We start from the raw sequence: 288,358 nt of genomic DNA, 5'->3' as shown, positions 1-288,358 counted from the left end.
GTTCTGCTACTCACTATGTGTATTCTTCAGAATGGAAAGAAACAACAGGCCAATGTTTAAGTTCTAATAGTAAGGAGTAAAGGTCTAACACCACCAAAGAACACTGCATAACATGAAAGAGGTGGCTGCCTCCTGTAACGCACAGGCATCAATGTAAAGATGCAAGGATCATGAAAGCTCATGGAAATATGGTATCATCAAAAGAAACTAACAAAGCTCTAGCAATTGACCCAGAAGAACTGAAGATCTATGAAATGTTAGACATAGAATTCAGAATAAGGATCTTAAATAAGTTCAGAAAATAATAAGAAAATACAAACATAAAATTCATAAAATTTAGAAAATAATCTGAAACAAAATGAGAAATTTGACCAAAAGATAGAAATCCTAGACATAAAAACTACAATAAATAAGGAAAACATTTATTCCAATGCTGTAACACCACACTTGGACAAACAGATAAAAGAATTAGCAAGTTTGAAGATAGAATATGTGAAATTACATAGTCAAAAGAGGGAAAAAAAGAATTAAAAAGAGAGAGGAAGAAGGCCTATGAGAATTGGCCTTGATGTTCAACAGATAATAGAAATTTCTGAAAGAGATGAAAAGTCCTAGAAAACATATTTAAGAAAATAATGGCTGAAGAATTTACAAATCTAGAGAAAAACGACACCATCCAGGTACATAAAGCTCAGAGGACACCAATCAAATTCAACCTGAACAGGAAATTCCTATGGCTCATCATAATCAAATTAGCAAAAATCAAGGACAAAAGGAATAATTACTCAAAACAGCAAGAAAAAATAAATATATCACATTCAATGGAGCCCCAGTACAGCTTTCTGCAGATTTCTCGGCAGAAACTCCACAGGCCAGGAGAGAGTGGGATGCTGTATTTAAAGTGCTGAAGGAAAAACTACCAGCCAAAAATAGTGTACTAAAAAAGCTATCCTTCAAACATGAAGGAAAGATAGTCATTCCCAGACAAACAAATGCTGAAAGAATTTACCAACACCAGATCTATCTTACCAGAAATGCTAAACTAAGTTTTCAAACTGAAAGAAATGGAGGTTGCTGTGTAACAAGAAAACATCTGACCGTGTTAAATTAACTGGGAGAAAAAAAATAAATAACAGGCCAGGCACAGTGGCTGATGCTTATAATTCCAGCACTTTGGGAGGTTGAGGTTGGAGGATTGCTTGAGCTTAGGAGTTCAAGACTAGCCAGAGCAATATGGTGAAAGCAACAAAAAATACAAAAATTGGCCAGGCATAGTGGTGTAAGTCTGTAGTCCCAGCTACTCGGAAGGCTGAGGTAAGAGGATCACTTGAGCCCAGGAGGTTGAAGCTGCAGTGAGCCATGATCACACCATTGTACTCTAGCCTGGGAAACAGAATGAGACCCTATCCCTGGCAAAACACAAAATAAAATTTAAAAAAAGACAATTCAGAATACTCTAATACTATAATTAAGGTAAGAAAACCACTTATATCTTAAGTAAGAAGATTAAAAGACAAAACTATTGTAAATGATTATAACTACAAAAATTGATTAATAGATAAACAATATAAAAGGTGTAAATTGTTGCATGAAAAGCTTCAAAAAGTCAAAATATGGGAGGGAGGATTTGTGTTAAAGTGTAGTTTGTTTTTTGTTACTTTTCTTTGCAATTAGTTAGGTCATAATCAGTTTAAAATAATCTGCCTTAAGATTATTTGCAAGTCTCATGGTAACCACAAAGAAAACCCTATAATAGATACACTAAAAATAAATAACACAGGATCAAAACATACTACTAGAGAAAATCACTTAACCACAAAGGAAGGCAGTAAGAGAGGAAAAGAGGCAAAAAGAATCTATACAACAAACAGAAAATAAGAAACAATATGGCAGTAGTAAACCCTTATCTAGCAATAATAACCTCGAATATACATGGATTAAATATTCCAATTAAAAGACATAAAGTGGCTGAACGGATAAAAACTAAGACCCAACAATATTCTATCTATAAGAAACTCACCTTACCTATAAAGACAGGTACAAACTGTAAGTGAAGAGACGGAACAATATATTCATGTAAGTGGTAACCAAAACAGAGCAAGAGTAGCCATACTTAGATAAAATGCAGTTTAAGACAAGAATGGTTTTTAAAAGGTCATTCTACAATAATACGGGGATCAAAAGCAAGAGATATCCTCTTAGACATAATATAAGAGGATACATACATACATGCATACTTTATAATTATAAATACAAAGGAACCCAACAATGGAGCACCCAAGTGTATGAAACAAATATTAATAGAACTAAAGGGAGAAATTGATCCAGTACAGTGATAGTAGGGAACTTCAACACTCCTCTTTCAACAATGAGAAGATCATCCAGACAGAAAGTCAACAAAAAACAGCAGAGTTACACTGAACTTTAGACCAAATGAACTTCACAGACATTAACAGAACATTCTATTGAACAGCTGCAGAATACACATGTTTTCTCAACTGCACATAAAACATTTTCTAGGATAGACTACATATTACACCACAAAAAAGTCAACACATTTTTTAAAAACTGAAATCATAGCAAGTATCTTTTCTCAACACAATGAAATAAATCTAGAAATCTATGTCACAAACAACATTAAAAATGTAGAAATTCATGGATACTAAACAACATGTTCCTGAATAACAAATGGGCCAATGAAGAAATTAAAATAAATTTTAAAATTTCTTGAGACAAACATAAATAGATATACAACATAGCAAAACTTGTCGGATATAGCGAAAGCAGTTCCAGAAGGAAAGTTTATAGCAATAGGCCGGGCGCAGTGGCTCAAGCCTGTAATCCCAGCACTTTGGGAGGCCGAGACGGGCGGATCACGAGGTCAGGAGATCGAGACCATCCTGGCTAAAACGGTGAAACCCCGTCTCTACTAAAAAAAAAAAATACAAAAAACTAGCCGGGCGTGGTGGCCGCGCCTGTAGTCCCAGCTACTCGGGAGGCTGAGGCGGGAGAATGGTGGGAACCCGGGAGGCGGAGCTTGCAGTGAGCTGAGATCCGGCCACTGCACTCCAGCCTGGGCGACAGAGCGAGACTCCGTCTCAAACAAAAAAAAAAAAGAAAGAAAGTTTATAGCAATAAATGCCCACATCAAAAAAGTAGAAGGACTTCAAATAAATACCTAATGTTGCACCTGTAGTAAGTAGAAAAGCATAAACAGAACAAATCTCAAATTAGTAGAAGGAAATAACGAGATCAGATCAAAAAATGAAATTGAAACTAAAAAAAATCAAGAAAACAAAAAGTCTGTTTTCTAAATAAACAAGCAAAATTAACAAATCTTAAGTTAGACTAAGGAAAAAAGGAGAGAAGACCCGAATAAACAAAATCAGAGCTAGAAAACAAAGCATTAGAACAGATACCACAGAAACACAAAAAATAATGAGACAATTAACAATAGCTATATACAAACAAATTGGGAAACCTAGATGAAATGGATAAATTTTTGGACATATGCAACCTGCCAAGATTCAATTATGAAGAAATAGAAAACCTGAGCAGATAATAATGAGTAATGAGATTGATCAGTAATTATGTCTTCCATCAAAGAAAAGCCCAGGATTTTACAGCATCACTGAGGACTTTTACCAAACTTTTCTTAATACCAATTCTACTCAAAGTATCTCAAAACATTGAAGAAGCAGGAATACTTCCAAATATATTCTATGATGCCAGCATTACCCTGACACCAAAACAAGACATAAACACACAAAAAGCAAACAAACAAAAAAACTGCAAGCCAATTTTCCTGATAAACACAGATACAAAAATCCTCAACGAAACACTATCAAACCAAATTCAACAATATATTAAAAAGTCTACTCATTATTATCTAATGGGATTCAAGATGGTTCAACATATGCAAAAAATAAACATTTTACATCATATTAACAGAGCCAGGAATAAAAGCCATATAGTCATTTCAATTGATGCTGAAAAGAATTCAATAAAATTTAACATTCCTTTATGATAAAGAATCCCAACAAACTGGGTCTAGAAGGAATATATCTCAAAACAATAAAGGCCATAGCTGACAAGCCCACAGGTATCATCATACTGAATGGGGAAAAACTGAAAGGTTTTTCTCCGAGATCTGGAAGAAAGCAAGGATGTTCACGTTCTCCACTTTTATTCATCATAGTACTGGAAGTTCTAGCCAAAACAATTAGGGAAGAGAAAGAAATTGGAAAGGAAGAAGTCAAATTATTCTGGTTCGTAGACAACAGGATTCTAGATTTAGAAAAACCTAAATATTCCATCAAAGAATGGTTAGAGCTGATAAATGAGTTCAGTGAAGTTGTAGAACACAAAAATATCAATGTACAAAATTACTAGCATTTATACACTCCAACAGTGAATCTGAAAAAAAAAAAAGAATACATCCTGTCTGATGTATAGTTTGTGAATATTTTCTCCCATTTGCAGGTTGTCTGTTCATTTAGTTGAATATTTCTTTTGCTGTGCAAATGATTTTTAGTTTAATTAAATCACATTTGTCTATTTTTGTTTTTCTTGCTTACATTTTTGAGGTCTTAGTCAAGAATTGTTTGCCGAGACCAATATCTGGAAGAAATTTTCCTAAATTTTCTTCTAGGATTTTTATAGTTTCAGGCCTTACATTTAATTGTTTAATAGATCTTGAGTTGATTATTGTACATAGTGAGAGATTTAGGTTCAGTTTCATATTTCTGCTTGTGCCAATCCAATTTTCCCAGCACTATTCATTGAAAAAGTTGTCCTTACCCTGTCTATGTTCTTGTTAACCTTGTCAAAGATCAGTTAGCTGTAGATATGTGGCTTTATTTCTGGTCTCTCTGTTCTGTTCCATTCATCTGTGTGTCTATTTCTGTACCAGAACCAGGCTGTGGTAAATAGCTTCGTAATATAATTTGAAGTCAGGTAATATAATGCCTACAGCGTCAATCTTTTTGTTTATGATTGCTTTGGCTATTTGGGCTCTTTTCTGGTTCCATATGAATCTTAGGATTATAATTTACTAATTCTGCGGAAAATGACATTGGTATTTTAATAGGAATTGCATTCAATCTGTAAATAGCTTTGGTCAGTATAGTCATTTTAAAAATACTAATTCTTCTAATTCAGGAGTATGGGATTTTTTTCATTCGTTTGTGTTCTCTTCAATTTTTTTCATCAGTGTTTTGTAATTTTCCTTGCAGAGATCTTTTACCTCCTTGGTTAAGTTTATTCCTAAATATTTTATTTTTTAGGTAGGTACTATAAATGAGATTGCATTCTTGAATTTCTTTCTTGGCTAGATCATTAGTGGTGTATAGAAACACTACTGATTTTTGTATGCTGACATTGTATCCTGAAATATTACTGACTTTATCAAATCTGTTTTGCTAGACATAAGAATATATTATCAGCAAAGAAGAACAACTTGACTTCTTCTTTTCCAATTTGAATAATTTTTTGTTTGTTTGTTTGTTTGTTTGAGCCAGAATTGCTCTGTCGCCCAGGCTGGAGTGCAGTGGCGCGATCTCGGCTCACTGCAAGCTCAGCCTCCCGGGTTCATGCCATTCTCCTGCCTCAGTCTCCCAAGTAGCTGGGACTACAGGCGTCCCCACCACACCCAGCTAATTCTTGTATTTTTAGTAGAGATGGGTTTCACCGTGTTAGCCAGGATGGTCTCGATCTCTTGACCTCGTGATCTGCCCACCTTGGCCTCCCAAAGTGCTGGGATTACAGGCGTGAGCCATTGCGCCCGGCCTTGAATACATTTTTATGCTTTCTTTTTCCTGATAGCTCTGGCCTAAGACTTTAGTACTATGTTAAATTGGAGTGGTGAAAGTGGGTATTCATGTCTTGTTCTAGTTCTGCCAGAAAAGGCTTTCAACTTTTTCCCATTCAGTATGACATTTGCTATGGGTTTTCCATATACAGTCTTTAATACTGTTATTCCTTATGTGCCTACTTTATTGAGAGTTTTGAACGTGAAAGGATGTTGAATTTTATCAAATGCTTTTTCCCCATCTATTGAGATGATCATATGGTTTTTGTCTTTCATTATGTTAATGTAATGTATCACATTTATTGGTTTGTATATGTTGAACCATCCCTAGTATAAATCCCACCTGATGGTGATGTATTGTCTTTTTGGTGTGCTGGAATGAAGTTTTTTAGTATTTTGTTGAAGATGTTTGCATCTATGTTTATCAGGGTAATCAGTCTGTAGTTTTTGTTGCTGCTGCTGTTGTATCTTTGGTTTTGGTATCAGTGTAATAATGCTGACAGAATGGGTTAGGAAGAATTCTCTCCTTTTCAATTTTTTTGAATAGTTTCAGGAGGATTAGTGTTAGTTCTTTGTATCTTTGGTAGACTTTGGCTATGCATCCATCCAGTCCTAGGCTTTTCTTTCATAGGAGGATTTTTATTACTGTTTCAATCTTGATACTTGTTATGGCATATTCAGAGTTTTGGTTTTTCCTGACTTAATCTTGGCAGGTTTCATATTTCCATAAATGTATCCATTATCCAATTTCTCCAGTTCTTCAGCATATAGTTGTTCAAAATAATCTCTCAAAAACATTGGTATTTCTGTGATATTAGCTGTAGTATCTCCTTTTTCATTTCTGATTTTGCTTATTTGGGTCTTCTCTCTTCTATTCTTGGCTAGTGATTTATCAACTTTGTTTATCTTTTCAAAGAACAAGCTTTCGGTTTAGTTGACCCTTATAATTTTTGTCTCTATTTCATTTAGCTCTGTTCAAATCTTTGTGACTTATTTTTTTTCTTTTTTTTTTTGCTGCTGTTAATTTTGGTTTTGGTCTTTTCTTGCTTTTCTAGTTCCTTGAGATACACTGTTAGATTGTTGATTTGTAAACTTTCTACTTTTTTGATATAGACACTTATTGCTATAACCTTCTCTCTTAACAGTGCTTTGGCTGTATCCCACAGATTTTGGCATGTTATGTATTCGTTTTCACTTTTTTCAAGAAACTTTTAAATCTGTGACTTAATTTTTTTTGACCCAATAATCATTCATGATAATGTTGTTTAATTTCCTTGTATTTATATCATTTTCTGAGTTTCTCTTGATATCAATTTCTAGTTTAATTTTATTGTGGACTGAGAAAATACTTTACATTATTTATTTATTTATTTTAATTTTTATTTATTTATTTTGAGACAGAGTCTTGCTCTGTCACCCAGGCTGGAGTGCGGTGGTGTGATCTCGGCTCACTGCAATCTCTGCCTCCTGGGTTCAAGTCATTCTCCTGCCTCAGCCTTCTGTGTAGTTGGGATTACAGGTGCACAACACCACCCCCAGCTAGTTTTTGTGTTTTTAGTAGAGACGGGGTTTTACCATGCTGGTCAGGCTGGTCTCAAACTCCTGACATCGTGATCCACCCACCTCGGACTCCCAGAGTGCTGGGTTTACAGGTGTGAGCCATCGCACCTGGCCTATCTTATTTCATTCAAAAACATATATATTTGAAACTTGTTTTGTGGCCTAACATGCGGTCTGTCCTGGAGATTGCTTCAACTGCTGATTAAAAGAATGTATATACTACAGTTGTTGGACACAATGTTCTATAAGTGTCTGTTAGGATCATTTGGTCTAAACTCCAATTTAAACCCAATGTTTCTTTGCTGATTTTCTCTCTAGAGGGTCTATCTAATGCTGAGAGTAGGATGTTGAATTCTGTCACTCTTATGGTATTGCAGTCAATCTCTTAATTTAGATATAGCAAAAAATGCTTTATGAATCTAAGTGCTCTGGTGTTAGACACATATATATTTAGAATTCTTATATTGTAAGAATTTAGATATTCTTTGCTAGATTAATCCATTTATCATTACATAATTGACCTCCTTTGTCATTTTTTACTGTTCTTGACTTAAAGTGTGTTTTATCTGATATAAATATAGCTACTTCTGCTTACTTTTCATTTCTGTTTGCATGGATTATTTTTTTCATCCCTTATTTTCAGTTTATATGTGTCTTTACTGGTAACATGAGTTTCTCATTAGCAGCATATACTTCAATCATATATTTTAACATCCAATTTCTCATTCTATATCCCTTAAAAGGAAAATTTAATCCATTTGTACTTAAGGTTATTATTGATATGTCAGGCTTTGCTCCTGTCACATTGTTGTTTTCTGGTTGCTGTATATATTCTTTGTTTCCCTCTTTTTCTCTTGTAGTTTGTCATTGTGGTTTGGTGGATTTCTGTAATTGTACCATTCGAGTCCTTTCTCATTCTCCTTTGCTTTACTGGTGAGGTTTATAATTTCATGTGTTTTTTCCTTATTGTAAATATTGTCCTTTCACTTCCAGGTTTAGGACTGCCTTGATTTCTTGTAGGACTGGTCCCATGGTAACAAATTCTCACAGCATCTGTTTGCCTAGAAATTACTTTATTTCTTCATGATTTTTGAAGGAAAATTTTGCTAACTATAATATACTTGGGTGGCAGTTTTCTTCTTTTGGCACTCTGAGTATATTATCCCATTATATTCTGGTCTTTAAGGTTTCAGCTGAGAAATCCACTGTTAGTCTGATGGGGTTTTCTTTATAGGGGACTAGATGCTTTTCTCTTGCTGTTTCTAGTATTTGCTGTTTAACATTGATTTTAGATAATCTGATTATAATGTGCTGTGGCGAAAACATTTTGGTGTTGTATTTTCCTGGGGATCGCTGAGCCTCTTGTATATGAATGAGTAAATCTCTTGCTAAAGTTGGGTAGTTTTTATTTATTATTATGTTAAATAGGTTTTCTAATCGTTTCTTTTTTTCGCCCTGCAGTATACCAATAATCCATAAGTTCAGTCACTTTATGTCATTCCAAATGTCATTATTTTTCATTTTTATTTGTTTTTGTCTTACTAGATAATTTGAAAAGACCCGAGAATATTCCTTCTGCCTGATCTAGTGTATTGTTGAAATTGTCAAATGTATTTTGTATTTCCTTTAATGACTTCCCCAGTTCTAGAACTTCTATTTGGTTCCTTGAAAAAAATCTATCCTTTTGGTAAGTTTCTCATTTACATCCTGAATCGTTATTCTGATTTTTTGTTTTTTTTTTGTTTTTAGAATTTGATTGTATCTCACTGAGCTTCTTTAAAATTAACATTTTGAATTATTTATCTGAGATTTCAAAAATTTCTTTTTGATTTTGATCTATTACTAGAGATTTATTGTGTTCCTTTGGAGGTGTCATATTTTCTTGCTTTTTCATGATTGCTGTGTACTTAGAAGATATCTGTTTATCTGGTGTAACAGTCACTTCCTCCTATTTTTGAACTTCCTTTTATAGGGGAGAACTTTTTCCTGCAGATGTATCTATGGTGTTGGTTGGGTAGGGTACTTTGGCGTTGATTCTGGGTGCATGCAGTAGCGTAGTCTCTGTATAATTTCTTTGGCTTTAAAAAGCTTTGATGATCTCTACTATTTCCTAGGTGGGTGAGGCTACGGTTATTAGTGGAAACTGTGGTGAAATTGTGCTAAGAGACTAGGATGGCAGGTTGGCTGCTAGTCTTTAGGACCCAGTAGGAGCATTGGTGGACTGACCATGCCTACCTTTGTGCCCCAGGAAAGTGCATGCTACCACTTGTGTTGGTAGTTATTGGTGAGTTGATTCTTGGCCCTCTAGGTGGTTTGCACAGATTCCAATAGTGGCAGTGGTGGATCAGATCGGTGGAAGGGTCGTCAGGCCTCTGGGTGATGGGTGCTGGCAGTAGCAATGGTCAGATGATTCTCTTGGTCTCAAGCAGTATGCATTAACATTGGCAGTAGTTGTGATGGGCTGGGCACAGGGTCTCTACGCCCACAGGTGGCTCTTACAGCTGAGGTGTTAGTGGTAGGAGTTTAGGCACAAACTCAGATCCCCAGGAAGTGTGCCCAGGTGCCCAAGGTAGAGGATTATGTTGGGCAATCTCCAAGACCCTGGGCTATGTGCGCAGTCTCAAAGGAAAGGGCAAAGATGGTCCAGGTGGGCTTGTGCTCAATCCCCACAATGGTGAAAGTAGGAACCATTCATGGTGCATGGGAGTGGGGCAGTCCTTAAACCCCAGGTGGGGTTTTCAAGTGAGGGATGGTAGCATCCATGCTGAAGAGGTGTTTCTCATTGAGATAAGGGAAGAATGAACATGTATTTATCATTGAGATAATGGAAGAAAGACACTGAGGGCATTTTGGAGATTATCAGGGTAGCCCCTCCCATCATAAGCACAGAAAGTCAGGGTTTAAGGGACAAAATGATTTCAAAAGAGGGCCCAAAGGCACATGAGGGACTTTAGCACACACTACCCCGTGCTGTCTCAAGACTCTGATCCCCATATTTTGACACAGCACTACTCACCTACCCCAGGTTTTGCTCTAGCTAGCCCACATACAGCAGCAACCTCAGTGACCACTTCTCTAATGGCACACACAGTACATTAGCCATGGGGATGTAGCTACCTTCACCTAGATGTCCAAGGATAAAGTCGCCAAAAGCCTTGGGTGCATCGCCACCATGAGAGCAGAGCTACCACAGAAAGACCCCACTAGTGCAATGCTGATGGTGCCATGAGAATGAGGTCACCCTTGAGACCCCAAACCATCAGAGCATCCTAGTGTGTGATTTCAGTTTGAGTGAGCTACAGGCAGGTGACTCCAACCCATGAGAGCTGCAGTGGAGGGACTATTATTTGATCAACTTCTAATATACCAAATAATTTTATGAATGGAGACCTCATTATATTTATAGAAATATAAGCTAACAAATTGTAGACTATCTTACATATGAAAATCCTTTGGAGGCTTGGGGGAAAATGCCAAAACATTTTATCTTATTTGCATCCTAGAAAAAAATGTCTAAATTGTCTGCTCAAATTTCCCAAACCAAAATAAATAATAAATTCTTGCAAAATGTAGTGACCTGCTTCACCAATGTAAACCAAAATAGAATTATAAACCCCTGAACCAACTAAAGAACACTTCCCTTAGCCAAGAGCATTCCAAAGTTAACCTGAAAAATTAGTTCAGGCCATGATGGGAAGTAGGGGTCGAACATGCATTATTATGCCCCCCTCCCTTTGGAATTTAGAAACAGCTGACCAGCATTAACATTAAAACAGGAACCTTAAGACTGATAGAACAGACTCTTTAAGTCTGATAGGAAACATTTACAATATATTCTCTCTGAAGCCTGCTACCTGGAGGCTTCATCTGCATAATAAAACCTTGGTTTCCACAACTTCTTATTTTAATTCAGACATTCCTCTCTATTGATTCCAGGTCTTTAGATAATAACTCTTCCAACCAAGTGTCCTTCAGAAAATCTTTGAATCCACCTATGACCTGGAAGCCCCCACTTCCAGTTCTACCAACTTTCCAGACAAAATCCATGTTCATCTTACATGTATTAATTGATTCCTTATATCTCCTAAAATGTGTAAAACCAAACTGTCACCCAACTGCCTTGGGCACATGTTCTCAGGACCTGTTGGGGTCTGTGTCGTGGGCCATTGGTCACTCAAATTTGGCTCAGAATAAATCATCTTTAAATGTTAGTCTTTTGGAGTGTTAGTCTTTTCATCAACACCAGGTTGTTTAAATAAATTAATAAATGGTTAAATACTAATAAAAATATAAATTACTTTAGAATGCCACATAGTAATAAAAAGGCACGAATAAGATGAAGATAGAATTAAATAGACAAAAACCACTTCTGCAATCAGAATAAACTAAAGACAGGCTTAAAAAGACCACACAGATTTCTATCTTCAGTATATAAATTATGGTACATCACAGGATATATGTTCAAACTGAAATCAAATCAATCTTATTAAAACATTTCTTTAAAAAGGCGCTGAAGAGATTGTAGGAGCAAGAAAGATCACTGTCCTGTGGTTTTTGAATTAATGACATCTTTAATTTACACTTCTCAAAGCTGCTTATTTTTTCTCATAGAACAGCCTTAAAGTTTTTGGATCCAAAAGGAAAATCAATTATATCTTCACGAACTCACTTCTTTGTGATTTAAAAAAAAAAAAATTCTTTGTGGGTTAGAAAAAGTAATAAACTCTCTAATTTCCCATGAACAAGGAATGTATTTCTTAATTCCTTCTCCATAGCCTCTTCTCCTCTAGTCCTGAAATCTGTAGATTTTTTTTACTTTGTTTACTCAACCTTAATCACAAAGTTAAAACTTTGTTGGCCGGGCGCGGTGGCTCAAGCCTGTAATCCCAGCACTTTGGGAGGCCGAGACGGGTGGATCACGAGGTCAGGAGATCGAGACCATCCTGGCTAACACCGTGAAACCCCGTCTCTACTAAAAAAAATACAAAAAAACTAGCCGGGCGAGGTGGCGGGCGCCTGTAGTCCCAGCTACTCCGGAGGCTGAGGCAGGAGAATGGCATAAACCCGGGAGGCGGAGCTTGCAGTGAGCTGAGATCCGGCCACTGCACTCCAGCCCGGGCTACAGAGCAAGACTCCGTCTCAAAAAAAAAAAAAAAAACTTTGTCATTTGTTATAAAATATTTTGAATACATCTTCATGCAAAACTCCTTATCCTGAATGTTCTGTAAGTCACTGAGAAGTTATTTCTTTCTTTCTTTTTCTCTTTTTAATTTTTTAAAAAAGACAAGGTCTCACTGTCCCAGGTTGGAGTGCTGTGGCATGATCATGGTTCACCATAACCTCGAACTCCTGGGCTCAAGTGATCCTCCTGCCTCAGCCTCCTAAGAGCTAGAACAGCAAGTGTGTGCCACCATGCCCAGCTAGTTTTTGTTTTTGTTTTTGTTTTTTTTTTTAATGTTTTGTAGAGATATGTTCTTGCCATGTTTCCCCAGCTGGTCTTGAACTCCTAGACTCAAACAATCCTCCTGTCTCAGCCACCCAAAGTGCTGAGACTATAGGTGTGCCCAGCCAGTTGTTATTTCTATTAAAATAATAATGACATAGATTTAAGACTGGTTCTGGTGATTATTTGTTAAAATGGCTACTCTAGGGGCCAAGGGAAAGCCTTCTCTTCATCCTCTGAAGTTTCACTGAAAAAAAAAAAAAAAACTCACAAAAGGCAGATAAATAGGAGAAATGACATACAAATTAATTATTGTGCAAAGAAAGAACCTCAGAGTGATTACTCCAACTCCCAATGGAGTACAAAAGCTTGTATACCACCTTGAGGTTATAGAAAGAATGGGGGCTTGGATCTTGGTCAAAACCAGGTTATGGAAGTAAGTCAAGTCATAGTAACAAAACAGGTTATAAGAGAGAGAAACGAGGAGGCATGGCTAGCAAAGGGGTCTACTCACAAGTAGCAGCCCTCAGAGAGAATAGATGGTAAATGTTTCTTTCAGACCTTTAAGGTGTCAGTCTCTCAATTAATTTTTCCTAAATCTGGACAAGGGAGGGTCTCAGAGAAAACCTGATTGCATCAGTGCCAGATTCTCTCTCTTTTTTTTTTTTTATTTTGTTTTTTATTTTTTGAGACGGAGCCTCACTCTTGTCACCCAGGCTGGAGTGCAATGGCGCAATCTCAGCTCACTGCCACCTCTGCCTCCCAGATTCAAGTGATTCTCCTACTTCAGCCTTCCGAGTAGCTGGGATTACAGGCACACATCACCATGCCCAGCTAATTTTTGTATTTTTAGTAGAGATGGGGTTTCACCATGTTGGCCAGGATGGTCTCAATCTCTTGACCTCGTGATCTGTCCGCCTCAGCCTCCCAGAGTGCTGGGATTACAGGCGTGAGCCACCACACCTGGCCCAGATTCTCTTCAGATGCAAACATCCCTCACAAAAGACGCTCTGGAGGATTACCTCTGTATGCTGGTTCTCTGAATAACCATCTCAAAATATGTCAAAGAACTACATTTTGGGATGAAATATTATCATTTCCTTCACCATAGAAAAATTAATCTTTTTCTAGAACCACAAATAACCAGAAGAGCACATCTTAAATGTATTTAATAAATCAGCAACGGTCATACTCCAATAAACCTGAATCTCATAGCAGCCAATTAACAACATTCTCTTCTGAGTTACCACATTTCTAAAGCTGGCATTAGGTCACTCCTACCTTTGAAAATTTACCATTCCCTCCACACTATGCATCCCCCAAAGTCCTGTGTAAGATTAATTATCTGCTTTGCTTGAGAAGACTTTGCTGGACTCTCATAACTATTGTTTACCTAAGTAAGCAATAAATTCAGCTTTGCATTTTATTTGCATTACTGGTTGGTGGGCTCATCCATTGATATAATTATGGTTTTATTTAGTTTGTTTGTTTTTGAGATGAAGTCTTGCCCTGTCACCCAGGCTGGAGTACAGTGGCATGATCTCAGCTTACTGCAACCTCTGCCTCCCGGGTTCAAGCGATTCTCCTGCCTCAGCCTCCTGAGTAGCTGGGATTACAGGTACCTGCCACCACGCCCAGCTAATTTTTGTATTTTAGTAGAGAGGAGATTTCACCATGTTGTCCAGGCTGGTCTCAAACTCATGACCTCAGGTAAGCCACCCACCTGGGCCTCCCAAAGTGCTGGGATTACAGGGGTGAGACACCGTGCCCGGCCAATATGACTATGTTTTGTTTTGTTTGAGATGGATGGAATCTCACTCTGTCACTCAGGCTGGAGTGCAGTGGCACAATCTCGGCTCACTGCAACCTCCGCCTCCTGGGTTCAAGCGATTCTCCTGCCTCAGCCTCCTGAGTAGCTGGGACTACAGGTGCATGCCACCACACCTGGCTAATTTTTTGTATTTTTAGTAGCAACAAGTTTCACCATGTTAGCCAGGATGGTCTTGATCTCCTGACCTTGTGATCCACCCACCTTGGCCTCCCAAAGTGCTGGGATTACAGGCGTGAGCCACCACACCCGGCCATGATTATGTTTTAACAAGTGTACTAACCTAGAAAAATAACCTTGACTCTGGTCCTTCTTTTCACAATTTTCTTCAATACAATCTGGATATTTTTAGCAGTATTACCTTTATTATCCTTTGCCATATTTTTTTTTTCTTGAAGAATATATAATGGCCATCTCATATTTCTATAGTCAGTAAAACTTCTTTTGACATTCGTGTCTCCATATAGGTTGGTTTCTATATACACAACTTGTCAGATCGACCAATGCAGACAGGAGCTTCCGATTAGTATTTCATTTTTATGACATTGCTTCACTGTCTTACTGGTCAAAATTCATTTGCTATCAAGCAAAAAAAAAAAAAAAAAATCACATTCTAGAATAATATTTTTAACTCATTTTAAAAATTGAACATTTATTCAACTAAATTGAATACAGTAACTTAATTGAACTTAGTAAAATATATTTAAAATATTTTACATTAGCTAAAATTTGCAGGATTTTATCTTTGAAATAGAAACAAGGAGGGAAAATCAGATTTTATCATCAAATTCTGCTTAACTTCACACTCTTCGAAATGACTCTCAACTATTTCTCTGAAAGTAAAGCCTTATAAGTGTGACAATGTTCTCCATGGTACAGTTAATATTGAACTATTAAAAAATAGAATGACAAAATGAATAGATCAATTTATTCACTTATATATTAGAAAAAATAAAATTGACATTTTCCCCATTGTTGCCCATAGACCCAGGCAAAAGGAATCTTTGATCAGGGTCATAAGTTTTAGAGAGTCTCACATATCATAAATATCATTTATTTAAAAAAAAAATGGGTTCTGAATCTCAGAATTCAACACTCAGTGCTAATAACAGAATCTATAACCCTAACCCTAAACATCAGCATCAACTCTTGTGCCTAATAATTGTTCAGGCCCCAAGAAAAAGCTTTTAAACATTTCTTGCCCATGTCCTCCAAAACAAAAGGTGATTGCATCCAACTGCCAGAAAGTGTGTGAATTCTATAGCTTCCCTATCTGACACAAACACAGCTTGAGAGAGAGGAGGATATGAATAGCAGAGGTGCTTAAATAGGAGAAAAACCAATATAATTAACTAGTCAATTTCTTCTTGTCGGCATGAATACAATACATTCTCACGGAGCAAAAAAATTCCCATTCTACATACAACCCTAACAGTCATAGAAGGTAGACATGACAAATTTATTATATTAAACAATTCTCATTACTAGGTCTAGACTTAACATCATATGAATACTTCACTTTCATGTAATATGTAAAAGAGCATTATTTTATTAAATGTTTAATAGGATTTAATTAAATGAGAACATTAAATTAAAATGTTCAGTTGAATACAATGATTTGAAATATTTTTTGAAAATTATAATGTATAAGTTATATTTTGCATTTTAATTTCAAGATAAAACTTTTTGGAAATAAGTTTTAGTTATTTTTACATTAATATATTTTGGGGAAAATGTAATTTTTTATACTGGGAAAACAATTACAGTCTTTCAGATGATTGAAAGTGAGTTTCACTTTTATGTCATAATAGTATACATAAAAGTGAAGAGCCAAACAAGTTGAAAAAATAAACTCTTTAGAATGGTAATTTGTTTATTTTTATTTAAGTGAAAAAAATGAAAGAAACTAGATTTTACTTAAACATGACCAAGCTAAGTTTAGCATACAGGATACTACAAATGATTAATTTAATGAAGATTTATTTTTTAATCAAAATAATGAAAATGAGAAAAAAGTATCTCCTCAAATTCAGAACTTGAACAGATCAGATGAAAATCCTGCCATTTCACTTAATCATTCTTGATTAAAAGAACATTAAATGTGTCACGTGCATACAAAAAGGAGCATGTGTGTTTATTAGAACTGAAAGAAAACTGAATAAACAGCAATTTATCATGTTCAACAATGATAAGAAAATGCCTATACAGAATATCAGTTTGAAGTTATTTAAATAATAAAATTATTTGTTCATTCTTGCCAAGTGTGACATTGATTTTGTACACAATATTTACAGAAAACAAAAAAAAATTAGATTTTGTAGAAATGATCTTAAAAAGTGATGTGACATTAAACATGTAAACCTGATATAAATAATAAAATGAATAATCACTAGGCATAAGGAATATTTCCTGTCCCAATGCAAAAGCAAACACCACTTAGGACCATTTAGCAACACTAGGATTCTTGGCTTTGGTTCCTAATAAATATGTTAAATATACCACTAATTATTTCTGGGTTTGCCTTTCCAATCCACCAAAGCCAAATTCTCTAAGCTGGACTACTCACAGACATCCTCCTATACACTTCACTGTTTTCACTACACAGAGGAGAAGCACAGGTAACTTCAGGTATGCATCCCTGAAAATGTTCTCCCTACTGCCCTTCCCAAGGGATTCCAAGTGATACTTGACAGCAGTGCCCTGATAAGTAGAGCTCACTGACCCTGGACGCCCCACCCCTGGCAGGCCACTGTTTCTGAAATTGCACAGGTTTCTGTAGGTAGAGTATAACATTAGCAACAGAGCCCCCCTATAATCCTGTCATCCAGAACCACCTTGTAGGGTACAACTCCTAGTAAAAAGTCCCTTTGGTATTTGACTTACTGTAGGTACCTTTAAATGAGGTTCAGACTACCTGGCCATGAAGAATTCTGGTTTATCTTGTAGCAAGGGTGCATCTGCTTGTGCTTAAAAATACACAGAATGAATCTCAGCCATGAAAAAACAGGTAAACTTGCTCTATTTTACTTTTTGAGCATCTGTTTCCATCAGCAGGTAGAAGAGGCCATTTTAAATTGCAGGTTCAGTAAAATGCTGAGAAGCCAACAGACATCTCAAGACAAACTTAAAAGTGTTTTCTCAGCTTTTGCCTATTAGTAACCCAGTCTTCTGAGCCTAGAATGTCCATGGAAGAGAGGGCCAGTGAATCAAAATTCTCTCATCCCTTCTGTAAGTTCTGCTATTTAAAACAATGCAAATCAACATTATTCACAACAGCTAAAACTTGGGAGCAGTCCGAGTGCTCACTGATGGCTGGCTGGCTGGCTGGCTGGATGGATGGATATGCAAAATGTGGTCCATTCACACAATGAAATATTATTCAGCCTTAAAAAGGAAGAAAATTCTGACAGATGCCACAACATGGATGAACCTTGAGAACATAATCTGCAGTGAAATAATTGAACCCTTTACCATTAAGTAATGCTCATCTTTCTCTTTTTTAAATCTTTGTTGGTTTAAAATCTATCTCGCCTGAAATTGGAATAGCAATTCCTGCTGTGTTGTGTTTTCAAATTGCTTGGTAGATTTTTCTCCGTCTCTTTACTGTGAGCTTAAGGGTGTCATTGCATAAGAAATGGTTTCTTGAAAACAGCATACCATTCAGTCTTTCTTCTTTATCCAGCTTGCCACTCTGTGCCCTTTAATTTGGGCATGTAGCCCATTTACATTCAAGATTAATATTGATATGTGCAGAATTGACCCTGTCTCAGTAAAAATACAAATGCTTCATGAATTTTTGTGTCATCCTTGCACAGGAACCATGTTAATCTTCTCAATATTGTTCCAGTTTTAGTACATGTGCTGCCAAAGTGAGCATGAAATATGAATATTTTGCCTTTCAGAATTGCCCTGTGAGTCTTCCCTGTGAAAGACAATGTTCTGTTTTAACTCTAAACTGGTTGGTTTTCTATCCTCCTGAGAGGGTTCTGATGATGATTTGATCACCATTTCTCTTACCCATACTAATAAGTCTATTGGAAACAGTAGAGGAAGGCTTCATCTCTCACAGCTTCCTCATACAACATTTGTCAATACTTCTTTCCCACACCCATGCTTATAGCTATATCTCTGATGCTCTGTGGAGCCAATGGTGACCTTGCAGAACCAGAAAAATTGGCCAAATTGCCTCAAGACATTTTCTCCAAGAACAAGAATTAGACTCAGCTCTTCAGAATGAAGTAGGAGTTACAGCAGATGGTGGGGAGACCCTGTGAGGGACATTGTCAATCAGTATCTCCTGAGTAACATAGGTCCCACATGGGGGATTCATGAAATTATAAACAACACTTTCTTTTCAAGAATCTATATCCACTCTTGGGATGGTACTTTTATGCCATTATTAACTTTAGCCCCTCCTGAAACTATGGTACAGCTGCCACTTTCTCATGTAAAGCCAAAATTCTGCTGTGGGCAGGATAAATATGCCATTTCCACTTGACAAGAGAGGCTTATTGAGTACACCTTGTCTTTTTAATCAAGACATGGACTTGACTTTTTAGTCAAAATGGACTCTGTATTAGTCCATTTTCTCACTGCTATAAAGAGTACCTGAGACTGGGTAATGTATAAAGGAAATAGGTTTAATTGACCCACAGTCATGGCTGGGGAGGCCTCAGAAAACGTATAATCATGGCAAAAGGCAAAGGGGATACTTTATTCCCCATTCCAATACCAGAAGAAAAGCTGTCTACTCAACAGCCCAAGGAGTCCTCACATAGCTGAGATTTCTCAAAATACCTGAACCTGATTTACTGGCACTGCTAAACTGAAAGCTGATCATGTGTACAAGGCTTCTGCAGGTGTTCACACTCACTGCCACCTGTTCCAAACTCAAAAGAGATGTGGTTGGTCAACTCAGTGAGCAGATCTGAAGCCATTCCCAGGATCAGTCAAATACTGCCCTTGATAAACCTTGCTATACTTTCACTGACTTTTGACCTGTTGCAAAAGGCTAGGGATTTAGCCAGCCACTTGAAAAACTATGGATTAAATTAAAGACACATTTCAGATTAAAGACACATTTCTTTGGTGCCATGTAGTATGAAAACAAATTCAGGCTGCTAATTGAACTATTGCAGTCATTTTTGTAGATGGCAATGCCAAGTGTACATTCCCTGATGAAACCAGCTAGAATTATACTGCTGATCAAGATTGCATTGTCCAAGTAGCCACAATCACTACATGGATTCACCACCTTACTAATTCATGACACATCCATGATCATCAGCTGAACATAAAGGAAAGAATTCTGTTATTGACACAGAGGCCAACCAACACATGCCAGACTTGGGACACTTTCCAAAAGTTGGGCCATTATCCTAAAATGGAAGAAACCAAATTTCATGGTACTTTGTTTCTGCCCAGTCCTTACAGAAACTGTGATGATGTGCAACTTAGGAGTGGTTACGAGGCCTTCAAGTGTTTAAGGGAACTCAGTCTTTAATTGATGTAACTTGTGAGTGATGATTGTGGAAATCTATTCAAACTGGTCACTCTCAATTCCTTAGGGAAACTTCCTGGGGAGATAACTGACCTATTATTCACAAGTATTATGTGGGAAGCTTTACCTATAATGGAAGTCATTCACTTAGAAAAAGTGGTACAAATTTGTGAAATTAAACTAATGTGTGTATAGGATTGCTCATATTTTCATAACCAGCCGGCATGATCTGATACAAGTCACCATAGATTATTTCTGTCATTAACATGGTCTTGGCAATCATATAGAGTATATCTGAAAGACGTAAGTACAAATTTCAGATATGCCACTTAAGAAAGGAATGACCTTGGGAAAATCAGAACCCTTCAGTGTTATAGTTTTTTTTTTTTTTTACTTCTCTGAAAATGTGGATAATGTTACTGAAATGGACAAATGAAATAAAAATATCTGTCACAATTCCTGGCATTTTATAAAAGTTCTTATAAATAAATTCATTTTTCAGGCTTTACTTAAAATTTTGGATGATACAATTGTAAATTTTGTTGGGGTCCGCATGTTTCCTAAACAAAGGAATGAACACACAAGACAACACAAGACAAGACAAACATGGCGGCCGCCTCGAATGGCACGCTCTGCTTTATTTTATATAGTCGTTTGTGGAATGTTGCCAAGTCACAAGACACATTGTTGTTTTTCTGACCTTTCCCTGACTTTCTGGATTTTCAAGATGTTTACACATAAACAAGGCCCCAGGGTCTGCTGTTTACAGCTGGCTCCTTTGTCCTCCCTGTTTGCAGGGGAGGAACGCCCTGCTTCGTTTGCAAGAGCAGGACTTATCGGGAACGTCTCATTTGCGAGCACATAGTCCTCTTCAAAATTTGTTCATTATTTTTCTTTGGTCATTTATTATTTGAAACTTTAAGCTTCTAACTGTCTTTAAGATGAGATAAAAAGGAGAATCTTGCCCATACTACCTTATGTACTGAAAATAAGTTGGACTTTGGAATCTACAATCATAGATACAAATTGAGCATTCAAAACCCTTTATCAGTATAAGGTTAAGTAACCATGTTACTTAAATTTCTGAACCTAAAGAAACGTAGAGATTTGAACTAAATGATCATTACTGTAGCACTGATATTTCTAAAAGAATAAATGTCTTTTTGAATACTGTGTAAGAGATTACCGAAGTATCTTTAAAAGCATTGAAATGTATTATATTTTAAAATATTTGAAAGCAGTATCTTTTAAAAATACATTGCCTATGTTCTTGCCTTCTTAAACAAAGTATTTGGAATACATTTAACCATTTATGGTAAACCAGGATTATCAATTTAGTCATTAAAAATTATAATATGGTACAGTACTAATTTATGCCTCATTATTTTTAGATTTAAAGCTATAGAAATGTAAAAACCCCTTCCAAAATCTGAAAAACATAACTCTCTTACTATTAAAATTAAGTTAGAAAAATAGTTTGCCAACTTTTATTTTTTTATTCCAAAATATAACTGAGAGTTTATCTTTATGTTAGGTAAAAGACTATGTATTTTTGATAAAATTTCTTACATTTTTACAATTACTTATAGAAATAAAGCACATTATTAATTATTATCAAATGCTAAACTTGGTATTTTTACAAATATAGAGAAGGCAATGGGATTCTTGTTGACAAAATTTCTCATCAAACTGAACTGGAGTCTGTTTGCCCAACACACTGAGACCAGATATCCACACTAGGATTTGCAGTGGGAGAAAAGAAGGCCTTTATTTGCAGGCCATCAAGCAAGGAGGATCAGGCAGCTAATGCTTAAGTTTCAACCTCCCAAATGGCTTTCAGATGGAGGTTTAAAAGGCAGAGATGCAGAGTTTACAGGCAAAGTCATAAATCAAGACATGGAGACTACACACTAATTTGACCTGAAAAGGCGGGACATCTCAAAGGGGTAGAGGGGCACAGTTCATAGGTAGATTCAAAGATTTTCTGATTTGTAATTGGTTAAAAAGGTGATGCTTTGTCTAAAATTTGGGATCAGCAGAAAAGAATAGCTCTGGCTTGTGGGTGGGTGTGCTTTCTCCAGATCCCTCAGGATGAAATTCGTAACAAAGAATGGTGGTCAGAGTTTAGTCATCTGTTCCTCCTTACCTGAGGTCTGCCTCCCAGTGGACCAATTTGGTGGGGATCTGGATTTCTAAAACACAATTGAAGGAATTGTGTTAAGATGTCGTCTTTAGTTTCTACAGAGAACAAAACATCTCCTGACTCTAACTTCCTTGACTATTGTTTTGAGTTACTATTACCATCTTGTTTATCAAGTTGCTTATTTACTTCCTAGGGCTAGCTAGATATCTGCAATTTCCCTTGGAGAAATTCAAGATTTTTCTTTATTTCTATGCCTGGTGGGGGGATGCCTGGCAGGCCCATAAGAAGGTCTCTGCTCCATCTCAAGCTCTAAGACATGAGGGCTGTGTGAGATTCTGAAAGGTGTTAGGTCCCTGTCAGTGAAGTGAATGTGCTGTAAGCACTGGCCCAGCTCAGGCTCCATATGTAGATTTTCACATATTAATTCCTCCAATCATGAAGTATATTCTGGAAGTTCTTTGCAGATACACAGCCAAAGAGTGAAATTAATTTCTAGGAGCTATGTTAGACCTTCTAGGGGAAAAAAAGATGGGCATTGTATGCTATTTCATTTGAGTCTATTATCACATTGTTTACTTAGTTGTTATTCAGATTTATTCAGAAGCAGATAATCACATTTCTTAAAACGAAACATCTAATTGCCACGAGTGTGGCATTTGAGAGGCTGTGGCAACATCTTTTCCAGATCACAATGAGCTAAACCCTCTTTTGTTTCCTACTTTAATGGCTTGTGGTAGGAGTAAGCCTTGGAATTGTTAAAGAAAGTGGACTTGGTGCGGAAATGATGATTTGAATTATACTCCCTAGATGGAAATGTCTGACTAGCACAAGAAAGACTGTTTTCAAACAGAAAAATTAAATGTAAAAGTGGTAACTAATACTATTTTATTAAGCATTTGAGGCAAGATACAGGCCAATTAATGATCTCTATTTATACCGTGTCTTTTTTACAGAGTTCAAGGCATTCCATTGCTCACATCTCCAAGTCACTTAGGTAGAGTCACTGAAGGAATCACCTACTTAAGTAGTCTTCTTGGTTCTATATATTGAGAACTATCATTGTGGCTTCCCAGCTCCCCAACTGTATAAATTAGAACAATTTCTTTATCTAAAGCAGTGAAATAGTTTGCCAATTTTTCCATTATACCAATAAAAAGTAACTAATTTAATTACAGAAGCTCAGGTATTTTCTTATCATTTTGCTGAAAAATGTTCATGTGGGATTTACGTACTCCGAGTTCAAAGGTAGAGGCCACCACTCTCCTTGCCCTCGTAGGGGGTCCAGAGGAAGACACACGGGATTTGTTTAAAGAAGAAGGTCCAGTCAGTATGCAGCTAAGGGCTTTTTTATATAGTTGTGAGAATTGATTAAAACTCTACTTCTTCTGAAAAAGAAGGCTCCTCGTCCCATGTTCAGCTGAACAAAATAAGCCTAAGGATGAAGCTAATAGAGAAAAGAGAGAATCAAAAGCAAAGCAGGTAAAAAGTGTAGAAGTCTCACCCTGTATTTTAGTGAGAAGATTCAGTCCATTTACTTTATCATTTAGATATAGTCTGTGTTAAATTTTCTAATACAGCACCCTATAGAAGTCATTGAAATATTTTAGTTAGAGATGTATTATTATGTCTTATACTTTAGAAAGGCCATTCAAGCCACAGGTATGGAAAGAATTTGAAAAGAAGAAGGTTATAGTCAGATGACTCTCAAAAACCTACTTCAGTATCCCAGATGAGAGATGAGGAAGGCCTCTTGCAGACAATTGATTGAAGAATCAGATACCAGACATAATGAGAAAATTAAACCTATAAGACTTAATGATTTTTGGCCTGGGGAGGAGGGTTCAGCCAAAAAGGAGATTATTATACGGTTATCAATAGATTACAGGGTTTTGGATATAGTGTCTTTGATTAGACAGGAAATTCTAGGGGCCAAATAACCTTCAAGAAGATTTGGCCGTGGCAATTTTGCAGCAAGTGTAAAAAATATAAATGGAGATGTCAAATAATCACTGGATATACTCGAAGTAACCTTGGGGATTAGAACCGTGAATTTGAGAACCATAAATACCTAAAGAGTCATAATAAAAAAAGAATAAAATTCAGAAAGAGAACTAATATTTCATGCATGGGCAGAGGAAAAATTATCCAATAAATGAAATACAGGAAGTTCCCTGGAAAGTAATAGGAGAACTAAAAGGATGCTGTAACAGAAACCAAGGAGGGAAAGAATGACCAGGAGAGAATAAGGATTACCAATAAACAGAAAGCAAGAAAAGACATCAGTCATTCATTTACAAATGTTTATTAATGTCTGACTCTGTATGAGGTGCTGTTCTGAGGGCTGAGAATACATAGTGCAACAGGCAAAGCTCCTATCTAACAGAGCTCAGAATCTGTATGGGCCATTTCTCACATTTAACAAAGCAGTTTCAGTGCAGTGGTGAGGGCAAAGTCTCAGCATTAGGAATGAAAGGAAGTAAAGACCTCAACTGTAGTGTGAAACATTGAGAATCATGGCCCTGAAGAACAGGATAAGAAAAAGTAAGTCACTCTGGAGAGGCCCGTCTCAAGACATCTTATATTTTTGAGGTGAGAATGATCATGTTTAGGCTGTGCGACAAAAGAACACTAGAGAAAAACCATTTCAAAATACAGGTAAGAAAGACAACAACAAACTTGACTCAGAGGGTTCTAGAGGACTTGGGATAAGTTTGAATCAAGAGCACAAATGGAGAAGTGTGTCCTGAATAGGATATGAAAGAGGTGGTTGACTGTTTTTTTTTTTTTTTTTTTTTTTTTGAGACAGAATCTCACTCTGTCACCCAGGCTGGAGTGCAGTGGCGCAGTCTCAGTTCACCACAACCTCCACCTCCCAGGTTCAAGCAATTCTCCTGCCTCAGCCTCCAGAGTAGCTGGGACTGCAGGTGCAGGCCACCAAGCCCAGCTAATTTTTGTATCACCTGACCTCAGGTAATCCGCCCGCCTTGGCCTCCCTAAGTGCTGGGATTACAGGCATGAGCCCCCACCCCTGGCTGTGGTTGACTGTTTCTGACCTTCCCAGTCAGACATAGGAGCTCTGCTCCACGGTCTTACTGAACTGTGTTATTTTTAAAGTGTTTTTCTCCCATATGAACTGTAAGCACTGAGCAACCAGCAGCGGTGTATATCACCTGTGCTTCTCCAATAACACAAGCAGTGGCTGAAACACACTACGTACTTAACAAATATGTGCTTGCAAGTGCTCCCAGGGGAGAACCGAACAGTCCCAACTTAGAGGATGATATTATAAATAAAGGTAAAATAACTTGCAAATAACTTCAAATCATTCTTGGTTTATTTCCATGAGACCTCAAGAGCCTATACCATAAAAAAAACACTTCAGGGTTATCGTAGGGTTATCTTTCTAGCTTTTATTGGGTTTTCTTAGCATTATAGCTATTATACGAATAACATATACCAACAACTCCATATGACCTCAACTTCCACCCATGGCAATTGTCATCTGCTTTAACTGAATAAAGGTCCTTTGAATATGAAGTCTTTTTTAGCAGTTAGCTCTTTAATAAGTGTGAAAAACGCCCATTAACGAGATCTCAAGTTTAACACTACACCTTTGAGTATGCACAGCATTAGCTTTTCCGGATCATAAATAGATATAGAAATCCCATAAAGTCCTTTGTATTGATAATAAAGTTGGAACTGCTTTTCAGTTAAGCAAGATTTCTCTAATGACTCACTTCATCAATATTTTCTGTGAAGGAATGAAATTTAAAACACAAATTGAGTCTTTCCCTTTTTATAAGTAAGTACAAAATTACAGTCATCCTTCTTGCCCTTTGTCTGTTCCTCAAATGTCTCTTAATCATATAAATCACGTAAATAATCATATAAATAAAGAAAAACAGTTCATGACCCACAACAAGAGTAATAAAATGTCTTACTTTTAAAAATCATATTGCAGGCTGGGCACGGTTGCTCATGCCTGTAATCCAAACACTTTGGGAGGCTGAGGCGGGTAGATCACGAGGTCAGGAGTTTGAGACTAGCCTGGTCAACATAGTGAAACCCTGTCTCTATTAAAACTAAAAAACATAGCCAGGCATAGTGGTGCACACCTGTAGTCCCAGCTACTCAGGAGGCTGAGGCAGAAGAATTGCTTGAACCCAGGAGGAGGAGGTTGTGATGAGCAGAGATCATGCCATTGCACACCAGCCTGGGCAACAGAGTGAGACACTGTCTCAAAACAAACAAACAAACAAAAAATTCATATTGTAGCGAGACCTTGAGTACCTTTGAAGTTCAAGTTACTGAACTTTTCTCATCCTTAGTTAATAAACTTGCTTTTAGTTCTGAAGGCAAGGAAAGTAGGAAAAATATATATATAAATGTGTAGCCACTACCACTGATCCCTACAGAAGAGATTACACCCTCTATTAAGAATAAATTACTAATATTTTGTACTGCATTTCAAATCCAAATACAAACAAAAATTAATGTGATAAGTAATTATATCCAAGCTCATACCAATGATCCATTTAATTTGTTTGTTAGAAATACAAAATTTGTTCTGCAAGAGTTGCTATTATGTTACCATATTACACCCTCCATTGATCTTTTTGTATATGTGTATGTATTAGAAATGTGTTCCATTATAAGTAACAGAAAACCAAATTTATAATGACTTTCACTAGTAGGGGTTTATTTTTCTCACAGAGTAAGAAATCTGAAAGTAGGAGGTAGCTGTAGTTGGCTCCGCAGCTCTATAACATCATCAAATAATTGCTTTTTCTGTCTCTTCTGTTGTGACATCTTTATCATGTGATCTTTTCCTATGAATCCCAGATTATGATCAAAATATATCTCAGACATCCTGTCTGCTTTCAAGGCTAAAAAATATTAGGAAGAATGATGTTGGCCACCACTGTTCCCTATTTAAGAAAGGAAACTCCTAAACATACAATTGTTAAGGTCTCAACGGCCATTCTTAACTTCAAAAAGGACTAGGAAAACAAAGAAGAGGATTCTAGCAACTGGATTAAACCAAACATTATGCATTACTCAGGGCTGTGATGATTGTTCTCCTGAATTCAGAATAGAAGTACAATAATAAAAAATAAGGGAAGACATGGATTTGGGGTAGGTAAGTACCATCTGCCACAGCACAAAATAAAGTCTCTATCGCCTAGCATGTTTAGAAAATGCAATCTTACTTTGTCATACTTTTACTGGTGAACAAAAAAGTTTAGGTAGTAACAATTCTATTATAAGCATCTCAAGAGCAAGGACTGTGATTTTCTCATTATTTTGTTACAACAAAGATACAATAACCAACATGAAGTGGATATGCAAAAACATCTGTGAATGGATAGAAAAATGGACAGATGGATGGATGGATAAATCCATATGTGAATTACTGATACCAACATAAAGTGGATATGCAATAACATTTGTGAATGGATAGAAAAATGGACAGATAGATGGATGGATGGATGGATGGATGGATAGATGGATGGATGGATGGATAGATGGATAAATGTGAATTACTGATTTTGAAAAACTTGAATGCCATAACATCACTCAGTACTACAATTACATTGAATATAGATAATATTTTATGACATACTATGTAGTCGTGATACTGTCATGCTTTTAACCTCTGCAAGGCCATATGAAATTTAAAGGCAGGTTTCTGTCAAAGAAAAGATGCTGAGTTGTTAAACTATCAAATATATTAAGTATGAACAATAGACTAAAGTTTTATGGTCATTGGAAGCAAGGAGGTAGGGAAGTAGGGAGAGATGAGAGGTATAGATGGGGAGGAGAGAAGGGGAGAGGAAAGGAGGCGAGGAACAGGGAGGGGAGAAGAGAGAAGAGCACTCAAGCTATCAAAAGATTTCCTGAGTTTGGATGGTGGCTAGAGGTCTAAGAGTAAAATGTAAGCATCATCCAAAGTCCTGGGGGGAAGAAAAGGCATAGGTTGATTTAGTTGTGTCTTCTCTAGAATAAAAATAAAACCAGGATTAGATTAGTCTTTGACAATAATGCAAGTATAATGGAAAAGGCTGTTGATTATACTGACATTCTAAGCTCCTTAAATAATAATCAGAATGATATTTCCACCCTTTTAAACAGAATTTCTGCTATTTAAACAGTATGAGTCAGGCCAGAATTTTCTTTTCTCTGTTACTGTTTTTCTCCATTGCCCAACCCTCTCAACTCTTTAGATTCCACAAAAGAAAACCTCTTGATTAGACGGAGAAGAGGCTCCTAGATTGTCCAGCATCAAGCTAAGAGATAATCAATAGGAATGGTAAATAAGAGTTCACGCCATTTTCTAGACGCTATGTGGGCCTGGGATCAGCTAATAATAATATTTTATTTCTGGAAACCATATACTTGTATGACCTTGTAGATGATACAAATGAGGAGCTACATTTTATTTGCAGTTATCTTTTCAGAGATTTAAATTTTTACAGAAAATAAAGTTTTAAAGTATCCTATAAGCTATTACTCTTAACTACACATGAAAAGACTTGTTAAACTGACAGGACTATGCCCTCCTGGTGTGAGTTTGTTTCAATTGCAAGGCAAATATGTAGGAGGAAACAAAACACCATAAATATCGTGATTCTTTGCAAATGCAAACCATAAAAGTAATGGAGAATTCAATAGTCCCATCAAAATTTAAAGCAGCATTGGACCTCAGAGAACAATTAATCTAATCTCTTCATTTTAATGAAAAATAAACTAATGTCTAAACCTATATAACCAGATGGTGGTCAAACTACACCTACATATTCAATGGCATGTGTTTAGTCCATTTTATCACACTGTCCATTTTTGGAAAGTACACAACTGTTTCTTGAGTGAGTTTATCATTATGTCCATCAGCTATATAAGCAAATTTATGCATAAAAATGTTAGTTAATCCAAAACCAGCTTGACTGACTTTCACTGACTACTTTGACTTGCCAAATGGCAAACAGGGTTATGAATATTAAAACTGCCCATATTAAATGGGTTGTGTTGGCTTTTATTATGCACACATTATTATTCACATAAGAAATTAATGATGGAAGTTTATATATATACTTACCCATTAAATTCTAATATGCATAGTGTAGACATTTAACCTGGGGTGAAGTCTGGCAGAGGTATACTGCAGCTGGTTAATATCAAAGATACAGCTATTTATCTTCAAGTTAATTGCAAATCACTTTTTTTTCTGAAACTGGATAGCATTGCTGCAGTTTTGCAGTCATTTTAAATTATTTCAAATTGCATGTGTGGTTGCCATAGACTAGAAAAAATATTTAATATTTCCGATGAAATGTTATGGGCTAATCACGTAAAATGATACGTGTTAATAACAAACATTATCCTAGAATGCTAACTTCCAAATTTGAGTATCAAATATTTTCTTAATTATACGGTACTATATGTGGGGTGACACAGTAAATGTCATGGAATGTTTTCATTTAATTAGTAATATGCAATTTATTAGAAATCGAGTGGAGATTTTATTGTTGTTCTTTGGAAGGGTATCTCTGTATGTTTTATTTAAAAAATTAGCTGAGCAATATTTTATTGAACATATTAAAACAAGTCTCATATAGTTTTTTCTAATGAAAATTAGCCAAACATTATCTTATGAAACATACCAAAGCAAGTCTGATACAGTTTAACCAAACTATAGCTGTTTTTTGTGTGCAAAGTTATAGCCATGTTTTATAAAAATTCAATATTAGATGCTTATATTAGCTTGTATGCCATTCTAAAATTCCTTAAATTATCAGTGTCAATGGCAATAATATACTTCTTTTAAAGTCTTTCATGCTTCAAACATACTTAAAATACTAATTATGAATGAAGAGATAGGAAGCTACACTCTACATTCAGCAGTCTGCATTGTACAAAGAGAAAAACAGATGGTCGGGGCATTTGGTAGAGCAAAGCTGCAACCTAGAGGTACATTGAGTAGATCTACATCATTGTTATCAAGGGGGTGAAAAGAAAGTACATAGTAGGAGAGGAAAATGAGAAAATATGAGCGGGGAAAAAAAAGATGCAGAAAGTGGCACACCAGTGGGAGACCCAGTCACCTTGTCTCCACAGAGAAGATGAGCTTCGTGACAAAGACATACATTTCAGCTCTCAGCATTGTGTGCAGGGAAGAAGGGACAGGGAGAGAAGGTAATTTTGTTTGTATTTCTGTGATGATTTGATTAAACTTCATTTCCTCAGACTCTGTTCAACATTGTGTCCCCAGTCAGGTGTTCAATGACTGGCAAAGAGCTGCTTCTTCATGTTTTGTGGATGACTAAGTGAGCAAGCAAATGTGTTTTAATCACAAAGGAATAGGTTAGTACCTTATACAAAGTGTAGCCCTGAAACCAGCAGCAACATTGCCATCTCCTTCATGCTTGCTAGAAACTCACAATCTCAAGCTTCATCTAAAACTGACCAGATCAGAATCTACACTTTTTAAAAATCTCCCAAATGATTCTTATGCATTTTAAAGAAGCATTGGGCTATATTTTGAATGTCCTCCAGACTTAAGGCAGGCAGATTTTCAAAAGTCCAACAAACATAATTGGCATAATTTTATGAAATGAGCCTCTGGGGTGGAAGAGACTATATGAAAAAAGAAAGTTAGGAAGCTCTAGGAAATAAAATTTGATTGTATATATAATCCAAATGTTGAGTAAGAAGTGTGGTTCTTAACAATAAACAAACAAGCAAAAGTACCAAAATGGTGTTGCACAAGGAGTTCTCTGCAAGTGCAGGTTTTTAAAATAAGTATAATAGTTAATATTTAATGAATTTTCTGTATACCAGACACTATTCTTGGCTCTTTATATAAATTAACTTGTTTAATTAATTATGCAAAACCCATGCAATAGGAGGAATGTTGTCTCCATTGCATAGATGCAAACACTGAGGCAAAAAGAAGTTGAATAGTCCAAATTTAAACAGTAGATAAATTGTGAAGGCAATATTTCAAAATCCAAAGTACCACTTCCCTGCGAGTTATGAAACAAGGGAACTGACTTCTAATTATAGCATTTCACAGTCTTAAGACAAAAATGAGGCTTACTACAAGTCTACATAAAAGAAAAAACTATTCTTTTTCTTTTTTTGATTTTCTTTTGAAATGAGTTTAAATGGAATAAGATAAAGAAAGATAGTCTCAGTGTTTGGGACCAAAGGTATAATTGCTGATGAATAAATAAAATAGTAAAACTCCTCAATGGTTATGTTGTTTTTTCTCTGACAGTGGCAATAATCTTTGCAATGAAAACAGTAGAACAGGTATTCTTAGAAAGGCATATAAACTCACAATAGGTGAAAGATTTAAAAACATATTCTAAATGAGACACAGATAAATTACATTTTATGATATTAAGGAAACCTAAAATAAAAACATTAGAAAACTATAAACAGTCATTTAGGAAGCATATTAAAAGGGAAAGATTTCTAAAAACTAAAAAATGAGGAAGAAGTGAACTATGTAAATTTAAAAATATAATTTACAAATATGTTGGCAATAACTCCAAGAAAGATATTAGAAAATTTTATATTAGATAATGAAAAGCCATATATATTATATGAATATTCATTTCAGGTTTGTTTATAACAGCAAAAAATTAGAAACAGCCTAAATTTCTAATGATAAGTTCTTATGTAAATTATGTTATTTCTACATTATAAAATTTTTTTTAATTTATGAAGATGAATATGTAAAAAACTCTATAACCATGGAATGTTTAAAATATTTAGTAATTCTATGTGTGTTTACATGTAAATTTATTAAAAACTAAAATGTCAAAAAAAGTTCATTGAAGACAAAATGTATAGAAAATATCTCGTATTTATGGAAGAATTTGTGGGGATTTTTAGCATCTGACTTTTTAAACCTATGCTTCTTGAAACTTATATAATGGACATATATTATTATCTTTAAATTGTTTAAAATCCTGTAAAGCAACATCTATAGAAGAGATGGTTTGTGAGTAGCCCTCACCACCCTATATGTGCTCACATCCAGTAAGCCCCATAGGTTTCTCTGGGAGTTAACAGATTAGGAGACAGTAGAATCAAGGCAGCCATCGTGAACTTACACCAAATAAGCAAACTAGGAATAGAAAGTAACTTCCTGAACCTAATAAAAGGGATCTCAACTTAGTTTACTGGGACTTTTAATCATAAATGCAGATTTATTTTTATCAAAAGCTTTTCTGCATTTACTGAAATGATCATATTATTTTCTCCTATAACCTGTTACTATGATGGATGACATTATTTTATATTAGAATGTCAAACCAACTTTGCATTATTTCAATAAACACCACTTGCTTATGATGCAGTATCCTCTAAGTATATAATGGAATTTCAAACATTGTCTTAGTATCCTTTAATATTCTAGAATATGTGGTGATAACTCCTATTTCATTCCTGATATTTGTGATTGTGTTATCTCTTTTTATTTCTTTGATCAGTTTAGTTAGAGGTTTAATAATTTTTAAATATATTCTTACTTTCCTCCATTGTTTGCCTGTTTTTCTTTCTCACTTATTTTTCTCTCTTCTCTTCTTACTTTACCTATTTCCTTCCTTCTACTTTCTTTGGATTTAGCTGCCTGATATAAAACCTCAGCTTACTGATTTTTTATCTTTTTTATTTTTTATATAAACATTTAAACTTAGAGGATATTTCTTCAAAAAAAAGCATTAGATATACCACACAATTTTTGATGTGGAACAAATTTTGATGTTATAGTTTAATTATTTTTATTGTCAATTATCAATTATAAGAATCAAGCATTATTGATTTCTAATAGAATTCTGTGGGGTCAGAAGATATTTAAGCATTTTATATTAATTGAGATCTTTGATTTATGGTAGAGAATACTGAAAAGAGTATTATGCTCACTCTTACAACAACAACAAAAAGCTCAGACAATCTTTAAAATTATAACTTGACTGAGATACAATGTATAACTGATGTCACAGAGCAAACAACAAACTCTGAATCTTTGCAAACACAAATAAAGCCAAGGACAAACTGGACACAAGTACTTGCTTACCTGGAGCAGATGCCAGGCACTGAAAGAAGTGACAAAATGCTCCTGGAACAACTAAGCAATTATAGTAAGGTGGCAAGATGCAAAGTTAATATGCAAAAGTTTTGCTATATAACAACAAGTAGTAAGTGGAATTTAAAATGCCATTAATATTAGCACCCAAAACCTAAAATACTAACAAATATGTCTAACAAAATATTACAAGGTCTATATGAGAAAAGCCACAAAACTCTGATAAAAGAAATTAAAGAAGAGCTAAATAAATAGAGACATATTTTATGTTTGTGGATAGGAAGCCTCCATGTTGTCACGATTTCAATTCTCCCCAACTTGATCTATATATTCAATGAAATTCCAATCAAAATCCCATCAAATTATTCTGCGGATATCAACAAACTGATTCTAAAGCTTATACAAAGAGGGAAAAGACACATAACAGCCAACACATATTGAAGGAGAAGAACAAAGTGGGAGGACTAATATTACTCACCTTTGAGACTTACTGTAAAGCTATCCAATCAATATGCTATGGCACTGGCAAAAGAAGGGAACAATAGATCAATGGAACAGAAAGAGATTCCTGAAATAGAGACCCACAGGCAGTCAACTGATCTTTGATGAAGGAAGAAAGCAATATAATAGAGCAAAAATAGCCTTTTCAACAAATGATACTGGAACAATTGGATATCCACATACAAAAATAAATAAATAAATCTAGATACTAACCTTACACCACTCACACAAATTAATTCAAATGTATCACAGACCTATATGAAAAACACAAAACTATAAACTTCCTAGATAACAGAACAGGAGAAAATCTAGATGACCTTGGAAACGGTGGTGACTTTTTACATGACCCTAAAGGCATGATTCATGAAAGAAAGAATTTGTCAGCTAGATTTCTGCAAAATTTAAAATATCTGCTGTGTGAAAAGATAATGTCAAAAGAATGAGAAGACAGGTCATAAACTGGGAGAAAATATTTGCAAAAGACATACCTGATGAATAAGTGTTATCCAAAATACACGACGAACTCTTAAAACTCAACAGTAAGGAAAAGAAAAACACAATTAAAAAATGGGCCAAAGACCTTAACAGACACCTCACCAAAGAAGATATACAGATGGCAAATAAGCACATGTAAAGATGTTTCACATCTTACTTTATCAGGACAATGCAAATTAAAACAACAATGAGATACCACCACACATGTATTAGCATGGCCAAATCCAGAACACTAAAACCAAATCTGTCGAGGATGTGGAGCAACAGAAATTCTCATTCATTGCTGGTGGGAATGCAAAATGATACAGCTACTTCAGAAGACAGGATAGTAGTTTCTTATAAAACTAAACATACTCTTCCCATAAGATCCAGCAATTGTTCTCTTTAATATTTGCCCAAAGGAGTTAAAAACTTATGTGTATGCAAAAACCTTCACACAGATGTTTATAGCAGCTTTTCTCACAATTCCATAACTTGGAAGCAAACAAGCGGTCCTTCAGTGGGTGAATGGATAAACTGTGGTACATACAGACAATAGAATATTACTCAGGACTAAGAAGAAATCAGCTATGAAGCCGTGAAAAGATACAAAGGAAACTTTAATGCATATTACTAAGTGGAAAAAGCTAATCTGAAAAGTTTACATACTGTATGATTCCAACTGTATGACATTCTGGAAAAGGCAAAGCAATAGAGTCAGTAAAAAGATCAGAGATGTCCAGGAGTTAGGAAGAAGAGAGAGATGATAAATTGGTAGAGCACAAAGGATTTTTAGGGGAGTGAAACTTCACTGTATGATAGTATAATAATAGATACATGTCATTATACACTTTTCCAAATCCTTAGAACATACTACACTATGAATAAACTCTTGCGTAAATTATGGAATGAACCCTAATGTAAATTATGTTAACTGTATGGGGGCAGGAGATATATAGAAATCTCAGAAACTTCCTCTGAATATTGCTATGAACACAAAACTGCTAGAAAAAAAATAGTTTTTCAACAAAGAAACCTCTTGGCTAGGCATGATGGTTCACACCTAAAATCTCAGCATCCCAGTTCTTTGAGAGATAAAGGGAGGAGGATTGCTGGAGGCCAAGACCAGCTTGGGCAACATAACAAGACCCTATTTCTATATATATATATATTTTTATATGTATATATATTTAATTAGCTGGTCATGATGGCACATGTCTGTAGACCTGGCTACTCCAGAGACTGAGGCAGGAGGATTGTCTGAGACCAGAAATTTGAGGTTACAGTGAGCTATGATTGCACCACTGCACTCCAGCCTGGGTGACACAGCAAGACCCTGTGTCTAAAAAAGAAGAGAAATCTCTCAACTCATCATCTAAACCCAGCAAGAATGCTTTCATAAAAATAGAGACAAAAGATATTTTACACACATAGAAAAACAGAAAATTCATTGCCAGCAGAAGTATGCCACAAAAAATGTACAACAAAGTTATTCAGATGGTACTGAAACGAGAGGAGTTCCGTTATCCCCCTAGCAGGGGGTGCGACAGGGGTGTGGCTCACGTCTAGGGAGGAGAATGCAGATGGGCGGGTCGTGGGGAGCGTTTTTGGGCTCCGACCCCACGACAGTGTCTAGGAGTGAACGTTCACAGCTCTCGAAGCCCCACTGGGCTTGTGTTATAGTGTGCTTTTTCAGTTTTGCTGTCTGCAGGCGGCGTGTGTTAATCAGCTCAATGAGACCCTCTGCCTTACTGCAAAGACACAGGACTTTCTGTATCCTGGGTTCTCGCCCTAGTGTACTGGAAAAATCGGATCACACGTGGGCTTGGAGGATGGGTGAAAGGTTTTATCGAGTAGTAGAAGTTGTCTCAGCGAGGTAGGTGGGGAACCAGAAGGGGGATGGAGTGAGCAGGTGGTCTTGCGGTGGAGTTGGGCCACTCAGCGGCCGGACTCTCTTCCGACTGTCCCTGACCGAATTCCACGTTGACCCACCGTCGATGGCCTGCGGGCGTCTGTGGTGTCTGTCGGTGTGTTCTGCTCCTTTGCTCCTCTTGATGTCCAGTGCTTGCTTGTGTGCCCGCTACGGTCTCACGGGTGTATATGGCCATAGGGTAGGGGGTGTGGTGGGACAGAGTGGTCTCGGAAAATGCAACATTTGGTTGTGAAAACAGGAGTGCCTGTTCTCACCTAGATCCATGGGCACAAGCCCGAGGGTGGAGCCCTTGCCAGGGACCCCGCCCTTCTCTACCTAGCACTTCCCTGCCCCCCTGCCATATCAGTGCTAGAAACTGTTTTTTTCTTTTTGTTTTTTTGAGAGGGAGTTTCGCTTTTGTCCCCCAGGCAGGAGTACAGTGGCGCTATCTCGGCTCACTGCAACCTCTGACTCCCAGGTTCAAGCAATTCTCCCGCCTCAGCCTCCCGAGTAGCTGGGACTACAGGCGTGCCCCACCACACATGGTTTATTTTTGTATCTTTAGTAGAGATGGGGTTTCGCCACGTTGGCCAGGCTGGTCTCCAACTCCTGACCTCAGGTGATCCACCCACCTCAGTTTCCCAAAGTGCTGAGATTACAGGCCTGAGCCACTGCGCCCAGCCAGTACTAGAAACTTTCTATGAGAAATGGGAAGTGCTCCTCTTTATTCTTTTACAAAAATTGTTCTCATTACCTTATCTAGATTTTCTCCCTCTCATTGTTTCATATTTTATTACTATAGTATCTGCCCCATGTGTTGATTCTTGGGCATCTTCTTTCTCCTGTCATGGCTTTAACACTATCTATTTGCCTGTTGCCCAGAACATTATCCCCATTCTGCACTTCTTCCCTGAACTTCAGAATCTTAGATCTAATGCCTGCTAAACATTGTCAGTTAAATATTCAATAAGTATCTCAAATTTATTCTATCCAGACCTCAAATATTCTTTTAGTTGTCCATGCTAAAACCTTCCATTCAGTCTTGACTTATTCCTTTCTCTCATGTCCTACCTTTAGCAAATCTCAACTCTACTTTCAAAACATATCCAGAGTTCAATTACTTCTCACCCCTCTATTACACATTAATAAAAGATACCAACAATGTTCACATAGATTATGCCATAATCTCCTGCTTGATCTCACTGCTTCCATCCTTGTCTCTCCAGGTCTATTCTCAACACAGTAGCAGTGGTCCTGTTAAAATATGACATTCTCCCAGCACTCTGGGAGGCCGAGGCAGGTGGGTCACAAGGTCAGGAGATCGAGACCCTCCTGGCTAACACAGTGAAACCCCGTCTCTACTAAAAATACAAAAAACTTAGCCGGGCGTGGTGGCGGGTGCCTGTAGTCCCAGCTACTGGGGAGGCTGAGGCAGGAGAATGGCATGAACCTGGGAGGCGGAGCTTGCAGTGAGCCAAGATCATGCCACCGTGCTCCAGCCTGGTCAACAGAGCGAGGCTCTGTCTCAAAAAAAAAAAAAAAAAAAAAAAAAAAACAAAAAAAACCACATTCATCTATCTAATAACATTCAGTGTATTTCCAGCTTAGAATAAAAGCCAAAGTCCTAAAATGGCCTGACACACTAAAGTTAACCACTACACCCCCAGACTTTACCTCTCTGACCTCATCTCACCTAACCTCTCCTCCTTTCAGTTCTCTTCAGCAAGACTGTCCTCATTGCTCTTCCTCTAACATACCAGGACTCTTCTAGTCCATCATCTTTGCACTTGCTGTCCACTTGATTGGAGTGCATTTTTCCCAGATAGACACGTGGCTTATTGCCTTACTTTATTTAAAACTTTGTTTATGTTACCTTTTGAGTGAGGCCTTATCCTACTGTCTGTTTAAAATTCCAACCTTTCCCATCATAGTCTGCACTCTCTACTCTTCTTTGACTTTTTTTTCTATAGTATGCTGTACAGGTTTTTTTAAAAATGTGATTTATTTTCTGTATCTTGTGCCAGAGATACTATTGCTCACAAACATTAATGTGCCCCCCTTATTTTGCAGATCATTTGAAGTTAAGCAAGGCCAGTTGGTTATATGGCCTATATTCATGTGACTAGTTCTTCTAGTCAAAATGACATGCACCATGTCCAGGCTAAACATTAAAAGTAGGGTCTCTTCCCATGCTGAAGTATTCAAGGAGGAGGCTATGTGTTTTGGAAGGCCCAATTACTGAATAAAGGAGTTTCCATCAACCTGGATTCCTGAGTGACTCATGAATATCATCACCTCTAGAAACCATGATGGACTCGCAGTGTGTCCGTGAGTGAGAAATGAACTTTTGTTGTGTTAAGCCACTGAGCTTAGAGGGTTGCTTGTCACCAAAGCATAATTTAAACTATCTTGATCTTGACAATACATTCCCTCCATGAAAGCAATAATATTTTTTCTTTTTCATTTTTGTTAATGTATGTATTCCCATAACATCAGACAACTACTAACACTTAGTCGCTACATATTTGTTGAATGACTGAATAAATAATAAATGAGTGAATGGTATCCATATATTCATAATATTGTATTCCTTCACAATTCAGTGTACATTAAGCCTGTGTACAAAGGTTTGTTTAATAAGTACTCTGGATTTAGTCTATAGGCTCACTGAAATAAAATGTGCCCAAATCTAATTAAGAATCTGATGAGAGAGATCAAAAAGTTATAAGGCATGGAAGCATTTTTTCCGGTGTGAGATGGTTCTGCTAACTGCAGAACATCTAGAATCCCAAATGTATTCCATTTGGAATTCTAGTGGTGCCTCTCTCCTTCCCAATGAATAGAATGTCCAAAAATAAAAAATAAAAAAATAAAAAAATAGAAACTCTGAAGAGTGGAACTATCCTTATCTAGAAAACTTGATTTTTGTGAAAATTACTAATAAATTGCAAAAAAAAAAAATTAGCTGTCAGAAGTTTCCTCTAAAGAGAAGGAAAATGTTTTATTTAACAAAATAATTTGAAACACTGTTGGAAAATGATGTTGTAAAAGAAGTTTGATGACCTAGAAAAGGGATTGACAAATTTTTCTCTAAAGCATTTTTAGACTTTGCAGGCCACACATGGTCTCTGTCACATATTTTTCTGGTTTTTAGTTTCATTTTGTTTTGTTTTTGTATCTTGTTTCTTTTGTCTTATTTTTAACCCTTTAAAAATGAGAAAACCATACTTAGTTCTGGGGGCACACAAAAACAGGCTACAGGCAGAGGGCAGAATTCAGTCTGCAGGCTGGCCAAAGTTTGCCAACCCCTGCCCTAGCTCTCTTCCTTTACACTCTTAAAAGTTTTTGAGGACCCAAACAGCTACTGTTTATATGAGTGGTATAATATTGACATATATAATATCAATATTTACTGTATTCAAAATTAAAGCAGAGAAAGTTCTAAAACATCAATTCCTTTTCCAAAAACCAAAGTGAATTCATTATGTAAGATATAATTAATATGTATTTATGAAAATATATTTTTTCAAAACAAAAAGAAGTAAGTATTTTACATTTTTGTAAGTTTATTTAATGTCAAGTACTAGAAGATGAATGGATTCTCATATATGCTTCTGCATTCAAGGTATATGTTGTTTTGGTTTAAATATATGTAGAAAATACAGTCTTATACAGGTATGTAGTAGGAAAAGATAAGAACATTTTAATAGGCTTTTCAGATGATTGTGAATATTATTTTTAAATGCTACATCAATACTCATCATGTCATAGTTTCTCAAAAGGTAGTTGCAATGTAAAATAGGAAACCATGTCAATGAACTTTATAAACTCTGTTACACTAAAATTTATATGCCTCTCTTGGACTTTGAATAGTTCTTTATCCAGTCATAACTTTATAAGACCACGCATTGGTCATTTGGAAAACATTGATTTACTAAGCTATTCATACCTACAAAATGTTGACTCTCTTATTACTCTAAGTTTTTAACAATCCTGTTAATTAATATCACCACCAATTCTATGATAAAAGTCTTTAAGTACTAGAATAACAAAGTGATAGACATTCTAATTTTAATTTTAGGTTGATATCTCACATCTTATTGTTGAGAGAATATTGCCATTTAATGTCCTTGAAGTGACAAGCCCATTTCATCATTTTTGACAAAAAAGTCTCAAAACTTCAAATCTGAATAAACAAACTTTCTCCATAATTTTTCCAAGTTAAAAAAAAACTTTTATTTCATGAAAGACTTATTTTAGCTTGTAATTTAAACAATGGTACACATGCTTTCTCTCAGAACAACTGTCATATTTTGGTATGTAACAAAAGTGACGACATGGTTAATGGTAGAGATTTAGTAAAATTAATATTTATTGCTTCAAGAAAGATATTCTTAATTAAAACTTGTATTTTTTTTCCTATGACTGAGTGGTGGTAATGGACAGTGACTATTAATTGAGTTCGATTCCATTGCTTTGATTCATGCCAAGACACCATAGTTTTATCCCCATTGCTATTCCACTGTTGTTGGAAACATCAACACAGTGAAAAAAGTAAAATAACATAACACATTATTATCAAAATAATTATCATTATTATTATTATTATTTTAGCCTGTGGTAAACTTGAAAAGGTCACAGGGACTACTGTGTGTCCACAGATCACTTTAAGAACCGCTGTCTAGAAGTTATAGTTTGCAAGGAGGCAAACCCCTCCCTGCCAATCCTAAGCCTATCTTCCAAATGTTGGTGTAAGAAACTCCACAGACCCTGTCTCCAGTGAAGAAAGCATACCTTTTAAAGAAAGAAAAGTATGTGTGTGTTTGTGTGTATGTCTGCATATGTTTAAAAACTGCAAACTATCCTAAAAGCATACAGCAAATAAAGAAACATTTATTCAAGACAATCTAAATAATCACACAATAAGAAAAAGGAGCATTTGTGACATGTGAACAATGACCCATTTCTTTCCTTTCCCTCCCACCTAAGCATAGTAGAAGCTTCAATCTAGTCAGGAGCAACCAAGAACATAGACTCCCTCTCCCTCCAGCTGCAATATCTCTTAGGAGAATTAAGGTCAATTAAAATCTAGAATATCTCCCAGGAGAGGCAGGCTATCAGCGTTTCTCATGCCACCCAGCTCTCTGTTACAGTAGCCCTATTCCAAGGCAAGAATAACTGACAGTTTCAACTAGCCCCCATTCTAGGACAGAAGCTAAACCCCAGTCACAGGAGTTGCACAATGCTGAGAACTTGTTAACCTTCATCCCAGCTCACCCGTAAGTCTGAGTGAGCTTGTCCATTCCATGCTGGGAGGAACAAACTAAGAAGAACAAAGGTATGCAATTCCCACCAGTTTCCTGCTTGTAAAACAGTGTGTCACTCAAAGACAAGTGAACCAATATCCCTACACTCAGCTTTAGAGCAGTGGTGCACAGATTTTGTTCATGGGAAGAGAAGACAAGAAGAAGAGAGAGCTCTGAAACACTCCCCAAAAGACCTGACTTCATTTGGAAAAGAGTATGGGGAATTTCAAGCTTAGGGACAATCTTGAAAACAAATAAGAGGATAATGGGAGTTCCATGAGTGTGAGCTAAACAATTTCCCATATAGAAATCTAACAAAGAGAGCTAAAGACAGCGATGGGTAGTAAGAGGGTCCTCTTGGGTTGGAATGACAACCAAAACTGAGTCTCAAAGACTACCCTGGCAAAGAGTATCAAATTTAAGAAAAAAGAAGAAAAATATCCAAAGAAATAATGGCTGAAAACTTCCCAAATTTTATTTTATTCTTTAACTTATTTTTTAATTTGTATGAATGTAGGGGGTTCAAATGCAGTTTTGTAACACAGATATATTGTGTAGTGGTAAAATCTAGCCTTTTAGTATAATCATCATCCAAATAAAGTACATAAATAATTTCTCACCCTTTACCCTTCTCCCACTGTCCCAACCTTCCAGGTCTCCAATGTCCATTATTCCACATTCTATGTTCATGTGTATACATTATGTAGCTCCCACTTATAATTGACAACATATAGCTTTTTATTGTACTAATTACCTAATCTAGATATTTGCGTAGAGATTGTACTAATTTACATTCCCACCAACAATGTAGAAGTGTTCTCTTTTCTCTGCAGCCTCACATCTGTTGTTTTTCAACTTTTTAATAATATCCATTCTGACTGGTGTAAGATCATATCTCATTTGGTTGATAATTTCTATGTCTTTTGAGAAATGTTTGTTCATATAATTTGCCCACTTTTTAATGAGGTTATTTGATTTTTAAAATTGTTGTTGAACTGTTTGGATTTCTTATAGATTATGGATATTATTCCCTTGTTGAATACATGTTTTGCAAAAATCGTCTCTTATTCTGTAGGTTGTCTGTTCACTCCATTATTTCTTTTGCTATGCAGAAGCTTTTTAATTTAATAAAATCTCATTTGTTTATTTTTGGTTTTGTTAAATTCATTTTTGAGGTGTTAGTCATGAATTTTTTGCCAAGACCTATGTTCAGAAGAGTTTTTCCCAGGTATTCTTCTATTTTTTTATAGTTTCAGGTCTTATACTTAAGTCATTAATTCATTTTGAATTAATTTTGTATATTGTGAGAGGTAAGAATCCAGTTTAATTCTTCATATAGCAAACCATTTTTTCCAGTACTATTTATTGAATAAGATGTCTTTTCCCCAATGTGTGTTTTTGTTGCCTTTGTCAAAGATCAGTTGGCTTTAGGTATGTGGCTTTATTTCTGGGTTTTCCACTCTGTTCCATTGATCTATTTGTCTATTTTTATACCAGAACCACACTATTTTGGTTATTATAGCCCTGAGGTAATTTGAAGTCATTAATGTAATGCCTCTAGCTTTGATCTTTTTGCTTAGGTGTTCTTTGCTGTTTAGGGTCTTTTTTGGTTCCATATGAATTTAGGATTTTTTTCTAATTTTGAGAAAAATGATGTTGATTTTTTGTACAAATTGCATTGATTCTGCAGGTTGCTTTGGGAAGTATGATCATTTTAATGATATTGATTCTTTTGATCCATGAACATGGCATGTTTTTACATTTGCTTGTGTCATCTATGATTTCCTTCATCAATGTTTGCTGTTTTCCTTGTAGAGATCTTTCATCTTCTTGGTTAAATATATTCCCAAGTATTTTATTTTTTGTAGTGATTGCAAATGGGATTGGTTTCTTGATTTTGTTCTCAGTTTGATGGTTACTAGTGTGTAGAAATTCTACTGATTTTTGTACATTGATTTTGTATCCTGAAACTTTAGATTTATCAAATCTAGGCGTCTTCTGGAAGACACTTTAGTGTTTTCCATATGTAAGATTATATCATCAGCAAACAGATAATTTGACTTCCTCTTTTTCAATTTGGTACCTTTTTTTAATCTTGCCTGATTGCTCTGGTAATCAGGTTCTTCCAATACTATGTTGAATAGGAGTGGTGAATATGAGCATCCCTGTCTTGCTCTAGTTCTTAAGGGAAATGCTTTCAATTTTTCCCCACTCAATATGATGTTTGCTGAGGGTTTGTCTTATATGGATGTTATTATTTTGAACATCCATATAATTATTCTTGAATTATTCTTGCCTGATTGCTCTGGCAATCATAGTACTTCTGGTACTATGTTGAATAGGAGTGGTGAATATGAGCATCCCTGTCTTGCTCTAGTTCTTAAGGGAAATACTTTCAATTTTTCCCCATTCAATATGATGTTTGCTGAGGGTCTGCCTTATATGGATGTTGTTATTTTGAAGTATGTTTCTTCTATTCCTAGCTTGTTGAGGGTTTATATCAAGAGGATTCTGAATCTTATTAAATGCTTCTTTTGCATCTATTGAGATGATCATATGATTTTTGTTTTCTGTTTATGTGGCAAATCACATTTATTGATATGCATAGGTTAAACTATCCTTGCATCTCTGGAATAAAATCCACTTGATCATGATGAATTATCTTTTCAATACGTTATTGGACTTGCTTTGTTAGTATTAGGTTTGCTAGGATTTTTGCATCTATGTTCATCAGGGATATTGGTCTGGAGTTTTTTCTGTTGTGTTCTTGCCTGGCTTTGGTATCAGGGTAATACTGGCCTCATAGAATGAGTTAGGGAGGAATACCTCCTCCTTGATTATTTGGAAGAGTTTTAGGAGGAAGGGTATCATTTCTTCTTTGGATGTTTGATAGAATTTGGCTGTCAATCCATCTGCTCCTGTGCTTTTTAGAGGGGAAGATTTTTTAAATTACTGATTCAATTTCACTACTTTTATTAGTCTGTTCAGGATTTCTATTTCTTTATCATTCAATCTTGGGAGGTTGTATGTTCCCAGGAATTTATCCATTTCCTCAGGTTTCAAGTTTGTGCATGTATGGTTTTTCACATGCCTCTGATGATTGTTTTTTGCTTTTGTGGTATCAGTTGTAATGTCTCCTTTTTTCATTTCTGAATATGTGTATTTTGGATCTTCTCTTTTCCTGGTTCATCTTGCTAGTGATCTATCAATCTCGTTTATCTTTTCAAAGAAACAACTTTTCATTTCATGGATCTTTCGTATTGTTCTCTTGTTCTCAATTTCACTTAGTTCTGCTCTAATCTTTGTTGTTTCTTTTCTTCTGCTGGCTTTTGGCTTAGTTTTGTTCTTGTTCTTCTAGTTATTTGAGGTAAAATTTTTGGTTGTTAACTTGTGATCTTTTTATTACTTTGATGTAGGCATTTAATGCTATAAAATTCCTTCTTAGCACCGCTTTTGCTGTATCCCAAAAGTTCTGGTATGTTATATCTTCATTTTCATTCATTTAAAAATATTTTAGATTTTTTGTATTTATTTAGCCATTGACCCAAAGATTAATTTAGCCAAAGACCCAAGTGTATGTTGCTTAATTTCCATATATTTGTATCATTTTAAGAGTCCCTCTAGACATTGATTTCTATTTTTATTCCACTATGGTCCAAAAAGATAGTTGGCATGATTTTACATTTTTAAATTTTTTAAGACTTGTTTTCTGGCCTAACATATGGTCTGTCTTGGAGAATGATTCATGTGCAGATGAGAAGAATGTATATTCTACAGTTGTATATTCTACAAATATATGTTAGGTCCATTTGTTCTAAAGTCCAATTTAGGTCCAGTGTTCCTTTGATGATTTTCTGTCTTGATGATTTGTCTTACGCTGTCAGTAGGGCATTGAAGTCATCCACTATTATTGTATTGCTGTTTATCTCTTTTTTAGGTCTAATAATTGTTTTATGAATCTGGGCGCTTCAGTGCTGGTGCATATGTATTTAGGATCATTATATCTTCTTGGTGAATTGATGCTTTTATTATTATATAATGACCTTCTTTGTCTTTTTTAAAACTATTATTTATTTGAGGTCTGTTTTATCTACATAAATATAGCCACTACTGCTCACTTTTGCTTTCCATTTTCATGAAATATCTTTTTCCACCTCTTTACATTCCATCTGTAAGTGTTTTTAAAAGTAAGGCAAGTTTCTTGTAAGAATATATAGTTAGTTCCTATTTCTTTATCCATTTCTATAATCTATATCTTTTAGATGGAATATCTAACCTAATTATATACAAGGTTAGCATTGATATGTGAAGTTTTTTTTCCTGTCATAATCTTAACTGTTATCTAGTTGCTTTGTAGATTCTTTGTTTCTTTTTTTTTCTTTTTGTCTTTATGGTTTGGTGTTCAAGTGTGTTGCCATTTTGTTTCTTTCTCTTTCTCCTTTGTGTAATTGTTTTGTGGGACACTATGAGCACCATGCACTTGTGTCAGCAGATGTTGTAATGGGCTGTGCATGTTGACCTGCCAGTCAGTAGGTGGCACTTGTCAGTGAAAGCCAGCTGCAGTGGTAGCAGTCGAGTTTATGCTTGATCTTTGATAACCAGGAGATATACTTGGGTGTCCCAGGTGATGGGCTGGGCCTTGGAACTTCCGGTGTTTCCAATCCTGTGCTCTGCTTCCAAGACGGGGGTGGGTTTGCAAAGCTTGGCAGGACTAGGACAAGCAAGTCTGCACTTGGGTTATGCAATGGCAGGTGCAAGTGCTGGCCCTGATGGGAGTTAGAAGGCAGTTCTGGAGAACTCTCCAGGAAGAAATGGAGCAATTGATGATGTCCTATGAGTTAACATAGGGAAGGAGGGGCAGTTTGGGCTCCAAATGTTAGCATGCAGTAGTGCCTCCATTCCATGCTCTCCACTTAGTGGGCTCCCTCCTGTGGCCTGTTACTGGTAGCAAGCTGAGACAGCCAGGCAAGTCACAAGCAATTTGTCTTCACATCATAAGACTGCTAATGCCATTAAACTCCCTGCCCAGGATAAAACCATAGCTCCCAGGCCACACGCCTCCCAGTCCAGTCCTGTGAAAGGGGAGCACCCAACAACCACACTTACAGCTGGAGCACACATCATACTCACCTCTCAGGTCTGAGTGTGGAGTCTACTCCCTGCTTAAGAATAGATTGCAAATACCCATCTGGAGACCCTCCGAACAAGTGACTGCCTCCTATCCTGGCTGGCAGGCTCCTCTCAGCCCACTCCCCAAATTTTATTAAAAACATAAATCTACATATTCAAAAGTAAAATGAAATCCAAGTAAGATAAATGCAGATCCAACATAGTCCCAAAACTATATGAAGCAAAAACTGACATAGCAGAAAAACAATTCAACAATAAGATTCAAAGAATATATTACCCCCACATTCATTAAGATATGGAACAACGAGGAAAAATATCAGTAAGAAAGGCTTGAGCAACACTATATACCAACTAGACCTACCCACATCTATAGCACACTCCATTAACAATAGCAGAGTACATATTCTGAAGCACACAAGGAACATTCTTTAGGAGAGACAATATGCTGGGCCATAAAAACAAGCCTTTTTACTTTACAGCTGTTTTTAAATTTATTTTTATTTATTTATTTTTCTATAAGTTATTAGAGTACAGGTGGTATTTGGTTATATGAGTAAGCTGTTTAGGGGTAATTTGTGAGCTTTTGGTGTATCCATCACCCCGAGCAGTATACACCGCACCATATTTATAGTCTTTTACCCATCACCCCGCTACCTCTCTTCCCCCCAAGTCCCCAAAGTCCATTGAATGATTCTTATGCCTTTGTGTCCTCATAGCTTAGCTCCAACGTATCAGTGAGAACATACCATGTTTGGTTATCCATTCCTGAGTTACTTCACTTAGAATAATAGTGAATAAAAACATGCATGTGCAAGTATCTTTTTTGAATAATGACTTCTTTTTCCTCTGGGTAGATACCCAGTAGTGGGATTGCTGGATCAAATGGTAGTACTACTTTCTCGGTTCTTTAAGGAATCTCCACACTGTTTTCCACAGTGGGTGTACTAGTTTACATTCCCACCAGCAGTGTAGAAGTGATCCCTGTTCACCGCACCCATGTCAGCATCTACTGTTTTTTTTAATTTTTTTCATTATGTCTATTCTTGCAGGAGTAAAGTGGCATCACATTGTGGTTTTCATTTGCATTTCCCTGATTCTTAGTGATGTTGAGCATTTTTTCATATGTTTGTTGGCCATTCATATATCTTGAGAATTGTCTATTCATTAGCCCACTTTCTAAGAGGATTGTTCGGTTTTTTCCTACTGGTTTGTTTGAGTTTGCTTCTACAACAAACTAGATATTAGTCCCTTGTCAGATGTACAGTTGCAAACATTTTCTCCTACTCTGTGGGTTTTCTGTTTACTCTGCTGACTGTTCCTTTTGCTGTGCAAAAGCTCTTTAGTTTAATTAGGTCTCAGCTATCTATCTTTGTTTTTGTTGCATTTGCTTTTGGGTTCTTGGTCATGAAATCCTTGTCTAAGCCAATGTCTAGAAGGGTTTTCTCAATGTTATCTTCTAGAATTTTTATAGTTTCAGGTCTTAAGTTTAAGTCCTTAATCCATTTTGGGTTGACTTTTGTATAAGGTGAGAGAAGAGGGTCCAGTTTCATTCTCCCACAGGTGGCTAGCCAATTAACCCAGCACCATTTGTCGAAAACAGTGTCCTTTCCCCACTTTATATTTTTGTTTGCTTTGTCAATGATCAGTTGGCTGTAAGTATTTGGGTTTATTTCTGGGTTCTCTATCCTGTTCCATTGATCTATGTGCCTATTTTTATATCAGTACCATGCTGTTTTGATAACTATAATCTTATAGTATAGTTTGAAATCAGGTACCGTGATGCCTCCAGATTGGTTCTTTTTGCTTAGTCCTACTGTTGTTATGTGGGCATTTTTTTGGTTTGATATGAATTTTAGAAGTTTTTTTTCTAATTCTGTGAAGAAAGACAGTGGTATTTTGATGGGGACTGCATTGAATTTGTAGATTGCTTTTGGCCATATGGTCATTTTCACAATATTGATTCTACCCGTCTATGAGCATGAGATGTGTTTTCATTTTTTTTTGTCTCATCCATGATTTCTTTCAGTAGTGTTGCATAGCTTTCCTTGTAGAGGTCTTTTCACTCCTTTGTCAGGTATATCCCTAAGTATATATTTTTTGCAACTATTGTAAAAGGGGTTGAGTTCTTGATTTGATTTTCCACTTGTTTGCTGTTGATGTATAGAAGAGCTACTGATTTGTGTACATTAATCTTATATCCATAAACTTTGCTGAATTTTTTCTCAGTTCCAGGAGCTTTCTGGAGAAGTTCTTAGGGTTTTCAAGGTAAACAAGCAGATATTCAGCAAACAGTGATAATTTGACTTCCTCTTTACCAATTTGGATGCCCTTTCTTTCTCTTGTCTGATTGCTCTGGCTAGAACTTGCAGTACTATGTTGGAGAAGGTTGCTGAGAGTGGGCATCCTTGTCTTGTTCTAGTTCTCAGAGGGAATGTTTTCAGTTTTTCTACTTTCAGTATTATGTTGACTGTGGGTTTGTCATAGATGGCTTTTATTAATTAAGATACGTCCCTTGTATGCCTATTTTGCTGAGAGATTTAATCATAAAGGGAGGCTGAATTTTGTCAAATGTTTTTTCTGCATCTATTGAAATGATCGTGTGATTTTTGTCTTTAATTCTGTTGATGTAGTGTATCACATTTATTGACTTGTGTATGTTAAAACATCCCTAAATCCTTGGTATGAAACCCACTTGATCATGGTGGATTATCTTTTTGATATGTTGTTGGATTCGGTTAGTTAGTATTTTGTTAAGAATTTTAGCATCAATGTTCATCAAAGATATCAGTCTGTAGTTTTCTTTTTTGGTTATGTCCTTTCCTGGTTTTGGTATCAGGGTGATGCTGGCTTCATAAAATACATTCAGGAGAGTTCCCTCTTTCTCTGTCTTGTGGAATGGTGTCAAAAGGAATGGTGCCAATTCTTTGAATGTCTGGCAAAATTATTCTGTGAATCCATCTGCCCTGAACTTTCTTTTTTTGTGTGTGTGTGTGGTAATTTTTCAATTACCATTTCAATCTCACTGCTTGTTATTGGTCTGTTCGGGGTATCTAATTCTTCCTAATCTAAGCTAGGAGGTTATATTTTTCCAGGAATTTATCCATCTCTTCTAAGTTTTGCAGTTTATGTGTGTAAAGGTGCTCATAGCAGCTTTGAATGATCTTTTGTATTTCAGTGATGTCAGTTGTAATATCTCCTGTTTTGCTTCTTAGTGAGGTTATTTGGATTTTTCTCTCTTCTTTTCTTAATTAATCTTGCTAATAGTCTATCAATTTTATTTATATTTTCAAATAACCAGCTTTTTGTTTCATTTATGCTTTGTATTGTCTTTTTTGTTTCAATTTTACTTAGTTCTACTCCGATCTTGGTAATTCCCTTTGTGCTGCTGGGTTTGGGTTTTCTTTGTTCTCATTTCTCTAGTTCCTTGAGGTGTGACCTTAGAATGTCAGTTTTTGCTTTTTCAGTCTTTAAGATGTAGGTGCTTAGGGCTACGAACTTTCCTTTTAGTATCACCTCTGCTGTATCCCAGATATTTTGATAGGTTTTATCATTACTGTCATTCAGTTCAAAGAATTTTTTTAATTTCCATCTGGATTTCATTTTTGGCCCAGTGCTCATTCAGGAGCAGGTTATTTAAATTCCATGTATTTCCATGGTTCTGAAAGTTCCTTTTTGAGTGAATTTCCAGTTTTATTCCACTGTGGTCTGAAAGAGTGCTTGATACAATTTCAATTTTTTTAAGCTTATTGAGGCTTGCTTTATGGCCTATCATATGGTCTATCTTGGAGAAAGTTCTATGCACTGTTGAGTAGAATATGTATTCTGCAGTTGTTGGATAAAAATGTTCTGTATACATCTGTGAAGTCCATTTGTTCCAAAGTATAGTTTAAATCCATTGTTTCTTTGTTGACTTTCTGTTTTGGTGAGCTGTCTAGTGCTGTCAGTGGAGTATTGACGTCCCCAACTATTACTGTGTTGCTTGCTGTCTATCTAATTTCTTAGGTCTATTAGTAATTCTTATATAAATTTGAGATCTCTAGTGTTAGATGCATATATGCTTAGGATTGTGATATTTTCCTGTTGGACAAGGCCTTTTACCATTATATAATGTACCTCATTCTCTCTTTTAACTGCTGTTGCTTTAAAGTTTGTTTTGTCTAATATAAGCCTACTCTTTTGGTGTCCATTTGCATGAAATGCATTTTTCTACCCCTTTACTTTAAGTTTATCTTAGTCCTTATGTGTTAGATGAGCCTCCTGAAGGTAGCAGATAGTTGGTTGGTGAGTTCTTATCCATTCTGTGGTTCTGTATCTTTTAAGTGGAGAATTTAGGCCATTTATATTAAATGTTAGTATTGCCATATGAGATACCATTGCATTCATTGTGCTCTTTGTTGCCTGTGTGCTTTTTCTGTTTTTCGTTTTTGCTTTTTACCTTGTATTTTTGTTTCATAGGTCCTGTGTGATTTATGCTTTAAAGAGGTTCTGTTTTGATGTGTTAGCAGGACTTGTTTCAAGATTTAGAGCTCCTTTTAGTAGTGATGGGTTGGTAATGGCAAATTCTCTCACCATTTGTTTGTCTGAAAAACACTGTATCTTTCCTTCATATATGATGCTTAGTTTTGCTGGATACAAAATTCTTGGCTGATAATCATTTTGTTTGAGGAGGCTGAAGATAGGGACCCAATCCCTTCTAGCTTGTAGGTTTTCTGATGGAGAAATCTGCTATTAATATGATAGGTTTTCCTTTATAGGTTACATGGTGCTTCTGTCTCACAGGTTTTAGAAGCCTTTCCTCCACATTAATTTTGGATAACCTGATGAGCATGTGCCTAGGTGAATATCATTTTGTAATGAATTTCCCAGATGTTCTTTGTGCTTCTTGTGTTTGGATGTCTAGGTCTCTAGCAAGGTCAGAAAAGGTTTCCTCCAATATACTCCTGAATATGTTTTCCAAGCTTTTAGAATTCTTTTCTTCCTCATGAACACTGGTTATTTTAGGTTTGGTCTTTTAACATAATCCCAGACTTCTTGGAGGCTTTGTTCATATTTTCTTATTCTTTTTTCTTTGTTTTTGTTGGATTGGGTTAATTCAAAGACCTCGTCTTTGAGCTCTGAATTTCTTCTACTTATTCAATTCTATAGACAAAGACTTCGTGACTAAAACACCAAAAGTAATGGCAACAGAAGACAAAATTGACAAATGGGAGCTAATTAAACTAAAGACCTTCTGCACAGCAAAAGAAACTATCATCAGAGTTAACAGGCAACCTACCGAATGGGGAAAATTCTTCAATCTATCCATCTGACAAAGGGCTAATATCGAGAATCTACAAGGAACTTAAACAAGTTTACAAGAAAAAAAACAACCCCATCAAAAAGTGGGCAAAGGATATGAAAAGACACTTCTCAAAAGAAGACATTTATGCAGCCCACAAACGTATGAAAAAAAGTTCATCACTAGTCATTAGAGAAATGCAAATCAAACTACAATGAGATACCATCTCACACCAGTTAGAATGGTGATCACTAGAAAGTCAGGAAACAACAGATGCTGGAGTGGATGTGGAGAAATAGGAATGCTTTTACATTGTTGGTGGGAGTGTAAATTAGTTCAACCATTGTGGAAGACCGTGTGGCAATTCCTCAAGGATCTAGAATTAGAAATACCATTTGACCCAACAATCCCATTACTGGGTATATATCCAAAGGATTATAAATCATTCTACTATAAAGACACATACACATGGATGTTTACTGCGGCACTATTCACAATAGCAAAGACTTGGAACCAACCTAAATGATCATCAATGATAGACTGGATAAAGAAAATGTGGCACATATACACCATGGAATACAATGCAGCCATAAAAAAGATGAGTTCGTGTCCTTTACAGGGACATGGATGAAGCTGGAAACCATTGTTCTCAGCAAACCCACACAGGAACAGAAGAACAGAAAACCAAATACTGCATGTTCTCACTCATGAGTGGGATTTGAACAATGAGAACACATGGACACAGGGAGGGGAACATCACATACTGGGGCCTGCCGGGGGTATGGGGCTAAGGGAGAGACAGCATTAGAAGAAATACCTAATGTAGATGACAGGTTGATGGGTGCAGCAAACCACCATGGCACATGTATACTTATGTAACAAACCTGCATGTTCTGCACATGTATCCCAGAACATAAAGTATAATAAAAAGTATAGATAAAAAAAAAATTTAAACTGACTCAAGGTGGAATAGAAAATTTGATTACATCTATAACAAGTAAAGAGATTGAATTTGTAATTAAAATACTTCCCATAAAGAAAAGCAGAATCTCAAATAGCTTAACTGGTAATTTTAACCAAGCATTTAAGAATTAATACCACTGTGTACAAACTTCTCCACAACCTAAAAAAGTAACGTATCCTAACTTATTCTATGAGGACAGTGTTCTTAATTAAAAAGACCTTACGAGCAAAACACACACATGCACACACACACACACACACACACACACACAAACCTACATACCAATATCTCTTATAAATATTGATACAAAAGTTCTCAACAAAATACTAGAAACACAGAACCCACAACATATAGCAACATATCATTACTGAGTTGGATTTATCACAAAAATGTAAGGTTAGTTTTACCTTCAAAAATTCATTATTACAATACACCTTAATAATATAATAAAGGACAAAAGCCACAAAACCAACACCCATTAGTGAAAAACATTCAGAAAACTAGGAATAAAGTTGAACTTCTTCAATTTGATAAGAAAAAGGATCTATGAAAAGTTTATGGCTACCATCATACTTAATGGTGAAAACTTACATGATTTTTCCTAAGATCAGGGAAAAAAAGAGATATTCTCCTTACCACATCTTTTCAGTGTCATACTAGAGGTGCTATCCAGGGCAATTAGACAAGAAAATGAAAAAATAAAAAGTAGGCAAACTGAAAAGAAAACGGTAAAACTATAACTGCAGAGCTATATAACCTTATATAAATTTCTAGGATTCTACTCAAAATTTATTAAAATTATTGAAGAAGTTCAGCAAGGTTACAGGTTATAAGATCAATCTAAAAAATTCAGCTGTATTTCTACACACTGGCAATAAATAATCCCAAAAAAAAGAAACAAAAAAAGAATTTCATTTCCAGTAGTATGAAAAATAATAAAATACTTGGAAATAAACTTAATTAAAGAACCATAAAATTTATAGTCTGAAAACCACAAAATAGTGTTGAAAGAAATTAAAAAAGACTTAAATAATTGGAAAGCCATTCCATGTTCAAGGATTGGAAGACAAAAATGGTTAAAATGACAATACTCTCTAAGTTGATCTACAAATTTATCACTATGCCTATCAAAACCCCAGTTGTAAAGAAATTTACAAGGTAATTCTAAAATTCGTTTGAAAATTTTACCATTCTCAGTCTCCAAATTCAAGAGATGGAGAATAGTAAAAATAATCTTGAAAAAGAAGAACAAATTTGGACAACTCACATTTTTCAATTTCAAAACTGATCACAAAGCTACAGTAATCAGGGAAGAGTACTACTGGCATAAGGATAAATATATAGCTCAATGTAATAATATTGAGGGTCAAACAGTAAACCCTTACATTTATGATCAATGGATTTTCAACAGGTATAAAACAATTCAGAAAGAGAATCATCTTTTGAGCAAATAACGCTGGGAGAACTGAATACTCACATTAAAGCTGGATTTCTTCTTCACATTAGATACACAAACTAATCAAAATGGGTCAAATACATGAGTGTAAAAGCTAAAACTCTAAATCTCTTAGAAGAACATATAGGAGTAAATTTTATGACCATGGCTTAGGCAAAGCCTTGTTAGATATGACACAAAAGCACAACACCATAAAAACAGATAAATTGAACTTCATCAAATTTGAAAACTTCACAGTACACTATCTAAGAAAGTTAAAAGACAACCCATGGAAAACGTGACCAGAACAATAATGAGTAAGAAGATTTAATCAGTAATAGGAAGTCTACTATCAAAGAAATGCCTCAGGTCTAATGGCTTCATTGCCGAATTCCACCACACATTTAAAGAATTAATACCAATCCTTCTTAACTTCCAAAAAATTGATGGAGAGGGAATCCTTTGAAACTTTATTTATGAGGCCAACATTACCCTGTCTTACCAAAGCCAGACAAGGGTATCGTAAAAAAGAAAATCATAGGCCAATATCTTTAATGAACATAGATGAAAAAATTCTCAACAAAATACCAGCAAAATACTAGGAAATGGAATTTGACAACACATTAAAAGGACCATTCACCATGATCAAGTGGAACTGATACCTAGGACACAAATGTGATTTAACACATTATGATTATCACATTAACAGAATGAAGGACAAAAACCATATGAGCATCTCATTAGATGCAGAAAAATCATTTGTCAAAATTCAACATCTTTTCATGATAAAAACTCTCAACAAGTTAGTTATAGAAGGAACGTACCTCAACACAATAAAGATCATATATGATAAAACTACAGGTTACATCACACTAAATGGGGAAAAACTGTAATCCTTTCCTCTGAGATCTGAAACAAGTACAAGAATGCCCGTTTTTGCCACTTCTGTTCAACACAGCATTGAAAGTTCTTGGCAGAGCAATTAGGCAAGAGAAAGAAATAAGGCTTCTAAACAGAAAACGAAGAAGTGGAATTTCCACCGTTCGCTGATTATATGATCTTAGTCAGCAAACATTACATAATGATGGGAATGTGTTCTAAGAAATACATCCTTAGGCAATTTTGTCATTGTGTGAACATCATGGTGTGTACTTACACAAACCTATATGGTATAGTATACTAAACACCTAGGCTGTATGTTATAGCTTATTTCTCTTAAACTACAAACCTGTACAGAATGTTACTATACTAAATACTACTGGCAATGGTAACACAATGAGAAGCATTTGTGTATCTATACACAGAAAAGGTATAATAAGAATATAGTATTACAATCTTGTGGAACCCCCATCATATATGTGATCCATTGTTGACCAAAATGTCCTCATGCACTGCATGACTGTGCATAGAAAACCCTAAAGGTTTGACCAAAAAACTGTTAGAACTCTAATAAGGGAGTACAGTAAAGTTGCAGGATACTCAACTGATACACCCAAATCACTAATATTTCTATACACTAACAACTTACTTTCCAAAAAAGAAATCAAGAAAACAATCCAATTTACAAATGCTATACAAAATAAAATACTTAGAAATAACTTTAACCAAAAAGGTGAGAGACTTATGCACTGAAAACTATAAAATGTTAAGAGAACTTTCAGAAAACACAAATAAATGAAAAGATATCTCATGTTCATGAACTGAAAGAATTCGTATGATGAAAATATGAATTGTGAAATGTCTATACTACTGAAAGCAATCCACAAATTCAATGTAATTCCTATCAAAATTCCAATGTCACTTTTCTTAGAAACAGAAAAAAAATCTTAAAATTTGTAAGAATGACAAAAAAATCTGAATAATAAAGACAATTATGAACCAAAAGGACAAAGCTGGAGGCATCACACTATCTAATTTCAAACTACACTACGAAAATACAGTAATTATAACAGCATGGTACTGGCATAAAAATATGCACATTGACCAGTGGAACAGAAGAATAAAGAACGCAGAAATGAACACAGGGATGTACCACCAATTGATTTTTGACAACAGTGCCCAGAATAAACAATGGGAAAATGACAGTCTCTTTAATAAATACTGCTGAGAAAACTGATTATTTAAATGTGAAAGAATAAATCAGGTATTGTGTATCTTACACCATACACAAAAATCAACTCAAAAGATATTAAAGACTTAAACGTAAGACCTGAGACAATAAAACTACCAAAAGAAAACATAGCAGAAAAACTTCACACAACACTGGTCAGGATGGTGATTTTTTAGATTTGACCCCAAAAGCACAGGAAACAGAAGCAAAACATAGATAAAAGGGATCACATCAAAATAAAAAGCTTCTGCATAACAAAGGAAACAACAGAATGAAGACACAACCTATAGATTGGGAGAAAATATTGGCAAAATACATCTGATAAGGGTCTAATACCTAAAATATATAAGCAACTCAAACAACTCTGTAGAAGAAAAATAAATAATCTGATTAAAAAGTGGGCAAGGATCCTGAATAGACATTTCTCAAAAGCAGACATACAAATGGCCAATGTATATGTAAAATTATGATCAATATCACCAATCGTTAGGAAAATGTATATTAAAATTACAATGAGATATCACCTCCCACCTATTCAGAATGATAATTATCAAAAAGACTAAAGATAACAAGTGTTGGTAAGGATGTGAGGAAAAGGGAACCCTTATACACTGTTGGTGGGAATGTAAATTAGTACAGTCGTTAAGGAAAACTGTATGGAGATTCCCTTAAAAACTAAAAATAGAATTATTATATGATGCAGCCCTCATATTTCTGGACATTTACTCACAAGATTTGAAATCAGTATGCTGAAGATATATTTGTTCACTCATGTTTATTGTAGCACTATACACAACAGCCAAGATATAGAATCAAGCTAAGTGTTTATCCGTAGAAAATGGGTAAAGAAAATGTGGTATATATACACAATGGAACATTATTTAGCCTTACAAAAGAAAGAAATTCTGTAATTTACAACAACATGGTCGGAATTAGAGACGATTACACTAAATAAGATAAGATAGACACAAAAGAACAAATATTACATGTTCTCACTTTTATGTGGAATCTAAAACAATTGAACTGATAGAAGTAGTGAGTATAATGGTGGTTACCAGAGGCTGAGGGCCGGGGGTAATACAAAGCCTCGGTTAGACAGCAAAAATAAGTTTGAGTTTTCTTTCTTTTCTTGTTTTTGTTTTTGAGTTCTATTGCACAGCATGGTGATAAGAGAATAAATTTCAAATGTTTTCACCACAAAAAACAATAAGTATTTAAGGTGTTAGATATGTTAATTAGCTTGATTTAATTATTCTACATTGTATTCATAAATCATATCATCACCTCATACCCCATAAATATATACTACTATAATTTGAATTTAAAAATTTTTTAAAGACAACCCATAGAATTGGAGAAAAATGTCTGCAAATCATATATCAAATAAAGGACTTGTATCTGGAATATATTAAAAACTCTTACTATTATATAATACAACTAAAAATAGACAAAATATTTGAATAGATATTTCTCAAAAGCTATACAAATGACCAATAAGCACATGAAAATATGCTCAGCATCATTACTCATTAGGGAAATACAAATCGAAACACCAGTGAGGTACCATGTACACCCAGTAGGAAATCTATAATTAAAAAGACACATTTGACAAGGATATGGAGAAATTGAAACCCTCACATTGAATGTTAAATGGTACAGATGCTTTGGAAAACAATCTGGCAGTCCCTGAACAGGTTAAATATAGAGTTACCATATGATCACCAATTCTACTCCTAAGGATAGAGATAAATTAAATACAAATATATGACTATGCAAAAACTTCTGCACAAGTGTGCATGGCATCATTATCCATAACAGTCAAAACTGGAAATAACTCAAATGCCCTCCATCTAATGAGTGGATAAATAAAAATATATGTCATTCCTACAAAAATATGGGATATCCATGCAATTCTACACTAAAACTGAACAAAGTTCTGACACATGCTACAACATAGATGAACCTTGAAAAATATGCTCAGTGAAAGTGGCAAGGTTTCAAAAGACTATAAATTATATGGTTCCAATTATATAAAATGTCCAAAATCGGCAAGTCTATAGAGATAGGAGGTAGATTAGTGGTTGCCTAGGACAAGGGGACAGACCGTGGAGAGTGACTGCTAATGGGTATGGAGTTTCTTGTTGGGATGACAAATATTATCTAAGATTGATTGTGATGTTGGCTGTACAATTCTGAACATATTAAAAGGCACTGAGTTGCAGACTTTAAGTGGGTGTATTTTATAGTATATAAATTACAGTTCAGTAAAGCTGTTATACAAAAAAGACTGTACCTGGGCTATGAGCTTCTACTAGTGAAACAGTAAAGAAGCAGAGAATGGGCAGAAGAAAAAGAACAGGCCTGGGGACAAAGCTGAGCACCAAGGTAAGGGGCTGGGATTTGAGCTGGTAGAATTGTGCTAGAGATTCTATAAAAACAACAACTCAAACTTTAAAATATTAATTGTCCACATAACTACTCTCAGCAGCATTGTTGACTTTAAAATTACATAACTATGCATACTTGTTTTTTATTAATGGTATTTTAGGGGAAAAGTATACTTTGAAATCAGTCATAAGATGGTTTCAATCCAATATATCCCACTTACTAGCTCGTTGACCCTAGGAAAAACCATTTGTAGTGTGTGAAATGGGGACACTAATACTTCTCTCTTACCCTCACAATACATATGAGGTTCCTGTATCTGGCATGGTGTTGGACTCAAATGGTGGCTGTTACTAGAAGTAGTAGTAATAATCATTATCATACAAAGTGATCATTACTGCCAGTTTGCCATATTCCAGTGAAGCTCTGCCAATAGGATAATTCAAACTGCATTACTTAATAGGATAGTTTTCTAGCCCCTACTGGAGGATGTAGCTAAAAAACTTTTCCTTTCTATTTCATATCAAACAGTTATGAAATGGCAAATATTTTTTATTTTATATACAATATGGGAGCAAGTAAACATAAATAACTGAATTCAAGCCAATGGTAAATCATTACACGGTAACATAATTCTCTCACAGTTCTGTTACCATTTGGAAAAGAAAATAAAGTTTGATGTGTAGAAAACAGGAGACATAGAAATTGAAGTTTCAAAAAGGAGAGGAAGAGCAAGAAAAAACATGCAACTGAAAGCAAATAATTATTACTCTGTCAATATTTTAAATGGAGATTTATAGTCACGACAATAACATAGGAAAAACACACATAAACTATATATGTTGTAATACCATTCTGTGACAGAGCATAGTATACAATATTTCATAATACTTAGGCCCAAATATTTGCCTATCTATTTTACAGAGAGTTTCTCTAACTTTGAAAGGTTAATTAAGCATCATGTTTTTGTGCATTCATCCATAACACCCCTGCTAAAATGGCAGTAAAGAAAGGAAATGACATTAAGCCACAGGAATGAAATAACATGAAAACAGAAAAGACAGTTCTGTATTTTTCTAGGAGATAGAAAAATTGGTAGATAATGAAAGAGAGCAGATAAATGAGTGGTGGTGCACCGTTGAGTACTCATGAAAGGCTTGGCACTAAAAAACACACGGCATCTGAAAAGGTGAGGTGTAGCACAGAGCTGAAAACAGGTTATACGTCTTTTATGCTATGGAAAACCATGGCTGGGTCCCAAGACCATGCTTTGTAGCTAGGCAGTATTTTCTCTAGTCTCATTCCAGGAGAGAAATTGGAGATTTACCAGGTACAAGGCACAGCATAGGTGGGTTAAATAAAGATCTATGTAGTAATAAAGAGTGGAATCTCCAGTTCCATTACTCCTTACTATTCCCAGAATATCTCCAAGAAAAAAAAAAAAACTAGAAAACTAGAAGATTCTTAACTATAGTAATTGAACAGCCCAGAGAATAGCTTCTCTTTTGCTCACGGAATAACCAGCTCACTAACCAACCAAATTTAATGAAGCCCTGTCTTAAGAAGATGCACCTTGGCACACAGATCTTCTGTGTCCACTGTTGAATATGAATGGACATCCAAAGGACACCAGACATTTGAAGATGCTTCCAACATATAAAGCAGAGAGTGGGTAGCTGGGTAGGAGGAGAGGGCTATCTTATGTAACATCATTGGGTGATATTGGAAAAGACTCTTGATAACTCGTACCATTTGTTAAATACTAATTGTTTGGAAAATAGCAGCTGATATGTCTCACTTAATGTAAAGGTTAAAGATATGTACCTGATACCTTCATTTACCCATGCATTTCAAATATTACTGAGTGACTCTCCTTTCTAGGTACTAGGCAAATTACTAAGGGTAAACAAAGATGAAAAAAACAGTCTCTCCTTAGTGCAGCGAAAACTCTGGAGGAAAAGAGCCATGTACAAACATACACACAGAGATAAAATATAACGAAGTATGACAAATGACAAAATAATAAGACAGGCATAGTGTGAGGCATCATATGGAAAAAATAATTAAATGTTTGGGAGAGTCTTCTTCCCAAAGAAGGATTAAGACATACTTTAAAACTAACTAATGCAATTACACATATAAATATGCACTTTTCAAGATCATATAAGAAAAATTGTATAATTTAGAAATATTGAAAACCTTTTCTCCCTTTGAAAACTAAAAGACTTATATGTAAACTCTATTGCAAAGAAACTTTCTACTTCATCAGATGATCTTAGTAGGACTACAATTGTAACAGTAGAGCACATTCATGTTAATCTACAGCTGGATTGGGCTGTTTCCAACTTTGTGCCATTATGATAAAGGAATTTTAAATGGTTAAAGAATTGGCAATGAGCTTTGAACAAATTGTATTAAAACCCTTCAAGTATTGCATTTAATTAAGCAATAATAACACATCAACAGCTTTAGCAAGCTGTTAGTTAATTTGTCTCATTTCACATTCACCAGAAGAATACATATAAAGATGTAACAAATAGTATTTTCTAAATAATCATATTTTTTTCCTCCATCAAGGACACATATTAAACAATCTCCTAATTGCTAATGTTTTGGGATAATTGGGTTCCATGTCAAGCACTCAGGGTCTATTCTTTTGTTCTAGTAAAACTCCAGGAGTAGACATTAATTACACTATTTTACACATACTATGAAGAACGGGCAATTATCCAGTATGAGTTTTATCCTGATTTTTCAAAAGCATCTTTATTTTGTTTTGGTATTATCTATATAACTACATAAAAATGACCAGTAGCAATTGTGAAGAGAAGAGGGAAAAATCTGTTTACCTTATATATATATACAACTTTTCTGAATGTTATCATAGGGTACTACAATTGACGGAGTAGCCACTGGTAGAAATGCATACAAGTCACCCTATCTGGTTGTCCTGAAGCTTTATAGTAGCAATTTACATTTCTATGAAATATTTTCCCTTTAAAATTTGCTTTGTGTTGACAGGACAAAATTTTAACCCAAAGATTAGCAGATTCTAAGATACTCCATCAGGTGTTTTTATTGATATTCCAACAAAAGCCAGATGGTTTTGTTATGATTTTATTGCTAGATTCATCACATAAATTTGGTCTTATACTGTGAAATACATTACCCTTTTTACAAAAGTCCATATACTACGCTCTGGTATACTCAAGGTAACTTCTGGAGATGGATAGAATTGCCTTATTCTCATATTAAATATTAGGAAGTTGAAATTGAAAGATGTTGAATTGAATTGAAATTAAGTATCTTTTTAAGTCATCAAGCAGGTTAATGGTTAAATGAAATCAACAGCCAATTTAATTCAAGTCTACTGCAAGGGTCCTTTGTGACATTTATGACCAGATTTATCATGAATGCAGAGATATAACTAAAATTTTCTTATTGCCTTACCACATACAGGATAAGTGAGAGATTATGAAATGGTATTGAAAGTATTAAGACTAATACAAACAATGACTCTAGGTAAAATACAACTATGATATAACTGAGAATAACATTAGAATTTTCAAGAGGCATGGATATACTGACATTGACTATGTCTTGAGATAATGGGTTTTTAGCTGGAGAGTTTGATTATATAGTAGTTTAGTATCATTAGTATCTATTTAAAGTAAATTTGATCAACTGTTACTTTTCCATCACAGTAGATGCAAATCACATAGTGTTTAACATTTTTGCCCAGCCATATCACTCATTATCATGTGCAAAACGTTGTGCTACAATTCTTTCAGTTCTGGCACCAAGGAACACTGCAGCAACAGATAAGAGATCATTCTGATACTTGTGTTCTTTTGTTCACTACTGACCCACCCAATATTAGAGATGAGCTAACTACAGCCAAAGACAAGATTGTTGCATAATGACCCACCTGGGACCTTCTCATTCAGTCATCTCCTTCACTATCTGTCACATTCCAGACATATTGCATATGTCTGGAAAATAACTCGTAAATTTATCGAACTAGAATGGGAATGTCTATGATTTTTAACATCACTGGTCATTAGGGAAATACAAATCAAAACCACAATGAGATATCATCTCACACCAGTCAGAATGGCAATTATTAAAAAGTCAAGAAATAATAGATGCTGGCAAGGTTGTAAAGAAAAATGAATGTATTTACATTGTTGGTGAGAGTGTAAATTAATTCAACCATTGTGGAAGACCATGGTGATTCTTCAAAGACCTAGAAGCAGTAATACCATTTGACCTAGCAATCATTTTATTACGTAGATACATGCACACACATGTTCATTGAAGCCCTATTCACAATAACAAAGACATGGAATCAACCCAAATGCCTAGCAATTACAGACTAGATAAAGAAAATGTGGTACATGTATATCATGGAATACTATGCAACCACAAAAAGGAACAAGATTATGTCCTTTGCAGGGACATGAATGGAGCTGGAAGCTGTTATCCTCAGCAAACTAACTCAGGAACAGAAAACCAAATACTGAATGTTCCCATTTATAAGTGGGAGCTGAACGACAAGAGCACATGGACACATGTGGGAGAACAACACACACTGGGGCCTGTCATTTTTAGGGGGTATGCAGGAGGAGGAAGAGCATCAGGAAGAATAGCTAATAGATGCTGGGCTTAATATCTAGGCAATGGGTTGATCTGTGCAGCAAACCACCATGGCACATGTTTACCTGTGTAACAAACCTGCACATCCTGCATATATACCCCAGAACTTAAAATAAGAATTGAAAAAATAAAATAAAATAAAAAATTTAAAAATTTTAAAAATATTTCTATAAAAAATGAATTTAAATGATAAACCCAATTTTTGGTCAGTGCTTTAGATATGATAATATTTTCTAGAGAATAGCCTAGGGATATTTTCTACTTACAAGCAAATAAAGATTATTTCCAATCCAGTCTTAACCTACATATTATGGAATTATTAAATTATAAGTATATTTATTTAACATTCTCATATCTTTCTATTTGACTTCCTTCCAAAAGGAGAAGTAAGCAATTACCTGAATTTAATGATTGCACACAGTCATCTGACTAATTATAAAAAAAACTAAAATGTTTTTCCCATAAGCCAGGAAGCAGTTGCTTATTTGATTGCTTTTATTTGCATTGCGAATTTTTATTTTATTCTGCAGTATTTTTTTCAAAATACAGTTAAAAGGTACTTAAAATAATGCACCTAAAAATTGACCTTTTGATGTCATGGGATGAGTCAGTATATCTTATGAGATATCTGAAATGAGGTTAGTCTTCCGCAGTTAACCAAATAACTCAAGAAAAACATAAACTATTAAGAGTTATGCTATTTAGGCCTGCACTATTTGTACTAGTTTTGTCTACACTACTTACATCCTTTTACAACTTCTTGGATTTTTTTTCCTTAATTTTACACTTTGTGACTGTTTTTTACAGTTCACAGTCAGCTTAATTGAAAAGAACAAGAGAGATTCAACTTCGTCTTAAACTGAGATCGATATCACCAAATTAGTGCAATTTGTCCTTAATAAAATATCCTTTCTGCCAAAAGCTCAAAGAACAGACAATAAGTGTGTCGCCTATTAAGACATGTCCCTCATTCTGTGTATCTAAAATTAGAAATAAATAAGATCTTAAAAGCACCAATGTTTTCTGGATCTTTCTCCTAAGCATTCAGAAAGAACTTGTCTGAACTTTAATTCACTTTAAACAACTTAAAAGCAGTGAACTTAAAAGTTAACTGAGATTCTGGCCTCTTTCTCACTGAGAGCGAGGCCTCTAAAATGTAGTCTATCTAAAGCAGCAGCCTACAGTGTTAATTCTATGGCATCCGCTACTCAGAATCCCTTGCTGAGTGCTGTGACTGTGTCCTGCCTGCCAGGTTACATATCTGTGCACTGAATAGCAAATGGAATACCTCTAGGGCACAATGTCCTGTTGCAGCAGGCAAGGTGCATTTTCATCACCGATACCTAACCACTTTGTTTGCTGCAGTGGCAACAGCAGAAACATCTGAAACCGTATATTCCTTTTGCATCATAGATGGGGTATTTTCCGCACCTTCACTTAACATAACTACTCCCGAGATATATCATTAAATTGTAAACTCCAACTGTGTAAGTTCAAATATGTCATCTGGAAACATCTTAAAGTTGAGGTCTTCGGTTCTCCAGATTGCAGGTTGGTTCCTATTGGACAACCTGCTGTTTGCACTATAATTGCAGAAACTCTGTGTATAAAGTGGAGATATTCCTAATCTGCTTGTTGACGAAATATAACTTTGGACTTTATCCATGGCTGTCATCTACAAGATTTGTTACAAATTACTTTCAGTTACAAATGTAAAATCAAGGCGGTCAATATCATATCTTCCAGAGAAATTACTGTGTCCTATTATGAAAGTTATAAATCAGGACTTCCTCTGAAATTATTTTCACTGTCCTCTGCTAAGAGTAGCCATAAACACACTGTCATATATTTCTAAGGGACAAACACAAGAACTGGGCAAGTCACGGGATAGGAAATTGAGGCTAAAGAATTATGTGAGAGAATTAAAAGATAAAATAAATGCTAATGATAATCTGACATCATTACCCATACTTCTGCTAACATTTCTGAGTACTAAGTGCCAAGCATTATGTTTAGTGTTTGATATACGCTAGCTCATTTAAATATATGACACCAGAAGAATATCATGGATGACTTCACCAATGGATGGAAGGTGGGCTGGAAAGCCCAGGCTTGGTCTATAAGAAAGGCTCATCTAGCTAAGATCAACTTAGAGTTGGGAAATGGGAGAACAGAAAAGACCTCTCGTTAACAGTAGCTCTCTTCTGGGAATATGAATCTAAGACAATCAATCTCAGAGTAAAACTCAGTCTTGGGAAGGTGCATCTGCGGACTACATAGGCGGTGCTCTGTCCAAAAAAAAAAAAAAAAAAAAAAATGTCCCATCTTTCTCAGCATTGGAGACCTGCTCCAGTGGTGAAAAATTGCCACTTTCCAAGAAGCATTCAAGTTTCTAAGGTCTTTTAAAGCAGGTTTGGGGAATTCCTGGCAGGCTAACTGGAATCTTTTCAGGCTACCAAACATTAGTCGAAAAAGATTTAAGGCCAGAAACGGAAAAGTTCACATATTCTCTCCGGGTCAAAGCACTACAAGCATATGCTAAAGCATCTCCTGGATAAACCATCAGAGATGCCTGAGAATAAAATTGTGAATAAATCCTGACCCTATTCTCTTGCCTATCTTCCTTCTCATGCTCCAACACCACTTCTTTTTCAGAAAGTGCCTTCTTTATGAAATTGTGGGTAAATTAATTCCTGGGCCCACTCAAGGGCTGTTCACGATCCCACTTCCAAAGCCCGCTACCTATAATTCCCGTTTTGCTTTCTTTATCTGACGTCTCTCATTGTTAGCCACCCAGCTGGATAAAAAGAGTCACTGGGAAGAAGACGCAAAGATGAAAAAATATGAGGCAAAAATCATTTTATTTTAAATGTTTTCGGAAAAGTGATTCACGTCATTTTCAGATGCCATGAACAGATAATCTCCAAGGTACCACTCAAGTTAAAGAGACGGGACTCTTTTTCTCCCCCGCCCTTTTCCACGCATCAGTGAAAGGGGAGGGAGAAGACGGAGGAGCGAAGAGGCAGGGAGGCGAAAAAGTGACAGAAGCAAGAGAGAAAGGGAGAGAGGGGTGTTGAAGGAAGGAAGCGAGGAAGGCAAGAAGAGAGGGGTGCTAGGCGTGCTGGAGAGTCTCGGACCTCCGCTTGCCCGCAGGCGCACGGGACCCGCAAGGGCGGCGCAAGACTTCCCCCGCGCGCAGTCACCGCCGTAGCCCCGAAAGCTGGCGACAGGCGCCGCTGTCCTCCCGCCCCGTGGGGTCGCCCCTGCCCTCCCGCGCCCCGGGGCTGGGGGCGCCACCTTGCCAGCTCCGACTGCTGCAGGGAGCGCCGGGGGTGAGTGTGCGGAACAGCGCTGAGCCCGGGAGTGCGCGTCACGCCCGCAGCTGGCGCGCAGGTGGGGAAGGGGCGTGGGGACATGGGGAGTGGGAGGCTGGACAGCGCCTGCTCTCCGCGGAAACGCTGGGAAGCCGGCGCCAAGTCCTTTCCCACACTACTTTGATCCAACAGCGCAGGAATTCAAGAACTGCCCTTTCCTCTTTCTGCCCACAACCCCTGCTCCCTGGGGGCGAAGTTTCGTGGTGCTAGGCGGAGACAGTGGTCAAGGCTGGGAGGGAGGGAGGGGTCTGACCCGGGCCCAAGGGCGAGGGGTGGCAGTCCAAGCCTGCGAGATCCCACTGAGGGCGCAGGCTCCCGGCGCTCCTACCTCGGGGAGCCGCTGGGGTGGAGAGAGACCGGGCACGGGCCAGAATCCAGCAGTGGAAAGAGGGGAGAGTCTTCGAATCCATCTCTCGGTGGGATCTTGGGAGGATTCACGTGGGGGACGGTAAGATAAATGTGAGGAGCTGGAAGAAGCCGTAGATCGGAAATCGCTTGCAGTTTTCCAACTTAATTTCCCGCGGGTACGAACCATTGAGGTAAAAGGGTCGGAGAGAGCTTCCACCTCGCAGCTGCAGCTTGCCTGGCTGCCGCAGGTCTGACTCAAGGTAGGGTTGTTGGCGCCTTCCTGTTTGGAGGGATGATCAAGAAAAAGAGAAAGAGGAATTCGAGAGGCCGACAGAATGAGGGTTCATCCTCAGGGTTCCTGCCCCTAAAGGGGCTGGGAGACCTCAGGGATGACGAGAAAAAAATGCAAACGGAGATGGGCATTTGGGGAGATTCCAATGCTGGATTTGATGTTGAGGTTATTTCAGTTTGCATGAAAGAGGTGGCCACTGATGGGGCCCTGGATAAGAGAGCCTTTCCCAAGGACAGGCACTTTGGAAGAAGCCCTAAGGAATAGATTTTGTTTTTCCTGCATGTTAATTACTTCCCAGGCACCTTGACGATGGTAATATAGTTAAGATGATTTGTTAGGTGAATATTTAAGATGACATAAGCAGGTGGCATTAACTTCTCCCCCATCTTCTGGAACAGATATATAATTATTGCAATTTGATTAAATTTTAGAAGATGTGCTATGCCAAAAAAAAAAAAAAAAAGAGAGAGAGAGAGAAAAAAAAAACAGGAAAACAGTACAAATTTTAAAATGGGTTTCGCTCTAGTTCCGTTTACATACAAGTCTTTGAAATTTGATTTGATGATCAACAGTCTAATGATGCTTACGTTTGGTGTGCCCCATTTGTCTGTGTGTTTCTTGCGAGAGGTGGAATGGACTCTGGGCTACCTTCCGCTGATAAAGTGAGGGTATCCACAGCAGAAGCAAATCTGAGGAAGACTCTGCCATCGCCTGTGGGCTTACAGTCTCTTCCTCTTCCTCCTCTCCATTTTCCCCTCCCAAAACTCATAAACAGGTCCAAGCATCACCACTTCGTGCCCTCCCTAAGGAAAGAGTCGTTCTTGCTTCCCCCCCAACCCCGTTCTAATCTTTGTTTCAAAGTCAGTCTTGAGAATGAAAGTATTTATTCACTGTTTGCCATCAAAAGGGGTTTTCTAAGCTTTGGGAGAGGTGGTTCAATGAAGGAACAAACTCGGATGTTTCTAGAATAAATTTTACACTTGCCTAATATTAACTTAGGAGTTCCTGTGAAAATAACTTATTTTACTAATTTTTAATCCAAGGAAGTTCAGTGTATTTTTCCACACATCTTTCAGTTAGTATGAATCATTTATTCACGTTTCATCCACGTGGGCTTATTACAGAGCTAATGAGCTTAAGTTATATTAAGGGGTTGTTCCCTTTCAACAACATACAAATAACTTATTTGTTGGAATGAGGACTTTAAAGAATAATGCACTTTCTGCCATTTTTGCCTCATTAGCCAAATTTTATTATATAAATGGGTGGGATTGAGCAACAGCACATTTGTAAAGTCAATTTGTTCACTTTTTAAAAATGATTGTTTTACTTAACTAGTTATATTAAGGTTTTATTGTTCTTATAAAGACTACTATAAAGCTGTTAATTAAAATTATACACATACTTTTCTTAGAAAATATTTTGTTTTTATTTAAAGTTGGGTGCATATTTTTCCAAAGACTTTCAAAATTATAACTGATTCTTTTTTTTGAGATGGAGCCTCTCTCTGTCACCCAGGCTGGAGTGCAGTTGCGCAATCTCAGCTCATTGCAACCTCTGACTCCCTGGTTCAAGTGATTCTCCTGCCTCAGCCTCCTGAGTAGCTGGGATTACAGGCATGTGCCACCACGCCCAGCTGATTTGTATTTTTAGTAGAGATGGGGGTTTCACCACGTTGGCCAGGATGGTCTCGATCTTCTGACCTTGTGATCTGCCCGCCTTGGCCTCCCAAAGTGTTGGAATTACAGGCGTGAGCCACAGCACCTGGCCAACTTACTTCTTAATCCGAAATAAAAGGAGTGATAGTTTAAATTTTCTTATCTAGCAAATGTGGTCTTTTTTTTAATTTGATTAACTTTTACGGGAATCATTTTAAGGATGTTTGAAGGGCACTCTCTGGTACATTAGTAATAACTGGATAATGTAAAACAACATGGACATAGCGATATTTGCAAAACCATGGCAGGATTCTCTTTCTTTTCCTATATGAAAGATGGATGGGATGCTGTTTGAGGCAGGGTAAACAAGATGCTGTGTGTTGCCTTCTGGTTGTTAGCTGAAAGCACTATTAATCTTTTAGTGGCCAGGTCCAGAAACCCCTAGGGAAACATATGTAGTGATCCAACCTAGAACCACAGTTCCTGTGCCCTGGAAGTGGAAACTTTGCTTTTCCATTCCCTCAGCTTTAAATTAGAGAAGAAATACTAATTTCTGATCTAAAAGTGAAGAACCCTTGAAGTGCAGTAGGAAAACTCAAAATTGACATCTGAAACAGACATGATCCTTCCACTTGAAAAGGAACAAAAGGGACATATTTTAGAGCCTAGAAATGAACATAAATAGCCAAAAATTACATCAGTGAGTATGTAAAAGGGGAAACTCTATGAATTTCATAATCTTTCCAATTTCTTTGTGTTATGTCCTTCTCTCAGAAGTAATATGTGTCCATTTAACCTAGGGTACAGAGGTCCTGTTTTCTTCTGTGTACAGTGGGAAGATGTGAAAGCATTTCAGCAGGAAACCGTTTCACCAATGACTTCTTGCTATTCTGTGGAGAGTTTCTGTTGGAAGTCAAGAGGGGAAGGAAGAAGGCTGTCAGACAGTCACTAGTGTTTGCCAGCCTAGTCTTTAACCAGGATGTATTGTAGAGATGGTGAGAAGTGTGTGAATTCTGGATGTATTTGGAGGCAAAGGTGACAAGACTTGATGATAGATTAGATATGGCTGGTGTTGGAAGGAAAGGAATTGAGGCTCATGTCTAGATTTATGACCAGAGCAACAGGAAAAAAAATGCAGTTGTCACCAACTGATAAAAGAAGACTAAGGAACAGTTACATTTTGAGCCGCTTACTAGATATCCAGGTGCAGGCATAACAGGGGTAGATGGGACAGAGCTCAAGGAAAAAGCCAGAGTTGGAGATAAGAATGTGTGAGTCATCATTATATAAATGGCATTTAAAAGAATGGGATTTTATGAAATAATTTCAGGGAAGAATGTATTTAAAGGATCAAGCTGAGAAAAGAGTTCTAGAGCAGTCCAAAATATGGATATTGAAGAGGGTAGGAGCCATAAAAGGAAACTGAGAAGGAGCAGTTAGTGGAATAGGGAAAAATCCAGAAGGGTGTGATATTATGGAAGCCAAAAGAAGAATTTTTTTTTTAAAGAAAAAAGGAAATGATGATCAGCTGTGTCCAATGTTGCTAAAGTACAAAATTATGTAAAGGGAAAGAATTATCTTGGAATTTTACATTACCTTCATAAAAGCTATTTCAGTCAAAATGGTAGTGACAAGATTGATCTTTAAGAGTTGAACATAGATTGGTGACCTAGTGATTCCAGTTCTAGGAATTTATCTTACAGATATGTCTGCACTTAAGTAAAATAATAATAGATGTTCACAGTTACTCTTTGCAGTTTTGTATATAAGCAAACAATTGAAAACAACATAAATACGTATACATAGAACACAAGCCAAATAATCTATATATAGTAGTCCCTCCTTATTCAGTTTCATTTTCCCTAGTTTCAGCTACTGGCAGTCAACTGCAGTCTAAAAATATTAAATGGAAAATCTCAGACATACAAAAATCATGTTGTAAATTGCATGTCATTCTGAGTATTGTTCTAATTGTTCTTTGTTATTAGTTATTGTTGGTAATCTCTTACTGTGCCTAATTTATGAATTAAAGTTTACCATAGGTATGTATGGATAGGGAAAAACATAGTGTATATATAGAGAGTTTGGAGTTATTCATGGTTTGAGGCATTCACTGGGTGGGGTGAGGGGGGCGTGGGCCTATGCCTAATAGATAACTAGGAACAACTGTATATATATTCAATGGAATACTGTCCAGGTGTTAAAATTATTAGGTAGCTTTCCATATGTTAAAATTAAAAGATCTGCAATGTCTGCTAAGTTAGCAGAAAAAGTTGCAATGCAGTATGTTTGAAATACTTTCATTTATTACAGAACAAAGAAAAATGAGCCTTTATGTGAAAATATATTTTAAAAACAGTAGATAATAGTAGTTTTCTACAAGGAGGGAAACTGGATGGTAGGGTAAAATGATAGAAGGAAGATAAACTCTATTTTTATATACTTTAATACCTTTGAATCATGTGCACATAGATTAGCTATTCAAAACCCTAAATAAAACTTCACACATGAATCTGAAAAAAAAAATGTAGTTTAAAATATAAAAGAAAATAAAGAATGGGTTATAAGGAAATGAATACTATGTATAACATAACTCTGAAAAAGTTTCAAAAAGAAGATTAAAAGTAGCTGGAGTGGGCCTTGGATACTTGTTTTTAAAATGGGAGTTATTAATGTCAGAAGTAAACCAATGAGGATAAACTACACAGAAGGCAAAGTTGACGGGGGCACAGAAAGGACTACTGTGGGAGCAAATCCTTTAATAAGTGGTAGGGGATGGCATGCCTGGTGCTAGTAAGAGAGGGAACTAGCAGGATGAGGAACAGGGACAGTGCCATTTCCCAGAAACTCCCAGATTTGGATCTGTCCTTTGGCCAGCATCCTACATTCCTAAAGCTAAGTGTGCTTGGGACAGTTGTATGAACGACTGCAGTTGATGGCATCATAAAGTCTCAGGTCTTGTTGTTCAGATCGTCAACCTCTCATCAAGTCTTTCTTACCATGGGTTGCCACTCCCTCCAGTTTCCCACATGCTCCAAACTAACACTGTCTCTGCCCCCCTCTCCCTTCAGTCTCAGGACGGTCCTTTACTGGGACTTCAGAGGTTCTCAGGAATGAATCTCCCTCACCAGTTCCAACTCCTGTATGTCTATCTGCTCAGCTCCTCTGCTTCCCTCCAGGTCTACTGCCATGCTGACCACCCTCTCTGCTCTGGGTCCCACAACTGCCCCCACTCCAATCTGAATTTTGCTTCATAAACAAGTCTTTTAACCACCTGCAACTTGAGCCTCTTCTGTATTTCATGACTTTGTTATTTAAAGGTATTAAGATTATATCACTCCCATCCATAAAAACAGCAAAGCTGTCATGACCCTGAGCCCCCACCGCCATAGCTAGAGTCCCATTTGATCTTTGCTCAGCTATCTTCTCTTAAAAAAAAAAAAAAAAAAAAAAAAAAAAAGCTAATTTTTATTTCCTGTCACCAGCTCCTCCACTCCCATTAACTCCTCTCCCATCACAGGACGGATTCCACTCCCACCAACCCATGAAACTACTTTGGCAACAGTCACTATATTATTAAATCAGAAGCTACTGATCCCTGAAACCTCAGCTCACTGAACGACTCAGGAACACTGGACAGAGCTAACCATTAATCATTCATGCCTTATTTTTCCTGAGGCTCAGAGATACTTGTCTTTCCTGTGAAATCTCTAACAGCACTCTCTCGGTCCCCTTACTGGTATCTTTGATTTTTACTTCTCCATTCGTTTGGGGATCCTTTTCCATTGCCCATTCTTAGCTCTCTTGTTCATTCACTTCCATTTTACGTTTTGGTCAAAGATCCCTTTGAGAGTCTCAAAACAAAAACAGGAAAAAATGAAAATAAAAACAAACTATGTCATTTCTCCCCAAGGGAAAAATGCACATAGATACAAATATTTGCAGATAATTTTAGACAATTAGCAGACCACTGAAGCCCATCAGTGAGAGCTGGGAATCTTTCCTAGACTTTCTTATACAAAAATTTCATCAGTTACTGTAATTTCAGCAACTCCAAATGAGATGATGAATCCTAGTTTGTCCAAATGTGAAGGTGACTCTCAGTTCTAGCATTACCCACTAATAGTCCCCTTTTGCATATCCAAGTCCTTATACATACTGCCTTCATGATTTTTTTCAGACCTGCACGCAACACTATTTCTTCTTTATGTCATTTCTTTAAATTGAATCATATTTTAAAATATCAATAAAAATAAAATTCTTATCAATATTGTTAATGGAAAATGGATACTACTCCAAACATATAAGATGAAATGATAAAAAGAATCTAGCAAACAACATAGTGATACTATGAAATTTTAATTAGGTATTTATTGTCAGCTAAAAGACTTGAGCCTGAGGCTAACATTCTCTTGAAGTAAAAAGTAGATGAGCAAAAGTTAAGAACAAATTTCCACCAAGTTAGAAGTCTTTGAAGTGGTTAATCCAAAGGGAAAGGAAATTGAAAGGAGAATAAAACCGTCACTATCTGATACAACATTATGTAATTCCATGAGCTTGTACAAGTAGTCCACTGAGTAGCACCAGTAGGATACATCCCAGTATTGGGGTAAATTCCCCTCTCTTCTGCATGTCCAGCCCAATCCTCCCTATTAAACTAAAAGCCCTTAAGATGGTGACATGGACAGATGGATGACCTCTATGCTCAGTTAACAGGTTCATAATTAAACTCATCTTTCTCCCCTAAATGTTTAAGCCTCATATAGTCCATACTCTATTAGAGAGACTCTCCCAAATTTCTTTTTTAAAGTTTTCCTCCAGACTCAACTGGATGCAGTCAGTCTACTGTTAGATGGGTGTCTCAAATATACTATACTTTCCTGATCATTCATTACTTATTTAGTCAATATGCTTAGCCTAGACTCTTTTAATACCTTCCAAACTCATCTCCCTGAATCTAACCTTGCCCTCATTATTCATTTTCCCCATACTGCCACCAAATTAATTTTAGGGATTAGTTCTGTCTCATGCTTAAAATCCTTTAGTGGCTCCTCATGTCATTCTGGAAACAAGCCAAGCCCTGTAGCTCATCCTTCCAAGTCCTTCTTCCTCTGAATTCCTGCTCCAACTTTACTTCCAGCCACTCTTCCTTGCCAGCCCACTAGCTATGCTCAGCAATAGGGAACTACTCACACTTCTCTGACAAAGGTTTTCCTTTCTTCTCTCAGCTCTGAATATCCTTCCTTCCACCTGGCAAATTCTTAGTCATTTGCCGAAATTTACATGGATTTGTTTTCCTTCCCAGACTTCTTCCTTTGCTAAAAAGTAATTCACTCCTCTAAACTAGCTGTGAACCTTTTGTAAATATCCATAGTGCATTCACCATGCTATTTGTATTTTATTAATTTACATATCTGTTCTCTCCAGTTAGGCTAGTGAGTACCTGGAAGGCAGAAATGGAGTCGTTTCTGTCTGTATCTTACAGACTGAATGAACTGTAGTGCTCAGCACAAACAGTATCAAAGGGAAACTTCTGTGACTCCCCTGTTGCCTAAGTTAAGAGGAACTGTAAACAAGCCATGTTATGTAACACTTTACAACTACCGTTGAGTAGGAGTGATTTTCTAGAAATCATCTCAAAAAATTGTCTTTCTCTGTTCATTGGTGACTCTGTCTATGGCATTTCTCTCTTTCAAACTTTTTCATAAAAAGACAAAATAAAACCCCAGAGAAGCTTCCTAATGTAATCTTCTGTACCTACAGTCTTTAAGACAGATGGCTGTTTCTCTTATATAACAAAATATCAAGAAATGAAAAGTATATAGCCTCACTCAATAACCCACTTTAAACTGCCTTTATTTTTTGTATACAATATAAATTTACATTACTATAGTTATTTCTATTCCTTTTTTGGAAATGAATATGGGGTTACATTTTCCTTATATCAAACTTTCATCTATTTCAAAACAATGTCAACCAATATTGAACAAAAATATCTGAGTTAAATCTGGAGTTATTAATAAGCACTCATCTTTTGCAGAGGCTTACCTTTCTAGCTTATCTAGGATTCAAAGGTCTTTGGCGCTAATTTAGCTTCAATCTTTCTTTTTCTTTTTGTGTTATCTCCTCATCTTATACCTTATAGTATATCAGTGTAGTAGCATACTTATAGTGAAAAATTAGTGGAATAAAATCTTGTTTGTGTGAACCCAGAAAATCTGAAATAGGTCTCAATTAATTTAGAAAGTTGGTTTTGCCAAGGTTGAGGGTGTGCCTGTGACACAGCCTCAGGAAGTTCTGACGACATGTGCCCAAGCTGGTCAGGGCACCACTTGGTTTTACACATTTTAGGGAGACATGAGCCATCAGTCAATATATGTAAGAAGTACGTTGGTTCAGTCTGGAAAGGCGGGACATCTTGAAGCAAGGGAAGGAAGACTAGTGGGGAGGGACCTTCCAGACCACAGATAGGTGAGACACACACAGTTGCATTCCTTTGAGTTTCTGATTAGCCTTTTCAAAGGAGGCTGTCTCAGTGAGCAGAGGGATAACTTTGTATAGAATGGGAGGCAGGTTTGCCCTAAGCAGCTTGCAGCTTGAGTTTTCCTTAGTGATTTTGGGGATCCAAGATATTTTCCTTTCGTATTGGAGATAGATAGTTTATAGAAGTAAAAAGCAGTATATACATTAAACTAGTCGAGATTATATCCAAATACCTAGACATGAAAAGTCCTTATTTTATAATTATGTTTTGATCCTTTAATAGTTTGTTTTTAAGTCATTTGTGATATTTAGGAAAATATATAAAGCATGGCTTTGTTTTCTTTCTTTCTTTCTTTCTTTCTTTCTTTCTCTCTTTCTTTCTTTCTTTCTTTCTTTCTTTCTTTCTTTTTCTTTCCTTCCTTCCTTCTTTCCTTTTCTTTATTTTTCTTTCTTTCCCTCCCTCCTTCCCTCCCTCCCTCCTTTGCTCCCTCCCTCCCTCCCTTCTTCTTTCCTTCCTTCCTTCCCTCCCTCCCTTGCTCCCTCCCTCCCTCCCTTCTTCTTTCTTTCCTTCCTTCCCTCCTTCCTTCCTTGCTTCTTTCCTCTTTCTCTCATTCTTCTTTTTTTTTTTGAGACATGGTCTTGTTTTGTCATCCAGGCTAGAGTGCAGTAGTAGCATGATCACAGCTCACTGCAGCCTTGAAATTTGGGGGCCAAGTGATCTGCCCACCTCAACCTCCAAAGCAGCTAGAACTACAGGCCCACACCACCATGCGAGGCTAATTTTTCCGTTTTCCTTGTGCAGACAGTATGTCATGATATTGCCTAGGCTAGTCTTAAATTCCTGACTTCAAGCAGTCCTCCTGCCTCGGCCCACCCAAACTGCTGGGATTACAGGCATGAGCCATCACTCCTGGCTTGATTTTTTTCTGATTATCATAGGAAGCACAGTTCCTGACCATTGTATTAATAGCTAAGTAACATCAGAAAAAGACAAATTTGGCACATGCTTACAAGCAAGGGGAGATCAGTTTTATGGTACATGTAAAAGTAAATAGGTTAGTTGCATATTTTCATGCCTTTTTATTAAATAATGTTTGAAATAATAAGTCGCAGATTTGGAAAGTGCCCATTGCAACATTCTGTTTATGTTTTATCAAGTGCAGCTACCACAAGACAGCACTAATAATTCAAGGCATCTTTTGGCAGTTTTTTAGAATCTTGGCAGCTGCTTGACAAGCCAAGGAGGACCCTTCAATCTTAGTAATTCTGGTTGAAATAAAAGCAATGGAGCTGTCTATTCTTACCTTTCATAAATAAAGTCTAGATTGTATGATTTGGAGACTTTCTGTTTTGAGAAAAGGAACCAGGATTTCAAATGCTCCAAAATCCATTTTCTCTCAAATTCATCTGTGAATTTTCCTTTCCCCTCTCTCTCCTGATTAAGTTCACTCAGTCACCATCAATTTTAGAAGATATCAGAAGCGAAAAAATATTATTTATCTTAGTCATAATCCTGGAAAGGGCCTTCAAGTGTATGGATTAAAATCCTTACAAACTTCATTTTTGTCTTAAAGAAGTTTACCAAGATTTAGCTCAATTCTATGCAAACTTCCTTTCTATATATATATTCCCGATTTACCCTCTCACTAAAAGCAGGTGCAATGTCTCATTGAACATCATTGCTATCCTCAGGATCTAAGGGGGGAAATTCTGTCCAGATTGAGGCACTTTTTAAAAAGTGTATGAAAGCCAGTATTTTACTGAGGATTTTTGCATTGATGTTCATCAGGGATATTGGTCTAAAATTCTCTTTTTTTGTTGTGTCTCTGCCAGGCTTTGGTATCAGATGATGCTGGCCTCATAAAATGAGCTAGGGAGGATTCCCTCTTTTTCTGTTGATTGGAATAGTTTCAGAAGGAATGATACCAGCTCCTTCTTGTACCTCTGGTAGAATTCGGCTGTGAATCCGTCTGGTCCTGGACTTTTTTTTGGTTTGTAGGCTATTAATTATTGCCTCAATTTTAGAGCCTGTTATTGGGCTATTCAGGGATTCAACTTCTTCCTGGTTTAGTCTTGGGAGAGTGTATGTGTCCAGGAATTTATCCATTTCTTCTAGATTTTCTAGTTTATTTGCATAGAGGTGTTTACAGTATTCTCTGTGAGAACCCTTGGACACAGGAAGGGGAACATCACACACCGAGGCCTGTCGTGGGGTGGGGGCAGGGGGATGGGATAGCATTAGGAGATATACCTAATGTAAATGACGAGTTAATGGGTGCAGCAAACCAACATGTCACATGTATACATATGTAACAAACCTGCACATTGTGCACATGTACCCTAGAACTTAAAGTATGATAAAAGAAAAAAAAAGTTATATCCCAAGTTTCTCAGGTCATGGTTAAAATTAATGAAAAAAAAAAAAGTATATGAAAGCATCATACTATTGTGAAATTGTAAGTAGACAATTTCACTTCTGCAGTGATATTCAGAAAGGTTACGGTAAAACCAGTGTCATATATGGGAACATTACTCAGAATAAGCATCTAATTTGACATAAGATACAAAATATGTACAATTCGTGTTACAGTAGGGAAGTGCTTTCTGAGTGAATGAATTCTAAAGCATATAAAAGTCAGATCAGATCTTCCAAAATGAAAAGTAGAAGGAATTCTTCTGCCTAGTATACAAACAATTGAGTAGGTAGAAGAATAATATAGAACTATATATAATTCCATGAGTACAATCATGGTAACTTGAGAATAAACTGATTATTTTTACGGTTTCATTTAGATATTTTATTACATGTTATTTTCAAGGGTGGACAAGAAGGATTATCCCCATTTTACAGAAGAGGGAAGTGATTCCCAGAGATGGTTTGTTTTATAGCCAAGAGCAGATAAATGGTGAAACTGGGCACACAAATCCACATTACAACTCAGTCCTATCATTTTCCAGCTATATATTTTGTTGCTCTTTGACCCTAAGTTACTAGACAAAAAACTGTATTCTCCTTTGATTTCATTTATGTGTTTTATCTTTTTATTATTTGTCAGGTTTAAAATAATAATGAACTGCAATATTTACACTTAAAACTAAAAAGTATTTTGTTTCTCATTTCTCACCGTGCAGGTGTTTCTGATATATAAAAATGTGATTTTATTTTAATAACATTTTCTTCATTGTTGAAAACATGCATATATTTATGAAACTTTTTAAATAATAAAATAAAAGCAAGGCTTGGTGGTGCATGCCTGTGGTCCCAGCTATTCGGGAGGCTGAAATGTGAGTAATGCTTGAGCCCAGGTGTTGGGGCAGCCTGGGAAACACAGCAAGACCTCATTGCTCAAAAAAGAAAAAAAATTCTCTAAAATTTTACAACAACATTCTCAAAAAACAATTGAGTATTATTGAGTGGTATATCTTAGCTTTATAAAAAATTTTGCTGAGTTGATAGCCAAAATTATATATCTCAATTCTTGATTTTAGTATATTTCCCATTTGATTATCTAGAAAGTTGAATATCAGTATTTTTCTTACTTTTGTTGTTACCTGAATTCCTCCTTTTTGAGTTATCTGGCAGTGCTTTTTGCTCATATTACTATAGAAGTATTTGTTTTTCCAAAGCTTTGTCTGTTGTATGCTGCAAATTTTCTCCTCCGTTGATGTCTTGGAACTTGTTTCATGGAAATTATTGATGATAAGTAATTTTAAATTTTATGTAGTTTAACATTTCAACTTTTTTACTTTGGTTTGGTTTCAGTTTTCTAAAACCAACAGTAAGCTTGCAACTTTCCATCTAAAGATCTGTTGGGCATTTCTTTATATCTTCTAATTTTTATTACCTTATTTATTTTAATTTAGACTTTTGATGAAGCTGAAATTCATTTTTATGTATCATGTGTGATAAGTTGTTATCATAATCTTTTTTTCTAGAGTCAACACTAATGCCATGTCTTTGAAAGTCATTCTATCCCAACTGTTATGAAACATTAATTTTACCATCTACTGGGTGTTTCTGTTTAACATGATGAGTTCTATTTAATTGCTCCCTTATTTGATTGTTGCAGCAGGAATATATTACTTTTAGTTATTGTAAATTTTATAATATATTAACAACTTGTAGAGCAAGGATTTTTTTTACCACTCTTCTCCAAAATTTTCTTTATTCTCTTCTGTTTGTTCCTCCTTAGTGAGCATGGGCAATTTTGTGAGATAGCAAAAAAGTTAAGATATTTATTAGAATAGCAGTTTGAGTATAGATGAATGTGAAATGACTGACTGGATTTCTCACAGGGAAATACATTGTCTCTCAATTAATTTAGATGTTTCATGTTTGTCAATAAAGTTTTATAATTGACTTCCTGTGAGTTCCACACATTTCTTATTCGGGTTTTTCCTGTGTGTTTCATATCATTTTTTATTTTAAAATTGATGTATAGTATTTTACATATATAGAGAGTACATATAATATTTTGTTGCATGGATAAAATGTGTAACGATCAAGTCAGGCTATTTAGAGTATCTATCAGCTTGGGTATTTATCACTTCCATGTGTTGGGAACATTTCAAATTCTTCTAGCTACTTTGAAATATGAATTAGGGAAAATAGCTAATGCACGCTGGGCTTAATACCTAAGTGATGGGTTGATAAATGCAGCAAACCACTATGGCACACATTTACCTGTGTAACAAATCTGCACCTCCTGCATGTGTACCCTGGAACTTAAAAAAATAAAATAAAATAAAAACAGATGTGCTGTACACTGTTGCTAACTATAGTTACCATATTCTGCTATCAGACATTAGAACTTATGCCTTCTAACTAACTGCATATTTGTACTCATTAACCAAACACTTTTCTTTGCCTCATTTACACGCACATTCATTTCTTTTATGAGATCAACTACTTTTAGCTCACACATATGAGTAAGAACATATGAAATTTGTCTCTGTGTCTGGCTTATTTCTCTTAACATAATGACCACCAGCTTCATCTATATGATTGCAAATGACATGATTTCATTCTTTTTTATTGGAAAATAGTATTCCATTGTGTATGTATCCCACATTTTCTTTTTCTGTTCATCCACTGATGGACAATTAGGTTGATTCCGTATCTTTGCTATTATGAATAATGCTGCAATAAACATTTAAGTACAGGTATGCTTTGATATACTAATTGCTTTTCCTTTGAATACATATCTGGTAGTAGAGTTGCTGGATTATATTTTCAGTTTTTTGAGAAATCTCCATACTGTTTTCCATAGTGGCTGTACAATTTATATTCCCATCAATGTGTATAAAAGTTCTGTTTCTCTGTTTCCTTATGAGCACCTGTAATTTTTTGTCTTTTTAAAAATAGCCATTTTAACCTGGGTAAAATGATAACTCACTGTGGTTATGATTTACATTTTCCTTGTCCTTTGCCCACTTTTTAATGGAATTATTTGTTTTATTTTTTCTGTTGAGTTCATCATATATTCTAGATATTAGTCCCTCGTCAGATGAAGAGTTTGCAAATATTTTCTCCCATTCATCAGGTTGTCTCTTCACTCTGCTGATTAATGCTTTGCTGTGAAGAAGATTTTTAGTTTAATATAGTCCAATTTTGTTTCTGTTGTCAATGCTTTTGAGGACTTAGCCATAATCTCTTCCTAAACCAATGTCCTGAAGTGCTTTGCCTGTTTTCTTCTAGGAGCTTAATTGTTTTGAATCTTACATTTAAGTCTTTTTTTAAAACTTTTTTTTTACTTTTTTTTGTTATAATTTAAGTTCTAGGGTACATGTGCATAATGTGGTTTGTTACATATGTATACATGTGCTGTGTTGGTTTGCTGTGCCCATTAACTCATTTACATTAGGTATTTCTCCTAATGCTATCCCTCATCAATCCCCCTACCCCATGACAGGCCCTGGTACGTGATGTTCCCTGCCCTGTGTCCAAGTTATCTCATTTTTCAATTCCCACCTATGAGTGAGAACATGTGGTGTTTGCTTTTCTGTCCTTGTGATAGTTTGCTCAGAATGATGGTTTCCAGCTTCATTCATGTCCTTGTAAAGTACATGAACTCATCCTTTATATGGCTGCATAGTATTCCATGGTGTATATGTGCCACATTTTCTTAAGCCAGTTCTATCATTGATGGACACTTGGGTTGGTTCCAAGTCTTTGTTATTGTGAATAGTGCCGCAATAAACATACGTGTGCATGTGTCTTTATAGTAGCATGATTTATAATCCTTTGGGTATATCCCCAGTAATGGGATGTCTGGGTCAAATGGTATTTCTAGTTCTAGATCCTTGAAGAATCACCACACTATCTTCCACAATGGTTGAACTAGTTTACAATCCCACCAACAGTGTAAAAGCGTTTCTATTTCTCCACATGCTCTCCAGCACCTGTTGCTTCCTGACTTTTTAATGATCGCCATTCTAACTGTTGTGAGATGGTATCTCATTGTGGTTTTGATTTGCATTTCTCTGATGACCAGTGCTGATGAGCATTTTTTCATGTGTTTCTTGGCTGCATAGATGTCTTCTTTTGAAAAGTGTCTGTTCGTATGCTTTGCCCACTTTTTGGTGGGTTGTTTGATTTTTTTCTTGTAAATTTGTTTAAGTTATTTGTAGATTCTGGATATTAGCCCTTTGTCAGATGGGTAGATTGCAAAAATTTTCTCCCATTCTATAGGTTGCCTGTTCACTCTGATGGTAGTTTATTTCACTGTGCAGAAGCTCTTTAGTTTAATTAGATCCCATTTGTTTATTTTGGCTTTTGTTGCCATTGCTTTTGGTGTTTTAGTCATGAAGTCCTTGCCCATGCCTATGTCCTGAATGGTATTGCCTAGGTTTTCTTCTAGGGTTTTTATGGTTTTAGGTCTAACCTTTAAGTCTTTAATCCACTTTGAGTTGATTTTGGATATGGTGAGAGAGATTAATTTAGTTTCACTTTCTACATTCAGTTTTCCTAGACCATTTATTGAAGAGACTCTTTCCTCAATGTATGTTCTTGGAACCCTTGACAAAAATCAGTTGGCTGTAAATATGTAGACTTATTTCTGGGTTCTGTATTCTATTCCATTGGTCTCTGTGTCTGTTTTAGTACTATGCTATCTTAGTTACCATAGCCTTGTAATATATTGAGTTCAAGTAGTGTGGTATCTCCAGCTTTGTTCTTTTCGCTCAGGATTGCTTTGGCTATTTGGGCTCTTTTAGGTTCCACACAAATTTTATGAATTTTTTTCTATTTCTCTAAAAAATCTCATGGGTATTTTGTTAGAGATTGCATTGAATCTGTAGATCACAAGGGGCAGTATGATCATTTGAAGGATATTTACTCTACTGATCCATGAGCATGGACTATCTTTCCTTTTGTGTCCCCTTTAATTTATTTCAACAGTGTTTTGCAGTATTCCTTTTAGAAATCTTCCATTTCCTTGGTTACATTTATTCCTAGGTATTTTTTATTTTTGTAGCTATTGTAAATGGGATTGCCTTCTTGATTTATTTATTAGTACATTAATTAGCATATAGAAATGATTCCAATTTTTATACACTGATTTCGTATTCTGCAACTTTATTGAATTTATCAGGTCTAAGAGTTTTTGATTGAATCTTTAGGTTTTTTTTATATATAAGATCGTATCATCAGCAAAGAGGGACAATTTGATTTCTTTTCCAATTTGATTGCCTTTTCTTTCTTTCTCTTGCCTGATGGCTCTTGCTAGGACTTCCAGTAATATACTAAATAGGAGTGGTGAAAATTGTCAGCCTTGTGTCTTGTTCTGGTTATTAGGGGAAAGGCTTTCAGTCTTTCTTCAGTCAGCATGGTATTACCTGGGGTTTGTTATGTTTGACCTTTATTATGCTGAAGTATGTTCCTTCTATGCCTAGTTTGTTGAAAAATTTTTCCATGAAGATGTGATGAATTTTATTAAATGCTTCTTCCATGTCTATTGAGATCATCATATGTTTTTTGTACTTCGGTCTGTTGATGTGATGTATCATGTTTATTAATTTGCATGCATCAAACCATTCTTGCTTCCCTGGGATAAATCCCATTTGATTGTGGTATATTATTTTTTTATGTGCTGTTGGATTTGGTTTGCTAGTATTTTGTTGAGAATTTCTGTATCTATGTTTATCAGTATATTGGCCAGTAGTTTTCCTTTGTTGTGCCCTTGTCTGGTTTTGGTATCAGGATAATGCTGGCATCATAGAATAAGTTAGGTAGAATTTTCTCCTCTCCAATTTTTTGGAATAGTTTGAGGAGAATTGGAGTTAGTTCTTCTCTAATAGTTTGATAGAATTTGGCAGTGAAACCATTAGGACCTGTACTTCTGTTGTTGGGAGACTGTTTATTACTAATTAAATCTTATTGTTATTGATCTGTTCACATTTTTAATTTCTTCCTGATTCAATCTTGTTCAGTTGTATGAGTCCAGGAATTTATCTATTTCCTCTAGATTTTCTAATTTTTTAATGTATAATTGTTCATAATAGTGTCTGATGATCCTTTGCATATCTGTGATATCAGTTGTAATGTCTTTTTTTCATATCTGATTTTGCTTGGGCCTTCTTTCTTTTATTTCCTGGTTAATCTATCAAGTGGTTTATTTATTTTGATTATCTTTCAAGACACAAACTTTTCATTTCATTTATCCTTTGCATTTTTTCATTTGCCTCTACTTTATTTAGTTCTGCTCTGATCTTTATTAGTTCTTTCCTTCACTTATTAGGGATTTGGTTTGTTCTTGCATTTCTAGCTCCTTAAAGTGCATCTTTAAATTGTCTATTTGAAATCGTTCTACTTTTTTATGTGGGCATTTATTCTATCAGCTTTCTTCTTAGCACTGCTTTTGCCGTATCCCATAGATTTTGATATGTTGTGTTTGAATTTTTGTTTGTTTCTAGAATTGTTTTGATTTCCACTGTAATTTCTTCCTTGACCCAGTGGTTGTTCAGGAGCAAGTTATTTAATTTGTATAGTTTACAAAGTTGCTCTTTTTATTGATTTCTAGTTTTATTGTAGTCTGAGAAAATATTTTGTGTAATTTCTATTTTTAAAAGTTCGTTGAGACTTGTTTTGGGTCCTAACATATTATTACATTTTCTTTTGATTTCGGCTAGTTTACAGAAAAGTCATATATTTTTATTCATTTACCTTTTATCTATTTAATTTGCTTAATTCTTATTAATATGAATAGATTTTTATTTGATTTTCTTGGCTATTTAAACCAGTCAATATATCATCACATAGAAAATGGGGTTAAAAATAATAGACAATACTTTGAATGTAAAACTTTTAACTCAGCAATATTTTTTCTGCTTCATGTACTAAATAATAGCATATAATTATATTTAGAGAGCTAGCCCATTTTAAGTATTATAAATCACTCTCAATCGTGCAAACCAAATAGTGTGTCCTTCAATTAAGGGTCCTTCTTTGACTCAAAAAGTTATTTTTAAGAAGCTATTTCAAACATGCATATTTGGAGTTTTATGTTTAAGTATTTTCAGTTGATGCACAGTTTTAATATTGCATTTTGGCTAGAAAATGTAGTTAGCATGATTTCTAATTGACATGCTTAACTAAGCTTTTCTTTTTTGATTTATATGCATTTAATTTGTAATAAGTACCACTGTACATTTGACAAACAGCAAATTACATACTGGATACTACACTGATAACACAGCATTGTATTCAGCATTCCATATTCTTATGTTATTGTATATGATTGCTAGAAATGCACTGAAGTCTCCCTCTATAATAATATTTGTCTATCTTCCACTGGACTTAACCATCTTATGCTTATTTGTATGCTATGGTGTTCGATTTGGGGGCACTTAAAAATACATGATTGTCCGATATTTCTATGAGAAATTTACTTTATTTTATTACATTCATCTTGTCTAATGTTAGCCTTATTATTTTTCCTTTAAGTCTGCCTAAAGTTTGTGGGCCTGAGTCATTTTATTGAATTTTTCTTAAAAGCAAAATATTGTTAAATTTTTTTACCCAATCTGGATACACAATCTGGTTATGTTTTTCCTTTCAGTAGATGAACTCACATTATTTTTTAATTAGCTACCATAAATATCAGGTTCCATTTTACCTGATCAAACAAGTTTCAGTGTTTTATTTTTTCTTTTGTCATTTCTTTCTCTTTTGTCATTGTCTCTTTTTATGGATGAATAATTTCTTCATTTATTTCTTCTTTTGGAAAAAATACATGTTTAGTCAATTTTAACTTATAGCCAAATGGAGTTTATATGGATTCTACTAGAAACTGATATAGGTCATGCTTTGAATTCCTTAGCATTTTCAGATCTTATAGCCTGACAGGAAATGGAAGGAAAAAACAGTCCCAAAAGAAACTTCTTTCATCGGAAATGTCGTTGTTCATTCCATTTGATGTTGCTGTCTTTACTATAATAAACTTTAGCAGTGCCTCATTTTACGCTTGACCAAACCACACATTTCTGGATGTAGGCATTTTTCCCAAGGTCCCAAGCAGACAGTGGGCATAGAAATGACTTCCATTTCTCCCCATACTTTCTTTTGATGCCATTCTTTGACCCATTCACTCAGGGTGTGGAAGATTGAATCAGCCAGCATTATCTTTATCTACCTTCTAGACAGCTTTTTTGAAGGTGAAATTTAATATTGTTATATTTCCATCCTCTGTGGCTTCCATCAAACTGAATCACACTATTTCAATGGAAATTCCTGAAACTTTGACCAGGAAGATATTGGTATCACTAGTCATTTTCTAAAAATGGCTCTGTTGTTTCCTCTTTTACTGGTTTATAAAGTATTTCAATCTGAACTCAGGTAGATGAGGAAGTACATGCAATCTTGAAAATATGTATGTTCCCCAACTTGTGACTTTGACACAGTTTATATTTCATGTGAAGAAGAAATCACAGTTACTTTGCACAGGAGTTAATTTTAAGAAGCATTTGACTAGTATGTGTATATACTGACATGGAACTCATCTGAGATAGATCTTCTATCAGCTCTTACAAGCTTAGAATATTAAAACTTCCTCTTGCTATTCCCCAGATAACTTGACTTTGTTTTTATGTGCCAATAGGCCATATAGTAGGTACTAGAAAGTAATCCTGATTTCAGATAACTTATTAATTTGTTTTTTCCCTTAGTTCAGAAATGTTCCTCATTTCATACTTCTTGGATTATCATATATTAAATACTTAAAATTATATATGAACCATAGTGGCAAAATTGGAGATTATCCAGTACTCTGGCTCACTGGTTTCTCTGAATGATTTACCATAGATCTACCCTTGCAGTTCATTTACTTCCAGGTTATTCAATGGAATTCTATTTTAATAAAAAAAAAAAAAAGCCTCCCTACAGACAAACACTCAAACTACTTCAATGTGATAGTTCTTGGCAGGACTGCACATTGAAACTGCAATTTTAAAAAAAGAACAAAGGAGATCTAGGAGTAAATAGGGAAAAATTGAAATTACTGGGCTTTTTTTTAATAATGGGATGTCTTTGAAACATAAAGGACATGACAATGATTTCTCAAATGTCAACAGATGAAACAGTCCTGAATTGTATATAATAGCAAAAGAAAAGTGTTAATATTAAAATTATGAAAAGATGTATTCCAAATGAAAGTGTTTTGACTAGTGGTGTTCTGGGAAATGTTTAAAAACAAAGCTTGGGGAGAAAGAGGAAAAGCCCTGATTCATGAAGTTTGCCAATTTCCATAGTGTAAATATTCCCAACATGATCAATTTCAAGCTCCCAGCATGAAGTCACTGAACACAGAGTCAGAAAGAAATGCGCCCAGTGATTCTCATGAGCCAGTGAAAGTAATCTCCAAATGATATGGTGTGGCTCTGTGCCCCTACTCAAATCTCATCTTGAATTGTAATCCCCATGTGTTGAGAGAGGGAAGTGTTTGGATCATGGGGGTAGTTTCCCCCATGTTTTCTCATGATAGTGAGTGAGTTCTGATGAGATCTGATGGTTTTATAAGTGTTTGATAGTTTGTCTTTCATATGCACTCTCACCTGCCACCATGTAAGAAATGCTTGCTTCCTCTCCTGCTGTGATTTTACATTTCCTGAGGCCTCCCCAGCCATGCAGAACTGTGAGTCAATTAAACCTATAAATTACTCAGTCGTGGGCAGTCTTTTATAGCAATGTGAAAATGGACTAACATAGTTAATTAGTACAAAGAGTGGGGTACTGCTATAAAGATACAGAAAACGTGGAAGCAACTTTGGAACTCGGTAATGGGCAGAGGTTGGTAGAGTTTGGAGGGCTCAGAAGACAGGAAGAAGTGGGAAAATTTGGATCTTCCTAGGATTATTTAATGGTTTTGACCAAAATGCTGATAGTGATATGGACCATGAAGTCCAGGCTGAGGTGGTCTCAGGTGGAGATGAGGAACTTCTTGGGAAGTGGAGCAAAGGCCACTCTTGCTATGCCTTAGCAAAGGGACTGGTGGAATTTTGCCCCTGCCCTACGGATCTGTGGAACTTTGAACTTGAGAGAGATGATCTGAAATAGGAACTTAGGTTTTAAAGGGAAGCAGAGCATAAACGTTTGGAAAATTTGCAGCCTGGTGATGCAATAGAAAAGAAAAACTCATTTTCTGAGAATAAATTCAACCTGCTGCAGAAATTTACATAAGTAATGAGAAGCTGAATGTTAATCACCAAGACAATGGGGAAAATATCTCCAGGGCATATCAGAGATCTTGGTGGCAGCCCCTACAATCACAGGCCCAGAGACCTAGGAGGGAAAAATGGTTTCTTGGGCCTGGTCCAGGGCCACTCTGCTCTTTGCAGACTCAGGACTTGGTGCCCTGTGTCCCAGCTGCTCCAGCTCCAGCTGTGGCTAAAAGGGACCAAAGTACAGCTTAGGCAGTTGCTTCAGAGGGTGCAAGCCCCAAGCCTTGGTGGCTTCTACGTGGTATTGGGCCTGCGTGTGCACAAAAGTCAAGAATTGAGGTTTGGGAATCTCCACCTACATTTCAGACAATGTATAGCAATGCCTGGTTGTCTAGGCAGAAGTCTGCTGCAGGGGTAGGGCCCTCATGGAGAAACTTTGCTAGGGCAATGTGGAAGGGAAATGTGGGGTCAGAGCCCCCACACAGAGTCTCCATTGGTCACTGCCTAGTGAAGCTGTGAGAAGATGTCACCATCCTTCAGACCCCAAAATGGTAGATCCACTAGCAGCTTGCACTGTGTGCCTGGAAAAGTCACAGGCATTCAATATCAGCCTGTGAAGGAGCTGCCTAAGGCTGTGGAAGCCCATCCCTTGCATCAGCATGCCCTGGATTTGAGACATGGAGTCAAAAAACATTATTTTGGAGCTTTAAGATTTAATGACTGCCCTACTGGATTTCGGACTTGTATGGGGCCTATAGGCCCTTTGTTTTGGCCAATTTCTACCATTAGGAATGGAAGCATTTATCCAATGTCTGTATCCCCGTTACATCTTGAAAGTAACTAACTTGCTTTTGATTTTATGGGTTCATAGGTAGAAGGGACTTGCCTTGTCTCAGATGAGACTTTGGACTGTGGACTTTTGAGTTAATGCTGAAATGAGTTAAGACTTTGGGGGACTGTTGGGAAGGCATGATTGGTTTTGAAATGTGAAAAGACATGAGATTTGAGAAGGGCCAGGGACAGAATGATACTGTTTGGCTCTGTGTCCCCACCCAAATCTCATCTCAAATTGTAATCCCCATGTGTCAAGAGAAGGACCAGTAATACTCACATGTAGAGAGAGGGAAGTGATTAGATTATGGGGGTGGTTCCCCCATGCTGTTCTCATGATAGTGAGTTCTCATCAGATCTGACGGTTTTACACATGTTTGACAGTTCCTCCTTCATATGCTGTCTCTCCTGTCACCATATAGGATATGCCTGCTTCCCCTTCTGCCATGATTTTAAGTTTCCTGAGGCCTCTCCAGCCATGTGGAACTGTGACTCAATTAAACCTCTTTTTTTTTCTTTTTAACAAATTATCCAGTCTTGTGCAGGTTTTTACAGCAGTGCTAAACAGCCTAACACACCAGAAAACCACTGGGATAATCTTTACAGCATTTTAAAAAGTGGTTACTAGGCTAGATAAGATCTAATTGGTAAAGGTAAAAGGTGTCTTGTGCCTAGTGGTACTCACTTTCACATTTAAAGTAACGAATGAGGCAATGTGGTAAAGTTGAAAATGATTGAGATCATAAAATCAAAAACTCACAGATTTGAATCCCAGCATCGTAACCTAGTATGCGATTTTAACAAAATTACCTACTTTATCTGTCTTATTTCATTTATTTATTTTTAATCGACAAAAACTGTATATATTTATGGTGTGCAACATGAAATATGTATACATTATGGAATGGCTACATCAAACTAATTCACATATGTATTACCTCATATATTATTTGTGTTAAGAACTCTTAAAATCTCTCTTAGCAATTCTCAAGTATAGAATACATTGTTATTACCTATTGTCACCATGTTATACAATAGAGCTCTTGAACTTATTCCTCTTATCCAACTCATATTTTTGTGATCTATGACCAACTGTCATTCTCCAGCCCCTGGTAACCACCATTCTATCCTGTTTCTTTGAGTTTAATCCTTTTTGATTCCAAATATTAAGGCTTCAATTATCCATCTGTAAAATATTGCAAGATTGGAACTATTTAGCAAACATCTTAAAATGATTAAAAGACACAATAAAGCCAATAAACATGAATGTATCTGGTATATAAATAGGAATTATTATTTTTCTTCCAGCTTCTATACCACTTGTTTCCTTCTAGCTGTCCTTACTCAATAGAAAATATAAATTGAAGTCAGAATATGAATTATAATTAGCAAGGGAATGATATGACTCTAGTTGTTAATATACCTACGTAGCTACTTGAAAATTACTCTTATATAGGAGGGAGAGTTCATGAGAAATGCAGGCACCAAAGGAGGAATTCAATACCAAAATTCATTTTCCTTTCCATCTTTGACAAAATGTAAAAAGCTATGGGCAATGACACATGGATAATCTTCATGACCCGATTTTGTTACTTATTATTGTGTAGCCTCTATGATTCAGGAAAAGGAAGTCAAAGAATGTGGAAGGGGTATTGAGTGGGCCAACCTATGGTATTTGCCACAAAAATACAATTCTGTAAAAGGTGGGAATGATGTGTCATGGGAATTCATGAAAGAAAATAACTTTTGGCTATAATAAACAGGGGTGATTTTAAAACCTGACATTAAAAATATGTCTGCAGTGTTTTAATGAATGAAGATGGTCAGATTTAGAAGATTGTGGGTGAATCAAAAAAATATATATATATATATAAACTGATACAGAAGTAGAAAAGATTAATTTTTAATTAAAAGGTAAGTCGCTTAACATATTCCAAATGCAAAGTAAGCTTAGGGTAGCATCAGGAAGTGTACTAGCTTGGTACTAGGTTAGCAAATGAGCCTATGGATCTGTCTTTTATTTCCTATATAATGACCATATTTGAAGATGCATACACTGTATTAACTGCTTTATTTATGTTTTATTTAAATCCCAAATGATACTAAAAAGAAAGCATCATGCCATTTGTATAGAAGAAGGAACTGATGACCAGTTTACATTGATGATCTAAGGTTATACAATTTATCACTCAAGAAACATTGAAAGTTTTTGACAAGGGAAGTAACATGATGGAAAATGTAAGTTCCTGCAGTTATTTGACATTCTCAAATTAAAATTCTTGCCTTACTTTACACTGAAGGCAAATTTAGAAGCTATTGATTACTATAGATGTCAATGGTTTATTCTTCATATAGCATATGGTAATGTCTTAGTAACATTCCTTCTAAAAACAAGAGTGACACCCAGCCCCCAGCATTTCACTCACCTCCCTCGTTGCAGCATATCAGTGAAGGGGCTTTTGCCTTTTCTGGTATATAAAACAAAAGTTATCTAGGCAATTATTAAATGCAAGTTTTCATTGAGGGATAAATTAATCCATCTACTCTCATGAAATGCACTAGTTTAGATTCATTTTTCAGTTTCATGTGCAGAGAAGTGAACCTTGAGCAAATTTGAAACATGACAGGAAAATGTAATTAAGGAAAGAACTAAGTTTCCAAACACAATTCTATGCAAGAAGAAGGCCTTAATTGAGTGGCTATGGAAATACCACTCTCTTCTGAGTGTTCTTACTGAAATCTTCAGTCACCTCCAAATTGATAAATGCACAAAACAATCTTCAGCCCTCATCCTGTCTTATCATTTGGCAGCATTTTACCATGACTTACAGAAACTATTTCTGGAAATATTTTTAATTAGTTTCTATAGCAATGCTCTCCTGACTTTTTTTTTACATTTTAAGCATTGTTTCTATATTTTATAGAATTTGTTAGCTTGTTTGTTTTTTGTTTTGGTAGTACTTGGAGGTCAACAGGAAGTGGCAAAAAGCAAATGGGTAAAAGAGTGAAAAATCAAATATTCTTAACCTGATGTAAACATTCTTTACAATCTGGCCCCGTGTGCATTTCCAACTTTACCTCTAGACCAGATTAATTTACCATTTTGATTTTCTCAGCTCAGAAGTACTTAACAATCATATTCTCAATAAAAGCTACCTAGAGTGTCTGCAGAAATTGCTAGTTAATTTACTGGGATTCTACAGCTGTTATTTATATAAATTTATAATTGAACTTACTATATGTATGTATAGTTTATGTCTACAAAATATCTCCCCCATCCTCAGTCTGAATGAGCAAAGAACATGCCTTTAATCCTTCTGTACGTAGTGACTAGTGACTAAAATAAGGTTAACAGAATCAGCAAATGCATGTTTAACTAGAAAATGAAAGCTCAATGAACTAATACTACCTGATCTTCTTCTTAGTAATACCATCTTGGTCAAGTCTCTAAACTTTTTTGTGTTTTCGTTTACTTACCTGAAAAATGGATATAATAATTATGCTCCCCCCTTTAAAATCTCATAATATTTTGGTATCAAAATAACAATATTGGTTACAAAGGTATTTATAAATGTAAGGTATTATGTGTAGAAAAATAGACCAATTTGAATGTCAGGAGCTTATAGTTTTACTAAAGTTTCAGATAGCCACACATGCACGTGTGAGTGCACACACAAGATATCCCACAAATAAAATGAAATGTTGCTGGATTTCCTATCTTTATTAATTCTTATATGTATCAATGTGTGGAAAAATTATCAACTTTGCTGATTTGGTACCCCCATACTTGAATGCTATCATGGGGGAGACAGTTATTCCATTTGACAATGTGTTTTAAATCATATTAACCTACATCATTATTATCTTATATTTTAAATTCTTGAAAGATGATAAGTACATCTCTGTATAGTGTGCAGTATATCATTATACAAAAACAGTCAATACCAAGTGTCTTGGATAGTGAGAATAACTTTCTGAATGGTAATAGACATGATCAAAAGCAATACAAAGTTGATATTCAATTAGAAAAGTCAGGCAACAGTTCTTACCATTCCCACTGCAAATTCCTACACAGAATGGTATGCATTTTAGCTAGCAAAACATTATTTACCAGTCCTTGAAACCGTACCAGTCGGGAATACTACACTTGTTGCATTACTGAGTGCTCTGACGTTTTGTTGTCGTTTTGAATATGAACTAACCAACACTTTCGGCAATACTGCAAACTTAAATTTTACAAATGAGACACATAGCTTAAATGTGACTTTGCTGCTGTTGTGAGCAATCTTGTAGATGCCTTTACTCCAAGTGACATAAAGAAAGTTTAAATTTAAAAAGTTAAAGTAGACAAATGGTAAGACTACTGAGATGATGTAACTGTATGGCAAAGTTTTCATCATTTATTGGTTTGCCGATGCCACCTCAGTACTATTGCTCATGTTATTGATGAAGTTATGCTATATAAAGCACAGCTCTATCAAATTCAAGAGAGTTAGTAGAGAAATATTTTTCATCAAAGATGGAATTGACAAGTACAAATTCTGTGGAAACTGATAACCTTCAGAAATGGCACTCTACAATTTTAGGTTTTAAGAAAAACAAGAGTTATTGTAATTTATCCTTGGCTGTTTTAATGAATTATACAAACAGTTTAACTTTGGGGATTCTGCACATACTATTTGCATCTTGTTGAAGAAGCTCTCAGCAAAGAGACTTTGGCTAAGATGTAAAGCAGCCCTCTGAATGAATCATACCACCTGCAAAGAGCTGTACTAAATACATTCATATATATGACAAAAGCTTCAAGTTTTTTCTAGCATTTACATTATCGATACAAATCAACATACAGACCAGAGAGTTTTAAACATAACAGATGCACAAGGGAATGGGCATAAAGGAAGGGTGACAATGGAGCAGCTTCAGGCCCACTGTTTGGCACAGCAGGGTTGCATATTTCCTATGTCAATTGAAGAACCTAAAACATACCTCTATTTAAGCCATCCTGCCAAGTACTGCACCAAGAAAGCTACTTGCAAAGTGAGGCTTCTCCAGCAGCAGAAAAATCTGGGGAGCAGTAGGAATGGTGGAAGATGATGGCTCAAACCTAAATGTCATCCTAGATGTGCACCTGATCCACAAGAGACCTGCAGTCCTGCCATGCCAAACAGTAGGCAAACAGGCTCCTCCACTGCCCCTCTCTTCTCAGAACCCTGTCCTCTATTTCCTTAGCCCTGCTTCTCTCAAATTATGCTTTCCCCTGTTTACCCATCTACAGGCATATCTTATCAAGTCTACAGGCCAAACCCTTGTCCAATGGGAAAGAAGCCTAGAGTGCAAAATTTATGAAGGCACTCACTCAGGGTTGGGCAAGTGCTTCTTTAACTTTGCACCCTACACCCCTCATTTGTTCACCAGAGTCCCAGGTGTTGGAGGTAAAGCATGGTATACCTGGGTAACTTGGAATCTACTCCTTAAGCTCTGCAGGAATTTAACCAGCCTCAACAACTAGCACCTTATTGCTGGTTTAATAAACATATATTGCATACTCGTTCCCCTCCGTCTTCAGCTTTGGCCTACAATTCCAGGAAACAGAAAAAATATCCTGCAATATCCTGTTACATACAGAACAACAGAGAGACTTTACTCCCAGTTTTTCACTGTGAAACACAGTTCAGTGACTTATCTCATGTGCACACTGTTTTACTTCATTTAAATTATCTCTGCATGTTTAGTATCAGCAATAAGATTATCAGCAATAATCTATCAGTAATTTGGGGGGAGGCATTGGATACTGCCAAGGTTCTATTTAAAATAATGTTACCAATTGTCACTATGAACTTGCATGGTTGTTTTCATTTTCCCACAACCAGACACACATATAGGTATTCGTGTTTGTGGTATACAAATCCCATTGTTATACAATAAGATTTTTTTTTTTTTTTTGCTTAACTGTGGAATATGTTACATGTTTATGCTGGTTGTTTCATCTTTTGACTTATTTCTAGAGGGCAGTTTTATTTTTCATCTAGTTTGTATGTTTGAATATTCTGGCATCCTGGACGAATACTAGCAAATTACCTCATGTTAACTAAATTCTCAGTTTTGTTTTCTCTCTTGCCTTTTTTTTTAAAAAAGTCTTTGGATATCATCATTATGCTATTCCTTTGTTACAAATAATTTTTCTGCTTATTTTCCACATTCATACCTATGCTGAAATTCAGCAAGTTGTATAAAGAATTAAAATTGGAATATGTGAATTATTTATTAATGAACAAACTTTACAACTGACCAGTATCTCCATCATGCCAATATATAAGGTTATAAAGTTTTAAAATGCATATAAGATAAAAGAATATTAGCTAATAGGAGCAAAAATATTTTCATATATTATAAATTTCCCAAAGTGAGACTCAATATTAATTAGTTTTTCAACCAAAAATGTATTATTACTGTTGACAAACTACAGATTTAAGTACAATGAGAAAAAAGTTAAATAGTAAATGCAAACAATTTAACTCTTAAAATTACTGCACCTGTTTTCAAGGTTATTACAATGCTATATATAAATTTAATTCTTAATTTTAACATTCTGCTTGTTTATACTTCTGTGTAGATGTGTGAATTTCTTTTGGAGGAATAGAAACACTTTAACCCAACTTCAAAAGATAATAATAATGAACAAGTCCAAATCCTAAAACATGATGATCAAAGATAAAATAACAGATATGACTAAAGATTCCAATAACTTGGTTTCCTGGAATCATGACCCATTTTAACATGATTTATGCCCAAATATGTATGTCATCAAGATGTCAAGAAATATGAAACAAGATAGTTAAATACCATCAAAGATGTAATTAGTCATTTGGATATATGCTAAAAAGTTTTAGAATAATTATTCAATAGTACTTCATAAAATATCTTCACATTCTTTAAATTTAAAAGGTAAATTTTACTAAATTTGAGAGTTGGTATGCTCTCAAATACTTGAAAGTATACAATATTAGTATACTTGATTAAAACCAATTTAATAAATTTATTATAATTAGCATTACCAGTTTTCTTTCTTAATTGGGAAGGAATGAACATAAAATAAAGTGGCTAAGATTTACAGATTCACGTAACAATGGTATTTATAGCCTTATTTATGTTTTGTAAAGTTCTGCATGACTATTAACAGGTAAATCAAATTAAAATTTATCTTGAGTGGTATATGATTAAATCAAAAGTCAGTCAGTAAGCATTCTTGAATATGTCAAATCAACTAATTGTCTTTCAACTGAAGGTAATAATTGACTTTTCAAACTGATTTAGACAACAAATAATAGAATTCCCAATGAATAAACCAACCCTTTGGTAATATTTGATATTTCATACCAGTTGTGCTTTATTCAAGGTTTTACTTCTACCTAAAAATACTAAAGAATGAATGATGTATATTTTTGGTGCACAGAGATTGTTTAAATTAAATTATATGAAATATATTGTTTAGATTATAAGATCCATAAGCTTTCTGCACTGTTTTTTAATTGAAAGCCCCTGTAAAGAATTCCAGAAACCCATAAGTTACATTTTTGTTTGAATCTTTTATTTTCCAAAGTGTTTCCAAGTACCTTACCTGCATTGATGCTCATGTCTACTCTATGAAATAGAAAAGGGCAGCGTCATCTGTTTGTTTTCGTCTTCTCATGAGAAACTGAGCCTATCTTACATATCCAGTCTTCATCTTATGATACCCTACTTTGAATCCCACAAAGCATAGAATGTAGCATGCCATTCGCTTATTTTATATTAAAATGTTCGTAATGTTGATAACGTGATGTCCCTTACTTTCTAGATATATTTCCATCATCCCTCAAATCCCAAAATATTAGCGATTGGCTTTTTAGTTATTTGATAACACTGTTCCCGCTCCCCTGTGTCGGGGATGATAGTGCCACGAGGAGAGAAACCACTGTCCCAAATGTCATAGTTAAATTTAATTCCAATTATCTACTTTATTCTCTAATCAAATATCTAATAGATAGTAGTAAACGTTAATTACAAAAGGAATAAGCCAAATGTTCTCATTTATTTACATTTTATAATGCAGCTATTACAGCTGATCTTCATCTCCCCCCAAAAAAGACTTTTTTTTTTTTCTTTTCTTGACTTCTAAACCTGATTATTTTATTTCAAAAGTGGTTAGTGGTCAGAGAGGGGAAAAGAAAGGTAACAATTGTTTCAGTAGATCAGCCAGGGTATATTATGGCTGGGAAAATTTCAGGAGAATAGAAAAGAAATAATTTGTTTCACTCTTTTCTTTTTTAAGGCGTTTAGGGGAGAATGAATTGGACCGTCAGCCTTTCATGAACTTCTCAAAAGAACAGGAACATGAGGAGGCAAAATGGTGATGCGAATGCACAATTCAGTCTACCACAATACGGTAAGCATTCCCAGCTTTAAACCATGAAGAAAACTAAATTGACAATTAGTGGGGGGGAAAAAAAAGTGGTAAATCAAAGAACATAATGCAAAATGGACTCTGGAGGGATGAAAGTCCATATGGGTCCTGCTTCCAGGAAAGGCCAGTCCCACTGATCATTGGTTCACTAATGGCCAATAGTATTTCAAGGTGAAAGGAAGGCTGGGTCCGGGAGCCAACAGGAAGAAAACAGGGTGGAGACTTGGAAATGGTGTTAAGAGAACATTTGGGCAAGTGAACATAAATCAAAGAAAAAATGAATTAAGAAAAATGCTTATAGAAAATGAAAGGTAGACATAAAATACTAAATCAGATAAAAACCTGCAGATTTTATATTTAGCCATCTTCTCAATTATAGTAATGATTTTGAAAATTTAATGTTTTCTTTTATATGATTTGGCAGGGTGATAACTACCCTCAGTGAGATGACAGACTGGTTTTAACTCTTACATCTCCATGTTTCAGAGTTTATTTGAGGCAAAGTCTGATTTTTAAGAACAGCTACTGCTTATTTTGCTCAGGTTGCTTATTGCCCAGTGTGATGGGACCATTCATGGCTTATCCATGTGATGCACAACCTGCACAACCCATACGTGTTGCCTCCAATTATATGTGTACATAAGAAATGAAACAACACAATAAATGTTACTCTTGGGAACAGCAATGGATTAGGAGCCCTAATATCTTCATTCAGGCCACAGATCTGCTCGCTCCTAGCTGGATAATACTATTCATATCAATTAGCCTCTCTGAATCCAGAGTGCTTCTTAGGGAAATGGTGACAATAATATTTACCTTCCCAATCTTACACAGTTTTCTGGGTTAGTCAAAGAATGTTTTGTAAAATTTTAAGTTTTATATAAATGCACATTATTATTTAGAAGATTAATGCAACCATAAGATAGTCACTTGTCACATATATGGATTTTAATATCTTTAAGAGACAGCATGACATATGTCACGTAAGCTACTGTCACAAAGCTAAAAGTATATATTTAATAAATGATTTTTTAATTAAATGGTTGACAGTAATGTACTGTCTATTGCAAATGTTGTAAGTTTATAGTAATTTATAATTCTACACATTAGATTTTGAAAATCTCAATGGTACCCATTCTCCTTAGTATTCTTTTTTAAAAGTTTTTATTTTCCAAGTACACTGATTCTCAATTATGATGGAAAATATCAACAGTTACTGATTCAAGACCCGCTTGCCCCTGCAAAGTCTACTTTGTAGCTCATCTTCCTTTTCAAGACCTCTAGATGTTGGAACACTTTAGGAATACATCTTCAGCCCTCTTCCTTTCTTTATCCATATCTCCACTCAGGTTTTCTCAACGGGTCCCATATATATATTTTTTGAGACATGGTCTCATGCTTTCACCCAGGCTGGGGTGCAGTGGCACAGTCACAGCTCGCTGCAGCTTCCACCTTCCAGGATCAAGTTATTCTCCCACCTCAGCCTCCCTAGTAGCTGGGACTACAGGCATCAGGTGTGTACTGTTATGCCCAGCAAAGGCTGGTCTCGAACTCCTGAGCTCTAGTGATCCATCCCCCTCAGTCTCCCAAAGTGCTGGGATTACAGGTTTAAAAAAAAAAAAAACAAAAACAGGCCAGGCACGGTGAGATTACACCTGCAATCTCAGCACTTTTGGGAGGCCGATATGGGTGGATCACAAGGTCAAGAGATGGAGACCATCCTGGCTAACATGGTGAAACCCTGTCTCTACTAAAAATACAAAAATTAGCTGGGCATGGCGGTGTGCCTGTATTCCAGCTACTTGGGAGGCTGAGGCAGGAGAATCACTTGAACCCGGGAGGCAGAGGTTGCAGTGAGCCAAGATGGCGCCACAGCACTCCAGTCTGGTGACAGGGTGAGACTCTGTCTCCAAAATAAAATAAAATTAAAAAAAGCTAACATATGCAAAAGTCTCCCAGATATTTATCCAGCCCTGAATCCCCTATGATTTCTTACTTAGATATCAAAGAGCTATAAATCTCTCCTTGTATGTCTACTTAATGTTTCAAAATAGATATCTACTAACTTAACTATTTGATGTTCCATCTAAACTTGTTCCTCCCCAAATCTTTCCTATTATAGTCCTACTATACCCTTGGTTGCTTAGACCAAAAATTTGGGGGTCTTACCTATGTCCAACCCATCAGCAAATCCTATGTGTCCTACTCCAATACATACCCCTAATGATGCCCTTTAAAATGCTACGTGATTGGATCCCTGGCCAGTGTTTCAAGCTTGTTTACATAAAACAGGCCTTTTTACTTATCACTCTTCATAGCACATTATCCCTCCTAGAAATTTTATTTCTCTGTTAATTTACGTTTCTCTCTCTATTAGGAAAATATTTTTTTTCAGTTTTATTCTTAAGTCAATATATTGAACTGGAATAGTGCCTAGCATAATTATGGTAAGCACTCAATAAACCTTGCGAATGAATGAATGAGTTGATAGCTGTAATATGAATCCCTGAATGAAACAGGCCTAGAATTGATGGGAATGAGATTGACAGCTGCATATGACCATCAGCGTCCTAGACTGGGACATGTGTATAGGTGTGTTTTCATATGCACATTATTTCTTTATGAAATACATTCTTGGCATTACTTTTGACTTCAGAGTCAAAAATGTCAAATTATTTCAAATAAATAATAAAATTCTGTTTTCAACTCAAGATAATTCTATAAGTATGAAAGCTCCCAAAACAAGGCAAAAGAAACTGTTTTTGATTCTATTTTGAATTTTTCATGTTTCCAGCTACCCCTCTCTAGCTTCTGAATGTTTACACTGATGAACAGATTTTGTGTCTTTCTTCCCATAACTAAAAATGATGTTCAGACTTGATAATAGTGATTATAAGAAGTATTATTATGCCAATTATTTCAAATTGTGCAATAGTCAAAGCACATAAAAATATGTCATGGCAATAAATCTGTTTTCCTACTCTTTGTAATGTCCTATTTGCCCTAACAACCTTTCAGACAACAGCTATAATAAGTGGACTCTCAAGCGTGATTTGCATCTCTCCCATCACAAGAGTAGTGTCTGTTTCAGAACTTACAGTTGTGTATGGTATATTTAAACGATCCCAAATAATCGTCCTCAGAGCTGTCCTGACCTCACTGATAATGAGTTTTACAGCCCTTTATATTGTAGTTTGCCTGGGCCTGAAATATATTAATTACCAGACATATATGAAATGTGCGGTTGTAAAATCCCTGACTTTTCTCTCCTGAATCTAATAATCACTAAAATATGTATTGTTGCTTTCATGTCACATTTACCTGGTGCTTGTTTCCCTTTCTATATTCCGTATGTTGTTTGATGGTTCTTTCTCCAGTCTCTCATGCCAGAAGAGACATTCCTTAATGCCTGGCTTTCCTTCATTTCATATATCCAGTTGGTTACTTTATCTTCTCAATTCATCATACAAAATGGTTCTGGGATTTATGCTCTTTTCATTAGTACCATGGCTGCCTTTAAAAACTAACCCATTTTAGTCTCACAGAGGTGCACTCACCTGGCTTCTAACACTGCCACCACTTTGCCATAAAATCAGAGAGGAATTAGCTTAGAATCATGTCACAAAGCCTTCTCCCTGAAAGCAAAATGGTTGTCTTGTTGCTATATACCCAACGACAGAGGTACCATTTGAGACAGGAGATTCTACAGAAAGAGTGTAAGTTGTGATACCAGACAGACAGGCAGGGTTTTAGATCCCATTTTAGGGGCATACCACCACCTCTATCAGTGGTGTAGTATTGGATAAGTTTGCCTCTCTGGAACTTAGTTTAACTGTGTTTTACTTTAAGATAATAATTCATATTTCATAGGATTGTTGTGAAGACTAAATAAGATCATGTGTATTAAAAAATATTTGCTGTAATGTATTGAACGCTCACTAGAGGATAATTTCCTTCTTGCATTCTCCTACCACTTCTAGGCACCATCAATGGTACCAGAACCTGTCTGCAGAAACTCTGCCTGCTTTCCTAGTTCTCCTGTCCTGCCATCATTTGGCGACCAAGGATATCTTTATTTCTCAAACAGTATTAGAGAACCTGTGTGAGACCATATTCTGTCTCAGGGAACCTGTTTGATCAATGCTTCTGCAAATCTTCTTTCTATAATAGCTGGAAACTGTTTCTCTTCATGCCATTTTCTTGCTCATATATCAGTGATTGGTTTCCCCTAGGTTACAAGCAAAAATAAATATTTCATAGCTTTTTCTACTCTACCCTTGCATATTTTTATGAAATCAGCTTTGCTAGTCATTCTTTTTGCCTGCTTGGCTTTCTCATAAAGTCCATGTTCTTTTAATCCTCGGTACTTTCCACAGCCAGCATCTCCAATTAGAATGCTTTTCCCTGCTTAAATGTGCTGTCAACGCCCATTATTCTCAGATCAAGTCCTCTACAAAGCATTGCCAATCTTTGCTTTATCTCAGAAAGTAGGTGTTTTCCAGCTTAGTGTTCCTATCCCTGCAGTGCACTTTGATACATCTCTTTAAGCCTGTATCTTGCCATATTGGTACTATTTGTCTTACCCACTATCCTGTAAATTCCTTGAATAGATAACAGACCACAGCATCTAGAATGTACTTGAAAGTCCACAAGTAGCAGATAATGGAAGGTGTTGCTATAATTGTTACTATTTTGGAGACATGGTCTTGCTCTCTCACCCAGGCTAGAGTGCAGTGGTGTGCTTTTGGATCACCATAACCTCTGCCTCCTGGTCTCAGTAGATCCTCTCACCTCAGCCTCCCAAGTACCTGGGACTACATGCATGGGCCACCATGCCTGGCTAATTTGTGTATTTTTTGTAGAGACAAGTTTTTGCCATGTTGCCCAGGCTGGTCTCAAACGCCTGAGCTCAAGTCATCTGCCAGCCTCAGCCTACTAAAGTGTGGGAATTACATGTTTGAGCCACCTCTATCATTATTTTCTTTATTAATGTTTTTTTTTTTTTTTTTTTTTTTACTTTAAGTTCCAAGATACATATGCAGAACAAGCAAGTTCATTACATAGGTATATGTGTGCCGTGGTGGTTTGCTGAACCTATTGACCCATCCTCTAAGTTTCCTCCCCTCTCCCCCCAAACCTCAACAAGCCCTAGTGTGTGTTGTTCCCCTCCCTGCATCCCTGTGTTCTCATTGCTCAACTCCCACTTCCACTATCACTATTTTCATTGCCCTTATCAAGTTAATTTTTTTTTCTTTCCCAGGCAGTCACATTTTTAGCTGAATTTTCTTTGTCAAACTGTGCTACCATTTTGTATCCTCTGACATAAACAAGTGTAATTTTTAATGCAAGCACTATTTTTATATAATTCTAAACACCAAGACTTTAAAACCTAGAAGAAAACTGCAGTATGTGTGCTTCTCTCATTTGCATGAAAATAGCATTGCATAATTGAGATTTCAAGTTGAGAAATTCTAAAGCCTTTGTTTAAAAAATCCTTAGAAAAATTAATCATATTTTTCCAGTTTTTTAAATAAATGAATTGGAAAGCAATGAAGCATAATTTAACAACCTTCCAAATACGCACTCACATTCTATTCCTAAATTCTTTTATATTGCAAGTTGGTGCCAGAAAACATAGCCCTGCCATGACGGTCCTGAGAGAAAACCTCCTTGCTTGGAAAAGGGTGAGGTGATCTAGGAATAACTCGCATTCAGCTGTTGTATCATAGTTTCAGTACAACTAGGAAAAAAGGCACCACACATTCACAGGAACTGTACCCTTCTCTCCCGGGGTAACTTAATGAACTTCCGTGGCTACCTGTACAGGATCTTCATCACTCAGGTAAGGGCCAGAGAGAGCCGAGCATTTAAATATGTAGCAAGCAAGCCTACTCTATGGTAGATGTGTACTAGGTTTGAAGAGTTCTATAGTTCCATCCGGGTAGAGGAGGGTAATTGCACTGTTCTCTCCCATATCTGTGATGTGTTTATATTATTTACTTCATTATAAGATCATTTTATAAATTCTGTTCCATTTCTCAAAAAGTCTAGTAATTTATAGCTTGTCTCTGCATTCTGCATTCTTCAGTTGGTAGATGAGAACTTTCAAAAACCCACTTTGTAAAATAACTGACAAAATGAGGAACTTATATTTCCTGGCATAACATAAACTGGGAGTGTCATTCAAGGTCGATTAGTTATGTTTTTAGCCTCTTTCTCTTACTTTAAAAGGAATTTTCTAACAAATTCAGTTTAAGTATAAATACAACTTTTAATTATCCACAACAACCGGGAATGGAAAATTGGAATTTAAAGATATTTCAAAATTTTATTTTAAAGAGCACATTAAACCTTTGCTCCCAATGAGCTCTTAACATTGCTTAGAGCTAAGAATTAATTTGTGTGGATTTTATCACCTTTTATTTGACACCTCACCCAAGGAAGAAATGCTGATCAGCAGTAAATTAGGTACTGAATAGAGCAGCCAGAAAGACGGAAATCAGAAACCTGAGCACTTGAATCAACCACAAAGTTTACATCTAACCCTTGAACATTTTAAATGAAGTATATCTTCATTTTAGTTTTATAATAGCAATAGATGTTCTAAGACAGAACTAAATACAAAACATTTTTTGAGTGTGTGGGTTTTCTGAAAAAGATGTCCTGTTCTATTGTTACTTGAAAACATAGATTAATATATTTAATTCAGCCTTCTGGATGAAACAGTGCTAGAACTATGTCATACTTTACCAAATCCATCCCTTCCCAATAACAAAACAAATAAATGTTTCCCTTTTCTTCCTGGATTCTTCAGGTGCTTTTCATCAACAGAAAATCACTTGCTGACATGTGGTTCATTTCTAGGGTGGACAAGTAATTTTTTAAAATGTATTGTGGCAAAGTCAGCATACCAAAAAAAAAAAAAAATCAAATAAATAAATAAATAAAGGATCTGTCCTATGCTGTATTTGTGAGGCTGTGAAGGAGACTTCTGTGGCTGTTGCTGTGTTGGATTATCTTTGTTTTACCTCTTGGTTGAGTGATGAGCCTTTTCAAAGAGAAAAGAACCAAAGACACGTTCTTCTGCCTGTTTGCTGCACCTCAGTTTGGTCTCCAAACTCTGATATTATTGTTGGTTACCTTCATGAAAATTATCCACCAATTTCTTTTTACAAATCAGTTTCACTGGGCCTGGTGTGGTTACCTTCATGAAAATTATCCACCAATTTGTTTTAAAAAATCAGTTTCACTGGGCCTGGTGTGGTTACCTTCCTGGAAATTATCCACCAATTTCTTTTAAAAATCAGTTTCGGCCGGTCGCGGTGGCTCACGCCTGTAATCCCAGCCCTTTGGGAGGCTGAGGTGGGCGGATCACGAGGTCAGGAGATCGAGACCATCCTGGCTAACACAGTGAAACCCCGTCTCTACTAAAAATAAAAAAAAATTTAGCCGGGCGTGGTGGCGGCGCCTGTGGTCCCAGCTACTCGGGAGGCTGAGGCAGGAGAATGGCGTGAACCTGGGAGGCGGAGCTTGCAGTGAGCCGAGATCGCCACTCACTCCAGCCTGGGCCACAAAGCAAGACTCCGTCTCAAACAAACAAACAAAAAAAATTAGTTCCATTTATTATCATTTAAATATAAGTAATATTCTACATTTGTATGTAACAAGCAGAATCTGAAATCCAGTACTGAGACTGTCAAATGAAGCATATGTGATATTCAGAATGTGCCTAAAACGCTGTGATCTTCCTTAAAACGCTGAAATCCAAGTCCTCCAAATTTGGCCAAGGGGAAAGCCTCCCCATTCAGGAGAAGGCAGTCGGACCACTAGCCTTCACGGTCATTACTCTGGGATTCCCTCTTTCCTTAGGGATCTCTCTGACTGCATTTGCACATTCACACTGTCCTGAGGGACTTAAGGAACTATTCATCTATGTTTGCACACTTGTGCTCCACTCACCAAACATGTTATTAACTACTCTTTTTTGCTTCAAGTGAACCAGCCACTCATTCAAAACACACTTTTATGCTCATAGAGATAATATATAGGTCTTCCTTTAGAAAAGGAAATTTGCAAAAATAATGATGTTACTTAATAAAATAAATAACATCATTTATCCTTGTAATTTACCGTTATTTAATCAAAGGTATATACAATTTGTAAGTATGTCATAGATTACTGATATGCTCAATTAAAGTCAGTAATTAATATTTGCAACGGAAACATAACTATGATCTTTAAAAACTGACTAATCACTTTTCCTTGTTTAAAATTTTTTATCCTAAAATAATCTTTAGTCTGATATATACAATAGTATTTCCCTAATTTAAGCATTTTTTAGTCTTATGTACAAAATAAATTGAGTCCTATATTTCATTTGAAAATGAATTTTTATTTTGAAAATAATTTGGTAGAACATAAAAACAAAATCTTGGGTAGTTAAATATTTAATGTTGACATAGTCTTTTTGTGACATATTTGTTTCACCTCGAAATAATTCTAGAGAGTCTGTAAGTTCCTTGAAATTGTGTGCAAAAATATGCGTGTCCTGGTATTATATCATTCTGGTGTAAAAGTAGAACAGTTTTCCTCAGAACCATGACATAAAATGAAATCTATTCAATCATGTGTAAATTCCTCCAGGCAGTATGTTTTTTAATACTGAAAAAATATGCATATGTATGGACTCACTAAAGCACATGAAGTAGTGATAAGTCCATCAGCATATGCACATCAGTATATTTTCAGAATAATAGGAATATTCTTGGTCATGTCATAAAACTATGTATTATGATATAACTTTAATATTCACTATCTCATTTTCCTATGCTCTGGTTTATCATCATGAAGACATTAATTTCTCATGATTTCTCATGCAATCTATGGAAATAATCCTTTATTGAAAAAATAAGTATCTTGAAATTAGTGGCAGCAAAATAGATTTGAGAAGATCTCATTAAAGTGCATTTAGCAACATCTCACTGAATCTTGGTTACTTTATATTTTTACACAGAAAAACGTTTTGGATGTTTTAGAAAAATAATGTGTAGCATTAGAGAGCTCTAACTGTGAACACCAACACCGTATCACCACCTGTATCTTGCATTAAGAGACAGATGGACTTGCACCAGAGATTTAAAGTCAAGTAAAGAAGTTCCTGGGTGAAAATCAATATTACTGAAAAATATTTTACAATGAGTTCTTTCTCTAAGCAATGTTTATGGCACATGTATTGATATTTGAAGTAGAAATTAGTTTTAAGTAACTACTACATATAAATCATATTACATGGAGTTCCATGAAAGAAGGGACTGTGTCCTATGCAGTGTAATATCCTCCAAGGCTGAAACTGAATTAATAGTTAATAAATGGAAAATTAATCAATGAATCAATCTATGGAGATGGTAAATTCATAGCTATTTTTCTGGCTTCTGGTAGTGCATGGTCTCAGTACACCCTAAATAACTCTTTAAATATTCTTATATATGAGAGAAGAATTTGCTAATATGATGGACAAACATCATGCTCCAATGAAGTAATAATCTAAGGTGAATAAAATATTTTGGTCTACAAAATAAATAAAATGCAAATATTAGTAACTAAGTTTAGTAGCGTCTTTGTACTTTAAAAGATATTAAGAATTTTTTTTTTTTTTTTTTTTTTTTTTTTTTTGAGACAGAGTCTCACTCTGTCACCCAGGCTGGAGTGCAGTGGCGCGATCTCGCCTCACTGCAAGCTCCGCCTCCCAGGTTCCCGCCATTCTCCTGCCTCAGCCTCCCGAGTAGCTGAGATTACAGGCACTGCCACCACGCCCAGCTAAGTTTTTGTATTTTTAGTAGAGACAGGGTTTCACCATGTTAGCCAGGATGGTCTCCATCTCCTGACCTCGTGATCCGCCTGTCTCAGCCTCCCAAAGGGCTGGGATTACAGGCCTGAGCCACCATGCTTGGTCGAAAAATTATTCAAGACATGTAAACAAGAGAAGGGGTGCACTTTCAGTATCTAACAGGCCCACTCCAAATTATTTCATCATCTAGGAAATACAATTTGTTAAATTCACTGCTACTGAGGAAAATTTCAGACTTCGTGAAGTTCCATGTCTACTTGTAGATTTTTTTTCCCAACACAGCTACAAATTATTTCTATCCAGAAGAAAAACAAACTTCAGTGCTATAGATTATTATCCCATAGGGCATCATTAACCAGCTTTGACTCATACGCAGAAATCTTATACTAATATTTTCTCAAAAGGCCTATAAATATTCAGATCTTCAAAATGCTCTTTGAATCAGCCTTGCCATCTGATTGGTTTATTCATTAATTAAGAAATGGAATAATATCTTTGACACGTTTATTTTATATTTTCATGAGCCACACTGCTAAATTTTTGAAACTTAATGGATTATTGTAATCTTCACAACTGCATGAAGTAGGTACCAAAATCATCGCCGTGCACTATTATTACTATTAACAGTATGATAGGTACTAGTTTCACCCCCATAAGGAAACAGAATTAGGAAGATTAAATTACTTGTCACACAGGTGGTAAGAATTTCAAGCTCTCTAATGCCAAGAGCCTGTGTTCATAACCACTATACGGTGCCACCTGCTTAGAAGCTAAAAGAGAACTCGTATCCAATAACTAAAGCTAAAATCCATATCTTCCATGTGTCTTAAAAGCATTGTCAAAGGCAAGGATAATTTAGAAAAGTATTCTTCACTAAATTAATGTGATAGGAGAAATAATTAATTATAGGTAATGTAGATGTATAATATGTATTATACACACAAACACACACAGAAGAATTTCCCTTCTTCTTTTTTTTTTCTTTTCTTTTCTTTTTTTTGAGACGGAGTCTTGCTCTGTTGCCCAGGATGGAGTGCAGTGGCGCGATCTCAGCTTACTGCAACCTCCACCTCCCGGGTTCAAGCAGTTCTCTTGCCTCAGTCTCCTGAGTAGCTGGGACTACAGGCGCACGCCACCACACCCGGCTAATTTTTTGTATTTTGTATTTTGTATTTGAGACGGGGTTTCACCCTGTTGCCCAGGCTGGTCATGAACTCCTGAGCTCAGGCAATCTGCCTGCCTCAGCCTCCCAAAGTGCTGGGATTACAGGCATGAGCCACCGCGCACGGCCAGAATACCCCTTCTTGTAAGAATTGCTCATCACAGTAACTAGTTCACGAATGAATTCATGAATATAGACAAAAACTTTCACCTCTTTGGGAGAATCAAGCTGCACGCATCATTGTCAGATAGTCAGAGTTTCTTTCACATTTGCCATTATCAAGATTACATATTAGTAACAAAATAATGTTTGAAAGTTATATTTGGGTTATTTGAAACTTATATTTTAGTTATTTGAAACTTTTATCAAGAGTTCCAGGAATGAAAACCTTCTGTATAATGAGTAGATAAATAGAGAAAATATTTGCCAAGTTTTATTCTGTCTGTTGTTTTGTTTGCTTTTGTATTCAGATTCTTGTAACAGGGCTTAAGTGTCTTGAAATCACAGTTTCCTTACTCAAAGGTTCTTTAAGGTGTGAGGGTCTTAACGACACCTTTCTCCAGCCGTCAAGGAAAAGCTGCATATGAGAGATTTTTGCCTCTTGCTTAGAATTTTTAAGCTGCAAAGGATAACACTCTGTTCTTCTCAGCAGTGTTTTCTTCTGGCCCCAGTTCTGCTTGCAATATCGTCATTGTTTCCACCAGCAGACTCTGCTTCCTTCCGGAGGTGATTCTAGATAAAGGCATATCGGGTGAAGAGACTTCTCCTTCCCTTAAGTATCCAGAATGTTGCCAAACTGGAACTCGGGAAATATAAAAAGTGAAAACCTTCACTATTTTTCTTTTAAAGCCATTTCCCGAGTGTTGTCCTTGAGCTTGCTATATTAAAATATCTTAATCTACTTGTTTAAAAGAATGCAAATTTCTTGGCCTCATTCCTGACCTTTTGGGTCAGAACCTCTGAGCTGGAACCAGGGAAACAGTATACTGTTTCAACAAGAAACTCAGTTGACCCCACGTTGTATTTATAAAGCACTTAAAAAAAAATAGGGACAGGGTCTTGCTGTATTGCCCAGCTGGAGTGTAGTGGCATGATTGTAGCTAAGTGCAGCCTTGAATTCCTGGGCTCAAGGGATCCTCCTGACTCAGCCTCCCAAGTAGCTACCACACCTGACTAATTTTTTAAAAAATTTTATGTAGAGCTAGGGTTTCACTATATTGCCTAGGCTGGTCTCAAACTCCTGGCCTCAAGCAGTCCTCCTCCCACCCCCAAGCAGTCTTCCTACCTTGGCCTCCCAAACTGCTGGGATTACAGGCATAATCCACCACATATCTGGCCTATAAAGCACTTTTTTTTTGTTTTTGTGGTTTTTTTTTTTTTTGAGACGGAGTCTCGCTCTGTAGCCCAGGCTGGAGTGAGTGGCGCAATCTCGTCTCACTGTAACCTCCGCCTCCCCGGCTCATGCCATTCTCCTGCCTCAGCCTCCCGAGCAGCTGGGACTACAGGCGCCCACCACCACACCCGGCTAATTTGTTTGTATTTTTAGTAGAGACGGGGTTTCACCGTGTTTGCCAGGATGGTCTTGATCTCCTGATCTCGTGATCCACCCGCCTCGGCCTCCCAAAGTGCTGGGATTACAGACGTGAGCCACCGCACCCGGCCTAAAGCACTTTTTTTTTAAGTCCTTCTTATATTTGTCTGTAGTTGATACTTGCACAAAGATTCTAAGCTTTTTTCTCTGAAAAAGTATTGACTTCCATTTTCAATTAACTCTGTAATCAGAGCTTACATGTTCACTTCTGATTGTCTTTAAAGAAAAATTATCTTTTATCTTCAAAAAATATATAGATTGGCTGCTCTACTCAGGTGCACATTTTGTGTTACATATGGCAAGAAACTACTTAATAGGATGAGTATTCCTAATTGTTACAAACTATCCGATAGTACTGTTTGTAATTTATTTCAGTGGTTGTTATTTCTAGGACAGGGATGATATATTTGTATATAAAACCCAAGCTGGATTCCTCTAATCACTATGCTATACATGCAATGTGATTGAATTTCTAATTCAGAATTGTAAAATACTGTGTGTGTATTCATATATGTACATGTACACATAAGGTGTGAATAATACATGTATATGTGTGTATATGTATGTGTATATATGTATATATATGCACACAAATACTCATATAAATGTGAATATATACATATATTAAAAATGAAAACAATTTGGGACTTAAAAAGCAGATGCTATTTTAGGAAAGACTTAGCTCTCTTTTTTCCCCAAGCTATTTCCCATTAGTTTGTTTTCATTTGTTTGTTTAGGCCTGGGAAAGTCAACATGAGGTAGCGCTTAAGAACTTCAAGGTCTACATCATACAAATCCATGTCCTTTGATCCCTAATGCCTAATCCAGTTATAAACACACTTTGAACAGTGATGAATGGACATATGAATGAATGAAAACCAATAGCGTAGACCAGAAGTCTGAAAAGTATAACCTGCAGGACCAAATCCAGCCTGCTGCCTATTTTTACATCCCTGGTACTAGGAAGGGTTTTTACATTTCAAAATTGTTTTAAAAATCAAAAGGTTGGTAAGATTTTATGACATATAAAAATTATAGGAAATTCAAATTTCAGTATCCATGAATAAGGTTTTACTAGAAAACAGCCATGCTCATTTGTTTAAGTATTTTGTATGGCTGCTTTTGTGCTGCAATGATAGAGTTAAGTAGCTGCAACAGAGACCATATGGCCTGCAAAGCTGAAAATATTTAATATCTGACCCTTTACAGAAAGTCTACGGATGCCTCAGTTTAGAAAGATTGTCTTGCCCAGAGGGCTACAAAAATGTAAATTATGTATCTGGAATCATCGATAGGTGTTTGAACTCCGAATTCAATGCCATTTTCTCCGTACTTCTCTAAGCCTAGGAAATGGATTTTCGTTCTGGACCCTACATCTTGGTTCCTGCTCCAGAGGTTCTTGGTATTAGGCAGAACTGGATTTAAATCGTGACTCTGCTCAGGACTGGCTACATAACTTGTGGGGCTCAAGGCAAAAGGAAAATGTCTGGCAATGGCGAAGAACCCTTACCCCCAAGAACCCCCTCCAAACCCAACCCCACCCCCAGGGCAGACAGGAGTGAAATATGGAGATGGCATCTAAATTCCAAAACGAAATGACTAAGAATCTCAAGATAGCAACCACAGAGCATTAAACCCCAAGTGTGGGACTTCTCTGAGCCTGGTCACACTGGTTATAATTCCATGAAGCCAGATTACAACATAATGAAATATGATGCCGTCACAAGTTAAAGAAGCTATCTGAACCCCTATTTTCATAGTGATGCCATGGAGTTGATAATATCTGTCTCAAAAACTTTGGAAGTCACAATAGACCATGCATAAAAAGCACTTAGCAATGTTCTTGGCTGATTATTTTTCAATTTCCTCTACTTCCTTCTAGTATTAAATCAAGAAGTAGCATTCCTATCATAAAAGACTAAATGTCATTTCCCTATTCTTGAGACCAAATTCCTTTTTAGCATGAATTTCATCAATGGTTGGATCATACATTACCCTAAAGAGACATCCAAATTACAGATAAATTGAGCCATTATTTAGAGCCATTTTTGTTCTTTGTGAATAAGGCTTTCCCTGGGCACCTATCAGCTGTCTGTACCCTCTGGGTCTGCACATTATAAAGCAAATGAGGAACATTCCTTGGGGCATTTTCAGACCCTTGTGTGGGGAAAAGAAAGAGATTGGACTGTTACTGTGTCTATATAGAAAGAAGACATAAGAGACTCCATTTTGTTCTGTATTTGAGATGCTGTTAATCTATGACCCTACCACCAACCTTGTCCTTGCAAGAGACATGTGCTGTGGTGACTCAAGGGGTAACAGTCTGATCTCTCTTTCTTTTCCCCGCACCCTTGCATTAGCTGTAGTGTGCCAGTGCAAAGGATCCTAACGTGATAATTTTATGGTCACAAGAACTAAGCCTACACCGAACCAACACTAAAACTACACTAAACCTATAAAAATTCTAGATATTATTCTCCAGGATTCCACCCAGCAGAAAAGGAGATATCATTCATTTCTTTCTTTTTTCTTTTTTTTAATTTATTTATTATTATTATACTTTAAGTTCTAGGGTACATGTGCATAACGTGCAGGTTTGTTACATATGTATACTTGTGCCATGTTGCTGTGCTGCACCCATCAACTCGTCAGCACCCATCAACTCGTCATTTACATCAGGTATAACTCCCAATGCAATCCCTTCCCCCTCCCCCCTCCCCATGATAGGCCCCGGTGTGTGATGTTCCCCTTCCCGAGTCCAAGTGATCTCATTGTTCAGTTCCCACCTATGAGTGAGAACATGCGGTGTTTGGTTTTCTGTTCTTGTGATAGTTTGCTAAGAATGATGGTTTCCAGCTGCATCCATGTCCCTACAAAGGACACAAACTCATCCTTTTTGATGGCTGCATAGTATTCCATGGTGTATATGTGCCACATTTTCTTAATCCAATCTGTCACTGATGGACATTTGGGTTGATTCCAAGTCTTTGCTATTGTGAATAGTGCTGCAATAAACATACGTGTGCATGTGTCTTAATAGCAGCATAATTTATAATCCTTTGGGTATATACCCAGTAATGGGATGGCTGGGTCATATGGTACATCTAGTTCTAGATCCTTGAGGAATCGCCATACTGTTTTCCATAATGGTTGAACTAGTTTACAATCCCACCAACAGTGTAAAAGTGTTCCTATTTCTCCACATCCTCTCCAGCACCTGTTGTTTCCTGACTTTTGAATGATCGCCATTCTAACTGGTGTGAGATGGTATCTCATTGTGGTTTTGATTTGCATTTCTCTGATGGCCAGTGATGATGAGCATTTTTTCATGTGTCTGTTGGCTGTATGAATGTCTTCTTTTGAGAAATGTCTGTTCATATCCTTTGCCCACTTTTTGATGGGGTTGTTTGTTTTTTTCTTGTAAATTTGTTTGAGTTCTTTGTAGGTTCTGGATATTAGCCCTTTGTCAGATGAGTAGATTGCAAAAATTTTCTCCCATTCTGTAGGTTGCCTGTTCACTCTGATGGTAGTTTCTTTTGCTGTGCAGAAGCTCTTTAGTTTAATTAGATCCCATTTGTCAATTTTGGCTTTTGCTGCCATTGCTTTTGGTGTTTTAGACATGAAGTCTTTGCCCATGCCTATGTCCTGAATGGTACTACCTAGGTTTTCTTCTAGGATTTTTATGGTATTAGGTCTAACATTTAAGTCTCTAATCCATCTTGAATTAATTTTTATATAAGGAGTAAGGAAAGGATCCAGTTTCAGCTTTCTACTTATGGCTAGCCAATTTTCCCAGCACCATTTATTAAATAGGGAATCCTTTCCCCATTTCTTGTTTCTCTCAGGTTTGTCAAATATCAGATGGCTGTAGATGTGTGGTATTATTTCTGAGGACTCTGTTCTGTTCGATTGGTCTATATCTCTGTTTTGGTACCAGTACCATGCTGTTTTGGTTACTGTAGCCTTGTAGTATAGTTTGAAGTCAGGTAGCGTGATGCCTCCAGCTTTGTTCTTTTGACTTAGGATTGTCTTGGAGATGCGGGCTCTTTTTTGGTTCCATATGAACTTTAAAGCAGTTTTTTCCAATTCTGTGAAGAAACTCATTGGTAGCTTGATGGGGATGGCATTGAATCTATAAATTACCTTGGGCAGTATGGCCATTTTCACGATATTGATTCTTCCTATCCATGAGCATGGTATGTTCTTCCATTTGTTTGTGTCCTCTTTGATTTCACTGAGCAGTGGTTTGTAGTTCTCCTTGAAGAGGTCCTTTACATCCCTTGTCAGTTGGATTCCTAGGTATTTGATTCTCTTTGAAGCAATTGTGAATGGAAGTTCATTCCTGATTTGGCTCTCTGTTTGTCTGTTACTGGTGTATAAGAATGCTTGTGATTTTTGCACATTAATTTTGTATCCTGAGACTTTGCTGAAGTTGCTTATCAGCTTAAGGAGATTTTGGGCTGAGACAATGGGGTTTTCTAAATATACAATCATGTCATCTGCAAACAGGGACAATTTGACTTCTTCTTTTCCTAACTGAATACCCTTGATTTCTTTCTCTTGCCTAATTGCCCTAGCCAGAACTTCCAACACTATGTTGAATAGGAGTGGTGAGAGAGGGCATCCCTGTCTTGTGCCAGTTTTCAAAGGGAATGTTTCCAGTTTTTGCCCATTCAGTATGATATTGGCTGTGGGTTTGTCATAAATAGCTCTTATTATTTTGAGGTACGTTCCATCAATACCGAATTTATTGAGCATTTTTAGCATGAAGGGCTGTTGAATTTTGTCAAAAGCCTTTTCTGCATCTATTGAGATAATCATGTGGTTCTTGTCTTTGGTTCTGTTTATATGCTGGATTATGTTTATTGATTTGCGAATGTTGAATCAGCCTTGCATCCCAGGGATGAAGCCCACTTGATCATGGTGGATAAGCTTTTTGATGTGTTGCTGAATCCGGTTTGCCAGTATTTTATTGAGGATTTTTGTATCGATGTTCATCAGGGATATTGGTCTAAAATTCTCTTTTTTTGTTGTGTCTCTGCCAGGCTTTGGTATCAGGATGATGTTGGCCTCATAAAATGAGTTAGGGAGGATTCCCTCTTTTTCTATTGATTGGAATAGTTTCAGAAGGAATGGTACCAACTCCTCCTTGTACCTCTGGTAGAATTCAGCTGTGAATCCATCTGGTCCTGGACTTTTTTTGGTTGGTAGGCTATTAATTATTGCCTCAATTTCAGAGCCTGCTATTGGTCTATTCAGGGATTCAACTTCTTCCTGGTTTAGTCTTGGAAGAGTGTAAGTGTCCAGGAAATTATCCATTTCTTCTAGATTTTCCAGTTTATTTGCGTAGAGGTGTTTATATTATTCTCTGATGGTAGTTTGTATTTCTGTGGGGTCGGTGGTGATATCCCCTTTAGCATTTTTAATTGCGTGATTTGATTCTTCTCTCTTTTCTTCTTTATTAGCCTTGCTAGTGGTCTGTCAATTTTGTTGATCTTTTCAAAAAACCAACTCCTGGATTCGTTGATTTTTTGGAGGGTTTTTTGTGTCTCTATCTCCTTCAGTTCTGCTCTGATCTTAGTTATTTCTTGCCTTCTGCTAGCTTTCGAATGTGTTTGCTCTTGCTTCTCTAGTTCTTTTAATTGCGATGTTAGAGTGTCAATTTTAGATCTTTCCTGCTTTCTCTTGTGGGCATTTAGTGCTATAAATTTCCCTCTACACACTGCTTTAAATGTGTCCCAGAGATTCTGGTATGTTGTATCTTTGTTCTCATTGGTTTCAAAGAACATCTTTATTTCTGCCTTCATTTCGTTATGTACCCAGTAGTCATTCAGAAGCAGGTTGTTCAGTTTCCATGTAGTTGAGCGGTTTTGATTGAGTTTCTTAGTCCTGAGTTCTAGTTTGATTGCACTGTGGTCTGAGAGACAGTTTGTTATAATTTCTGTTCTTGTACATTTGCTGAGGAGTGCTTTACTTCCAATTACGTGGTCAATTTTGGAGTAAGTACGATGTGGTGCTGAGAAGAATGTAGATTCTGTTGATTTGGGGTGGAGAGTTCTATAGATGTCTATTAGGTCTGCTTGCTGCCGAGATGAGTTCAATTCCTGGATATCCTTGTTAACTTTCTGTGTCGTTGATCTGTCTAATGTTGACAGTGGAGTGTTGAAGTCTCCCATTATTATTGTATGGGAGTCTAAGTCTCTTTGTAAGTCTCTAAGGACTTGCTTTATGAATCTGGATGCTCCTGTATTGGGTGCATATATATTTAGGATAGTTAGCTCTTCCTGTTGAATTGATCCCTTTACCATTATGTAATGGCCTTCTTTGTCTCTTTTGATCTTTGATGGTTTAAAGTCTGTTTTATCAGAGACTAGTATTGCAACCCCTGCTTTTTTTTGTTCTCCATTTGCTTGGTAAATCTTCCTCCATCCCTTTATTTTGAGCCTATGTATGTCTCTGCGTGTGAGATGGGTCTCCTGAATACAGCAGACTAATGGGTCTTGACTCTTTATCCAGTTTGCCAGTCTATGTCTTTTAATTGGAGCATTTATTCCATTTACATTTAAGGTTAATATTGTTATGTGTGAACTTGATCCTGCCATTATGATATTAACTGGTTATTTTGCTCGTTAGTTGATGCAGTTTCTTCCTAGCCTCGATGGTCTTTACATTTTGGCATGTTTTTGCAATGGCTGGTACCGGTTGTTCCTTTCCATGTTTAGTGCTTCCTTCAGGGTCTCTTGTAAGGCAGGCCTAGTGGTGACAAAATCTCTAAGCATTTGCTTATCTGTAAAGGATTTTATTTCTCCTTCACTTATGAAACTTAGTTTGGCTGGATATGAAATTCTGGGTTTAAAATTCTTTTCTTTAAGAATGTTGAATATTGGCCCCCACTCTCTTCTGGCTTGTAGAGTTTCTGCCGAGAGATCTGCTGTTAGTCTGATGGGCTTCCCTTTGTGGGTAACCTGACCTTTCTCTCTGGCTGCCCTTAAGATTTTTTCCTTCATTTCAACTTTGGTGAATCTGGCAATTATGTGTCTTGGAGTTGCTCTTCTCGAGGAGTATCTTTGTGGCATTCTCTGTATTTCCTGGATTTGAATGTTGGCCTGCCCTACTAGGTTGGGGAAGTTCTCCTGGATGATATCCTGAAGAGTGTTTTCCAACTTGGTTCCATCTTCCCCCTCACTTTCAGGCACCCCAATCAGACGTAGATTTGGTCTTTTTACATAATCCCATACTTCTTGCAGGCTTTGTTCATTTCTATTCTTCTTTTTTCTTTTGGTTTCTCTTCTCGCTTCATTTCATTCATTTGATCCTCAATCGCTGATACTCTTTCTTCCAGTTGATCGAGTCGGTTACTGAAGCTTGTGCATTTGTCACGTATTTCTCGTGTCATGGTTTTCATCTCTTCCATTTCGTTTAGGACCTTCTCTGCATTAATTACTCTAGCCATCAATTCTTCCACTTTTTTTTCAAGATTTTGAGTTTCTTTGCGCTGGGTACGTCATTCCTCCTTTAGCTCTGAGAAGTTTGATGGACTGAAGCCTTCTTCTCTCATCTCGTCAAAGTCATTCTCCGTCCAGCTTTGATCTGTTGCTGGCGATGAACTGCGCTCCTTTGCCGGGGGAGATGCGCTCTTATTTTTTGAATTTCCAGCTTTTCTGCCCTGCTTTTTCCCCATCTTTGTGGTTTTATCTGCCTCTGGTCTTTGATGATGGTGATGTACTGATGGGGTTTTGGTGTAGGTGTCCTTCCTGTTTGATAGTTTTCCTTCTAACAGTCAGGACCCTCAGCTGTAGGTCTGTTGGAGATTGCTTGAGGTCCACTCCAGACCCTGTTTGCCTGGGTATCAGAAGCAGAGGCTGCAGAAGATAGAATACTGCTGAACAGCGAGTGTACCTGTCTGATTCTTGCTTTGGAAGCTTCCTCTCAGGGGTGTACTCCACCCTGTGAGGTGTGGGGTGTCAGACTGCCCCTACTGGGGGATGTCTCCCAGTTAGGCTACTCAGGGGTCAGGGACCCACTTGAGCAGGGAGTCTGTCCCTTCTCAGATCTCAACCTCCGTGTTAGGAGATCCACTGCTCTCTTCAAAGCTGTCAGACAGAGTCGTTTGCGTCTGCAGAGGTTTCTGCTGTTTTTGTTATTTTTACTGTGCCCTGTCCCCGGAGGTGGAGTCTACAGAGACAGGCAGGTTTCCTTGAGCTGCTGTGAGCTCCACCCAGTTCGAGCTTCCCAGCAGCTTTGTTTACCTACTTAAGCCTCAGCAATGGCGGGCGCCCCTCCCCCAGCCTCACTGCTGCCTTGCCGTGATATCGCAGACTGCTGTGCTAGCAATGATGGAGGCTCCGTGGGCGTGGGACCCTCCCGGCCAGGTGTGGGATATGATCTCCTGGTGTGCCTGTTTGCTTAAAGCGCACTATTGGGGTGGGAGTTACCCGATTTTCCAGATGTTGTGTGTCTCAGTTCCCCTGGCTAGGAAAAGGGATTCCCTTCCCCCTTGCGCTTCCCAGGTGAGGCGATGCCTTGCCCTGCTTCAGCTCTCGCTGGTCGGGCTGCAGCAGCTGACCAGCACCGATCGTCCGGCACTCCCCAGTGAGATGAACCCAGTACCTCAGTTGAAAATGCTGAAATCACCGGTCTTCTGTGTCGCTCGCGCTGGGAGTTGGAGACTGGAGCTGTTCCTATTCGGCCATCTTGCTCCGCCCCCCCATTCATTTCTTTTATTATCTGCAAAGTGGTGAACATGTACGCCCTTGGCCAGATGGATTCCATGCTAGTGTTCAGCTTCCTTTAGGGAATCTTTGTAATTCTAGTCAACCAATTCACCATTTTAGGAAAGGCAATAATTCTATTCTGTTATCTTAGAGATCTGAGGTTGTCAGTAAACTTAATGTACTCATAAAATTATCATTAGCAAGAGAATACTCTCATTCATTGAGATGTTGAGTTTTTTGATATGAAAAAGGGTATTTTTTCTTTTAGCTTTTTTTTTTTTGCTAAGAGTCATAAAATAATGTGTTCTAGTAAACAATTTCTCAGAAGATTTTATTTTTGTTTCACGTTGAGTCACTCAATTTTATTTAGAAAATAATTTTAATATCCATAAGTGGTGTTTCAATTTGTTATGAATAATAGATTCATCCAGTAAGTGTTGAATAAAGGTGAAGCTACAGAATTTCCTAATATTTTAAATTTCATTCGTTTGCAATTTATTAAAGACTGGTATTTCTTGGAATGTTGACATCTCCCGTCGAATTATAACTCCAAGTTATATTCAGAGTGTCCCAATCTTAGAAAAGTTCACAGCACTGACGAGAAGAAATTCAATGATCTTCCAGATACCTCTCTGAGGAAAAAGTTTTAAATAGATGTACCAATTGTCTCCTACATCTTCTAAAACTAAGGGTCAGAGAGCTTGGGTGAAACATGAGAGAAAAACGAAAAACAGGACAAAATCTTGAAGCCCATTTTTTCCTCTTGTATTTCAGTATCTACTTATTCCTATCCTTAGTTCCACAATTAAAAATTAATTATAGTAAGTTTTATCTTTAAGCTATTAATATAGTATCATTAAAATAAAATGATACTTTGTAGATTATGGGAAGAACATTTCATGTCAGTGATATATTGTTAGTTTTTTATGATAAGAAACATCAAATTTTTTCACAGATTTATTATGTTTACAAAGAATTCAGAAGGACTTTTTTCCTTAACATGGTTTACTAGTCAATATTAATTTCCTAAATTTCACGGATATTCACTTTCACTACTATTAAATAGACTTTTTTTAGTTGCAATTATTAGCAAACCAATTATTCTGTTAATAAAGAAGAAAAGGAATTTAGCTTACATAACTGAACAGGTCAAGGAATCAGAATCTCACAGTGTCATAATTCTTCTTCCATATTCTCACTTCTGCTTTCCTCTGTGTTCACTTTATTATGAATTATTTTATAGAAATAAGGCAGTCGTCAGCAACTCCAGGATCACACCTTACTAGTTTAACAGTGCCAGCAGAACAGGGGACCTCTTTCCTTACAGGTCCAGCAAAAATCTGAAATTGAGCATCATTGTAATTATTTGATAAGCCAGTCTGAGGCAAGTTCACAACCTGGAAGCTGGGTATGTGTCCAACATTACACAAACCACAAGGGAAAAAAATAGAGAGGAATATTTCCCTCAGGAAAATAAAGACACCATTACTCACAGAGAGGAAACTGGATCCTCCACAGAGGAAAACAAAAATGTCCTCCACAGTTTAACAGTAGAAATACATGAATATAAAGGATTCTAAATACATTGGATAATCTGTTATTAATTTATTATTATTAAAGGCATACTATATAATGTGTGACAATTTTCTAATTTTTCACCTCATATTTTCTATTGGAAATATCACATATATTTTAAGTGGAAGGTACTTAGCCCATTTTCTGGCATTAAGTGGCATTGAATGTGCTACAGCTCTTCCTTGACTTTAGACAATAAAATATTATTGTTGCAGTATAGCTATTATTGAAAAATATTTTATCTCTTATCCATAATCAATATGTTTCATTTCCATTTTCTTATATTTTTAGAATTTCTTATTTCTTTCTCAAATGTTTTTAGATTTTATCCATGTGGATACTATATGGAAATAATAACTGAGGTTATGGAACAATTTATTTCAGAACATAAAATGCTTATTTACTTTAAGATCTCTTGAGAGAAACCAGAGTCAAACTTCAATAAAGCTACATTCATTAAATAATAAAGAAAAAGAATCTTAATGATATAATAATTGCTAATAGAAATTGACCATTAGGGAAGAAAGATGTTAAGGGCTGATCATCTGGAGTATTTGCTGGAGGAAGTGGCTACTAGTCAAAACACCACTCCTATAATGTTCTATCTCCTGTCAATGGTAGAGGGACCCTACCCGTGTCAGGATAAACATTTTCTCTTTGTTCTGTATTCCATCCCTGCCAGCCACTTCAGGGACCCTAATCTACCAAATATCCCCTGCCCCCATTTATCTTCAACCTCTCTCCATAATTCTTTCTTTTCTGCTCATAATCACTACTCTGTTTTCCATCTCTATAATTTTGTCATGTTGAGAAGCTATATGAGTCGAATAATACAGTATGTGAAATTTTGAGATTGGCTTTTTTTTTTTTAATTTTACTTAACGTAATACCCTTGTGATCCATTCAAGTTATTGTATATGGCAATAATTTTTCCTTGATTGCTGTGATTACCTTTTGTTACATTGTAGCTGAAGAATTTTACATTTAAATTGTTGCAATATCCTCTCAATAATGGACTGAAATGAAAACCAGTTGAACTGTGCACATGCATTATGAAAACACAATTGGAATAACTCCACTTTCTTCAAATCTAATGGCAAAATCTGGAAGGAATGAACAGTTTCCTTAATGCCATAATCTGAGTCTGAAAACTTCCTTCCTAAAAAAAAAAATTCTTAAATTATTTGCCCATTTTTAAGTAAGGCTGTTTCCTTGTTGTTGAGTAGTTTGAGTTTCTTGTATACTTTTGATATTAATTGCTTATCTGCTGTATAATTTGCAAATATTTTCTCCCAATCCAAGAATTGTCTCTTTATTCTGTTAATTGTTCTTTTTGATTTTTTTTTTTCCTGTGTAGAAGCATTTTAGTTTGATTTAATCTTTTTTTTTTTTTTTTTTTTTTTTTTTTCTTTTGCTTGTGCTTTGGTTGCTTGTGCATTTGGGTTCATACTCAAAAAAATCATTGCCTAGATCAATGTCATGGAACTTTTTTGTATATCTTATGTGTTTTTTTCTCAATAGTTTTACAATTTAGGTTTTATGTTTAAGTCATTAATTCATTTTGAGTTGCTCATTGTAGATAGTGTAAGATAGGGATCTAATTTCATTCATCTGCATGTAGATGTCCAGTTTTACCAACACCATCTACTGAAAAGACTTCCCTTTCCTCAGTTTGTATTCTTGGCAACTTTATAAAAAATGTATGGATTTACACCTGAGTTCTGTATTCTGTCCCAGTGTTCTGTGTGTCTGTTTTTATGCCAGTACCATGCTGTTTTGATCATTATAGTCTTGTAATATATTTTGATGTTGGCTAGTGTGATGCTTCCTGCTTCGCTCTTTTCAGTCAGGATTGCTTTGATGATTTGGGGTCTTTTGTGATTGTAAGCAAATTTTAGGATATTTTTCTTTTAAAAAAATATCATTGGAATTTTTTGTTTGTTTTGTTCACTTTTAATTTTTACTTTAGAATCAAGGAGTACATGTACAGGGTTATTACAAAGGTATATTGTGCGACGCTGAGGTTTGGAGTATAAATGAATCTGTCACCCAAGTAGTTAGCATAGTAACCAATAGGTAGTTTTTTTCAACTCTCCCCCATCTTGTATTTTCCAGTGTCTATTGTTCCTATTTTTATGACCATGTGTGCCCAATGTTTAGCTCCCACTTGTAAATGAAAACATGCAGTATTTGGTTTTCTATTTCTCCATTAATTTGCTTAGGATAGTTTTCCAGCTGCATCCATGTTGCTGCAAAGGACATGATTTCATTCTTTTTCATGGCTGCATAGTATTCCATAGTGTGTATCTACCATGTTTTCTTTATCTAATCCACCACCGATGGACAAATAGATGGACACCTAGATTGATTCCATTTCTTCACTCTTGTGATTAGCACTGTGATAAACAAATTGGTGCATGTGTCTGTTTGGTGGAATGATATATTTTCCTTTGAGTGTGTACCTAGTAACAGGATTGCTGAGTCTTCTTTTCAGAAGTGTTTGTTCATGTCCTTTGCCCACTTTTTAATAGGGTTATTTGTTTTCTGCTTGTTGACTTGTTTAAGATCCTTATAGATGCTAGATATTAGACCTTTGTCAGATGCATAGTTTGTGAATATTTTCTATAGCAGTCATATAAATGGCTGACAGATATATGAAAAAATGCTCAACTGTAATTATCAGAGAAATGCAAATTAAAAATACAATGAGAGATCACCTCACATCTGTAAGACTGGCTATTATGAAAAACATGAAAATAAATGTTGGTGAGAATATGGAAAAAAGGGAAGCTTTATACTGTATATAAAAGGGAACACTTATACAGGGTTGATAGTATTGTAAATTAGCACAGCCATTCTGGAAAACAGTAAAAAGCTTCCTGTTATTTAATTGGGAAGTATTAAAGCTTCCCAATATAATAATAATAATATTAACATATGATCCAGCAATCCCACTACTGGAATATACCAAAGTACTTGAAATTAATATGCTGAAAAGATATCCACACCCCCATATTTACTGCAGCATTATTCTCAATAACTCAATATTGCTTATCATTAGATGAATATTTTTAACATGTGGTGTATATATGCAATAAAATATTATTCAGCTTTAAAAACACAGGAAATTCTGTCATTTGCAACAACATGGCTGAGCCTAGAGGGTATTATGTTAAGTTAAATTCACCAGGTACAGAGAGACAAATATTGTATTATCTCACTTGTATGTGGAATCTAAAACATTGAACTCATAGAAGTAGAAAATAGAAAGATAGTTACCAGTGGCTCTGAAGAGAGTGTGGATGGGAAAAGGGGAGATGCTGGTCAGTGGCTACAAAGCTGCAGTTAGATAAGAGACACACAGTTCTAGTGTTTCATTGCACAGCAAAGAAAATATAATTAATAATTATGTATTATTTATTTTAAAGAGAAGATTTTAAATATTCTTGGCACAGAGAAATGATAAATATTTGAGATCATACATATGCTTATTAGCCTGATTTAATCATTCTACATTGTACACTCATGGCAAAACATTACATTGTACCCCATAAATATATAATTATTTGTCAATTGTTATTTGTCAATTATTAATAAAATTATTATATGACAAAATTATTTGTCAATTAAAAATAAAACTTTTAAAAATTTAATAAATAAAAAATAGAATCTCTTGTAAACATTAAAGCAAAACTTCTCTAGGATTTTCTTAGTCCCTGAAATTCCCATTGTTAATCAATCCTTTTAATCAAATCTGGCAGTGAATATTCTTTTTTACTTACAATTGCATTATATGTTTAACAGGAACTAAAATATTAATCCATTCTCCCACTAATTGTATTAACAGATATATGAAAGTGCAAGGGGAGTTGGGAACTCTGTCAATGGAGCAACTAGTTTAAAGAAAATGCATCGTCTATATGGTATTTGAAATTCTAGATTTCTGTGAAGCTCAACGACCTTAAAAAGTAAACTAACATAGGACTGGGTGTAGTGGCTCACGTCTGTAATCCCAGCATTTTGGGAGGCCAAGGCAGGCAGATCACCTGGGGTCAAGAGTTCGAGACCCACCTGGCCACCATGATGAAACCCCGTCTCTACTAAAAATACAAAAATTAGCCAGATGTGGTGGCACGCTCCTGTAATCCCAGCTACTCAGGAGGCTGAGGCAGGATAATCGCTTGAACCCTGGAGGCAGAGACTGCAGTGAGCTGAGATCATGCCACTCCACTCAGCCTGGGCAACAAGAGCGAGACTCCGTCTCGGAAAAAAAAAAAAAAAAAAAAAAACTAAACTAACATAAATTTCATCTTTTGAAGATTTCCCAAGAGCTTCTGCTTAGACTTCACTCCTAGTAACGTTTTTCCCCTCTCTTCCTGAAATTAAAAGTTGATTAGATTGGAAAAGAATTTCTTCATTCCCATTAAGCTTATATTGTATATTCATTCTTCTGTAAAATGAAAAATCTCTGAACATTAGCAATTCAGCAACTCAAACCAATAGGTTTGTTTTTTGTTTTGTTTTGTTTTGCTTTGTTTTTTTTTTTAAGACGGAGTTTCACTCTGTTGCCCAGGCTGAAGTGCAGTGGCGCGACCTCGGCTCACTGCATCCCGCGCCTCCCGGGTTTAAGCAATTCTCTGCCTGAGCCTCCCGAGTAGCCTTTCATTAGGCTTTTTAAATATTCAGATCAATTCCACTCAATAGATTTTATAATATGTGCTTCGACTTCAGATTCTATAGACTCCCACTCTGTTAGTTTCTTTGTTTGTTATAGAGGTAAACTCATGTCATGCGAGTGTGTTGTACAGATTATTTTGTCACACAGGTATTAAGCCTAGTACACATTAGTTATTTTTCCCGATCTTCTACCCACTCCCACCCTCCACCCTCAAGTAGGCCCCAGTGTGTGTTGTTCCTCTCTATTTGTCCATGTGTTCTCATCATTTAGCTCCCACTTATAAGTGAGAACACGCAGTATTTGGTTTTCTGTTCCTACATTAGTTTACTAAGGATAACAGTTTCATCCATGTTCCTGCAAAGGACATGATCTTTTCATTTTATGGCTGCATAGTATTCCATGGTGTATATGTACCATATTTTCTTTATCCAGTCTATCACTGATTAGCATTTAGGTTGATTCCATGTCATTGCTATTGTTAATAGTGCTGCAATGAACGTTTGCCTGCATGTGTCTTCATAGTAGAACAATTTATATTCCTTTAGGTTTATACCCAGTCATGGGATTGCTGATTCGAATGGTATTTCTGTTTTTAGGTCTTTGAGGTCTTTGCTTTCTACAATGGTTGAACTAATTTACACTCCCACCAACAGTGTATAAGCGTTTCTTTTTCTCTGCAACCTTGCCAACATCTATTGTTTTTTGACTTTTTAATAATAGCCTTTCTGACTGGTATGAGATGGTATCTCATTGGAGGTTTGATTTGCATTTCTCTAGTGATTGGAGATATTGAGCTTTTTCTCATACAGTTGTGGGCCACATGTATGCTTCTTTTGAAAAGTGTCTGTTCATGTCCTTTGTCCACTCTTTAATGGGGCTATTTGTTTTTTTCTTGTAAAATTGTTTAAGTTACTTTTAGATGCTGGATATTAGACCTTTGTCAGATGCATGAATGACTGCTTCTTAAAAGCCAGTAAAATTTGGCTATAACTCTATGTTATCCTGGTACCTTTTCAATGTCATCATTTTAATATCTGTACATTTATTTCTACAGCAATCGTTCACTTTGTTCATTTCTTCTTATGCTCATCTTAGTAATTTATATTTTTATAGAAAATCATTTATGTAGAATTTAAACCCCATTTCCAATATATTTCATGTAGCATTTCCTGAAAATTATTTTAGTGTTTCTATTTAAAAGAATTATAGTTTGAGGACTCCTTTCTCTTTTTTCATAGTTGTGATTTTCTATTTTCTTGAATGTATTTATTTGTGTCTTATCTACCTCATTAGTTGTTTTGAGTTATAAGAATCAGATTTGAGACTTGTTTTTAATTTCCAAGATTTTTTCTAAATAATTGATTTAGTTTTTATCTTCACTGATTCCTTTTTATCTATCTTTACTCCTAATATTTATTATTTCTTAGTCTGACTTCTTTAATACTTAGGGTAAGCATATTTGCTTCTGAGTACAATTTTTGTTGCTTTTCATTCATTCTGATGTGAAAGTTTAAATGTTTAATTCCTTAAAAATGTAATGCCGGTTTTGATATCCTCCTTTCTTCTTAAATTCTATGTAGTAACATATTTGGAAAAACACAGTTTTATTATGTATTTTCATTATTACTGATTATAGTCAGAAAAAATAAAAATTTCTTTGCAACAGATGAAATTGAACCTACTGGTATACTCTTTTTGCATTTTTGTTCTGTGGTTTGAGACATTCTTCCTCTTGAAATTTCAGCCCACTAATTTAAGATGTGTCTTGACATTCATATCTATTAACTTTTTGTTCAAAAATTATGTTTGTCATTCTAGAAATGTTATTGTTTTGTTCCTGAATGTTTCAGATATCTGTTGTGGTTGCTGTTTTTTGGTCAGGTTGCTTTATGTCTCCTCAAGCAGATCTATTCATTAGAACATCTTTCCTAGTTGTATGTTCTCTTTCTCTCTCTCTCTCTCATTGTTATCTTCTCCCCACTTAGACATGTTATACATTTCTTCATATATTCAATGGGCTTCTGCTCCACTTACCCAGACAGTCAGTAGTGGATGGTGCTATGGCAACTTCTCTTGTATGCAGTGGTACATTAGCATCAGCTTGTCAGTCTCCCAAAGCATCTGGAGGTGACTCTTTGCTCCTCTGTTCCCTTGTGCTCTTGAAGCCTTAAGTGGGGATAGAATTTAGATCTCACCTGTTTAATTACTCTTTGGCTTGCTAAAGACAGAACATGGAGATCTGAGGAACTTTTATTAATCTTTTCCTTTTCCTGATAATCCAGGGATCCTCATGGATCAAGTTCTTCCTAGAAAAAGCTTTGTTCAGATCTTTACCCCAGAGGCCTCCAAGGCTGCTTTCCACGCCTTTCTCCAAAACAGAGCATGAAAATCCTCCAATCGCTTTTTCTGTAACTCCCCCAGCAAGTCTGAATGGTAGATTGAATTTGATTTGATATTGACAGTGGGAGAAAAGTGGGATACATTAGGGGGCCATATTTTTAGAATCTTTTTTTCTCTGTCCATTGTATTACTTATACAGTTGTTCTGTCTTATCTGCTGTTCTGTTGTACCTGGTGTCAATTACCCATAATCTACCATGGTCTGAAAATATTAAGTGGAAAATTCCAGAAACAAACAATTCATAAGATTTAAGTTGTACGTCATTGTGAGTGGCATGATAAAATCTCTCTCCATCCTGCTGTGTCCCTCTCAGGAATGTGAATCACCCTTTTGTCCAGTGTATCCACACTATCCACACTTTCTGCCTATTAGTGACTCAGCCCTCTCAGTATTAGGTTAACTCTCGCAGTATCACAGTGCTTGTGTTCAAGTAACACTTATTTTTCTTTATAATGGCCCTGAAGCACAACATTAACGATGTGTACCAGCTTCCACTGATCCTGCCAATGTTTGCACAGAGTTACAGCTTATGTCATCCTGTTATTTCCCCAGACTTATTAGTGTTTTTATTTCTTGCTGTATTTCTTTATGATATGGCTGTACCTAGGACTGTTCTGTGAAACCAAGAAATTATTTTATTATTTATTATTATTTTATTTTTCTGCTTGAAGAGCATAATGAGCATCAGGCAGAATGGAGACAAGCAGAGAAAACTGTCTCAGGTTTCTCAGAAATACAACTTGACAAATATTTTTATGTTGGAGTAAATTAAAATATTTTCCAATAAACAGAAAAAATTCTTACCAAACATCTGGTTATGGAAAAAAAATAGAATACAGATTACTAAATCATTACAATTTGCATTCCAAGTATAGAGAATACTGAATAGGAAGAATATAAAATATGTAATTCATGTTTTTAAAATTAGTATTTCCACCTAAAGCCAGTCATGCAGATTTATGACATATGACAAATACCTTCCAAAAGAAAGAATAATTCTAGTGATATTTTTCCTTAATAAATAGACCCAAAATAGAAAAACAGGGAATAGCTCATTTTAAAGAAGATATTTTAGTATGTCTTGTAAATGTCCATGATCTCTATCCCAAGTCTTTTTAAAGACTCTTCAGAGTAATTTAAGGCTCACAGAAAAAATAAAAGGAAGGTACAGAGATTTCCCATATTTCCCCAAATATGCATAGCCTCCCCCATTAGCAACATTCCCCACCAGAGTGGTACATTTGTTACAACTGATGAACTTACACTGACATTTCACCACCCAGAGTCCATCGTTTACATTAGGGTTCACTCTTGGTGTTGTACATTCTATGGATTAAGGCACATCTGCAAATTCCCTTTCGCCATGTAAGGGAACATATTCACAGGCTCTGGGGATTAGAGTATGGAACTTTTTGGGGGGTTATTACTCTGCCTACCACAAGATATGGTAATATCACTACTATTTTTATTATTCAATTGAATTGCTTCAGTATTCTTATGTTGTAAAGTTAAAAAATCATAATAATAAAGAAAAATGGTAAAGTGTATTATTACTCTATCAGTCCTTTGGTAGGGATTGCAATAGTAAAAGGAGAAAACGAATTTTAATCTATTCTCTACCCTAGTCCCACAAACTCGGGCTCTGTTCTGATTATTTTCAGTAAACCTTAAATGATTTGTTGTAGACAAAGGAGTTTATGGCTTGATAAATACACCCGATCTGTTGAGTGCAAGTCTACAATCTTACTGAGCAAAGGCATGTATAAAGCACTGTAAAATTTTGTGTACCTCAACGGGTACAAAGTGTGCCCAAGACTGAATAGTTCTATGTCATCATGGCCTGTGATTCTCTGTGAACGTCTGCAGAAGCCTGTCTATGTTAGGACTGGGTCAAGAAAAACTTCACCCTCAGCCATCATGTTACATTGCTTTGCCCAGGAAGACAGATCTGTTCTTGTGAGCTTGTCTGTCGACGTGGCGTGCCCTTCACATCAGTTCAGCTTTTTTCCTCTCCATGGTTTACTTTTTATAGATTCATCCTAATCCCGTGTCTAACATGAACTCTTTCTTGAGAATCAGTATCTATATTTTGGGGGACTAAAGTACTACATTTATGGATGTGGTTGATTCAATTCTTGCAAGCACCTGTAGTTGTTTGTAAAATTAATTTTTCTGAAATAAATGGATATTCTGGGTTTTTTTTTTTTTTTTTTTTTTTACCATGGAATGTTTTGTGTAACTTTCATTCATAGCCTCCTTTTTGCCTAAAAGCAAGTGTGATACCTTTACTAAGAATGATAAAGAAATACTTTACCATAAAAGTTAGCACATTCTCTGTAATGGGTCACGTTATTTCTAGTTCCTTTACAAATCCGGCTGCAGAAATTACAGATCTGAGACAAACAGTTTTTGTTTTCACCAGTGCATTTCCTTTGTTGAGTTTAAGAAAATTTGGGCCAGGTGTGCTGGCTCATGCCTGTCATCCCAGCACTCTGGGAGGCCAAGTAGGGTGGATCACCTGAGCTCAGGAGTTCGAGACCAGCCTGGCAAACATGATGAAACCCTGTCTATACTAAAAATGCAAAAAATTAGCCAGACTTGGTGGCGGGTGCCTGTAATTCCAGCCTACTTGGGAGGCTGAGGCAGGAGAATTGCTTGAACCCAGAAGGTAGAGGTTGCAGTAAGCCAAGATCATGCCTCGGCAACAAGAGTGAAACTCCATGTCAAAAAAAAAAAAAAGTTAAACTAAAAAAGAGAAATTTTGGCACAGGAATTTATTGTTGCTGTCCATCACTATAGTGTATTAGTCTCAAGTAAACAGTCACTCAGTCTAAAAAAAATACTTCATACTTCTAAATTGTCCCAACTCAGGGTTCTGGGGGTAGGACAAGAAGACCAGCTGGTTTATTGATATGTAGTGTGCCACTCTACAGACAGCAACAGGAATGAGGTACTAAAAGAATGCTGCTTCTACAGTAGAACCACAAATCAATGTCATCTGTAGAGCCATATGATATTGATTGTTTTTTCTAGATAAAATCCTAAGGATACACTGAAGCCATAAATTAAAGGAACATTCTTTCTCCCATCTCCTTTAGCTAAGGAATTGTATTATCTACTACTTTGATATTTATTCCTAAGGATTAAGTTCTTGCCTAAAACAGTGTCACTATCAATATGCCAGATAGCAATATAAATCTCATTTCTGAGGAAGGGGTTATGTTAGAGAAAAGTTGTTACATAAATTGCTCTGAAGTGTGGTCTCTGACACATTAACGTTACTTAGGAACTTAGTAGACAACGTTGGCATTACCTAGGAGCTTACAAAGCATTTAGAACCTTGTCCCAATCAGAATCCGATATCTATGTTTTAAAATATCCCCAGAAGATTCATTCAACACATTAGAATTTGACAAGCACCACTCTAGAGAGTAGTTTTGTGGTGTATGTAATTCTACCAGAGAAGCCAGACCTTTCTTTTCTTGCCTTTGTTTTATACCTACCCAGCTTAATAGGTGTTCCTCTTTTTCTAAATTCCGATCATTATTTTCTGCACAATTAATTTTGCAAGTAAATCACATACCGTTCTGTTGTTTCTACTGATTTCATCTGTATCTGCTGGTAGCACCAAAAGTAATATTTTACATATCATTGATTAGGTGATTGAGGTTGTCTTGCATGTACATTTATCCTGATTTTAAAATTTTGCTGTAGATAGTGCTTTAATACTAACTTGAATAACAGTTATCATTGCTTTGGAAGCTAAGTACTTCAGCATTCTTTGCCCCTTAATAAGGCACTTAAGATTTACCAAATCAAATTTTGTAGGAACAATCACACAATGAAAGCATATTAACAAAATTGTAATCATTTCAGGAAATGAACTTATATTACCTACGTGTCCTTGGAGCAGCCTGGCCTATTGCTGGTGATTCAGCAATGCTCAATGAACTTAAAAAGCTGCTGAAAGTGCAACATCTGGTGTGGCAAGCATAGAAGAAGCATGAGGTTTCCTAGGCAGAGCCTGTGTGCTCTCCACAGTGGCTCAGCCTCCATCTTGCTGCATTCACACAGGCACACACCACTACGTTTTAACTTAATTCATTCAGCCTAGGCCATATCTTGATAAAAGCCAACAAATTCTGAATCATAACTGAGGCAAGCTCAATCTCCTTTCAGGTTGCAAGTCTAGTCCTCAATAAAGCTGGGGAAAGAATTAGATATTTCACTCTGCATTTTCATCCAGAGATCAAAATCATGAATATTTATGCCTTGACCTAAATTGATATCTTATTAGAAATCCAATAGACTCCAAAACAAGAATAAAAACAACAATAATAACAAAAAGGGAGAAATATGAACATTTAATTTTCACTGCAAATGTGGTTCCTAAGGATGTAATCTTTCAGAAGTGGCCAGTTATGAAAAATATACACTTTGGCATTGAAGGTAACTTAGAAAATTTCAAAATATTCTGCATAGATATAGAATTTTGCTGAGAAATCTGTATCATAATAATCTGCATATACCATTTTACATTAATAACATTCTAGGTAGCATATGCATTTTTAAAGTGGAAAATTGAAAGTTTTAAATGAAATTAAGTCACTATAAAATCAACTCTCTTTTCTAGATTGAAAGCAATAATCATACTTTAAAACTTACTATAGCAATTGATAAATACAAGGGTGCTTCTACAACATGTAAATACATTGTGCCGTGACACACTGGGTTGTAGTTTTTGTTGCTATTTAATTGAGGCATAACATATACTGGATTGTATTTTTGCAGAGAACATTATGTTGGGTTGGGAATTATTTCACTGTCCTTTCTCAATAGAACTCTGACATCAGGCCACATCTTTATTCAGACATGCTTCCTTTGGCACTCACATTTTTTCCCTATGAATTGTTATTATTTTCTAAATTCAAAGCCATTCTTAGTTGCTTTGAAAAACTAACGTGTATATTGAATTTTATATTAAATTTTTCCCTCTCGTCATCAGTGAAGTAATACACGTAGTGAGATATCCATTTTTTTCTATTTTATTAAGGTTGAAGCTAAGAATCAGAAAAGCATATTGAATTCTTCTCAATCATAGTTCAGCATTCATTTGCTTGCACAAGGACATGGCATAATGACTAGAATATTTAAATTTTGTGTTCAGAAATCCTTAGACTCATTGTTAGTAAGTGAGAAGTCAAATAAGTAACTGCATAAGAGAATGCCAAAGTGACTTACTTTGACTTACATAAAAAATATTAACATCAGGCCAGTTGCAGTGGCTCATGCCTGTAATCCCAGCACCTTGGGAAGCAAGATGGGCAGGTCACTTGAGGCCATGAGTCCAAGACTAGCCTGGCCAATATGGCAAAACACCATCTCTACTAAAAATAAAAAAATCAGCCAGTCGTGGTGGTGGGTGCCTGTAGTCCCAGCTAGTCGGGAAGCTAAGCCATGAGAATTGATTGATCTCGGAAGGTAGAGTTTGCTGTGAGCCAAGATCACACCACTGCACTCCAGCCTGGGCCACAGAGTGAGATCTCATCTCAAAAAAAATAAAATATTATTATCAATTAAGAAACGATTATATCTAAGAAAGTTTGCAATTTTGGATTTTGTTCATCAGTAAAAAGTTGAGATGGTGATTCCACTTGTTTTACTAAGAATTAAATTTACTCACTAAGAACATTTTGTTCACTCTTCCTATCACTGTGAATACTAAATCCATTTTGAATACAGTCTAAATAATTACATTAGAAAATAAGGCCCCACAAGTAAGGATGAAGAGCTTTACCTCCTTGAAAATGACAATTTTCCTTAATCTTCAATTAGAAAAAAATCAAAATTATTGCCACATTCATTTTATACTTTCCAAGGACTGTATTTCCATACATATATGATACTAACAATTATTATTGACTTTTACCAGCATAGACACACAATTCACTTTCTGTGCTTGTACAGAATAACAATATTTAACATGCCTCACAGTTCTTATTATATAAGATTTAAATTTCTCTTGCTAAAGTTTGAGGCCTCGGAGCTCATAAATACTTTAGAAAACACATAAATAGCTCTTTTCCATTGCATGGTGAAAATTAGATGGCCAATTCCTTTCCATAGCTCTTCTATTTACATCAATTTGTGTTTTTCTAAGCTTTTGCTGATATTAATTTTTATTTATTATTTTTAGGTATAATTCTTTGAAATAATGCTAGACAAGTGCTCTAGTGATTCCTAACTTTTCACATTCTAGTTACAATTAATATTATATCACTGTACATAAAATATCAAAACCATATAGCCATATAGGTCCATTTATTTCTTTATCCTTTATTCCATTCAGGTATATCACATTTAAATATGTTATAAATCCCACAATCAAATGTTATAATTTTTCTGTAAGCAATTAATGGTATTTTAAACAAATTATAAGGAGGAAAAATAACCTCTTATATTTAACCACATATTTACCATTTCCAATGTGTTTTATCCCTTCCTGAAGAATCATCTGGTATCAATTGCCATCTTCCAGAATAATGTTCTTTTGCATTTTTTTATAATGCAAATGTACTGGTTTTCATTTACCTGAAAATGTCTGTAATTTACCTTTACTCTTTAAGAACGTTTTCAATGGATATAGAATTCTTGGTTGATAAGTTATCAATCCCAAGCAATTTTGAAATCCAACCAAGTAAACGTCATTTGTTTTTAACACCTGAAAACAGTTTTCTATAATTTAACAATCTGCCCTCTGGGATCACCGAACCCTCATGAACAATCATTCCCTATTGTGAAAGATAATATGTGTTTGAAGCTGAGTAGTTTTACCATCTTTTATCTTACATACAGAATCTTGGAAGACAAACAGCATTCCTTTATTTTGTACTCTTTCTGTACTTTTTAACTCAAACTGGCAGTGCTTCTGCTGATATAAAATTTTCAAGACCAATGCATGGATCTCCAATATATGTCATACACATTTACTTCATTAGGCGAGTGCCTCTTCCACGGATCTTTTCTAGAAACCAGCACTTTATGGTCTGCTTTCTCCTGACTTCCACTGTCTCTAATGAAAAGTCTGCAATCATTGAAATTGTGTGTTTTTCTCTATATAATGCATCATTTTTCTTTAATTTCTCTATTTTTGACTTCTGTTGAAATGGCTAATCTGACTCATATACTTATTCTTTTCTTTTAATTATTTTTCTTTTCTCTTTGAGACACAGTTACTCACTCTGTCACCCAGACTAGAGTGCAGTGGTAGAATCTCAGCTCACTGCAACCTCAGCCTGCTAGATTCAACCAATTCTCCTGCTTCAGCCTCCAGAGTAGCTGGGATTATAGACATGTGCCACCACCACCACTAATCTTTGTATTTTAGTAGAGGTGGGGTTTTACCATTTTGGCCAGGCTGGTCTCAAACTCCTGACCTCAAGTGATCCACCCACCTTGGCCTCCCAAAGTGTTGGGATTACAGGTATGAGCCACTGTGCCTGGCCACATACTTACTTTTTTCAAAGAGTCTTTTATATGAATGAATTTTATGACCTAATGATCTTTCTGAAGGATTAGCAAAAGGTCATCCAACCATACCCTCACTTGCTTTGAGTTTGGGGGTGGTTTTATTGGTTTCCAGAGCACATTTTCCTGACAGTTAATCTTTTAGTGTCTTTTGCAATCTGGATAGGCTGAGAATTTCCAAAGTGATCAAATCCTAGTACTTTTTGTTTAATGATTTTCCAAACATTTTATTTCCTTCCACTCATAATTTACTATAAGAAGCAAAAAGAAATCAGAGCCCAGTTTTGACGTTTGCTTGGATGAGATAGCCTCAGCTACATATCCAAATTCATTACTTACAAATTCTACTTTCCATATACCTGCGGAATATAATTTTGCTAGATTTTCTGCCACTATATATCAGGGATTTATTTTTTTCCAGTTTCCAATAACATGTTCCTTATTTCCTTCTGAGTTTTCCCTAGCAGTTATTAACATCCATATTTTTACTAACAGCCTTTTCAAGGAAATCAGTTTTTCTATAATGGTCCTTAAAATTCTTCCAGCTTTTATTGCCCAATTCCAAGGCCACTTCTACACTTTTAGATATTTGTAACAGTAGTATCCCACTTCCAGTACAAAAAATCTGTATTATTTTCTGTGGGTTTTGTAACAAATTACTGAAAATTAAGTGGATTAAAATAATGCATATTTATCTTACAGTTCTGGACATCAGAAGTTTGAAATGGTTCTCACTGGGCTAAAGCCAATGCACTAGCAACACTGCATTCTTTTCTGAAGACCCCCAACCCAGAATATATATATATATATATATTTGTCTTTTCCAGCGTCTAAGAGCTGCCCACATTCCTTGACTCATGCCACCTTCCATCTTCCAAGCCGACAATGGCTAGTCTATTCTTTCTCATATTGCATCACTCTGCAACTGATACTTCTGCCTGCATCTTCCACATTTAAAGACCCTTATGATTACATTGGGCTCACTCATGTAATCCAGAAAAATTTCCCTTTTTCTGGGTTAAATGATTAGCAACCTGAATTCCCTCTGCTTCCTTAATTCCATTTTTTCATGTAATTTAACATATTCACAGTTTCTGGGTATTAGAACATGGACAGTTTGGAAAGCTATTATTTGGCCTACCATAGCCAGTTTAAAGTTCAAACTACCTTCTTTGCGATGGTGGCAGCCCAAATCTCAGTTCACTCCTTTAGCGTGAGATATGCTTCTAGGAGTCTGCACCACATATATGTTGTTCAGGTCAGCCAGAAAACTGCTAGAGTTTATACATAGAATTCAGGACCCTCCCTTACAGGTTCTCTTATTTCCAGGATCTTATCTGACATTATTCAGCAACTATGGTTGACCCAAACTCTGTCCTCAGGTTCTTCAAGCTAGAAAGATTGTAGGTTTTCTACTGGAGTTTTAGCTCCCCTACAAGATGAAGACTGGTGCCTGTCATCAGTTGAAAAGCAATATATCGGTCGGGCATGGTGGATCATGCCTGTAATCCCAGCACTTTGGGAGGCCCAGGAGGGCAGATCGCCCGAGGTCAGGGGTTCGAGACCAGCCTGACCAACATGGTGAAACCCCATCTCTACTAAAAATACAAAAATTAGCTGGGTGCCGTGGTGAGCATCTGTAATCCCAGCTACTTGGGAGGCTGAGGCAGGAGAATCGCTTGAACCTGGGAGGTGGAGGTTGCAGTGAGCTGAGGTTGAGCCACTGCATTCCGGCCGGGGTGAATGAGCGAGACTCCATCTCAAAAAAAAAAAAAAAAAAAAAAAAGAAGAAGAAGAAGAAAGAAAAGCAAAGCAATATATCTGGAAAACTCATTTAGCATAATTCTCTTCTACAAAGTTTTTATTTTCTTCTAGCATCTGTCTGCTTTTTGACAGTGTCTACTGTCTTCAGGAAGTTTTGTCTTTCTTCAGAGATAAAATATAACTGTTATCTGCATGAAGGTTGGTCTAAGGGTTAATCTGAGTTATTTGGTCATACCAGAAGCCTTGATATTCATTTTTAAACTTGTTGGTGACTTTATTTACTTGCTTCAATATGTCAAATTCAAATAAAACAATGTTTTTTTTTTTTTTTGCCTTACATCATCACCTGTATCACTCATTTTCTTTCATAATAACTCTCTTAGTACCTAATGCAGTCTCTCTTGCTGTCAGATATTTTTAGGAAAATATTTTTATTGAAATTCAAAATATATTATGAAAAATGCACAGATAACAAGTGTACCACTTGATGAATTTTTCTCGAGATAAACAGACCATAGTAGCCAACATCCAGATCAGGAAATAGAATATTATCAGTGCCACCAACAATCATCTTATGCCATCTCCCAGTCACCATAAACACTCTTCCCTAAAGCTAATAATTATCTTGACTGCTACCATCACTACTTAGTTTTCCTCATTCTAGAACTACATATGAACACACAATAAATATGAATTTTTTGTGTGTTTAGTTTCTTTCACCCAGCATTATATTTCTGAGAATCATAAAAATGGTTTGTATGTAGCAATGGTTTATTCAGTTACCTTTATTCATTTTAACACTATTCCCAAGTGTATAATATTCTCCCAAGTGTATAATTTCTCTCATATAAAAAATTGTATTTTATGTATCTGTTCTACTCTTGGTGGATATTTTGGTTGTTTCTGGCATGGGACTATTACAGATAGGCTACTATGAACATTTTGGTGCATGCCTCTTAGTGTTAATGTATATAAATTCCTGTTGCATATATATCCACCAGTGGAACTGCTGGCATATGGGGCTTGCATATGTTCAGATTTAGTTGATACTGACAAACAGCTTACCAAAAAGCTGATTATCAATCACAGTAATGAATGAGGGCTTCATTTGCTGCACATCCTTCCCAATACTTCCTTGCTTTTATGATGCAATGCCAGAAAATTTTTCCAATTAAGTTTTTCTGTTCTAGCCTCCTTAACCCAGACATTTTCTCTCTAAAAGGAGGACCAATGAGGAACGTGAGGAAAATGAAAAACGTTTTGTAAAATAATTTCCATAAATCAATAATCCAGTGTCCTGAGACAATGTCAAATAATTGTTCAATATTTCCAACTAGAATACTTAAAATAAAGGAGTCAAATGCAAAAGCAGATATTTTGTATTGAGGTGTTACAAACATACGCCCCATCAGAGGTAGGGTCCGAATGTCTCCTCAGGTAGGATTTAGAGCTGCTAGTCAGAGCATGACTTTGGATTCAGAGTCCTGATGGAAAGAGACTGATCAGGCAGTTATCTTAGCTCTAATGCATCCATAAGCAAAGTTATAAATCCTTTGACTGAAAAATAACTAGCTCCTTTAGAAGGCTTTTGGAGAATATTAAAATATGTCTTTATCTGTACTACAAGCCATCGCCAGATTTTACCCAACACTATGACCTTTACACTGTAAGGGAATTCAGTAACTAACCTACAGGGACACTTCAGAAAACAAGGAGTTTGCTAGTTTGATTACGCTTTCCACTCTATTGTTTCTTGTAGCCAGTTTTTCTCTCATACTTGCAAAACAGAAACCCCAAACCAAAAAACTTCAAGTGCCTTTCCTGCAAAATTGAATGTTTGTTTTCTTACAGTTATTGACTACAGTTTCTCTTAACCTATTTCCAAAGGGCAGGAAAACTGTTTGGGTTAGAATTTATTAGAGCACATTATTATACATGAGCACCAGTGTGTGCGTGCGTGTGTGTGTGTGTGTGTGTGTGTGTGTGTGTGTGTGTGTGTGTGTTCAGGGAGCAGCGTTGTTAAGGTGGAAGAAAAGGTGCATAGTACCACTTTTCTATATTTCTTTATGCTTTCCCCTGAGCAGTATTTTCTATTAAAAACATCAGTTTGAACCTGAAGTAATAGCTTAGATAATGAAGTTTATAAACAAAATATTGATGCAATATGATTGTTGCAAAAAACTGAACTGATCCATGAGAAGTATTATAGAATTCAAAAACTTAATACTAGCTCGTAATGTGTCAAAGTATTTTTTCAAACGCCAAGCCATGAAATCTTCCAGAACTCGCTAGGAAATTCCCTCTTCAATCTCGTTGCTTCCTAGGGCAGCACATTTGCACTTTTTGTGTGCATCAATGGTGTTGGCTTCACATTCTTTGGCATTTTCACCGTTGATAAGAATGTGGTAGTAAAAACAGCAAGTTCTTGCAGAACATAGAGGTATCAAACTTTTAAATCTCTCATTGCACATTGAAATGTTCTATCTTACCTTTCTCTCTCTCTTTGTCTGTCTCTCTCAGGTTTGCTCTTTTTTTCACACACCCATGCAGATCTCTTCAGAGTAGTTAAAATGGCAGGAAAAACAAGACTCAATTTTCATTTTTTCAAAAGTGGCAAAAATCGAATATTTATTCCAAAATATCAAAGTAAAATATATACTCCAGGAAAATTAATTATATATTTTTTCTCTGAGTGACCACCCCCTGAAAACCAACGTATATATGTCTCCAAGATGTATGCAGTCCTCACTACAGGAAACTAGAGGTCTGCTATCCAGTGAAAATCTGTCAATTCTTCTATGCAACTTGGAGTTTCTTTGTTTAAATAATATCAAATTCTACTTAAATCATATTACTAAAAGTGTTCTAATTTTCTTCACTGGAGAAATACACTATGGTTGAGGTTTAAAATGGTACCACATTGTACACAATAATAGGGATCTTGATATATAATAATTCCATCAGAAAACTTCATATCTGGATTTGATTTCATAGTTTCCCTTTATTCTTTTCTAAATCATGAATTAGAAGTTTATATTTAAATGGTGATTCTGCTGTACAAATGGAATAAACTAGCTCTAAATAATATAGATGATTTTACTATGGATTATGATCTGGTTTGCCTTAAAAGATCCATTTATTATTTTAGGTTTTTGCATTTTCTTCCGTGTTATTTTTTAATGCACTACTAACCGTTGTCTTTCTCTAGTTAAGCACATCAATTCATCAACTAAAATATGTACAACCTCTGACACTTTCTTTAGAAGATGATTTTGTTGCCATAGTGGCTTTTAGCTTGGAGATTTCTGACATTCATGGGATCTCATTGTTTCTTCTAGCCCTTTTAATTTTTTTATTGGATAATAAAACCAATGACTTTCACTCAGATTAACAGTTAACCAATTCATGAAAAACTATAAAGAACTAATTGCATTAATTGTATGATTTTTTTCTCTGATTGAAATTTGGGTTAGATGTGATTTCACTTTATATATGGTAGCTACTAACACTTGTTAAAGGATTTTCTTAGAGAAAGAAGTGGCTAAGACAGGCATGATTAAATAGAAGAATGAATGCAACACAAATATTAGTAGCAGGTTTTCTTAAAGTATTTTTTGTCTTTATTCACATTTGGTATCTTGATTATATTCTGTTTTTTAGGTAAAATATTGCCTATCTAAATTATCATAAAATTTAAACTTTTCAAAACTTCAGGAAAAAATTAGAATATATATTTTAGATAAGAATTAAATAAAATGAAACTCCAAAATAGATAGCCTTACCAGAGAATTAGAGAAAAACCTCTGTCTGCTCTTAAGCCTGCATCTATCATGCAAACAATGATATTTATTATTTTCATTTTTTCTCTATAAAGTGCATAGTTCAGTTAAATCCTCTTAAGGATCTAGCAAGTCCATGAAGTTAGCTTAATTGCACTGGGTATCAATGTACATTTACTTACAACAAACATTCTAGTCAATTATCTGAACATTATGCAGTCTTGACTTTTTAAATTATTGGTAATCCATGAACAATAATAAATATAAGGTGTTGATTTTTAATATAAGGATTAACAATGTAAAAGAAAGAAAAAACGAAATAGCATTGACCTTTGAATTTTTTCAAATGTTGCTATCTATTATACATGTGCATTCATATTTGAATAAACAATAGTAAGATAACGAGGAAGAAAGTAACTTCCCTCAATCCTTGAACTTTATTGTTATCACAACCTAAGAAACAGTCTTAAATTTTGCACATACAACTACGAATATATATAATAGAACAGCTTTATAATGCAAATAAACTACTGAAACCCATAGCACTTACCCTAAATATATATTAATATGTCCAGCTAATTCAAATAGGCCCTTGTATCTCCTAGTTTAATTATCATGAACATTATTTGAAAGCTGTCCATACCATAGTATGTTAGGTGAGTGCTTTAGTCAGGGTTCTCCAGAAAAAAACAGAACCAATAAGAAGGTAGATTAGATAGATAGATAGATAGATAGATAGATAGATAGATAGATAGATATTCTAAAGAGCTGTTTTATACAACTGTGGAGGCTGAAAAGTCCTAAGATGTTCAGGGTGAGTCGATAAACTGGAGACCAGTGAGAGCTGATGATGTACTTTTAGTTCAAGTTCAAAGGCCTAAGAAACAGCAGAGTTCTACTTCAAAGGTTGCCAAAATCAAGACACAAGGAGAACTGATACTAAGCAGGAGAAATTTTGTTACTTGTGGGAGGACAAGCCTTTTGGTCCTATTTAGGATTTTAACTGATCAGATGAGGCCTACCCAGGTTAGGAAGAGCAATCTGCTTGGCTCAGTCTATTGATTTAAACGTTAGTCTCACCCAAAACAACCTCTCAAAAACATCTAAAATAATGTGTGTTTAAATATCTGGATACCATGTGGCCCAAATTGACACATAAATTAATCATCATAGATGCGAATGAAAATTTCCTATTCTAATTCATTACCACATTTGATCAAATAAGATACAATTCTCAATTTGCTATCCCATCATTAGTAAGCTACAGTAAAAATTATTTCTAAATTATGTGTTTTCAATGATTGCTACATATAAAATGCAATGAAATTCTGTTTACATTAAAACATTTTATTCTTAAAGGGGAAGAAGCCAAATATTTACTGAGCACCATCTATGTGACAGGTATTGTACATACTTCACAACTGAAAACTATAAGTGAGTTTTCTATAATTATTTTAATAATAAAAGCAAGATCTATATTCCAAGTGAGGAGTATGTAAGATTCATTGTCAAAACTTTCCTCACAAGTTATCATTATATCTCAAGGAGTATTCTCAGGATGCTCCAGATTTTGTGTAAAGAAATCAAACTTTCAGAGCAACAGTAGCAAGACGGAAAAATTCTCCAACTAAGACTGTAACTTAATAACAGTATATTAGCCAAAAAGCTTTACAAGGACTTCAGAAACCAGCTTAGAAGTTGCCATACCCAGAGACATGCATCAAGCCGAGAACAACTGAAATGAAACAATTAAGAGAAACTATTGGATTTCATTCATAATAGCCCTTCCCAAACCAGCACAGCTTGGTGCAATTAAAAAAAAATGCCCAATTGACAGCTTCTCTCTTGGGAGAGAGAAACAAAGTAGAACACACAACAAATGTTCTGGCTTTTCATGGGGCTGCCTGAGGAACTGGTTTCTGTCTCGTCTGACTCAGAGCACTGATGGAGATACAGCATACGTTGGATGCCTAGGGGTCACTAAGAACAAAGAAGAGCTCTGGAGTTTGTGGCAGCACCAGAGAAACCACAGTAACACAGGTAGATGCTAGAAGAAGCAAGTTATTACAAGATTCTGAAAAAGGATCCAACATACATCTCTAATTGGAAATTTGTATACACAATTCCAGAGAAAATGCATGCCCCGAAAAGTTTGAAAGGTCCCCAGAATCACTGGCTGGGATGATAGGTGAAAGTCTTCTCTTGTATGAAGCCAGTCCATGAAGACTGGGAGAGGTGATTGCTTTATCAAATACTCAAATCTCAGCAAAAAAAAAAAAAAAAATCATGTGAAGAAACAGAGAAATATGGCTCAATCATGGAAGCTAAATAAATCTTCAGAAACCAACCCTAAAAATGGAGATCAATGCATTACCTCACAAAAAATGTAAAATAAATATCTTTACAATTCAGTAAGCTACAAGAAAACACAGATAGATAGAAACCTTAAAAATCAGGAAAATAATGCAGAAACAAAATGAGACTATAAATAAAGAGATAGAAACTATTAAAAAGAACTAGACAGAAATTCTGGAGCTGAAGAGTACAACAACTAAAATGAAACATTTACTACAGGAGTTCAACAGCAGACATGATCAAGCAGAATAAAATCAGTGAATTTGAAAAGACCTCATTTCATAATATCAAGTCAGAGAAGGAAAAAGAAAAAAGGATGAAGAAAAGCCTATGGGACTTATGGGGTCCCATATATAAATATATATATTTTTTTATATATATATATATAAATATATAAATTTATATATATATATATAAAATATATAAATTACTGGGGAAGTATATAAATTACAGAAGTCCCAGGAGGAAAAGAGAAAGAGAAGGGGTACAAAGAGCTTATGTGAAGAAACAATATCTGACCACTTTCCAAATCTGAGAAAGAAAATGGACATCTAAATTCAGTAACATAATGGGTTCCAACTAGGATGAATCCACAGAGGCCCACAGCTAGACAGACACATTATAATCAAAATGTCAAAAATCAAAAGCAAAAAAAAAAAAATATCTTGAAAGCCACAAGAAAAAAGCAACTCATGACATATAACGGAGCTCCCATAAGATTATCAGTGACTTATTCAGCAGAAATTCTATAGGCAGAAGGGAGCACGCAAATATATGAGGCAAATATTGAATGGAAGGGAGAATAGGAAGCAGCACATTAACAGTAGGTGTTTTCAGTATCTCACTTTCAATAATAGGTCAAACAACCAGGCAAAGGGTCAATAAAGAAACAGAGAACTTGAACAACCCTACAGACTTATTGAACACTACAGACTTATTGGACCTAACAAACATATATACAGAATATTCTACCCAACAACAGTGAATGAACTATTTCAAGAGCTCACAGAACATTCTTCAGGATAGGTAATATGTTAGGTCACAAAGCAAGTCTTAACACATTTGAAAAGACTGAAATCATGCAAAACGTTTTTTCAGACCACAGTTAAATGGACATAGAACCAATAACAAAAGAAATATTGTAAAATACACAAATATGTGGAAATTAAACAACATACTCTTGAACAACCAATAAATCAAAGAAAAAAATCACAAAGAAAATTAAAAACTATTTTGAGACAAATGAAATGGAGAACTCAACATGCCAAACTTATGTCTGAAGCAAAAGCAATACTAAAAGAAAAGTTTATAGTGGCAACTGCCTACATTAAATAAAAAGAAAGCTCTCAAATCAACAACCTGACTTATTTTCTATGCAAGTTTCTTGTTACTATGCAAGTAGCAAGAAAATAAGAACAAAGTGAACTCACAGTTAACTGAAGAAAGGAAATAATAAAAATTAAAGCATAAAAAGGTGAAACAATAGAAAAAGTGATAGAAAATAAACAGAACTCGGAGTTGGATTTTTGAAAAGATCAATATATTTGACAAACACTGAGCTTGTCTAACTAAAAGAGAAGACTAAATAACAAAAACTAAAAGTGAAACAGCAGACACTACAGCTAATGCCACAGAAATAAAAGGGATTATAAGAGACTACTATGAACAATTACATTGCCAAAAAATTGGATAACCTAGAAGAAACAGATAAAGTCCTAGAAATATACAACCCATCAAGACTGAACCACGAATAAATAGAAAATTTGAGTAGACCTATGGTTAGTAAGGAGATTAAATCGGTAATCAGAAACCTCCCAACAAAGAAATGCCCAAGATCAGATGGCTTCACAAGACAACTCCACCAAATTTTTAAGACACATGCACACGTATGTTTATTGCAGCACTATTCACAATAGCAAAGACTTGGAAACAACCCAAATGTCCATCAATGACAGACTGGATTAAGAAAATGTGGCACATATATACCATGGAATACTATGCAGCCATAAAAAAGGATGAGTTCGTGTCCTTTGTAGGGACATGGATGCAGCTAGAAAACATCATTCTCAGCAAACTATCGCAAGAACAGAAAACCAAACACCGCATGTTCTCACTCACAGGTGGGAATTGAACAATGAGATCACTTGGACACGGGAAGGGGAACATCACACACCAGGGCCTGTTGTGGGGTGGGGAGAAGGGGGAGGGATAGCATTAGGATATATACCTAATGTAAATGATGAGTTAATGGGTGCAGCACACCAACATGGCACATGTATACGTATGTAACAAACTTGCATGTTGTACACATGTACCCTAGAACTTAAAGTATAATAAAAAAGAAAAAAAGAAAAAGAAAAATTGACACCAATCCTTCTCTAACTCTCCAAAAAAAATGGCAGGAAGGAATACTTTGAAACTCATTTTATGAGGCAAGAAATATGCTGATACAAAAGCCACACAAAGATACTACAAGAAAACTACAGACTAGTAACCAATATTCTTGATGAATATTTTATTAGTCAAGGTTCTTCAGAGAAACAGAATCAATACGATGGATGAACACACACACACACACACACACACACACACACACACATATATATAGAGAGAAATATATTTATGAGATTTATTACAGGAATTTGTTCATATGCTTACAGAGACCAAAAAGGGCCATTATCTGCCATCTGCAAGCCAGAGAACTAGAAAAGCCAGTGGTATAACTTAATCTAAGTCCAAAAGTCTGAGAATCAGAGGAGCCAATGGGGTAAGTCCCAGTCCATGTCCAAAGGCTTAATAACCATGAGAGTGGAGGGAGGAGATGAATGGTGTAAGTACGAGTCGGAGTCTGAATGCCCAAGAGGCAGAAACACTAATGTCTGAGAGCAGAGAAGATGAATGCTTTACTTCAAACAGGAAGAAAATACCCCTTCCTTTGTCTTTTTCTTCTATTCAAGATATAATGTATTAGATGATGCCTACCTGCATTGATAATACATTACGTACATTATGTATTATGTACTCATAATACATTATGTATTATGAGTAAAGATGTATTATGAGTAAAGATGATAAGGCCAGTCATCTTTACTCAGGCTGCTGATTCAAATGCTAATCTATTTCAGAACCACCCTCATAGACACACTCAGAAATAATGTTTTATCAACTATCTGGGCATTCTTTAGCACAGTCACAATGACATATATAATTAACCATCAAAAATATTGATGCAAAAATCTTTGACTAAATACTAGCAAACTGAATTCAACAGCACATTAAAAGGGTTATACACCATCACCAAATGGGATTTATTCCTAAAATGCAAGCATGGCTCAGCTTACAAAACTCAGTCAATGTAATACACCACATTAACATTAAGGATAAAAATTCTATGATTATTTCAATAGATGTGGAAAATGTACATGACAAAAATTACCACACATTCATGAAAAGAACACTCCACAAAATAGGAATAGAAGGAATTACCTCAATATAATAAAAGCCATATATGACAAGCTCACAGCTAACATCATACTCATTGGTGAAAAAGTAAAAGCTTTTCCTGTAAGTTTAGGAACAAGACAAGGAGATGTCCACTTTCATGACTTCTATTCAACATGATACTGGAGTTCCTAGCCAGAGGAATTAGGCAAAAAAAAGAAAAAGAAGTGACCAAATTGGCAAAGAATAAATAAATGTATCTCTGTTCACAGATACTATGATCTTCTATGTAGAAAACCTTAAAGATTCTACGCATACATATAAATTTAAAAAAAAAAAAACCTGTCAGAACTAGTGGAATAATTCAACGAAGTTGCAGGATACAAAGCCTACACACAGAAATCATTTGTATTTTCATATCTTAACAATGAATAATCTGAAAACGAAATTAAGAAAATTAAGAAAACAGTCCCACTTACCATAGCACCACAAAGAATAAAATACTTGGGAATAACTTAACTAAGAAAGGAAAAGGCTTGTACATGGAAAACTACAAAACATGGCTGAAAGAAATTAAAGATGACAAAACAAATGGAAAGACATCTCATATTCATGAATTAAAAGATTTATTAACATTGTGAAAGTGCCCTTATTACCCAAACCAATATACAGATTCAATACAATCCCTACCAAAATCCCAATGGCATTTTTTTTTTTTTTTCCAAAAATAGAAAAAAACCCACAAAATTTATATGGAATCTCAGAGGACAACAAATAGGCAAAACAATCTTGAGAAAGAAAAACAAAGCTAGAAATCTTACAGTTCCTGTCTTCAAAACGTATTACAAAGCTACAGCAATCAAAACTCTATGGCACTGGCATAAAGGCAGACATATAGACCAGTGGAACATAATAGAAAGCCCAGAAGCATATGGTTAAATAATCTCCAATAATGGTGCCAAGACTACACAATGTGGAAAGGGTAGTCTCCTCAACCAAAGATGTTGTAAAAACTGAATATCCACATGAAAATAATTAAGTTAAATTCTTACTTTACACCATATATAAAAATCAACTTAAAATGGATTAAAGACTTAAACGGAAGACCTGAATTTGTAAAACTATTAGACGAAAACATAGGGAAGAAGCATCTTGACATTGGTCTGGACAATAATTTTTTGGATATGACACCAAAAGCACAGGTTAACAAAAGCAAAAATAGAACAATGGGATTACATGAAACTTAAAAACTTCTGCACAGCAGGCCAGGTGTGGTGGCTCACGCCTGTAATCCCAGCACTTTGGGAGGCCGAGGCAGGTGGATCACTTGAGGTCAGGAGTTCGAGATCAGCCTGGCCAACATGGTGAAACCCCGTCTCTACTAAAAATACAAAAAATAGCCAGGCGTCGTGGTGGGTGCCTGTATTCCCAGCTATTTGGGAGGCTGAGGCAGGAGAATTGCTTGAACCCAGGGGGCAGAGGTTGCAGTGAGCCAAGATCACACGCCTATACTCCAGCCTGAGTGACACAGCAAGACTCCGTCTCAAAAAAAACAAAAAAACAAAAAAACTTCTGCGCAGCAAAGGAATCAACCAACAGAGTGAAAAGGCAACCTATGAAGTGAGAGAAAACACTTATAAAACACATATCTGATAAGCAGTTAATACCCAGTATATGTACAGAACTCAGAGAACACAACAGCAGAAAATCAAATAACCTAGTTAAGAATGGGCAAGACTTGATAGACATTTCTCCTAAGTTATACAAATACTCAATAGGCTTATAAAAAGATGCTCAACATCATGAGTCATCGAGAAATGTAAATCAAAACACAATGAAATATCACTGCACACTCATTAGAATATCCACTATTTAGAAAACTCATAAAACAACAAGTGTTGGGAGGATGTGGAAAATTGGAGCCTTTGTGTGTTGATGATGGGCATATAAAATAGTGCAGCTGCTCTGGAAAGCAGTATGAACATTCCTCACAAAAGTAAAATTACCACATGACCCACAAATACCATTCCTGGGTATATATATCCAGAATAATTGAAAACAGGATCTTGAAGAGATGTTCCCACACCTATGATCACTGAAGCATTATTCACAATAGCCAAGAAGTGGAAGTTACCTAAATGTCCACTGATGGGTGACTGGATAAAGAAAATGTGAAAACAAGAAGAAAATGTGGTATATACATACAAGGGAATATTATTCAGCCTTAAAAAAAAAAAAGATGGCTGGGCGCAGTGGCTCACGCCTGTAATCACAACATTTTGGGAGGCCAAGGCAGGCAGATCAGGAGGTCAGGAGATCAAGACCATCCTGGCTGACATGGTGAAACTCTGTTAAAAATACAAAAAGAATTACCTGGGCATGGTGGTGGGCACCTGTAGTCCCAGCTACTTGGGAAGCCGAGGCAGGAGAATTTCTTGAACCTGGAGGGTGGAGGTTGCACTGAGCCGATATCATGCCACTGCATTCCAGCCCTGGTGACAGAGCGAGATTCTGTCTCAAAAAAGAAAAGAAAAAAAGACATCTTGTCACATAGTAAAACATAGATTAACCTTGAAGACATTATACTAGGTGAAATAAGCCGATCACAAAATGACAAATGCTAAATGAAATAAGCCACAAAATGCTAAGTGAAATAAGCCAGTCACACAATGACAAAGACTGCATGGTTCCACTTATATGAGATATACAAAATAGTCAAACTCTCAGAAACTAAAAGTGGAGTAGTTATTGCTAGGGACCAGGGAGAGCTGTGAGACAGGATTTGTTGCTCAATGGATATAGAGTTTCAGTTTTTCAAGGTGTAAATTGTATAGAGATCTATTGAAGAACAACATATATATATATATATATAGTTCATATGTATATCCTAGATTCTCAGTCTATTCAAACTTAACTTGTTTCTTAAGGCCCTATTCATTCCCACTTTTTCATTAAAGCCACATAAAGTTCATATATATAAAACTGTACTGTACACTTAAAAATCATGAAGGTGGTAAATTGTGATTAGGATGGTAAATTTAATTATATGTGCTTTTTACTAAAATAAAAAAAGAAATAAACATTTCAAAAAGTAATTTTAGGCCTAGGATATTAAATATATAGTCTACAAAGTTATTTAGAATGAATCATCCTATTTTCATAGAGTCATTCCATTTATTTCAGCTAAAAGAGGAGAACAAACTGATATAGAAGAATACAAGATTTGTAGTGAGTTAAAATCTCTGGAAAGAAACCATCATTTTGCCACATACAGGTTCTAGGACATTAGCCAAATGATATTACTTCTCCAATCCTGTTTTTTGTTTGTTTGTTTGTTTGTTTGTTTCTAATAAAAGAAAATAAGATAATGTTACCCACTACTTAGTATGTGATAAGGATTAAATGGAGTAATGTGCCTGAGTTTTCTAGCCCTGTGCTGTGTCTAATCATAGGAGACGATGAATTTTATTTGTCCTTTCCCTTTTCCTTTCAACTCACTGAAAATTGATTGGGTACCCACTCAATTTTCAGTGAATTGAAAGAAAAACCATTCCAAAACTATAAATGGAGGATTTATTAGTTACATAAGAAGTTATTTAATAAATTATTAATTTTTATGTAAAAGTTAATGATGAGTAAGTTATTACAATGTGCTAAGCACTTTATATATTATTGCTTTATATCATATCATTTTGACAACAAACATGAAAAGGGCACTATTATTATTCCCATTACCAATAAGGAACCTGAGGTTTCAAGGATCTAAGTGATATCCAAGGCCCCAGCCATTAATAGTAAGAGCAGAGCTTCATCTGACTGAGTTAACTCTAAAGCTCAAGCTCCCAGCTGCTGCTATACTATACTGTACATGGAGGATGAGCTCAAATGTGTAAAGCAGGCTTGCATAGAAGAAGAAATCAATGAAAATATGAACAATGTTTATCTTTGGGTAAAGATAAGAGAACGGAGAAATGTCTAGCAAAGCTCCTTCCCTTCCTGTCCACTTCTAAATTTCCACCTCTTTCAGACTTCCAACACAATGAATTTTATAAAGTTTACCCAATTTCTCTCTCAGTTTTAATACCTCATTATTTAAGGTCTTCTAAAACGATTAACCAATAGGAAATAAGTATAGACTTGAATGACTGATAGTGGTTTTAATGAAAAAGAGAGAATAGACAGGGTCTTGAGAATGGATTAAGTTTGAATAGATTAAGAGTCTAGGAACGGGCTCTGAGGTAAAAATAAGAGGACTTTTGTAACCAATAACAAAATTAGTCATTCTAGAGCAGAGGTTTTGCTTTGAAAAAGTTCAGCTGAAACATGTCAGGAGTCCAGTACGCAATTTCAGACCATTTATGATCCAGATCATTGAGCGTTAAATCATCTTGAAGAACAGTAGATGTTACTTAAGATGGTTGTATTGCAACAGTGTCCAGAGTAGTGCTCCCAGAAGAAGCCTGGTAGACCCAGGAAGTAAATGCTAAATCATTTTATGTGTATGTGAAATGTCTAATTGAAACAGAAATGTTGATAAAAAATTATTTCCAGCAGGACAAAGATAGAATAAAAGAGAATTTCTGCCCTCCTCAAATGAATCAGACTCTTACTTTTGCTCATTGTTTTGTTTCACCTAAAATTGTAGGATGAGGCAGAGGCAGTAAGCTTTAAAAAATGCCCATCATATCTCTAAGTAGAAATGAGGAGGCATTGTGCTTTCAGATCTACTCTGTTGTATTGATCTTGCTCTTTGAAAGTATACACATGCAGACGCCACACGCACACCACACACACGCAAACACACACACACAGAGATTTTTTTGAAATGGAGAAAAGTAAAGAGAAAAATAAAAACAAAAAAAAATATGTTTAGACTGTTTTCCTCCACTAAGTAAAAGTTATGTGTTGCTCGTTGGTTTATGTCTTGCTTTAGATCTTTGCTTGAACTATAGTTCATCTCATAGGTGTCATATTGTAGTTGAGAAAAGCAACATTCACTTTGTTAATATTCTGAAACACAGTAGGAAGTCTGTTATTCTTTTCATCTTTCTGCAGAAATTATGTAATTAACACCTAAAACAACTGTTAAGTATATGTAAATATAGATAGAAATATTTTTAAGTAGAAAATAAATTTTGATTTGTGCTATTTAAGTATTTGCACAGTAATCATACAGAACTTTTTCAAATAGTATATACTGTGAATCTTTTCCTGATTACCTGAAGATTTCAGCTAAGTAATTTCTTTTTCTTTAGTTTAAAAGAATGCTAAAAGTCAAAAGTGGTAACATAATCTGCAATCTAAGTGGAATCATGTTGTATAGCATTAGTAATTGTTAAACAGAATTAAAATTTGACTTATTGCAATAAAAATTTGCAAATTCCCAATTAAAATATTCACCCTGAGAGTATAATGCATTTAATCATATTTTAACTTCCCATTTTTGCTTGTACAACATCATTCTTAGTACTGATGTATATCAAGATATTAAATATCTTTTTTTTTTTTTTAACTTACTGGGTATTAACCCATTACTCTCCATAGCTTTACAGAGGTTCCTTATGCGTAAAATCACCTTATTGCAATGCCAACCTGGTAGTGCATTAGCCAAGAATCTTCCCTAGCACACAACCCCTCTCCCTTCCCACACATACCCTTGAATGATATTTTTAATTAAATTTAACTGTAATGGCATCATAACAACATTCTAGGATATGTAGAATTGTTCATTAAAGAAAAATATGCCAGTTTCTCAAGATTCTTAAATTTTTACTTCAAGAAGCAAATTTTTCATAATTTATTCTAATACATTATAAAGTATCACCCATATTTCCATAAAATGAATATTTCACTGTCACATAAAACTGACACATTAATTTGTAAGTAAAGTTTAGTTAAACAAGATTTTTTTAGCTTCTATACTTACAACATCAGCCTATCTTATTTCTCACACCATTAATAATACATAAATTGTAATGATAGCATATTTTTTTCTGTTATCTATTCATAACTATAAAATGTACAAACAGAACATTACAAATTTCCTGTCTGGTGATTCTAATATATTTCCTCCTATTTAAAAGAGATATAAAATTTAACATCTAAACAGTATTTTTCATATAAAATGAAAATCTGAGAGTTAAGGCCCAATAAAATTAACTTTTCTTACTGAGTGCAAAAAGCTAGGCACGAAAAAAGTTGATACATTGTGATTCAGTTTACAAAATTTTAAGAACTGCAAACTGCTCTATAGTGGCATAAAAACAGGTAAGTGATAGGCTGGGTGCAGGACAACAAGAATGATGGACTGAATAGGGGCATGAGAAAACTTTGGGGAGAAAGAGAAAACTTTCGTATCTTAATTGTGGTGTGGTTTAAAGTTGTATATGTCTTTAGAAAGTATCAAATTGTATCTTTAAATGGATGTAGTTCATTGTACATAGATTAATCTCAATAAAAAATTTTTAAGGATAATTTTCATCAAAATGAATCAACTCTTTAAAAGACATCATCAACAAAAATGCATACAGAAAATGCCAAAAATATAAATTGAATAAAGGAAAACTTACTTTCTTAGGATAAATAGTGAGTATTAGAAACCTGGCATAATTAAAGGATTGCTTTTAGAAATAATTAACTGGATTACTCTCTTTACAGGAGTAAATTCTTTTCAAAAAATATTTCTTCAATTTATTCATTGATACCTAAAATTAAAATTTGCAACTAACTCTTAAATTGTTCAACTACAAAGTGTGTCTGTGTCTGTGTGTGTGTGTGTTTGTGTATGTGTACTGAGGAGTATGTCCATATATGGTGGGCAGGCAGAGAGAGAGAGAGAGAGAGAGAGAAGCTGACAGAGAGACAAAATAGAAAGCAAAGTAACAAAAATAGGTAAGCTTATATGAGTTCTCACTTTACTACTCTTTTCAGTTTTTCTCTAGTTTTGGGATTTTCAATGTGAACAGTTGTAAACTGTAATCGGAGATTTACCAATTCATCTTAATGAGCCTGCCCACTGGAATTGTAATAACCCAGGAAAAGATAATAAGCCCACAGAGCCTTAGTCACTGCTAGCGCAGCAGTCTGAGATCCACCTGCAAGGCAGCAGCCTGGCTAGGGGAAGGGAATCCACCATTGCTGAAGCTTGAGTAGGTAAACAAAGCAGCCTTGGAAGCTCGAACTGGGTGGAGCCCACTGCAGCTCAGCAAGACCTGCTGCCTCTGTTAACTCCACCTCTGGGGGCAGGGAATAGCTGAACAAAAGGCAGCAGACAACTTCTGCAGACTTAAACATCCCTGTCTGACTGCTCTGAAGAGACCAGTGGTTCTCCCAGCACGGTGTTTGAGCTCTGAGAACAGACAGACTGGCTCCTCAAGTGGGTCCCTGACCCCCATGTAGCCTAACTGGGAGACACATCCCATTAGGGGCTGACTGACACCTCATGCAGGTGGGTGCCCCTCTGGGACAAAGCATCCAGAGAAAGTATCAGGCAGCAATATTTGCTGTGCTGCAATATTTGCTGTTCTGCAGCCTCCGCTAGTGCTACTCAGGCAAACAGGGTCTGGAGTGGACCTCCAGCAAACTCCAACAGACCTGCAGCTGAGGGAGTTGACTGTTAAAAGGAAAACTAACAAACGAAAGGAATAGCATCAACATCAACATAAAGGACACCCACACCAAAACCCCATTTCTAGGTCACCAACATCAAAGACCAAAGGTAGATAAAGCCACAATGATGGGGAGAAACCAGAGCAGAAAAGGTGAAAATTCTAAAATCCAAGGCGCCTCTTCTCCTCCAAAGGATCACAGCTCATCACCAGCAAGGGAACAAAGCTGGATAGAGAAAGACTTTAACGAGGTGACAGAAATAGACTTCAGAAGGTCAGTAATAACAAACTTCTCCGAGCTAAAGGAGGATGTTTGAACCCATCACAAGGAAGCTAAAAACCTTGAAAAAAGATTAGATGAATGGCTAACTAGAATAAACAGTGGAGAGAAGACCTTAAATGACCTGATGGAGCTGAAAACCATGTCATGAGAACTACGTGATGCATGCACAAGCTTCAATACCCAATTTGATCAAGCGGAAGAAAGGGTATCAGTGATTGAAGATCAAATTAATGAAATAAAGCAAGAAGACAAGTTTAGAGAAAAAAGAGTAAAAAGAAATGAACAAAGCCTCCAAGAAATATGGGACTATGTGAAAAGACCAAATCTACGTTTGAGTGGTGTACCTGAAAGTGACGGGGAGGATGGAACCAAGTTGGAAAACACTCTTCAGGATATTATCCAAGAGAACTTCCCCAATCCTAGCAAGGCAAGCCAACATTCAAATTCAGGAAAGACAGAACACCACAAAGGTACTCCTTGAGAAGAGCAACCCGAAAACACATAATTTTCAGATTCACCAAGGTTGAAATGAAGGAAAAATGTTAAGGGCAGCCAGACAGAATGGTCGGGTACTTACAAAGGGAAGTCCATCAGACTAACAGTGGATTTCTTGGTAGAAACTCTAAAAGTCAGAATAGAGTGGGGGCCAATATTCTACATTATTGAAGAAAAGAATTTTCAACCCAGAAATTCATACCCATCCAAGCTAAGCTTCATAAGTGGAGGATAAATAAAATCCTTTACAGACAAGCAAATGTTGAGAGATTTTGTCACCACCAGTCCTGCATTACAAGAACTCTTGAAGGAAGCACTAAACATGGAGAGGAAAAATAGGTATCAGCCACTGCACAAACATGCCAAATTGTAAAGACTATCGATGCTAGGAAGAAACTGCAATAATTAATGGGCAAAATAGCCAGCTAACAGCATAATGATAAGATCAAATTCACACATAACAATAATAACCTTAAATGTAAGTGGGCTAAATGCCTCAATTAAAAGACATAGACTGGCAAATTGGATAGAGTCAAGACTCATCAGTGTGCTGTATTCAGGAGACCCATCTCACATGCAGAGACACACATAGGCTCAAAATGAAGAGATAGAGGAAGATCTGCCAAGCAAATGGAAAACAAAAAAAAGCAGGGGTTGCAATCCTAGACTCTGATAAAACAGACATTAAACAAACAAAGATCAAAACAGACAAAGAAGTCCATTACATAATGGTAAAGGGATCAATTCAACAAGAAGAGCTAACTATCCTAAATATATATGCACCCAATACAGGAGCACCCAGATTCACAAAACAAGTCCTTAGAGACCTACAAAGAGACTTAAACTCCCACACAATAATAATGGGAGACTTTAACACCTCACTATCAATATTAGACAGATCAATGAGACAGAAGGTTAACAAGGATATCCAGGACTTGAACTCAACTTTGCACCAAGCAGACCTAACAGACATCTACAGAATGCTCCACCCCAAATCAACAGAATATACATTCTTCCCAGCACCACATTACACTTATTCCAAAATTGACCACATAGTTGGAAGTAAATTACTCCTCAGCAAATGTAAAAGAACAGAAATCACAACAAATTGTCTCTCAGATCATAGTGCAATCAAATTACAGCTCAGTGTGAAGAAACTCACTCAAAACTGCACAACTACATGGAAACTGAACAACCTGCGAAGAAACTCACTCAAAACTGCACAACTACATGGAAACTGAACAACCTGCTCCTGAGTGACTACTGGATAAATAAAGAAATGAAGGTAGAAATAAAGATGTTCTTTGAAACCAATAAGAACAAAGACACAACGTACCAGAATCTCTGGGACACATTTAAAGCAGTGTGTACATGGAAATTTATGGCACTAAATGCCCGCAAGTGAAAGCAGGAAAGATCTAAAATCAATACCCTAACATCACAATTAAAAGAACTAGAGAAGCAACAACAAATTCAAAAGCAAGAAAATGGGAAGAAATAACTAAGATCAGAGCAGAACTGAAGGAGATAGAGACACAAAAAACCCTTCAAAAAATCAATGAATCCAGGAACTGGTTTTTTGAAAAGATCAACAAAATTGATAGACCACTAGCAAGACTAATAAAGAAGAAAAGAGAGAAGAATCAAATAGATGCAATAAGAAATGGTAAAGGGGATATCACCACTGATCCCACAGAAATACAAACTACCATCAGAGAATACTATAAACACCTCTATGCACGTAAACTAGAAAATCTAGAAGAAATGGATAAATTTGTGGACACATACACCCACCCAAGACTAAACCAGGAAGAAGTTGACTCTCTGAATAGACCAATAACAGGTTCTGAAATTGAGGCAATAATCAACAGCCTGCAAACCAAAAAAAAAGCTCGGGACCAGATGGATTCACAGACGAATTCTACCAGAGGTACAAAGGGGAGCTGGTACCATTCCTTCTGAAACTATTCTAATCAATAGAAAAATAGGGAATCCTCCCTTACTCATTTTATGAGGCCAGCATCATCCTGATACCAAGGCTTGGCAAAGACATGACCAAAAAAGAGAATTTTAGACCAATATCCCTGATGCACATCGATGCAAAATCCTCAATAAAATACTGGCAAACCGAATCCAGCAGCATATCAAAAAGCTTATCCACCACGATCAAGTCAGCTTCATCCCTGTGATGGAAGGCTTGTTCAACATTCACAAATCAATAAACATAATGCATCACATAAACAGAACCAATGACAAAAACCACATGATTATCTCAATAGATGCAGAAAAGGCCTTGGACAAAATTCAACAGCCCTTCATGCTGAAAACTCTCAATAAACTAGATATTGATGGAACATATCTCAAAATAATAAGCGCCATTTATGACAAACCCACAGCCAATATCATACTGAATGGGCAAAAACTGGAAGCATTCCCTTTGAAAACTAGCACAAAACAGGGATGCCCTCTCTCACCACTCCTATTCAACATAGTGTTGGAAGTTCTGGCCAGGGTAATCAGACAGGAGAAAGAAATAAAGGGTACTCTGTTAGGAAAATAGGAAGTCAAATTGTCCCTGTTTGCAGATGACATGATTGTATATTTAGAAAACCCCATTGTCTCAGCCCAAAATCTTCTTAAGCTGATAAGCAACTTCAGCAAAGTCTCAGGATACAAAATCAATGTGCAAAATCACAAGCATTCCTACACACCAATAACAGACAAACAGAGCCAAATCATGAGTGAACTCCCATTCACAATTGCTACAAAGAGAATAAAATACCTAGGAATTTTGACTTACAAGAGATGTGAAGGACCTCTTTAAGGAGAACTACAAACCACTGCTCAACGAAATAAAGAAGAATACAAACAAATGGAAGAACGTTCCACATTCATGGACAGGAAGAATCAATATCATGAAAATGACCATACTGCGCAAGGTAATTTGTAGATTCAATGCCATCCCCATCAAATTACCAATGACTTTCGTCACAGAATTGGAAAAAAACTACTTTAAAATTGACATGGAACCGTAAAAGAGCCCACATTGCCAGGACAATCCTAAGCAAAAAGAACAAAGCTGGAGGTGTCACACTACCTGAGTTCAAACTACACTACAAGGCTACAGTAACCAAAACAGCATGGTACTGATACCAAAACAAATATATAGGCCAATGGAACAGAACAGAGGCCTCAGAAATAACACTACAGATCTACAACCGTCTGATCTTTGACAAGCCTGACAAAAACAAGCAATGGGGAAAGGATTTGCTGTTTAATAAATGGTGCTGGGAAAACCGGTTGGCCATATGTAGAAAGCTGAAACGGGATCCCTTCCCTACACCTTATACAAAAATTAATTCAAGATGGATTAAAGATTTAAATGTTAGACCTAAAACCATAAAAACCCTAGAAGAAAACCTAGGTAATACCATTCAGGACATAGGCATGGGCAAGGACTTCATGTCTAAAACACCAAAAGCAATGGCAACAAAAACCAAAATTGACAAATGGGATCTAATTAAACTAAAGAGCTTCTGCACAGCAAAAGAAACTACCATCAGAGTGAACAGGCAACCTACAGAATGGGAGAAAACTTTTGCAATCTACTCATCTGACAAAGGGCTAATATCCAGAACCTATAAAGAATTCAATCAATATACAAGAAAAAAACAAACAACCCCATCAAAAAGTGGGCAAAGGATATGAACAGACACTTCTCAAAAGAAGACATTCATACAGCCAACAGACACATGAAAAAATGTTCATCATCACTCGCCATCATAGAAATGCAAATCAAAACCACAATGAGATACCATCTCACACCAGTTAGAATGGCAATCATTAAAAAATCAGGAAACAACAGGTGCTGGAGAGGATGTGGAGAAATAGGAACACTTTTACACTGTTGGTGGGAGGGTAAACTAGTTCAACCATTGTGGAAGACAGTGTGGCAATTCTTCAAGGATCTAGAACTAGAAATACCATTTGACCCAGCCAGCCATTCCATTACTGGGTATATACCCAAAGGATTATAAATCATGCTGCTATAAAGACACAGGCACACATGTTTATTGTGGCACTGTTCACAATAGCATACACTTAGAACCAACCCAAATGTCCATCAGTGATAAACTGGATTAAGAAAATGTGGCACATATACACCATGGAATACAATGCAGCCATAAAAAAGGATGAGTTCGTGTCCTTTGCAGGGACATGGATGAAACTGGAAACCATCATTCTCAGCAAACTATCACAAGGACAGAAAACCAAACATCACATGTTCTCACTCATAGGTGGGAATTGAACAATGAGATCACTTGGACACAGAGTGGGGAACATCACTATATGGGTGCATAAAATCAACATGGCACATGTATACCTATGTAACAAACCTGCATGTTGTGCACATGTACCCTAGAACTTAAAATATAATAAAAAAATAAAATAAAATAGAAGTATGAAATTACTAAATACATTGAGTATGAGAAAAAAACATTGTGAGACAAAGAATATGGACTTTATGGATTTTCATCAAAATTCCATCTGATGTCACAAATGTTCATATTGGGAAATGCAGTTATTGAATTATATTGTGGAAGTATAACACTAAATAATTAGTGGCTATGAGCATAAGCTCTGTGGTCTGTTTCTTGTTCATTCCTTGCTGTCTAACTTCCTTTAAACTGACTGACCTTATATGTGAAATGGGGAGCATAAAACTACCTACCTTAAGGTTTTTGTAAAGATTAAGTGAGATAATGAGCTTAAAGTGTTTAGCACAGTACTTACCACAAAATAAGGACTCAAAAAAAAATTAGCATCTGTAATTACTCTTATTTTAGGAAGAACAGAAAGTGCTATAGTTTGTCTCTTCCAATTCTTATATTGAAATGTGATCCCCGTTGTTGGAGGTGGGACCTAATGGTATGTGTTTGGGTCATGGGGGAATTTCCTTCATGAATAGATTCATGCTCTTCCTGGTGGGCAAGAGAGTGAATTCTTACTCTTAGTCCTCATGAGAGCTGGTTGTTACAAAGAGCCTGGCACCTCCCCAACTCTCTTTTGCTGCTTCTCTGGCCATGTAATCTCTGCACACCCCAGCTCCCCTCCACCTTCTATCATGAGTGGAAGCAGCCTGAGGTCATCACCAGATGCCCAGTCTTAAACTTTCCAGCCAACAGAACCATAAACTAAATAATCTTCTCTTATTTATAAATTACCCAGCCTCATGTATTCCTTTAGCGCAACACTAAACAGACTAAGGCAGAAGTTATATTCATAAAATTGTGAATAACTAAATTTGCAATACAAAAAATATATATATATTTCATCTTATCACCTGCCATTCCCCAATTATAACAGAAGATTATTTCATGTTTAGATTTTAGGATATTCAAACAAGTCTCTTCACTGTTTCTAAAACACAAAAGATCTAATTTTATCAATTTAAGCATAGAGAACATCTCTTTTTTCCTCCAAATTAGGACAAGTGTTCTGACTAAGAAGATTTGGAGGTGAAAAAAAACCTCACATATCTGGGTTTGAGATGTCACAAGGAAAATGTTAGGCAGTTATTTAAAGATCCTTTGAAAACAAGGGCTGTTTTGCCTGATAATCCAAACCATATAAAATTTGATTTTTTTGTTTCCTTTAAATGAGCCATGTTTGGTAATTTGACATTTACCATTTTATTATTTAATGTCTGGAAACCTATTGCACTCAGTAATTGCCAACTTGCTGAATCTGACAAGTAAAATTCTGATATGAAAATGAGACTAATAATTTAACTGTCATTTAGACATGATAGCCTTTGAGTTTAGATCACAAGTGTTGCACCAGGCACCTCCATTGAAAACATAATTTGGATTTTATGAAAGTAATAACACATTCTAAAATGTCATAAAAATGCTTTATAAATATTTCCTGGTATCAAATTGTCAAAAGACACAAAGTGATCTTATTATTTCAGTGGAAAGTTTAGAACCCTGTGGTGTGTACTTGTATACCCAGATATATACCTTGTATGTACCCAGGTAATATAAGGTAAACATATAAGACCTATGCAGTGTGCTTCTTTTAAAGAATGTGTCATCCAAATCCACAATCTGCACTTCATTGATGAAGGATTTGCTCTTCGTGTCAACTGAAGGAAGCAAAAATAGTTCAAAGTGATATTCAGTGCATTAACACACTAAAATACAATTTACTCTTATTTTTACATATATATGTTTATACTTAATCTCAGAAATATACCTGAGGGAATATAATCACTTGCAACTTCTGCAGCTTTTATAAAATTTTTATCTCTATTATGGGTCCTCACAACAATCTGTTGCGGAGTGAAGCGTGAGTAATGTTAGAGATTAGAGTTCTAAGAGGTTTAGTAAACAATTGCAAAACAAGAAACAAAGCTTTTATTCCAGAAGAATTCCAAACAATGTATGTAAATAACTACCCTCTCCAGAAGGTGAAATTTAGCTCCTGATCCTTTTTTTTTTTTTTTTTTTTTGAGTATGGGCTAGATTTAGAATAGAGTATTAGATGGGAAAAATATTAACTGTACAGTGGAGAAACTTGCAAAACTACCTTAACTTAGTAATCAAGATAAACACCACCAGTAATGTCATATGGATATCATGTACCCACTGACATGATGGGATGAGAAATGCAAGTCTTATTGTTTCAAGTTATTCCAAAATGAGTTTATTATTTTAAAAAGTACACAAATACTGATGGTAGGACTAAAGTTCCAGCTGAAAGCGATCCCTGATTTGACTACAAATCAATTATTTCTTTTCTTTTCTTTTTTTTTTTTTTTTTTTTTGAGACAGAGTCTTGCTCTGTTGCCCAGGCTGGAGTACAATGGCATGATCTCAGATCACTGCAACCTGGGCCTCCCAGGTTCAAGTGATTCTCCCATCTCAGTCTCCCAAGTAGCTGGGATTACAGGCACCTGCCACCAAGCCTGGCTGATTTTTGTGCTTTTGCAGAAAGGGGGTTTCACCATGTTGACCAGGCTGGTCTTGAACTCCTGACCTCAGGTGATCCCCCTGCCTTGGCCTCTCAAAGTGCTAGGATTACAGGCATAAGACACCACATCCGGCTCAATTATTTCTTAATGTCCAAGACAATTTTATGCATATGTACACAAAAGAGTACTTACAGTTACTCACTTTAATTTGAATTCAATTTGTTAAAATTATAATTTAAATTAATTCTTTTCAAATCTTCAAAGAGATATCTAGTAAATGTACATATAAATTGAGTGTTTTTGTTAAAGTAAAAAAAAGTCGTTCTCCCTTTTTTTCTTTGATCAGTGCTCAGTTGACATAGTCGACAGATTAATTTTCCCTAAACATTTAACACCACTTATGAACCTCATTAATTCAATTTCTTTATACATTTTAAATTTCAATTACAAATTTTAACACCTAAATCCTTCAAGCATTTCAAGCACCTAACAAGAATAATTTACAAATCTAATCTAAGTTCCTTTCTTTTAACAATGGAACTTTCCAAATGTTCTCCTTTTCCTGCAAAACCCTTACGTTACTTTTCATTGCCTGAAAAGAATTTGGATTCAGTATCCTTAACTCACCTCAAAGAATCTGCTTATTATCCAGTTGTCTTCTAAACCCTCTTTATGTTTTACTTTCTTGTTTGTCAGACCCATCATTATTTCAGGTCAAGTGATTGATACTTGGTTGTTTCTCGATATGTTTCTCTCACTGAGCTCTTTTTCATGAAGGAATGTTCACAAAATCAGGTCTTTCAGTGTCTGATTAGTCATTATGTCTTGTATGTCACATTCTTTATCCCATTCATTCAGACATAATTATTTCCAGGAATTTTCCAACTTCATTAACTTTATAATCACCACTGTAATTAGTCTCTGACTACTGTACAACGCCAGGAGAGGGAGAAACACAGATGACTTAAGGCAAGCTCACGTTCCTGTCGAACTGCCAACTCAAGACATATTTTCACCCTCCCACATAGTAGTATCTTCTCTTATTTCCTGGATCTTGCGGAAACCTCAAGGGGAAAAATCAAATTAAACTCACATGAGTGTTTTAACCCCATCTTTGGTATCAGCCTCCTTTTGCCTTTTTAGAACCTATCAATAGCTCTGTGACTTCTGTTATTATTGGGGATAAACTGTATCACTGGCATAATTTTATTTAATTTAGATAAAAAGCCAAAGATTTGTAATCAGGGAAATATTGTTATGATACAATAAAGGCATAGATAAATTTGTGAAAGCTATAAAATGGAGTATGCTGCAAAACAGCAAAAATTAGTTTAGTTCTGTTACTGGCACTTTCCCTAGGAGATGTTAAAGCCTCTATCTGTTTCATTTAACATTTTTATTTCCAATGATTATTAAAATTTTTCAGTTTAATATCCAGATCCATTGTTATGTTTGTTTGCTTTACAATTACCACAAAGGTGGCAAGACACAGTGGAAAGAATTTGGGTTACAAAATCAGAGACCTGAATTCAAAATCAAGATATTTTTATATAACTTCTCTGACCTTCAATTTTCTCATCTTGAACAAGGGGATAAAATCGGGCTTGAAAGGAAACAACATCTATAAAGCTACCCAGTACACTCGTAGGCACATGGTAGGTGTTCCAGAAATGTTAATTTTCATGGCATTAATTTTCAACTTAGATTCACTTGTGGTTTTAATTATCTAGAAAATACTGCGTGTTCAAATGCATAAAACACAATTAATTATATCATTGTGCACTCTTTTTGGGCTATTTTTTCCTCTATACTGTAATAAAGGTCATTTAGTTTGCATGTGGATCTCTTGGGCATAGCCGCAAATATTTATAGGATGTAGCTAATATCACAATTGTTAAATAAAAAACAGTTTGCTACCATCATCTGTCAGGCCTACCTTTGTCAAAATTTCCTATGAATAATTAATTAATTAATTTCCTGAAAGGAGAAGGGAACATACCAAAAAAGGAAAAATATATACATGTGTAAGTTAAGTATGATTTATTATAGAATGTTTTACAGTGTAGATCTTTAAAGTTTGTAATACAGTTGATAAAGTTTTTTAATTGTAAGGGACAATTGGCTAAAAATATAAAGGGATTTGGTCCTGATGCACTTTAATTTCTAGTCCAGTGACAGTACATCTGAAGAGTGAGTGATATATACACAAACATTACTAGTATTTTTTATCTATAAGTCACTTACTTGGAAACTCAAACCTATCAAGTATAATTAAACAAAATAAGTATATTTCTGAATCGCCAAAATTGTTGGTATCAACCCCAAGCATGAATTCTAGTACATGTATGAGTCTGTTCACATTGTTTATCATTCCTCAAAAAGATTCCACCTACAGTTACGTGCTTAATTTACAATGCTAAATTGAGTAATATATTAACTCATTTTTTTAAAAAGTCAAAGAATCCTAATACATCCTTAGATTCTACAATTTTGCAGATTATTATTTGAGAAATATCAATCCATTGACTCATCTATTTGATACTTGATTTCAGCATACCAAATTAAAAGGCTGCTAGAGGTAGGCACAATGTCAACAGCAGCAAGTGGCTGGCCAGAATGCCTGGCCACGAAGAAGACGTGTTCAAGTGCAGTGGCCTGGGATGATTTAATGCTAGTACGAATAACCTTATCCATGGCAGTGGCTCTTGACAGCATCTTTGCTTTGCAATCCGTGACAATAACAGGTGTTCTTTCACGAGACTGTTCCTAAGTCATCTCAGAAAGTTATGCTCTGCATTCTTCTCTAAGAAGACAAAGCAAATATCCATCTAAAATGATTACAAGTTATGTCATTAATTTTGTTATAATGCTACATAAGCAAAGGTGCATATGCTCCTTGAGACTGGCCACTTGTCCATACACATTGCATTACAGTCCTTACCTGGCCAATTTTATCCAAATCATCTTCCTCAGTTTACCTAAATTTTGTGAGTTGTTTGCTCATTTTTTTCCTTTCTGCTTTGGATAGCTTTTATTTATTTGTTTATTTATTTATTTATTTCCATAGGTTTTAGGGGGAACAGGTGGTATTTGGTTACGTAAGTAAGTTCTTTAGTGGTGATTTGTGAGATCTTGCTGTACCTATCACCCAAGCAGTATGCATTGAACCCAGATGGTAGTCTTTATCCCTCCTCCTCTTCTCACCCTTTCTGCCTGAGTCCCCAAAGTCTGTTGTGTCATTCTTATGCCTTTGCATCCTCATAGCTTAGCTCCCACTTATGAGTAAGAACATGCAATGACAGAGTCTCACTCTCATCCAGGTTGGAGTGTGGTGGCATGATCACTGCTCACTGCAACCTCTGCCTACCGGATTCAAGCCATTCTCTTGCCTCAGCCTCCAGAGTAGCTGGGATTATGGGCACACACCACCATGCCTGGCTAATTTTTGTGTTTTCTTATAGAGACAGGGTTTCACCATATTAGCCAGGCTAGCCTCGAACTCCTGGCCTCAAGTGATCTGCCCAACTTGGCCTCCCAGAGTGCTGGGATTACAAAGGTGAGCCATGAGCCATGGCGCCCATCCTCTTTTTTTTTTTTTTTTTTTTAGATGGAGTCTCTGTCTGTCGCCCAGGCTGGAGTGCCCAGCCTCATTTTCAAAATGAAAGTAAAGAGCAAGGACTCTGGATCCATGTGAATCTCATCTCTGCATTTGCCTGTTGGGCTATCTTAACCAAGATAACTTAGTCTCCTTATACCTCAGTTTCCCTTACTGTAAAATGGGTATAAAATAATACAAATCACATGAGGATTAAGACAGTTAATATGCTGAAAAAACTGCTGAGAAAAGCCACTAGCAAATAAGAATGGCTACACAAATGTCGGTCATTTTAAATACCTCAAGGAGTTTTTGAAAGGATAGAATAGTGTGTACTGCATTATTAGCGTGATGCCTGGCTCACGATTAAGGCTTAGTGAATGGTATTATTACTACTATCACTATTGAAAAGGCAAAATAGTAAATTGGGTATTATTCCTAAAGGATTAAAGGGGATTAAGTAGTTTGCAAACTTCAAAAACTGAAAAGGTATCTACTCAGACAGGGGTGATGAAAAGAGCACAGACTTGAAGTCACAGATGTAGGTTTGCCTTTTACTAGGTGGATAACACTGACCAAGCTATTTGATTTCTCTCTTAATAACATGAAGTGTATCCCCTATCTCATGGACTCTTGTGAAAAGTAGATGAAATAATATGTGTGTAAATATTTATATATACACTTTATACAGATTAAATACACATTTAATACACATTAAATATACACATTAAAACTGGACAAAGGACTTGAATAGACATTTCTCAGAAGATGCAAAAATGGCCAACAGGTATATGAAAAGAAGCTCATATACCTGTATTACATATACATACATATGCACATATTATTTGTGTACATATACACACAAATAATATTGATGAGATACCAACTCTCTGTTGGATATTATATGATCTGAATATATTATACTAAATGATCTTTCTCTTCAAAAGAATTTGACTGTTAGGAATGATTTCCTCATGATACAAAATACATCTTTGGATTGTACCAGATTAATAGCAAGTTCAAGTTATAGAAGAAAAGAAACTGAGTTTAAGCAATTTCTGCACCTCATAGTTTTCAACCATCATCTTTACATTACTCATTTGCCAGATTCAATGAGTGAATATGTCATCCTTGTAGATAGAAAAACTTTTCCTTACTTGAGCATTTATCATTTCTAGAAACTCCTTAAAATGAAGTTAAGACTTTGGTGAATTTTTGACATCTTTCTAATCGTTCATAACATTTGGCACAGGTAAGATAAGAGTTAATAGCTCTGGAACCGAAAAAAGACAGGCAGGGAGAGAGAAACACTGGCAGGTGGTGTGATGAGTAAGTGATTTATAGTAGCAATGAATTGAAGCCCTTCCAAAAGATGTATTTATAAGAAGAGTGCTTTAAAATATCTATATTGTTACATTAGAAATACTTTTTAAAATAAAATGGGAAAGAGAAACGGTTATGAATCATTTATTTCCCCCACTTTGAAACAGTGACATTGCTAAGGACAACAGATGGCCTTTTTATCTCTCAATGTTGCTGTCTCCTAGTGCTGCTCAACAACGACCACTCTGACTATTCACCAGTCAATCAATCTCACCTCAGGGACATTAACTGAAAAGACCTTTACCTGCTCAATGCATACACCAATAGTCATAGCAGCAGCCTGGGCCTCCTTCTGAAGAATGGGAAGGAGCCTAGAGCCTAACCAGGCTTCAGAGAAGGGACATACAGTCCATCTACTGTTTCATCTGAGTTTCTAATGTGTGCCAGGTACTGTGTCTGACAGTTATAATCACATCGTTACATGATGTTGCCCAAGATAGAACATGTTGTGTATCTTTATTCAAATTAATTAGCTCAAAGAACACTAAGTGATTTAAACTTAAAAGTAGGTCTATCTAACTGGCCTTGGCAGTAATTTCCTGACTATCACACCAAAAGCTCAGGGTAAATGAGCAAAACTAAATAAATGAGACAACATCAAACTGAAAAGCTTCTGCACAGCAAAGGAAACAATCAGCAAAGTGAAAAGGTGATCTATAGATTAGGAAAAAGTATTTGTAAATCATAGATCTGAAAAGGGATTAATATCCAAAATTTATAAAGAATGCATATAGCAACTCAATATCAAGAAAATATGTAACCTAATAAAAATGGACAAAGGACTTAAATAGACATTTCTCCAAAGATGCGAAAATGGCCAACAGGTATATGAAAAGTTGCTCAACATCACTAATCATCAGGAAAGCGTAAATCAAAGCCAAAGGCACTATACCCATCAGGATAGCTGTTATCAAAAAGACAAAGATATATGTTGGCGAGAGCGTGGAGAAAAGGAAACCCTTGTGCACTATTGGTGGGAATGTAGCTTATTGCAGCCCTTATGGAAAATAATATGAACGTTCCTCGAAAATATTCAAAATAGAATTACCATATGACCCAGAAATCCCTCTTCTGGATATATATTCAAAGGAAATAAAATGACCACCTGTTGAAGATGTTGTGCTCCCATGTTCACTGCAACATTATTCGCAATAGCCAAAATGTGGAAACAACCTTGGTGCCTGCCAATGAGCAGTGAGCAAATGGTTACAGAAACTGTTTATATAATATATAAACATATATATATGTTATATATAGTATATAATTCAGCCTTTAAAATGGAGATTATACCATTTGCTACAACATAGACATAAAAAAACAGAATGCTAAGTGAAATAAGCCAGACACACAAAAAAGGAAAATATTGCATGATCTCATTTATATGTGAAATCCAAAAAAAAGGTCAAATATATTTCTTCAATAAACAGGCTATATATCAGTGCAACCTTGTCAGATAAGAGGGCTTATTCAGTTTTGTTTAAAAGAAAAACAAAAACCATTTTTAATTTCTTAATGGATATTGTGATCCATGAAAATATTACTTTATTCATTTTGAGCTTATTAACTCATATCTGTCCTATGAAGATTTTACATTAACTTAATAGTACCCACTATGGCATATAAAACCCTTCATGATCTGATGACACCAATTTATCCAGCCTAAATTCTTATGACCTCCCTGTTTCCTGCCTCTCCGTGAAAGCACACGTGGACTTTCCCAGAAGCAACAATTTGTTTTATCCACTCTTCATGTTCTTTCACACTCCTGCATACATCACTTCTTCACTTCCATTCTATCTTCCCACAGTGTCCTGAAATTCTTCCTGGTACCTCCTCTAGGAAATTTTTCTTATCTATCTCCAACCAACTTTGGGATGCATATTACTTTATGCAACCTGCTTATTATACTTATTTCACTATGTTATAATTGGATTACATGCATGTCTCCCTAACAGTGTAAGCCTGACACAGATCAAGTGATCAATAATTAGTTGATGAATAAATGAGCAGATGAATAGATCAAAGGATGGATGATGAGTGGATTGTTAGATGAATAAATAGGTGGATGAAAAATAGATGCATGTACCACTAGATGGATAGTTGGATGGGTGTAGGTAAGACAGAGTGGAAATCCCCTTCCAGTATTACCAAGGAACAAGATGGGCTAAAAATAAATAAGAACCCAGATTACAATACAGTGTGATAAGAGATCTGAGCGAGATTACTACAGATCTATATCAGGTGAGTTATTTGTGCAGTCTTAGAGTTGTGGGATGATAGAGCCTGGAATTCATCTTAGGTCTTCTACTCCTAGCCTTTTATTTTACAGATACAGAAAATAAGGCCCAAAATTATGAAATCTCTTGAGGCCTTGTGTAGGTCATTTAGTCTTTAAAAGTTGTTTTAGCTCATGCTGATGTTTTTTTCTAAGCAAAGCGAGAATGGGTAGGAAGAAATTGGCATATGTCATAAAACTAAAACCATAATTCACGCCTCGACAGATTAACTATTAATAAGATAAAGGTATAATGTTACTGTAATGTGATTCAATTCTTCTCTAACATTGTAGTTTAATTATAAAAATAATTTTATATGGAAGATGAATTTATTTTTTCATTTAGAAATATAAAATCAGTAACTACCATACACTAGGCTAGCAGATATAACTAGTTAGATATAGTAGCTGACCAATATTTTTTTTTCCTGAGGGGTATTTCTTTTTTTAAATGTTTTCAATTTGCATACATATAACATTTTATGTATTCATCTTAGTTATTTCTTGCTGAAATTATTCCTATAAGAAATGTTGCTTATTTATAAGCAACTCAGAGAAATCCAAATTGTATTTTAAAAATAAATGTTTGGATATTGAAAGTGTTATACGAGTTATTTCTGAGGCAAAACATTTACTTTTGTGTATGTTTTTCCTACCTAAGATACACAGTCAGTCTCTTTACAAGGAATCTATTTCCTTTTCTGTTCTGAAATTCTAACAAGATTCTGCTGTGAAGAACAAAACAGAATATATTAACATGCTCCAGGAAGTAAGCGTTGACATTACATTTTCTGTGAACTAATTTTTATCTTCTATGGCCCTCTTTCAGCCTTATGAATTTTTCATTCTCAAAATTAATTTAAATAACTTCAGTAAATACCGTCCTTTGACAATGCAAGGCAAGCCAAATAATGTATCAAGGAAACTAGAACAACTTATATCCTCAGTCTCAGACACAAAGGTGACAATCCTCAGTATTTTTGTGTCATCAGCCTTGTTTATACACTGTGGTATAGTTTAGGTTCACTTTTCTTTAGCCATCATAAATACTACCAGAATTCTTGCATTAAAACAGCATTTTAGAAATTCCCACACCTCCCTATTCCTGGTAGCTAGTTTGTTCATTTTTGTTTTTACTTGTCATAACATGGAAACCAGCTGAATACCTTTTAATTTACGTAGGAATTACTTCTATATGTTTATAAACATTAAAGCTCTGTAGGAAAGCTAAATCCTTTTGTAATTTCTATAATTTACATAGTAATTTTAAATAGCCTAATTATTGCATTAAGGCAGTATATCATGGCCGGGTGCGGTGACTCAACGCCTGTAATCCGGCTATGGGAGGCTGAGGCGGGCAGATCAGCTGGGGTGAGGAGTTCGAGACCAGCCTAGCCAACATAGTGAAACCCCATTTGTACTAAAAATACAAAAAATTTAGCCAGGCATAATGGCTTGTGCCTGTAATTCCAGCTACTCGGGAGGCTGAGGCAGGAGAATTGCTGGAACCGGAGATGGAGGTTGCAGTGAGCCAAGATTGCACCACTGCACTCCAGCCTGGGTGGCAGAGCGAGATTCCTAACAAAAACCACAGTCTATCATTTATATGTGGGGAATGCATCAATGAGTCAAATAAATAAAAACTACTATCTACATAGGCTCTACACATGTGTGCAGAAAGGCAGATAAAAACCAAAATAATCCAGTTCATTTGATAGTATTTTCAATGGGATAAGTAGTATTAATATAAAGAAAAGGAAGTAAGGAGGCAAGGGAGTAGTATAATGTTATAATTTTAAACAACACAGTCACACAGTCTCGTGGATTGAATGCCATTTAAACAAAGATCTGAAGGGGGCAATAGAAAAGATATATTGTGATATATTGGAAAGAACTTTTAAGGCAGAAGAATCAAAAAGTACACTCCGTCTCTGTTCAGAGAATAGCATGGAGGCCCATCTAGCTGGAGCTGAGTGAAGGAAAGAGTTGTCAGAAATTAATTCAGACAAGTTTGGGGGAATCAGGCATTGTAGAAACCTTTAATTTAAACAAGATGGGAAGTAATTGGAGGATCCACAGCAATGGAGGGGTATGATCTGACTTACATTTCAGCAGGGTGACTCTGACTGCTCCGTCACTGAAGGTGGTAAGGGTGGAAGCAGGGAAAAAATTAGCAAGAATATAACATAAGCCTGGGTGCAAGAGATAATGGGAAGTGGACTTGAGAGATTCTAGAGGTGGCAGTGAGAATTTGTTTCTGAATATATTTTAAAGTTAGAACCAATACAATTTGCTGATGGGTTAAATATATACGGCAAAAGAGAAGAAGAAGAGTTAAGGAGAGTCCCCATGGGTTTTATACTGAGCATCTGAAAGAGTTACTACTAACCAAGATAGCAAGAGAAGCAGGTTTGGAGGAAGGAGCAGAAATTTGTTTCTGGACATGTTACATTTGAGATGTGTATTAGACATCCATGCAGAAATTTTAAGTAGATAGTTGTGTTTATATGTATAGGATCCCAGAATAGGTAAGTTTGGAAGTCATGAGGATATATACATACATAGTAAGAAATGCCATGATAGTACACATAGAGGAGAAAGACATCCAAGGACTGGGTCTAGGATAGACGTACCAACAGAAGGAAAGAGAAAAAGCACAGTATCAAGTGTGACTTTGCCACAGTGCACTTATTTTACAATAACACAGTTGTTTTAGAGTACAATTATATGGCTCAATTAAACATCTGAAAAATATTCTGTTACTTTAGTTTGTTTTCATACCCCATCATTTGTTGAAATTATGGCAAGAAACCTTTTCCAACATCCAGGGCTTCAGGATGTGACTGTATTCAAGATAGGGGCTTTAAAGTGGTAACTAAGATAAATTGAACTCATGAGTTGGGTTCCCAAACCAGTATGACTGGTGCCCTTATCAGAAGAGGAGATTAGGACGCCATCACACAAAAGAAACACCACATGAAGAGATGAGAGAAGAATAGCCATCTGCAAGCCAAGGAGAGAGATCTTAGAAGAAATAACCATGCTGACACCTTGATCTGGGACTTCAAGCCTACAGAAGTGAGAAAAATACATTTCTGTTGTACAAGCCACCCAATAATTAGTAGTGGCCTGAGATTTTCTAGACTTCTTAAGGGGCTTACTTCTGGCTTCAACTTTCTATTATTATTACTATTATTTGTAATATTAAGACAGATGTAGGGAATGAAATTAAGCTAGCTGCTTAAGTGATTATGTATTAGATATAATTGTTCCTTAAATATTAACAATTTACATATATACTCTCCAAAAATGGAAAAAAAAAAAAGGTCTCTACTTAGTATTCTATAGAATAACTATTTCTGTAGGAGGATATCTAGTTTCCTCTATCATCTGTTTCCAGTCTGGAATGACTTTTCTAGTGACATATTTTATTTAGGTTCTGATACATTAGCTTCAAAAGTATCCAGTACTTAGGATTAAATCTAACAAAAGATCAGCATGACCTCTGTAAAATAACTGCCAAACATTACTAAGATAAAGATCTGAATATATGCAGTAATAAACCATAGTTAGAAAGCATCAATATTATAAATATATTAATTTTTCACAAATTGATCAAAATTATTTCAGTTGAATTTAGGTGGAAATTGGAATCTAAAATTTATATATAACATACTCTTCAATACATAAAACAATAAAAACCACACATCTTAAATGATCACATATCAAATACATAAACCTGCAGTAATTAAGATTAGTGGTGTTGTAAGGACAGGAAATTAGCACAATAGAACAAAACAGAGACCCTAAAAAGATACTCACTCAGAAATAGTCACCTGATTTATAATCAACATACCACCACTATGCAAAGGGGGAAGTTATTCTTTTCATGAATTGCTCCAGAAAAATTTAATTTCACTGGAGAGAAATATGAATCTTGATTCCTACCCTAAAGGATTGGGGGGGAAAAAAAAGGCAATTCCAAATAAATCATAATCCTAAATGTAAGAAGACAGCAATAAAGCATCTAGAAGGTAACATACTTCATGACCTTGGGTAGGTCAAAGTTTTATAAACAGGACAAAAAGAGGGAAAAAAAGACAAAGATGGACTTGATTACAGCTAATCATGTCTAATAACCAAATGATTATTTAAGAATGTTAAAGTTAAGCCATGGTTACTAGATGGTTGCAATACATCTAGCTGATGAAACCCTTATATGCAGAATATATTAAAAAGTTCTAAAAATAAAAAAGAAAATCCAGTTAAACACAAAATGAGGAAAAGACTTGAACCAATATTTCACAAAAAAGGATAGGCAGTAGCTAATAAGCATTTAAAAAAGGTTTACAGCCTCATTAATCCTCAGAAAAAGACCACAATGAGATATCACTGCACACCTAACAAAATACCTAAAATTTAGGAGGCTGACAATTCCAAGTGTTCATGACAATGACAAGCAAGTGGAAATCTTACTTTGCTGATGAGAGTGTAAAAAGGTTTAAATTCATTGGAGAGGAGAAAAGGAGGAGGTGGCACCAAGATGGCCGAATAGGAACAGCTCCAGCCTCCAGCTCCCACCGTGAGCAACACAAAAGACGGGTGATTCCTGCATTTCCAACTGCGGCACCGGGTTCATCTCACTAGGGCATGTCAGACAGTGGGTGCAGGACAGTGGGTGCAACTCAATGAGCGAGAACTGAAGCAGGACGAGGTATCACCTCACCCGGGAAATGCAAGGGGGAAGGGAATTCCCTTTCCTAGCCAAGGAAAACCATGACACACAACACCTGAAAAATTGGGTTACTCCCACCCTAATATTGCGCTTTATCAAGGGTCTTAGCAAACTGCACACCAGGAAATTATATCCTGCGCCTGGCTTGGAGGGTCCCACACCCACAGAGCCTCCCTCATTGCTAGCACAGCAGTCCAAGATCTAACTGCAAGGGGGCAGCAAGGCTGGGGGGGCGGTGCTCGCCATTGCTGAGGCTTAAGTAGGTAAACAAAGTGGCCAGGAAGCTCAAACTGGGTGGAGCCCACCACAGCTCAAGTAGGACTGCCTGCCTCTGTAGACTCCACCTCTGGGGACAGGGCATAGCCAAACAAAAGGCAGCAGAAACCTCTGCAGATGTAAATGTCCCTGTGTGACAGCTTTGAAGAGAGCAGTGGTTCTCCCAGCATGGAGGTTGAGATCTGAGAATGGACTGACTGCCTGCTCAAGTGGGTCCCTGACCCCTGAGTAGCCTAAATGGGAGACATCCCCCACTAGGTGCAGACTGACACCTCACACCTCACATGGCCAGGTACACCTCTGAGACAAACCTTCCAGAGGAATGATCAGACAGCAACATTTGCTGTTCAGCAATATTCACTCTTCTACAGCCTCTGCTGCTGATACCCAAGCAAACAGGGTCTGGAGTGGACCTCAAGCAAACTCCAACAGACCTGCAGCTGAGGATCCTGACTGTTAGAAGGAAAAATAACAAACAGAAAGGACATCCACACCAAAACTCCATCTGTATGAGACCATCATCAAAGACCAAAGGTAGATAAAACCACGAAGATGGGAAGAAACCAGAGCAGAAAAGCTGAAAATTCTAAAAATCAGAGTAACTCTCCACCTCCAAAAAAATGCAGCTCCTCACCGGCAATGGAACAAAGTTGGATAGAGAATGACTTTGACAAGTTGAGAGAAGGCTTCAGACAATCAAATTTCTCCAAGCTAAAGGAGGAATTACAAACCCAGCACAAAGAAACTAAAAACCTTGAAAAAAGATTTGACAAATGGCTAACTAGAATAACCAATGTAGAGAAGTCCTTAAATGACCTGACAGAGATGAAAACCATGAAACGAGAACTATGTGACAAATGCACAAGCTTCAGTAAATGACTCGATCAACTGGGAGAAAGGGTATCAGTGATTGAAGAACAAATTAATGAAATGAAGCGAGAAGAAGAGATTAGAGAAAAAAGAGTAAAAAGAAATGAACAGAGCCTCCAAGAAATATGGGACTACGTGAAAAGACCAAATCTACGTCTGATTGGTGTAACTGAAACTGACGGGAAGAATGGAACCAAGTTGGAAAACACTCTGCTGGATATTATCCAGGAGAACTTCCCCAACCTAGCAAGGCAGGACAACATTCAAATTCAGGAAATACAGAGAATGCCACAAAGATACTCCTCGAGAAGAGCAACTCCAAGACACATAATTGTCAGATTCACCAAAGTTGAAATGAAGGAAAAAATCTTAAGGGCAGCCAGAGAGAAAGGTTGGGTTACCCACAAAGGGAAGCCCATCAGACTAACAGCAGATCTCTCCGCAGAAACTCTACAAGCCAGAAGAGAGTGGGGGCCAATATTCAACATTCTTAAAGCAAAGAATTTTCAAACGAGAATGTCATATCCAGCCAAACAAAATTTCATAAGTGAAGGAGGAATAAAATCCTTTACAGACAAGCAAATGCTGATTTTGTCACCACCAGGCCTGCCCTACAAGAGATCCTAAAGGAAGCACTAAACATGGAAAGGAACAACCGTCACCAGCCACTGCAAAAACATGCCAAAATGTAAAGACCATTGATGCTAGGAAGAAACCACATCAACTAATGAGCAAAATGATCAAGTTGACACATCATAATGACATGATCAAGTTCACAAATAACAGTATTAACCTTAAATGTAAATGGGCTAAATGCTCCAATTAAAAGACACAGACTGGCAAAATGGAGAAACAGTCAAGAACCATCAGTGTGCCATATTCAGGAGACCCATCTCACGTGCAGAGACACACATAGGCTCATAATAAAGGGATGGAGGAAGATCTACCAAGCAAATGGAAAACAAAAAAAGGTAGGGGTTGCAATCCTAGTTTCTGATAAAACAGACTTTAAACCAACAAAGATCAAAGAGACAAAGAAAGCCATTACACAATGGTAAAGGGATCAATCCAACAAGAAGAACTAACTATCCTAAATATATATGCACCCAATACAGGATTACCCAGATTCATAAAGCAAGTCCTTAGAGACTTACAAAGAGACATAGACTCCCACTCAATAATAATGGGAGCCTTTAGCACCCCACTGTCAACATTAGACAGATCAACGACACAGAAAGTTAACAAGGATATCCAGAACTTGAACTCAGCTCTGCACCAAATGGACCTAATAGACATCTAAAGAACTCTCCACCCAAAATCAACAGAATATACATTCTTGTCAGCACCACATGGCACTTTTTCGATAATTAACCACAAAGTTGGAAGTAAAGCACTCTTCAGCAAATGTACAAGAACAGAAATTATAACAAACTGTCTCTCAGACCACAGTGCAATCAAACTAGAACTCAGGATTAAGAAACTCAATAAAAACTGCTCAACTACATGAAAACTGAACAACCTGCTCCTGAATGACTACTGGGCACATAACAAAATGAAGGCAGAAATAAAGATGTTCTTTGAAACCAATGAGAAGAAAGGTACAACATACCAGAATCTCTGGGACACATTTAAAGCAGTGTGTAGAGGGAAATTTATAGCACTAAATGCCCACAAGAGAAAGCAGGAAAGATGTAAAACTGACACCCTAACATCACAATTAAAAGAACTAGAGAAGCAAGAGCAAACACATTCAAAAGCTAGCAGAGGGGAAAAACAACTAAGATCAGAGCAGAACTGAAGGAGATAGAGACACAAAAAACCCTTCAAAAAAATCAATAAATCCAGGAGCTGGTTTTTTGAAAAGATCAAAAAAATTGATAGACCGCTAACAAGACTAATAAAGAATAAAAGAGAGAAGACTCAAATAGATGCAATAAAAAATGATAAAGGGGATATCACCACCGACCCCATCAGAGAATACAAACTACCATCAGAGAATATTATAAACACTTCTACACAAATAAACTAGAAAACCTAGAAGAAATGGATAAAATTCCTGGACACATACAATCTCCCAAGACTAAACCAGGAAGAAGTTGAATCCCTGAATAGACCAATAACAGGCTCTGAAATTGAGGCAATAATTAACAGCCTACCAACCAAAAAAAGTCTAGGACCAGTCGGATTCACAGCCGAATTCTACCAGAGGTACAAGGAGGAGCTGGTACCATTCCTTCTGAAATTATTCCAATCAATAGAAAAAGAGGGAATCCTCCCTAACTCATTTTATGAGGCCAACATCATCCTGATACCAAAGCCTAGCAGAGACACAACAAAAAAAGAGAATTTTAGACCAATATCCCTGAGGAATATCGATGCAAAAATCCTCAATAAAATACTGGCAAACCAAATCCAGCAGCACATCAAAAAGCTTATCCACCACGATCAAGTGGGCTTCATCCCTGGGATGCAAGGATAGTTCAACATATGCAAAACAATAAACGTAATTCAGCATATAAACAGAACTAAAGACAAAAACCACATGATTATCTCAATAGATGCAGAAAAGGCCTTCGACAGAATTCAACACCCCTTCATGCTAAACACTCTCAATAAATTCGGTATTGTTGGACCATATCTCAAAATAATAAGAGCTATTCATGACAAACCCACAGCTAATATCATACTGAATGGGCAAAAACTGGAAACATTCCCCTTGAAAACTGGCACAAGACAGGGATACCCTCTCTCACCACTCCTATTCAACATTGTGTTGGAAGTTCTGGCCAGGGCAATCAGGCAAGAGAAAGAAATAAAGGGTACTCAATTAGGAAAAGAGGAAGTCAAATTGTCCCTGTTTGCAGATGACATCATTGTATATTTAGAAAACCCCATCATCTCAGCCCAAAATCTCCTTAAGCTGATAAGCAAATTCATCAAAGTCTCAGGATACAAAATCAATGTGAAAAAATCACTAGCAGTCTTATACACCAATAACAGACAAACAGAGAGTCAAATCATGAGTGAACTCCCATTCACAATTGCTCCAGAGAGAATAAAATACCTAGGAATCCAACTTACAAGGGATGTGAAGGACCTCTTCAAGGAGAACTAAAAACCACTGCTCAATGAAATAGAAGAGGACACAAATAAATGGAAGAACATTCCATGGTCATGAATAGGAAGAATCAATATTGTGAAAATGGCCATACTGCCCAAGGTAATTTATAGATTCAGTGCAATCCCCCATTAAGCTACCAATGACTTTCTTCACAGATTTGGAAAAAAAACTACTTTAAAGTTCATATAGAACCACAAAAGAGCTTGCATTGCCAAGACAATCCTAAGCCAAAAGAACAAAGCTGGAGGCATCACGCTACCTGACTTCAAACTATACTATAAGGCTACAGTAACCAAAACAGCATGGTACTGGTACCAAAACAAATATATAGACCATTGGAACAGAAGAGAGCCCTCAGAAGTAATACCACACATCTACAACCATCTGATCTTTGACAAACCTGACAAAAACAAGAAATGGGGAAAGGATTCCCTATTTAATAAATGGTGCTGGGAAAACTGGCTAGCCATATGTAGAAAGCTAAAACTGGATCCCTTCCTTTCACCTTATACAAAAATCCATTCAAGATGGATTAGAGACTTAACTGTTAGACCTAAAACCATAAAAACCCTAGAAGAAAACCTAGGCAATACCATTCAGGACATACGCATGGGCAAGGACTTCATGTCTAAAACACCAAAAGCAATGGCAACAAAAGCCAAAATTGACAAATGGGATCTAATTAAACTAAAGAGCTTCTGCACAGCAAAAGAAACTACCGTCAGAGTGAACAGGCAACCTACAGAATGGGAGAAAATTTTTTCAATCTACTCATCTGACAAAGGGCTAATATCCAGCACCTACAAAGAACTCAAACAAATTTACAAGAAAAAAACAACCCCATCAAAAAGTGGGCAAAGGATATGAACAGACACTTCTCAAAAGAAGACATTTATGCAGCCAACAGACACATGCAAAAATGCTCATCATCACTAGCCATCAGAGAAATGCAAATCAAAACCACAAGGAGATACCATCTCACACCAGTTAGAATGGCAATCATTAAAAAGTCAGAAAACAACAGGTGCTGGAGAGGATGTGGAGAAATAGGAACACCTTTACACTGTTGGTGGAAGGGTAAACTAGTTCAACTATTGTGGAAGACAGTGTGGTGATTCCTCAAGGATCTAGAACTAGAAATACCATTTGACCCAGCTAGCCATCCCATTACTGTGTATATACCCAAAGGATTATAAGGCATGCTGCTATAAAGACACATGCACATGTATGTTTATTGCAGCACTATTCACAATAGCAAACACTTGGAACGAACCCAAATGTCCATCAATGACAGAGTGGATTAAGAAAATGTGGCACATATACATCATGGAATACTATGCAGCCATAAAAAAGGATGAGTTCATATCTTTGTAGGGACATGGATGCAGCTGGAAGCCATCATTCTCAGCAAACTATTGCAAGAACAGAAAACCAAACACTGCATGTTCTCACTCATAGGTGGGAACTGAACAATGAGAACACTTGGACACAGGAAGGGGAACATCACACACCAGGGCCTGTTGTGCGGTCGGGGTAGCGGGGAGGGATAGCATTAGGAGATATACCTAATGTAAATGACGAGTTAATGAGTGCAGCACACCAACATGGCACATGTATACATATGTAACAAACCTGCACGTTGTGCACATGTACCCTAGAACATAAAGTGTAATTAAAAAAAAAAAAAAGAGAGAGAGAGAGAAAAAAGAGATGAGAAGTGTGGACTGGCAATTAGCAAGAATACCAGGAGGCAAAAATGTAACACCAGCAAAAAGGCATCCACTCCAGCTATTCGATGCATGGCATAGTGGATACAATGCAGATTCTGAATCTCTGTTCACTGCTTCCTGGCTGAGTGAACCCAGGTAAGTCACTTAAAAAAATTCTGTTGGAAAACTGTTTAGCAGTATCTGCTAATTGGGACACTCAATACTCTTTCATTAAGCAATTTCATTGCTTTCTATTTACTCAACAGAAATGTGTACATATATATATATATATATATATATATATATATATATATATATATATATATATATATATTCTCCAAAAGAAAAGTAGAAGAAGGCTCCTAGCAGCATTATTTTTAATGAAGCAAAAACTGAAAACAACCGAAGTGTCCATCAGTAATAAAATGAATAAATGAACTGTGGTATAGTCATACCATACAATACTGCACAGCAAGAAAAAGCACTACTATTGCATGCAACAATATGAAACTCACTATCACAATGTTGAGCAAAGGAAGCCAAGTGCAATAGAATGCATACACATTATACCACATTATTCCATGTTTCAAATACCAGTAAGCTAACCTAGATTGATGGAACTTAGTATAGTGGTTACATTTTGTGGAGGCTGGAGTGATAATGTTTTGGAGGACACATAGGGATACTTATTATTTTGACTGCTTATAGTGTCCTACAGCCTGATCTGAGGGGTGGCTTATAATATTTTTCCTTCATAAAAATTCATAAAAGCTGTGCAGTGATGAATTATGTATTCTTCAATATAGTTTTGTTTCAATAAAAGTGTTTGTCCAGGCCTGGTATGATGGCTCACACCTATTACTCCAGCTACTTGGGAGGCTGAGGTGGGAGGATAGCTTGAGGCCAGGAGTTTGAAACCAGCCTGAGCAACATAGCAAAACCCCATCTCTTAAAAAAAAATTAAAAATTAGTTGAACTTGGTGGTATATGTCTGTAGTCCCAGCTACTCAGAAGGCTGAAGCTGGAAGATTTCTTGAGCCCAGGAGTTCAAGGCTGCAGTGAGCTATGATCACGCCAGTGCCACTCTAGCTTGGGCAACAGAGTGAGAACCCCCCTCAAAAAAAAATTGTCTAAAAAAAATCACCAAGAAAAGGAAATTGGTGCCATTTACATTAATTGTTGGCTTAGACTCAACCAAATTCTCTACTCAAAACCTGACTTTTTTCACTGACATTTTCATTGCCCCTTAATTTTTAAAACATGTACATTTTCTTTTTCATGAGTATATAGGTTGGTTAGTAGTAACAGAAACTTTGTGCAGTCTACACAAAGACATAATTGCTATCATAACAAATTGTAGAAAGTTGGGATGCCCCCTTTGACAATACTGACTGTCACTGAAACGTATTTTTTGAAATGAATTTCTTCTAAAGAATGTTATTACAATTTGTCTCTGTTTTGTGTGACTGTGAGAGCAATGTAAATTCCATTCAAGGAGGACTCAGAGGTGTAACCTTTTCTAAAGAATTTATTTAGCAAAAAATAAATAATAATAATAAATGGAAATTATCATTCTAATCTTTCTTTGGAGAAATTGGTGCAAAGACAGCATTTTTTAAAGCTTTGAAGTAGAATGTTTGAAGACTAAAATGTGGTGCCTGTGAATGCACATTTGGGTGATAACTGCAAGGAAACACGGAGATATGATATGGATTTAAGTCAAGACAATGATTCCTGTTGGAGGAAAAATGAAGGCAACTGGGATCAGGAAAAAAGGAGGACTTTGGGATGGCTGGCAAGGTTGAATTTCTTGACCTGGATGATTGTTACAAGAACATTCACCTTATAAGGATTAATTGAACTATACATTATTGTGTTGTGCTTTATTTTACAGTAAAAGAAAAAAGAACATAAAATGCTAAATTGTCATTTGGGAAAAAAAAAAAGCATTCCAATATATAATTCAGGGTAAAAATACCAAAGGTTAAGGCTGTAGAGTAACTTTTGAAATTTGGTCTTCTGAAACTAACTTTAATTGAAGTTTTTTTATGTATAAGGCCTTATGTGAAACTTGCCTGCCCTTCTTTATCTGTATTGAAACTGTATGCATTGTAAAAAACAAGCACTTTCAGGAAACTAGAAATAATATGATTGAACAAGTCATTATGTGATTATTATGATAAATATTTCCATAATTCCTATAGAGCAAAGAAAGAGAATAATTTTATAGTGTTTTCTCACATTCAATTTTGAAATAAAAATCTTTTCTTGTTGACAGTCTCCTGATAAATAATGCTGCCTACCAAACTGAACTATAATTAATGAAGAATTCTTTTGACTTTTTTCTTTCTTTTTCTTTATTTCAATAGGCTTTTGGGAACAGGTGGTATTCGGTTACATGAATAAATTCTTTAGTGGTGATTTCTGGTATTTCGGCGCACCCATCAACCAAGCAGGGTACACTGTACCCAATGTATAGCCTTTTATTCCTCACCCCCCTCTCACCCACTCCCCCAGGTCTCCAAAGTCCATTGTATCATTCTTATGCCTTTGCATCCTCATAGCTTAGCTCCCACTTGTAAGTGAGAACATATGATGTTTGGTTTTTCATTCCTGAGTTACTTCACTTAGACTAATGGTCTCCAGTTCCATCCAGGTTGCTGCAAATGCCATTATTTTGTTACTTCTTATGGCTGAGTAGTATTCCATGGTATATATATATATACCACAATTTCTTTAGCCACTTGTTGATTGATGGGCTTTTGGGCTGCTTCCATATTTTTGCAATTGCCAGTTGTGCCACTATAAACATGTGTGTGCAAGTATCTTTTTTATATAATGACTTTTTTTCCTCTGGGTATATACCTATGAGTGGGATTGCTGGGTCAAATGGTAGTCCTATTTTGGGGTCTTTAAGGAATCTCCACACTGTTTTGCATAGTGGTTGTACTAGTTTACATTCCCACCAACATGAAAAGTGTTTCCTTTTTACCACAGCTATGCCAACATCTGTTTTTTTTTTTTATTATTGGTCATTCTTGCAAAAGTAAGGTGGTATTGCATTGTGGTTTTGATTTGTATTTCCCTGATAATTAGTGATGTCGAGTGTTTTTTCATGTTCTTTGGCCATTTGTATATCTTCTTTTGAGAATTGTCTATTCACGTCCTTAGCCCGCTTTTTGATGGGATTGTTTGTTTTTTCCTTGCTGATTTTTTTGAGTTCCTTGTGGATTCTGGATATTAGTCCTTTGTTGGTTGTATGTTTAAACACGCCAAAAAATATGAAATCAACATAGCTATGTTTTCATAATTAAAAGATTAAAATGGCGTTTTGTCTAAAACAAAATTGATTTGAAAAATCATGTTCAGGCATAGAAAATTCATGAGATGTTCAAAAGGTAAAAGTCATCATAGTCCTCATTTATCCTAGAAATATTCACACCATATCCACCATGAGACAGACTCTTGTTTAAAAAGTATGCAGGAAAGTCATTGCTCTCAAGAACCTACAGTTTAAAGGAATAAAGTAAATATTACTTAAATAGATTGGAGGCAATAGAGTAAAACAAAATCACAATACTAGAATTAAATATAGGTAAGTAATAACATGGTTTCTGAATAGAGAAGTACCTTCTCAAGATGAAAGCAATGGAATAGCAAAGAAAGAATAATTTTTGATAAAGTTTTTAACCAAAATAAAGAGCCATCAGTAGAGTGCTCATATGTTGGAGTACAAATTAGCATAAGTTTCTGTCTGGAAACAATTTGAAAGTATGTGTTGAATTTATTCTTTTAAATTTATGTTCTTATAAATTTGAACTCATATTGCCATTTCAAGTCATCTATCCTAAGAAAATAATCCGGATCTGGAGAAATACTTTTTCAAATCTTTCCAGAAGCGTTATACCAACACATATAGAACATAAAAGTATAATTGGCAACCTATCTATTGAGAAGTTTCCCATCAGAGATTTTATTCAATTTGATATTTGAAATATAGCTTTATGTTACTATTAATCTGTCATAGGAGATTCCGATACAGTGATACTTTATGTAGAACAGTTCAATAAATACCACGTAAGAAAACAAAAGAAGTAGATTGATATCTCTTAAATTAAAAACCAGTGAATTTCTATTTTGTGGAAAATAACCATATTGCTAAGTTATTACTATGAAATGTGTGTGCAGCTAGCTAGAGTCAGCTGGTCAGGAAAGTCTTCTCAGTACCTTATGCCCAGAGATTCTGACGTGTTTTCTTAAATATATTCTGTTAAACGTTTCCCAGTTGGGATGAATGTCACTGTGATATTTTTAATCATAGTAATATAATTAGTTTCCAAGAACTATCTGGTAACGTAAATGTATTTGGAGATTATAATGTAGTTTCTGTATTTTGAATAAAATTCTATTTAGAGAAAGAATTTTAGAAATATTTAGAGTCATGTCCATTTCCCCTTTTTAAATCTGGCACCCTGCGTTCTAACTTCAATAGGTTTCATCAGAACCGCACTTAGCAGATGCTCAATCAGTGTCTACAAAATGAATGGATGAATAAACTTGTGTGGGTGTTTGTTAATCTTTAAGATTTAGTGCTCATCTGTTTCTTAAACAAAGAGACTTGTTATTTCTCAGTTAAAGTGTCTTTCACCTGCCGAAGAGAGATTAATCTTGTAGAAATTCTCATCTGGCAATGGTTTATTTTGTTCTTTTTTAGAGGAAAACCTTTCTAAAGAAATTAATTTAACAAAAGATAAAAACGTATTTGTGCATTGAAAGTGTTTGCACAGGTTATTTTATGTTTTAGTAGAGTAGTAGATATAATTAATGTTTTTAAATATCCAGCTCTTTCCTACTTCTGTGTATGAGGAAGCCTATACTGCTTCCTTTCTTGGAGTTAGTCATGTTCATGTAACTAATTCTAGCAAATGAGATGTGAGGGAACATGTGAGTCACCAGTGGTAAATACTAGTGCCCAACTCTTTAGCCCATTCTTCCCCTGCTGTGCAAAGGAGATAGTATAGGGTGTGGAGTGACTATATGGAAAAGAATCCGCAGTCAAATCATGCTGAATATGTATAGTGAGCAAAAATAAGTTGTATTGCTTTGAGCTACTGAAATGCTGGTGGTTTACAGTGTAACCTAGCCAATGTGCTTCAGTATACCTCTGGTCAGTATCTAATTACAAAATCTTTCTTCATGACCACACATACTTCCATTAACGGTCAAAAAAGTCAACTCATTAAGTGCTCACGATATGCTTCCTCTGCTTAAAATAAAAGCAGAACAACTCACTGATATGCATTGGAAAGACAGTGCATCAAATCAGTTTCCCATTCTCTTTCCCTTTGGAAGCCTACTAGTGACAAACACTTTGTAAAATTCAAGAGGCTTGGAGATGCAAAATCAGTTTTATCAGAAAGAACAAGTTCAGCTGCATAAAACAGAAATAAAAAATAAGATTTTCTAAACCATGATAGAAGTTTATTTTTTCTTTTATGTAAAGAAGCTAAGCTTCAAACCTAGGTCTAAACTGACAGCGCCACAATGTCTTCAGGAATCCAGGCTCCTACCTTTCTGCTATAGTCCTCGATTCATGACTTTATTTTCAAGGTCTCTCAGTTGGTCTAAGAACTGCTGATGCTCCAACCATTACACTAGCATGCAGGTCTTCAGCGAGAGAAAAAGGAAAATGACAAAAGAGTATACTATCCAGCTTTCTTTAAGCATACTCCATGGTCTTTTATTCTTCTTATTATTTGATTAATACATATTAACTGATTAAGAGATGAATCTATTCTTAATACAGAATAACTACAATCTGTACCATACTTCCTGCCAAAATTGTATCCTATGTTATCTATAATAATTTTCTATATTATATATTCTTTTAGCTGTTTAAATATCTAAACATATGCCTTCTTATTCTTCATATACCTATTGATATTACTCTTCTAAGTATACATTCTCTCTTTTCTTGATAAATTTAAGGAAGCTTTTTATCCCAAATTATTTGGCACCAATTACAACTTGAAACTTTTCCTGTGTTGTATGAAAGGAGAAAAGGTTACCACACTCCTTGACAAGGATGGAAGAGCCCCTCGGGCATGACAAGACATACATGGTTAAGACATTGCCACCTATTTTGTGGCATCTAACCATCATTATTTTTCAGGCTTGAAACCAACAAAGATCAAAAAAGACAAAGGAGGGCATTACATAATAGTAAAGGATTCAATTCAACAAGGAGACCTAACTATCATAAATATATATGCACCCAACACAGAAGCACCCAGATTCCTAAAGCAAGTTCTTAGAGATCTACAAAGAGACTTAGACTCCCGCACAATAATATTGGGAGACTTCAACACTTCACTGACAGTGTTAGACAGATCATTGAGGCAGAAAATTAACAGAGATATTTTGAACCTAAACTCAACATTGGACCAAATGAATCTTACCTGCACCTAAAAACAACAGAATATAAATTCTTCCCATCACTACATGGCCCATACTCTAAAATTAAACACACAATCAGACATAAAACAATCCTCAGCAAATTCAAAGGAACAGAAATCATGCTAAACACACGCTTGGACTGCAGAGCAATAAAAATAGAAATCAATACTTTAAAAATTGCTTAAGACCATCCAAATACATGGAAATTAAACAACCTGCTCCTCAGTGACTTTTGAGTAAATAATGAAATTAAGGCAGAAATCAAGTTCTTTGAAACTAATGAGAACAAAGATACAACAAAGCAGAATCTCTGGGACACAGCTAAGGCAATATTAAGATGGAAATTTATAGCACTAAATGCCTACATCAAAAAAGTTAGAATAATCTCAAATTAACAACTTAAGATCACAACTAAAAGAACTAGAGAAGCAAAAGCAAACTAAAAAGCTAGCAGAAGACAAGAAAAAAACAAAATCAGAGCTTAATCGAAAGAGATCAAGACACGAAAAAACACTCAAAAGATCCACAAATCTAGGAGTTTGTTTTCTAAAAAAAATAACAAGATAGGCCACTGCTAGACTAATAAAGAAGAAAAAAGAGAAGATCCAAATAAATAGAATTAGAAATGGTAAAGGGGATGTTACCACTGACCACACAGAAATACAAACATCCATTAGAGGCTACTATGAACACCTCTGTGCACACAATCTAGAAGACCTAGAAGAGATGGATACATTCCTGGACACATATACCCTCCCAAGACAGAACCAAAAAGAAATTGATTCCCTGAATAGACAATTAACAAGCTCCAAAACTGAATAAGTAATAAATAGCCTATCAGGACCAGACAGGTTCACAGCAGAACTGCACCAGTTGTACAAATAGCTGGTTAACATTTCTACCAAAACTATTTCAGAAAATTGAGAAGGGATATGAAGCCAGCATTATCCTAACACCAAAATGTAGCAGAGACACAACAAAAAAGGCCAATATCCTTGATGAATATTGGTGCAAAAATCCTCAATAAAATATTCACAAACTGTATCCAACAGCACATCAAAAAGCTAATCCACCACAATCAAGTAGGCTTTATCCCTGGAATGCAAGATTTGTTCAACATAAACAAATCAGTAAATATGATTAACCACATAAACAGAATTAAAGATAAAAACTGTGATTGTCTCTCAGTAGATGCAGAAAAGACTTTTGATAAAATTCAATTTCTTTTCATGTTAAAAACCCTCAATAAACTGGGTATCGAAGAAATATACCTCAAAATAATAAGAGCCATCTATAACAAACTGACAGCCAACATCATACTGAATGGGCAAAAGCTGGAAGCATTCCATTGAAAATCAGCATAACAAGAATGTCCTGTTTCACAACTCCTATTGAACATATTATTGTAAGTCCTGACCAGAGCAATCAGGCAAGAGAAAGAATAAAGGGCATCCAAGTAGGAAGAGAGGAAGTCAAACTATCCCTGTTTGCAGATGACATGATTCTATATCTAGAAAACCCCATAGTTTAAGCACAAAAGCTCCCTGAGCTAATTAAAAAAAAAAAAAAAACTTTGCAAAGTTTCAGGATAAAAAATTAATGTGCAGAAATCACTAGTATTGTTATAAACCAACAACAGCCAAGATGAAAGTCAAATCAGGAGGGCAGTCCCATTCACAATTGCTAAAGAAAGGATAAAATACCCAGGAATACAGCTAACCATGGAGGGGAAAGATCTCTACAAGTAGAACTTCAAAACACTGCTCAAAGAAATCAGAGATGATACAAACAAATGGAAAAACATTCAATGTTCATGGATAGAAAGAACTAATATCATTAAACTGGCCATACTGATCAAAGCAATTTACAGATTCAATGCTATTCCTGTCAAACCACCAGTGACATTCTTCACAGAACTAGAAAAATAAACTATTTAAAAGTTCATATAAAGTTTAAAAAAAAAAAGAGTCGGAATAGCCCAGGCAATCCTAAGAAAAAAAAAAAAAAGCAGAAAGCATCATGCTAGTAAACTTCAAGCTACACTACAGGGCTACAGTAACCAAAACAGCATGGTACTAGTACAAACACAGACACATAGAACAATGGAACAGAGTGGAGAGCTGAGAAATAAGGCTGCACACCTACAATGATCTGATCTTTGACAAAGCTGACAAAAACGAGCAATGAGGAAAGGACTCCCTATTCAATAAATTGTGTTGGGGTAACTGGCTAGTCATATGCAGAAAATTGAAATTGGACCCCTTCCTTATGCCACATAAAAAAATCAACCCAAGATGGATTGAAGACTTAAATGTAAAACCCAAAACTATAAAAATCCTGGAAGACAACCTAGGCAATATGATTCAGGACAGATAAATAGGCAAATATTTTATGATGAAGACCTCAAAACAATTGCAACAAAAGCAAAAACTGACAAATGGAGCCTAATTAAACTTAAGAGCTTCCACACAACAAAAGAAACTACCAACAGACTGAACAGACAATCTACAGAATGGAAGAAATTTTTTGCAAACCATGCATCTGACGAAGGTCTAATATTAAGCATCGATAAGGAACCTAAAATACTTTACAAGAAAAAAAAAAACCATTAAAAAGCGGACAAAGGTCATGAACAGACACCTTTCAGAAGAAGATATACATGTGGCCAACAGTGATACCAAAAAAAGCTCAACATCACTGGTCATTACAGAAACGCAAATCAAAACCACCATGAGAGACCCAGTAACACCAGTCAGAATGGCTATTAATAAAAAGTAAAAAAATAACAGATGCTGGTGAGGTTGCAGAGAAAAAGGAGCACTTATACACTGTTGGTGGGAGTGTAAAGTAGTTCAACCATTGTGAAAGACCGTGTGGCAATCCCTCAAGGACCTAAAAATAGAAATACCATTTGACCCAGCAATCCCATTACTGGATATATACCCAAAGAAATATAAATTGTTCTGTTATGAAGACACATGTATGCATACGTTCATTGCACCACTATTCACAATAGCAAAAAAAAAAAAAAAAATGGAATCAACCTTAAGTGTCCATCAATGGCAGATTGGATAAAATAAATGTGGTACAAAAAAATACACCATGGAATACTATGCAGCCATACAAAAGAATGAGATCATGTCCTTTGCAGCAACATGGGTAAAGCTGGAGACCATTATTAGGAAACTAACACAGGAACAGAAAACAAAGTATCAAAGGGATAATGGCAGACAGGAGCCAGGACTAGATTGCAGCTCCGACTTGGACGGACAGAGCAGCATGTGGAGGCTCCCATCATGAATTTTTGCTCTAGAACGACTGAAGGAATAAATCAGGAAACCTGAGAAGATCCGCAGACCCCCTGAAGGAAGTGGATTGCTCCTGCAGGACCCGGCAGACACCCCAAATACTGTGATGCCCAAACTGTGGAAGTGGGAAAGGGAGATTGTCCAGGAAGCTGAAGGCCTAGATTACAAGAGAAGATTTTGACCTTACCTGGAGCTCAGTCAATTTAGAGAGCCCAGCATAACACAGGGGTAGAGGAGGCAGCAGGAAAACCCCTGGAAGCTCACTGGGTCCCTTACCAAGCCGCTTTTGCCTGACCTCACAGAGGACCTTCAGGAGGGCGGCCAGAAGCACTGGGAAAAGGCCACAGGAGGAGGAGATCTCCAGCTGAATTTTATAACAATTTGAACTGATCGAGAAGCCTCCTGGCCAGAACTCGGCAGAGGCCATCAATTTGATATGCAGATTCCATGGGCAGGAGAAGAATCAAAGCCCTTTTCTTTCACAGCGGAGGTGGGTATCCTGGGGCAAGTTCTCAAGCCCTGCTCACCCACGACCTAGAAACACACTCAGTGCTGTTAGAGAGGGCACCGTGCAGGTCAGACCAGCCTTTCAGATTGTGTGGGGGACAGGTGAGGCCTGTAACTGCCAGTTTTCCCCCACTTCCCTGACAACCTGCATGACTCAGCAGAGGCAGCCATAATTCTCCTAGGTACACAATTCCAGTGACTCGGGAACCTCACCCCCATCCTCCACAGCAGCCCCAGCAAGATTGTCCAAAGACAGTCTAAGCTTAAACACACCTACCCCTGCCCCCACCTGGTGGGCCTTCCCTACCCACCCTGGTAGCTGAAGACAAAGGGCATATACTCTTGGGAGTTCTCGGGCCCCGCCCACCACCGTTTCCTCCCCATACTGCCACAGCTGATGCTCTACGGTAAGCAGCACCCCCTGGCAGAAGGCCAGCCAGCACAAAAATAGAACATTAAACCACCTAAGCTAAGAACCCTCGCAGAGTCTATTTCACCTCCCTGCTACCTCCACCAGAACAGGTGCTGGTATCCAGGGCTGAGAGACCCAAGGATGGTTCACATCACAGGACTCTGCTATGCAGACAACCAACCCTCAGTACCAGCCCAGAGCCAGGTAAATTTGGTGGGTGGCTAGACCGAGAAGAGAGACAACAATCACTGCAGCTCAGCTCTCAGGAAGCCACATCCATAGGAAAAGGGAGGGAGTACTACATCAAGGGAACGTACTGTGAGACAAAAGAATCTCAACAACAGCCTTCAGGCCTAGACCTCCCCTCCGATAAGCTTACCCAAAGGAGAAGGAACCAGAAAACCAGCTCTGGTTATATAACAAAACAAGGTTCTATAACACCTCCCCCCAAAAAAAATCACACTAGCTCACCAGCAGTAAATCCAAACCAGGAAGAAATCCGATTTACCTAAAAAAGAATTCAGGAGGTTAATTATTAAGCTAATCAAGGAAGCACCAGAGAAAGGTGAAGTGCAATGCAGGGAAACCCAAAAAAAAAAAATGATACAAGAAGTGAAGGGAGAAATATTCAAATAGCGAACATAAAGAAAAAACAATCAAAACTTGAGGACACATCGGACATGTTTATAGAAATGCAAAATGCTCTGGAAAGTCTCACCAATAAGATTGAACAAATAGAAGAAAGAAATTCAGAGCTCAACGAAAAGGTCTTTGAATTAACCCAATCCAACAAGGACAAAGAAAAAGAATGAGAAAATATGAACTAGGCCTCCCAGAAGTCTAGGATTATCCTAAATGACCAAACCTAAGAATAATTGGTGTTCCCGAGGAAGAAGAGAAATCTAAACGTTTGGAAAACAAATTTGGAGGTCTAATTAAGGAAAACTTCCCCAGCCTTGCTAGAGACCTAGCAATCCAAACACAAGAAGCACACGGAACACCTGGAAAACTCATCGCAAATACTATAACCGCTCAGCCACATGGCCCTCAAGTAATCTGAAGTTAAGATGAAGGAAAGAATCTTAAGAGCTGTGAGAAAAAAAGCACCAGGTAACCTATAAAGGAAAACCTATCAGATGAACAGCAGATTTCTCAGCAGAAACCTTACAAGCTAGAGGGGATTGGGGCCCTATCTTCAGCCACCTCAAACAAAACAATTGTCAACCAAGAAATTTGTATCCAGAGAAACTAAGCATCATACATGAAGAAAAGATACAGTCTGTTTTCAGACAAACAAATGATGAGAGAATTCACCATACCAAGCCATTACTACAAGAACTGCTAAAAGGGGCTCTAAGACTTGAAACAAATCCTGGAAACACATCAAGAAAGGGCCTCTTTAAAGCATAAATCACACAGGACCTATAAAAAAATACAAGTTAAAAAGCAAAAATAAAACAAAACGAAACAAAACAAAAAAACAAGGTACACAGGCAACAAATAGCATGATGAATGGAATGGTAACTTAGTTTCTCTGGATACATCTCTATACTAACCTTGAATGTAAACGGCCTAAATGCTCCACTTAAAAGATACAGAACTTCAGAATGGATAAGAACTCACCAACCAACTATCTGCTACCTTCAGCAGACTCACCTAACACATAAGGACTCACATAAACTTAAATTAAAGGGGTGGAAAAAGACATTTCATGGAAATGGACAGGGGTAGCTATTCTTATATCAGACAAAACAAACTTTAAAGCAATAATGGTTAAAAGAGACAAAGAGGGACATTATATCATGGTAAAAGGCCTTGTCCAACAGGAAAATAACACAATCCTAAATATATATGCACCTAACACTAGAGCTCCCAATTTTATTAAAAAAAATTACTAATAGAACTAAGAAATGAGATAGCAACACAATAATACTTCAGTACTCCACTGACAGCACAAGACAGGTCATCAAGACAGAAAGTCAACAAAGAAACAATGGATTTAAACTATACCCTGGAACAAATGGACTTAACAGATATATACAGAGCGTTCCATCCAACAACATTCTATTCAACAGCGCATGGAACTTTCTCCAAGATAGATCACGTGATAGGCCACAAAATGATTCTCAATAATTTTAAGAAAACTGAAATTATATCAAGCACTCTCTCAGACCACAGTGGAATAAAACTGGAAATAAACTCCAAAAGGAATCTCCAAAACCATGCAAATACATGGAAATTAAATAACCTGCTCCTTAATGATCATTGGGTTAAAAATAAAATCAAGATGGATATTTAAAAATCCTTCAAACCGTATGAAAGTAATGACAAAACCTATGAAAACCTCTGGGATACAGTCAAGATGGTGCTAAAAGGAAATTTCATAGCCCTAAATGCCTACATCAAAAATTCTGAAAGAGCACAGACAATCTAAAGTCACACCTTAAGGAACTAGAGAAACAAAAAGAAACCAACCCATACCCAGCAGCAGAATGGAAATAACCAAGATCAGAGCAGAACTAAATGAAATTGGAACAAAAAAATACAAAAGATAAATGAAACAAGAATCTGGTTCTTTGAAAAGATAAGTAAAATTGATAGATTGTTAGCAAGATTAACCAAGAAAAGAAGAGACAAAAATCTAAATAAGGTCAATAGGAAATGAAATGGGAGATATTACAACTGACACCACAGAAATACAAAAGATCATACAAGGCTGCTATGAACACCTTTATGCACATAAACTGGAAAACCAATAATAGATGAATACATTCTTGAAAAGCTACAACCCTCCTAGCTTAAATCACGAAGAGTTAGATACCCTGAACAGACCAATGATAAGCAGAGAGATTGAAATAGTAAGTAAAGAACTACCAACAACAACAAAAACATGTCCAGTACCAGATTGATTCAGAGCTAAATTCTACCAGACATTCAAAGGTAAATTGGTACCAATCCTATTGACACTATTCCACAAGAAATACCCAAAGGATTATAAATCATGCTGCTATAAAGACTCATGCACATGTATGTTTATTGCAGCACTATTCACAATAGCAAAGACTTAGAACCAAACCAAATGTCCATCAATGATAGACTGGATTAAGAAAATGGGGCACATATACACCATGGAATACTATGCAGCCATAAAAAAGGATGAGTTCGTGTCCTTTGTAGGGACATGGATGCAGCTGGAAACCATCATTCTCAGCAAACTATCACAAGAACAGAAAACCAAACACCGCATGTTCTCACGCATAGGTGGGAATTGAACAATGAGAACACTTGGACACAGGGTGGGGAACATCACACACCGGGGCCTGTCGTGGGGTGGGGGGAGGGGGAAGGGATAGCATTAGGAGATATACCTAATGTAAATGACGAGTTAATGGGTACAGCACACCAACACGGCACACGTATACATATGGGTACAGCACACCAACACGGCACACGTATACATATGTAACAAACCTGTACATTGTGCACATGTACCCTAGAACTTAAAGTATAATAAAAAATAAAAATAAAAATAAACTATTGAGTAGTGCATTTCAGTGACAAAATAATCTCTACAACAACCCGCATGATGCGAGTAACTATGTAACAAACCTGCACATCTGTCCCTGAACCTAAAATAAAACTTTTTTAAAAAAATGCACTTTTTCTAAGATGATACTGTGCCCTCTTGCTTCTCCTCTTTCTTTCTGATTATCCTTTCTTTAGGTTTTAATTTACTATCTTACTGTCTCACATGGCATCCCCTAAAGCTCAATACTTGGTCTTTAATGTTATTCTGTATATTATATACATGACACACTGTTTCATTATAACTGAAATAGTGAGGCTATCTAGACACACTGTTTCATTATAACTGAAATAGTGAGGCTATCTTCCATATTTGTTGATGACCTACAAGTAGATGTCTATTGCTAGAGGTTGGAGGTGAATCATTAAAATTCAGATTAAACCATTCAATATAACAGAATGTAATTCTGTCTGTTGTGTTAACAGCCTATATAAAAATTAAAAATGACAGGGCATCTAGTGTTTAAATACGTTGATTGGATTTACCTTACACTCTTTCATGTGAGGAGTAGATTATCATTTATCATAAGAATTTGGTTTCTGTTTGATATTAGCCACAAAGGCAAAATATTAACTACGGGATTATTGTATGGTTTATGTGCAAGGCAAGTTCCAGAAGGTCATGAACATTTTAACTTAAGATATAACATGGGTTTTTTTATACACATGCTATAATTGTATATGTTTATGGGGTACAGTGTGATTGATATATCCATATAGGTTTACAATGTGTAATGATCAAATCAAGGTAATTAGACTATCCATAACCTCAAACCATTATCATTTCTTTGTGTTGGGAAGATTCAAAACCATCTCTTTAGCTATTTGAAACTATATAATAAATAATTGTTGAGTCTCATCATTCTACAGTGATGTAGAGCACTAGAATCCTCCTATCTAGCTGTAATTTTGTATTCGTTAACCAACATCTCCCTACCCTTTCTCCTCTCTATCCTTCCCAGCCTCTAGTAACAACTATTCCACTCTCTACTTCTATGATTGACTTGTTTCCCACAGAAATATTAAGTGAAAACATTTTGCTATTTGTCTTTCTGTGCCTTGCTTACTTTACTTAACATAAAGACTTCCGGGGTTGTCCATGTTGCCAACATTGATAGAATTCACTTTTTAGTGATTCAATAGCACTCCATTATGTATATATAGTATATTTTATCTATCCATTCATCTTCTGATGGACACAGAGGTTGATTCCATCTTTGCTATTGTGAATAGTATTGCAATTAACATGGGAGTACAGATATCTCTAACATACTGATTTCCTTTCCTTCGGATATATACCCAGTGGTGGGACTGCTAGATCATATGGTAGTTCTACTTTTAGTTTCTTGAAGAAAGTTCATACTGTTCATCACAATGAACATGCTAATTTACATTTCTACCAGCAGTGCATAAGAGTTTCCCGTTCTCTCCATCTTTGTCAAAATCTGTTATTTTTGTTTTTATACAATAGCCAGTCTAACTTGGATAAAATGATATGTTATTTTGGTTTTGATTTGCATTTTCCTGATTAGTGGTGTTGAGCATTTTTTTCATATACTTCTTGGCCATTTATAGGAATCTTTTCAGAAATTTTATTTATATCAGTCCCCATTTTGAAATCAAATTTTTTTTCTTTTGAGTTGTTTGGGTTTCTTCTATGTTGTAAATATTAAGCCCCTGTCAGATGAATTGTTTGCAAATATTTCCTCCCATTCTGCAGATTGTCTCTTCACTCTGGTGATTGTTACCTCTGCTGTGCGGAAGCTTTTAAGTTGGTATAATCCATTTATCTGTTTTTGCTTTTGTTACCTGTACTTTTGAGATCTTATTTATAAAATTCATAAAGTTTTTGCCCGGGCCAATGTCATGCAGCGTTTATGTTTTCTTCTAGTCGTTTCTTAGTCTTACATGTAAGTCTTACATGTAAGTCTTCAACCCATTTTGAGTAAATTTTTATATATAATGAGAGATGGGATCTAGTTTCATTCTTCATCTGGATATCCTGTTTTTCCAGCAACATTCATTAAGACTGTCCTTTCCCTAGTGCATGTTCTTGGAATATTTATCTGTCAGTTGGCTGTTAATATGTGGATTTATTTCTGTGTTCCCTATTGTGTTCTATTGGTCTATGTATCTTTTATTATGCTACTGCTATGCTGTTTAGGTTACTATAGCTTTTTAGAATATTTTGAAGTCAGGTAGTATGATGCCTCCAGCTTTCTTCTTTTGCTCAGGATTCCACTGGCCATTTAAAGTCTTTTGTGGTTTCCATATGAATTTTAGAATTTTTTTTATTTTTGTGAAGCATGTTATTGGTATTTTAATAAGGATTGCATTGAATCTGCAGATCTCTTGTGGGGCATGATCATTTTAACAATCCATAAATACAAGACATTTTTCCATTTTGGAGTCCTCATCAATTTCTTTCATCAGTGTTTTATAGCGTTTATCATAGAGTTTTTTTGGTCCTTGATTACATTTATTGCTAGGTATTTTTTATAGCTATTATAAATGAGATTGCTTTTTCTATTTTTTTTAACTCGTTTGGTATTGGTATCTAGAAATGTTACTGATTTTTGAATGTTGAACTTGTACCCTGCAATGTTACTGATTTTTTCCCTCAGTTCTAAGAGTTGATTGATGGAATCCTTAGGTTTTTCTACATATGAAATCATGTCTGCAAACAGGGACAATTTGACTTTGTTTTTTATAATTTGGATTTTATTTGTTTCTCTTGCCTATGTGTTCTAGCTAGGACTTCCACTGCTGTGTTGAATAAAAGTGATATGAAAGTGATCGTCTTTGTCTTTTTCTACTTCGTAGAGGAAAAGTTTTTAATTTTTCCACATTCTGTATGATGCTAGCTGTGGGTTTGTCACATATGAACTTCATTGTTTTGAGGTATGTTTCTTTTACACCTATGTTGTTAAGAGTTTTTATCATTAAGGGATATTAAAGTTTAGCAAATGCTTTTTCTCCTTCTGTTGAGAAGATCTTATAATTTTTGTCCTTTCTTCTATTTATGTGATATGTCACATTTATTGATTTGCATGTGTTGAGCCAATCTTGCATCTTTGGGATATATCCCATTTGACCAGGTGTATACTATTTTTAAGTGCTATTGGATTTGGCTTACTAGTATTTTGTTGAGGATGTTTGCATCTCTGTTCATTGAGGATATTGGCCTGTAGTTTTCTTTTTTATGTTGTGTCCTTGTCTGCTTTTGATATCAGGGTAATGCTGGCCTTGTAGAATAAGTTTGGAAGCATTCTCAAGTTTTTAATTTTTTAAAATACTTTGAGAAATATTGGTAGTAGTTCTTCCTTAAAAGTTTGGTAGAATTCAGCAACGAAGCCATTTCATCCTGGGCTTTTCTTTTTCAGAAGACTTTTTGTTAATGATTCAATCTCATTACATGTTCTTGGTCTGTTCAGGTTTTCTGTTTCTTCCTGTTCAGCATTGGTAAATTGTATGTGTCCAGGAACTTATTCATTTCCACTAGGTTGACCAATTTGTTGATGTATAATTGTCCATGGTAGCCTATGATTTTTATGAGCCTTTGTGTTTTTATGGTTTCCATTGTAATGTCTCTTTTTTCATTTATGATTTGATTTGTGTCCTCTCTCTTTTTTTCTTATTTCTTCTAACTAATGATTTGTTGATTTTATTGTTTTGACAAAAACAACTTTTGTTTCATTTGTATTTTGTAATTTTTATTCTCAATTTTGTTTACTTTTGCTCTGATTTTTATTATTCCTCTTCTTCTACTAATTTGAGGTTTGATTTGCTCATGCTCTCCCAGTTCCTTGAGATTCAGCACTAGGTTGTTTTTTCAGCACTAGGTTGTTTATTTGGTATCTTTCTACTTTTTGTTGTAAATGTTTATTTCTATAGATTTTCCTTTTAGTACTACTTTTGCCATAGCTCATAGGTTTTGGCATGCTATATTTCTGTTTTTATTTGTTTCAATAATTTTTTAAATTTTCTTATTAATATGTTCATTGACCCATTGGTCATTCATCAGTATGTTGTTTAATTTCCATTTATTTGTACACTTTCCAAAGTTTCTCTTGTTACTGACTTCTAGGTTTATTCCATTGTGGTCAGAAAAGATACTTGATATGATTTCAATTTGTTTAAATTTGTTGAAACTTGTTTTGTGGCCTAACGTATTATCCATCCCAGAAAATGTTCTTTGCACTGATGAGAAGAATTTACTATAGCAATTGGATGAAATGTTCTATAAATGTTTTAGTTCTATATTGTCTATAGTACAGTTTGAATCCAATGCCTTTTAGTGAATTTTTGTCTAGATGCTCTTTCCAATGCTGTAGAGTGTTGGAGTTTCCAACTATTATTACAGTGGAGTTTATCTCTCCCTTTAGATCCAATAATATTTGCTTCACATATTTGGGTGCTCCAGTTTGAGATGCATATATGTTTACAATTGTTATATCCTCTTGCCAAATTGATCTCTTTATTGCTATAAAATTACCTTCTTTGTCTCTTTTCATGGTGTTTGACTTAAAGTCTATTTTATCTGATACAGTTATAGCTACTGCTGCTCATTTCTGGTTCAGTTTTGCATGAAATATCTTTTTTGATCCTTTCCATTTTAGTCCATGAAATATCTTCACTCATGTGTCTTTATAAGTGAAGTGAATGTCCTGTATGAAGAAGTTGTGAACTCAAAATATCTGAGACAGGTCTCAGTCAATTTAGAAAGTTTATTTTGCCAAGGTTAAGGACACACCCATGGCATAGCCTCAGGAGGTTGTGATGGCATGTGCCCAAGGTGGTCAGGATACAACTTGCTTTAATACATTTCAGGGAACCATAATATATTAGTAAATACATGTAAGATTTACATTAGTTTGATCTAGTAGGGCAGACACCTCAAAGCAGGGGCTTCCAGATCATAGACAGATTTTAAATTTTTCTGATTGGCAATTGGTTGAGTTATTGTCAGCGGAAGGGAATGTCTGGATATTAATAGGGGGTTATGGAGACCTAGGTTTTATCATGCCGAGGAAGCCTTCAAGTAACAGGCTTCAGAGAGAATAGATTATAAATATGTCTTATCAAACTTAAAGTCTATGTTAATGTTAATGCTGGAGGGATATAATGAGGCATGTCCAACCCCTTCTTCCATCATGGCCTGAACTAGATTTTCAGGTTAACTCTGGTTAACCTGATTTAACTCTGTTAACCTTTGAATGAGAGGAGCGGTCTATCCAGATGGTTGAGGGCCTTGCAATTTTATTTTTTATTTACAAAGCATACAATTAGGTTATGATTATTTAATCCATTGACTTAGTGTATATCTTCTAACTGGAAAATTTAATGTTTACTTGTAAGGTTCTTATTGATAGATTAACTTGTATAATTAATTCCATTAATTGTTTTTAGTTTGTTTTGTGTAGCTTTTTTTCTTATTGCTTGCCTTTCCAGTTTTGTGACTTTCTGTGGTGACAAGGTTTCTTTCTCAGTTTTGTGTCTGCTCTACCCGTGAATTTTATATTTTCATGTGTTTTCATGATGGTAGTTATTGTCCTTTTACTTCCAGATCTAAGACTCTCTTAAGCATTTCTTGTAAGGCTGGCCAAGTGGTGACAAATTCCATGTATTTGCTTGTCTGGAAAAGACTATTTCTCCTTAGTGTCAGAAGGATAGCACTGCTGGGTGCACTATTCTTGGCTGTCAGTATTTTTTCTTTCAGCACTTTGAACATATTATCCGATTCTCTCCTGGTATGTATGGTTTCTGCTGAGAAATCTGCTGTCAGTCTAATGAGGGTCCCCTCATATGTGATTTGATGCTTTTCTGTTACTATTTCTAAAATTCTCTCTTTATCTGTGACTTGACAATTTGACTACAATGTGCCTCAGAGAGGACATTTTTGGGTCGAATCTATTGAGGAATTTATTAGCTTCTTGGATCTGGATGTATTTAACTCTCTCAAGACTTGGGAAATTTTCAGTTATTATGTCATTAAATAGGTTTACTATGCTTTTTAATATTTTTTTTTTAGTTTTGGTCTCTTCTCCTTGGAACTCTCATTATGTGAATATGGTGCTCCCTAAGTCCCATAGGTTTTATTCATTCTTTTTTGTTCTGTTTATTTTCTGGTCTCCTCATGATTTCTTCAACTGTAATCAACATCAGTGGTAACTGTAAATGCCCCAGTGACCTAGCCTGTGGGTGTTTGTTGAGGCAGCAGTGTGGCTTTGCTAAGGGATGGAGCTGCTGAGCAAGCCAGTTCTTAGGCTCTGGAAGGCTCCACTGGTCAAGGGAGTGGGGCCACCAATGGTGGCAGATGTTGGGCAGGCCAGTCCTCAGGCTCTAGGGGGCACATAGAACAACTTTCTGGTTGTGGAGGCAGAGTCACTGGCAGTTGTGGGTGCTGGGTGGTCAGTCCTTGGGTTCTAGAGGATGTGCATATCAGTTACTTGGGTCTTGGAGGTGACCTCCCTGCTGTGCTGGACCACTTCTTTTGGGGGATGCAGGGGACTGTATGGCCTCAAGTACTACAGTCACAGTTGTACCACTGATCTAACTGGGGTAATGGTGTTCTAGCCTTTGGCGTGGGCATAGGGAAATAAAAGTAGAACAAAAGGAGGGTCTTAGGAATGTGGAGATGCAGGAGCTCCCAGGTTACAATGCACCATAACAATGTCTCTGTTCTCAAAATGAAGTCATGCCATAGCAGCTTCCATCCTGGAGAGTAGGGGGACCCTGCACGGCTTTCTTCTCTGGAGTAGTGCAGCCACTTCGACTCCAAAGATCATCTTATGTGGCTCAGGGCCTGCATGGAATGTGGTCTTTTTCTGTAGCTATGATTGCAGGTATCTGTAGTGGTATTGGACACTGCTAGAGAGCTCCCCTTTACCATTTCTTCACAATCTTGGCGGGGTTCTTTACTTCTCTCTATGCTGCCATCTTGAGTCTTTGTGCTTCAGAAGACTGTGCTGCTTCTTACTGAATTCCAGTGTTCTCCCTTAGATACTTTACTTGAAATGTAGTTATGTATTTGTTGTTTTTGTCATTTTTTAATAAAGAAAGATGAGCATTGGACACCTCCAATCAGCTATCTTGATATCATCTATTACTTACACTTTGCTTTTCCTAAAAGCAGATACATTTATTTCATATTTTAAGACATAGGCTTAAATCCATGTTTTTTACAGAAATGTAATTGTATTTACATATTCACATGCTTTTGACATTACTGAAATGAGAGTATGTCAGTGGATAAAGTTGGTATTAATAGGTCTTCTACCTTAAGTTATATACAAGATCCTTTTAAAAAGTACTCACTGCAGTTCATTCAGTGTTGACTCTGAAGTTTAATAGGGACTTTAGATTAACTAGATATTTTAGATTAGACAGTAGGATATGTACAGAGAGAAAATTCCACTTGGAACATATCTTTACTATTTCACACTTATCAGTACAGTCTCATGTAGGTGACTCTCCTCTATGCTCCCACAGCATTCCATTTTTCTCTTTATCAGAACACTAATAATATTCTAATGATTAGTTTATTTATATGTCCCCTAACCTGTGAGCTTGTTTTGATGAAACATTGTTCATTAATCTTTGTATTTTAGACAAAGCATAAATGCCTACTACATAGTAAATTTCAAAGAAGTAAATGAAAAAGAATTATTAAATAACATTGATTTCTTCTCTTTTAGTCTCTGGGAAAAATATTGCCCTCATATAGTGTATAAAGAAAGATCGTTTTATACTGAAAGATCTTTAAGCTAGAAAAGAGCCATTGACCTCTACTGGTAAGATTTATTGTCACTATACCCACGGGGGTTCATAATACTAAATTTAATAAAATAAAAAAATATTGTTTCACTTAGGAAGAGTTGCTACCCACACCTGTTCAACAATCAGGAAGACAGGGTGATAGGTAAGGTATCCTGGCACTGCTATCTTCTCTTCTGAAGATTACTCAGTAAAATATTTCTCCTCAGGATCTACTAGGAAATATAAGTTAGTTAAAATGGCTCAGAATCAAGTCTGAGAATTGGGAGAGGTGATAAGAATGGCAAGAGTTGCTGCTTTGGTAGAATCTGCTGCCACTGCTTTGATGAAAAGAGAAAAGAGAAAAATTGCCAGGGGAGTGGTGGAAAGCCACAGCCTGGGCTTTGTAGAGGACTCTCAGAAGACTTGCCCAAACTCAGAAATTCCAACCTGTCGGACAAAAAAACTAGTACCATGGGTATATGCCACAACTTAAGTGCAGATGATCACCGGTGAGTCTGCAAAGGATGTGGTTACAATAAGAGCCTGAAAAATAGCTGATTGATTAAAAGATGGTTATCTCCTGGAGCACGAGAGAGGATTGTGAAAGGAAGGGGAAAACAAGACCCCTAATGTTGATCACAGGTCGTTTGATGTTGATTACAGAAAAATATCTATTCATCTTGGTTTTAAATGTAAATATAATTTTTTAATATTTTAAAAATATGCTCAGCAGTCCATATTTTGAATGTTCCCAGTGAAAAGAAGCACATGTAATACAGATCCATAAAATATGTCATAAAAAAATAAGGCTTCCATTGATCTCTATAATCTCACTTAAAAAAAGGTATATTATACCATTTGAGTTTCCTAAATGGTATATTATATTTAGAAATCTAAATAATCACATTTTATAGAGCTACCTTTACTGGAAAAACGAAAGAAAAAAAGAATATGAACCTTTGTAGTACAAATTTATTCTGACATTTCTTTCTAATCATTTGTACCACCTCTACAAATACCAATCAAATATTTCAACTAAATTATTGCATTTGTTTATTTATGCAACACATACTTATTCATGCCTACCTGTACAAAGCATAGTGCTAATTACTGGAGATACACACATAAATAAGAGAGATGCTATCATTCTTCTCACAGGTAAAAGTGCATAACAAATGGGACTTCAATAAACTGCATAAATATTAATACTAGTTAAATAATTTTACAGAGGATGATTCTCCAGTGCATTAATTTTAAAGCTTTTTAAAATTTTTATATCAAAGGTAATCAAGAAATATGTAAATAATCTCCATTAGTGCCGCAATAAACTTAATAAATGATTTCATAAATCACTCTCTATGCCTTAAATTACATGTACAAATATCAATAGTTCAATATCTTTATCTGCTTTTTTTTTTTTTTTTTTTGAGATAGAGTCTTGCTCTGTCACCCATGCTGTAATGCAGTGGTGTAATCTCGGCTCACTGCAACCTCTGCTTCCCAGGTTCAAGCAACTCTCATGCCTCAACCTCCGAAGTAGCTGGGACTACAGGGATGTACCACCACGCCTGGCTAATTTTTGTATTTTTAGTAGAGATGGGGTTTCACCACATTGGCCAGGCTGGTCTCAAAATCCTGCCCTCAAGTGTTCCACCTGCCTTAGGCTCCCAAAGTGCTGGGATTACAGGCATGAGCCACCACACCAGGCCCTTGATTTACTTTTAATTGAAAAATATGTATGGTTTCTTCAGCTATATGGTGAAATTTGTGAATTGAACATTTTATTTGGACAGCTGTGGCATTTATAAGTAATAATATAGGTGATTTTGTATCACTTGTTCATATACTATTTTATATTTTTTTATTTCATGACTAAATATGATTTTGTGTGTCCCTAAAAATGAATATTTTCACTTATACAGACACATTCATTTGCATAATCAATCTATATTCCAGACCCAAGTCCTGCTATTTGCCATGGTGCACACATAATTATTTGAACCATTAGTATCAATGCTGAAATGAACCACCTTCCACAGCTTTTGATTCTCCTATTTTATGTTTTGGTTTTGGACTATTCATTCTTTCATGTACCCATTTGTCTTTTATGAGCTTACTTTTATTTCTACAAGATAATACAGAAACTAAGCAAGACCACTGATAAACAGGAGGAAAAAAAGGAAAACATTAACTTTTAAAGAAGAAGAAAGAAATATACATTCTGTGTGTAAGGGTACAGCATTTCACTTCCAGTGTAATCCAGGTACCAAGAAAGCCGTCAGTGAAAAAGAGCTGTCTGAGCCTAAAAGCTGCTCTGAGCAACTCTACTGGTGATAATGTGATAAGATCATATCGACTTTTATTTACAAGAAGGTAGTATGTAAGTTTGGAGAAATGAGACATTTTTCTCCTCATATCACCTGTCAGCTGGAGGTAAAGAAGCATACAAAGTATGACAGATTTAGATTTGGTGAGTGAGAACTCAAGTCTAACAGGAATTAGCTATTGTCTGGAAACAAATGAGGTGTTCCCCCCCAACTTAGATGATGTTGGTAGCTGCAGTGAGTGTAAAAGTAACCAACAGCCAAGAATAGAAAGCACATGGCACCTGGCATGTCACTAGTAGAGAAAAATGCACTGATTCTCAGCAAAACAGTTATGAAGCTCTTCTTCAGGGCAAAGCCTCCTCCTGTTGCTGGCTCCACAGTAATATAATTGTATACAAGCAACATATAACATATATTGCAACCAGATTACTTATATCTGGTTTCATCTATTTTTAGATGAAAATCAGCTTCAAAATTTACTAGCTGTTTAACTTTTTTTTTTTTAATTTATTTATTATTATTATACTTTAAGTTGTAGGGTACATGTGCATAACGTGCAGGTTTGTTACATATGTATACTTGTGCCATGTTGGTGTGCTGCACCCATCAACTCGTCATTTACATCAGGTATAACTCCCAATGCAATCCCTCCCCCCTCCCCCCTCCCCATGATAGGCCCCTGTGTGTGATGTTCCCCTTCCTGAGTCCAAGTGATCTCATTGTTCAGTTCCCACCTATGAGTGAGAACATGCGGTGTTTGGTTTTCTGTTCTTGTGATAGCTTGCTAAGAATGATGGTTTCCAGCTGTATCCATGTCCCTACAAAGGACACAAACTCATCCTTTTTGATGGCTGCATAGTATTCCATGGTGTATATGTGCCACATTTTCTTAATCCAGTCTGTCACTGATGGACATTTGGGTTGATTCCAAGTCTTTGCTATTGTGAATAGTGCTGCAATAAACATACGTGTGCATGTGTCTTTATAGCAGCATAATTTATAATCCTTTGGGTATATACCCAGTAATGGGATGGCTGGGTCATATGGTACATCTAGTTCTAGATCCTTGAGGAATCGCCATACTGTTTTCCATAATGGTTGAACTAGTTTACAATCCCACCAACAGTGTAAAAGTGTTCCTATTTCTCCACATCCTCTCCAGCACCTGTTGTTTCCTGACTTTTGAATGATTGCCATTCTAACTGGTGTGAGATGGTATCTCATTGTGGTTTTGATTTGCATTTCTCTGATGGCCAGTGATGATGAGCATTTTTTCATGTGTCTGTTGGCTGTATGAATGTCTTCTTTTGAGAAATGTCTGTTCATATCCTTTGCCCACTTTTTGATGGGGTTGTTTGTTTTTTTCTTGTAAATTTGTTTGAGTTCTTTGTAGGTTCTGGATATTAGCCCTTTGTCAGATGAGTAGATTGCAAAAATTTTCTCCCATTCTGTAGGTTGCCTGTTCACTCTGATGGTAGTTTCTTTTGCTGTGCAGAAGCTCTTTAGTTTAATGAGATCCCATTTGTCAATTTTGGCTTTTGCTGCCGTTGCTTTTGGTGTTTTAGACATGAAGTCTTTGCCCATGCCTATGTCCTGAATGGTACTACCTAGGTTTTCCTCTAGGATTTTTACGGTATTAGGTCTAACATTTAAGTCTCTAATCCATCTTGAATTAATTTTCGTATAAGGAGTAAGGAAAGGATCCAGTTTCAGCTTTCTACTTATGGTTAGCCAATTTTCCCAGCACCATTTATTAAATAGGGAATCCTTTCCCCATTTCTTGTTTCTCTCAGGTTTGTCAAAGATCAGATGGCTGTAGATGTGTGGTATTATTTCTGAGGACTCTGTTCTGTTCCATTGGTCTATATCTCTGTTTTGGTACCAGTACCATGCTGTTTTGGTTACTGTAGCCAACATTCACTTAACTTCTGTGTATTGGGAATGGTAATAATAGGAAATACTTTATAGATTCAATTTTCTGCATATGGATAGCCAGTTATCCCAGCATCATTTATTGATTAAGGGGTTCTTTCCCCATTAATCGTTTTTGTCAGCTTTGTGGAAGATCAGATGGTTGTAAATGTGTAGACTTATTTCTGAGCTCCCTACTCAGTTCCATTGGTCTATGTGTCTGTTCTTGTACAAGTACCATGTTGTTTGGGTTACTGTAGCCTTGTAGGATAGTTTGACATCAGGTAACATCACGCCTCCAGCTTTGCTCCTTTTGCTTAGGATTGTCTTGGCTATTCAGGCTCTTTTTGGGCTCCATATGACTTTTAAAATAGTTTTTTCTAGCTCTTTGAAGAATGTCATTGGTAGATTGATAGGAGTAGCATTGGATCTATAAATTACTTTGAGCAGTATGGTCAGTTTAATAATATTGATTCTTTCTACCCATGAGCATGAAATGTTTTTCCATTTGTTTATGTATCATCTCCGATTTCTCTGAGCAGTGTTTTTGTAGAGAATTTTCACCTCCCTGGTTAGCTGTAATCCTAGGCATTTTATCCTTTTGGAATTGCCTTTCTGATTTGGCTCTCAGCTTGGCTATTGCTGTTTTATACGAATGCTAGTGATTTTTAGACATTGATTTTGTATTGTGAGACTTTGCTGAGTTGTTTATTAGCTTAAGAAGCTTTTGGGCTTAGACTATGGGGTTTTCTAGATATAGAATCATGTCATCTGCAAACAGAGATAGTTTGACTTCCTGTCTTCCTATTTGATGCCCTCTGTTTCTTTCCTTTGCCTGATTGCTCTGTCCAGGACTTCCAATACTATGTTGAATAGGAGTGGTAAGAGAGGGCATCTTTGTCTTATGCTGGTTTTCAAGGGGAATGCTTCCAGCTTTTGCCCATTTGGTGTGATGTTGGTTGTGGGTTTGTCATCGGTGGCCCTTATTATTTTGAGATGTGTTCCTTCAATATCCAGTTTATTGAGAGTTTTTAACACAAAAGGATGTTGATTTTATCAAAAGCCTTTTCTGCATCTACTGAGAGACAATAATGTGGTTTTTGTTCCTAGTTCTGTTTATGTAATGAATCATATTTATTGATTTGTGTATGTTGTACCAACCTTGCATCCCTGGAATGAAGCCTACTTGATCATGGTGAATAAACTTTTTTATGTGCTGCTGAATTCAGTTTGCCAGTATTTTGTTGAGGATTTTTGCACTTTATAGACTTGGTGAGGATTAAATGAATCAATCATATATGTAAAATATTCAGAACACAACCTACAGAATGGGAGAAAATTTTTGCAATCTACTCATCTGACAAAGGGCTAATATCCAGAACCTACAAAGAACCCAAACAAATTTACAAGAAAAAAACAAACAACCCCATCAAAAAGTGGGCAAAGGATATGAAAAGACACTTCTCAAAAGAAGACATTCATACAGCCAACAGACACATGAAAAAATGCTCATCATCACTGACCATCAGAGAAACGCAAATCAAAACCACAATGAGATACCATCTCACACCAGTTAGAATGGCAATCATTAAAAAATCAGGAAACAACAGGTGCTGGAGAGGATGTGGAGAAACAAGAACACTTCTACACTGCTGGTGGGACTGTAAACTAGTCCAACCATTGTGGAAAACAGTGTGGCGATTCCTCAAGGATCTAGAACTAGAAATAACATTTGACCCAGCCATCCCATTACTGGGGATATACCCAAAGGATTATAAATCATGCTGCTATAAAGACACATGCACATGTATGTTTATTGCAACACTATTCACAATAGCAAAGACTTGGAATCAACCCAAATGTCCATCAGTGACCGACTGGATTAAGAAAATGTGGCACATATACACCATGGAATACTATGCAGCCATCAAAAAGGATGAGTTTGTGTCCTTTGTAGGGACATGGATGCAGCTGGAAACCATCATTCTCAGCAAACTATCACAAGAACAGAAAACCAAACACCACATGTTCTCACTCACAGGTGGGAATTGAACAATGAGATCACTTGGACACAGGAAGGGGAACATCACACACCGGGGCCTATTGTGGGGAGGGGAGAGAGGGGAGGGATAGCATTAGGAGATATACCTAATGTAAATGACGAGTTAATGGGTGCAGCACACCAACATGGCACATGTATACATATGTAACAAACCTGCACATTGTACACATGTACCCTAGAACTTAAAGTATAATAATAATAATAATAAATATTCAGAACAGTGCCTAGCACATAATTATCACTATATACATGTGAACTACTACTACTATGTTTTTACACACATGCCTATACATATACACTTATTTACATACACATCTATACATTTTGTTGATGTTTTACAAGAACAGAATTATATTACACACTTTTGTACATCTCGGTTTTTCACTCGATAAGTGAATAAGACCTTCCAGAAATTCCTCTGAGTCAAATAACTCTTTTTAATGACTGCATACTGTGCCATAGTCTTTCTTTAAACCAACACACAAGGAAATTAATTCCATTCCAGCTGTTTGAAAGTCATGGGCAGTAACGTGCTCTGCCAAGATACTTTCCAGATTATAATGAGAAGACAAGACTTCCTGGGATCAGCCTACACATGTATTCCACTGGCATCATTTTATATATTGCCACCTTAAATTTCTATTGGTCAGCTTTTCCAGTCCCTGGGAAAACTGTTCCTGCTGTATGTCACTTCATAATACCTGGTTAGTCTTTGGCCCACATTCTTAGTCTTCTTCCCCATACTTCTTTCTAACCACAAGCTATTCATCAGTGAGCTATCTTGACCTACTTGAACCCATGAACAGTAACTGTTAATCAAAGCATATCAAGAAAACACTAGTGAAGTAACAGTAATAAAGAATGAATGAAAGAGAAAAATAGTGTGAAAAATAACAATAAGGGTTAACACATGCTGCGAGTTTAACATTGCCAAGCACTGTGCAAAGTTGTAGCATACACTGTTGGTGTTTCACCTGAATCCTGTCATATCACTAATGCCCACCCTCCGTCCCCACTCCAACAGTCCACATCTCTGACTCTCCATGGAGGACTGCCCTTCCCTTAACCATCTGGAACTGCTTTGTCTCTGTAAAAAAACCAGAAGTGCTTGGGAGTTTTTATTCCCTGATCTCAAGGCAAAGGCTAATGACGGGCTAGTGCAGTCATGAAACCTCAGCTCCTGTGGATCAGTCATGACTATTCTAAGGTGCTATTTAGGGTCATGTAGAAACTATCCTCAGTGGGACTTTACAAGAAGTCACACCTTTGCTTGACTTCGTCTCTGACTCCTTTGTTGGTTTCTCCCAAGATGACTTCAACGATCACGTCCATGCAAATCTTCATTCCAGGATCTGTCTCTGAGTAATCAAACATAAGACTGAAGCACTTTGCAATGCTGTATCTCTTTTCATCTTCACATCACCCCCAAGAGGGAAGTTAAGCAATTTACTTCACAGCCTAAGAAGTACAGTGTTGCATTAAAAACTCGGAATGTCTGAATTTAAAGCTCATGCTCTTAACTGTTTTTGGTTTTCATTTTGAGACAGAGTCTCACTTTGTCACCCAGTCTAGAGTACAGTGGCACTATCACAGCTCACTGAAGCCTTGACCTTCTGGACTCAAGTGATCCTCCCACCTCAGCCTCACAGGTAGCTGGGACCAAAGCCCCATTCCACCAGACCCAACTAATTTTCTTCATTTGTTTATGGAAACAAGGTCTCACTACATTTCTCAGGCTGGTCTTAAATCCCTGGAATCAAGTGATCCTCCTGACTTGGCCTCCCAAAGTGCTTGGATTATAGGTGTGAACCACCATCTCTGGTTCTTAACTGTTACTTCACAAAAGCTGGACTCTAAAGGCAGAGACAACAACATGAGAAGTACTAACAAGGACCCAAAAACTAAGAGAAAAAAGAGAAGGAATGTGGGTAGCATCCTACTTCCTCCATACTCCCATCATTGTCTCTCACCAACAGGCTCCATTGTTAGTGACTCTGCATTGCCTTGACTGCTCTTTAAGCATCAGTTTCACTCTTCTTTCCTCTCAAAGGAGAGCAGGCAACTTATCCGCATTTCCCCCAGTTTTTACCTAAATAATTCCACCAGGATGAGGCTCCTGCAAGTATCTTATCCTCATTAAAGATCTTCCACTAAATGAGAAACAAGAATTAAAAAAAGGTCTTCCACTAAATGAAACTGCTTCATTCAGCCGAAAGACCTACCTCCAAAATTGGAAATCAACTACTTGAAAATCCTAACTGGGTTAAAATTTTCTATCTAATGTACTCAAATTAAAATTTAAAGTTAGAGAATAATCTAAAAACAAACCATTTCACTGTTTAATTTTCCATTTTTTTTTGAAAAATATTCTGAAATCATAAAATTATGAAAGGTTTTATTCAACATCTTTGTGTTAGAAGTTTTATGGGCTGCAAGTGAAATGCTTTGGACAAATAATTATTCTCTCTGAAAAAATTTTGACTTAATAATATTTTCCCACATTTTTAGGAATTTTTTTTTAGATGGAGGCTTGTTCTGTCACCCAGGCTGGAGTGCAGTGGCATGATCTCAGCTCACTGCAACCTCCGCCTTCTGGGTTCAAGTGGTCCGCCTGCCTCAGCCTCCTAAGTAGCTGGGATTACAGGCACCCACCACTATGTCGGGCTACTTTTTCTATTTTTGTAGAGATGGGGTTTCACCATATTGGCCAGGCTGGTCTCAAACTCCTGACCTCGAGTGATCCGCCTACCTCGGCCTCCCAAAGTGCTGGGATTACAGGTGTGAGCCACTGCGCCTGGCCTGTTTTGAGGATTTTTTAATGTTTGCTGATGCCTTCGGTCTATCACACACCTCAAATAATATATTTTATACTTTGAGAAGTTTTACACAAGAATAATTTTCTAAAAGAATACAATTGTGCATTCAGTATTCTAAAATTAAATTTTTTGTCCTCTATTGTAACTTTTTAATATAGGAAGTTAAGCAAACAAAGGTAAAAGATTTGTAAATGACACTATAGAATACAATTGTATTCAATTGAAAGATTAATAATTTTGCTTCCTCTAAGCCACTTGGGTTTCCATGACTGCTTTAGGATTTATCTTTTTTAAAAACTTATCATCTAGTTATTGACCACATTACAAAATATAATAAACACTTAATGTTTTAATAAATGAATAAATGAATTAGAAAAAGATAATTTTTATTATCTTTTATACATCTGTGATGTTTCTGACCACAGTTTCAGCAAAAGATCTATAAGATGGTAAATTATAAAATATAAAATAAGAGCTAGAGTGACCTTTGAAGCACAACAATCTATAATTTAGTTGATTTCATACATTAAATCACAGCATAAACAACTGAAATGTTTTGTTTGGGGATTCAGGATAGCCAGAGCTCTTAAGCAAGCCTGTTTACTACCCACTAGGAGATTTATACACACAAGTCCATTCATTTGACTGAGATACACATTTCATTTCAGAACATCTCTATGCACACAAACTAGAAAACCTAGAAGAGATGAATAAATTCTAGACTCTCCACCCTCTTAAGACTGAACCAGGAAGAAATTGGTTCCCTGAACAGACCAATAATGAGCTCCAAAATTGAATCAAAATAGCCTACCAACCAAAAAAATCCCAGGACCAGATAGATCTACGACAAAATTCTACTAGATGTACGAAGAGAAACTGGTACCACCCCTGTTGAAACTACCCAAAAAAATTAAAGAGGAGGGACTCCTCCCCGACTCATGCTATGAGACCAGCATCATCCTGACCTGACAGAAACCAACAAAAAGAGAAAACTTCAAGCCAATATCCTTGGTAAACATTGATGCAAAAATCTTCAACAAAATACTTGCAAACTGAATCCAGCAACACGTTAAACACCATGATCAAGTAGGCTTCATTCCAGGGATGCAAGGTTGGTACAATATACATAAATCAATAAATATGATCGATCAGGTAAACAGCACTAAAACCAAAATCACATGGTTGTCTCAGTAGATGCAGAAAAGGCTTTTGATAAATTCGACATTCCTCCATGTTAAAATCTCTATACTGGGTATTGAAGGAACATATTTCAAAACAATAACAGCCATCTATGACAAACCCACAGCCAACATCATATCAAATGGGCAAAAGCTGGAAGCATTCCCTCTGAAAACCAGCACAAGACAAGGATGCCCTCTCTCACCACTCCTATTCGACATAGTACTGGAAGTCCTCACCAGACCAATCAGGTAAAAGAAAGAAATAGGGCCGGGCACAGTGGCTCACACCTGTAATCCTTGCACTTTGGGAGGCCAAGGCAGGAGGATCAGGAGGTCAGGAGATCGAGACTATCCTGGCTAACATGGTGAAATCTCATCTCTACAAAAAAAATACAAAAAATCAGCTGGGCATGGTGGCGCGAGCATGTGGTCCCAGCTCCTCAGGAGGCTGAGGCAGGAGAATTGCTTGAACCCAGGAGGCAGAGGTTGCAGTGAGCCGAGATCGTGCCACTGCACTCCAGCCTGGGTGACAGAGTGAGACTCCACCTCAAAACAGAAAAGAAAGCAAGAAAGAGAGAAAGAGAGAAAGAGAAAGGGAAAAAGGGAGAAAGGGAGGAAGGGAGGAAGGGAGAAAGAAAGAAAGAGAGAGAAAAAGAGAGAAGGAAAGAGAAAGAAAGAAATAGAGGGCCTCAAATAGGAAGAGAGGAAGTCAAACTAACACTGTTTGCAGATGACATGATTCTATATCTAGACAGTCCCACAGTGTAAGCCCAAAGCTTCTTAAGCTGATAAACAACTTCACCAAAGTCTCAGGATACAAAAATCAATGCGAAAAAAATTACTAACATTCCTATACACCAACAACAGGCAAGCGGAGAGCCAAATCGGGAAGACAGTCCTGTTCACAATTGGCAAAAAGGATAAAATACCTAGGAATGCAGCTAACTAGGGAGGTGAAAGATCTCTCCAAGTAGAACTACAAAACTGCTCAAAGAAATCAGAGATGGTTCAAACAAATGGAAAAGCATTCCATGCGCATGGGTATAAAAAGTCAATGTCATTAAACTGGCCATACTGCTCAAAGCAATTTATAGATCCAATGCTATTCCTATCAATCTACCAATGACATTCTTCATGGAACTAGAAGAAACTATTTTAAAATTCATATGGAGCCTAAAAAGCACCTTAATAGCCAAGACAATCCTAAGCAAAAAGACCAAAGCAAGAGGCATCACCTTACCTGAAGCGTCGATGGTTGCAGCAGACCACCAGGGCACGTGTACACCTATGTAACAAACCTGCACGTTATGCACGTGTATCCCAGAACGTAAAGTATAATAAAAAAAAAAAAAAAGTGGGCAAAGGACATGAATAGACACTTTTCAAAAGAAGACATACATGCAGCCAACAAGCATATTTTTAAAAAACACAATATCATTAGAGAAATGTAAAACAAAACCACAATGAAATATCATCTCACACCAGTCAGAATGAATTGTTATTATTGAGAAGTCAAAAGATGACAGATGCTGGCGAGGCTGCAGAGAAAAGGAACACTGATACCCTATTGGTGGGAGTGTAAATTAGGTCAGCCATTGTGGAAAGCAGTAAGGTGATTCCTCAAAGAGCCAAAAACAGAACTTCCATTTGACCCAGCAATCCCATGATAGGGTAGATACCCAGAGGAATGTAAATCATTCTGCCATAAAGACACATGCACACAAATGTTCATCGCAGCACTATTCACAATAGCAAAGACATGGAATCCATGTAAATGCCCACAAATGACAGATTGGATAAAGAAAATGTGGCACAAATACACCATGCAATACTACGCCACACAAAAAAAAATAATAATAAGATCATGTCTTTAGCAGGAACATGGATGGAACTGAAGGCTATTATCTTTAGCCAACTAACACAGGAACAGAAAACAAATATCACATGTTTTCACTCGGAAGTGGGAGCTGAATGATGAAAACTCATGTACAGAAAGAAGGAAACAACAGACACTGGGGCCTACTTGAGCGTGGAGGGTGGGAGGAAGGAGAGGAACAGGGAAAATACCTTTGGGTACTAGGCTTAGTACCTGGACAGTGAAATAATCGATACAACAAACCCCCATGGCATGAGTTTATCTATATAGCAAGCCTCCACATGTACCCCTGAACCCAAAATAAAAGTTTAAAAAAAATTATAGTGTTGATTATGGGAATTTTATTTCTCCTTTCCAATGATCTGTGGTCTTCATATTTCTGCGGGTTTTTTGTTTCGTTTTGGTTTGGTTTTTCCCTTCCATATTTTAATTCTTGTTTTTTAAGTTTACATATTTTGTAATAAAAATGTCTTCAATAATTGGAAAATAATGTTTCTAAAATATACGAAGCATGATTGATTGACTCACAAATGTTTTTAATAAGGACTTACGGAATCTTTATTGATATTTGGGGAAATACTGACAATATATTAGTTCATATAAACTATACAAATATCATCCTTTTAATAAGAATCAAAGAAATGAAATTTGAAAATACTGAATATTAGCATGGAATTTAAAGGATTATACTTGATTTTACATAATAAATATTCTGTTATAATGTCATACTTAGAATATTGAAATGTCTCATGGTTTTCATTGTACACATCGATTATTCACAGAAAAATACAGTAATTTGGTAAGGAAGGTAAAGAGATAAAGCTACAACTGCAATGCCAATATGTTATTTATTTTTCCTAGTATACTGATTTGTTTTGAAGTTCTATAAATTTGAAAAATAATTTAAAAATATAATCAAATAAAAGAACCTGAAGTCTTGTACCCAAGGAACATAACATTTTCTAATAGGCAAAAATCATTTATTTTTATTTATAAGAATAAAACAAATATAAGTTTTTCTAACTTTTCTAAAATCAAATGCTTATCTACACTAAAGAAAATGTAATGTACCTAACACATATAGATGAAAAGATAGAGGTAATTTACATATATATTATTAAATCAGAGAAAGGAGTGAGGAAGGAGCAATAGGTCTGTCCCTAAATACTCTGAAAAGTTAATTTCATTATTTAATCATTGTGTTGAAAACGGTTGTGAATATTTTGAATCTAAGAATAAATTTTGCCTTTCTTTTCAAGTGTGTCTTTCAATGAGTAGCTTTGAATTCTTATTAAAATAAAACATATTTTAAACTCAGCAATTTGTAGTGTTTTTAGCATATTTTTGCCTTTAAAGTAATATTAATGCTATCATATATTCTTCTCTTCATTCATTCAGAGAAATTTGAAATTTTTATTACGGGAAGGACTATGCTAGATAGAAGTCTTCTACATTCAAATCTTATTAACTTAAATGTCAAAGTACAGAAAAAAAGATGACACGATTATATGTGGAATACTAGAATAGTTCTCTCTTCACAAACAAGTGAAAAATAAATTTTTCCTCTCCAAGTCTGAAGTTGTAATTGTAAGTGTAGGAGGAAATTGATAATTTTCTTTTTTTCAATGAACTTTAAAGGAACTATTTTCATATACAGTATTACATAAAGTCATAACATTTAGAAACATAGAAATGTTTCTCAGTTATAACCACATACGTCAAAGGTACAAAAAATATAAGAGAGCATCTATAGCATGGTATGGAAAAGCTTGAGTACTGGACCCAAAAATGCCAGCAATAGCCACTTCCTAGCTGTAACCCTTTGGATAAAATGAGATAACAATAACATCCACTGTGTAGGATTTTGGGGTGAAGATTAATTGACATAATGTATGTAAAAACCAAAATGTGGCCCAGCGCATTGGCTCACGCCTGTAATCCCAGCACTTTGGGAGGCAGAGGCGGGTGGATCACGAGGTCAGGAAATCGAGACCATCCTGGCTAATATGGTGAAACTCTGTCTCTACTAAAAATACAAAAAAATAAAAAAATAAAACTAGCCAGGCGTGGTGGCGGCGCCTGTAGTCCCAGCTACTCGGGAGGCTGAGGCAGGAGAAAGGCGAGAACCGGGGAGGCGGAGCTTGCAGTGAGCCGAGATCGTGCCACTGCACTCCGAGTGAGACTCCATCTCAAAAAAAAATAAAATAAAATAAAGTAAAAACTAAAATGCTTGACACAAAGTAACTGCTCAAAAATATTAATCGTCTTCATATTTATTATATAACTATTATGTTTATTGATAAGCATAGTTATTAAATTTGGTTAATGAAATGCTAATATATTTCTTAATACACTCAAATAAAATAATGTTGATATGTCACTTTAAATTTGTCTTAATAGTGCAAAATCAACATTTGAGTTGGTCAGGCTGAAATTTTCTGCTATTTTTAAAAATATATTAAACCACTCATATGTATGTTTTTGTCAATGAGTGAAAAAAATCCTATCTAGTATTACTAATCTTGGATGTTTATTCCATTAAAAAAATACATTCTGAAAAATGTTATAAAACATTAAGGCTTATCCTATCATCTTAGAAAAGTAAAGTAAAAAAAGTATTTAGCCTTCAATTTTAAAGATTCTGAATCATAAATTTGACTATTTTCAGTGCTTCATTCATTTTTGCTGATCTGTTCCCCAATTTCAGAGCATCCTAACTAATTATTATAATACCTTTTGTGAACTAAATGAACTTGAAAGACCAAAAGGTAGCTATACTTAATTAGAAAGGCAGAGGTCACTAGAATAAAGAGGCTCCGAGACATTGTATTTTATTGTATCTAAAAATGTATTTATTTATCCTGTTAAATTACTTCTTCATTACATTTATTTATGCATAAATTGAAAGTCTCAAGTAAGAGGAAAGGCACATTTCAATTCTCCTGGCAGCTAGAATTCTTTTTTATATGCTTTTTTTTTTAAGACAGGACCTCACTCTGTTGCCCAGGCTGGAGTACAGTCGCACAGTCACAGCTCACTGCAACCTTGACCTCCTGGGCACAAGCAATCCTCCTGCCTCATCAGCCTCCCAAGTAGCTGGGACTACAGGCTCACACCAAGCCCAGCTAATTTTGCTTATTTTTTGTGGAGATGATTCTGCCATGTTGCCCAGGCTGGTCTCGAACTCTGGGGTTCAAGCGATTTGCCTAACTTGGCCTCCCAGTTCTGTGATTACAGGCATGAGCCATTGTACCCAGTCTTTTTAATATACTATTATTTTAATATTACTATTTGAGAACTATTCTGAGAAGACTTTAATTTTAAATGTTATACCATATTTTTAGTACCAATAGCCATATTATGGAACCTTGCTTTAGAAGTACTGAATAATGCACAATAACAACCCTCTTGAATGTGCTAAACACTAAAGTCTTATTCAGCAGTATATTTATTTTCAGATCAGTTTCATAAACCATTCTGTTGTAAACCAAATTGTGTATCTATTTATATCCTATCAGTGTTTAGCTCTGCTTAGATTTTGGAAATGACTGTTTAAAAAAAAATTCTCGAACTAGACTTGAATTTGATAAAGTGTGTATGTAAATTTGTTCTTCAAAGCCAAAAGAGTTTGTATATACACAGACAAACACACACACACAATGATAGAAGCTAATTGTATTGCCAAGTAGAGCAAAGATCCTTTAGGGTAGTTTCTAACACTGTCTTACAAATAATTTCATTTTAACTACTTATGCAATTATTAATTACCTAAGTACCTCTACTTCTGACAGCTCAGTCAGTTTCTAATAGCAGCAGTTTAAAAGTCTGACACTGCATATCTAGAAAAGGTCTTTGTAAGGTATAAATCAAAGCTTTTTCTACCCAGTGCTTAGGAGAAGAGGACTCCTTCAGAAAGACAGGCGCCTTTAAAGGAACACAGATTTCCTTCAAGTCTGATGTATGTGTTAGGGAAAGAAGTCACATTGAGAAAGCAAACAGTTTAATTGCAGGTTATAAAGTTCAAATAAAAGCCACAATTATCTCTCCTTTTTATTTCTTGAATCCAGAAGGGATGACTGACAGTCTTTTTGTTTCTTATTGCCACTTCCAGACCTTTGCCTTCTCACCATGACTCCAAAATCCCCTCACTCTTGAAACCCATACCATCTCCTTTTACATCACCCTTCCTGTAACCACTCTAATTACCATCTACTGACCTAAATATCAGAGACCATAGGTTTCAAGTAAATCTTCATTTTCTTTCATTTTCTGTGAGAGCCCTTGGGAATTCAAAACATAAGACAGGGTCACCTCACAGTTCCCAATTCGAACAATGTCTTGATCTACTTTATGTTGCTATAAAGGAGTATCTGAGGCTTGGCAACTTATAAAGAAAAGAGGTTTATTTAACTCATGGTTCTGCAGGCTGGACGAGAAGCATGGGCGGGTATCTGCTCACCTTCTGATGAGGGCTTTTGTGCTACCTCAAAACACCGCAGAGAAAGTCAGAGGGGAAGCAGGCATCTATGAGAAGGAACCAAACCTGAGGCTCACCCTAGCTTTGTAACAGTCTTCTCTCCCAGGAACTAATTCATTCCCTTGAGAACCAATGTACTCTTACAAAGGCAAGAACTCTTTCACTACTTCAAGAATGGCACCAAGCAATTTATAAGAGATCTGCCCACACAACCCAAACACATCCCACTAGGCCCCACCTCCCAATACTGCCAAACTGAAAATAAAATTTCAACATGAGATTTGGTGTAAATAAATAAACTATATGCAAACCATAGCAAACAACGTTTGTGGATATTCTATTCTGTCCTCTCAAAAGTTCTGTCTTGGACTTCCTTATTACACCACTCTAATCCACTGAAAACCTAATTCCAAAATCTGGTACTCTAAAACCATCTTTTCTTTTTTTCTTTCAACGCTTCATTCATACATAACCAAGTCTTGACTCCTTCCGGTTCTTCAGTTGATCAGGATGCCCTGATGTCATTTTTTCACAGATTTATCTTAGACCTCAATAATGATAGTGTCCACTTTCAAAAAAAAAAAAAAAAAAAAAGGAAGGAGTAAAGAGTATTATTTCTAAATATATTGGGTTTACTTGAGAATAAAAAGAATGATTATAATCTGGAATGCATGGAATAGCAAGCCATCAGTACATTTGGTATGGGAAGGGGAAAGGGGAGCTTTTATTGCAAACAAAAAAAAACTATATGTGCTGCTTAGAAACAGAGTTCATTGGTTTCAGAGTTTCACAGTCAGAGTTGTTGTCAATTCATTGGTGGAGATGTCATTACTGGTCAAGTGTTCTTTAAGAACGCTGTGTCTGAATTAATGCAGTCCTAAATAATGTCTAGTGATAAGCCTTATCAAAGCAGGAAATGCATTAAGGGTATTTAGACAGTCCTTGGAAACAAGTTCTTATCTCAGATATAAATGTGTCTCCTCTCCTTCCGTCCTTCCTGGCCCTGTTTTGTCTGGATCTAACAAAAGTAATTTCATCCTGGTATCTGCGACTTTCACATTAGTTCTGCTTTCAGAAGCCTCCACTGTCTCAAATTTCCCCATCCGACAGCCAACCTCCAACACTTGGAAAACCCTAACAACTGTTTTACTCTCACTCCAATACTGCTAAGTGCAGGTGGATTCAGGTTACATATGATCTCTGTGATTTCAGACTGTAAGTTTTTGCACACCATTCTATCAAAGATATCAAGCATAATGTCGAATACATATAACAGCATTACTATGAACAATAGTAATATACTAAAGTTTACTATGCGCTAGACACTGTACAGTTCAGATGCATCATTTTAGTTAATCCTCTTAGCAATCCTATGAGGTCAATACCATTACCTTTCTCATAATAAAAATAAGTAAAATAAGCATGAGGAAGTTGATACCATTCAATAAATACTTACTAAAGAAATTAAAGTGTGTTGGTACATTACCGCAGAATTGTTTTAATAGATTTTATTTTTAGAGCAGTTTTAGGTTCACAGAAAAATTGGTTGGAAGTTACAGAAATTTCTCACATACTACCTGCCCCATACATGTATAGCCTCTTCCATTATCAACATCCCCCACAAGAGTAGGATATCTGCTACAACTAAGGAACCTACATTGACACATCATCATCAAGAGTTCATAGTTTACATTAGGGTTCACTCTTGATATTGTACATTCTATAGATGTAGGCAAATATATAATTATATGCATATATATGATGGATATATATATCCATCATTTTGTATATGATAGATATATATACATACTTTTAGTATCATACAGAGTAGTTTCACTGGCCTAAAAATCCTCTATGCTCTGCCTGTTCATCTCCTCCTGTTTCCTGGCAATCAGCGATCTTTGTACTGACTCCATAGTTTTGCCTTTTCCAGAATGTCATGTAGTTGGAATCATGCAGCATGTAGTATTTTTGGATTGGCTTCTTTCATTTAGTAATATGCATGTACATTGCTTCCATGTCTTTTCATGACTTGATAGCTTATTTCCTCTTAGCGCTGAATAATTGTCCATTGTCTGGATGTACCACAGTTAATCTATTGAGCTACTAAAGGAAATCTTGGTTAAGATTGTTTTCAAAGTGGCATTAACTCATATCCTCTCAAGTTGAGTCCTGATATCAATATTTAAAGTAGACAAGGTCCCATTCTACACTGACTCAGGTTAGACTTGAATGAAGCGTGTTTGTATTTTACTAACTTGCACCAACAAAATGGAACTATTTTAAAATTTATTTTTTAACAACAGCAATAATTAGACCTTTCTAATATTTATCAGTTTTTATACCTGGCTTTATAGTTTCTAAAGCATTTAATTCATCCCCAAAGAGCAACTGAGGCTACCAGAATTTCAGAATCTCATTAATACAACACAGATGTTGATATGGAAACAGGCAGACTTTGGGAAACCTCTTTGAGCCTCACTTTTCTCGTCTATAAAATGGGGATTAAAAATAGTGTCTTCCTCATAAAAGTATTTTAAGATGTAAAGACAAGTACAAAAAGTGCTAAAACATTACCAGCATCAGTAAATTGCAATCAGCCCTAAGAGCAATAAAGGACATGATAACTTCGCATAGAAATTTAAAAACCTGTTTCTCAAATTGTTTTGCATCATTTGCAATTTACACGTGTAATTTCTGACAAAATTCTGAAAATGGTTAATGCATAAAGCAAGTCACCAGGAACTTTTGTTAAATATTTATAATCAATATAATGCAAGCTTTGGGATGGTGAAAAGCAATGGTCACCCGCCACGTCTCTTCTAAATCCCAATTGCTTTCTCCAGAGGCGGCTACCTCTATGCGTTTTAACTTGTTTTTTCCCATGCTAATTACACCACATTTTCAGCCATACAAGGACACATAAAAGCTAGCTCATGTATATTTTCTACAATTACTTGAGTATGTTTTTCATCAAAATAAGTAATAACTAAGAAAAATGAGGATACAGGTTTACAGAAATCATATAACCAATCTTTATATATCTCAACATATATAAAAATCAACTCAAAATGTATTAAAGACTTAAAACACAAGACATGAAACTATAAAACTACTAGAATACATATAGAGAAAACATTTCAGGACATTAGTCTAAGCAAAGATATTATGACTATGACTTCAAAAGCTCAAACAAAAACAAAAATAGAGAAAAATGAGGCTATATTAAACTAAAAAGTTTCTGTACAGCAAAGAAAACAATCAACAGATTTAAGAGACAACCTGTTGAATGGGAGAAAATGTTTGCAAAATATTTATCCGACAAGAGATTAATACCAGAAAATATAAAGGAATTGATTTAACAGCAAAAAAAAAAAAGAAAAAGAAAAAGAAAAGAAAGAAAGAAAAGAAGTGAGCAAAGAATCTGAATAGACATCTCCCAAAAGAAGACATACAAATGGCCAGCAGATATATGAAAAACTGCTCAACTTTACTAATCGTGAGGGAAATGCGAGTCAATAAAATATCATCTAACCCCAGTTAGAATGGCTATTACCAAAAAGACAAACAAAAATGCTGGCAAGGATGCAGAGAAAAGGGCATACTTACATGCTATTAGTGGGAATGTAAATTAGTACAGCCATTATGGAAAGCAGTGGGAGATTTCTTCAAAAACTAAAAATGGAACTACTATACAATCCAGCAATCTTACTAGTAGGTATTTATCAAAAGCAAAGAAAATCAGTATATCAAAAGGATACCTGCACCCCCATGTTTAATGCAATGCTATTCACAATAGCCAAGATATGGAATCAACCTAAGTGCCCATCAGTGGATAAACAGATAAAGAAAATGTGGTAAATACACATAATGGACCATTATTCAGTCATTAAAAAGAATGGACTCCTGTCATTTGCAGCAATATGGATGGAAATTGAGGTCATTATGGTAAGTAAAATAAGACAGACATAGAAAGACAAATGTCAAAGCTCTAACTCACATGTGGAAGTTTAAAAAGCTAATCTTATGGAGGTAGAGAATAGAATGATAGTTACCAGAGACAGGGAATGGGTGGTGGGGTGGTGGGGAAGTGGAGACAGCATAGAGAGGTAGGTTAATAGATACAAATGAACAGTCAGCTAGAAGGAGTAAGTTGTACGTTTGATAGCACAGTGAGATGACTATAGTTAACAGCGATATACTATATATTTCAAAATAGCTAGAAGAGAAGATATGAATGTTCCCAACAAAAATAAATGATAAATGTTTGAGGTGATATATATCCTAAATCACTTGACTTGATCATTACACATTATATACATGTATCAAAATATCAAATGGACACTATAAATATGTATATTATGTATCAATTAAAAAGTGGGAAAACTAGAAACTCTAAGAAAGACAAAAGCTGATAAATGAGACGTATAATATTAGTAGCCACTGGTTCTGCAATAAATAATATTTACATAGCCACGATTATGTATTTGACTTTTTAGATTAAACCTGTTCTAAGCTATGTAAACTTAATAATGATAAGAAAATTGAGAAATGTTATGAACCTCAACAATGTAAAAGAAGAAATTCTGTAGTATAAAGCAAAAGAGGCCGGGCACGGTGGCTCAAGCCTGTAATCCCAGCACTTTGGGAGGCCGAGACGGGCGGATCACGAGGTCAGGAGATCGAGACCATCCTGGCTAACACGGTGAAACCCCGTCTCTATTAAAAAATACAAAAAACTAGCCGGGCGCGGTGGCGGCGCCTGTAGTCCCAGCTACTCGGGAGGCTGAGGCAGGAGAATGGCGGGAACCCGGGAGGCGGAGCTTGCAGTGAGCTGAGATCCGGCCACTGCACCCCAGCCTGTGCGACAGACGCTCCGTCTCAAAAAAAAAAAAAAAAAAAAAAGCAAAAGAAAATTTAAGGGATCAATAGGGGTTGATGAATATCATTTCACACAGTACAGAGTCAAAACCTACATTTTGTTGTTAATGAAAACAAAGAGAAAATTGATAGGGTGTTACTGAAAGCCATGAAGATAACCAATTAAAACATTTTAAATACTGGTACAAACATATATGGAGAATGGGGCTTAGCAGGTGGAATAATGGAAGTAATAAACTAAGTCATCATCTATCACAGCAAAAATTCAGTAGGCTATTTCTGACACAAACTTTTTTAAAGTAGTGAAAGGAACTTATTAAACTTTCAACTCATTTTCCTGATTTCAACCCCATTCAACATCACAAGTAGTATTTGTAGATCTTCTGGTGTCTCCAAGATACACTTGCTCTACTTTATGCTACATTCTGCTTGGAGAATGTTCTGGACTCTAGCTACCCCTGCTTTACTGTCTCAGTTGTTTGGTGTCCATCTGTTTTGTTTTTTGCCTCACCAACTTTATGGAGGAATAATTTGCATAAGTTAAATTATATTAATTTAAAATGCAAAATTCTGTGAGTTTTAATGGTTATGTATATCCTGAAGTCACCACCATAATCAAAATAGACATTCAAACCACCTTTAAAAGATTCCTCAGGTTTCTTTGCAGGCCTTCCCTGCCTTTGTCTCTGGACCCTGGCAATCATTCATCTGCTTTTTTGCACCCATATTAGTTTGCATTTTATGTAAATAGTATAATACAAAATGGACCCTTTCTATGTCTGGCTTCTTTAACTCTGCATAATGATTTTGAGATTCATCCATGTTGCATGTATCAGTAGTTTGCTGCTTTGTACTAATTGATAAGTAGCATTCAATTGTGTGAATGGCACATCTTTTTTATCCATTCACCATTGATGAGTTGGGTTGTTTCTAGTTTGAGGCTATTATGAATACAATGAACATTCATGTACAGGATATTTTGTGGACATATGCTTCCATTCCTCATGGGTAAAGTCCTTGCAACGGAATGGCTGGGTCATATTGTCAGACATATATGTTTAACCTTTTTTTAAAATGCCAAATAGTTTTCCAAAGTAGTTGTACCATTTTATATTACTATTAATAATGCATGAAGATTCTGTACACCCCATATTTCCACCAATGTAGGTATTTTTCATCTTTTTATCATCAGCCATTCTAATGAGTATAAACTGGTATTTCGTTATCAATTAAAATTATATTTCCCTGAAGACTGTGATGTTGACCACATTCCCTGAGACTTGGGCTATTCAAATATCTTCTTTTGTGAGGTATCTGTTTAAATTTTGTGTCTATTTTTTAAGTGAGTTTTTTTAATGAATTATTAGTCTTACTGTTAACATATAAGAGTTCTGCATATGGTCCGGATACAAATATTTTATCATGTAAATAATTCTCAAGTCTTACGGGTATTGTCTCCCATTCTGTGGCTTGACTTTATTTTTTAACTGTTTTTTAGAAATCAGAAGCTTTATTACACTTTGGTAAAATCAAATTTAATTATTTTTTCCACTATAATTTGTATTCCCTTATACTAAGAGACCTTTGCTTAATCTAATGTAGCTAAAATTTTCTCCAATGTTATATTTGATATGCTTTATAGTTTTGACTTTTATGTCTATGATTCATTTCATGTTAATTTTTGTGTATCTGTAAAGAACTGATAATCATTATTTTTCATATGGATAACCAGGTATTTAATAGACTTTCCTTCACTCCAGTGGATTATCTTGGCACCATCTTCAAATATCAATTGAACATATATCTGCAAGTCTATTTGAGGACTCTTTAAAGTATTGCTATGACGTATGTCTCTACTCTTCACCAATACCACACTGTCTGTATTACAACTTTAGAGTAAGTCTTGAAATCAAGAACTGTGTATCTTAAACTATGTTCTTTCCTAAAATATGTTTACATTTCCATGTAAATTTTGGAACCAGCTTGCCAGCTTCTAAAGACAACCCCACTTGAATTTTGACTGGGACTATGTGGAATCTAGAGATAAATTTCAGAATAATTAACATTTTAATTACACTGAGTCTTTAAATATAGGCCTTCCATTTATTTAGGTCTTCTTTAAGTTTCTCTCAACCATGTTCTATAATTTTCAGAGCAGATGGTTTGTATATCTTTGAAAAATTAATTCCCAAGTACTTTATGATTTTAGTATTCTTAGATATGACTTCTAAAAAAATTCATTTACCAATTATTTACTGCTATTATATAAAACTACAATTGATTTTTATTAACGTTGTGTCCTGCAACTTGGTAAAATTTGCTTACTCTAACAGTTGATTTTTAGATTCCTGTAGATTTTCAAAGTAAACAGATTCATCATTTCCAAATGGAGACAGTGTTATCTTTTCTTTCTGATCCTCATGAATTATTTTCTCTGGCATTTTTAGCCAGGTCTATGACATACAATACTGAATAGAAACGGTAGAAGTAAGCATCTTTGTTCCCAGTCTTAGAAGAGTACCATTAAGACTTTCAGAAGGAAACATGATGTTAGGTGCAGATGTTTTATAAATGCCTCTTATCAGATGGAGGCAGTTCCTTTCTATTCCTACTTTTCTAAGAATTTTTTTTATCAGGAATAGATGTTAAATTCTATCAGATGGATTTTTTTCTGATTCCAGTGAAATGATATCATGGTATATCTCTTTCATTCTCTTAATAAGTTAAATTATATTGATTGATTTCTTAATCTTAAGGTAACTTTTCATTCCTGAGATAAATCTCACTTGGTCAGGATATGTTATCCTTTGTAAATATTGCAGGATTCAGCTGCTAATATTTTGGTAAGGATTTTAAAGTTTAATTTCACGGGGACGGTGGGTCTTTTTCTGGTTTTGTTTTTTGTGTCTTTCTCTGGTTTTGGTCTCAAGATAATTATGAAATCAGAAAATCAGATGAAAATGTTTCTCTTCTATTTACTGAAAGCGTTTGTATTAAATTTATATTGCTTCTTTTTTAACTGTTTGATAGAATTTACCAAAGAAACCATATGGAATCATAGTTTTCCTTTTGGATAGGTGTTTAATGACTAATTAAATAAGGTTCTCCAACTTAACTATTTTTTTTTCCAGTAAACTTTATTACTTTGCATCTTTCAAGGAATTTGTCCATTTTATCTAAGTTGCCTAATTTGTTGACATTAGTGCTCTTAATACTCTCTTTTTATCCTTTTAATATTCATATGATTTATGTCGAAAACCCGTTTTTCATTTCTGATATTGTTGACTTGACTTTTTTTAATCCGTATAGTTAGAATTCCATTACTTTTGTTGATCTTTTTAAAGAAACATCTTTTGACTTTTTTCTTTTGTCTGTTGTTTATGTCTTTGATGTCAGCTCTTATTTGATTATTTTATTTCTTCTACTTGGATTTAGTTTGCTCTCCTCCTTCTAGTTTATTAGGATAAAACCATAGGTCATTGATTTCTAATATAAATAATAAGCTCTAAATTCCTTCTAAGAATAATTTAGTTGTCTCCCAAAATTTTGACATACGGTATTTTTATTAACATTCAGTTTAAACTATTTTAAATTCCCCTTGTAATTTTTTATTTGAGTTGTGGATTATTTAGATATATGTTGTTCAATTTTCAAATACTTACGATTTTGTTAAATATCTTATGCGTATTCTGCAGTTGTTGGGTGTTCTAAATATAAATTAGACCAAGGTGGAAAATTGTGTTGTTTAGATCCTTTATATATAAACTCTTTGGGTGATTGTTTTTTTGGTCTTGTTTTTTTTGGTTTTGTTTTGTTTTGTTTTCTGGTCTAATTGTTCCATCATTCGCTTAGAGAAGAGTTTTTTAAAACTTCTAATATGTTGGAGTGCCTATTTGTGTCTCTTTAATTCTGTGTGCCCTTGAGTACACTGAATCCCCAAGTAGGGTTGTTAGCTCATTAAAAACATGTAAAACCCTTGAGCAGCACATGGCTTATAGGAAGCACTCCACAAACATTAACTAATTATAAACAGACACTTTTTGTTTATTCTGGAGGCTAACCTAGTCTCCATTTTAGCCCTACAAGGATATTAAAATCATTCTTTAGCAGATTGCTAATGACTTTCTAACTGCCAAATCCAGTATCCCTTTACCCACACTTTATCCTAGTCCAGTTCTGCCGCATTTGACACTGCTATCACCATTCCTTTCTTAAAAACATCTCTTCTCTTGGTTTCTGTGATGTAGTCTCTTTGTTATTGTGCCATCTTTCTTGCCAATCCAATTGTGCCTTATCTGCGTCACAATTAGAGGTGTTCCAACAAGATCATATGTTAAAACTCTTTTTACTTTATATTTCCTCCCTTATTTTATCCACTGCCACTTTCTCAACCATGAGCACCATGCATTTGGTACTCCGTCTTCCTCATCTCTGAACTTTCAAGTGATTGTCAGATCCATATTGTCAACTGACTAATGACTGTTTTCTCAGGTAAAATCCCTGCACCCAAATTAAATATGTCTAAGTATAAACTTATTACCTTGATACCCTACTCTGAAAGTTTTAATTCACTTGAGTTACATATCTATGTTGTTTGATGTAATCAATCTCTTAGTCACTCAAGCAGAAAATATTATCATTCAGAGGAAGGCAATGACATATAATGGTTAGTACCACAAGCTCTAGAAATAAACTGAGTTCAAAACCTGCTCTCTGAGACTCAATTTTCGCATTTGTATGGTTGGAATAGTAATAGTACCTAAATGCTAGTATTATTAGGAGTTTAATGAGACTGTAATGTATAAGGCAATTAGTACACCATACATTTTTGCCCTCCTTCTAATATCCAGATTATCCCTTGCTTCCTACATCCATTCATTGCCAAAGCCTGGCAATTAGAATGCTTTGTTTTCAACCCATTGTATGATCACTTTATTACTTTAATATTTAAGTAGATTATTTCTAGTAGAAATCTAATAGAGCCTCTTTTTCTGCAATTTTGCCAATTAGAAAAAAAATTAACTTCCAAAATTAAAGAATGGTTTGAAAAATACTGTAGTTACATCAAGAGAGTGGTACTTTACTTAAATTCACTTTGTTAAACCCTCAACGACGTCAATATGAGAGAGACAAATATGAGATGTAAAAAGTGCATTGTTGAAAGGATTTAAGACATTGATTTAGGGATAGCTCATGCTGCTCTGAAAATGTGAATTTCTTAGTGTAATAATTAAATCTACACTGGGATATGATGTGAGACCGCCATGGTTTTGTTTTAGAATTATGTGTTTTACAGATTAAATAAGAATGACTCAGTAACCTCACTAGTGAAATAAGTACATATTTAAACAGGTTCCCCAAATGAATACAAATATCATTTATATAGAAAAAGACATCAAACTTTAAATTGTTTATTTTCCACCTGAAAAAGTCCTTAAATTCAGCAGCTATTCAAAACATTGGGCTTGTTAAATAAATAGTAACATTATTTCTTTTACTTCTTTATGGAAATACTTACATTCTCATCTTGATCCCTAAAAAACAATAGTTCTCAGCCTGGCTACACATTAAAATCACCTAGGTAGTATTTTAAAATCCCAAGTCCTTTGCCATACCCCAATCAATTAAATTGGAATTTGTGGGGCTGAAAAGCAGGCATCAACATTTTTAAAGGTCACTAGATGATTCCAGTGGCAGCCAGCAAATTGAGAACAGCTGCCTTTTCACTACTTGATGAGCCTTCATTTACCCCTGTGAGTGGTTACTAATACGCAATTTGGAAAACATCCTAAATAAATCACAAAAAGAAGTGGTCATTGTAAGTATCAGAAAATAGTAGCTGCCCAGATGGTTTATAAATGGAAGAATCATTGCTTCTTTAGACAGTAATTCTCAAAACTGAAGGAGTAGTCCAGGTCCTTCTAGGAATAGCAGAAGCCAAAGGAAATCGACTTTAAGTGGATTTTTGTGAGTAGGGAAAGAATATGCGTTTGAAGCCTACAGAACCTGTATTGAATTTCAGTTGTGCAGTTTTAACTGATAATGGGACAATAAACAAATCACTAGACCATTCTGAGTTCCCTCATCTACATAAGGCTATATTTTTGTTGTGAGGGTATTATGAAGTCATAATTTATATAAATTATATAAAAGCATCTTGCATGGATTCAAGTGCCACAGTAAGTGCACAACAAAGATTAGCTCCAAGTTTCTCCTACCTCTATGCCTTTCCCATTCTCTGTTACTTGGACTTGGGTTTATTAAATTTAAATTAACCCATCTGTAATCAGAGTGAGCCATTTGAAATCTGTCATGTTGATGCAGCCCGACCTATATTGTGGTAGACTGGTTACTAATGACTTTCGTGCTAGTTTACTCTTTAAGCCACTTGTGACCTGGAAATCAGATAAAAAGTTGCTGGAACCCTCTTTAGAATTTCCTAACTGTGTTTTCTAAAACTCTTAATGTTGCAAAAAAATGTACTTGGTATGGTATGCGCGTGCACACACACAGACACACAGACACACACACACACACAAACTTTCTGATGTCAAATAAATTAGAGAAAAGCAGTATACTGCGGTTCTCCTATTAGTGATGTCCAGTGAAAAGTAAAATACTGAAGTTTCAGAGTTCTTCAGTCAAGATGCCTTTTTTACCCAGGATTTCCCAATTTTATTTGACCACCCCTTCCCCACTACAAGCACCAATCAACAATTATAGTAGTCCAAGTGCAAAGAGCACAGATTGAGAATACTAATGAATTATATTATTGATGACTAGTCAAAAGCAAGAAAATTAATTTGATATACTCCTCCTTGTCATTGGAAGAGACCACATTCCAAGCCAACTCTAATCAAAGGAGGAAGCCAAAAAGGTGTAGGAGAGATTTTAAATTTTGAGACAAAATGTTAAACTAGAGATTTAAAGTTGAAAGTGTCATCAGTATCCTGGCTACTTGTGCTGTTAAATTTTTTTATAACTTCAGCTGGGCTTTGTGGCTCACATTTATAATCCCAGCACTTTGGGAGTCCTAGATGGAAGGAATACTTGAAGCCTGGAGCTTGAGACCAGCCAGGGCAACATAGTGAGACCCATCTCTATTCTGAATGAATGGATGAATGAATGAATGAATGAATGAATAAAACATAACTTAAAAATTTTTTTGAACTTTAATGTATTACATGTGAATATAGTATCTAATATCTCACCCAGCGAGACAACTTCACTGTGTGACAAAAAATTATACAATCAAATCCATTGTTTTCTTATTTTGTAACCTGAAAAATGGAAAATAATGGAGATAGTATAAAAGAGAGGTGATAAGATCTAAAAAAAGAATAGAAGGTTAACAGAAATTCTACCAACTATGACAAAATGTATAAGGGTTGTCAGATAAAATATAGGACAGCAGGATAAATTTGAATGTCAGATAAACAATACATATTTTTGTCAGTATAAGCCTGTCCCATGCAATATCATAGACATACTAAAAAATTATTCATTGTATATCTGAAATTCAGATTTAACTGAGCATTCTTATTTTTTTATTTGCTAAACCTGGCAACCTCAATGCGCTATCTACATTGCATCAAAAATGACGTCTATTGAATATAAGCAAAGAAAAACAGATACTTTTCTAGTTTTCAAACATTGGCATGCCAAAAGAGAAAAAGAAAGAGAGACAACTTGGATTTTTTGCAAACAGATGATGAAAATTAGGACCAGTCTGAGAATTCAGAATAGCTGATTTGGCTACTACTTAGGACAGTAATATTCAAGGGGGAAAATGGAAAACTAAAAAGCAAATCTTAATTAAATTTTGCATGAACTGCTTAGAGAAATAAAGATTGACAGTGTGAAAAATAGGTACAAAACCTATTTCAAACTGCAATTTATTTGTGTTACGAATCAATAAATAGCTTTTATTTGAATAAATGTAAAATTCTTTTAGCATAAAACTAAAGATAAGCCAAGAGAGAAATTTATGCACAAAAGAGACGACATGAACTTCATTATATTTAAGTCAACATGTGAGAATTGTGCTGTCAGAGAACTATTTCTAAAAATAAAAAAGGAAGTTAAATGTATGCCAGTGTTATGAATTCATTCATTATAAACATAAGAGATGTTTTTCTTTTATGTTTATATTAGCAGGATATGAAGTAATCAGAAGTTCCTTTGAAAACTACAAATGGTATTGATTTGTATTTTAATGTTTGTACTCTTCAGTTTTATATAGACAGAATACAGAATCTCTGAAGTATCCCACTAATGGGAAAAAATGGAAACACAGAATACAACTGACAATTTACTTTGTCCTTGCTTGGAAAGAACATTTTAAAATAATGAAAATTAAATTATTTCCAAATAACTCTTAAGCAAATGCAGACAACCTTCCCCTCACCAGATATTCTCTCTTTGGTTGTAGTTTAACCTAGTGATACTAATAGACAATAAATATCATTTTAACAACACTGAAAATTACATTTTTTACTTTCTTGATAAATTCTTAATAGAGCAAATAATTATGTGTAATTTAATCCTCTTCAGTAATTTGCTAAAGATTAAAAATACTGATTTATACTCTGATAATGGTATTTTACAAAATTTGTTAATACATGGAAAATTAATGGTCTTGGGCAAGGGTTAGTGACATTTTTAACCTTCTGGCTAAATAAATGTACCAAATGTCAAGTATTGGACTTTTTCTTTATTGAAGCATCCTCGTTTTCTTGATTTGGTTTTCATAGTTGATAATTTAATGTACAAGCCAAATCTATCCTAAGAATATTTTCCTGTGCTTCTGGACAATAATCAGAAACAGTTATACTATTTCTGAGAAAGTATTGCACTGTAAATAGAGCTGTTCCTGCCACAACTATCTCTAGGAAAGCTTCTTATAATATATTAGTCAAGAAGAAGATGCTGAGTTATCCTGATGTGCCTAATTGCCTAAACATAAAGAATTTTTAAAACTCAGAGTTACTTTCACTAAATCTTTATTTGTCCCAAAAGTGAAACTCCACAAGGAATAAAACAATGAGCCATTTGCTGTGTATTGTCCTCCAGGATGACAATAACTATCCTCTCTCCTCCAACGCAGCAACCTCCAGATTCTATGCCTTTCGACATTTCTGTGGGCCTCAAACGTTTTCTACAATATTAGGTCTTTGTAGGAAATCCATGATTTTGTAGTTGAGAACCAAGAAGCTCTGAGTTTATGATCCCTCATCTTCCCAATGGAAGTGAAAGGATTTGAGAAAAAGCATCTATGCTGGCACCTCAGGGTTAGAGATCTTAACTTTCTGTAAATGTATGGCATGGTTTATCCCAACCTATCTAGCAACATATGCGCTTTGTGTTTCCAACTGAGTTGTAAACCCTTTGGAAGCAAGGTCTATACTTCATTCTTACTCTTCAGAGCCCCAGAGCACCAGGTTCATACTTGGTGGGAGTTCCTTAATAATTCAGAAATTAATACTAAGGAGTCAAATGCATCTTTCTTTCATTTAGCTCCAGGAACTTTCTCCAGTCCAGGCCAGCTTTCCTTGCTTTCCTCGCAGCAGGACTCAGGAACCCAAACTAATGTCTTTTTCCTCTAACACCCTCACAAGCCCCTTGAGGCTCTTTTTCCCTAAAATTGGCTGCGAGGTGCTTTAACTCAATTATCACAGTTCTCCACTTACTTCCACCTAAGGATTTGGATTAACTATAAAACTGCTATATAATTGTCCTTGAATACTAGAATATAAAACGATAATATATTCCTCACCCTTAATGTGAATTCCTTCCTTCTGGGTATACATGAGGCCAAAGTAAATCACTCCTATAGCTCTGATGTCATTTATTTACCCTGGCCATAAGCATACCAACAAAAAATAAGCAGTATGGAAGTAATAAAATTCTAAAACACTATTTGATATTTAAAGTTAATCAACATAGTTTGGAGTAATCGCTCCTTCTTTGAAATTCCTTTTGCTGCCCTCCTGACTCCACTCTCCAGATGACGTCTGATAGCACCTTACTCTGAAACCAATCCAAACCCTCTTCTCAGAGTTTACCAATAGGACAGAGAGCTATTGAGTAAATTAACTGCTGGATGAAGCCACACAGTTGAACAGAAAGGTTATACAACACCGGGGCCAGGACTGAAAACAGAGGGTTAGTAAAGGGAAAGAGAAGCAAAGAAAAATGTGGATGGGAGAGACCACTAGGATCTGGAATGATAGTAAGAGATCTTCCTTTCCAGTTTCCTTTCCAGTCCTCTGAGTAGCCCAGCTATACTTTGTTTCCCACCTGATAAGGTATGGCTGTGTCCTCACTCAAATCTCATCTTCACTGTAGCTCCAATATTTCCCAGGTGTCATGAGAGGAGCCTGTAGGAGGCAATTGAATCATGAGTGTGGATCTTTCCCATGCCGTTCTCTTGATAGTGAATAAGTCTCATGAGATCTGATGGTTTTATAAGGGGGAGTTCCCCTACACAAGCTCTCTTGCCTGCTCCCATGTAAGATGTGCCTTTGCTCCTCCTTTGCCTTCTGCCGTGATTGTGAGGTCTCAGCCACGTAGAACTGTGAGTCCATTAAACCTCTCTTTTAAAATAAATTATCCAGTCTCAGGTACGTCTTTGTTAGCAGCATGAGAACAGACTAATATACTGTCCCTGTGTGTTGTGAAGTCACTTGTTGACGACCTCTTTTTCTTAAGCTGATTTAATTGGATTTCATTTTTTATAAACAGTAATGTCTTTCATAAACCCAGATTAATTCAGTTAATAACATGAACTTGCAGAAAGTCTGAATTGGTGACATACATTTCTAAGCAAATAATATTCTACATTATGGAGTCTAAAAAGATGTTTCAAAATCTGTTTGATACACATCTCCTATCATTTTTTGCACAATTCACATTTTTTCACATATATTGCAAAACTAAATATCAATCCAAAGGACCTAAGTGTTGTCAAATTATGAAATAGGAGGATGAAAATTGTGAGATTAAATTGGACTAAAGCAAGATTTGAAAATGGCACATCATTTCCTTTTGGACCTTCCATACACTTAAAAAGCCTTTTGATAGTATGCTGGCTTCTTAAAAATAAAGTCAATAGACATATTCCAGGGACACAAGGTAATAATGTCTTTAAGATAATAACTGATGATGCACCTTATTTGGAACAACTTTTGCAAGAAGATACTAAACAAGCACAGAATTAACACAAATGCCTGAGATTATATCCTCAAAGCACTAATTTTAGATAGCTTACACAATACAAAATTTAGCAAGGAGTGTTAAGGCAAGAAATGTGTCTCTGAATTGTTCTTCAAATCAATGCCAAAAGCTTATTGACTAAAGCTGTTTATACACAGATTAGAGCCACATCAGCTGAAACTAACACTACACCCTCTTCGCTTAGCTTCCTTGCATCTCAGATGGCTTATTAAATTCTTTACTAAAATGTCCTTTAGGGACTTCATATTATGTCTTCCTCCTCCTAGACATAATAGGACATTAAAAGAGCCTCTTATGCCATTCAGACTACTATAACAAAATTACATAAACTGAGTGGCTTATAAACAACAGAAATCTATTTCTCAGAGTTTGTAGGCTGGGAAGTCCAAGAGGAAGGCACCAGCAGATTCGGTGCCTATGTTCCTCATAGACAGCCACCTTCTCACTCTAACCTCATGTAATAGAAAGAGTCAAGGAACTTTCTCAAGCCTCTTTTATAAAGACAGTAATCCCATTCATGAGGGCTTTGCCCCCATGACCTAATCACCTCCCAAAGACCTCACCTCCTAATACCATAACCTCCGGAGTAAGGATTTCAATGTATAAATTTGGGTAGACATAAACAATTCACAGCTTGGCAGAAAGATACCAGAACTGTTATATAACTAACTTCTGGATCAGTCTTTCCCACTTTTGTGAGCTTTTTCTATCCAAAGAAGAAAATTGATGGCTAAATGTGATGTCTTATGTCTGTTGCATGTTAAACTTCACCTTTGATAGAAAAATAATGGTCTGTCACTTGGACACTTTTTGCATTGTACTTTCTTTAACCTTGTTTTATGACAATTAATATTGGACAGAAAATGGTAAATGAGTTAAATTTTAAGTTGATGACTCAATTCAAGTGATTTTTATCATCTTCATTAGTTATCTAAGAATTAAAGTAAATACTTGCTCATTAATTACATTACATACTTCTTAAGACTAATAAGATAAAAGATAACTGCTTTGTCATGGCATGGAAAATTTCTTAAGTACATTAGCTCACATACTCTTAATTAGGTAAGAGTAGAATGCCATCACACGTTTTACAAAAATACCTTGTGCTGCCCCACAGCAAGACATATAATCCAACAGTGTTCCTTTTCTACTCTCATATGGCTACTGAGGATTTCCAAGAAATAATTTGCATTAACTCATATACTCCCATTTTATGCTATTTAGTAGTTAAGGGTATATGAGTTAATGCAAATAAATTAAACCTACAAATGAAGTTTGCTTACAGAATTATTTACATAATGTATTGGCTGAAAAGTTCTACTACATACAATGAAAATATTAAGTCTATCCTAATAGTGAAGAAATTTAAATAGAAATGGGTTAAATGACATTTATTTAACTCTTTTTCTTATAGTACCCCTCCTGAATGAAAACATCAAGACCTCAGCCAGGCACGGGGGCTCACATCTGTAATCCCAGCACTTTGGGAGGCCAAGCCAGGCAGATCACTTGAGGTCAGGAGTTTGAGATCAGCCTTGCCAACATTTTGAAACCCTGTCTCCACTAAAAATACAAAAATTAGCCAGGCATGATGGCACACTTCTGTAATCCCAGCTACTCAGGAGGCTGAGGCAGGAGAATCACTTGAACCAGGGAGGCGGAGGTTACAGTGAACTGAGATTGTGCCATTACACTCCAGCCTGAGTGACGGAGTGAGACTCTGTCCCAAAAAAAAACAAAAACAAAACAAAACAAAACAAAAAAATACACAGGGAAAGTGGTACCTTGAGGAGTGATATGGCTTGACTGCGCCCACCCAAACCTCGAATTATAGCTCCCATAATTCCCATGTGTCATGAAAGAGATTCAGTGGAAGGTAACTGAACCATGGCAGGGTGGATAGGTCTTTCCCATGCTGCTCTCATGATAGTGAAAAAGCGTCATGAGATCTGATGGTTTTATAAAGGGGAGCTCCCCTGCACATGCTTTCTCTCTTGCCTGCCACCATGGAAGACATGCCTCTCACCTTCTGCCATGATTGAGTGGCCTCCCAAGCCATGTGGAATGTAAGTCCATTAAACCTCTTTTTCTTTATAAATTGCCCAATCTCAGGTATGTGTATCAGCAGCATGAGAATAGACTAATACAGTAAATATGTGCCAGTATAGTAGGGCACAGCTGTAAAGATGCCTGAAAATGTGGAAGCAACTTTGGAACTGGGCAACAGGCATAGGTTTGAATAGTTTGGAGGGCTCATAAGATAGGAAGATGTGGGAAAGTTTGGAACTTCCTGGAGACTTGTTGGATGGCTTTGACCAAAATGCTGATAGTGATATAAACAATAAAGTCCAGGTTGAAGTAGTCTCAGATGGAGATGAGGAACTTGTTGGAAGCGGGAGTAAAGGTGACTCTTGCTATGTTTCAGCAAAGAGATTGGTGGTATTTTGCCCCTGCCCTAGAGATTTGTGGAATTTTGAACCTGAGAAAAATGATTTAGGGCACTTTGCAGAATAATTCTTTTTTTTTTGAAATGGAGTTTCATTCTTGTCACCCAGGCTGGAGTGCAATGGCATGATCTTGGCTCACTGCAAGGTTCACCTCCCAGGTTCAAGCAATTCTCCTGCCTTAGCCTCCCGAGTAGCTGCTATTACAGGTGCCTGACATCACACACAGCTAATTTTTGTATTTTTAGTAGAGATAGGATTTCACCATGTTAGGCAGGCTGGTCTCAAACTCCTGACCTCAGGTGATCACCTGCCTCGGCCTCCCAAAGTGCTGGAATTACAAGCATGAACCACCACACCTGGCCAGGTAGAAGAAATTTCTAAGCAGCAAAGCATTCAAGAGGTGACTTAAATGTTAAAAGGATTCAGTTTTATGTATTCACAAGATATGGTTTGGAATTGGAACTTAAGTTTAAAAGGGAAGCAGAGCATAAACATTTGGAAAATTTGCCACCTGACAAGGTGGTAGAAAAGAAAAATTCGTTTTCTTAGGAGAAATTTAAGCTGGCTACAGAAATTTAAAATAACTAATGTGGAGCCAAATATTGCTCTCCAAGACAATGGGAAAAATGTCTCCAGGGCGTGTCAGAGACCTTTGTGGCAGCCCCTCCCATCACAGGACCAGAGGCCTAGAAGGCAAAAATGGTTTCCTGGCCTAGGCCAAGGGCCCCCCTGCTGTGTGCAGCCTAGAGACTTGGTGCTTGGCATCCCAGCCACTCTAGCCTGGCTAAAAGGGACCAAGGTAAAGCTTGGGCCATGGATTTGGAGGGTGCAAGCCCCAAGCCTTGGCAGCTCCCACGTGGTATTGAGCCTGCAAGTACACAGCAGTCAAAAATTGAGGTTTGGAAACCTCTACCTGGGTTTCAGAGGATGTATGGAAACACCTGGATGTCCACACAGAAGTTTGCTGCAGGAATGAAGCCCTCATGAAGAACCTCTGCTAGGGCAGTGTGGAAGGGAACTATGTGATTAAAGCTGTCACACAGATTCCCCACTGGGGCACTGCCTAGTGGAGCTATGAAAAGAGGACCTCTATCCTCCAGACCCTGGAATGATAGATCCACTGACAGCTTGCATCTGTGTGCCTGGAAAAGTCATAGACATTCAATGTCATCCCGTAAAAGCAGTCGGGAGGGAGGCTGTACCCTGCAAAGCCACAGGAGCAGAGCTGCGCAAGACCATAGGAACCTACCTCTTGCATCAGCATGACCTGGATGTGAGACAGGGAGTCAAAGGAGATCATTTCAGAGCTTTAAGATTTGACTGCCCTGCTGGATTTCAGACTTGCATGGGTCCTGTAGTCCCTTTGTTTTGGCCAATTTCTCCTATTTTGAATGGGTATATTTACCCAGTGCCTTTACCCCTACTGTATCTAGGAAGCAACTAACTTGCTTTTTATTATATGGGCTCACAGGCAGAAGGGACTTGCCTTGTCTCAGATGAGACTTTGGACTGTGGACTTTTGAGTTAATGCTGAAATGAGTTAAGATTTGGGGGAACTGTTGGGAAGGCATGATTGGTTTTGAAATGTGAGGACATGATATTGGGAGGGGCCAGGGTTGGAATGATATGGTTTGACTGTGTCCTCACCCAAATGTCGAATTGTAGCTTCTGTGTTTCCCACATGTTGTGGGAGGGACCCAGTGGGAGGTAATTGAATCATCGGGCACATCTTTTTCATGCTGTTCTCATGATAGGGAATAAGTGTCAAGAGATCTGATGGTTTTATAAAGGGGAGTTCCCCTGCACATGCTCTCTCTCTTGCCTGCTGCCATGTAGACATGCCTTTCACCTTCTGCCATGATTGTGAGGCCTCCTCAGCCACGTGGAACCGTGAGTCTTTTAAACCTGTCTTTCTTTATAAATTACCCAGTCTCAGGTATGTCTTTATCAGCAGTGTGAGAACAGACTAATTCATGGAGGATGAGAGGTAAATGTAGGTTGCAAAATTAAGCAGAGTAGTGGGAATTTGAGCAAAGATTTGAAGGAGTTGAAGTTAATTAACGGGAATTTGAGCAAAGATTTGAAGGAGTTGGAGTTAATTAACCAAGTGGTTATCTCAGGTAAGATATAGGGGAACAGCTAGAACAATGGTTCTAAGTTAAGCATGTATCAGAATCCCCTGGTGGGGGCAGGAGTTAAAACACATTGATGAGTTTCATTCCCAAAGTTTCTGATTCAGAGTCAGGGATGGGGACAAGAATTTGCATTTCTTAAATTTCCTAGGTGATGCTGATGCTGTTGATCCAGAAACTACACTTTGAAAATTGCTGAGGTAGAGGAAAAGCCCAAAGTGGGAATGTACATGAGAAATATAAATGTTTCCCTGAGCGAGGGCCGTGCAGGAAATAGCTGGAACTATTCTAAAATAATTTTACTCAAGAGGGCTCCCTTCAGAGCCTATGGGATGAGAACCAAAAAATTGTGGCCTGAGGGGAGAATTTTTGTGATCAATCGGAAAAGATAAGAGCTCTGCCTTGAAATTCTCACTTTCTCTCAACTAATGAAATTCACCCTTGTTTTCAAGACACTGATTCCTTCCTTTATAATCTAAACTTATTTCCCTATTGATGTCTTTATTTACATTTGACTTTAGCTACTTTTTTGTTAATATCTTCAGCTCTCTTGTTACCATGTGCTTCCCCACAGCAACATATATAATCCAACAATGTTTCTTTTCCACTCTTACATGGCTACTGAACACTTCCAAAGAAAAATTGCACAGTAGTATAGATTGATGCCTATTCAACTTTAAATGATACACAGAATTCGTTTATCTGCCTTTGTTCACCTTCCTTCCTATAGCAACTGTGCTGAATGTTCCTCTACCTTCATGATCCCTGCTTCCTCCCCTTCCACAGATGACACTACCTTCCATCCAAAGAGAAAATAGAAATTAGGACACATGAAAACCCTTAAGTTTCTGCCATTTTCTACCACCACCTTAACACATACATGCTCACATATTCACCAGCTGTAAATTTACTTCCTTCACTTACCTTCTTCTTTCTGACCTCAAATAGGACAAGGTAAGGTACTTGGAAAAGTATTTGACACCAATCGAAGTATTCAATACATTTGGTTGGTTCGTTTCACTCTTTTTTTTTTTTAAATAGGTAGCAATGGCCAGGCATGGTGACTCATACGTGTAATCCTAGCACTTTGAGAGGCCGAGACAGGAGGATCACTTGAGCCCAGGAGCTTGAGATTAGCCTGGGCAACATGACAAAACCCCGTTTCTATAAAAATTAGCCTGGCATGCTGGGGAGTGCCTGTAATCCCAGCTACTGGGGAGTCTGAGGTGGGAAGATCACCAGCGCCCAGGAGGTTGACTCTGACATGAGCTGTGATCATGCCACTACACTTCAGCCTGGGTGACAGAAGGAGACCCTGTCTCAAAATTAAATTAAATTAAATTAAATTAAAAATAAGTAACAAATCTATAATGGGTGCAAAATTTTAGAGTCTATCCAAACTGTTTTCTTAGACATACATTCCCTGGAGACAATCACAGTTAACCACCTCTTGTGTATCTTTCTAGAAATATTCCATATACAAATAAGCAAGTACATTGTTTTTACATAAATAGTAACCTGCCGTGTACACTTTTCAGCACTTATTTTCACTTTAAAATATGTTTTGGAAATTCTTTCATATCAAAATATAAAGAGCTGCTTTGTTCATTTTAAGTATATACAATAACTTACTTGCCTACTTCTATTGATATACATATTCATTCATACCACATGCAAATTTATTTATAGGGAAAGTTTTTAGAATGACTGGATCAAAATGATTGCCATATTGTCTCCCTGGGGTTACCAATCTATGTCAGCAATGTGTAAGTGTGCATGCTTTTCCTCACCCTCAATTAACACACAGTGTTTTTCATTCGCTCATTCATTTATTAAACAATTTTTGAGTGACTAGTGGAACCAAATTTTGTTCTAGGCCCAGCGATTAAAGTCTCCACCCTTCTAGATCTTACATTCTAATGAGGGAAGACATATAATAAATTATAAATGGTGGTTAAATTTGTAATTCAAATTTTTACTTTGCCGGATTTAGTTCCGTTACCACATACATATATCAAAGTATCTTCGTGTTTTAAAAAAATCAATTTTCTCAACTTTCCACCTATTGTTTGCCTTTTTTCAAATTTCTAAATTTGAAGTATTTTGTTAGTAACCAAATCTTTAAATGAACACTTCACATATATTTTCCCGATTTCTTCATCTTTTATTCATCCTTCAATATATTGTCTTCACCAATCTCTGGTGACTATAGATGCACAAGGTTGGATTAATCATTTATGTGTTTTAAATTACATTTCAATCCAGATCTGTCTTCTAGACAACTCCATGTGGGCTATCTCATGATACCTTAGTCTCAATGTGTTTGAAACTACTTATTACTTTCCCTGACCCTATATCCTTTTCAATCCCTTCTAAACCTCCTTTTCTTATGTTCCCAATCAGGTAAACGACATTATCATCCACTAGTTGCCCACTGAGTAACGTAGGAATCAAACCTCCTTCTTCCTCAAGTCTCACCTTCTCCCCTCCAAAAATAAGCTATAGAATTGTGTCATACACTTAAGAAGCTGAAACCTGTTTTCTTTCTCTCCATCACCTTGTTTCATTTTGTTGGCTAGAGTCTCATTGTCTGTCATCTCAACTACTTAATAATAATAACTGGCCTGGTGTGATGACTCACACCTGTAATCCCAGCCCTTTGGGAGACTGAGGCAGGCAGATCACCTGAGGTTAGGAGTTCAAGACCAACCTGGCCAATCCCATCTCTACTAAAATACAAAAAGAAAATTTAGTCAGGCATGGTGATGTGCACCTGTGATCCCAGCTACTCGGGAAGCTAAGGCAGGAGAATCGCTTGAACCCGGGAGGCGGAGGTTGCAGTGAGCCAAGATTGCACCATTGCACTCCAGCCTGGGTGACAAGAGCAAAACTCCATATCAAAAAGATAAGTAATAATAATCCCTATCGTGGTCTCTAATCTTTTACCTATTCTGCTTCATCTTCAGTCGCTCTCCATTGCCTCCAGGATTGTGGTATGTAAAGAGCTTCCTTTCCATTCAACTTTTCAATCCTCAGCTGCCGTAACCTATTCAAATTATTCTCCTACCATACTCTTCCTGATATTATAACTTTGCAAATTCTATTTCTTCTCCCAAAAAGACTCTCTCTGCAGCCTACTCCCCCCAACCATCTATTGAGTCAATAAACTAATTACCCAAGCCTAGCTTAAATTTAAAACTTCAGTGTAACATCTTTTCTACTCCTCCCAGGCAAAACTGCCATAACCATCTATGCATGATAATGGCTTTTAAAAAACACATTCATTAATACATATAATGCATAGGCTACTTCAGATAATAAATTGTGCTTTGTGTCTCATGTGGATGCAAGGGATTTCAAGAGATCCAGGCTTAAATACTCACTGCTGCCTGTCCAGAGAGAAAATAAAAATAAAACATTACTTCCTGGAAACTCCTGTAAAATTACTAGGATTTACTTGCCTTTGGACACATGCCCTACTAAACTAATCATTATTATTAGTTAACAGTCATTGCCAAGGAGTTATGATTTTTATTACCCATCAGGTTCATAATGGGAAATACCGATGGCATGCTCAAATTCGGATAATGCAGAAAGAACATATTTATGTAAGAACTATTTATAAAGATGTGGTGTGGGTAAGGGAGCTTAATCAATAGTCTAGACGGGATGCCTGTTCACTGTGGCCAGGTATGAACTTAGATGTCAGAATTACACATGACCTGGACCCAGAGACAAGTCCCAACGAGCCACCAGTGCCAATTTGGTGTGACAGACAACTCTCGAGCAGCAGATGATAATTGCTTATGCCACTGCTGAAACCTCGTCTGCTCAGCAGGCAACCAGGGAAACTAGTTTCCATGCAGAAGCCATGCCCAGATCCTATTTCCCACCTCATTGTGGCCAACGGGCAACATCTTTGCAGAACTTGTGGCCTCAAGTAGAGAAAATGTCTTAACAGCAGCTATCTTGTTCATCATGCTGAATCCTCCCTCAGCTTCTGCTATCAGCTGAAGCTGGCCTTTAAAATCTGCCAAGATTTTTCCATATTCAATATTTCTATTATCAATGGATGTTAAGAGAACAATTTTTCCGTAGTTGTTTTGACTGGCTTGTACTAATGAGTCTATTTCAGAGTTCATGTTATTAAATTTACTGCTTGTTACAGTCTTAATATTTTATTTACCAACTGGTATAGAAGCATTTGTATATTTTTAACAACAAATATGGCTGCTAGTATCTCTACTAGTATAAGAAAAACAGGTTTAGATGCCTGGTAATCTTTTTTTAAAAATGACTACCAGAATGCCTTTATCTCATCGTATTGCAGTGATTCCTATATGTAATAGTGAGCTATTTGAGAAAATGTTTTAGGCCATATTCTTTTTATATCCAGAGTGCCAACTATAATGGTGGATAAATAAACGTTTGCAGAGTAGGTGTACGTGTCTTTTCCTAAACTACTGATAAGCAATGTTCTTCCTGATTGTATGAGCTGCATCTTTTATGCACGTGTATTACATATAGAAACTAACACACACTGTATTGCTTAATAAACATTGAATGATTGATGCTCCAAACTTAGGAAACAAGTTCAAAGGTTTAGCATTTATGTTCTCCAGTATTTTTTAATTCCATTGAGATGACAGTTCAGATTTGTTCTGTGCTAGGGAATATATAAATCCATCATCCTTTAACCATGTCATTTCTGAAATATCCAACATACTCTATAATCTTTTATAATTTTCTCTAAAACATAAGAATTTTATTAGTATCTGTCTCAAGTGTGCTTATGTATTAAAATTCTTTCAACCTAGAGATAATAATTGCTACTCTTACAGTAGTAACCAAAGTCAACGAAGTCCAGAAGTAATCAGAGTAACTGCATAAGAACTTCTTAAGTTTAAAATGCTAGTCCAAAAATCTTGGAGAAAACAAACACTCCAAAAATCTCCAAAAAGGAGAAAAAATCCAAATCTCAAAAAAAATCCAAACCTTGCAAAAATCCAAACTTTGGAATCCAATATTTGGATTTTTCTCCAAAAATCTTGGAGAATTGATACTATTTGGTATCAATTTCAGTATTCTCAAATGGTAAAAAGAATGTTAAGTCAAAGTACTTGAAGAAAGTTCTCCTTTCTTGTCATTCAAATACAGACAAATGCGTCCTAATTATCTTGGAGCTGAATCTCAATACGTTAGTATGTTAATTATGTCCCGTCCTTCAGTGTGTATCTTTGCATTCCATGATAATTTACTGTATAAAACAGGAAGAAACAAGATATTTTATTCTACAGCATTAAGTAAAGCCAATAAAATAAAATAAAAATAGAAAGATACCCTTCTTATTTAAAATCATGGCCTTTTTCAACTTTAGATAAAGCCAGTGTACACTGATACTAAACATACTAAACAAGTCTCAGCCAATCACTGCCTGCCTTATCCAAGTTTAAAAGGTAAGTTTTTCCTCATATTTTCATTGACAGCCTTGGTTAGTGAGCAGACTGAAAGACCAGATTGCATATGAGCAGAGCTCCAAATCGTGACCATATAACATCTGCCTTGTGTTGAGTGCTGAACATTCTGTAATACCATTAATTGAAGATGACAAATCAACTGCCCAATTTCAACTGAGAGCAATTAGCACTCACGCTATGTTACTAGACTTCTGCTGTCTGCACCAGCCCCACCAAGCCATGAGTGCCCGATAAATGTCAGTATTAATCATTTGTCTTATTTATGCTACTCAGTTAATCATCTGGTACTTATTAAGCCTACCTGATGTAAAATGCACTTTCAGTATAAAGCTTAAGAGAATCAAAAGAGAAAAAGTAGATTGAAGACTAAAGAAGAGAATGAATACTTTTAATTTAACATATTTTCAAAAGAAAAATGGAATACAATGGAAGAGCTTACATTATGATCAGGTGAAATACCTTTTATTCCATTAATTACATTTGTATAAAATATAAGTAACAGTCTAATTCCTGGTGCTAGTAAAAAACAAAAATAAAAGAGAGGGAAATAAATATGTTGTACTTGAAATTGCTTAAACTTTGCCAGCTTAGCTTGGTTCACTAATTATTATTGATCCAAAAAAAATCTAGCTGGACACCATGGCACATGCCTATAATCCCAGTTTTTCAGGAGACTGAGGAGTTCAAGTTAAGTCTGGGCAACATAGGAAGACCCCCATCTCTTAAAAAAAAACTGAAATTGTTAAATCAAATATCATCACTAAAATTAATTTTCTTTTAAACATCACAACAGCTTTCATTAAGTTTTAACACACCCTAAGCATGTCATTTTTCTAAATAATTTAACATAATGTTTTTATTCATGTTTAAGAAAAATAGCTATTGTCACCCCCCATTTTGAGATAGACCTTGTCCAACTCAATATTTTTCCCTAGATTAAGATATTTATCAGATAGCTAACTTTACAAACAAAAGTTTTAAAATATTTTTCATATCTTGCACATAGTTAAATAACAACGTTTTAGTAACTTTCCAGTGAGGGCACAGAATACCCAGACCCTTTGTGTAGTTCCTGGTGATAACCACTTACATAATCTATTATTAGATCCAATGTCACCATGGAGAAAACTATTTGCCTTGTTTATTACTCAAGGAGAGGGAATGGTAGTCAAGGCGGAGGAAAAGATCACGACCATAAGCTTTCAAAATTTCCATCTCTAGCTTGCTAAGACATTACCTGTTTTTCATTTTAACTTACATAATAGGAGAGAGTACCCCATTCCTCATGTATGGTAATTGTACCGTATTTCCTCCCACCATCCCCTTTACATATTGTAGAATTAGAAAACTTGATATTAGACAATGATGGTACTACAGATACTATCAAAGGAAGACTGGGGTAAAAATTAAAATGCTTTTTACCCAGCTAGACTTATTTCATAACGATTAACAACATTAACCTCAATCCTAAAGGTAGAGTTGCTAGCCCTATACTCCAGATGACAAATAAAAATATTAAGTGTTTTAGAAGCCAGGTACCTGACAGGTTTATATATAATCTTCAACAACCCTTCATAATGTTTGACATTTATTTTTTCCCTCTAGAGATAATGAAGTGGAATCTTTTTTTTTTTTTTTTTTTTTGAGACAGAGTCTCACTCTGTCACCCAGGCTGGAGTGAGTGGCGCGATCTCAGCTCACTGCAAGCTCCACCTCCCGGGTTCACACCATTCTCCTGCCTCAGCCTCCTGAGTAGCTGGGACTATAGGCGTCTGCCACCATGCCCAGCTAATTTTTTTTTTCTTTGTATTTTTAGTAGAGACAGGGTTTCACCATGTTAGCCAGGATGATATCGATCTCTTGACCTCGTGATCCACCCACCTTGGCCTCCCAAAGTGCTGGGATTACAGGCGTGAGCCACTGCGCCCGGCCGAAGCTGAGTCTTTTAAAGTTGAAATGACTTTCCTGAGCTCACACTATTATGTGGGGGAGTCACTTTAAATTAATTTTTCTTGAAATCTAGTGTCACAGGATCTTTAGGGTGTCGCTTTTCCAGCCTGAAGCCAATGTGGCTAGTGGCGTCTTTGCGTTAGTTTTACTCAGACCCACTGGACTTGTTCTTCCCACTCATCCTGGAAGGCTGCACTTAGTTCATACAACTGGACCAGATCCCATGCTTGCCAAGGGAGAGCTAGATGCATAGAGGCAAGGGTTAGTGAGTGAGTGAGCGCAGGGTCCAGCCATTGCACACAGCTGCAACTGCAGAGGGGCGGGCAGCTCCAGGAGCTGGCATAGGTGCCAGCTTCATATAAGCCTGCAGCTGGATTAGATGCACCACAAGCAGGTTCCACTGTGGGCACCCACCTCTGGATGAGGGGAACATGATGGCACTCAGAAGCTGGAAGACTCCAGAAATCGCAGAGCCCCAAAGAGCGTGTCATCTCAAGTGCACCGCTCCTTGAGTTCCCAGATGGGTCACAGTTCTTCCTTCCTTCTCATCACCCACAACCTGATGAGTGGGGGAGCTGTGTTTCAGCCCTGTTTGTGTCACAGCTCTTTCAGTTCCACCATTTGACAGGTCCTGAGTTCTTGTCCCACGTTTAGGAAGAATGATAACTAGAGAGTGGGCAAGGTGAAGGGCTGCTTTATTGAGCAACAGTACAGCTCTCAGTACAGTACAGCTCTCAGTACAATACAGTGACAGTACAGCTCTCAGTACAGTACAGCTCTCAGTACAATACAGTGACAGTACAGCTCTCAGTACAGTATAGCTCTCAGTACAATACAGTAACAGTACAGCTCTCAGTACAGTACAGCTCTCAGTACAATACAGTAACAGTACAGCTCTCAGTACAGTACAGCTCTCAGTACAATACAGTAACAGTACAGTTCTCAGTACAGTATAGCTCTCAGTACAATACAGTAAAGTACAGCTCTCAGTACAATACAGTAACAGTACAGCTCTCAGTACAGTACAGCTCTCAGTACAATACAGTAAAGTACAGCTCTCAGGAGACCCAGAGTGGTTGGCTCCTATCCACAGGCAGGTTGTCTGTGGCTCTCAGGGGAGAAGAGACGCAGTACCTCCTATTTACAGGCAGGTTATCCTGACATTTGTGTGGCCCTCAGCGGAAAGGAGTCCAGGAACGGATAGCTCCTCTCCACAGGCATGTCGTCCCAATGTCTCTGTGAGTCTGGCAGAGTCCAGGGGTTTTTATGGGCTTCAGAAGGGAGGAAGTGAGTGCTGATTGGTTTATGGGAGGACCTGGAAAAAGCACCACAAGTTCTAACTCCAGGCCATGGAACAGGGACCCCAGCCCCCAAGCTTCAGGTCAACCCTGACTTGAAGGTGAGGTTTTACCAGGTACCTGCCCCTTTCCACACAGGAGCCTGTCTGCCTCCTACTGCCATCAATCATGTTGTCCATGGCACCAAGGCTGTTCGTGCCAAGGGTTGCCTGCAGGTCCATGCCAAGCCACCATCAGCCCATCAGCACCCCCTCAGCCTCCCTCTCATGCTCGTCAGTGTCCAAAGCCCAGCGGGGGCCAGAGTGGCAGGGGGCTGTCAGTGCCAACCTGAGTGCACAGACACCCGGTCAGGTCACGACAGAGCCTGGGCTCAGCTTCGACTTTGCTCTGAAATTGGAGCAGGTGCTGGGAGCAGGGTGCCAGGTGCCAGGCAGTAGGAGCAGGCACTTCTGAGCCTGAGGGGGCAGGGGAGCTTCCTAGGCCCTCAAGAGTGCAAGGATGCCCAGGTCCACTGCTGCAGCTAGACAGTTACAGCTGCTCCCAGAAAGGTAGGACGCCCACCCCAGCAACTCAGAAGGTGGCAGGTTCCCACCTGTTCCTGGCTCCTGCTGGCTTCGTGGAGCACATGGCCCCAGTCGCACCTTCTCTGCTGTAGCTGGCACCTTCCTGACAGCTGCTCCAGACGGGCTGCCACTGCCATCAATTCCCACTCTTAAGAAGTACATACAGCTGCTGTTAGGGTGGATGACCACTTTCAGGAGGTTCCCTAATGCACTATCCAGCCCCATGGCCTGTTTCTGCAGCTTCCTCATATCTGCGGCCGCCTAAATAATACGTATAATAAGTTCACACTTCAGGATTAGTTGTCCCTCAACTGAATTAGGAGAGAGGTGTGCTTTACCAAGGGCCCTCTTAGCCTCTCCAGGGAGGCAGTAGGCACTAAAAACAACGACTGCTTTTAACTGCTTCATGCTGACAAGGAGCATTGTTTTGGGGAAAATGACAGTCAGATCTCTCTCAGATGCCTATTCCATTAAAAGGGAGTCATTGTCCGAGGCTCCAGTTGCATGACCACTTGGAGTTTGATGGCCTCTAGGTGAGAAGACACAAATTTCACAAGGAGGGTAAGTATGCATGGACCAAATATGAGTATTATAAAAAGAGGAGCTAAAAGGAAAAAATCTTAAAAAAAAAAAAATGGACTAATTATTTGGAAAACAATATTGTGGCTAGAGCTGTTTCACCCTAGTGGAAGAAATTGAATTTTGTAGAGGGACAATTAAATTTTAAGAGAGAAATAGCTATTTAGGGGAGTAGATAATCCTTTGGGAATTCAGTATTAAAGAGTCCTTGACAAAAACACCTTATGGTGAGAAACAGAACAAAGGTGAGAACAATAAGCAAAAGCTCTCCCCAACTACAACTAAGGGGTTGGGAAAAATAGCAGGTTAAAGGTTTTCCTGAGATACGCCCCCATGATCATGCTAAGAGAGGCAGGGGGCAGACTGGAGAAGAGAACTCAAATTCCTGCTCCAGTGTCCAGGGAGAGGTCCAACTTCCTCCCTTCAACTTCTGAACCACTGGAACCAGGGAGAGGAGCCCTGGGACCTGTCAGTCCTGCTGGACGATTTGGGCTGGACCCAGAGACCTGTGTCTCTAGGGACAATCCACCCTCCAGTGGTCCCCATTGCAAACTGGACAGGTTCAAGGTGGCTTCCTCCTGCTGTCTGGACAGTCCTTCCTAAAACGCCCTGGATTGCCACATTTGTAGCAGTTAACAGATGCGTCCCAAGGACCCTGGGGTTTGTGAGCCTGTTAGGTGGCTGTTAGAGCCTTTGCCTTTTTCCTGTGTCTCCTTTCCCTCTCTTGGGCCTCCTCCTGATTCCTATTGTAAAATAGCAAGATGACCACTTTCAGGAGGTTCCCTAATGCACTATCCAGCCCCATGGCCTGTTTCTGCAGCTTCCTCATATCTGGGACTGCCTAAATAATACGTTCACACTTCAGGAGTAATTGTCGCTCAACTGAATTAGGAGAGAGGTCTGCTTTACCAATGGCCCTCTTAGCCTTTCCAGGAAGGCAGTAGGATTCTTATCTAATCCCTGGAGTATCATGGGTAGCTTGGAGTAATTGAGAGGCTTAGTTCTAGTCCTACGTCAGCCCTCCCTCCTGTATGCCCACCTGAAAGTGTTTTCTCTTCCATTCTCCCATTTCATCACTGGGGACCCATTTAAAGTACTCTAATGGTACTGCTATTCTTCCAACTGGATAAGGCTCATCCCATTCCCTGGCACTACGTGAGATACAAAGCTCATCCCCAGAATTTTCTGCCACTTGCAGAACAGCCTGCTTTTCCATGGTAGTCAGGATCTGATTCAAGTAACATGACATCTATCCGGGAGAGTTTAAATACTTGGATTAAGTCCTGGAAAGCCTCTATATACCTGACAGGGTCATCTGAAAACTTGCCAAGATCCCCCTTAATTTTCATTGCTTCTTTATCATAAGCAGGTGACACTGTAGAACCAAGTCCTCCCAAACAAGGGAGAGAAAAGGAGTCCTGGGAATTGGGGACCTGGCCTAATCAGATGCTTCCCAAAAGGAAAAAATCAATATCTCACATAAAAAAGCTCCCTGTATTCACAGGACTGTATTGACTCCTGACACAGTGGAGGAAAGAAAGAAACAACTTGAGTGCAGAGGAGGGAAAGGTGCCTGGGGGGAAAAGCCTCTTGCCCTATGCAAATGGGTTCCTTTTGAGTATGGGAAAGAAAAGTCTCAATTGTGACATCCTCCTTGCTTCTAAAGATAGACAGATACTACACTGTTCTGATTTACACTACTGATGACAGCCAAAATCTCATTCTACCCAGTGATATTATCTTTGTGGTGTGTAACAACACCCTTAACATTGTATGTAAAGAAGAGGACAGTGGCCATGGCAGTCTTGAAAGAAAAAGAGAGAGAGAGGAAGGAAGGAAGGAAGGAAGGAAGGAAGGAAGGAAGGAAGGAAGGAAGGAAGGAAGGAAGGAAGGAAGGAAGGAAGGAAGCAGGGAAGGGAGGGAGGGAGGGAGGGAGGGAAGGAGAGATGGAGGAAGGGAGGGAGGGAGAGAAAGAGAGAAAGAAAGAGAGATATGGGAAAGACTGAAGGTCCTATTGTTGCACCCTAATGGGCAATCAGGGACTGGAGTGGAAGGAATGATGGAAGGAAGGATGGGAGGGAGGGAGGGAGGAAGGAAGGAAGGAAGGAAGGAAGGAAGGAAGGAAGGAAGGAAGGAAGGAAGAAAGAAAGGAAGGAAGGAAGAAAGGAAGGAAAAGAGAGAGATTGGAAAAGCTGAGGGTCCTATGCTACACTCTAATGGGCAATCAGGGACTGGAGAGGCAGGGAGGAAGGGAGGAAGGGAAGAAGGAAGGAAGGAAGGAAAGAAGGAAGGAAGGAAGGAAGGAAGGAAGGAAGGAAGGAAGGAAGGAAGGAAGGAAGGAAGGAAGGAAGGACGGACGGGAGGGAGGGAGAGAGGGTGGGAGGGAGGGAGGGGAAAGACTGAGGGTCCTAGTGGTATACCTTAATGGGCAGTCAGGGACTGGAGTTAGTCCAGGAGCTTTTGGATAACACCAAGGAGTAGCCTCAGCCATACCTTCAGTTGCCCCAGGACCTCCTTCCAATCCACACAACCACTAGACCTCCATGAAGAGAAACTGGATTGGAACAAATCTCACATTCCCAACACCTGAGGGTGATGGGGGATTGACAGTGTTCTCCCTGGCAAGCCTGTCCTATGTGTCCTAAGTCCAGCAGCAATGATAGTCATTTCTAGTTGGCCGACAGAGGCCCAGTATTTTCCTTTCATTCTGGTGATTGTAGAGTTTAGGGACTCTGAAAACTGGACATAAAGCAGCAAATCTGCTAGTACTCACCCCTCCACAGATCCTGGATGAGCCCTCAAAAATGTCACAGGATCCTTAGGTTGTCACTTTTCCAGCCAGAAGCTTCTGTGGCCAGTGGCACCTTTGCCTGAATTTTATTCGGCCCACTGGGCTTGTTCTGCCCACTCAGCCTGGCAGGCTGCTCTCAGCTTGGCTGTCAGCCAAGACTCCATGCCTTCCAAGGGTGAGCCAGGCATGGAGTGGAGCAGCAAGGGGTGCATAAGCAAGTGAGTAGGGGATCCAGCTACTGCACACAGCCAGGCATGCTGTCTGCTGTGGCAGGGCAGGCAGCCCCAGGTGCCACTTCTGTGCAACCCTGCAGCTGAATCAGATGCTCTGCAAGCAGACTCTGCTATGGGCACCCACATCTAGATGACGAGAATACAGTGGTACCCGGAAGCTTGAAAATGCCAGGAACTGCAGAGCCCCAAAGAGAGTGTCACAGCCCTGGTTCAGGGAGCCCTTAGGTCTGGACTCCTGGAAAGGCCACAGCTCTTCTCTCCTCATTGCCCACACTGTGGCAAGCAGCAGGGTGTGATTCAGCCCTGTTTGTGTTACAGCTTTTTCAGTTCTACCATTCAGTGGGTCCCAAATTCTTGTTCTGCTTCAAGGAAGAATGAGGTACATGGACAACTGGAGAGGAAATAAGGCAAAGGAGTGCTTTATTGAGCAATATTACAGCTCTCAGGATACCCAGAGTGGGTAGCTCCTATCTGCAGGCAGTCGTCCTGATGGCATCTCTCCACCCCTCAGCAGAGAGGAGACCTGGAGTGGGTAGCTTCTGCCTGTAGGCAGGTCATCCCAACATCTGTGCAGCCCTCAGTGGAGAGGAGACCCAGAGTGGGTAGCTCCTATCCATGGGCAGGTCATCCTGTCATCTTTCCAAGTCTGGCTGAGTCCAGGGTTTTCATGGGCTTCAGAAGGGAGGAAGTGCATTCTGACTGGTCCATGAGCAGCCATGGAAAAAGCACCATAAGTTTTCACTCCTGGCTACAGAACAGGCAGCCCAGCCTCCAGGCTTCAGGCCATCCCTGACTTGAAGGTGGAGTTTCACTGGGGGCTTGCTCCTTTCCACCCAGGAGCCTGTCTGCCTCCTGCCACCATCAGTTACATCATCCATGGCACTCAGGCTGTTCATGCTGAGAGGCGTCTGCAGGCCTGCACCGAGCTGCCCTCGGTTCCCCCTTGGACTCCCTCCCATGCTTGTCAGTGCCCAAAGTCCAGAGGATGCCAAGGTGGCAGGGGGCTGACATGTCAGCACTGCTTCGAGCATACACACAGCACTTGGCTCGGCTTCAACTCTGCTCCTAAATGAGAGTGGGCACTGGGAGTAGGGAGAGATCAGGCAATGAGAGTAGGCACTTCTGAGCCTTCGGGGGCACAGAGGGTTCCCATGACCCTGAGAGCATAGGAATGTCCATGTCCACAGCTATAGCTGGGGGCTGCTGCTGCACTTGGGGGATGGGGCTCCCACCCTACCAACTCAGAAGGGTGCAGGGTTCTCACCTGCTCCCAACTCCCACCAGCTCCCTGAAGTGCACAACCCAGCCTGCACCGCACCTGCCACAGCTGGTAGGTTTGCGGCAGCCTCTCCAGATGGGCCATCACTGCCATCACTAGCACTTGTGGGTTTGTTTTATGTTTTGGGTTTGTTTGTTTGTTTGTTTTGGAGACAGAGTCTTGCTCTGTCGCCCAGACTGGAGTGCAGTGGCACAATCTCAGCTCACTGCAACCTCCACCTCCCAGGTTCAAGCAAGTCACTGGCCTCAGCCTCCTGAGTAACTGGGACTACAGCCACACACTGCCATACCTGGGTAATTTTTTTTTTTATTTTACTAAAGATGGGGTTTCACCATGTTGCCCAGGCTAGTCTCGAACTCCTGAGCTCAGGCAATCTGCCCACCTCAGCCTGCCAAAGTGCTAGGATTACAGGCGTGAACCACCATGCCTGGCCACAATTGTGCGTTTTATTCACAATAGTTGATAGTCTCTTAATTAGCCGAAGTCATAATCTCAGGAATAAACATCAGTTTCTGTTACCTTCACAACTCCACTTCTGCCATATCTCCCCACCCTTCCTTTACGTTCCACCCCACATACTCAACTTCTTTTCTCTTTAGGTTTCAGCAACAGTCAAACAAAGCAAATAGTACAACCTACTGAGTCTGTACACGTGTATTTGCTCTCTTTTCCACACCAGGTACTCCTGTAGCTGGTTTCAGTGTGTTCATTGAATGTGGTGTCATTTTCTCTAAGATTGTCATTGCTGCAATTTATTTTCTCAAGTGTAGCAGACTACCAAGCAGGTGTCTCTTGAAAACAATAACCAGATCCATCTGAGCAATGAAGTGTGTGTATATGTAAATTCAATTTAAAATTAGAATGCTTTCTTCTTTCCAATTTTTTTTTTTTTAATGTCCCACTCTGTCACCCAGGCTAGAGTTCAGTGGCAGATCTCAGCTCACTGCAACTCCACCTCAAGCAGTTCTCATGTCCAAGCTTCCCGAGTAGCTGGTATTACAGGCACCTGCCACCACACCTGGCTAATTTTTGTGTTTTTAATAGAGTTGGGGTTTCACCTTGTTGACCAGACTGGCCTCAAATTCCTGACCTCAAATGATCCACCCACCTTGGCCTCCCAAAATACTAGGATTACAGGCATGAGCCACTGCTCCCTGCTCTTTCTAAACATTTTTAAATATCTAGATATTTTTAAATATCTCAGATATTTTCTACATATCTAAGCTAGAGAAAGGGACTTCTAAAAATCTTAAGGGTGTTGCCCCACAGCCCTAATAGTCTAAGAATAGTCTGAAATCGTCCGAAAAAGAAGAAAGTCTGTCTTGGAAAGAATTATGCATGTGACATTTGGGGCATGTAGTGACTGTCAATCCAATTCATAGAGAGACACAAAGTTTTGAAGAAAACTATACTAACTTGGACTAAAAGGGAAAAAGCTCAAAATGAAAAGACTTTCTGTCGGCAGAAAGCAGGCTAAGAAGGCTATCTAGCTATAATCCAGACTGCTTTCCAGAGACCAGACAGGATCTGTTCAAGAGCAGAGTCAAGAGCCTGGAGAGGGTTTCAAGAGCCGTGGAGTGCAGTGAATTAGAGAACCAAATGAGGAAGCAGAAGTGGACACTAATGACGGTGAATTTCTAACCCTCAGAGGAGAGCGCTCTGATAATATTTGTCTGGGTGAATTTCAGGTCAGTGGCCACTATGTGTTTCCCGTTTCCTTATCTTTTTGAATGGAGGTGTCTATTGCAATTATCCTGCCCTCAACTCACCATTACATATAAAGGATTGGAGAACAGATAAAATGCCTGTGTAGTTCACAGCTCTCTGAGTCAAGTGGCATTGCAGCCTCAAGTGGAGCCTCATCTGTTTCTTCACCTGATACAATACATGAGATCATGGACTTCAAGACTGGTGCCATGATTAGACGAGATTTGGGGGAGCTTAGGGAGCAGGTGAATATATTTTGCTTATGAAATGGATGGAAGGCATTGGAGCCAATAGACAAACTAAAGGGAAGATACTTCATAAACTAAGAAGGAATAGGTCAGACATCTAGGAAACACAAGCACACCCCTAAGTTGGACATGGACGGTTAAAGCAAGACATTGTGGGAAGGGATGAGTATTCAAAGTCAAAAAGTTAAGTGTACAAATCTGAGAAGTATACGTCAGGATCCTAGAGGCCAGATCCAGCAGGCAGTGATTTTAAAAATATAGGGAAAAGAAAATGTATACATATACATGGCAAATATAGGCAAGGTTCCATGGACTGAAGTGCTGTAAAAGCCTTGCGGTTTCCCATCTCTCTGTGTAAGCAGGTCTTCACTGGTACAGAAGAGTTACACAGCAATCCTACACATTTTCATACTCCAGCCCTGCAATCGCTCCCTAAATTCAAAGCTCTACAATCCCAGGCTCAGAATCTAACTACAATCTCATCTTTTTTTCATCCTTGCACATTACCTGAGCCCACTTTACACCTGCTCCTGAAGCTCATCAGGACCATCAATGCTGGCCTATTTTCTCAGCATGTTGCCCTCTCTGGCCAGCTGTTTTATGAAACTAGTACTGATCCAGCACACCCACCAACCTTTTCCGTTGGCCTTGGACCCCAGTCTGCAGCCCAATTCTTGATCCAATCCTGAATAAATTGAATTATGTTTTACTTAGCAATACAAACCCTAATTTTCAAGCACTAATGGAAGAGTAAAAAAAATCGACCATTTTTATTCCAGTTACCTTTTGAAGGTTATAATTTCAGCTATATTCTCGAAAGCGTTCTTTAATCTTTTGCTTACGCCTTTCTCTGGAGCAGCAGCACCACTCTCTTCAAGCCGTACCTTGCCACCTACACACCCCACTCTGCCAAAACTCAGATATCCCTTCACTTACCTTCTTAAACACTGCTAAGACTTCTGACTGCCTACAAAATAAAACCTAGTGTCCTCGTCGTGGCATGCAAGCCTCCTCTTTGTCTTCCTCAGTGAATTTTCATCTCTCACCTCCAACTCTAGCCCTAAAGTGCCTTTGCAGTAAGTAGGTAGCACATCAGACTGCTAATTTCACATGTCTGATGCATCCTGCATTTTTATGCCTCTGCTTCTGCTCACACTTTTTCCTCTACCTGCAAAGGCCTTCCCTGTTTAATCATGGTATGATTAATTAATTCTCCCTCACCAGTATTTCCAGGATACTTTATATATATCTCCATAATGCCCTTATTGCATTGTATAATTGTATTATAACTATATGTTAAGAGGTTTCATTGCCAAAGCTAGCTTCTTAATGACAAGTACAAAGTGTTGTTTTGTTTTGCTGTTTTGTTTTGTTTTGTTTTGTTTTGTCCAGGGGTAGATTTTTCTTGGTGGTGGTAGGAAAGAGGTTTTTTGTTTGTTTGTTTGTTTTTGAGACAGAGTTTTGCTCTTTTACTTCTGTTGCCCAGGCTGGAATGCAATGGCACAATTTTGGCTCACTACAACCTCTACCTCCCAGGTACAAGCAATTCTCCTCTCTCAGCCTCCCAAGTAGCTCAGATTACAGGCATGTGCCACCACTCCCAGCTAATTATTTGTATTCAGAAGAGATGGGATTTCGCCATGTTAGTCAAGCTGGTCACGAACTCCTGACTTCAGGTGATCCACCTGCCTCAGCCTCCCAAAGTGCTGGGATTACAGGTGTGCACCACCACACCCGGCCAAAAGAGGTATTTTTATAACTCTCAGATTTATTTATTAGCACAAAAATAACACTCACTAAAAAAGTTCTTAAAGTAATAAATGAAAGCAAAGAAATATAAGAGCAAAAGGTAAGTCTCAGAGTTGAAAAGGCAGTAAAAAAAAATGGAAAGAGCTATGAATACACTCCTACTGTTACAATCAACACATGTAGACCTGGTTGCTACCTTAAACATTAATTTTATTGGATAATTGCTTACATTTGAACACCCTTCTCATTTTATTATATAATCTTTATTTTATAGAAAAAGTAGTTACTTGAGGGCCGGGCATGGTGCCTCACACCTGTAATCCCAGCACTTTGGGAGGCCAAGGCAGGCAGATCACTTGAGGTTGGGAGTTCGAGACCACCCTGACCAACATGGAGAAACCCCATCTCTACTAAAAATACAAAATTAGCTGGGTGTGGTGGTGCATGCCTGTAATCCCATCTGCTCAGGAGACTGAGGCTGAAGAATCACTTGAACCCGGGAGGCGGAGGTTGTGGTGAGCCAGAGATCACGCCATTGTATTCCAGCCTGGGCAACAAGAGGGAAACTCCGTCTCAAAAAAAAAAAAAAAAAAGAAAAGAAGAAGTAGTTACTTGATAAGCCTCATGACTGAAATACAACTATTCAGTAATCCACCTCTGACAGAGAGAAAAATGATGGTAGAAGAATAGATTTTTCTACCAATTATTTGTTGTGTTGTCATTGTAGAGATTATTAAACATCTGTGCTTCAGTTATCTTATCTATGAAAAGAAAGACAATAATTGTACCTGCCTCAGAGGTTAGCTATGAGGATTAAATGGGTTAGTGCATGGAAAGCACTTAGTACATTGCATGCAGAAGTAAACACTCAGGAAAGATGAATGTTATTGTTATTCTAATTAAAACAGCCAACTTGTAGGTATTCATGAGGTCTCGACAGAATTGAATTTTACTTCACAATGTTATTACAAAAACTATTTGTGTATGACAGCCCTCTCAGGCTATTTACAATATAAAATGAATTAAACTGTGTGGCTAGGAGCTAGTAATTTAATCTTGAGGACAATATAATTGGATATCAAGATCAAACAAACACCTAAATGTAAATAAGCATTAGATTTTAAAAACTGAGTAAGCAGAGGAGTAAATGCATCATGCAGCTAAATCAACAAATTGGCAAATATTCATGTTGAATAAAACCTGGGGAAGTCTTCTTTCTCTGTTATTATCAAGAAGGCTGTATATAACACATGAGACTGAGGGCTCTACTTACAAACTAATCTTGATTCTTTCCCAGTGGAGACATTCAAATATAGAATGCAGTCTATGTTCTAAGAGTAGGAGGGATATATGTAACATACTCTATGTCCAGTAACCCAGAAGTAGTCACTAGCACCATAAGGATGCACAGTAGGAACTTAAGATATAAAGGAACATAAAAAAACCTGGTCAGAGGCCATGTCTAAATTAATAAAGGTAGATGGTTTATTACATTTATCATCGTAAATAGCAAGAGAAATAGGAGAAAACTAAAAATAAAACCCAATGTCATTGGTTGCCTTTGTTTTTCTATTTTCTTTGTTGTCTATAAATACAACTATCAGAAGATTAATTACAGTTCTAAATTTAACATTAACAAGATTTCTGGAAAGCTACAATATAATTATATGACAGATAAATTTTGTCATATAATTCTAGAATATGACCCCAAATGTTTATTTTTTTTCTTGGCATTAGGTACCATTTTATTGAGCTTAATTTAAATGCTACAACTTGATGCTTAGGGAAATCCATTGAATTATCAACTAATTCACCTTCTAATTTTAAGCTTGTCAATTTTGCTACATAATTAATTTTTATTCTGGAAACTCACATAACTCTTTCTGACACTTTCTCTTGTTTAAAATTGTATTCAAAAGGTAATTTCGGAATCATCTCTTGAAGAGCTCTTATCAGGCAAATTAAAATGAAAAGTTATTTTTGCTCATATTATGAAAACTGTCAGCACTTTTAAATCAATTCCCATAGCACGAAATAAACACCATTGCAGGCCAAGTATGGTGGCTCACACCTGTAATCCCAGCACTTTGGGAGGCCGTGGTGGGCAGATCACCTGAAGCCAGGAGTTCTGAACCAGCCTGGCCAACATGGTGAAATCCCGTCTCTACTGAAAATACAAAAAATTAGCCTGGCGTGGTGGCAAGCGCCTGTAATTCTAGCTACTTGGGAGACTGAGGCACAAGAATTGCTTGAACCTGGGAGACAGAGGTTGCAATGAACCAAGATCATGCCACTGCACTCCAGCCTGCGGTATAGAGTGAGACTCTGTCTCAAAAAAATAAAATAAACAAAATAGATAAACAAACAAACACCATTCCAAAGGAATTAACCAATTAAGAAAATATTCAGTTTTTTTAATTTAATATTTAGTGCAAATTTTATGATAAGGGAATAGAGGAAATATTGGAAGTAAAGTAGAAATTAATTTGCCACATTACTAATACATCCTGTTGACTTTGAAGTAAGCATTTTACATGTAATCACTGACCTTCTATAAATGTTTCCAGGGAAAATAGCTAAAGACTGTGAGGTTCACTGATACTAAAAACACATATCAAGAATTTTAATTTCTGTCCTGATGGTGCCTAAGCACACCATTACATCATAGGCCCTGTGATCCAATACTAATTTTAGGAAATATGGTCAGAGCATAACTTTCATATTGGCTGAAAAGAATAGAAATAATATGAGAGAAGGGGAGTTAAAAGACCCAGAAAATAAAGTCCAAGAGCTGGATGAAGATAGCAATAAAAATAGGGAAATGCATATATATATATATATACACACACACACACACACACATATATATGTGTGTGTGTATATATATATATATATGCATGCCAGTGTAAGATAATTTATTTAGGAAACTCCAAGAAATAAGAATGTAAAAATGAGAGACACTGAAAAAACTGTATAGTATGAAATTCAGAGGACAAAAATCAAGAGAGAGAAACCCACAGATGTGGCAGCATTGAAAAAAATTAGACAAACCGATGAGAAACAACCTGTTGATTATGCCCAGAAACCTGACTCCCTGGACCGACAGCATCAGTATCATCCGGGAACTTGTTAGAAATGTAGATTTTAGATCCCCAGGCTCACCAGACTTACCGAGTCACCAACTCCGGAGGGTGAGACACAGCAATTTGCTTTAACAAGCCCTCCAAGTGATTCTGAGGTACTCCAAATTCAAGAACTACTGGTTTAGAATTTCTAAGACTTTAACCTCCATTCTTTACCAGGAGTTGTCTTAGTTGCCCTTTAAAACTGGCTAAATGTTGACATAAAAAAAAAAAAAGAAAGACAACTACTTCTCAAATACCCAGTAGACAATCGCTCTTTTTCAGGTATTCAAATTTCTTCTGCCACTCAATTTGCTTAACAGCACTTGCCTTCAGTGAATGTCTGAAAATAAAAATTAAATTTAGTACTGTTAACCCAAACAGTTACTAAAAATTAAATTTAGTACTGGTACCCAAAGTAGAATAGAATAGAAAATATGCTGCATTTCAAGGTTTTCTGTTTTGTTTTTTTGTTTGTTTGTTTGAGATGGGGTATCGCTTTGTCGCCCAGAGTGGAGTGCAGTGGCATGATCTTGGCTCACTGCAACCTCCACTTCCCAAGTTCAAGTGATTTTTCTGCCTCAGCCTCCGAAGTAGCTGGGACTACAGGCATGTGCCACCACGCCCTACTAATTTTTTTTTTTTTTTTGTATTTTTAGTGGAGACGGGGTTTCACCATGTTGGCCAGGATGGTCTCGAACTCCTGACCTCAAGTGATCTGCCCACCTCAGCCTCCCAAAGTACAGGTATTACAGGAATGAGCTACCAGGCCCGGTTCAAGGTGTTTTATAATATACCTAACCACATTATATGTATGATTACTCATATTCTTATGAAGTACTTGATATAAAAATATTAAGTATTTTAAAGTATTATTTTATCAGTGCCAATAAAATAGAACTACTTTAAAGTTAATTTAAGGAATATGCAAATATACTAATAGCTCTAACTAAGAATAAAATATCAGGTCTCCATATTGTCCTTTCCTAAAATATAGGTAACTGCTAAAAAGTTATTAAAGAGAAGAGGATTGATAAAAAATAATATGCTATTTATCAAAGATATTAATCCTATTTTATTATAGTCCAAATGTTCTTAATTGACTTGTAATTAATATCACAGACTAAAGCAAAACTTATAAGCCATGAATGGAGAGTCCTTTTTCAGAAGCAAGGTAACCTGGACATTACAATGGTGACTTATACAGAAGAAGAATTTCTAGTTCAGGGTGAGTGCCATTAGGAGCTGTCCTTACTAGCAAGTTTCTTTGGTAACTGAGTTGTTTGGTCATAGTAGTCATTATTATAATGGGTAGTGTTGTATAATTATTTGACTCCAACTAATCTTATTTTATCTTTTTAAACCAAATTAACTACTTATATCCATAAAGACAAGTAAGCACTCTGACAGTTTCCTAATTTCATACAATGATCATGGAATCCTAAGGATATACTAATTTTTTTTTTGCTATTTCTCTTTATATAACCTCCTTAGCTTGACATAAAATATATTAAAAGTTCCTTTAGTCTCCACAAGCCTAATGATAATGTTCTCTACGTAACTTTCAATTAAGTACAAAATTGTTTATTATTTTGAATACTGTTTTTAATATAATATTTTCTCATATTACATCATACAGTGCACAAATGGCACGTGCTTTTGTTCCCGCACCAAACCGAGGGTCGGGCTGCTATTTTCACAGCCCAGTAACGAGATGCAGATAAACTGGGGAGGAAGAGAGTTTTCATTTCTGTAACCGGTTACAGCGAAAAGACCTGGAAATCACAACGTTTTCCAGATCTTAAACGCCTTCTAAGCCATATGTCTGCGTGTAAGTGTGCATTCATCTAAACACAAAGAAGATTAACTTCTTTTCATTTATAGCTGAGGCCTGAGTCCTGAAGGCCTTCTTCTGGAGCCTCAGTAAGTTTACTTAATCTAAATGGGTCTAAGGTGCTGGGGTGATGACCGTTTTCTTGTCTCCTGCTAAATCATAAAGGCTTGGGGAGTTCCTTTAGACCCCAGTAAACTCGTTTGTGGAGTTTCTTCAGACCCCCAATAACACTTGTTAGTCCTAAATGGATCCTGTTAAGAATTCCTTTGTTATTTTGTCATGCTTCAAGCCTAGGAAAATCCTAGGCAAAACTCTTGGTGGGCTCTTTGTTATATTCCAGTCTTTGAATAAGGGCACTGACTCTATCAGCTTTGAATATTTAACTTAACTACTCAGTCAGTAGTACTGAGACAGATGTTATGGAGGCCTGTGTTAGTGAGACCGGGCCTGCCACACTGTTAAACTTTTTCTGACATGGACAAAGAGAAAAACATAGCAAGAGTTAATACAGTTTTAAAAACCAATTCTATAATGCCAGAGATTTCACTGAGTAACAAACTAGTGTATCCATTAAAAATTATTGTATTTAACCTATATTTTAAGAATGTTTTGGAATTTACTGGGTTTTTTTTTTTTTACTGTTCTCATTGAATTTCTTAAATTAAATAAAAAGGAAAACTAAAACCTCCCACCTGAACTTCATTTTTTTCATATATAGAATATTCTGGGAAAACATAACATACACTTTTTAAAAATTATTCCGAAAGGAAAAGTTCTTGAAGCCTTCTCTGAACTGTTTTTTCTCTTCCCTTGTTACAGGTATCCATTTTTCAGCAACATTAATCTTTTAAAACAAAGAAAATGGATTTCTTAAATTCATCGGATCAAAACTTGACGTCAGAGGAACTGTTAAACAGAATGCCGTCCAAAATTCTGGTGTCCCTCACTCTCTCTGGGCTGGCACTGATGACAACCACTATCAACTCCCTTGTGATTGCTGCAATTATTGTGACCCGGAAGCTGCACCATCCAGCCAATTATCTAATTTGCTCTCTTGCAGTCACAGATTTTCTTGTGGCTGTCCTGGTGATGCCCTTCAGCATTGTGTACATTGTGAGAGAGAGCTGGATTATGGGGCAAGTGGTCTGTGACATCTGGCTGAGTGTTGACATTACCTGCTGCACGTGCTCCATCTTGCATCTCTCAGCTATAGCTTTGGATCGGTATCGAGCAATCACAGATGCTGTTGAGTATGCCAGGAAAAGGACTCCGAAGCATGCTGGCATTATGATTACAGTAGTTTGGATTATATCTGTTTTTATCTCTATGCCTCCTCTATTCTGGAGGCACCAAGGAACTAGCAGAGATGATGAATGCATCATCAAGCACGACCACATTGTTTCCACCATTTACTCAACATTTGGAGCTTTCTACATCCCACTGGCATTGATTTTGATCCTTTACTACAAAATATATCGAGCAGCAAAGACATTATACCACAAGAGACAAGCAAGTAGGATTTCAAAGGAGGAGGTGAATGGCCAAGTCCTTTTGGAGAGTGGTGAGAAAAGCGCTAAATCAGTTTCCACACCGTATGCACCAGAAAAGTCTTTAACTGACCCATCAACAGACTTTGATAAAATTCATAGCACAGTGAGGAGTCTCAGGTCTGAATTCAAGCATGAGAAATCTTGGAGAAGACAAAAGATCTCAGGTACAAGAGAACGGAAAGCAGCCACTACCCTGGGATTAATCTTGGGTGCATTTGTAATATGTTGGCTTCCTTTTTTTGTAAAAGAATTAGTTGTTAATGTTTGTGAAAAATGTAAAATTTCTGAAGAAATGTCCAATTTTTTGACATGGCTTGGATATCTCAATTCGCTTATAAATCCACTGATTTACACCATCTTTAATGAAGACTTCAAGAAAGCATTCCAAAAACTTGTGCGATGTCGATGCTAGTTTTTAAAATGTTTATTATTGAAGGATGGGGGTTTTTGAGGGGAGGAGTAACTAGATGAATGCTGAATAATAAAGCACTTAAGCTTTTAGAGGGAAATACCTGAATACTGCTAAAATGATAAGGCTATAATTTATATTTTAATAGCAATGTGAATATAAAATTTATTGATCACCATTATTCTAGGGGACTCAAAATTAGAAAATAATTTATGTAGGTTATAAACAATATTTTGCCTATGCAATGTTCCTAAAAAGTTGACTGGAAAAAAAAATACATATATACACAATATTAATGACAGTGATTTTCCATGTTTATGTCTCACAATAATTATAGAGGAGTTTTCAATTAACAACATACCTCCCTCCATAATTTCTATCTAGTCTGTCTCACAATAATTATAGAGGAGTTTTCAATTAACAACATACCTCCCTCCATAATTTCTATCTAGTCCTATTGTTTTATAATATAATTCTATTATTTTGTAGAAGAAAATATAATTCATCACAAAGCACACATTTCACCTATCTCCATTCTTGTCCCTTCTCCATCTCACCCTGAGCAAAAGGGAGGGGGAAGGAGGCAACTCTTACTTAGTGTGACTGGAGAAAATGTAAAAAAGTCAGAGCTTGAAATTGTCCTTGTGTTTAGGTAGTAAAGAGTAATCATAAAGTGGGTTAGGTACAGCAAAATAATTTGATACTGAACTTGTGCATATTTAATATGTTTGTTTAAATAAACTTCTAGAATAATATTACCATATCCATATATTATCAGCATTTGAAATCAAAGCCTTACCTTAGTAACAATAACTCAACAAAGGGGCATGGGTGACGTTGTTATAATTGCTCCTTGTTTACTTAGGAATCAAATTTAAGGCACTAAATATCATAGATTACTCACCACAGTTATTATACTCTTAACATCTTTTTAAAAGTATAAAATGTATTTCATTTCTGTTAATGTTAATAAGCTCAGTTACTAACTAAATTGTCTGTGGTACTTTGCACTTCAGTATTTCTGTACTTTTGATTTAAACATTATTTCCCCTTTATTAGACAGAAGGTAATGGAAATTTTTAGAACTTTCCCTTGACTTTAAAATATTTCTACTTTTCCAACTGATAGAAATGAACAGGCAAAAAGACTCATATTGCACTAATTAATACATGTACACACTTATATATGTTTTTATAATTAGTCACTCTACTACTTCAGTGAGCCAAAGCAATTCCATAAGTTTTTCTCCCATATTTACATAAGGATTTGAAAACAATAGAACCATGAGTTTGAGAGAATTTTATTCTATTTAAACCAGCAAGGTCATAGACTATCTTTGGGAAGATGTATCATCAACCAAGATCATTTGAAAAACAATATATACCTTTTTTTAAGTTGTACCTTTATGTGCATTGTAAATATTCCTTCCTGATGGTGTGCTTAAAAGCACATTACATCTATTTTATGTATGTGTATGTGTCTATATATATATATATATATATATATATATCTGTGACAAATTACTCTCAATCTAACAAACATTTACAGAGTTCCCGTTTTATACAAGGCATTGAGACATATACTAGATAGAAAATACAGGAAATAATAAAATACAGGTTTTTTTCCCTGAGTATGTTTACAGTCTAAAAGGAGAAACAAGAAAAATTAAAACTATAATAGAAAAGAGCAAACTAAAATCTAGCATGGAAGTTGTTTACACAGTTATGATGGTACAGAGGAAAAACTGATTACATCTTGTTTAGAAAAATCAGAAATGTTTCACAAAGAATGTATCTGGAACACATGTCAAGTACACAGCACTGGGGCAAGAGAAGTGGAAGAGCACACTCCAGGTGATGGCAACATCAGGATACAAACTGCACCACGTAAGTATTTGGTGGGGCATGTTCATGAAATAGCAATGAGTTTGGCAACTATTTAGAGCAATAGAGGAAAAGGAGCCTAAAAGAAAAATTGGGCATTTTTGTGGCTGACTTTGAATGTCAGAACAAAAAGTCTACAGTCAATTTTATTGGTAATGATGGGTAATCACTGATACTTTTTAGCAAAAATATTACAAGTCTAGAGTGAATCTAAGCAAAAAAAGAAAGAAAACTGGTTCTATCTCAATTCCATCAGAGAGAAAGCAGAGTTATTATTGATATAATGACTTCCTGTTAGAAAGCAAATCAATAATCCAGGCAAGAGGTGATGAAGTCCTGAACCTGATTCTAGCAATGGCAATGAAAAGAAAGAAACAGATGAACGATGGAACGAAAGAAGTACAATCCTCAGGTTAGAACAAATTCTTTAATAAGCAAGCAGAGGGAGAGACGTCAGTCACTGAGATGACGTCCTTAACCAAAATGAAGAACCCAACAGAAAGGGCCTATTGGTGAAACAGTTACTTCTTTTTTGGGTATGTTAAACACATAAAGACATGTCAGAGCTCATAGATACTAATGACCACGTCTGGCTCAAGCAACACTGACAGGTAGATGAGGTTTCTCTCTGACCTCAAAACTGACAGGTAAACGAGTGTCCCAGCCATCTCTTTTGTCCTCACTTCACTTGACCGCCCAAGGGCCCTTATGCTATGTTGACAGGCCAAAGTCGGCCATAGTCCCTGTCATTCTCTGCTTACTTCTCTTTCCCTTCTCTTCTCGCTTACCAAAATTTAATTCTGTGATTTCTTCATTCAATGACTTTGCTAAAGTTAAAATTATCTGTTAAGTTAACTTATTTATACCCATCTCAGACATTTATGTATTTGTACTGGGAAACTAAGCGACACAACCCATCAACAACCCAAGCTGAGTAAGGCTCACCCAAATACAGATACTGCCCTCTGGTCTGAGTTGGACTGAGACCCAAATCAAGGAAAATAACACTGTAAGTGACAAAGTCATAGATCCCTTCAGAGCTCAGAGGAGAATCAAGTTTATCATTACTGTGTATGATCCAAAGGACCACAACAAATTCCAATTATTGTCACTTCATCTATGTGTTTCCCCCACATACTGAGGGTACAGAACATGCCTTCCTTCATCAAAAAATATGAATATGAATATTTAGCTATTTTATTTTATTTTATTGGGTCAGGGTCTCACTGTTGCCCAGGCTGGAGTACAGTGGTGTGATCTTGGCTCACCGCAACCTCCGCCTCCTGGGCTAAAGCCATTCTCCCACCTCAGCCTCCCGAGTAACTGGGACTACAGGCATGCATCACTGCACCTGGCTAAGTTATCTATCTTTTGTAGAAACGGGGTTTTACCATGTTGTCCAGGTTGGTCTTAAACTCCTGAGTTCAAGTGATCCTCCCACTTCAGCCTCCAAAAGTGGTGGGATTATAGGTGTGAGCCACCATAACCGGCCCATTTTATTTTTCTAGAGACAAAGTCTCATTCTGTTGCTCAGACTGGAGTACAGTTGTGCAATCACTGCTCACTGCAATCTTGAACCCCTGGGGCTCAAGTGATCCTCTCACCTCAGCCTCCCATGTAGCTGGGACTACAGGCATGCACCACCACACCGGGATAATTTTTTTTATTTCTTACTTTTTGTAGAGATGACATCTTGCTATGTTGCCCAGGCTGGTCTCAAACCCCTGGCCTCAAGTGATCCTCCCACCTTGGCCTCCCAAAGCATTTGGATTACAGGCTTGATCCACCACACCTGGCCTCTCTTTAATATCTTTAAAGTGGTAGGGTCAGGTGGGTTACGTAGAGATTAATCATCTATAATTTGTACTTTCTTTGAAACTTATGAAGGACAGATTACAATTAACATGATATATTTCTCTGAATACGTAGGATTTCAACGAGATTTTTCTATCATTGAAAAATCCTCCAAGTTACTAATAGCTAAGCATTTTTACAGAAATATATATATATATATTTGGCACCTATAACAAATATAGCAATATAAGAATTTATGTATTTAACTGATAAGGTAGAAAAAGAAAATATAAATATCATAGAAATAGCTAAATACTAGATAAGGAAGAGTTACCTCCTGCTAGAATTTTACGTATACTGGCACTAGAAAATTAAGTGAAAATTTTATTTTTGCTCCACTCCTCTAAAATTTATCAAGTGATGAAAGGCATGGAAAAGACACCAAAGAAAGGCAGAAAGTCACACTACTAAAAACTAAATTCACTCCAATACTCTACCATGAGACATACCTATGTAAAAATTAGGCTTGAAAATTCACTTCTGCTTGTGAAATATGGTCTTAACTGTAGAACTGGTTTAAGTATATGGATTGTCTAAGTTAATTGAATTTTTTTGGTTTTGGTTTTGTTCTATTTTACAATAAACACACAGGGTCAAATCTATAGCACAGTTTATCCAAGTCCTGGCAGTCGGTGGGTCCATCCTTAAGTAGAGCCGATTTCCATTTTGAATCTCCAAAACCAGTTTCCTTTCCCTTTTGTAGTGACTTTGATTCCCCACCCACCCATCCTCAGCTTGCCCTAAGTGGTATGTCCCTTGTTTATATCAGTTATGTCAGTTCCAAATTTTAAAATTCCCTTAGCACAGAATCATCCCCACATTCACAGGCTCAAAGTTAAGCTTGTCCCTCTGTACCCAAAGAGTCCTGTGTCAAAACTAAATGGAGAATTAATCGGAAGCCAATTACTAGGCAATGCATTGATTTGCTCCACCCAATAGCATGAAAGTGGAGATTATCATAAGGTTATTGCTGAAATACATTCCTCTACGTCAAGGAAGAAACCATTTTCTGATGACTTTATACCAGACTATTTTTAACTTATAGGTCAAAGAATTAGGTTTACTGCTTTGCAGTACAAAGGAAGTAAGAAAAATATTTCCTTAACATATCCTGAAGTCCTTCAAAAGTAATCCTGCTCAATTCAAAACGTGTCCATATTAATTTGTTTCAGAAAATGTGGTCCTAGACTGTAATAACTAGATAACTAAAATGATTATATTCAGACCTTTATTTTGCCAGAAAATATTCTAAAAACAAACTAATATTTTTGTCATCAATAAAGTAAATATTTTCTTATGATATTGTGATAATTTTTCTTGCTCTTTTGAGTCAATATGCTTTCTCTCATTATTTTAAATGAGAGAAACTTATTGTTGAGAGAAATATTTTCCAGCATTATAATAAATACTGAGTTATTCATACAGAATATCTTCTCCGTACAAAATGTGGCATGCTTGAAGTCAATCTGGGAAGAATAGAATTTTTTCAAAGAATTTACACACTTTGGTTAGGCCACAAACGATAAAATTTTTGTTTGAGTAAAAAGCATATTATTTTATCAACAGTAACAATGGTAAATCTTGTCAAAGCAATCTTTCATCAAAACTTGTTTTTAGTTTCAGTTCCAATTTTTACCGCAGAGTTTCTTCCTCTGCAAGGACACTAAAATTACCTTACTGATTTATATAGACATAGAAAACCAAAGCAATGTGCATAAGAATCACCAAAGATGCTTGTTACAAAGGTAAATTCCAGATTTGAAATCAGAAAAGGCTGAAGTTGAATTATGGTTCTTCTGCTAATCATTAACTTGATGCTAAGCAACTTTCATCTAACCTGCTTTCTTCAGATTAGAGATGAACAACTACGGAGATAAAGTGAAATAAAGCAAATGCTCTTGAAAAAATGCTAAAAGACTACAAAATAGGAATTTGCATTCTTTATCACTATTCCCCCTACTAAGGAGTGAGTCAGAGGGCATTTGACATGCAACCTGGTGTTCTGCATTATGTGTTTCCTGTTTCTGAGTGTGGAGAAGAGCCGGTAAGTCGTCGATGGCCTTCTGCTCCTGGCTCTCCATGGTAGAACAGTAACTCCCAATAACCCCATACACAGCCACAAATACCACCCTGTGGGTACTCACAGTCTTTTCCTTTGCTCTATACTGCCATCCTTATTACTAAAAGACTGGCATGCTCAAAGCTTGTTTAGCTTTCTAGAAAAATGTAATGCTACCTTATTGAATTCATAACTGCAATTATTCCAGGAGCAATTTCTTCTATTGATGCATTCAGAGACGTTTTTTCATATGTTCTAGATTAGGGCTTTATTTCAATCCTTTAAATAATAAAGGTGAAATTTTCATTTGAAATGAAAATTCTAAGTTGATGAAAACAAGACTAGAGGTGTAATTTCAGGTTCTATTAAGTATTAGAAAAAATACTACTCATTTATATGCAAATATTAATACTTAAGGAACTACTCAATATCAGTGTCTCTCTGTTGCTTATTTCACTGCATCCAGACTCTCTTGCTTGGCTTTTAGGGTCTTTATAAGCAAAGTACACTCTCTGGAATATCTTACTTCCCACTGTCCTCCTTAGTCCCAACAAATGCTATCTTCTCCAGTCTGGTCCCTCTCTCCCCTGTCCTCACCATGTGCCTTCCTCATTCTTGTCTCCATTGCTCTTCAGGCTTTTTGTTTTCCTCTCCCACAAGAAGTGCCCTCCACCTCCTTGATGTTAAGCAACTTATCCTTCAAAGTACAGATTCAATTTCACTTCCTCCTTGAAACTGAATCCATACTGCGCTTGAAGTCAGTATCTCTCAATATTATTTCCAATAATTCCTTATTTGTTTTAAATATCTCCAATTTCTTCATGAGTGTTTGGTTTTTATACCAACTATAAAGAGTACTGTAAGTTACCTAAAGGACATGTGTTTATTTCTGTCCCTTCCACATATATCCCAAATGTTTATCTTCACTTCTATATGTAATAAAAGAAATACAAGTGAGCTCTTATCAAAAAGGAAACTGAGAGGTTGCTAAAAATAGAAAAGCAGTGCTTATTTTTCAAGGATTAGAGAATACCTTACTGATAATGAAATACATAAAATTCATAGAACACTAATTTTCTGGAAATGTCTATGCATAATGATAAATTTCAAAAAGCTGCTTGCTAATCATACATTATTAATCATTTATGCAATATATCAATATGCTTTAAATCACCTATTTTAAAGACAATATTTTTTATTATTGTCTTTATAATTATTATTATATTAAAACAGATATAAATAATAAATAATCTACTTGGTCACATTAAAATTAAGCTATTGGCTTCCAGCCCACCTAGTGTGAAATTACTTTTCTTCATAACTTCCTTGCTGGCCCCAACCCCCTCTGTTTCACAATTTTTGTGTGGATGAAAAGAGGATAACATTTTTAAGTAGGGAAATATCTCTGCAATGAAATAGGAAATGTGATATGTTCTTCAGCTCAAAAGAAACAGCTCTTACCTCTTGAGGAATTATAGAACTCACTCCATATATTTTTAAAGGCTAGAGAAACAACTTACCAGTTTCTTATGAGTTTCGCTTAACTCAAGCATCTTAAAAGATCAAATCTTAATGATATAAAAGATTAGATCTTTTACATTTTAAAAAGTTAGATCTTAAATTTCTTAAGGACTTAAGTCCCACACCTGTTTCACCATCCTATATGATTATGGTACAAGCACTATCAGGTTGACCAAACATAGAAATGCCAACCCTTTAACACTGCCCAAATTTACAGCAAGCACCTGAGAACCACACCAATCACAGGAAACACACTATATGTTAACTCTGGCAACTGAACTGGACTCGCCTTGTTCTCCAAGAAGCCTGTTCGTCATGGTTGTCCCTCTGTTCACAAACTTGTATTGTCATTACATATCCTAGAAAAAAGGGAATAAAAGGTAAATTGCAAGTTTATAGATTGATTTATTGTGTTTCTATTCGTTTCAGTGTTTCAAAATATGAAACTGAACTCAACAATGACTTTTTGTGTTAAGCTTTGGGGTTTTTTCCTATTTTGTCATCCTATCAATCTAAAGGTTTAAATACTATCTATTCTACTTGCCATACTTACACAAACATAACTTCAATTATAAATGCATGCATATATTAGGAATTGACTGTCCTTTTCCCTGTTCTTATTAGTATATCATATGCAAAATGTTTAGAGGCTCAGGTTGAACAACAGATTTCTTATATTTGTATTTTCTGTTGAGTATTGTCTGAACGAGACTTGTGTATGTATGCAATTAAACTTGAGCCAAAATTTAAATGCATTTTCTTTCTCAAAATTTTCCCATTAATGAAAAATAATATATAGTAGTTGTTTTCTTTCATTTAAAAAAAGACAAGAAAAAACAGTCAAGTTTATTTTAACAATTTTAACACCAATTGCCCAAACTACAGAGAATGTTCAAACATGAATTTTAGGAATCTATGAGGTATAATCTGCTCAGTTTGTTGCTGTTGTTGAGGGTGGGAAAAAAATAAATCTATGCTGGAATTTAATGTTGCTTAGCCCAAAAATATAATATAATATGAAATAAACCATGTTCTTCAAATAACGAGTGTTGGCTTTAACTTAATGATTTCAAAACATCCTATAGCATCCTGTTAAGAAAACTACAAAGGAAGAATAACGGTGTGCAGTAGACATGAATTTAAAGTGTCCAAGTGTTTGTCCAAAGTGTTTGTGGCAGCCTGAACTTTAAAATGAGTCTCCTTCATTTGACCATGAAACCTACCATAACTTCACCTCTGGTCCTTCACCTCACTTCACTAAAATCAAAAGAGTTAGCATTCTCATTTTTAAAACTCAATATAGAACAAAGACAATTCCTTTTATTTTTCTGAAATGAAACAAAATTCAGTAAATGTAGTTACTGAAATATCATAACTAAATAATATTCTAGACAATTCCTTTTTTAAATTTTTAAAAAATAAGTAAACATAGTTACTGAAATATTATTAAATAATATTCTGAATTCAAATCTTGCAAGAACAGTTTTGAATGTAATCACGTAGAATTATGTATTAAATTTTGAGAAAGTTTCCTTCAACTTTTCCCTCCCAAAATAAATCTTGACAGAGAAAAAGCGAAAAACATTGTTGGCATTTAAGAGAATGAGAAGAAAAAGTTATAATGAATGCTCTTTGAATAAGTATGTTTGCAAGTATTCAATAGAGAAAGGTATACCTTCATTAATTATTAAGGAAACTATGTTAAAAAATTATTTTAAAGTAAATCTTTGCGCCTATTCCCAAATATTTGTGAACAGGTAATTGTACTTACTCGAGAAAAGTGAAGTTTTTTTGCTTTTATTTGTATCTTTGTATCCCCTTTTCTCCCCTCTCCCCCTCCTCCTCCTTATTTTGATTACAGTATCACTTCCGTATATACAGCTGCGGTTTAGAGGGTGGAGCTTTGGAAGGTTCCTGCGACTTGCTTGCTGAGATGTTAAATGGACTATTTTTCTAGCTCTGCAGGGACAAAACCCACAACCACATCTGCCCCCTTGCGCTAGCGTTGGCGGTAGTCTTCGTTCAAAGGAGGTTGTGGGCTTGGAGCTTAGAGCATGCGCAGTCACAGGAGCCTCAAATTCCCTAACTACGCTGACCCCTCCCCTTCACATCAGCGACTGGGTTCATGCAGAAGTAAATTGACTGTAGAATAACCGGACTGTTTATTGCCTGTTACTCAGCTTGCTGGTAACCATTATGCCGCACGGTGGTTTTCTCAGATCAAATTGTATCTTGTACGTTGTCAGCTTAGCTCAGCTGAATTTAATTTTGTGATACTAGCACAAACGTAATACCACGTTTACCTGTTCAAAGATAGAGGTGTCCACATCACGTCTTGACACTGCTCCAGAAACATCTAACAGGTGTCAACTAAGATAAAACCTTTCTAATTGACCCATCCCCCCCCCAAAAAAATGTTCTCATTTTCTTTTATTCAGGAATACGATTTACAGTACAGGTTTTTCTAGCTCTTGTCCAAGTATTTGGGGAAAAGAATAAGACAAATTATTTCTTAGGGACATGGCAGGAAATGGGATTTGGATAAATTTCTTACTCAGAAAAAATTCCATCAAATTTTTAAGAATATTTTCCTCTTTTTTTCTATTTTTTTTTCTTCTTTCTTGTGTAATGATTTGCAATTTGCTGAACCTCTAACTTTGACTTCTCTTAAGTTATCCTCGTTCACTAGAGTTCCTGGATCTAATGCTTGTTTTATTCCACAAGTTCTAAAAAGTTCTCAGTATCTTCAAATATAGCTTCTACCTCATGTTCTATCTCTATCTCTCTCTTCTTCTATAATCCCAACTGGATAAATATTAGACCGTCTTATTCTGTCCTTCGTGTCTCTTTTGTATTTTCTGTTTCTTTACAACTCTGGGTCTCAATTACAGACAACTTTGTGTAAAATCGTCCATTTTCATTATATTTTTCATTTCTAGAACGGCTGGGTTTTACACATCTATTAACTTTTTACTCACCATTCTATATGTTTGTGTGAAACATTGTAAACAAGCTTATTTTTATTTTTTCAGTTTTAGAATTCCTACATATGAAGACTTTTGAGCCTTAATATTGTTTATAGTTGCTCTCATTCACAGTGTCTTGTTTCCCTATATATTTAGTGATTTTTTTTCTCCTTACTTTGAGCTTTCTCATTTTCTTCATTTTCTTTTCTTTGTTTTCTTTTTTGTTTGTTTGTTTTTTGACAAAGTCTCACTCTGTTGCCCCAGTTGGAGTGCAGTGGCACGATCTTGGCTCCCTGCAACCTCCGCCTCACGGGTTCAAGCAATTCTCATGCCTCAGCCTCCTGAGTAGCTAGTATTACAGGCGTCCACCACCATGCCCGGCTAATTTTTGTATTTTTAGTAGAGACAGGGTTTCACCATGTTGGCCAGGCTGGTCTCCAGCTCCTGACCTCAAGTGATCCACCCACCTCGGCCTCCCAAAGTGCTGGGATTACAGGCGTGAGCCACCGTCCCTGGCCTGAATTTTCTCATTTTCATTTGAACTTTATCTGTGGACATTATATGAGGCCTGAGATGAAAGTGGATTTCTTCATGGGAGGATTAGCATTTGCTTCTGTCAGGTATTTGTGGACATTATTAGTGCTGCATCAATTTAAACTAAATCATTGGCTTCAGGTTTCTTGCTTGAGTGTGTGTGTGTGTGTGTGTGTGTGTGTGTGTGTGTGTGTGTTACATAACACCAGGTGGTGTGAATTCTGGATGCAAACTTGAATAGAAGCCAAATTGTGGTTGCAAATCTTCAGGAGAAAGTCTTTCCACCTCCCAGGAGAATCAAGGTTGAATAATCAAGTTTCAAGACAGGAAATTTTTTGTTTTGTTCCAGTTTACTGTCAGAGTTTATTTCTAATGCATTCTTAAACTCGGAGTATAACACTAGGTTCTGGTTTTGTTTAGAAGGAATCTCCTGATATAATGTCAAACTTGAGTGGGTCATAGGCTTTGTCTTCCATTCATGAACCCTTAACAACAAATGCTTGAGATCTTCTGTGCTCAGCAAATGCCACTAAGGCAAAAAACCAATGTCAGTGCTTTACTTTTCTCTCATGGTTTCTGCCTTAAACTTATTTAAGTGAGCGAGTCATAGTTGTCTAGAAAAAAAAGCTCTAGAAGTACCAGAGGAATAAAGAGCTACCAAAAATAAATTTGACTACGTCTTTTTCACTGTCAGCCCAGCATTTACTTTTATTTTTTTTAAGTAGCCACAAAAAAATCTTTCTTACGTCAAAAAAACCTTTCAGTATTGATTTTAAGTAACGTAAACAAGCATTCATGCTTGCATAATCAATTGCTACTACCAAACCTGAGGTCTAAACCTTTAAAGAACAGGGATTTGCACTGCTATTTGCTGCCCTCTGCAGGTGAATCTAAAACTTACAGACAATATTGGAATTCTGGAAAACACAGAAACTTCTGTATTCTTTCTAATGCAGATGAACATTAGTAAACTTGAAATAAGACTGTTCATGAAATTGCAAAGTATTTCTGTTTCCATTTCATATATGCCATATGACTGGGAAATTTTACATGTTGGATGATTGAGAAGTAGGTATTTCTCTTTTGAGAAGATTAGCAGTAAAAAGAAAAGAGAAATATACTTAAGATAGAAGTTATGTGTTGGTTTGATTTTGATTCTTAAATAACAGTGTAGTTGAACATGTAGGTCAAATTGTAAATCATTGCTTGATTCATATTGAATCATTTTTTTCCTTTAAATTCCTTTTCATTAGTTGACTAGACTACCCCTCATTCAAGGAAACTTTTCTGGAATAAGTGCAAATATCAGCCCTCAAGTTCAAAAGCCTCGTAAAAGACTGTATATCTCATTTAATTCCTCCAACTATTAAGTTTCAAAGTATAGGTATGGATAATAGAAACCCCCAGAATATATGAAGGACTGTAAAAGTGAACGGTTTCTGAGCCTACTTTACTTATGGCACCCTGAGCAACTGAAATATTCTATTCCACAGAATATTTCCACATAATTTTCTTTTTGAGGTGAATATAGGTTCAATTTCTTAAATATAGCCACACAGGATATAGGGGCTGTAAGAGATCTGATGCAGCCCCAGTGAGCATCCTATAGCCCGGTTTGGCTTGGGGATTCTGAAAGATTCCAGAAAGGATGTAAAAGTCGGAGAGACAGAGAGAGCGCGCACGTGTGTGCACGCCCATTAGCTGCCCTGCAGAGGTCCTCTGGAGCGCCAGAAGGCACCACAGCAGATCACATCTTGGTTGTACTCACACCTTGATATTGATGTCAGCATGGAAACAGAACTCACGAGTCCCATATGCAATGAGTTATGTTTCAAAGATGACAACACAGCATTGAGACAGCTCCAACAACAACAGTTGTTTCCTAACCCTAAGGTGAACGAGTGTTAGGGAGAACAGATTCCGAATTTGAGTCAAGTGAAACACTGAGAAATCCATGGAGCAATGAATTCTACTTGAAAATCATTAAGCTTTATCCTTCAGACAGAAAAGGGTATGGAGATAGAGATTTTATCCAGATGAAAGAAAAACATTACATTCCACACCAGCGTTTGTGATGGGAAAAAAATAGTGAAAGATTTGAAGGAAGTTTCTGAAGAAATGTTGCCAGATCAATCACTGGGCTTTTGTCCATCCTTTCACTAGCATCTTACTCTCTGTTTATGTTGGGTGTTCATCATTTCTTCTGTTCTACCTAACCCCTCCCTTAGTTTGGATAACTCTCCCCTCTAAAGCAGAGTACCCCAAGAACAGGTATTAAATCTATTTTGCTTATCCTTTGTCTCAAATACCTAGAACAGCCCTGGTTATGGTACGTACTTGATAAATACTTATTAAAATGACATAAAAGTTTTTATTAAACTAGATGGCTAAAGCACAGATGAGAAACCAATCTTTTGATAGAAATACCGAACTAAGGCAAGATATTACTTTTACCTTTAATGTATTCATTAATGGTATTCATTCATTCATTTTACTTTTAATGTATTCATTAGTGGACTGAATACATTTTGTAGATACTTGGTTTATGGCAGTTACTAAGACCCAACTTAGAAAAGAAAGTCACCATTTGTCAGCGTAAAAGTACTGCAGATTTTATCCTTTTCTTAGTATTGTAGTTTAAATGTTATAATTTACTCTTTTCCCTTTAGAATATCCCTTTTATCCTCAATCTCTCTGACTTTAACATCAGTAGGAAGAGTGAGACAGGAGTCAGAGATTTATTCATTAAACAAAAGAAGAAAAGGACAGATTCCAAATTACTGTACAATAATGGCTTAGTATTTCCAACAAACATTGTTATTTGCTGCCCCTTACTGGTAAGATAATACAATTGCTAAATCACATTTTTAAAGTGTAGTCCTTGGCCACTAAAATCCTATTTTGTAAGAAATAGCTCCTTTACCACAACAAGAATTGTACCGGTTGGTTGTGTCAAATAACAGAACACCGTCTGGGAGGAGTTGCTTAATAGAGGCCGTTTCCTGGCCATCACTTGGATAATTTACAGAAAAGTTAAGTAGAAAAAAATACTAAAGTAAACCCCATAAATATAAGGCATCCTCCTTTGCTTGAAAACTTGACATTTATCATTGACAACAAATACTATCAGTCGCTTTCTTGAAGTAACAAGTTCATTTCATTCATTTTTGAGAAAGTATTTTCCAAATGCACACATCTGAATAACCATGGTCTGTCTGGCAGTCACTCTTTCAAGTAGAAAAAACATTCCATGGTAAGAAGCAGATAATTCAGTTGCAATTCAAACTAGATCCCTAGTGATTTTCTCAAGATAACCATCGTCATACTCATTGTTCAACAAAAGTGCTTTATGCACACTTCCCATGTCATCACACAAAACATTAGAAAACAGCAGGACTGAACTGCTGGAAAAAATGCCTTAGTGGGTGCTTTAGAATAAACCACAGTGTTCTGACAGTTTCCAGAACTGTGGAGTTGCGCCTTTGGATGCAGAAACAGCAGTTCTGCCCTGGTCTCTATTACTGGTTACTGGGCCCAGGGATTCTGGTTATAAGAGTGATGTTTTTCTGCCTCTCATGACAGGTTAGCTAGCCGTGGGGGATGTTAATTTGAGCACAAACTGGCCATAGTTTTACCAAGAAGGTATCCAGAACTGTAGGATAACAACCTAATGTGTGGTTTTTAGTAGCTTAACTTCAATAAACAGCACATAGATCCTGGGACGGCATTGAAATAATCCCAAGACAGTGTGTCCCAAGAAAGTGTATACAAAGGACCTAATTTTTGGCCAACAAGTAGACAAGATTATAGATAAGAAAACAATGCTGAAAATCTAGTCTAAAAGGCAAGACAAGGTTGAAATGGAAAGTGAATAATGAAGTCAAAAGTCAGTAGAGAGAAAACAAGTAAAAAGACAAACAATTGAAGAATCGATGTGTGTAAAAGCTGAGGAAATAAAAGCCTCCGACAGCACAGGATTCTGGTAATCCTCTCTACATGGTACCTGGTATTGGTAAGAGATTCAAAGGTGGCTCCCTAAAGGAGGGAATTATGCAGGGCTGAAGAAGATAACTAGGCAGAAAAAAAAAAAAAAAAAGAAGAAAGAAAGAAAACTACCTAAAATTCAAAGGAAATAGGATCAGAAAAAGTGGCCCCAGGAAGCAAGCTACAGTCAGATGATAATTCCAAGCAGAGGCATGGAAAATTCTGTACTGTATCAGAGATGCTTAGTATCCTTCCCACCAGAGAGAAGAAAAACAGCTCTCTTCTCTTCCCTTCCTATTAGAAAGGTATTTCTACTAAACTATTAGAAAGAATAATACTGGTCGTGCACAATGGCTCACACCTGTAATCCCAACACATTGGGAGGCTAAGGCAGGCGGATTACTTGAGATCAGGAGTTCGAGACCAGCCTGGCCAACATGACAAAACCCCATCTCTAGTAAAAATACAAAAATTAGCTGGGTGTGATGGTGCATGCTTGTAGTACCAGCTACTCGGGAGGCTGAGGCAGGGGAATGGCTTGAGCCTGGGAGGCAGAGGTTGCAGTGAGCTGAGATCCCACCACTGCACTGCACTCCAGCCTGGATAAAAAAGCAAAGCTATGTCTCAAAAACAAAAAGAATACCGTCTTCCCCTCCTCATTTTCAGCCAGTTCACTCAAACTTCATCCCCCACTCTCCACTGAAAACAGTAAAATAGAATAAAGCCATCAATGGCTTTCTAACTGAAGCACACTATAGACTTAACTTATTTTAATCTTCATGTTGCTAATTCATTTCAATCAAGCCTCTTCTCAAAACTCATCCCGTAAGAAAGGCTTTCCCTGACCACCCTAACTAAAACAGTACTCATTATGGCTCTGTTGCTTTCCCTGACATTATCCCTTTTTTAATTCTATTATAGAGAATTTCAAATATAGAGAGCCAACAGTGCCAGTCATTCACGTGTGGTCAAGAATAGTGCTTATGCCCATGAGTCAGACTAGAAAACCCTATGATTCATAAAACATTGGGAAGAGTACATAGAAAGGTCTTATCTCAATGAAAGGGATTAATTAGCACTAGCCTAACTACTGAGCTTGTCTCATCAAAGAAATCTAACATTCGAGACCCAAAAGCTCAAACTGTTTTCAAGTAACATAGCTGTAACCCAGAACAAAGCTCAAAAATTCTTATAGGAATGCAAAAATATTCAACACCCAACGAAGTAAAATTTACATCATCTGGCAACCCATAAATAATTATTAGGCCTGGAGAGAAGTAAGAAAATAAGTCACTCCATCAAAACCAAGCTAGAATGGTCAGCACATGTTAGAATTAGCAACCAACAATATTTTTAAAATTATAGCTGTATTCCACACATTTGAAAAGTTAAATAGAGATGTAAAAGATATTTATAAGACCCCAACCAAAGTTTTAGAGCTTAAAACCACAATGTGTAAAATGAAAATGCTGAATGTAGTTAATGGCAGATTAGCATTTCAGAAGAAGAGATTGGAAGATTAGTAAGCTTGCATATACAGCAATAGAAACTATCCAAAATAAAACCACAGAGAACAGGGAACGTTTTGTAATGAACAGATCTGTGAGCTGTCACGCAATTGAAACCGACTAATGTACACATATTTATAAGTGCCTAAAGGACGTTTCAAAAGGGGGAAAAGAAAAATTATTTGAAGAAATACAACTGAAATTTTTCTAAATTTGATGAAAACTATAAAGCCACAGATCCAGGAAGTTCAACAAACCCCAAGCACAAGAATCATGAAGGAAAATACACCAAGGTACATTACAATCAAATTGCTCAAAACCAGGGTAATCTTTTTTTTGTTTGTTTTTGAGAGGAGAGTAGGCTTTATTATTCTTTATATTTTACAAATGAAGAAACATCCATTTCTCAGTCAGTGAGTCAATTGGACAACATTTATCAAGCATCTGTTCATTCATGCTGCAATGTGAATGTATCGTGAATGATCACATCTGTGAATACAGAAAAATAACAAACATACCATTCTTGCCTTCAAGAGCTCGTAGTCAGGCCACATTTTTCATTTTCTTTCTGAAAGGCAAATATCTTCTCTAATAAACGATGAATTGTACTTGGGGTTTTCTGTAAGAATCTCAATCTAAATGCAGAACACAAGTCCAAAGAGATTTTTTTTAAAAAAGGTTTAAAACCTTTAAAACCGTTAATGTTACAAAATCATTTCATCTTTTATGAACAGGTCGTGATGTGTACATAGAGATGTTGGCTTCCTGGTTCAGAATCAGTAACCACAGAACCACGTGAAAACTGCCCACGAATCCCTGATGGCATCACATCCAGAAAAGGAATAGAGGCAAGACTTGAGCAGAGAGAAATGGCAGGCCACATCTGCAAGTCTTTGGAGACATGAGTGTAACTGTAAATATTAAGGGTCTATAAAAAGTCAATGAATCAATTAGAGATAAAATTCTGTTTCATTAAGATAAAATCTTAATGATGGATTCAACCAACCACAATTTTATTGTTTTATTCTGTGAATTCCTTTCAAAAAAACTTTTATTTTAGGTTCGGGTGTACATGTGCAGGTTTTTTATGCAGGTAAACTCATGTCACAGGAGTTCATTTACAGATTATCTCATCACCCAGGTACTAAGCCTAGTACCTAATAGTTATTTTCTCTGCCCCTCTCCCTCCTCTCACCCTCAACCCTCAAGTAGGCCCCAGTGTCTACAAGGCAATCCTAAGCAAAAAGAACTAAGCTGGAGGCATCACGCTACTTGACTTCAAACTATACTACAAGGCTACAGTAACCAAAACAGTGTAGTATTGGTACAAAAGCAGACACATAGACCAGTGGAACAGAATAGAGAGCCCCAAAATAAGGTCACACACCTAAGACCATCTGATCTTCAACAAAGCTGACAAAAACAAGCAATGGAGAAATGATTCCCTATTCAATAAACAGTGCTGGGATAACCGGCTAGCCATAGGCAGAAAATTAAAACTGGACCTCCACCTTACACCATATACAAAACTCAACTCAAGATGAGTTAAAGACTTAAATGTAAAACCCAAAACTGTAGAAGACCTGGAAGACAACCTAGCCAATACCATCCTGGGCATAGGAACGGTCAAAGATTTCAATGACAAAGATGTCAAAAGTAATCACAACAAAAACAAAAACTGACAAAAGGCAAATGGGATCTAATTAAACTTAAGAACTTCTGCACAGCAAAAGAAACTATCAACAAGGTAAACAGACAACCTACAGGATGGGAGAAAATATTTGCAAACTATGCATCTGACAAAGCTCTAATACCCAACGTCTATAAGGAATATACAAAAATTTACAAGAGAAAATCAAACAACCCCACTAAAAAGTGAGCAAAGGACATGAAGAGATACTTTTCCAAAGAAGACATACATGCGGCCAACAAGCATATGTTAAAAAGCTCAACATCACTGATCACTAGAGAAATGCAAATTAAAACCATGATGAGATACCATCTCACACCAGTCAGAACAACTATTATTAAAAAGTCAAAAAATAACAGATACTGTCAAGGTTGCAGAGAAAAGGGAACTCTTATACACTGTTGGTGGGGGGTGTAAACTAGTTGAACCATTGTGGGAAGCAGTGTGGCAATTCCTCAAAGAACTAAAAACAGAACGACCATTTGACCCAGCAATCCCTTAAATTGTGTCTAAGTTCATTCACTTAGATAGCGTCTATGGCTGCTTTCACATTACAACAGAAGAGTAGGATTTAGAAGGAAATTGGCACTAGGTGCCAATATTTTGTAACAAATGAAAATGAAAACACCACTAAAGCAGTACTTAGAGGAAAATCGATAGTACTATGTGCCATTATAAAAAAAGAGAAAGGGCTGGGCGCAGTGGCTCACACCTGTAATCCCAGCTCTTTGGGAGGCCAAGAGTTTAAACCAACAGTTTAAAGCCTTTAAAATCATTAATGTTACAAAATCATTTCATCGAATGATTTTGTATGTGGATCACTTGAGGTCAGGAGTTCGAGACCAGCCTGGCCAACATGGTGATACTCCATCTCTACTAAAAACACAAAAATTAGCCGGGCATAGCAGCAGGCACCCATAATCCCAGCTACTCAGGAGGCTGAGGCAGAAGAATGGCCTAAACCCAGGAAGCAGAAGTTGCAGTGAGCCGAGATTGTGCCATTGCACCCCAGCCTGGGTGACAGAGCAAGGAGAATGTCTTAAAAAAAAAAAAAAAGAAAAGAAAAAGCATCTTGAATAAATGATTTCAGCTTCCACTTTAGGAGTAGTATAATGTGACACAGTATCTAGGGCCCACAAAGCCTGAAATATTTACCATCTTCTCTTTAAAAAAAAAAAAGTTTACTGATGCATGATATAGAATATTAGAATTTGACCTAATAGACATTTATGAAGTATGCCATCCAACAATAGCATAATACACATTCTCTTTAAGTGTACATGGAACACTTATCAAAAGAGACTGTATTCTGAGACATAAAGCAAGTCTCAATTCAAATGGATTAAAGCCACACAAAATGTGTTCACTGGTCGTGATAAAATCTAATATCAAAAAGTTATCTGGAATATTCTCAAACATTTGGAAACTAATTGATACAACTCTAAATAACTTAGAGGTTAAAGAAGAAAACTAAAGAGAAGTCAGAAATTATTTTGTATTGAATGTGAAAACAGAACATAACAAATTTGATGAAATACCAGTAAAGTATTACTTAGGAGGAAATTTATTATAAGAGCTAGTATTAGAAGAGAAAAAGATCTCAGATAAATTACTTTAGCTTCCACCTTAAGAAACTATTTTAAAAGATTAAATTAACTCAAAGTCATAGAAGAAAGGAAATCATAAATACCAGAGCACAAACTAATGATGTAAGAAAGAGAAAAATCAATGAAACCAGAAGTTGGTTATTTCAGAAGATTGATAAACTTGATAAACCGCTAGCCAGATTGATCATGAAAAAGAGAGAAGATACAGTGAGAGAGGGAATCTCATGAAAGAATCTACAATTACTAAAGAATGATAAGGAAATACAAACAATACAAACAACCTTATGCCTACAAATTCACACCTTAATGAAGTGGGAAAAAAAAGAAAATCTTGAAAGACAGAAACTACCAAACCTCAATCAAGAAGAAATTACAACCTAATAACCATATATCTATTAATAAATGTGAATCTATAGTTTAAAATTTTCCCATAAAGAAAACCCCAAGCCACTTTGCTTCACTGTCAATTCTACCGAACATTAAAGGAAGGAATAATACAAACTCCTCACAAGCTCTTCTAGAGAACTGAAATGAAGACATGTTCTAATCACTTCCTACTCACCCTGTTCGTTAAGGAGGGGTCCCCTCCCTGAGTAGAACAAGATGGCCAAACACACAACACCTAACACTGCACAGATGAGACTAAGAGATTAAGAGATTAAGATTAGTCACATATACAGTACTCACAGACTGGGGAAAATGATACTGCAAGCCACATGGCCACATGAAGCTTGCACTCAGGAACAGAGTAAAGCAGGAACTGTGGGAGGCAGGCTATGTAGGGAAAACAGGGTGGGGTGACCACTGGTCCCTATGGGAGGATGTGATTGGTTTCTTTGAATAATTTTACAAGCTGACAGGGAGATAAAACCTGTTAGGTTGAAGACTAGGTAGAGTGCAATTGGTCCAGCTAATAGAAGAACTAGTTGGACAGAGAAACTTTCACACTGGTGGGAGGCAGATCTGATAAGAGCACAGGAACACGCAGCTAGGCCTTGGAAGCCCAGGAGGCTTGAAGATGTCAAGGCAACCCATGGAATCTCAGGCCTCACAGTGTAAGGGAATGCATACCAGTCCATTCTGTGATGCCAGCATTACTGTGAGGAAAAAAAAAAAAAAAAAAATTATAAGGAAAAAAACCATGGGCTAGTATTTCTCACATAGATTTAAAATTCTAAACAAAATTTTAGCAAATTAACCCAACAATATATAAAAGAAAAATACACCATTTTTTTTTTATTATTGTTTATTTGTTTTCTGTCACCCAGGCTGGAGTGCAGTGGCACAATCTCGGCTCACTGCAACCTCTGCCTCCCAGATTCAAGCGATTTTCCTGCCTCAGCCTCCCGAGTAGCTGGGATTAAAGGCATGTGCCACCACACCCAGCTAATTCTTGTATTTTTAGTAGAGATGGGGTTTCATCATGTTGGCCAGACTGGTCTCAAACTCCTAGACTCAAGTGATCAGCCCACCTCAGCCTCCCAAAGTGCTGGGATTACAAGTGTGAGCCACTGCACCTGACTCACCATTGTTTTTCAAGTGTGGTATTTATCCCAGAAATACAAGGCTAGTTTAACATTTTTAAAAATCCAAGTTTTAAGAATTGTATGTTCATCTCAATAGATTTGACAGCACTCATTTCTGATTTTAAAAAAACAAATAAATCTTAGTCTTAGCACAGTGGCTCACGCCTATAATCCCAGCACTTTGGGAGACCAAGGCAGACAGATTGCTTGAACCCAGGAGTTTGAGACCAGCCTAAGTAGCATGGCAAAACACAGTCTCTACAAAAAGTACAAAAAAAATTAGCCTGTCATGGTGGCGCACACCTGTAGTCCCAGCTACTCCAGAGGCTGAGGTGGAAGAATCACTTGAGCCAGGAGGCTCAGGGAGCTGAGACTGCACCATTGCACTCCAGCCTGGGCAACAGTGAGACCCTGTCTCAAAAAATAAAATAAAATAAATAAACAGTAATCAAATTAAAAAATGTTTAAATCTTGGTAAAAATAGAAATAGAAGAGAAATCCTCAATCAGATATAGAGCATTTATGAAAAATCTATAACTAACATCATACTTAATGGTGAAAGATTGAATGCCTTCCTCCTAGGATCAGAAAAAAAAATCACAAAAATTTCTACTTCTATTCAACATTGTGCTAGAGGTTCTATTCAGTGTGAATAGGCAAGAAAAAATAAATAAGAAGCACTTGGTTTGAAAAGAAAGAAGTAAAATTCTCTTTATTAGCAGTTGAGTAGATAATCTATTTATTAATAAAATCCAATAAAATCTTCAAAAAATTTATGAACATATAAATTAACTTAGCAAGTCTACGGAATAGAGGAATAATACACAAAAACTGATATTTCTATAATCTCTAAACCACAAACAAGCATAACACATTTGCCAATTACATATAGAATAAAAAATTTGTATTCAGACAGTCTGAAGAAACTCAATAGTAAGAAAATTAACAGCTCAATAAAAATTGGCAAATGATTTGACCAGAGACTTTATCAAAGAAAATAGCACATGGAAAATAAGCATATGAAAAGACGATCAGTATCATTAGTTATCAGGGAAACACAAGCCAGAATCATTGAGATACAACTCCACATCTATTACAATGGCTATATTTAAAATAAAATTTAAAACTGATTATATCAAATGTAGGAGAGAATGTGGATGAACTGGAATGTTCTTAATACTGGTGGGAATAATAATAGTGGGAATATGCAATAGTACAAGCACTTTGCCAGTTTAGGCAGTTCAATTTCTTTAAAAGTTTGTCATACACCTACTCTATGATCCAAACATTCCACATTCCACCCAAGAGAAATAAAAGCATATATACATACAAACACTTGTACGTGAATGTTGATAGCAGTTTTATTTGTAAAAGCCAAACTCTGGAAACAACCAAATTCCATCAATAGGTAAATTTGTTCTTAAATGGAATGAACTATTGATAAGCACTCCCATATGGTTGAATCTCAATATAATTATTCTGAGTAAAAGCCAGAAGAAGAGTACATACTATTTTATTCACACATACAAAATTTAGAAAATGAAAACTAATGTGTGGTAACAGCATGGAAGTGGTCTCCTGGGGTTGAGGACCAGTAGGGACAAGCAGGAAGGATTACCAAGGGGCTTCAGAAAACTTTTGTGGATGATGGATACCTATGCTCATCATGTTCATGGTCTCATGCGTGCACACATACATCAAAACCTAGCAGACTGTACATGTTAAATATGTATAGTTTATTGTGTGTCTGTTATACTTCAATAAAACTTTTTTTAATAGGAATTAAAAATAAGCTGCGTAGTTTGGCTTCTCTGGGCTGAGCTTTGTTGGTCAGCTGATAGCTGGCTGGTCTAGGCCTCAGCCGAGATGACTTAATTCTGTTCCGTGTAATCTATTATTGGCCAAGAAGCTAGCCTGAACTTTGTCACACAGTGGTGGCAGTGTTGCAAAAATGAGAAAGCAAAATTGTATAAGAGAGCAGAAAGCACACAAGACTTCTTGAAGACTATATTCAGAACTGGTATACTGTTTTTTCTGCTGCCTTCTATTCATCAAAGCAAGTTATAAGGCTAGTCCCGGTTCAAGAGATGGGGAAAAATACTTCTTTATGGAAGGAGCTGCCAACATAGCATAATGAACACGAATATAGGGAAGAGAATACTTTAGGCTGTTTTTGCAGTCAGCCTGACTTAAGATCATTATTCCAGTTATCAGATCATTATTCTAAGATCATTATTAACTCACGGATTTGATTGTGTGATGTATTTGTCAATATCATCATTGATATTCAAGTTGTCCATATTTGGAGAGTGGGGTCCTATGTTTACTTGAGAATTTCCTGACATATCTTCTATGGCTGAAAACTACAATTCCCAGAATTATCTTCCCTATGTGGCTTGGAGTCAGATGTAACTTAGGCAAAATTTGGAAGTTGGAAGTGGAAGCAGATATTCAGTGGCTTCACAGAGCTCTCCATGAGCTGCCATTTTGCCTGTGGGAGGAAGACTAAAAGCTTCTCACACTCTTCTCAAATTCTTGCCTTTCAAGCCACTTCAAGCTTCAAGCTGAAAACATTAATGATGTGATCCTCTGGTTTCCTTCCCAGCTTTTCCACACTCATATAAATTCAATTCTTATCATAAACCTTTCTGCTTCCCTAATAGTTGTCATGGCTCTTCTCTTGTCTGAATCTGAGTTGATAAAGAGTTTCTTCAAGTTGGCTCCTGAGTCCTTTGGACATACACAACATCGTAGTCTTTGGTAACTCACTTGCTTTCTTGAATAAGAAGATATTATAAGGTTATCTTCTTGTATTCCTGTCTAAAATCTAGAACCAGCTATTTCTTCAGGGACTCCCTGTTTTTTAAGTTACTTGGAATAGTTATCCACTTGACTACTTATTTATTAATTACAGATGTATTAATAATACTGCTATCTGCCATTAAATCCTCTCATTGCACTTATATTCTAATGGAGAAGACAGAAAATAAGCAAATAAAATAAGCAAATAAATAACAAGAAAGCAAATAAAATGAGCAAATAAGTATTTTCTCCACTAGAATGTAAGTCCAATGTGATCAAGGATTTTGATTTGCTCACCACTGTATCCCTAGTGCCTAGAAAAGTGCCTGGCACATCACACACACTCAAAAATTTGTTAAAGATTAAATGAAATGTTTATTCCTCGTTCATATCCTTTCCTTCTGTTTTAGACCAGTGACATGGTCACCACTTATAACAATACTCTGCACAAACAATGCTCTGCACAAACTAGGGAGCAACATTCACATTGCAGA

The 288,358-nt window shown here is 36.5% G+C and overlaps 2 protein-coding genes, 2 long non-coding RNA genes and 2 other non-coding genes across 11 annotated transcripts; 2 read left to right on the top strand and 4 right to left on the bottom strand.

Annotated features, from left to right (window-relative positions):
• Window positions 1-18,410: 18,410 nt before the first annotated feature.
• LOC114676508 (U6 spliceosomal RNA) lies at window positions 18,411-18,517 on the bottom strand. Its single transcript, XR_003727579.1, has one exon. It is a non-coding gene; the product is annotated as a U6 spliceosomal RNA (small nuclear RNA).
• A 47,872-nt stretch (window positions 18,518-66,389) lies between these two features.
• On the top strand, window positions 66,390-266,002 carry HTR1F (5-hydroxytryptamine receptor 1F). Of its 4 annotated transcripts, XM_077989900.1 has the most exons (3): window positions 66,390-66,861; window positions 97,481-97,594; window positions 262,791-266,002. In XM_077989900.1, the coding sequence occupies exon 3, from the start codon at window positions 262,833-262,835 to the stop codon at window positions 263,931-263,933; it is 1,101 nt and encodes a 366-aa protein (XP_077846026.1). In that variant the 5' UTR covers window positions 66,390-66,861; window positions 97,481-97,594; window positions 262,791-262,832; the 3' UTR covers window positions 263,934-266,002.
• Window positions 147,058-233,794, bottom strand: LOC144339549 (uncharacterized). Its single transcript, XR_013414597.1, has 2 exons — window positions 233,627-233,794; window positions 147,058-148,956 (listed from the first exon to the last, which is right to left on the bottom strand). It is a non-coding gene; the product is annotated as an uncharacterized LOC144339549 (long non-coding RNA).
• LOC114676605 (U6atac minor spliceosomal RNA) lies at window positions 185,812-185,937 on the top strand. Its single transcript, XR_003727657.1, has one exon. It is a non-coding gene; the product is annotated as a U6atac minor spliceosomal RNA (small nuclear RNA).
• Window positions 247,247-260,325, bottom strand: LOC144339547 (uncharacterized). Of its 3 annotated transcripts, none has more exons than XR_013414595.1 (2): window positions 260,187-260,325; window positions 247,247-247,883 (listed from the first exon to the last, which is right to left on the bottom strand). XR_013414595.1 is itself a non-coding variant. In XM_077994315.1 (2 exons), the coding sequence occupies exons 1-2, from the start codon at window positions 248,676-248,678 to the stop codon at window positions 247,744-247,746; spliced, it is 360 nt and encodes a 119-aa protein (XP_077850441.1). In that variant the 5' UTR covers window positions 248,679-250,838; the 3' UTR covers window positions 247,247-247,743. The 3 variants fall into 3 exon arrangements, 1 of the variants encoding a protein (XP_077850441.1); XM_077994315.1 differs by lacking the exon at window positions 260,187-260,325 and adding an exon at window positions 248,459-250,838; XR_013414594.1 differs by lacking the exon at window positions 247,247-247,883 and adding an exon at window positions 253,125-257,587.
• Window positions 266,003-269,592: 3,590 nt separating the features above from the next.
• On the bottom strand, window positions 269,593-273,225 carry LOC144339548 (uncharacterized). Its single transcript, XR_013414596.1, has 2 exons — window positions 273,019-273,225; window positions 269,593-271,606 (listed from the first exon to the last, which is right to left on the bottom strand). It is a non-coding gene; the product is annotated as an uncharacterized LOC144339548 (long non-coding RNA).
• Window positions 273,226-288,358: the final 15,133 nt, after the last annotated feature.

This window comes from Macaca mulatta, chromosome 2 (genome assembly GCF_049350105.2).
Source record: "Macaca mulatta isolate MMU2019108-1 chromosome 2, T2T-MMU8v2.0, whole genome shotgun sequence".
Taxonomy (NCBI): domain Eukaryota; kingdom Metazoa; phylum Chordata; class Mammalia; order Primates; family Cercopithecidae; genus Macaca; species Macaca mulatta.
Note: the sequence above shows the minus strand (reverse complement) of the source record. Positions and strands in the feature narration are given on the sequence as shown.

Bases quoted from the DNA above. Each gene is read 5' to 3' on its own strand.
- HTR1F (XM_077989900.1), top strand. From the start codon at position 262,833: ATGGATTTCTTAAATTCATCGGATCAAAACTTGACGTCAGAGGAACTG.
- LOC144339547 (XM_077994315.1), bottom strand. From the start codon at position 248,678: ATGAGGAAGCTGCAGAAACAGGCCATGGGGCTGGATAGTGCATTAGGG. The intron at 247,884-248,458 runs GTGGGAACCTGC...TGCTTTTTCCAG, and splicing joins CCAGCAGGAGCCAGGAACAG to GTCCTCCCATAAACCAATCA.